The sequence below is a fragment of the Hirundo rustica genome, chromosome 13, assembly GCF_015227805.2.
Source record: "Hirundo rustica isolate bHirRus1 chromosome 13, bHirRus1.pri.v3, whole genome shotgun sequence".
Lineage (NCBI taxonomy): Eukaryota > Metazoa > Chordata > Aves > Passeriformes > Hirundinidae > Hirundo > Hirundo rustica.
The window spans coordinates 3,762,763-4,051,120 of record NC_053462.1 but is presented as its reverse complement, the minus strand read 5'-3'; the positions used below and the strand labels follow the sequence as shown (position 1 = coordinate 4,051,120).

At 40.4% G+C, this 288,358-nt stretch overlaps 3 protein-coding genes across 17 annotated transcripts; 1 reads left to right on the top strand and 2 right to left on the bottom strand.

The window, feature by feature from the left end:
* Positions 1-19,569: 19,569 nt before the first annotated feature.
* Positions 19,570-91,693, bottom strand: VPS13C (vacuolar protein sorting 13 homolog C). Of its 5 annotated transcripts, none has more exons than XM_040076902.2 (85): positions 91,548-91,693; positions 90,193-90,236; positions 89,155-89,197; positions 88,279-88,374; positions 87,464-87,565; positions 85,146-85,208; positions 83,455-83,520; positions 81,571-81,680; positions 80,685-80,744; positions 80,068-80,127; positions 79,230-79,310; positions 78,593-78,650; positions 78,164-78,291; positions 77,196-77,302; positions 76,375-76,546; positions 75,837-75,899; positions 75,120-75,255; positions 74,490-74,584; positions 73,730-73,872; positions 72,392-72,584; positions 72,137-72,251; positions 71,653-71,789; positions 70,808-70,934; positions 70,065-70,182; positions 69,599-69,728; positions 69,228-69,306; positions 68,369-68,508; positions 67,652-67,805; positions 67,201-67,277; positions 66,964-67,023; positions 65,527-65,680; positions 65,254-65,370; positions 64,213-64,316; positions 63,750-63,917; positions 62,704-63,008; positions 62,315-62,462; positions 61,549-61,657; positions 60,962-61,095; positions 60,501-60,657; positions 59,747-59,826; positions 58,911-58,970; positions 57,663-57,828; positions 56,638-56,754; positions 56,020-56,123; positions 55,448-55,615; positions 54,727-55,031; positions 54,219-54,363; positions 52,945-53,101; positions 51,966-52,096; positions 50,844-51,013; positions 50,048-50,286; positions 49,602-49,831; positions 48,763-48,855; positions 47,917-48,282; positions 47,418-47,507; positions 46,851-47,006; positions 45,568-45,832; positions 44,611-44,768; positions 44,131-44,252; positions 43,594-43,888; positions 41,856-42,245; positions 41,073-41,177; positions 40,484-40,648; positions 39,999-40,127; positions 39,333-39,466; positions 38,956-39,082; positions 37,787-38,022; positions 37,314-37,464; positions 36,131-36,271; positions 35,020-35,101; positions 34,865-34,934; positions 34,326-34,437; positions 33,889-34,002; positions 33,320-33,456; positions 32,972-33,053; positions 32,646-32,759; positions 32,318-32,393; positions 31,591-31,754; positions 31,058-31,103; positions 30,460-30,583; positions 29,684-29,798; positions 23,999-24,090; positions 22,906-23,029; positions 22,559-22,645; positions 19,570-21,230 (listed from the first exon to the last, which is right to left on the bottom strand). In XM_040076902.2, exons 1-85 carry the CDS (start codon positions 91,645-91,647, stop codon positions 21,141-21,143), a joined length of 11,277 nt encoding a protein of 3,758 aa, XP_039932836.1. In that variant the 5' UTR covers positions 91,648-91,693; the 3' UTR covers positions 19,570-21,140. The 5 variants fall into 5 exon arrangements, with proteins under 5 accessions (XP_039932836.1, XP_039932837.1, XP_039932838.1 ...); XM_040076903.2 differs by having other exon boundaries at positions 22,559-22,642; positions 91,548-91,683; XM_040076904.1 differs by lacking the exons at positions 83,455-83,520; positions 85,146-85,208.
* Positions 91,694-118,934: 27,241 nt separating this feature from the next.
* LOC120758733 (C2 calcium-dependent domain-containing protein 4C-like) lies at positions 118,935-142,211 on the bottom strand. Of its 3 annotated transcripts, none has more exons than XM_040077338.1 (3): positions 142,199-142,211; positions 139,924-140,052; positions 118,935-120,357 (listed from the first exon to the last, which is right to left on the bottom strand). In XM_040077338.1, exon 3 carries the CDS (start codon positions 120,300-120,302, stop codon positions 119,004-119,006), a length of 1,299 nt encoding a protein of 432 aa, XP_039933272.1. In that variant the 5' UTR covers positions 120,303-120,357; positions 139,924-140,052; positions 142,199-142,211; the 3' UTR covers positions 118,935-119,003. The 3 variants fall into 3 exon arrangements, with proteins under 3 accessions (XP_039933272.1, XP_039933268.1, XP_039933271.1); XM_040077334.2 differs by lacking the exon at positions 142,199-142,211 and adding an exon at positions 141,278-141,411; XM_040077337.1 differs by lacking the exons at positions 139,924-140,052; positions 142,199-142,211 and adding an exon at positions 120,639-120,709.
* Positions 142,212-145,025: 2,814 nt separating this feature from the next.
* Positions 145,026-285,514, top strand: TLN2 (talin 2). Of its 9 annotated transcripts, XM_058422332.1 has the most exons (60): positions 145,771-145,861; positions 149,845-149,958; positions 181,895-182,010; positions 186,728-186,810; positions 197,778-197,948; positions 200,983-201,080; positions 201,719-201,848; positions 203,095-203,247; positions 205,142-205,284; positions 206,694-206,821; positions 211,875-211,938; positions 213,997-214,101; positions 214,446-214,601; positions 215,465-215,566; positions 218,375-218,451; positions 220,050-220,230; positions 222,060-222,173; positions 222,812-222,920; positions 223,576-223,784; positions 223,928-224,026; positions 225,093-225,260; positions 225,362-225,656; positions 226,557-226,723; positions 227,802-227,930; positions 229,327-229,440; positions 231,177-231,290; positions 232,559-232,693; positions 233,634-233,762; positions 234,354-234,456; positions 236,022-236,230; positions 236,993-237,112; positions 237,880-238,077; positions 240,123-240,262; positions 242,931-243,024; positions 243,970-244,059; positions 245,199-245,321; positions 246,579-246,722; positions 246,908-247,069; positions 248,178-248,318; positions 249,424-249,605; positions 250,002-250,134; positions 251,576-251,677; positions 252,434-252,604; positions 253,219-253,365; positions 253,752-253,853; positions 255,171-255,290; positions 256,833-256,979; positions 257,709-257,875; positions 258,611-258,794; positions 259,424-259,549; positions 259,848-259,964; positions 261,922-262,107; positions 265,951-266,058; positions 268,423-268,528; positions 270,138-270,262; positions 276,894-277,019; positions 278,815-278,877; positions 278,974-279,156; positions 281,293-281,418; positions 282,398-285,514. In XM_058422332.1, exons 5-60 carry the CDS (start codon positions 197,813-197,815, stop codon positions 282,524-282,526), a joined length of 7,629 nt encoding a protein of 2,542 aa, XP_058278315.1. In that variant the 5' UTR covers positions 145,771-145,861; positions 149,845-149,958; positions 181,895-182,010; positions 186,728-186,810; positions 197,778-197,812; the 3' UTR covers positions 282,527-285,514. The 9 variants fall into 9 exon arrangements, with proteins under 9 accessions (XP_039932896.1, XP_039932890.1, XP_039932892.1 ...); XM_040076958.2 differs by lacking the exons at positions 145,771-145,861; positions 181,895-182,010 and adding an exon at positions 145,111-145,149; XM_040076957.1 differs by lacking the exon at positions 181,895-182,010.
* The last annotated feature ends 2,844 nt before the right edge of the window (positions 285,515-288,358 follow it).

The window sequence follows — 288,358 nt, the reverse complement described above, 5'->3', positions numbered from 1 at the left end:
TGAAATGTGTACCAGACTCTTGCCTGCCCCAGCTGTATATTCCAAACCTGAAAGGAATGCCTCCACCTTGTCTAAAAGCGGCATTCCAAAAATAAATTCTTAACTGCAAATGATGAATTTCCTCATGGAAATCATTATTTCCATATTCAGTACAGTGTGAGTACTGCATAGTAAATAGGACATGAGCCTATGCAATAAGGATAAAATGAAACACTGAAAAACTGCTCATTTGTTGAGTTCTGAGTATCCTGCACAGTAAATGAAATGAGGTCCTGCAGAAAAGGTATGTAATTACAGAATTAAAAACACCTTCTTAGTGCCTTTTCTCATAAGGAGGCCAACCTGAGGTTGTCTGGGAACATCTTAATTTTGACATGTTCTAATTTGAACATTTGCCTCCACAACATTGGAGACAAACCTAACTTCACTGGTTTATATGAAGTGCTTTGTACAGTTAAAAGCTTGCAAGTTTCAGAATGTGGGCCCATTTCACTGGTTAACACTCATGACCTGATGCCACCCAATAACTGGGCTGAGCCCACTAAAACAGCATAAGTGGAAGAAATTCACACCCACTGAGCACTCCCAGAGTGAGTATTTAAGAAGTGAAGGCTCCATCTATTCAACAGTGCTGATAAAAAAAAAAAAGTTTAGTTTCAAAAGAATTTATCTAGAAAAAGGGAAGTGGATCTGGCACGAGTTTGACATTGCTGAAGGCATGCACAGGTGGATGAAACTGCAGGCCAGGTCAAAGGAAAGAAGAGATTTATGTTGTGTGCAAAGAAAAGGGCAGAAGAAAAATAGCCGCTCGGGCTGGGCTGCACTGAAGTGAATGAAACAGCTGTTCATACAGGGAAGGAATGGTCAGGTAAGACAGGTTGGAAATAATAATCATAGGGCCATCTGCTGCCCTGGGACTTTGCACCCTCAAGGTATGAAACAAATTTTGTCTTCTAGGAGCTCAAGCAGTGTAGCTGTTACAAGCCTGTCAAGTAAACAATGCCTGAACAGGGCATTAAAGTTATCTGAGTTTCTTGCAAAAGTTGCTAAACTAGTTTAACTTCAAGTCTAAACTAAACTGTGTGCTTTTAACCAGGTTTTCTGTTTTAACCAAATTGCTCTGTGAACACAGAAAATGCTACATGAAGTGACACTACCATTTCCTGCTTAGATGGAAGAATTAACAGCCGTTTGTTTTGTCACTTCCCAACGAAGATATGTCCACACATTGATACTAAATTTTCATTTTCACCAGGACTTTTTTCCAATGATTTCAACAAAGAACTTTAAATAGCTGGTGCAGGTATTTCCTTGACCTCTTATCACTTGGTTTCAGACTTCAGAAAGCAGTAGAAAAGTTGTTTCGAGATAAAAACATTTTCTGAATTAATTATTGCTTTCATCCAAATCATACAATTTGCTACTGTCTTGAGAAGAAAAAGAATGCGTCATTCCATCTCCAGAAATTTGTGTAGCTCTGTAAGCTGTTTGTGAGATCACTGTTCATGACCACTTGACTGGTAAACCTGTCCTGCACTGCCAGAAATGACAGTATTGTTTAGATTGGAAAAGCCCCTGGGGTCATAGAATCCAGTCTTTAACTCAGCACTGCTAAGCCCACCACTAAACCATGTCCCACAGCACCACATCTACTTGTCTTTTCAATAACTCCAAGGATGGTGACTCCAGCACTTCCCTGGGCAGCCTGTTCCAATGTTTCCCAACCCCTTTCCTGAAGAAATGTTCATAATATCCAATCTAAACATCCTCTGGTGCAACCTGAGGCCATCCCCTCTCATTCTGTCACTTGTTACTTGGGAGAAGAGACCGACCTCCACATCACCACAGCCTCCTTTCAGCAGTTGTAGAGGCAGAGAAGGTCCCCCTGAGCCTCCTTCTCTCCATGCTAAGCTCCCCCAGCTGCTCCTCATCAGACTCATGCCCCAGACCCCTCCCCAGCTCTGGTGCCCTTCTCTGGACTTGCTCCAGCCCCTCAGTGTCAGAACTGGACACAGCACTGGAGGTGTGGCCTCAGCAGTGCCCAGCACAGGAGATGGTCACTGCCCGGTGCTGCTGGACTCACCATGGCTGGGACAGGCCAGGTGCCCCTGGCCCACCTGGGCACACCTGGGCTTATGTTTGCATGCCATCACTATCATCACCGAAATGAGCCTGGTTCTGTATTCCTCAAATAGACCTGGAAGGGGATTTTACCACGGTACGCAACTGCTCATAGCATTTCGGGCACCAAATATCTTTGCATTGGAAACCCTATTTATCAGCCTGAAGAACTGCAACAGGCACATCCCTCCTCCAGCTCCCCTGCAAAGGAGCCTTAGGAGCCAGGCTGGAAGAGAACAGACTCCAGGAGAGAAGTTTTTAAAAGAAATGTGGACAGACATGACCTTGCATTCGTGTTCCCTGCTGTTTGCAGCCATCTCCTAGAAAAGGCGGTTTCAAAATTCATAGTATCATGGCATATCAAGTGCAACTGAAAAGGAAAGATCATTTATTTGATTTAGTTTATTTATTCAAGTTGACCTGCAGGGATGAGGAAAAAGGAAAGAAGGAAGTGGGAATGACCTTGCATTAATGAAGATCACAGTCTACTGGAAATATAGCCAGGGACTTTGCTCTAAGGAAACCTGCAGCTGCTGAGTCTTGCCAATACTAATGGCTATCATTATGCCCATTTGTGAAAATAAGCCAAACCTTAGATAAATGAAAGTAGCTGGGACAGAGAGATTTAGGATGTAATCATAATATACCAAAGCTAAGATGAAATGTCACCCCACTGAGCAATTGCTGCTAAAATACTGAGGCACAGCCCAGATGTCAGACGACTCAAAATAACCAAATCCAACAAAACAGCCCAGGCCAGGCAATCAGTGTTGGTTCTGGGTGTTTTGTAGATTTGGATTTTGGTTTGGTTTTTTTGGCCAACACCACAGCACAATAGCTCCTAAGTGACCTTTCCAGACAGGAAACTCTCCCTCACATCAGCTCTTGCCCCTCAGCTGGCACAGAGATAAAATATCCCAGTCAGAAATAACTATGCAAACAACACAGCAGTCAGACCTTGCATCTCTTGGAGTGAGTGTGCAGTCTCATTGACTGGGAAATCCATTTCAGCAGGACCAGGAAAATTTGTTTGGGATAGTCACACACAACTAGAGTTTATTAAAGAACCCAACACACAGTGTATATAAATGTTTTAGCATTAACAAGGCAAAACCATGGAAATCATGTTCCTTGAGTAACATCAGATTTTGGACAATCTTCAAGCTAGAGGCTAAGCCAAAGGCAAATACATTTGCTGTGGGCATTATTTAATACACATTCTCAGCTTTTCTTAAAAACAGAGTACAGCAGATGTTTAATTTATTGCACCTGAAAATTTGGAATGTATATGGGAGGAAACTGCAAAACCACAATCAGAAAAGAGAACTGAAGTCACCAGGAGTATTTTTACCCAAGAGTCTCAATCATGAAGCATAAAGTCAGAGTTATCTTTTTCTCTTTTCTGTGCAATTTAATATACTGCATCACACAGTAGAGACAAGGCCTCTGGACAATCTACATGAAGAAACAACTGGTGAGATAAGAAAATGAAGGTTTTTAAACTCTTCATATATGCTGTATATTTCCACTTGTTAACAATTTTTTGTGTAAGCAAACTAGTGATAACTCTTCCTTAGAAAGTTAGGATACTTGCAAGATAAAAAACTGAAGCCACATAACATTATTTTTTTTCCATTTTCACACCACTGGTCCCTCACATTAAAGAATGACATTTAAGATATTAATCCAGTTTGAATCCAGGGCAAATCAATGATTTTAAGAACTGTATTGCTAGGATTAGAAAAATAATTGGTCAAATAAGGATTCAAGCTTCCTCAGTTTTGATCTCTGATCATACTTTTGTTCACTTTTAAAATATAAATACAGATTTATATAGAGAATTGTTGGTTTAACAAAGGACTCCAAGGAATACACTGATGGAAACAATATTCACGTATTAGTGATTTTCAGATCTATGTTCAGTCTGAGATCTTTTCACAATAAAACATCCTACAGGTAGTTTACCTGTGAAGAGATCCCATTAAGAATCATAGTATTTGAGGGACCCTGCAAGTTAATGAACGTGAATAACATACACATAAATGTTTGACCTACAATGCAAAGATGCATTTCAAGTTACTGTTGAACTTTTACAGTAGAAATTCTTTGTGGTACTGCTACCCTAGAGAATTTTTATTTAAATTACCAAACAGGAATTTTTATTTAAAATATCATAAAATAAATAACTGCATTTTAATACATATTTTTATATATAAATTAAAAAAAAAAAAATCCTACTAGGGATGCTCCCTGAAAGCAGTGATATTTTAGGATCTTTAAAAAATTACTTTCTTTGTTAATTTTCATTACTATCTTTTTTATACCTGTTGATGGAGCATACAGTCCTTACTGAACTGGATTCCTTTGCTCATGGATGTGGGCTCACACACCATCAAAGAAATGCCAGCCAACTTCGCAAATGCGTCTTGCACATCAGTAAGACAAAGAGAGACTCTGCATTTTGCATTTTTCTCTCCTGTCTGGGGACAGGAAGAAGGAGCCTTGTGATGCCTCAAAGCTGCACAAAGCAGCTTCCCCTTGTGTTCCATGCCCCTGTTTCTTTTTGGAAGAGGAACATTTTCTAAAGCTAAGAGGAGCACAAATGCAAGGACACGTCTGCTCCTTCCCCTGACCTCTCTAGAGCCAAGTCTGCTTCCTTGGTGCACATACAGAGAAATAGAATTGACTTTAGGCTCCAAACCAGGTTCAAAAGATTACCTTGTGGAATGAGCACTAAGACACCTGGAAAACTTTTTTTCAGCCTTCCTTGATGCTTTCACTTAATTCCTCTTAGCAGTAACAGAGTGCATGCATGTCTGTAGACAAGCTGCTAAACCACTGTGTGGCTAGCCAAGGTTTCACCTTGGTGCTGCCCGATTTATTCACAGCTAGAGGATAAACAGATTACCAGCTCTGGGCTCAGGAATCTACCCCGTGTCACATTTTTAACACCACTAACACCTCATAACTATCAACTGCACCAAGTAATTTACAGGGTATTACGAGTCAATCCCTTCAATAACTTCTGGGAAGGGATGTTTGTCCCTGGTTCTTGTTGCTAATTGTCTCTAGGCGTCAGGATGAATCCATTCCCTTTCCCTGTGGGGTAATGACTGACACTGGGTGGAATAAGATGGAAATAAGATGGGGTGACTGAAACAGCAGCTCTGCCATGGGTTCCTGTGTCAGTATGAAAATCAAGATTCATTTAGTAAAACAGCACTTACCAAAGTCCTCCTGCTGGACATGGAGAGCAGCTTATGTCACTTTGCCTGCTTTGCCACCAGCATCTACACCACAGGCACCATCAGGACAGCTGAAAACAGTCCCTGTCAGCCTAACAGATACTTAGCATCTGACATATTACTACAAAATAGCTATCAACAAAACAGCTTTTAAACAGAGACAGTAGAAGACTGCACCATATCTTCAGCAGCCTTTTTGGTGTGCATGTTGGCGAGCAGAAAAAGAGGAGAGGACAGCAGAGCAGAGGACTGAGAGCAACGGTAGAGCCAACGGAGTTGGATTTGCTGCTGAATGTGAATAAAAGCTTCAGACTTGCTTTTTCAGTAGAAAGCCAAACATGAATTATGGCTCAGCTATGACCACACTTCAAGTCAGCAAGGCTGGAAGTCACTGGGATCATACACTGCATAACACCTTCAATACCTGCACACACACAAACAGCTGCTCAAGCAGCTGGAATATGAGCTATGGAATAGATTACCACAGGTACAAATGATACTATTTCCAAGTTATTCACCAGACTGTCTTACCAGCCTAATTTATATTTCAAATATGTCTTTTGTTTTAATCAGAAATCAGACCTGTCCCTTGCCAGTTCCCACATCACAGCATGCAAACCACTCCTATAAATCACCTTTGGCAAGTTTCCTACAACAAAACGTGTGCTGGACAGGCAGCTGGGTGTGCCAGGACCACAGCTGATTCACCTTCATCCCGCTGTCACCTCATGTTCCCCCACCCCTGAATAAGTGACATTATCCTCCAGCCTACCTCACCGAGCACTTAGGAGACACTCAGCCTTGGTGCTCTTCAGCTTTGCCTTGCAGTGGCTCTGAACTTATTGGAATTGTCAACACCACTGAACATGATATTACTGGCACACTTCAAACTTATGCAAAAAAACCAAAAAAACAAAAAAAAAACACCACCACAAGAAAAACCCCAACAATTCATAGCAAGTTCTGCCCATCTTATTATTTACATTAATGCATATTCATCTCAACTTGTACAAGAATGCATCCATTTACAGGGGCAAAATTTGTATTTCTTCGCCACAAAAGGTATAACATATTGCAAATTTTCACACTGCAAAATGCAGGGGGTTTTTGGTTTTTGGTGTTTTTTTTTTGTTGTTGTTTTTTTTTTTTTTTTTTTTTTTTTTTGGTGTGTAGAATCATTATGTTTTGGATACCCTGGTGTGTCTGTATCTACTAAAAGACTTCTGGTCCACTATTTAGATCCTTAATTTCCAGACATATTTTTTTAGATCTGGTCTCCAGCTTCTGGCTTTAATTAATTTAAAGTTCTTGCACTCAGTATCCACTAAGAGACAACAAGAGGTAATTGCTTTTTCTCTGCTATATTGACATCACTTATAAAGAGAACATACAGTTCCTATATTCCTAATCATGGCTGATTAAGAAAACAACTCACCACACACCAGAGAGAACTTCTGTTCACAAACCAAACCATTTTAACTTGTCTTGCTTAGGATATGCTTCCAGATAGCACCTTCATATTCATCTTGAGCCCAGGAGAGATTCCACCTGGCTGCCCCCAGGCTGCCCATTTGGTTGTGCCAGGGCCACCGTCTGCAAGGCCAGGTTGCCTTGGACAAGGAAACTGAACCAGGTTAAGAAGTTTTTTTTTTTAACACTTACTTGCTTTGTTCACTGCATAAACAGCGGCGATGCCACAAGAGGACAAACACTGTGGGCAAACATTGGGCTCCAGCAGCAGGAGGATGATTTACTGAAGCAATCTCTGTATTTACCCACGTGGCAGCGACTGGCACATGGGGGAATTGCCAGGTATCTGCTGTCAACTCCAGCTGTAATGCAATGTTCTTGGTGGTGTTTTAGTCTATCACTGGCCCTGACAATTGGTAAAATAGTTCCTGGATGCCTGTAGAACCGAGAATGAAGCCATGTCCAAAGTGGACAGCTGGAAGGAGAGAAGAGGCAAAAACTAGGAGCACAAATTGTGCAGCAAAAGCAGCCTGTAAGGACCAATGCAAGATAACTCTTTATAATCAGATAAGGTACAAAGCATCTGCTGATCCAACTCATACTGAACCAGTAATAACACCAAAGCCCTTGTGAATTGTGAGATTCAGGCTCAGGAGGCCTCAACTACTATGATGCAATCAGATTCCAACTCCAACATCATGCCTCACTTGGGTCCTTGCTCTTCACTGTGGAAGTGCAGTGTCAGATCTCAGATTTGGATCAGCCTATGGTAGCTCAGATGCTGGGGGGATGGTAGGGTGGAGAAAAAGAAGTTTACATTTAGTTCAACAACCTTCAAGGGCTCCAGCAGGAGTGGGAGATGCTCAAGCTTAGTCAGCCATTTGAGCATATGGCTACACATCCCTTCATAATTAATGAGATCATTCTGAAAGCTGCATTGAAGCTACAGCACTCCTTTTTACTCCTATCAAAACCAAATAACATTGTTCACACTGTAAACATACTGGGTGAGAGCCCAACATGTCACAAATGTGGAACCTGGCATTTTAGTGTCTCCCCTACAGTAGCTTGGAGTTACTCAAAACCAATAAAAATTCTGACCATGCTTTTTTCAGATGCAGTATAGCAGAAAATTCAAAGGTTCTTTCTATAACAGATTAAGCATCAGCTAATGCTGAAACCTTTTGTGCAATTTTAGTGGTGTATTTGCTTTATTGTGACAGTGTCAGTGCTCTGATATGCTTGGTGTGCATGTAGGACTTGCTGCCTTCATAGAAAAACATTGCCCCTTTTTTTTACCTGTCAGTGTATCTCGATCACCAGAAACAGAGCAATTATTCACACCTCCATTTTGAGTGATGAAATCTCCAAACCAGTGCACTGTCCTTATTATACAAAATTCAGCTGCCATCGCTGTAATAAACATTCTCTTGAAATAAGGAAATTCTTTATATGTTTCCAAAAGCTCCTATTCCTACAAACCCCGTCAGTGTGTGCTCCTGTTTACACAGATTTGATAGAAAATTATCCAAGATGGAATTGCTAGTCTGCTAATTACACTTCATGAAATAAACATGAACATTCAACAAAAAACAAAGCAAACAAACCAGAACTTAATTCCTTAATCCCTCTAAATGGCACCTGATTCTAGCTTCTCTCCTGAGGCTAATGCAGCATCCAACCTGGAAGATATTTTCTACCAACAGATTGTTCCACACAGAACAGTCTCCCTAAGACAGCTTCCACTCTCACTGCCTATGTGCAACCAAAATGTGGACCTTTACAAAAATAACTACCCAGCAGTTGTCCCTCTAAGGTAAACTTCAAATAAATATGATCAGAAGAAAAGACAACTTGGTTCTTTCTCAATGTTTCTGGATTTCCTTAATTTTGCCACTGCCAAGAATCGTGGTCTAACAGAACACAGAATACAAAGTCCTCGTGTGGAGGAATTTAACACCAAACCACAGAAAACTTGTTTTTAAAGTAATTTTACCATCAGGTTTCATTCACAGCATCAGCCCCTCCACAGGCTTGTTTTGAGCAACAAACTTTTTGCAAGGTAGCTACAATTTGGTATCACAACTTCTTTCTGAGAAGTGCCAGTGCTAACACTTCCTCCTGAAAAGGAACACCACTGAAAAACACCTTTTGAGGTGGTCAAGAGGAAAAATGCTCGCTGAGTACAAACCCAGCTTCAGCCCCAAGCAGACCTGAAGCCCAGACTGATTGTTCAGACCTTCCTGCACACAATATTCTGTTTGGATAAACAATGGCAACTGCCAGGTACCATCGATCATTTACATTATGTTTGGAGCAAACCTTAAATCATTGTCTCTTTGGAAAGAAAGACGATTGGGATAGATAAGGAACAGTCACAAACAGAAAGCTCTGTAATTGAGGGGTTTTCAGGAAAACTTTTGAACTTCAGCAGTGGCTGGGCAAGCCATGGAGCTTTTACACATCATGGCTCACAACTGGACACACAGCTGTGAAAATTCTACAGGAGCAATGCTGGGAGCTTCATTGTGAACTAGAAATAAGTCTGGGGAAAACTATGCACCATCAGAGCAGAAGCCACTTTTCTTACAACATATATGAAATAAATGCCTTAGAAAGTGAATTTCAGCACATTGAATTGAAGGTATAATAAACAGGGCTCACTGATTTAGCACTGACAGTAGTGAAGACAGAAACAAGTGAAACACATGGAGCTAATTTTTGGGTTTTAAAAGTTTAAGGCTTTTTTAAAACTTCGTGAAAAATCTTTAGAGTAATCTGCTTATTATCACAGAGCTATGATTTCAACTAACTCAATGTAGACTTCCAAATGCACAAAATAAAGAGTTCTGATTTTAAATATAACCTAAAAATACTCACTGCTTTTATTTACTATGCTTTTAAGGTTCATAGGAAAATTCTCCAAATAAGCATTATATCTTTTCTAAAAAGGAACAGCTAGCCATCTCCATTTCCTCTGCAGATCAGAACCCCGTTTTAATTCTCAGACTGTTACAGAAATATCTCACAAAGAAGAAAACAAAGTTTAAGCAGTTTGCTGTCCCTACAGATGGCCAATTCAAATGCTCAGACACCCACACAAGAGAAATATAGCTCCAGCCTCTCTAGAGTACTGGTATCTTGAGGAGAATTCAGCATTGCCTCATGTTCTCCATTCCACAGTATCACGCAAAGACTGAGATACTCAGCAGACAATTTCTTTCCTAATGCTTAATAGGAAAATGTAAGAGAAGCAGGTTGAATCTAAAACCCAGCTTAGATTCACAGCTATGAAAAAAAATCTAATTTCCTCTTCCAGTTATACCTTTTTCACTTTTTCCTTCAGCATCTGTTAGGACAAAACCCCTAAGTTTTGAAGGTTTCATGATACAATGAAAGGAAGAAAAGTTTCATCAGCACATGGTTACCTGGAACGTGGGAGGCTGGTGCTCTGATCCACGTGTCGCTGTTCTTCATTGAGGGAAGGAGAGAAGTCTCTTGGTTCGATTTCACTTCTTACCTGAACCCAAGCAGCTCTTCTTCAAATTTACCCTTTTAACTAATCTGCTTTCCCTCCCATTAACAAAATAGTAACACAATATTTCATTTATGAAAACTGAACAGGAACATTCTTTCTAAATTTTTGCATAGATTATTTGGAAGGTTAACAAGTTCTGTGTGTTTAATTTCTGTGCCAACCCTGAGAGGTTTGGCTCAAGACATTCAATCAGCTTTGCAAAAAACTTTTACGTTTTAAACTTTTGCTTTCACTAGGATTGAAAAACACATTTCAGAAAACAACTATTCCAATTTTTGTGTGCTGCTGTAGTAGGGAACTAGAGTTGATCAAGCAGTGAGTGAGAGGTCTGGATAACAAAGAATCACTTTGTCTTTAAACCTATTTCTTAAAAAAAAAAATAAGTTTGACGTAATCCAGCTGTTAAAATTTCAGGGATTTTTTTATTAAAATGTTGTGCAGCAATTATTATTGTATTTTAAAGTGCCCCACAGGAACTCTAATTGTTACAGACGTGAGGGGCAAGGTGTATGAAGAAATAGATATATTTGGCATGTTTCAGTTCAGCATCAGCCAAAATGAACTTGTGTAAAGGGATTAATATTTTCTGATATTTATAAAACAGCAGAGGGCCAACAAACATCTATCATCCCTTGTTAGTGACAGACTTGCTCTGTCAATGCACAGAATCATTTGAACAGAGATTTAACTGGAGTTAACAGTATTTACATTAATTACATTTGATTACTTGACAATTTTAAACATCAGATCCCAGTCAGTTACAAAAGCACTGCAATCTTACTTGCCAGATGGGAAGCCAGAGTGTTTAAGGGTGAGACTTTAAAAAGCACATAAAAACTCTGCTGTAGAACAACCCTCAAAGCCAATGTTAGCAACTGCACACCAACCCCAAAGTAGCACTATCATCCCCAGCTCTGCCCTTCTCAGTGAAAAGCAAGTGCCTAAGTCAAGCACCTGGGAAAGGAAACTTTAAATTATTGTGCTCAGTGGCTAGAGCATTGCTTATCAAGGGGCTAAGATACCTTCCATATGTCTTGTTGCAGAAGTCTGCTCCTATCACAGCATTCCAATGTTCCGAGCTCAAAACAGTTTTTATGCTCCATGATACACTATTCTTGTCACAACTTCTTTGGAGGTCTCAGCTACCTCATTTCGTATGTCACTTAGCTTCTATAAGCTGACAGGATGGTAAAAGACATAAAACTCTCTTAATTTCATACTCTAACATCACCACTATGTTCTAATAAAGACAAAATGAAGTAGTACTCACAAGCTCATGGCACCTTCATCATCCACACAAACAGTTTAGTATTTACAAGTTTCAATGCAGAAGTCATTTTCCATAGGACCCACTCTTACAACATTTACTGTAACTTTTTGAAAGAAGTGTAAGACTATATTATGTTTCCCCCTCCTCATTTTAGGCCAGAGTGAATGCTAAAAATGGGGTTTGTAATTGTCTTAATTATAAGAGGTTTTTCCCAAACCCTCATCACCTGTAACAGGATAGGCCTGGTGGAACAGCTGAATAATATATTATGTAGGCAATCACTTATGCTATGATCTCCACCTGGATGCTTAAAGAGCAGCACATTTTCTCCAGAAAAGCTGGTAATAAAAGCATTCACCTGTGCTGCAAGGACAATGCCATTCTTCTGTCCTGGATTGCTTTGTATCTCATGAACTGAATCTATTTCAGTCCCACTGAAAATGCACAATAAGTCTCTCAACTGAACTGCTAGAAATTCAGGTGGCCCCAGTTTCAGATACACGCTGTGCTCTCGCACCATTTTCTTTGTGTATTTATAAACGTGAAACGTGAAGATGCCTCTCCCCAAATCTCCTGGGGAAGCCAGTGGATATCTGCCCTGCTCCCAAGTGCACAGGTACACTCACACCTTTGACAAAGGTTTTGTATCGATTTATCTGCACTCGGTATATTGGTGACTGGATCCTAAATCACACTGTTAGATTAATGTCATTGCAAGGACCTGGAGCTTGAACTGCCTGCTTGTTGCTCGTGTGGCAGAGGCCTCTGAAAACGTCACACACTTGTGTATCTGTCAATAACCTGCCTGCCAACAGCCTCTCTGCTACGATTTCCCACTCCTGTCCTTGCTTCCTCTGGTTTTGGGGCATTTTGTTGACTCCACTCTGCCAATGGGAGCATTATTGATCTGCCCCAGAAGCTGATCACAGACCTCAGCACACGGAAAAGAACAGAAGCAATAAAGCCTCTGAGCCTCCTATCAGATAACACTGTAATGCTTCAAAACCAGCTTGTTTCAGGTTTCAGATGAATTATTTTTTAAATTTCTTTTCTGGAACTCAATTCTTCAGTGTCAACCAAAATGGAAACACTGTAGAAAGGAGTCGCTTTTCAATTAAAACTTCGTTCAAATGAAACTCCCCATTTCAGCATGCAACTTGAGTTAAAAAACATCTACCAAACCTTTAGCATTTCTAATTTTTGCCATGAAACAGCCAACATAAGAGCTAAAGGTAGAACATGTAATACATCCACAGAGCAAACTTGAAAAATTCCTCCACTGACTTTTATCTATGAAAACAACAACAAAAAAAGTGTTACCTCTATCTAAGGCAAAGTTTTAAAGAAGATCTTACAAGTCAAACATAAATATTTATGGCATCTAGGTTATATTAAGGTTTTAAACTTTGTGTGTACAGATCACACAGAGCAAGCACTGGGGTCAGAACATGATTCTCAAGTCTCTTGGCCTATCCAGGTTTCTCCACTTTTCATTCTCCATTGTCCCTCTGTTCTAAGCTCCCAGATCCTTCAAATGTCACTACATTAGTCAGGCACGGGCCACAGAAATTATCAGAAGGAAATGAGAGTCCATCCAGAATTTGTGGCTCAGGTTATCTCAAGTGTGGCAGCGCTACCACAGCCAGCTCTGTTTGCCTTTGTGCCAATGGAAGCCTCAAAGCTCTCCCTGAAAAAGGGCAGCTATAACCCAGGCACAACATCCAGCAGAATTCCATGAATAAAAAGGCCAAACTGGGAACTAAAATACAATCTTTGTGTTACCCAGGATACATTAGATGAGCCACAAAGCCAGCAGGGATTTTCTGCCCCTGGCTAGGATGGGAGCAGCTAGGCAGAGTGTACAAAAGTAGTAAAGGAGCAACGTTGTAAGTGCCTCATCTCCCCCTTTCCTGTCTCCCCTCAGTGCTCAGCCCTGGCCTGCAAGCCCCAAGTGCTACAAGGTTAGGAAATTGTGATTCATGGCAGGGGGGTCTGAGCAGCCCTCAGAACCCTGCACAGAGAGCACTCTTTGCCTGAGATACCAGAAATAACCTGGTTTAGAATGTGCAATTCCCCTACAACCAAGACTGTCTTATCTCCCACATGCCCTTCCAGGAATATTTTCTCTCACTAAATTTTTTTTTTGCCTGTAAAAGATCCAGCCAAATTATTAAACATTTAGGTAGCCTTACTTTGCAAAGAACTGGGAAGAGATCTTTAGAAAGAAGGAACTGGAAAGGATCCTAAAACCAGACGGGGACTTGCAACAAACAATACAGACACAAAAAGAGTAAATGAGCTTATGTATCTTAAATTCCTGCATGCTGCAAAGGAACATCCATGAGCCCTGGAAGCTCAGGGGTGTGAGAATGGCTCCTGAACTGAACCACACAGGCTGAGTGAGGACTCATTGTCTTTATCAGCAGCTCACAGTGGCAGTCTCTAAAGCAAGAAGGAGAAGTCATGACCAAAATTCAGAATAATAGTTCTGATTTTTAATTTTTGTTTTGTTTTCAAGTACTTAGATTTTTAAATACTATTTGAAACAGGGGTAGCATCTACCATAAAGTACTAAAAAAAAATAGATTTTTATTATTTAGCTAAACAGCATAAAGTACACAACCCTGTTAAGGGCTCTCTGATGGCTTCTCGGGATGGCTTAGATCTCTCTGAATTTATCAGATACAGAGAGGGAAAATAGGACATTGCCTGTTACACAGCCAGCTACAGATCAATAATGCCATTAGCAGAATGAACATGTAAGTAAAAACCCCACAGAAAAGCTTTTACACCAAAACATTCCCCACTAAAGAAATCCGTACCCATGGAAATCTGCACCCATTCAGATTATTTATTCTGGTGTGTACAAAGAAGAAATAACACGTGAATGATCATTGTAGTATGTTTTTCCAACACTTGTAAAACTCCAGATTGGGATCTACAGCTTGAAAAGTTTCTGACAGGCTCTTGCTTTACAGCTCCATGCTCTGCACTGACCACATCAAGCAGGTGATTTAAAAGTGTGGTATCCAGGCAGGAGGAGGGTGGGCAGGAAAGATGCAAGACAACAGCAGTGAAATACAAAGGTTCATTCCCCCACCTTGTGGGGCACTACTGGAACAACACCTTACAGCAGCATCCCTTCGTTTGGGACCCTGACACACTCATCTGTGTCACTGCACACGGATTTCTGCTGTGCTACAGCCAGTGTCCAACTTCAAAGCATCTCTGCAATTAACTCAAAGCTGATGTAAGTAATACGCTGTTTTATGTTTTAAATTAGACAGCAACTTAGAGACTGTCTACTCTTGATGTTTAGCAGCATCAGTTACTTGAGGTTGGTGTTAGCAGTTCAGCAGTTGGAAGTTTGTCATTATACTAAACCTGCATTTTCTTGTTATTCAATTATATCCCTTTGTGCTGCTTTTACTGACAATTAACCTGCAACAATTCTATGGGATCAGTTGCAGAAGTGTTTCTGGATTCCTTATGAGCACCTTAATGCAATGTCATAGATCTTGAAAAGGCAACAGCAAGTTTCTTTTCCAGCAGCCAGAGGTGAAGATGACAAACACAAAGGAAGCTTTAGAAGCACAATGCAGTCCTCATACATCAACTAAGCCAAGGGCAGATTCTGGGCCACGTTTCTCAGTGCACAGACTACACCTGTACAGCTCAGTGATTGACCTGGAAAGTTTTCATTTTCTGTGAGAGGGATGCATGTCACACCTGATGGGGAGACGTTTCCAATCCCTGGAAACTCACTCCATTATTTAGCACACAAACTGCTTCCCTACTTTTCAAGCCTTTTGTTTTGGACAAGTTTTGCAGACTTGTACATCTTTCTTGTACTTGCCTCTGATAAACAGCGGAGTCTAGAAACAACACGGGCACACACACAAGGCCAGCACTGGAATCTGAATGTTGTCACTTGAGCAGTAAAGTGCATTTTCAGTGCTCCATCTGCTGACTCCAGTAAAGTACCTGGGAATGGCTCTACCTTTCTGAATGAAAGCCAAGGGAAAATTTATTTTCCTTGTTAAGATCTAACCAAGTTACTGTTTTCAACTACTGCTGTTGGTCTTCACAACCAGATATTTTCCCAATTACTGATGTAAAAGGAATTTGTGGCAGGATACGAAATAAGCTCTTTAATAATTTGGTTTTAATTTGGTTTTACCTCTAAAGACCTAGCCATTTTATGGATTTATCACTCTCCTGCTTTCACCTTCCTCCACTCCCAGCCTACTGTGTCAATAATATGGGGTTCTCCCATCTCCCTTGTTCCCCTGGCTCCTATGCAATCTAAAGTCCAGATCAGGATAAACAATTAACAATCTCATTTCATAATAAATAATATAAAATGTTGTCAAACTAGAAGTTTACTTGTTGACTTACAGGAAGGGTGAGGATATAGTGAACTGAATCAAGTTTTAAAATCACATGTTCATTTCAACAGGTCAGTTTTTTCCTTTTAAGAATTATATCTCCTTTCATATTTCAGCACTTCTCCCTCAGACAACTGAGGTAACTAGATTAAGCTACCACCTTAATTGATGACAAATATCTAGAAAAATCCATAACAGAAGCAAATTGCAGCACAGAGATAATAAATGCTGAACTCTGGAGATCTATGTGTTTGCCTCACTGCTACTTAGTGATTGTGCAAATAAGATCCATAATCCAAGGGATGGAATTGCATTAGGATCATTACTAAACTAAAAGAATATTCATATAACTGAAACAATTTTTTATTAGACATCTAGCTGTAAAACAACATTTCCCCCCCCACACTTTGATCTGCCCTCCTCCTGCTCTGTGGCATCACAGGTGTAACTGGGAACTGCCCTCTCCCTCCAAAGCATACCTTTGTCCAGGAAATCTCAATAAACAAGCTTAAGAGCTTGTAAAGAAAGCTGAATAAAAAAGCTTTGATTTTTTCCACTGAAACTTGCAGTTGTATGTGTTGATTCTCAAATCCCTCTGCTTGTTTCTTATATTAAAACTTCTCTGGTCAGTCCACTGGCATCTGCTCCAAATTAAGTCTCCACACTCAGGTTTGACTAAATGTGACTTTATAACCTGTTGAAATAATTATTTTTTTTTTTTCAAACAGATATTAGCTAGTTTCAAAATGTTTCACAAGTCAATTTACTTTAAAATTAAAATATTTTAAATTTTATTTTTATTTCTTCTGAGCAACCCAAGGTACCCTTATATAAATAATCCTTGTTGCCAAGCATAGCCAAGATTAGGATATTCCTACTGTAATCTCTGTGTCACTACACTACAACAAAAGCTTATTTACTGTCAGCAAGGAAATAAGAACAGTGGTACTTGATTGTTAAGCTGAATTACTTATCCCCTCCTTCAACTCCACAACTGATACCCTTCAAAACTATTTATTATTTTTATTCCACTAAACTGTTCCCTATTCTGTGCCTATAAAAAACCAAACAATCTTCCAGGCTCTGCAAATTTTGAGAAAATGGTTACATGTGATGGTGAAAGGTATGAAGTTCTTTTGATGCATATGCTTTATCACTGGAAACACAAAACTTCATCTCCTGGGTAATTCTCTTTGGTATTGAGGGGAGAGGGGGTATTTTAGATTTCCTGTTGTGACAGAACCCCAGATCAGCAGGGCTTTGAAGGCATCTCCTGAGCCTGCAGAGTCCAGGCACAGAGAGTTGTCCAGGATCACCCAGACTCAGTCTGCAAAGATCTGCAATGATTCCACAATCTGAGGGGTTTTAAGGATGGTCTGATGCTGTTTGTTTCTTTAAAATTCCACCTAAGTGCTTGTAAGTGGTTGGCTTATTGTAATTCCGAACAGAATGACTGGCAGTAGTCAATGAATAGAGGGTCACTTGGAGAGGAAAAAGTCTAAATAAAATCCAATAAAATTCTCATTGAAAAAGAGCCTAAAATCCCCTTGAACAGTTAACAGTGAAATGGACCAAGCTCATGTAAGAAATTCATAAAGAAGTTGATGGCATTTTCAAAATAAATCATTTCAGCATGTGAATATTGTCTCCAGATTGGGCAGAAACTCAAGGAAAATTATCAAAATAAAATGCTCCTTAAAGCTTATGGTTAAGTGGAATTGATAGCACCATCCTGGGAAGAAGCACATACGGCCATTATCTACTCCAAAGGTTCTCACATCATTCTCTCTTTTTTCAAAGAACTAAGCTGTAAGCACAAGCATAATAATGTCTTTTCCAATGGAACAGCTCGAGTGTATTATCATTTTTCTGCTGGTGTCTTTTTTAAATGGTTACTAGCTCACAGATGAACACTGAGGGAGGCTGCAGTGTTCTTTAGCCAGGGGACAACTGAGCATGCCAGGGCACGGAGGGCACGGCACAAAGCACTGAGAAAGCTTCAGAAGGGTTTCAGGAGGCTACAGCTGGAGCAAGAGACTGAGAAACAGCCACAAGGACTAAACTTCATCCACACCCTGTGAAAAAAATGCTCTGAAGAGCTGGAGAAACCTACAAGACAGAAATCAGAATTAACTGAAGCAAAGCAAGGACCCAGGCCTGACCTAAATGCTTGGAGTTCTAATTAACACTAATTTTACTGTCTTAATATTCAGTAAAAAACAGCCCTTGAGACAGCAAAAAGCTTCTGGGCGCTGACTGAAAGGAAAAGATTAGAAATATGTCAACAGCTTGGCAACCTGGTGAGCTCAGTAATACTGAAAAACTCAACAGCTTCACAGAGACATCAAATCTTTAAGGTATGGAAAAAACATTTTGTTGCCAGATACTTTAAAAAAATGAAACAAAACACAAAACCATCAACAACGACAAAACAACCAAAAAACCAATGACAAAACAACCAAAAAACCAACAACAAAACAAAACAAAACAAAAAAACCCACCAAAATCTTTGAAAAAGCTTTTCACTTGCATTGCAGCACCTGGTTGAAATTCATCACTGCAGATTGTCTGAACACATCCTGTCACCCTCTTACCCCAAGAGATCATACTAACAGGATTGAATTCTGCAGCTGTTCCTGTGCTGGGCACACAGAGGGGCACTAGACAAAAAGAGACTCTCCTTGTCCCTTAACTTCCCCAGCCAGCACCTCAAGAAAAAGCACCAGCTTAAGGAAAAGAACCGGCAGGGAACAGGAAAAGAAAGTTCCCAAAGTTAGAGAGCAAAGCTCAGGTAGAGTCAATCGCATTTGCAGCTATGCCAAAGGCTGCTGAAAAACAAAGCTAAGACAGAAGGAGACAAGGTAAAGTGGAATGGAATATTAGAGGCAAGCCCAGGACAAGCACTGGAAACCTATTTATCTCAAACATCCATCTTCATTAAAGCAAGAAATGGAATTCCTCTCTCATGTCCTCTTGATCCAAGTGGTGAAGGTCATTTATCCTCCGGCTGGAGGTCATCTACCAGTTCAAATTCAGCTGGCAACCCAAACTGCAAAGATGTGCATTTCCAAACAAAAACTACTGCTTCTTCAGACTATTTTAAACAGGAAGTTTCTTCACTGAACCTAATCACATATAAAGTGAGAAAATGAAATATCTACTGTGTACAACTCAAGCCAGAAAGTTTACCAAAAACAAGAGGAAGTATATAAAGGAATCAAGCAGAAGACTGGAGTCAGAAAAGTGTCTTCAGAAGTGTTTTAAGCTCCAATTCACCTAGAAACAGGCACAGGATACTGTTTGAACATGCACCAAATAGACTAGAGTGACATCTATTTTCAAGTATGAATTAAGAGGCAGTACACATACAACTGTCCCTAAACGTCAGAAAACAAGATGCAAAAACTGCTGAGCTGTAGAAAGCTCTTTGCAATACCTTTGTACTCCGATTGTTTTCATGCGGTGTCAGTGACACGAGGCAAACCAACGGCACATAACCCACTTGAGATGCAACAAAGCTTTAAACCATAGTACAAATGCTTGCATATAAAAATTTATTGTCATTTTTTTAAAAACATGAACTTAATATACATCCAACCTGGACAGCTAAGTTATTTATTGTTTGAGCAGAGCTTTCTAGAAAACAAGTGATAGCACAGCATTAAAGTGTTTTATTTCCCATATTTTTTCCCATGTAGCAAAGTGGATGAATAGCCATGTACATACAATACCAATAAAATCATGTGTGCAATGCTCTCTACAAGTTCTGTTTGGCAACTTACTTTCAAATGTCTTAAGCTTTCTAACTTTGGTGAGCTCATAGGTACAGGTTAAAAGTGCACTTAGACAACGCACCAGCCTTTAAGCGTAAAGTTTAAAAATCCAGGCCTGGTACACTGTATGGATCTGTAGAAAAACATTGTCATTTTAGGTCAAGTTTGTACCTACAGCTATTCTCTAGCACAAAACAGAAGTAAGAAATAGAAAATATTCTTTCCAAGAAAAGGAAAATGGAAAGGTCGAATGTTCACAAGTTTTCTCAAGGACACTGATTTTCTTATCTGATAGCCAGACTCTGAGAGCAAAAGCTCCCAGTTCACTGATCACTGGACTCAAACCTGTTTGCTCACGCAGTCCTTGACTCGGTTACCTAAGGATGTGCCTCGTGTTAAGAATGCAACTGGTCTCAAGGAAGTTCACGGGGTTATTCATACCAGGCATCCACTTTGTGTTCAAATGTTGTGTTGAACTGAATGCTAACAGCCTTCAGGAAGAGAAATTGCAACAGAAACGTTGCGTGAGAAGTGAGTTTTAACTTAATTAGATGGCATTCTTCCAGTGGAGTAACTATAATCTGAAATATGGAGAGCTAATTTCTTAGATTTAAGTTTTTGACGTACAATGCTAAACCCAGTGTGCTGCTCCTCCTGGAGCATTCTTTAGGCTCCAGTGACACAACCAAAACCATAACCAGGCACCTGACAGGCGAATAATATTTCCCATTTTTAAAGTGCAGATTTTCACTTATAACGTGACAACATTCCAAAGTAAACATTTCCAGACAACAATAGCCTATTTCTTTCGTATATACCCATTCTTACATTGCTTCAATGCAGTATTTTCTAATACTAAACACTCAGATAGAAAATTATACTAGCTCAATTGTGTCCAGTAATTTAAGGAGAATGTTGCCTAAAATAGAGTTTGTAATTTGTTTCAATTACAAAGAGAAGTACTTCATCTGGAAAACGACCAGAATCACAACTACTACCACCAGTCTGTAAACCATAACCCTAGAGTGCAAATGAGATAACCACTTCATTTTAGAAACCAACATTAAAAAAGGAAGAAAATAAAATTTCAGAGTGGGAAAACATTTTATCAAAAATTGCAATTTTTAAATTGAAATGCATGTTTTTGAAATCCATTGTTTTCAGAAGATGCATAACTTCTAAAACTAAAGTGTTAATGGCTGTTTGAAAGAAGACCTCAGACAGTTTATCTTTACTTTCTGCCCAATGTTTCCATGTTGCTTCTAGTTAATTTTAGGCAGAAGGTTGCATACCAAACATCAAACATGACAAATCCTGTCATTAGCAAGACAGCATTTAAAGTTTCCTCAACTGTAAGGAAGCTCTCTTCACCAGCTTCTCTTGTTTTCGTGTTGTCTGGGCCTCCTGAATGGCACAACAAACCCTCTGTAAAACAACACAGTGAAAGCAAAAAACAATTAAAGCTAATTCAACAAACATGTAAACACCACAGGCTGATCTAAGTTGGATCCTTAGCTTCTGATTCACATGCACAATATTCAACGGCTGAACAGAAACACAAATCCACAAAAGGTAAATGTTGCACTTGAGAGCAGAAAAATCAAGTTTAAACGTATAGATACCAGCACAAACATTAGCAAAGGAAAGTGCAGTTAGGAAATAATACCAAAGAAGTTAATTAAACACAAAGAAGTATCCTTCTAGTGTGTTTTGTGCAACACTCCAGCTTTGGCCATGCCACTAAGATACAGACAAACTAAAATGATTTAAATTACTTAATTCCATGTGTGATTCGGACAACATGCTGTAAGAGAAAGCTGAAGGAACATTTTTTAGACACGACACAGTAAAGAACTAAGACTCTTCCAGTACATAAAGTGCCTCAAAATTATAGCAATTTTTCTCCTTCCCAGTCTAACCCATTCTTTCAGGAGGCTCAATCAATTTAATAGCAGCAATTTGGCCCTGATTCTGATTCCATCTGCTGACTTGCCATTTACTGGAGCTACAATTTCAAGCATGCTTCCAAGACACTGTGGATCCAATTGATTTCACATTTGGTACCAGGGAGAACACCTCCTCTCTCATCACCTGATACAACACTACAGTCACACACATGCTTTCCTAGGTAACTTTTTCTTTTCTTGAAGTACCCTGGAATTGATCCAAATCAATAGATCACCTTAGGTAAGTTACCTGCAAGATCCAAGCATCCACAGAACAAAGACTCACAAAATACTCCAGCCTCCCCAGCACCAACAGGAACAAACACTCAGAGATAAATGGTAGAAAAACCATGTGTGGGGAGAGAGGAGGGAGGAATCTGAGTAAACCTCTTCATACAAGGTCCACTTTGTCCTGGTTCGGGTGATTTTGAAATAATGAGGAGGTATGTGGAATCCTACAGACTACAGGGAATTTAATAGAACCTGGTACTTTAGGTATTGGGGTAATTTTCCTTTAATGAGCTTTAACATACAAAACCTAAGACTACATAGCTTCAACATGAAATTATTATTGTATAAACTCCCTTGAATGCTTTGGACTATCTGGTGTCATCATACTCTTGGTAAAACAAAAATTTCAACACAAAACTATGGTAAATGGTCACATTTACTGGCCAGATAGGCACAGCAGCCTATTCTCTAACAAGTCTCTGAACATTACCATCTTTTTTACACACTGAGTTTCAACAATTGCCAACAATATCATAAGAAAAGAGGATTAAAATAAAATAAAAGAGAAGAATATACCCTTGCTGTAGCTTCGTCCTGAAGCTGAACTGTCTTTACACATTCATGACCTGTACTGTCCTTTCTTTGGAACATCTTTTGATCCTGCTGCAGAGAGGAACAAAAATGTGCTTCAGATGACTCACAAAACAAGAATGCAGAATCTGATACTTAAATGGCTTGAATGCCAACCTCAGGTTAGATTTCAACAAGGTCTCTGTCCAACCCAACTGTCATACTTTCAAAAAACTTTCAGTAAATCCTGTCACACAGTCCCTTAGTTAGCAGTTAGAACCATAAATAAGTTAAAAGCATGTATGGACCTCTAGTGAGTATTAAATAGAGGAAAATTTACATGTTTTTCTTACCAAAACAGTGATTTTTAAAATATTTGCTTCATAGGAGGGAAAACGTGTGAATTCTTCAAATAAGTAATCCCACTCTGTTGTTAAATGGCCTAAGATTTCCATTTCTTTCACATATATCACTCTCCTGTTCAAGGAAAAAAAGAGTTCATACTCAATTTCTCCCTGGGACTAGAACTTTGCTAGAAAAACAAAACAAAATGAAAGCATTTGTTTAAGAAGGCATTATCTATGCAGATTTAAGTCAGAGTAGACCCATTCCTTAAGACATTCTGAGACAATCACTTGGTCTTTAAAAGTCACAGATGATCTAAGACATCACACAGTGTGAGCAGGCCAAGAACTGGCATCAGGAGATGAGTGTGCATTTATCCAAGGCTGCAAATAACTAAATTGCCCAATTATCACTCATGGCCTTTGTCAGTGCCTTGAAATCTGCAGCTTGAATTCTGAGGTGCGCTGCTCATTATTTAAAAAGCACGCTGGGAAGCCTCCCTGGTCTCATCATGGACGAGCCTCTCTCATACACTCAGGCAAGGTGCAAACTGGTGACCTGTGGAATGTGGAGATCATCATCCTCTTCATTATCGAAACATATTTAAAAAGTTTTGAGTGCTCAAACTCAGGACTACAGACAGCTTCAATTCTAAAACTTGTCAGACAAGTTAAATACTGTACAAGTTAAATGCTGGTACAAAGAGTTCAGACTTCATTTAGGATATTCTTTAATTAACAAGATTATAAGCATGTATTATCAAACTGTTAGCTTGACTGCAAACATTTATAGCAAGCTGATTTAAAAAAATCAAAAACAGAGAGAAAAAATCCCAATATTTTCCTCCATTATGATGAAATGGTCACTGATCTCAGCGTAAACTGTCTTCTCAAGTTAGTATCCAGCACTGAGATCACAACTAAATTACATTTTCCGTTAAGGAAACAAAATAAAATATTTAAAAAAAAAAAAAAAATCAAGAAGAAAATAGAGAAGGAAGATAGATAGGCAGAGAACAGCAATCAGTTTAGATTTAGCCAGATGTTTAATCCCCAAGCTGAAAACATATCAAGCCCTTAGAAAGCATTCAAAATTTGATACCTGTTGGTAACAATAAGGTTTGCTCTTCTGCCTCTTGGAATTGCACAGTGGTGTCGATACACCTCTTTTTCCAATTTTCTGATGTGCAACTTCTGAAACAGAAACGGAAAATAATTTTAGGGCTGTACAAAAAACAAACAAAACCCAAACCAAACCAACAAACAACAACAACAACAAAAATAAACCAAAACACCAAAACCCACAAATCAAATTGGTGTCTTGAATTCAAAAGCCTTCTGCAAAGTTCCCTCATTGTTAGTTCTTCAAAGGCAGGTTCTCACAGTGCTCTCAGTGCTAGAGCTGAGTCACTGAGGAGTCTCATCTGTTCCACTCCAAGCTCCACTTCAGCTTTGATTTCCTTTCTACGCTAGTAATTGTTTAATAATGTTCATTCTGCTACACCCCATGCTGCAGGCCTCATTCAAGAGTGAAAACCCTGCAAAGGTCATGTATTTTTATAAGGTACAGGACTCAGACCCTCAGAAAAACTATCGAGATACAAATTCTCAACGCACCTCAAGCCCAGGCTCCTGAAGCACTGAGCAGATATCACTATTCTACACGCAGAATACAAAGGTGTATGAAAGTGCAGATTAAATTACTCATCTCGTTTTGATTAGACAACTTGATCGTTCAAGTGACAACCTACAAATACAGACAAAGGTTTGAAATAAAGTACTGACGTACTCCTGGGATTTTTTGGCAATTATTCAGGATTTTTTTCCAGATTTCATTCTGTACGTACTCTTGGACTAAAGTATAATGTTTCCTAGAGCACGTCACCAGGATTACAATATTCCACCAACAACACAGACCAGCACACAAGGCAGGCTCACAGCCAGCCCCACATCAAACTCCCAATAAATCCCTCTGGATTAAAAGCAGCAAGAGTCACAGAGTGATACCTGAATGTATTTGTGGGAGAGGAAGACACATCAAAACACCATGCAGAAAAAGATGAAAGTAGGAAATTAATAATATGCTACCAGTGGGAACCCAGCCTCAAAATGGGTATGGGAATCAATCTGTGTCAACTACTGGCTTTCCTAATATGCAATAAATCTTTAAAAAAGACACTTATAAATAGTGTTTAATTGGCAGAAATTAGCGAGACACTTGTATAAGTATGAAGTCAATTCACATTAGCTTTGTACCCTCCAGGTCAACACAAGCACCTTTTTTATGACACAATCTGTTTCAGGGGAAAATGGGTGGCACCTGTGTAGAAACATGGGGAACATAAGGAAGAATGTCTGGGTGCAGAATGCACACACTTCAGCTCAACCTTGAGCAAATGGGTGCCCCAAAGCTGGTTTGATATTCTTCAGAGCAAAGGGAGATGACTTCGTTTTACAGCTGTTACTGTGGAATTCAGCCTCTAGAACAGTAAATCCCTCAAGTTCTCATTCCTCAAGTTTCTGACAAACTAGTAACAATAAAAGCTAAAGAGGAAGGGCTAAAAATTCAGTATGTTTTTAGTTATTTCTTGTAAATAGCCATTTCTTTTTATTTCCTTAGATGGACCCATAAAACCAATGAGATGACAATAGAGGCCCCACTTGACTCCACAGTTGCCTGTCTGTGATTAACAGGTTTAACTCTATGCAGTTTAAGTAACCAAAATTGAAAGATCAACTTACATAAGAATCAATTAAAAGAAGGTTTGACATTTATTTATATTTGCATTTTATTTTCATATATTCAAAAGTCAACAAATATCTTAAAGCATCATCATACATCACATCTGACTCCAAAAGACCCTTTAATCTCAAAAGTGGATGAATATTCAAGAGCTGAAATCAACAGCAGTGTTTTCCTGGGCTTGCTCCCTAGCGATGTTATGTTTTGAAATACATTTTAATCCAGCATTTTTCAGCAACCAGAACCATAGGGTCAACCAACATCTTCTGTAAAAAAATATCCCTTTCTGACCATCTTAAAAATTTCTGAAACTGTACAATGTACATAAAGGAAACAAAGATGCCAGAAAGACTGCTTATCTCAAAGTCTCTTCAAAACATTCGAAGAAACATGGCATCATAAGACTAAAATGAAAATATGAACTCACATTTTGTACCTGAACCTTAGCTGTTTCAAAAACAAGTAAAAAAATTGAAGAAATAGAAAACCCACCACCACGTGAAGACTGTAATTCAAAGGCTTCAATCCATATTCTGAATCCTTTTGTTGAATATGAAGAAATCAGACATGCCACATATTTAAACAGATTTATTCATAAGCATGTTTCTCTATTCAAACGCAAAGCTTTGGAGAGAACGCCTGTTTCTCACAACTTCAGAAACAATCCCAATAGTATTTTTAGATTTTACATGCAATATGTTACCAAAGTAAGAGTTCCCACTGAGGCCTGTGCCTAAAAGATGCGGTATTTCTCAGAGCTACTCTCAATACACCTGATAGATGCCAGCACAATGGTGGTGGCACTATGAAAAAAGGGGGTTGCACTTGATGTAAATTACTCCATGATCTGCACACCCTTAAAATTTAGACATCTCTATAAAAGCTGTTATTTTTATGAGCATACTAGAGCACTTTGAAGAAGTTAATTCATTCTTATTTTACATGGAAATGAACGAACCGATGCAAATTTACACAGCAGAACAGTGAGCCAAGCAGAAATAGAACCTGCAGTTTCCAGCACAGCCTATGCTCTGCCACACAACACAGTCTCACCACCCTGACTCAATTATTCATGAGGTGTTCTGCATTCTTTATAAAGCTCCACGCTTTAACTGGGAAATGAAACAAAGTAATGCCACAGGCATTGAATAATGTATGAGTGACATCACGCCAGCCCCGAGGAGCCGGCGAGCAGCAGCTCCTGGATGGGCACAGCCCCTGCCAGCACAGGCAAACCTCACCTCAAAACACTCCTCACACCAGGATTTAAACCCTTGAGAAGTGATTGCTTGGACAACAATTCTCCTAGAGCTGCCCTGCTCCCCTGCTCTGCAGCTGTGCTGTGCAGCTCTATTCCGCAGCACGCGTTTGTACCAGCCTGAGCTGAGGCATGGCACAACTGAGTGCCCAGGCTGTGACCTGCCTGAGCTCACCCACACACAGAGCCGGCACTGGTGGGACAAGGAACACCTTGGCACAACTGAACTGACCTGCTCCACCAGGCAGTGGTCCTCAGTTTGCATCCACTTCCCTGTAAAAAAGTACCCTTTCTTTTAAAACCTACCTCTAAGACACGCTCTAATCCCTGCATTTCACACAAAAGCAATGAAGCCAAATATTTTTCCATCCAATCACCGGATAGTGTTAAGGCATCTGTTCCTTAAGGTAACCTTACAAGGTTTCCACTCTGTGAGCCTACAGTTGTTTTTAAGGGAAACATATATTAAATGTAATTAAAGTAAATGAGAAGGTGTGGGTTCTGGTTAAACTACTTGTAAATAGGATCAAAACTGGATCCAAAAATAAACAGCACTTGTACCTATTGTGATTAAATTTGTAAATGCACATAGAACTGACTCTCTGACTCATCTTTTTTATTAAATATCCAATTCGATGTAAAGACACTGTCCTGTCTTGCTTTACATTGCTTGCTAACTTACATTAGAAAACAAAGCCTTCCCAACACTGACCTCTAGCACAAAAACCAAGAACAGTTAATTAAACCTCTCCTGCATTCCCTTAAGTGACTTGTTGAAAGAAACAAACTGTATTTAGTAGATGGTACAGAGGATAAATTCCTGGTTTTATCCAGTTCTGATCTATATCTTTAAGAAAAATACAATACTAGATGTGGAGGAACTGCATAATACCAAATTTTCTGTGTTGATTGTGCCGCCTTTTCCTTTTTGCTAGATGTAAAAAACACAGTTAAAAAAACCCCAAAAAACTCAAGAAGAAAAAATTTGACCTATTTAGTGTATCACAATTTCATTTAATCCTCTAAAAAATTCATTACATGTTTTTTTGAATAATTTTAAATTGACCATTACATTCTAAAAGGCATTACCAGCAAAGATATGCTTCTGTTCAACATTTTTTCCCATATGATAGACAAAAAATTTGCTCTGACAACAGCTTGTCAAGCTTAGCTTGCTAATTTCTAAGATGCTGTATTAGTAATGAAGGTTATGGCATTGCTTAGTATAGAAATAGCTATATACTTATTTATATATGTGCGTGTGTAAACTCCTGTTAACAGCTGAAAGTTTATACTTATTTTTCCTATGTTGAAGAGCAAAGGCCATGAAGATTCTGTGAATAAAAACCAGAGTCAACTAAGCTGGCTGTCTGTTTTAACTGAGCAGAGCTCAAAGAACCAGGAGCAGTAACTTGAAGGCAGAGTGGGTCAGCAGATGAGGGGCTGACAGGCCTCCAGTAAACACAAGTTCTCAGCATTTCTATGAAAACTACTTCTAGATCATGAAATTCCAAGCATTTTCCCAGAAGTAAATTCCATTCACTATCACTATTTTAAATTTTGCTCAAGCTGTTGCTCTGCCCCTCTGCCTACACCCCTGTCTCCAGGAGAGCACCAACAAATAAATGAACACAGGACCTAACCCACCATGATTCTTTTGTCCAAGTGCCTTCTGTTGTTGCCATTCATAAGGAGCGAAGCATCCCCAGAAAAATAAATCTACAGGAAACAAACCCTCCCTGTCTCTCCCATCTGACTCACTCATCTAATCTTACTGAAGATGGTTATTCCAGTTTGTTTTCTGAGCCTAGACAACATAAAACACTGTTTTATTCAACTGCTACACAGAAAAGAGAGGGGAGAAGGGGAGAGGACATGGTAAATGCAATCATGCCCTTTATCTAAATACTTAAGGCAGATGAAAAACCATGACAGAAACAGACAAGAAATATGGAAAATGTTTACTCCGTTATTCCAGTTCTTGCTGCATGCCAGGAGAGAAGGAGAAAGAAAAGCAATGTTAGAATTAGAACAGGGAATAAGGATTAAAAGACCATGTACAAGCAAATATCCAAGTTTTGGTATTAAAATGTTAATGCAAGCTGTTATTTTACTGTAATTTTTTAGCAACAGAATAAGCATGTAAAGGTAAGCATTAACATGAAGTCTGAAATACAAATTAACCAGATTCTGACTATCAAAGACTTGAAAACTCATGTTGTTCATCTTCCATATGTTCGGCACATCCACATGAGAAAGCAGGCTAAGTGTCCACACAGTGCCTGTAGCTATGACAGATTGCTACTATGAACAGCATAAGGAAAAACCAAACAGTGGTATTCTGAAAGTTCGTGCAGCTTTTTTAACTGCTGATACAACCAAACAATTCAAGGTCTATTAATCTTTTTCAAAAGTTGCTTAGTCTGTAAACCAGCCTCAGCTTTGTTATAAAGACAAAAATAGGGAACCATCAAAATAGGGTTTTTTTCACATATTTAAATCTTAATCCTAATAATTCTTAATCCTACTACACCCTTCCAGAGCATGAGAAGTGACTGCAGAAGATAAAATGGAGAAGACCATGAGACAGCAATGCTGCAGATTGCATTCTGCATTCAGCTTACTCCAAGCACTGGGCCTTCCCTGCAACCCAGGCTTGCTTTATGAAATAGGCTGGGGCAAACTTTTACCTCAGATAATGACTGCTACAGATGGATTGCAACTTAACCCTTTATGGAACCCTGCACGTTAGAGAATTTTAACTGTGCTTCCAGTGCCAAACATACCTCAAACAAATCATACCCCTCAGCCTCCACCCTGTTGTAGGGCCGGATGATGCCATCCTCACGGATGAGGCGCGGGGGACGGAGATTTGACACTTCTTCAGTTGATTCTGCCACCCTGCCACAGACAGTGCAACATCATTCTGGTAAGATTAATACAATCCTGAGTTTCAGCAGTACATCTTTAAGAGGTCAGCCTTTCATTTGCAACACATCCCACTTACATATCCTGGGTACCCTGCAGATGTGAATAGTACAGACACAGTGCTAATAATAATAAATTAAAAGTAGCACTAGCCAATTAAACAGCTACAGAATAAGCTGGAGAACGTTTTTCCCAAATGCAGATAATTTACTAAGAGTTCTCAAGTTTATTAACACACTATCCAAAGGTCCCATCAAAACACAAGGAGCCCCTGATGTGCACTGCTAACCAAACTTCAGGCTGGGAAGTTTTACTGTGAAAATTTCAGTGGTCTGTTTTTCACAGCAAATTTAACTGACATTTCTCCTCAGGAGAAGGAGCAAAACAAACAAACAAAAAATGGATTAGTTATTGTCTACCTGGACTACAACACTGCAACATGTTCTCCAAAGCAGCAATTTCCTCGTCATCATAAAATACATTCATTACAATCCATTCACCACCGGACATTTCTCAAGCTCACGTATCATTCTGCTTTTTGTATTTAACAAATAATCGTGTGGCACTGCTGGAGCACTTTACCACCTGCTGTCCAAACAGGGGGAGGAGTTCAAAACCTCCTCTTGCACCGTACCTTTGAATTCCCTGGAAGGTGCTGCTTGCCATATCTACAATGCCTCCCGTCGGGCGGGCTACCACTCCTACCAGCCCCTTCCCAATTCCTTTAAAGAATCCAGCTGCACCTTCTTTCTTAGCCCCTTTAAAAGAAGAGAAACAGGAAAATAAAAGTCCTGGATATTTTTCATCATCTATCATTTTCATGAAGTAACAGGAACAAATAATGACTTCAGACATAAAACCAAATTTGCTTTTTAAGATTTCTCCGACCTTTGGAGTCCCCAAAACCTTTTTCAGCTGGTCATTTTTACTTTATTTTTACTACCTTTATTCTGACTTCAGACAATAGATTGGGTACTAAAGCAGGTCTAACAAAATAAAACAGAGATAACCCCTTCTTAATTCATACAAAGGTTTAGAAGATGGTAAAGCAAATAACAGATATAAAGATATTTGAGGAAATCATTGTGCAAATTCACATTTGAATAAGAAATAGAAAAATCTTGCTATGCCTTAGCACCACCATACTTGGATTGATATTTCTTAACATTACAAACTAAATTTTCAAGTATTGAGAAACCACTTAAGCAGTGCAGTGCAGCTTTCGTGCTTACCTTCTACTGGTTTAGTGATGATGCCTGTCACGCCTCCAACAACACCCTAGAACAAAGATAATGAAGTTCCCAATGAGAAACTGGAATGCTGTCAGTCCAACTGGGCAACCTGTTGTCCCACAACCTGATTTTAATATTTTATAATGTAAAGTTCAGTATCAGAAACACTGCTTGCCTGGGGGTTTTGGCTTTGTTTTTTCTCTTACTTTATATTCTTAAGAAAACTCTGACTGAGGGAAAGACTTGAATGACAACTGACTGCAAGGTCAAGTAAGGCCCCAGTTACCTTAATTACCTAACATTTGTTGAACATGAGTAACTATTTGTTTATTTATACAGGAGAAATTGGTGTTCAAGATCCTAACTTCAATTCCTCAGGCTGACCAGAAATATGACATCACTACGGCTGAGTCTCCTATAAATCCACTGCCTGTTTGTCTCTTTTTTTGATTAATAAAAAACAGATACCAAACTTTCTTGCAGGAGATTTTCAAGCAGGTTGGCACACCAACCACTCCTGTCCAAATCCATACCCGTAACAGGCCTTTTCCTCCTTTGGCCAGGCTCTCCCCAAAGTCTTTTGGCTGCCGACCCATTTCCTCTCTCCTTTTCTGCTGAAATTCTTCATCCAGAGTAATGGCAGCCAAGCCTTTGCCAACAGTTCCAGTGATCCTGGACACCATCCCTGCTGCCCCACCTGAGGGAACAGGGCAGAGAGCAAAAGTCACTGTGCTTTCACAGCTGAAGGGCAGACAACACACAGGAAGCCAACAAGCTCATGGCAATTTCCTTTCATGTTCAGTTTAGAAATGATGAATTCACACAGAGCCACACGCTGCCCATGAGAAAACTCCAGAATCTGGTCTGATATGCACACACACAGCAATGGGGAACGCTTCCAGCACTTCACTACATGTTACAAAGCATACTGGATGAAACGGTGTTTTCTCTAATTACTGTCAAGACACAGCTAAATAAAAATCTGAAGTAATCAGAACAGAACATTTCTCAGGCTTCTCCAGACATTTTAGGACCATTAAAATTATGCTTCTTATTTATCCAGAGCATGGTACTGATTTAGTTATATATGCAATGTTTCTCACATTGGTTGCTCAGTCTACAAACAGATATTTAGATGGTCTCAGGTAAATTATGTGTGAATGATCTGTATCACAAACCCTGGCAACAGTATGACAACCTTAAATACTCACTAGAAAAATACTGTGGGAATTCACCAAAAAAGAACATGATGTCACATACCCACTGTGTGCCCAAGAAGACTTCTAACACCAATTACAAAGCCTTCAGCAAATTCTTCAGGCCCTTGAACAGCACCCTAAAAATGAAATTTATTAGGAATAGCAGAAAACTAAACAGTGATGCATCTGTTTCAAGAAAAAACTAGCAATCCCTTTACATTGATGCAAGTAAGGCCATCTGAATCAGTTATTTCTTTGAAATTCACATTTAAAAAATAATGCTGCCTGCCCATTCAGGGTGTGGAGAACAGTGACAATAAACTATAACCCTACCAGTACATTCAATCAGCCTTCTATAGAGACACAGTTAAAATATCAGGAACTCATACCTGAAATGGCTCATAGAAGAGAGCTTCAACTCCCTCAGACAAACCTCTGATCAAACCAAATGGATTTCCAAGAACATCTAATCCAAGTACAAGAACGTACATCTGTTTCAGGAACTAAATGATGAGAGGGAAGAAAAAAGGCAAACAACAAAAGCAGTGTCATGGGCTGTTGTCACACATGTCAGAACCTAAGCCTGGTTCATTTTTAATTTACTACCCAAGTAAGGTGATAGAGTGCCCAACTAAGTATTTGGTGAAGAAAAAGAAAACCTTCTTTAAGACACATACTCAAAATGTTACACAAAGGCTTGACTAAATAAGCTTACTTGTTCACTGTAATGTCTAATAACTCTCATCCTCAGTTGATCTCTCTTGTAGAACTGGTATTTAATTTCAAAGAAAGCAAGTCTGAAAGACAAGTAATCATACATTAGTTAAAGATACCATCCTCATTCAAATACTTCTCTGCTTTCCTTCAGAGAATCCTGAAGGCTATTGCCTTAAAAAGGATCCCAATCCCCATCTTCTCTCCATTCCTCCATTTCCCCTAAGGCTGTATAAACTTATACAGCAAGGTTCACCATGGATCCAATTACTGAGAGTACAGCAGCTTTAGTCAAAGTATTAAACAAAAAAACCCAAACAAACAACCCCAACCAATTTTATTCGCTTACTTGAAAATAAGATCATCCACATCTGTTAGAGTAGCTCCAATACTTTTCAACAGCAAGTTCAGAGAATGGATTGCTATCATTTCCTCCCCCTTATCTGATGCTTCACCACCAGAGGCCAGAGACAAACTCAGATGCAACTGTCAAGGCAGAGTTAGTGAAACAAGACAAATCAAGACCAAAGAAAAGCCAAACCAGAGCAGACAGGTCGTGTGGTGCACATATAAACAAATCAGTGAGGAAAGCTATCATTTCATCTGCTGATGGTTTTTCTTCCCTTGCTCCAAAGTAATCTAACTGCTTCAAGAAAGACATGAAGATAATCCCATGAAAGTGTATTTTAATACAATTTATGATGCATAATATTTTATCTGGCTTTCAGCATTATTATACCCATTGATTCTTCCCACTTAGTCATGCTTAGAAGTCTGTTTGTACTCATGGGCAACAGAGGAAGTTTTCCAACAAAGTATTAAATTCCAGAGAATGCAAAATCCCCACTAGGGCTGTATTTACTGTAATGAATTAACTGGATGTTTTATTAACCTCTCAATAATCTCTCTATTGCATACCTTAATTGGAGAAATATGGAAATGTTCAAAGAAGCTGAGCATTGACAGGTCTGTTAGGGAAGACTCCATTAGCTCGGTGTTAAGAGCATCCACATCTTGCTGAATTAATTTAGACTGGTTTCAATATTTAAAAAAAAAAAAAAGTTAATCTCATCCATGTACGTAATATAATTAATAATTTTCTATCTAAATGTGTGTATGTGTATATATATAATTTAACAGTAGAATAAATAACCATAGTTAAATACAGTTAACTAACTAGTTAAGTATGAGTGTACTAATGAATCCAGGGATAGCAAAAAAAAAACCCAAACAACCCATAATGAACACAAAATTTCTGGGTGATTTTCCCATTTTATATTAGATTGATATTCACTTCAATTCCCCAATCACTTATGGTCCCAATCCAGCAAAAGTCAGTTTCTCCCATACATTACCCTTCGTCTTTCATCTTCTGGGTCTGTAGATGGAGTGAAAAGTTCACTAAGTGCTCCCAAAAACCCTTGATCAATTTTCAGTGCCATTTCCTGGATAAGAACCATGAAGTACCTAAAATGGGAAAAAAAGTGTACACTTGTATAAATTTAACTTAAGCACGCTTAGCCTACCCAAGTGAAATCTTGCTATGCAATGTCACATACTAAGATTTACAATCCATGATATCAACTGTCAATCTATAGATAAAAGTGCTTACTGGCCAGCACTGCACAGCCAACAGACACACAACTCTGACAGTGTAGTACAGGAAGGAAATAACTCTGATTACTAAAGAATTTGCATAACAGTCCCTTCATGTGGTCAGTCCTTCTTTTCTAAAAGTAAGTTCCTTTTTGAACGATGTTTTTTTACTGGAGACATTTAAAAACTCAATCTGGCTGAGATCTGGTTTGGATAGAAGAATAAACTTTGTTCTAAAGTGCCCTTCTTAAATATATTACATCTCTAAAATCAAGTTACAATACACTGTTACACTCACTTGAATTGCAGGACTTGGCTGTATTCATTGAATCTAGTGATGATGCTGATGTCAATGAAGGGTTTTGGTTCTAAAGAGAAAAAAAACCACTTAAATTGCCAAGCTCCTGCTTTCAAAGCTGAATAAATCTGGTATTACTATAGGCTTTCTCTTACCTGAATCCAAAGCAATCGACTTGGGAGGAGCTACAGGGTGAAATACAACAGGAAACATCGATCCTGGTAATTGATTATCAACCTAAAAAAATATTGTATAAATACAGGAATATTTTAGTGACATGATAATCAAACACAGTTCCCATTTTAGAAGGCTTGAGTAACTTGTTTATAAATAGTGTTCAAGAGGAATGTCCTACTTATTTGGGTGGAAGGAGGAAAGAACAAAAGGGTGACTTTGATATCATTGTGGAATGTTACTCATTCAGTTATAAAAGGTCAGATGGTTGCACGTGCTGCACAAGGGATGCTTGGAGAGGTTCACACCCACAAAGATTCACTTACAAGGTGTGCAGCTGGTGGCACACATTGACTGTACAGTGAAAACCACCTTCAGGCAAAAGTAAAAACAAAATTCAAGATAAAAGGAAAGAGGAAACTTCCACACCAGCAGGTCAGAAAAAGCACCAGGGTCCTCAGTGAAGGGCAGCAAATGGAGATGAGGATGACAAGGATGATGACCCAACATTATTTCTCTCTGGCACTGAACACTTCTCATTAGTACCTGCTAAAGTGCTCTACTGGCAAATTTAGCAACACTATTAGCACTGACTGGACTATGCTGATCTGCTGCAAGTGTTGCACATGAATTCAGTGTTAATATTACATGTAGATATATTACTGCATACTCTTCTAGCATGTTTGAATGTCTGTTCTCTACTTCTCATTAGACAAGCAGTTTTTGTACTAAAGGTCTCTAGACCTCTAGGTATGCTCTGTAGTACTTTCTGTGTAAAAACTACAGTAAACAAATTTTGAAAAGGGTTGAGGTCTGTTTTAAAACACCAAAACACAGCTCTTTAGAAATAAACTCTCCATCATAGCATCCTGCTTTACATTAGCACACAGTTTTGTGGAATTCTTTCCAGACTACGTGCAAAATCTTGAGATGACAGTTCTGCATTACTTTTCTATCACAGCATCCCTGCTACTCTGATGTAGCAAGCAAAGCACCACATGCACAGGATCTGGAGATACTTCTTCACATCAGTGAGTAAAACCCAAGGCTTGATGTGTCTGTTGAGCTGTGAAACCAGAGGAAGGCTGGTACCTGCAGCCAGTACAACTGAGCCCGTAAGCTCCTTTGGTGAGGTGACTGCTTGAATTCCACCTGAATTCCTGACAGGAAGTTACGGCGGATGCTGCACTTGACTGGGAGACGCATTTCCATTGGAGACTTACTAAAATTCACCTGCAAATACAAGAAAGCAGAGCGAAGATACAGTTTAATTTGGCAAACAATAAAATGGTACATTACTAGTTAACAGACTAGCAAATAAACCCTGTGTTTTTCCTTATTATCAGATCACAAAGCTTCTGAATTTCTCCATCTAATTAACTACATGGAAAGTAGTGAAAGCCACCAGTTAGTCTGACATGGAAATTAAATTGCAGCTTTAGTTGTCCCAAGCAGTAACCTCTGTGTCATCTAAGTAGCTATTTCTTCATGAGTTAGTAATTACACTGGCATAATTAAAGATATTTATATGCAGCTGACTACTTTCCCAATTGACATTTTTCCCCTGATCCTGAAACTTTAAAGTTATGAGAAGCATAAGCATAAAGCTCTCCTTTATTGGGAGTGAAATGTAATCACCTGCAGATAAAAGATTTGATAGCATGTACTATAAATGCACTAGTGCAATGGTCAAAACTCAAGTATTCAAAGAGCTGATGGTATATCCATGTTCCTCAAATGAAAGGATGATACAGGAAACAAGCCTGACTCTGGCAGTATAAAATGGTTGTATTGGAGTTAGCCATTTGAATACACTCTTTATGCATGGAATACAGGTATGTATAATTCATGTCTGAACAAGCTCGGGTAAGTGGATTAGTTTCAAGAGTCCTTGAATACTGCAGACCCATTTCCTAGTTCAAGTAATGGGAACTGCACCTTATTAAGAAGCTAAAACCAAAATTTCTGCAAAGAATTTAGGGTATATACTGCAAATAAAGGTTCACTAACATGCAGACACCAAGCAATCTTTTCTACCACACAAAACAGAAATCCTTTCAAATTCTTACTTCATAATACAAGCCTGGATAATACCACAGTATCATCACAAGACAAAAACATTCTACTGTGTAAAATGTGCAACAACTTAAATAAAAATCTTGCCTCTTGTTTCTGTCTCTCTTCACATAGTATCTCTCCCAACTTAGCAAACCAGAAACCTGTTTTCACTGCTTCACCTGTTCTGCAAGCATTTAAACTGAAACTCAACACATACCTCAGTATTGCTGTCCAGTTTGTGCCAACCAGGACCTTGGAAAGCACTCTTAGAGAGATACTTTTGATATGCTTGCTCCAGTAGGTTTATTTGCTTTTGATTAAATGGTTTCCACTTTTGCCTTGGTTTCCGTTCCCAAACGACATCAGAACTGCAAGACAAATAACAAAGTTAACAATTTCAAAGGACTTATACCTTTCTTATGCCTGCAAATCATGAAAAATATATTTTTCTAATTTCTCAGGCTCAAAAAACCCTATTACATCTTTTTTTAATGAAAGCTAAAAAAGGAGGCAGTTAAATCCTATTTGTTCTGATTCCACAATAGGAGTAAATGCAAAACTTAATTTTAATTAAAAATGTTTCACTTAATTTAACTTGAAACATATCCCCTTCAACTCTATGGCTTAAATTATAATATGCTTCCAAATTTTGATTATTCAAAGGAATATTTACACTTCCATGTGCAGTACCTAGTAATTCCTATGTACGAGATTTCTTTTTTATTTTCGTTGTTAACTAGAGAAAGTCCAAGACTGTGGATTGACAAGCTTATTTCTTGATCAGGTTGCTCCAGCTCCTCTGCTTGTCGTGCTTTAGAAACCAAGGCCACATCATCTGTGAAAAGCAGCACTCGCTGGCGTCCATCCAGGAAAGACACCCAGTGAATCTGAGTATTTGCATTGTAAGGGAACTGGCCACAGTCATCCTGTATTAAGGGAAAAAAAAGCATATTACATGAGTAAATCCCTGATGTTGCTCTATGTTTATAGGCAAATTTACAAACACAAACCAGAACTCAGTATTTTTCCTGTTTGCTCAGTTCACTGCATTGTCCTGGCTTGGTTGCACCTTGTACCCCAACACTGGAAAGAGGTTGGAGGTTGGGATATTTTTTTCCCTTTTGTAAATGAAACATTCCATCAGTATTTGTGGTTTAGAATAATATTAGATATCATTAGGAAACAAAGGCCTTCAGAGCAAAGCAAAAGGCTTGAAATCTTAGTAATGGTGGAAGAAGGCAATAAATCATACACTTGAAACACTAAAACTGAACAATTTTACTAAGATCTCTGCTCTTCAAAAGCAGACACTCCTTATTTTTTAATTTGTAAGGCAAAATTGAGATAACTTAAGCCCTTTTCTCAAAAGCCCCAAAGAATCATGAATATAACCATAATTATGTGGTAAGGAAATTGGTTTTAAACTAAAACCATTTTTAAATGTGGAAAATTTGACCCAAGGAAGTGCGTATAGAGTAAATCACACCATAACTGGTTCTGAATTCAGGTGTGTGACATTAACCCCATTTCCAGTACAACTGAAACTCAAGTTTGCTTTCCTATCCCTTCTTTTACCTAGTAATATTTTTCAGTTTTGTAAACTCTGTGCTACTAAACAAAAAAACCAAGTCACCTCTAAAGAATTCATTTTAGTGTAAGGTGCAAGTGGGCAGCTAATTAAAGACAGACACACTGGACTTTACTTAATCAAAACATCTAAAATCTTGTTTCTTGACAGTAGCTTTAAGTCTCCTACAGGATGAGACAGATGCAAAGTTACTGAGGAAGCTTTCTCCCAGGTAGTTTTAATTTTGGAATAGTCCTAAATTGGTTCAGCATTCACTTCTTACGAAATTTACCTTAAGTAGGTCATGTTCACCAAAACTTTGAGAGTAGCCCCAAGTCAATTTTCTGGGTTTGGTTGGATCTGTCCAGGCAAAGAGGCACACTTGCCTTGGCTTCAACTCCATTTCCTCTTGTAATCCACTGCAGGTTAAAAGAAAAGGAGAAAACAACAGCATTCACTGGTTAAAAGCACTGATGGAAGCAGTACAAGCAAACCCCAGTACTGAACATTCCACCCCTCCAGCAGTGGGGCATGAAGGGCCTAAGCTGCTCACCCCAGATGAGACCAGCTTAGGTTCATCAGCTCTTGCTGGTACCCATGGCATATCCTGGTGATATGCTGGTGATGCTTAACCAGGATATCCCCGGGTTAAATAAGCAACTCACATACCTCTGTTTATATCTGAGAGAGTCCCATGGGGTGTGGTTAACAATCAGAGCTGGGGCAGCTCCCTCGTGGTAATCTGTGAAGCTTATCACGGTAGAATGCTCGGAGACATTCACATCTACCAGCAATCCCCCATTCTGCAGAGGAATTAGACAAAGCCCAGTATTTATTTTATGCCTTAATTCAAGTTAGAACAACGATAAGCATTATATCCAAAAACTGTAGTGAACACGGTACCTTTATAAACACATTCCCTAATGCTGGGCTAGGGTGAATTCTGAAACCATAAAATTCTTCATTTGAGTCTAAATTAACTATGAACTGTGTGTCTCCAACATAACAGCTTATCAAAAAATCCTAAAATAGAATGTATTTTTGTTACCTATTTAAACAAACTGAAGGCACCCAAGATATCAGAGTATACCATTGTAACTTAACAGCAATAGAGCTGTTCAGTTTCCTATAAATCAAGTTGACTACACAGCTATGAAAACATTAACAACACTGTAAATTAATTAAATTGATTCAGAACCTTTTTATGCAACAGAACTGAATGAAGTGTACTGGTAACTTAAGGCACAAGGTTTTCATCTTGACGATTTCATTAAGTCAAGCTACCACAGGGCTAAAATGGAGAATTAACAACAGACTACACAAAGTCAGTCTCACCAATTCTTCCAGTTTCAGCAGAGTACCATTATCCTGGGCTTTAAACAGGAATGGTTTGGATGAGCTTTCATAGCCAATTACTCTTACACAAAGTTCACCAGATGAGTTTTCAGGCCAAAATGGAAGACACTGTAAGACAAGAAATACACATGACTTTAACGCTTCATGTCTGTTCAATATGGTAACCCAGCAGTAAATCAAACAGGTTTGTGTGACTAAGACTGTTCCACATGCCTTAGTTCTTACCCAACTATCTCCTGATGAACGTATCTACATCTACTAAGTTACCTAAACTGAAGGACTTGATGAATGTACCAGCACACGCAACCAGCACTGTTCAAGTTCCCTTGGGATGTGAAATATCCATGTCATGCCACCAGAAGAGACAGCTTCCATAAGAGAACTGCTCTTCCCTTAAGTGACACCTAAATACCAGCTGTTTGTCTACAATGATATCAAAAGGAAAAAAATCCATGAAACATTACCTCTGAAGATGATATATAATTCCATTTATTAGTTGGAAGAGAACCATTGGGACCAATTTCTCCAACTTCAAGTTCCAGAGAAGATTTGTTTGCTATTGTGTAGAATGGAGTGAAGGTAACTATCCTGGTAAGGTTGAAACTGCTCATTCTGATGCTAACTCCAACCTGTTCAACAGGGAGAATTTGAACAAATAATCAACAACAAGCTAAGAATAAAAGTAAGGATGGAAAAAATAGAGAAGCCAACTTCAGTGTAAATATGAAGCCTAACACACGATACTCCTGTTCTGTCCACCTGAGTAAAAACATGCAGTAAAATCAGCAGATTATGTAACACAACTAACACAAGAGTAAACATAGGCTTAGCTGTAGCATTTTGCAGCTTTAGCTTTTGTGGGGAAAATCCACCAGAAATACCTCTAGAGTAAATCTTGAATAAGGAGTGCAGATCTAAACAATTGTGAACAATTATTTCCACTATGCACGTTCATCATTGTGCTTTCAAACAGCTGAGTAGTACAGGTTTCTAGAAAAGAAGTCAAAGCAAGAACCCAAAGAAAGCTTCACAAATCACTGAAACGGAGCTTACCAGATAGTCCATGTTATGAGCTGAACACCTGACACATCCATAGCTTCCTACAGTATCAAGGGAAAAGCTACTGGACCAAGTGCTAGTCGAAACACAGAGCTGGATCTGCACACAAAAGACAACATCATGCAAAGTAATTCACTAAACTCATTTTCATTCTGTAGGTAAAGCATTATGGAGTGCTATTATATCACATATAGCAATGTAAAGACAATACTTCAGTGCTTTTAAAACCTTCCATAAATTAGGACAACGTAAGAATGCAGTGTCACTATTCATATTCTGATTTACTAATCTGTGATTGAGTTCTAGGAAAGATATTACAGTAAAAGGTATCAAAGCAGAGTAGTCCTCATTGACTCATGGTCATGACAGCACACATAGATGGGAAAAAAGCCCACAACTTTGTGGTGCTTCAGAAACTTGAAGAGATGGAAGGAAATAATCAAATGAACACTGTTGTTCAACCATTTCTTCAACTACTGATAGGTAAAAAAGTTATTTAAAAGAATGAAGAGCCACTTCCAAAAAAAATTCTACTGCAGTACTCTTCACTTGGCCATGTAAACATCACATCACACCAAAATCAAAACAAAAGGAATGTGCTTAACACAAACCAGAATATTTACAGTGTGCATTTTAAATGTCCAACTACCAAAGAAAGCAGCTGTCAAATCAAAGCCTTTAGACTTAAAAACAAAAAAAAATATTCCTCATCTAAAACGTGCCTGTGTTTTCCCCCTCAAAGCATGGCCTAAAGGCTGCCATCTAAAGTAAGCATACCTTGTTCTTACTAAAGATATTTTTCTTTTTGAATGAAAACAAAACAATATCTCTGTAGTCTGCTGGGTGCTTCACGTGGGTGTCTTCAGCTCGGTACTGGAGAACACGGGAAGTCTTGTTGATAATCCAGTAGGGGCTGAACACGGACAGGACCATGTGGCTCCCGATGCGCCTCGAGTGGATGTAAACATCCACTGTCATCTCAGAGGCGGAGTGAGACGTGAACCGCACAGGGAAAAATTCAGCCATCCCATCACAAATTTTAAGGTGGCCATTCCAGTCCTTGCCTTGATACTTTAACAACACGAGCTCCATTATTTCTCCGTTGATTCTCGAATGAAAGACATCTGCAGCACTCCCTTCAGTTAATTCACGGGCTTCTGCGGTTCCCTGGAGCACAATTAGACAAGGCAAATTAAGTTTCTACACATAAAATTCAGATGTTGAAGAACCAGCATTTTATTCTCTTGTAAGATGTACATTTTCAGATACCTCAGAAACCTATGTCCTAATCTCCAATTGCTTTCACTTGAGACTGAGCCTGTGAATAATTTGAGATCAATAGCACTGTACTCACAGAGCAGTACAGACTGCTTAATTCCGGATTTCAGGAAGGAAAACTAGTTCTAACATATCCCCTGTTTGCACCCCTCCCTCTCTCCTCTACGATTTCCAAAGGACTTTGGCAGTGAGTTCTTATTCATACTCTGACAATACTGGGTGTAACACTGCACTGGACAATGCTGCAGATGTACAGCCAGGAATTTTCACACTAAAGAACCCTCAAGGCACAAACCTGCCAGTTCTGCCATACTATTTGGTAGCACAACTTTGCTCAGGCAATAGCATCCAACAACAGTAGATTTCCTAATTTTTACTGATAAACAGTGTATTTTACTATATGGAATAGCAGCCAGGCTTGATTAGCCCAGAAATGTAACAACAATAAGCACAAACCCCTATACAGGGACTTCAGAAATAGATTTGAATTACTGGTTTCTGGCTCCTCAGTCCAGGCAACAGCACTCTGTTCCACATTCTGGTACTCCAAGTAGTGAAGCACAGTGGAGGTGAGGAAAACTGGGAATAGCGCCATTGGGATGTTGGACAGAAGTGAAAGAAAGGTGTAAATGAACGCCACAGGCAGTTATGCAAGTAGGAGAAAACAGAACAAAGGTGGTGGTTCTAAATGCTCACACCTGTTGTATTTACTAAAATCACTCAGCCTTAATGAAGAAATCCTAGATACTGAAAATACTGAACAGACAGGAGAACAGTCTGTGCAGCATTCTTCAAAGATTCTTCCCATTTGTGCAAGCAAGACCTCACAATAGTAATCAGTAAAGAAAGCGTCAGAATGGAGAGATTTTGCATTTTCTACATAGAAAAAGAAAGCTCTAGAAATTACAGATGCTTTCTCTGACACCTCTTCTTGAGAAGCTAAAGACAGCTTGCAAAGCACAAACAGAATCTCAGAAGAATGTAAAAGAAAAAGGCTAATCCAGCACAGGATTAGTAGTTAAAGGAGCTGGGCAAGGCAGAGCAGGCCAGGTGCACACAAATTTAAAACAATCCCAAAACATCTAGAATCAATTATCTGCCTCATTCATTTATAATAGAAAATACAAAACCCAACATTCAGCATCTTTCATACTACATTCACCTTCACTTCTAAGTAAATGTATTCTTACTCAAAACCAAGTAAAGGATTTACAAATAAAACCATAAAGTAACTCACCTCAAGTAAATATCTCAAGGAGTATGGTAGAAGATTCCTCACAGTCAGTGTAGGGTAAAGGTGAATAATGTAGGCAGGATCCAGCTCCTCTATAGAACTTGAAATAAAATTCAGTTCATCAGGTACAGCTGTTGAGCTGATTACTAGAGGCAAGAAGCTGGTCTCAGTGGCTGGGCACTGTAACAAGCACTTGACTTCATTGCTCCTGTGGAGCTCTTCCCTCCAGGCAATGTAAGTTGTAGACTCCTTGAACTGACCCTCAAACATTCCTGTTGGTCGGACATACAGGTGGCACCTGCAGGAAAACAGCAGCAATTGTGCACAACGGCTTTGCACCGACACCTAACTTCATCCATTTCAAGGCACGGCTACCATTCTGCCGTGCTTTTGCAGCACACTAATTACCTAACAAAGACACCACGTTGGACTTTTAGTCCAGCAGGATGACTCCCACGTGCAAATTAAGGCTTCAAAACTAATGCTCTGTTTGTGCATCAGTGTCACAGAGACTGGCCCTACAGAGCAGAGAAAACAAACCTGTATGAATGCAAAGGAACATGAAACTCTTCTTCTGGCTTGGATATGCCAATTGGCTTCAGCAACTTGGAGCCTTTAGCCAGTTCATAGATCACAAATGGAATTGAGAAATGGTTCTTGATCTGGAATCAAAATCAGTAACAACAAGAAAAAACATTAGCAGATTTAACCAAATTCCTCTATAAAACAGACTTGTGCTGTCCTAATACACAAGTATATGAGAAAACTCTATTCAAGTCCTGTGAATTGAAAAACACGCTTAAAACGTCACGTAGCATAAAAAGTATCCCCAATGCTGATAGAAAGCCAAACAGAAAAGGGAAAATCAAAGGAAATTCATGTAACAAACAGAGCAAAATATTGACTAAATGGCCTTTAAGTTACATTTTGGAAAAGTATGCTCTCAAAAAAATGCATTAAGGAAGGTGACTCATGGAAGAGCAGTGCTTTCAGGGGTTTGGGTTCTGTGGTGGGTTTTACCTGCAGAGGGGAGCGCACAGTGATGACTTTATTTCCTTCCACAGCATCGATCTGCACAACGATGGAGTCCATGGGAGCTGCAGCAGCTCTGACGTTGTACAGGCGGCGGCCTGGCTTGGCCACGGGAATGCTGAGCACCTCCTGATATCCCTGCAGCTCTGATGCATGAAAACACAGAAATCTTTATTAGCAACACAAATCACATTACCATTTCCTATTTCAACAGTACTTGAGCTTCTCAAAACTCAGCAACAACCAGGACTAAAGCACCCTCCAGCAAAAGCACCTTACATTGTACTTGAGTTCTGCTGAAGGAAAGCTTCAGGGTCTAAATATTCCTCAACTCCACAACTTTACATTGTGCTTTATAGACAGCATGGGAAATACTGCAAGCTGTTATCAAAGCTATTTGCTGGCTGAGTTAATGAACACAGAACAAGCTTTGTATCATGGCCAACTTCCTTCATTTGGGATGTGGAGGAAAGGGAAAAACTCAGATGATTACATATTAGTAGCTATTGTAACCTGGTTTTTCAGGAATATTTCCTGGCAAAGCTAAAAACACAATCATAACTGGTCACAAGTAGTACCTGGGTAATCAAAGAAAGCCAAATAAAAGTAGTGATAGGAGAAATAGAAATCCTGTTTAACAGGAGCTAGAACACAGGCCCACGTCACAGGGGCCTCTAAGATGGTCTATCAATGACTGCTCCACTAGAATGTCTGCCAGTTCTCAAGGGGTAGAAAAATATATCACTCTTTTCACTTTCTGAAATATTGGAGCAGAGGAATTTTCCATCTTTTTAAGAAGCCTGTACCTGTTTTGTGGGTTTTTTTTAATTGCCATCAATATTCAAAGGTAATTCCAGCACAACACACTTGACCTGAATTTCTATCACATTGAATTTCCCACCCATCTTCCCATGTCATAACAAACAGTGCTCCTTAGCATAATACCTAAATTTAAAGAGAAGACAGAGCTTTCCTGGCGGTACAACGCAGACAACCTTCCTCGCTGGGGTGCTTCAAACATAGAATATTCCAGTTCCATGCTCTGACCAGGTTCTAGTTCGTTCATGTTTTCTTTTTCAACTGGACCCACTATCCGAAAATTGGAGCTAGGAAACACTTTGAGAGGAACACCCAGGGCATTTTTCACTATGAAAGGTGCTGTCTCTTTAAAGGAATAGTCAAAAGTGGATGCAGTTGCTTCTGAAAATGCCTGTAAATAACATATACACATTATGTCATATATAAACAGCCACAAAAACATTCCCGTAAGGGCTTTAAAAGACAGTTTGCAGCAGCTACCTTCTTAAATATGGGAGGAATTACATACACCCAGACCTGTGCTCTCTATTTCAGGCAAGTACAGGTTACTTGCAGAGAATTTGATTTTATTCTGTAATTTGCAGCAAATGTCGATGCATTCATGCTCCTCATGGGGAATTTTTCCAAATCCTAGGTTCTAAGAGAAACATAAGATCTGGGACATGGAAGTCAGAAGGAGATGGAACATGTCCAAGCTCCAAATTCAATCACAACCTGTACTTACAAACTTTTCTTTGGTTACACAGAAGCCACAGTAACTGACTGCCAATACAGACTTACAGTGTAAACAAGTACTCAGAGAACTGCTGTTCATTTAGAATTAAAAAATAAGCAGGCATAAGTCACATTCTGTAAAAACAGCTTGATTTAGTGACCAAAATTTCTTCACCCCAGAAAAAAAAGGAGTGAAAAACAGCCTTGACCATTCATAAGCCCAGCTGCTATCACAAAAAAATAAGGGTAAAAAGTATTTTTTACACACTGGACATTCTACTCCTGTAGTTTAAGGGCCAATCCACACTTTTGTAAAATGCACACTTTTTTTAGTATTCAATTAAGCAGAAAATATGGAAAGGAAGTAAATTTCTGTTTTAATATTTCAGAAGGAGTATTGTAGGAAACAGCTGAGTTTATTAGAGCACTTCATATTCACTTAACCTGCATGTATGACACTTCCTTAAGTCCTGCACAGGCACATTTGTTCTAACACAGAAGTTACTTCTTTCAAAAGATAACATCACCTTTTTGCTGAGCCTAAAGGAGTTGTCTGAGTAAAACTCCTCAGCCCTTCCAGGTAACATTTGTCAGAGCTGCAGAACAGCCATTGACTGGCAGCCAATATAGTTCTTAAAATAAAGAAAATTCAGAATTTCCTATGGAAGCACATAACTTCTGCCTGTTGGGGTTACCTTGGCTAGGTTACTGAAAACAGCAAGACAACATTTGGATATTGTTATGTTCATTGTATCCATCGAAGAGATGTTAATTGCTGTTTGTGGCTCAGGAATAACAATGAAATCATCCCCAGGCAGCAGACTTCTCTCCTGGACAGGGTTAGTCTTCATCTAAAAGAAAAATTTCATTAGACAGTTACAAACCTATAGGTTACTTTCTCCTATGTAAAACAGGAAAAACTACTTGACTCACACTTGCCAATTTCACAAGCACAGTAGTATCCACTTTGCCTTGTAAATCTCAGATGCTTTAAACAAACATGGAAATTTTATACCAACATAGAAGGCAAGTTACTTTCTCTTCTCTGCATGGTGACATGCTTCATGTGTCCGTGCCCTGATAATTCACATTATTCAGAAAAACCTTCAGATCTCTAACAAATGGGGTTTTTTTCTCATGTAAAATTGCACAGCTCCGTCAAGCAACAGCATTCGAAAGGTCAATGCCCCATAAAACTTTTAAGAAACTAACAAACAGCTGCCTATTCAAGCTATTTCACAGTGTCAAGTATCTCTACATACCTCCAGCTTTAAATTCCATTGCTTCTTTCCTCCTTCGACTCGTTCAATAAGAGGCTCCCACACTGCATAGGTTTCATTGTAATAATGTACCTAAAGAAATAATCCAAATTAAATAAGGTATCTAGATACAAAGCAATTATTATGAAAAACATTAATAAGAAAACAATAAATCTTCATTGCATGTTTTAGAGGTCTAGTATTAACTTTTAATGGTTAAAGTGGCCAAGTTCATCTTTCACACAGCAGAACCTGAATATGCAAAAATAATACAGAAACAGAGGGCCAGATTATTTCACATAGCAACTGCCATTAAAATCTATTGTCTTCAAACTTTCCGTACAAACAATGTTATGCTTACTTGCCTGACCAAAGAACTCCTGAGAGCAATACAATTTAAACCTATTATTAATTCAGCACATGTAAAGTGTATTAAAAAGTTACTTGAAGTCAGGAAATCTACAGAAGTGTTTGAAGCTGCTAACAGTTTGACCCCACATACCTCCAGCGAGGTGTCAGCAGTGACCTCCATCAGTGAGGACCAGTTTTTAAGAACACCTGAAAATGTAGATTCCAGTAACAACAAAGGGACAGTTCGATGTCCCAGACCACATTCCAAGGTCATCTGAACCGATTTCACTACAATGTCAAACTTCTCTTGCTTCAGAATTTGTTCATGGTCCCTAAAAGTTTCTGTTGCTTCTGTGGCTATGTCAACACCAAGAAACCAAGCATTGCACTCGTCTATAGGCTTCACTTGCCACAAATTCTCAGAAACTTCAGTTGCTCCTCCAGAATCTTCCTCTGACGCTTTGGGTTTCAGGGCAGCCATAATGGTCATGACAGTATTCAAAATTATTGGTGATATCTTGAATAAAGAAAAAAATCTTCTATTAAAATACAAAATCTATGATAAATGCAAATAACAAACATGAAAAGTCTTTTAAGAGATACATCTTAATTTCCAAAGAAAAGAACCCATTCATGGACCTCCTCTTGTTTTACTTTCCTGTAAAATATCCCAAAAATAGTGGCGGCAGCAGCAGGGGGAAGAGTTATTTCCTAACTTTCGAAGAAAGTGGTAGGAGGAATCCTAGAACCTGAAGTATTTCAATTATTCCTTTTTGGTCAAGGGACTGTCAAAATCATGAACACAATGACTTTTTCCAGCACAAAGCAGTTCTAAAATGGGTATTTCTGGAATATTAACTAATAAAAATGTAAATACAATAGGCAAACAAAAAATAAAATTTTTAAAAAAAAAATTTAAAACCCACACAACAACAAAAACCAAGCTACAGCTTGAGTAACATAGCTGTTATTCCAAGGACAGTTTTAATAATCTTACCTTAATGGTTAGTTCCTCTACTGTTACTGCCACAGTGTGTAGCCCTGAAGTGTGCATCATACTTTCCATGACCAAAGAGCATGGCCGTAACACCTGAGTGAAAAACAATTTGATTATTAAGGTGACCCCTTAAATGTAACCTTTTCAGAAGGTCTTGTATTTTTTCACTCCATAGGCCAAAGGGGCACTGATCCAATGAAATAACAACATGATTCAGTGTAAAAATATTCCATACAGTGTAACAATGCTGCATCCCAATTTGCACAAGCACCATTTTGTACTGGAAGGTTAAAAGCCAGTGAAATAAAAGCTCCAGATGTAATGCTTAAAAACCAGACAAAACAAAAACCCAAGACACAGACAGTGATAACATAGTAAAAATAACCTGAGTCCTTAAAAGGCCCAAATGCATAAGGGAAGATAAGCACACGTGAGATGAAGCACACAGGCCACCTTTGTGGCTCAGAGCTCCCTTGGCAGGAACGTGCAGATGAAGTTCTGGACAAAAAGATGCTCAGGACTGTACTGCAACAAGCAAACCAACAGGCAGTGCAAAACACACTGCAAAAGGTCTTGGGCTTCAAAACCTCTCATACAGTTTCTTCACTAAGAAAATTTTAATGTAATTTACAAATGCACAGCACAGGTTTTAGGCAGAGCTCCAAGTGCTCAAGTCCTGATAAAAGAGTCACCTTTAAATGGCACAGGCCACTCCTCTCCTCTGAATAATCAATGGTATGAAAGCTGAGAGTTTGGAGTGCTATAGATATGCCAGCTAAGGAACGTGCCTGCCATCAGGTCTAATTACTTTCTTCATCATGGAACACTGGTTTCCTTACCGTAGTAACGTTCTTGCCTTGTTTTTCTTTGAGAAAGGCACAAGCCAACACTTTGAAGGCCTTCACTTGAGCAGTCATCCTTTGTGCAAGCTTGTCTGATGTCAGAGAAAAGTCACATTGGAAGGAAACTTTTAAGGCTGGGGCATCAGCATTGGTCAAATTAGCAACAAACACAATTTCAGGATCCATAATCACAGCTTTTACTGTCATGTTTGGCCGTACAGATATTTCTGTGAAAAAAAGTTTAAAAAAATTACCTTGAATATAAAAACCAGAAAGAGGAACGCTGTTTACTGTGTCAGTGGCCAATCTAAACATTCTGAAGAATAAACTAATTTCTTAAGTCTGATACAGGAAAGCATCTTGAAAACTTTTGGATTAGTTATTTTTAGAATGAAATCTGCAAAGGAGGGAAATGGAGATGGGCGGAAATCGGTTTTACAGACCTGTTGCTGCCTTGGATTTCCCAGATGCAACTTGCTTTAACTGGAACTGTGCAGATCCTTCAGCTGAAGATACTGGCATTGACTTAATGAAAAAATGAGCTACTGTCAACAAAAATTCCATACTAGCACACATGTACAGCTTGTCGAGGATAGCAACAACTTCAGTTCCATTTTGATTCTGCTTGTATCTCATATCGATCATAGAAATGTCATTTGTGTCATCTTTCTTGTCTATCATTCTGGAAAACAAGTTCAATAAGAAACATCTCAAACACCAGAACACACAGATCTAGGAAAACAAAGACGTATAAGTATGGCCATTTTTTCTCACCATGCCATTTATAAAGAAGAAATACTACACAAGCAAGCAGTGTTTCTTCCAGAAATAAGAAGGTAGAGACTTTCCTAGCAGAAGAGTAATTTTAATTTAAAACTAGTGTGCTACACTCTTGAAAGTATGCATGCAGCATGTAATCATCACACCGAAGTTTCAGTGCACACAACTCTCTAGTGGAGGCTGGGTGCCCTCTATGCAGCTCTCCTACAGTTTACTATAAAATGCCAGCCTCCAAGATCTCTTTTTGTTTTGGATAACCTGAGAAATGAACATAAAAGAGTAGAAGCTTCTTTAGCATTATTAAAATGACATTGTTCATTGCTTAAGCATGAATTATTACAGGCCACAGCTGACAGCACCACCGAGTTTTGTCAATTCCATGTGAAGCAAAGCACAAAACAAGGAAAAAGCCTTCCTCATTAGCTGGAGTTTTTTCACTTCTGATGCATTCAAACCTACCTTGCAGTCACATTCTGAATTCCTTCTCTGAGATCATCCAAGGTACATGCTTTGAGTCTAACACTGATATCCATGGAGCCATCTGAGAACATCTCCCCTGCCGATGCCATGAGATGCAGCCGGAGCTCACCAAGGCGCAGTTTGTCACTGTGCACCGAAAGCAGAGATTCCTACAAAGGGCAGAGTGCAGGGTCAGTTACCACAGAACAAAGCCAGGAGACACTTCCCTTGCTGCAGGCCATTTGCATCATCACCCATGAATTGAAGTATGTGATTAGCCTGTGCTGTCATCAGTCCTCCTCTCATACCAATGAGTTCAGGAAATTCAGTGAGAAAACCAAAAACCTGCAGCACCCTGCCAGCAGCTGCTCAGAATGCATCACTGAAGGATAATCTGTTTGAGCTCTAGACCCCTTACCAGAGGATCCCTCCACTCTCATCACACTAGCTCATCTGCAAGAGCACCTCAGCAATAAGTGGGAATTGTATGACAGTGAAATTAAAATAAAATCCCATAACAGTGTCTTTCTTCCCTGTCATGCTCATTGCACAAGAAGATCTTAAAAATTATACACAAATAACATTCACTATGCACAAAGACATATAAAGGCAAGCACCTTCACATCTACACAAAGCAGACTTTATTAAGTCAGAAAAACAAGACAACATTTCACATCTCTCTCTTTTGTTTTCAGCACAGAGAGGATGCCCACGATTACTCACACTCAGGGATACGCAAAAAGGAATTATGGGCCATGTACAACTTGGATCTGCTTACTAACTCCAGAGGCACCATGCACAGAACTAGCACTGCCTGAGCTAACAATTCCTGCTTCTCAAATACTCCTTTTTATTTGGGGTAACTGGAACCAGTTTGAATGACCAAATCAAATGCTGGGTGGTTTTGGTGGTTTAGTAATATTTTTAGTGTGACTTCCAGAAATGCACAAACCTTCTTCTTCTTAAGGACATTGTCTGCCCAAGAAAAGCTCAAAGCTCCATCAGGACAGCATTACAAAGCCAATGCAGCTGATATAACTTCATTTTTCTGCCCTGAGTTCTCTCCATGCGAGAAGCCTTGGCTGCCCACCCCACCCATGCAGTAAAAGCTTTGTCACAAACCTGAGTCGTGTCACTGTTGTAGAGAGTTACAGAAAGGGACTCAAAATTGAAGTCAAATTTAAGCATTGTATAACATTCCACAGAAGACTGAACTGCAGAAATACTTTTTTGTCCAGAATCAACAAGGGCATCTGTCAGTGAAAAGAAGACATTTTTACTTTTTTTTTGAACACTGGTCTTGCTTTTGGTTTTGGGGTTTTTTTGATGTTGGTTGCCTTTTTTTTTGGTTGCTTGGTTGGTTTGGGGTTTTCTAAATTAAGATCAGAAAAATCACAAAAAGAGGGAAATCTCTAAATCCAGAAGACTTCTCAAAATAATTCACACTTAATTCTGTTCTATCCAATGCACACTAAAATTATCTAGCACAGAGTCGTTTAGAATCTTACAAGAAGCTGTCATTAGTTTACTGAAGTTCTTTGTTCATTATAATGAAGAACAACACAAAGTACCAAGTCTGCTCAAGGAGTCTGCACTATTCTTCCTTCCCATTTCTACTCACAGTACACCAATTCAACTATTAGTTAAACAGCAATTTTTTGACATTAAGAATGTAAAGTTTGGAGAAAAAATAGCTTTGGGCAAAGTATTAATATATTTCATCCAGAGACATGCACTGTTTACACTGATACACTATTTGAATATCTAATATCTTTCTCGATTCTTTTAACTGTGCATTAACATTCTGGGGTAGATGATTTGGCTTTTTTCTTTTTTAATCACATGCAGTTAGAAGAGTGATTGATATAAACTGAAGAACACCATCATATGAGAAATGAATCACAACAAACACACCACAAAAACCTCTGACCATCAGGAGCTCACCACCCCACGTAAGTGCATATATTCTTGTTTATAACTTTTCATGTATACAATATATTTGTAACAGTTCAAACAATTTGTTGTGCTTCAGAAAAACATGATATTTGAATATGCAAAGAGCCTTCTGCCTACACATACTCATCCTTTGAATTGAACATACCCTCAGAGCCACTGGATTCATGTGGAGCTCTCCCTTTCTTAGGTATCTGCGTATCCTCAATATACTCTTGCACAGTATTTGGCTGGGAAGAAGCTCCTCCAAGGTTTTCAAGTAAAATTTTCATGATAACAGTTAAATCATCTTCACTGAGTGCAATCTGTAAAGTGATAAAGCCACAAGTTCATTTTTGGTGACAGCATTTCTTCCAACACAGAATGCAGGCATTGAGGAGAAACAATGGGCTAATTCCAGCAGAAACAAACTGGATATTCAAAGTTATTCCCTCCAAAACAATCTAAATGATTTGCCCATTTTCCCATCATTTGCTACTTGCTCTAAACAGGAGTTACAGCAGTTACAACAAGAAATAACAGTCCATATGATAAACACTCTCTAGACGTGAAAAGGATCTTTGCCTATTAAAACTATGGGTAATTGATAAAAATAAGCACTTCTCAACAATTCAGTAATCCAAAAACATGGCCAGAAAACATTAAAGCCAAGCTTTGCATTGCATACACTAAAGCAACTGTCACTCAGCAGGTCCTCAAAGACTTAATGAATATGTAGCCAATCATAATATTACAAAATCACAAAAAAGCAAGCAGCATTAAGTGACAAGATTAGCCCATAGTACACAGTGTAAGAATGTTTTTCCTACATTTCCTTAATTTTGGTACTCCTTTAAATCTCTTATTTCTCTGTGCTTCCCCAGTGTGACATTTGGCCACAGCACAGATACAGGAATGCACAAGTGAAAAGGCTCAGGAACAAGGAAAAGGTGCCCCAGTTTGGTTTTACCCATTTAAATCCAAATGGTTAATGCAGGACAAGAAAAAGTACAGCCCTCCCTCTGCAAAGATAACTTTAAATTTTTGTGTATTAGAGGTAACCTTTCATCTCTAATACATCTAATAAACATTCAAATAACCTGAATGTTACAGGTTAAACAGATTGAATTGTTAAATCTTGTTTTTAAATGATACCAGATAACCTAAATGATTTTACTGACTATTGAGTCAATAGATAGCTCCAACAGACCTCCAGAAAAATAAAACCAGGTTCTACTCCATTTGCATGCAGCTACACCAAAACTATTAATTATACAATACCAAAATTCTAACACATCTATAAACTGGATGCAAGCTGGAAGTCTTTGAACATACTGTAAAGGACACAAACTGAAATGAGTTTACAAACACCTCAGTTAAGGTGAGGACTATTCTGAGAATCCATGTGGCTCTTGACATACCTCTTACTAGTCATGGCATTACCTGCATTGGTTTTAGGTCTCCTTTGATGCAAATTGTTGGGCTCTTATGATACCACGCTGCTGCTAAATTTCTCTGCACCAGTAAAGTCAAACTCACAGGACGCAGAATTTCAGAATCTGGTTGTGAATCTGTGGATATGATGCACCTAAAAAAGACAGTGGAAGTAACAGAGAAAAAATGTTGACTAGCTGTAGAACACCAAATAATATCATATTCATCTAGCAGAATTACAGGTACAATTAATGTAAGAATAAGCTCATATGCACTTACACCCACATATGCACTCCAGATGAACTCAAGTTGTTGTGCTATCATTCCTTTCTTTCCCAAGAAGGTTGAGAGGTTGTAGACCTGTGTCTCTATTTAAAAGCACTGCTAAACTTAGCTTGGCAAGGTTTTTTGTTTGGTTTTACTAGGTTCTCATTGCCTACCATGTTGAAATAAGAGAAGCATGGACACATTTTCCTTTACAAAGACACTTTAGCCCAGGAAAAAGCTCCATGTTTACCTGGACAATTTCAAGTGAGTCAGCTGCACATCCATGCTGTCAATGACTGGAGGAAGAGGAGATTCATCTGAAGACACCAGCTTGAATTCATTCTGAACTCTGATTAAACCAAGATCAGCTACCAAAGCATTACATGAAGCTGAAGATTCAGGGACAACTATGACTGGGGCTTTCAAGTTGACATCCATCAGAAGGCGGAAGCTCTTTTTAGCAAAGTCCTTCATGCTGGAAGCGGCCATTTCTGCTGCCTGGACAGTGACTGCAGTCAGGGCTTCTTGCGCCGCTTGGAAATTGTTTAGGAAGTTCTAGTCACAGGTAGTGAAGAAAAGTAAGAGTTCCATGAAAACAAATAAGGCAAGCCCCAGGCAAAATGTAAATTTAAGAAAAATGAATACCAATGGTATAAATAAGAAATTCCTAATTCAGCCACACTCGTTTCAAAAGAGAAAAAGGTTAAAATTACGAATAAGCTTACACATTGTTTAACTGTATAATTTTTAAGATACTATTAAAGCTATCAGCTCCATTCATTACTTCTTTTGTCATCATTCTCCTTGGCAATCTTCTGTAAAGCAGTGCAACTTCAGTGGCAACTTCAGCAACTTCTATGTGCTTGCACATCAGCTCACCACCAGGTACAGGTCAAAAAGAGCTAATTGCATTTTATCTCATTAAAAAAAAACTTCTAATGTCAAGAAAAAAACTTAAACTAATGTCTTACCAAGAGAGACATAAAGAACTTATGTAGGTAAATTATTTGGATGCAGCCCACTTTCAGAGACATTTTACCATCCACCCTTGACATATCAGCATAGGCTTCCCCTGCAGTGGCATCTGGATAAAGTGACATGTGAAATCTAAACACCTCATCTCCCATTATGCAGACAGCCTAGAAGAATAAGTACACATAGTTAATACTACCAGGTATTTCTGAAACAAAAAATATTTCCCCAACAAGAGCAACGGCAACTTATCAGCAGTACTTGGACACAGGGTAGGCACAAAAGGAACCAGAATCACCTATTTTATGGTATATGCATCTTCCCACTTGCTTATCTACAGCCCATTTAATATTTAACCCCTGCTACTCAGAATTAAACATACCAGTGCAAATGTAATTAAAAAGAGCTAAATATTAAATGGGAGAATGTTTTGCTTCTCTGAGGCGAAGGAAATTTTAGTATTATATCGTACATTGTATTCTGTAACACAGCACATTAAACTACAGCGCTGTCACTAAATCACTTGAGGAACTGGGTCTCTTCAGCTGTTTACATCTGCTCAATACATCACCTTTTTATGGATTGTTTTTGGATCAACGTTCGTAATTACAATGTCCTCAAGTCTGGAGAACACTTTAATCTTTTTAGGCTTCATAGCCACAGATGCATCCATTCCTGAATGAAACCAAAGAAAGAAGGTCATCAATGCACTTCAACAAATTCCTAAGTAAACACTTCCGCTAAAAACAAACAAACTCCCTGAATTAATTATTACTGAATATAAAGAACAATAACAGCTTAGAATCCAGCCTTCTGCTATGTAACAATGAATGCTAAGCCTGAGAGAGAAGTCAGGGCCCTACTGCACATGACCAAGCTGCCAATATGATTCTAAAACTAGACTACAATTCCCCAACACTACCTAGGATCTAGCTATTAAAAATGTAAGTTAGTGTTATCTGAAACATAGTGCCTTCACCTCTTTTAATTTTACTCCACTTAGAAATTGTCTCCATTTTCTGAGACTAACTTTTTTTTTCCTTGCAGATCATTTTGTACAATCAAAATATGTTGAAACAAGTTAGAGACATCTGCAGTGCACAACCTGGCCTTTTAGAAGGGAATGGGGGAAAGAGCCTATTTCTGGCTACAGCCATCTTCATCTAATATCAACTAAAAACCTCCTTACCTTGTATTCTAATGTCTGCAATTCTACAGGTCTGATCACACACTGTAATACTGAATGCATTCAGCTTTGCACTGAGTTTTAATTCACAGACATCATCGAGGGCTGTATCACCAGACACTGGATAGGGAACACAGGAGACATACAAGGAGATCAAGTATCACAAGCCCACTGTTTAAAACAAACATTAGATTAGTAGTTTTGTATATATATAAACTATTCAAAATCAACCTGCAAAAGATACAAAAGATACAATAATCCTTAGTCAAAATGTGAAAAAAGTAATTTATTAACAGTTTCCTTCAGGCACGTGAATTGTCACCAACCAACACAGGCAAAAAGCCATCAAGAAGCTGTCTCTTCTCCTCATTAATGCCTAATTTTCATTCATCAGTTGCTGAATGCAGTATACACTACATTATTTGAAACATGAGAAATGCTCCTCTCTGTGTCAAGCAGCAAAGCAAATTTAGGCATATTAGCTGCAGCAACATTGCACAAACACAAAATGTAACAGCCACTGGACTCAATCCCAATAGTTTTAGGATTAGAAAACCTTGAATTTCACAAACAACACTACAATCACAAGAATCAACACCACAGGATCTGACAATATATTCAGGAGCTTCTATGCAAAAGCTCTTACTATTTCAAGTTTAGAAAGGTTTGCTTCCCCAGAGGAGGATTTTTCAGCAATGTAAATACTCTTTAGAGCCCTCAGACGGTTGTGACACTAAACCTTTGGAAAGGCTGCACACTGCAACATCATTTACTCAACTTGCATTATAAAAATCAGACCACCACCCAGGGAAAAGTTATATTGAGTAAGGAGAATTTGTAAAATTAAGCAACAGGAAAAATGTCTGCTGGCTTTTTTTAAATAAGATTGTTTTCTCCGCATTTGCAGTTGTGCATGCTTTGTTTTGCACCAAATAGGCTGCAATGCTGTCATCTGAAATAAATCCTTTGAAACTGAAGGTGAGATGCTGTTAAGCACCAAAAGTACAGCCTTTCTAATATGACACTACCTGGTCTAAGAGCACTTCCTTTTTCCTGTTCTTTCATTTGAGGCTTGTGGTCTGATGATTTATCAGTACTAGGAAGACCACCGGATGGAACACTGAAGGTGAGGAAACCCATGATGGAAAGCAAAGCCTCTGTGTGAAGCACTACATCCAAAGATGAAAAGTTGACCTAAAACAAAGGCAGGAAGACAAAGTAATATTGTTATTTAGTAGAAGTTTATACCCTAACAACTGAGAGTTGCTGTCAGAATCAAGGGAAAAAGCCTCTTGCTCAATTTCACAAGTATTTGATTCTTCTATCTCTATCCCCTTCAAGTTCACACTACACAGGCTCCAGAAGAGATGAGGCAGCTAGGGAAGGGAAGCTTAAAACAGCTACAGAGGAGCTGTGCCAATCTAAAAATCGATGTCTCATGTGGTTATACCTTTTCAGGACACTCTCTTTAGTTCTGCTGCATTTCATTTCATTGTATTTCATTCAACATTTTGGTTGACAGCTTCAGAACCACGTATGAAGATATTTTAGTAGATATGGTACATCAACAACAACAACAAAACCCAGTAAGATTCCAAATTTGCAATCAGAACAGGGAGTATGTGAGCAGCAACTACTCCTGCCGGTATTCCTCAGTGAAACACAGCTTCAGTCACTAATTCCACAAAAAGCCATCAAGAAGCAGCTTCACCCACCACTACTGTTTTAAAGGGAACATTTTAAAAGCAGAATGGCATGCTCATTTCAGAAGTCACTTAAGCCTGGAAAATTACTCATGAATAGGTGCTTTCAGGAGAAGTAAAAGGACTAATTGCACTCAAGACCCCTGAGAATGCTACTCGGACATTTCAGCTTGCATCTCAATTTCACTGTTACTGTTACAAGCTTAGAAACACAAGGCTGTGGTTTCTTTCTCTGCTAACTGTATCACTCCAGGAAAAAAGCACATGCTAAAGGCCTCAGCTAAAATTCACAAGGACATTTTTCTAACTAGCAAAAAAATACAGTTTTTAGCTAAAAAAAATCTTTACAACAAATACTCCTGCTAAAAAAATCCTTTTTTTTTTCTACCTGGATTTGTCTTTGAAGTAGTTAAATATAAAGCAGTAGGTTTTAATGATGAGAGTCAGGGCTTTGGGTTTTGCGTTGGTTGTGTTTCCTTTTTTTCCTCTTCAATGAGAAGAAAAAAGGGAGGAACTACCACAGCTGCTAATTCAAAAAGTTTAAAAAACAAATTAAATACATCTAGTACTTACACTGATGTTTTGCTTGGTGCTTTGGTAAGTAGTAACAAAGTCTGGTCCATCAGGATCAGCCTAAACGGAAAAAAAAAGAAAAGGGGCACAGTGTCTCTACTGAATTAGCCAATAACTAATAATCATTATGAATAATTTTATTAACTGAATTACTTAAATTTAGCCCACATATAAGGATTATTCCAATTGCAAAAGAAAACAAAGGAAAATGATGAAGCCTGAACAAACAAGTTCTTCAAATAAGACAACCAGAATGGGGGACTCACAATGCTCTGCTCAGACATTTCATAGCAGGTATTTTGTGAAAACTCATCTGGCTAGTTACAAAACTTTCATCTAGAATCTATTTTAAGTGGATCAATTTATGCTTAGTACTTTGCTAGTAGAAATTAATTTATTTTTCACTATGTAACTGATGCCATTCCAGATAAGAGTATTGAGGAGCCCACTGGTTCTACAACCTATCAGAGTCCCAAGTATTCACACAATTTTTGCAGGCCTTTTTTAAGCTACCAACGTATCACTCTTCAAATGTGAGTTTTATCACCTGTAGAGTCACTCTTCACTTACAGGCAAAGAGCATCACACCAGTTCAGTGTCACAAAGGTCCTCATTTGTGCTGTACTCACAGAACACAAACAAGTGTTTGTCTTGCCAGTGATTTCGGTGATAGCACTGATTTATGAAGCAAGCACTAGACGGAATTAAATTAAATGCTAAATTGAAAAACAGGTATTTGGGAGAAGGCCTGGGTAAGTTTTAGATACAAATCTACAGGCTAAGTATGGAAGCCTTACTTTACTCCCCATGTAATTTTACTGAAAATGTATTGAAACCTTAATATATTCCATTTTCAAAAGATGTTCATCTGTCTCACTTGAGGAATTAAGAATGCAAAGAGGATCTCCTTTTGAGTCTGCAAACAAAGAAATAAGAATGTGAAGTGTTTCCACTCACCAGCTTTTCTCCACCTGTGCAATGTCTCCATGCTAATTCTCTATTACACACTAATTAGATACTATTCTTGCTGAAAGAATGAAAGTAAACAGATTTCTTTTTTTACTGAGCAGCTGCACATGAAGCATTATCTTGTGAAACGTTATATTCACTTCATTTTAAATCAAACTAGTAAAAATTAACTTATCTAGCTCTTGAAACAAGATCAAAATTGAAAGTTCTTTGCATTCCTACCTTCATGTTTTCACACTCAAAACTTTACTTTTGTACTTTGGATAAATGCTACTTCAGCTATGCCTTCACTGTCAGTTTGAATTGCTACCTGACCAACCAAGGAAGGCCCAGTGCTGCCAGGACTGGTCTTAAAGCACAGAATCAGCAGCTCATGAAAGCACACTGAACAGCTGGAATACTTCTGAGGAACACCACTCCTGCTCAAAGCACACAACTCACTCAAATACACGAACTTTGACTTTAGCAATGGCAATAAAACTTGGTAACAGGTTAAACAAATTAATTCTATCTAAATTACCTTTCCCCCTCTCTCATTGTTGGTTTAGGACACGTTATCCCCTGGCTATAAACCCAACTGCACACACTCCACTGACTGTAACAGTTCTCTAGAAGACTTACCATTAATTTCAGTGCATCTCATTGTAATTTTTTTCAGATATGCTGCTGCAGCCAATTCATGATTTCTAATTTTGGTTTGGGTTCCAAGCTGTAGCACAGTTAGAATATGTAATGGATATCTCTCCTTCTGAACCTGCTTCATCAAGGTTATTACAACCTTGAATATGGAAAGGGAAATAAGTTCAATATTTCAGTGAAGCAGCTCAGACATGGCAGGCAGTTATAAGCAAAAGTTATCTCAGCTAAATGTGAAACATAATATTAATCTAGACATTTCGCATTTTTATAAAAATACTCTATAAGACAAACTTGCTACAGATTTCCCCTATCCCCTGCTCCTCTTGTTTATTTTCTTTTTGTTGCCAAGTCAAACTGTTAAAATGGACTTTATAGCCCACTACTTCTAAGAAACAGATGAGTACTGAGTTCAGATGGAATAAGTTGCACAGATGGACACATACCTCCTTGATTTCAAAATTAAGTAGCATGTTGATTACATCTTCATTTAATGTTATTTTTCTCTTTTCAGACAGCATTCCTTCTGGAACACTCTTATCCTGTATCAAAACTGATCTCTCCAGTTCTTTGGTTTTACCTGGAACATGCAATATATTGCTTAACTTTTGAAACTGTCACCACTTGTTTAGCTCAAGAAACATATCCAATTCTTTTATTCATTTAGATGGATTACATTCACCTAAGATAAGCTAGCAACATTACCATAAGCAGCCTTTAACTTCAGAGCATGAAAAGGAAATAGAAGCATGTTCTGGTAACAAGATGACTCTGATATCTCAATACCTTGCTAGCTCCTTAACAACATAGCTAACACAATTACAAAATTTTATCTTGTAATGTTTCCAATTTTTTGAAGTATCAAAGTATGAACACCTTCTTTGCTAAAATTAAAAAGGAGAGTTTATCACTTACACTCAGCTTATTACCATACTCTCAGATCTAAGCTTGCTTCCCAGATAATAAATGCTTTTCCTTACCCCTGAAAGCAAACACACTTAATATTTCAGGACAAACAGATTCCATCTCTGACCTTCCTTTTGCAGTACTGATTTTGCATCCGTTTGAGTTTCTTCTGCTTCACCCAGGTTTTCTGTCAACACTTTGAGAAAGACATTCAAATCCTCTTGACTTAACACAACCTAAAAAGTTGCAGAGCACAATTCTCAGGAAAAACACATTGTTCCTTGAACTTACCACCTGCTAACAAAGCAGAACAAGGTTTCCTGGCAAGAAGAGTGCTTATTTACAGCTATTTTGTCAGCGGAATCATCCCTTCAATATGAAAATTAAATTCTTTCAACCACTTATTGTAAAAGTCTGAGAAGATTAAAGGTTTTGACCTCCAGTGTTGTATCAATATACACTGCAGCATATGCTTTTAATACATTCCTGTCAATGACACGCCCCTTCATGATACTTTAATTTCAGTTTCACCCAAGATATCCCTGGTACTTTCTTTCATAGTACATAAAATGCCACAAAAAACAAATATCCCACTCAAGGGAGATGGGAAGGTAGGAAGCTAGAGTGACTAAAGCAAAAATTTGCACTAAGTTAAACGCCTCACAAGAAGATTTTTTTTGAAGAAAAAAAATCAAAACACATGAAAGAATTCTTGCTCAGAGAACTGGTCACAAAACCATTTATGTGATCCTTTCAAACCACTACATTCATCTAGGTGGGGTTAAATCCACTCCACACCTACTAAAAATCTGCAGCTTGTTGCCCCTCTGTGTCCAGAAATAACATTAAGGGTTGCTCTCACAGTATCATCACCACCTTCACACCAGACTTACATTCATTGTATCCAGATACCCTGTGACCTCCAACACTGGTAACTTGTGGAACCAAGCTGCTGAGAGATTTCGTTTCACAGACAGGCTTAAATTAATGGGGTGAAGTATCTGAATATCTGGATGTGACACATCTGTCTCCAAAGTGACCCTTGAAACACAGAAATGAAAAGAAAGAAAACAGTTGGGAAGTTAGAAGTCACATGTTAGATTTTTAAAATCTCAAATGTAGCATCAAACACCTTCCTAAGCAGAACAGTTTCTGATTTTAGTACTGATCTAACTGCTCTAAGATAACAGGTTAGCATTTTAATACCAAATATTTGACACTAGCACCAACCATGGTTTCTAGGCAAGAACATGAATGTTCTACAGGGTATTAGTCACTGTACCTCGACAGTTTCAGCTTTGTCAGCTGCACATCCATTTTGTCAATGACTGGAGGGAGTGAGCTGCCTTCTGAGGACACCAAGACAAACTGGTTCTGAACCTGAATCAAGCCAAGGTCTATCACTATAGCATTGGGGGAAGTGGAGGACTGGGGGATAACTATAACTGGTGCTTTCAAGTGAATGTCCATTGCAAGCCGAAAACTCCTTTGAGCCAGGTCTTTCACACTGGTAGCTGCCTTTTCTGCAGCTTGGACTGTAGCAGCACTCAAGGTCTCCTTGGCTGTCTGGAAGTTGTTCAAGAAGGTCTAGAAAAGCAGTTGAAGAGAAAGGAGAAAAGTCTGTAAACAGTTTTTACTCTAGGTTACTCTCTCATTTTACATCCACCAGTTATGTTGCCTACTCCATTCAGTTTTCCACAGGAAAAGACAACTGAGTACCTTCTGTCATGACCTCTAATAGAGAGTCAAAACCAGTGCAATCCATTTATTTTCAATTCATGTCTGTTTTTTCTTCTTTCCTTAGCTACAAAACTCCTTAGCTCATTAGCTCATAGGGACACAATTTTGAAAGCCTCTCTTGCCCTCCTTGACTATCACTGAATTCCTATTAAAGAACCTATTGAATGAGACAAAGCCCAATGGTGTTTTATTGAAAAAGCTATCCTTAGGGTACTCAAACACACTGATATTTACACTGGTCCATTTGCAGGCATCATGACAACTGCCTTGCAGAGAGATTTGCATCTAGCATTAGCTCTGATATGTTTGCAATGAACTCAGAATTTTGCTATGGTTGAAAAGGGCAGCAAATATAAATCCCTCAAACTACCTCAACAGCACCAAGCTTTTCTCTATTTCCAAAGCTGAGGGTGGGAAGTGACGCAACTGAAATGTAAACAAATTAGTTACCGAAGTTTTTAATAGCAGGAAAAATTAAACTCATCCCTTCTCTTTCAGGAACTGAAGCCTACCACCTGGACTGAGGGCACAGCCCAGACGACTAATCTGAGAATGCTGCAGAAAGACACAAAGGGAAATAGGACTCACCAGGAGAGACATGAGAAATTTGTGAAGGTACACCAGCTGGATGCAGCCCACTTTCAAACATACAGTACCATCCACTTTTGACATGTCAGTGTAGGCTTCTCCCTCAGTAGCATGAGGATTTAATGTCAGATTGAAACTGAAAACTTCATCTCCCACTATGGACACAGCCTAGAAAGAGAAACAGCACCCACCAGGCATCAGCAGCTTCTACAAAGGCACTTAACACAACGAGCTAAAGATACCATCAGCCTATCAGATTACAAGTTAGATTACGAGTTTTTCTAATCCTTTCAGACATCCATTCTTGTCATATAAAATTATTCTTTACAATGCATCTTACTTGAAAATACTTATTGACAAATCAAATACTTTTAGAAAGAGTGGAATGTGTATTACATTTCACTTTTATCCACATCAAACTAACCAAGAATCAAGTAAAAGTTAAAATCTTGTAGTTGAGTACTTTTTTATGGAGGGTCCTTGAATCAACATCTGTGACAACTATGTCTTTAAGCCGGGCAAAGAATACAGTGTGACTCGGCTGAAGGCAAAGAGATGAGTCAAGGCCTGCAAAGTAAAAAACAGAAACAGTCTTGCACAGCAGAAGTAACAGTTATTTTCAGGGTGGGGACACCAGCAGAGGAAGTGAGGAAAAGTTACTAAGCTTTAAAAAGGACTGACTGTACTACAGCTTCAACCAAAACAAAATAGAAATACTTCCAATACAGATATTATCTCAATAGCAATCATCTCTGGAAATAACTGAGCTACCATTCATAGAAAAATATTCAATAATCCACTTCCTAAAAAGCACTGAGATTTTCTATCAGAAAAGATGTTACTATATTGAACTATTTGAATACAATACTTTTGCACACATAATCTTGTGTGAATACATTATATGATTTAGAGATGGGCACAAGCACAAGACTTTATGAACTGCAGTACTAATCTTGCACATCACACATTCTTAAATATTCATAAGGGAGTGCTGGCAACTATGAGGATGGCAGTTAAAATCAGTGAGAAGTGAAACTCCCCTGAAGAATTACTTATAGCCCTTACAAGGGGTAAAAACCAATCAAGGAAACAAAACCAAAACAAGGAACCCAAACAAACTCCTAGGGTTAAAAACTAAAGAAAACATTTTGAAGGCTTTTTTTACCCTGCATAATTATTTATCCTAAACCATTTTATGGTATACCATAAAAATATCCAACTCTTAGTACAACATGAAAAGCCACCCATAATCAAACTCCCTCAAAGGATGAACCTAATTATCTGAGTAATAACACAGCACATCTTTCTAGCTGGAGGCCAAAACATTGACACACTTAAAGCTGACTTTGAAAACAAGACTACAAGCCATTTTTGCACAGACAACAATAAACAAATACATAAAAACAGATGCTGAATATTTACACCTTATTTTTTAGTCCAATTATTAGCAGCTGCTTTGAAACTAAAGTACCAGAGCAGTTACTTCTGATAAAGAATTTAATACCTTGTATCTTGATCTCTGCAATGTTCTTCTTTTTGTCGCAAATATTTAAACAGAAGGCATCCAGCTTGGCAAAAAGCTTGAAGTCAAACACAACCTTATCCTTGGAAGGTTTAGACACTAGAAATAAGAGAAGGTGGGATTTTCAAGGTACCTACCAGTCATATTTTCACTTTCATCTTTATTTCTACAGAGTTAACCGTGTTCCTCTGGATTTGCTTTGCCAGCATGCAACACATCCTTCTAGAACCATCGTTTGGATAATCACAACTGTACCTTTCTTCAGTCTAGAGTCATCTTCTTGCTTTTCTTCTCTGGATGGTGTCTCTCCACTCCTTTCACTGCCTGATGGACTAACAGCAGTCAGAAAACTGACAGCAGACAGAAGGGCCTCTGTGTGCAACAGGAGGTTCAATGATGAAAAAGTTACCTGCGGAAAACATGCGACTCCACATGATCAAAGAGTAACTCGCAAGTGTAAAAGGAGCAAAAGCACCCAGTGCAACAGAACTATTCATCAGAAACAGAAAAGCTGCATATGTGGCCAGATCATAAAGGAGAAACCTTTTTGTAAAGTAGAAAGGGGATAAGCTTAGAAAATATGGAAACCTTATTGTTGTAAGAGCAACATCCCCGCTCTTACAGCTGTAACTGCAAACCTGTAACTTCCTCAGCACAAAAACAGAGATACAAAATTAATTTTGTCAAGCACAGCCTTGGGCTTGGATGCTCCTGCAATAACAGCACTACCAGCATGGGTAAATGGTAGGTGGCTGACATGCAGATATTTAGATTATGGATATTCCTCAATAAATCAACTAAGGAGTTCAAAAGCTAAGTTGTCCACTTGAATGCACTTGAAACTAGAACTAGAGCCCAAATGCAATTCTTCCAGGCATAGAAATCCCATTGAAGAGCTGCAAACAGCAACTCCAGATGATGGACAGAAAACTGAGTTCTCTTAACTTTAGCATTAGCCCACAGTATGAAGACAGTTAACTCAGCAGCACTGGAGTTTTAGAACTCTCATGTCCTGCTGCAGCTTCAGGAACTGCTTTTTGGCAAAAAGATTTCAGTAACTAAAGCTCTGAGATTAAATCTATAGACACTCTAAACCTACTAAGTAACAGGTGAAATATTTCAGTCTTCACACTAAAATAAGGCAGGCAAAATAACACCATAAAGGCATAAAGAGGAGAAAGGACCTATCACAGAACACACTTTGTACTTTATTTCAAGAATGCCTCAAGTCACCCTTTTTCCTTAGACTAAAATCTGGCTCAAAACCACACCATTAGTAAAAAGAAACCCACCCTCAGACATGGATTTAGACTTGTTATAAAGACAGCCATCAGTGCTGAATATGTGACACTCACAATACAGATTATTTGACAGAAAAGGGAAAGACTTTATGACTCCACTATAGTTTCCACGCCCCGGGCCCCTGAATGTCATGATCCCTGATGCATGAGAAGGTGAATTCTTAACAGCAGTTTGAATTTCATGCACATGAGCTAGACAGACACTTTTTCAGCAGTTCAACAAACAAACATTCTGCCCTTAAGACGTATAAAAATTTTCAAGGACATTTTAAGTCCTGAAATCTCCTGCTGGAAGGCAGGAAAACAAGAAAGCAAAACAACTCTTCTTAATTCCTCTGTTCTGAGCAAGAAAACCAAAAGAAAATAAGCAATAAAATCTGCAAACACTCACTTGAATCATCTGTTCAGTGTTGTTAAAAATAGTCTGAAACTGTGGCCCGTTTCTGTCAGCCTGAAAATAATGATTTGGAAGAAGGTTAATATGAATTCCAACCAGTCACTGTCCTCTTCAGAAGATACAAAACAATCCAACTAGCACTGAATAGTAGGTTTAGGACTATACACAGACTATATATTAAGAAGATGTAGAAAGGTTTTAAAAAATAATTTTTAAAAGCTTTGTGTATACCTTGACATATTCCACCTTCAGAAGGTCTAAGCCAGGCTTGTCTGAGGAACTAATTAGGTGAATGGGTGCTTTTTTACCTGTAAAACACCGCATGAGATAAACAAGAATTAGGATCATTTCTGTTCTGTCAGGGAACCAAACAATTTGTGCCTTGAAGGCAAGGATTAACTTTCAGTACCGTTTGCTAAAATACACTGCACCACCAAATACGAGTCACTGGTTTCTCTTTGCTATGTCCAAAACTGAGCTCTAAGCCATTTATTTATCTCCTAAGCATTATGGTGAGAGGCCAGAGCTTATCAGCTGTTATCAGAGGCACAAACACTGCCAGTGGACAGCTGCACATTAACTGGGAAACTGGAACAACATTTGCACTTCAGTGAGCACAAGGCACAGGAGAGCTCTAATTGCAACACACACACAAATCCACTCCTCTGTCATTGCTTGTTACCTCCAATTCCATAGTAATCCAAGCTTATTTTCTTCAAATAAGATACAGCTGCTAAATTATAGGTTTTGACAGTAGCTTCTGTCCCAAGATGCATTACATCAAATACAAGTATTGTTTCCTCAATTTTCTTTTGTCTGGTGAGTTCTACTAAGACCTGGATGAACAAGAAATACAATTATGCCATCCTTTCACATGAAGTATTCTCACCATTTAAACCAACAACAAAAAAGTGCAAGATGGATGCCCTCCCTGCTCTGTTGGAAACATTGCTTTTATTACAGATTTGAGAGTATAAAATAGAAAGGAGAAGAGATTGTTTGATGGTGAAAAATATAAATACAAAAAATATATGGGGATTTTCTCTTTGCAAGAGACCCGCCTGAGTACTGACTTTGTTTCTCCAGTGCAAAATTCCCACTCCCTACCCCCTAATTATGAGTTGGTACTAATTTTTTCTACTAAAAATACTCCAGTAAGGGACTTCTTTCTTTTTTTTTTTTTAAATACATCTGTGTTATGCATCATGTTTTACTTATATGCATCAAATACAGACAAGAAATATCTCATATGCATAGAAATATGTATGTGTATACATGAGGGTATTTATGTTTCTGCATCCTCTAATCTGAGAGAGATTAGAGAACACTGGTTAAATGAATATTGGATTTTTTTTCTAAAGTATTCTTTAGGTAAGGGAAAATAGAATTACAGACATACTTCTTTAATTTCAAACTTCAGCTGAAGATTTATCAGTTCTTCCTGAGCAGGCTCCTCTTTTCTTATTTCTTCTCCTTTAACTACTGAACTATCAGTTGGTTCCAAGCTTTCCTCAAAATCGAAATATTCTTCGTCAGAGTCTATAGAAGTGAAATGACTGCCTCAGTAAACTTTTTCCAGAAACAGGACTAGGTATCCCATCCTCTCTTTCCCATTCCAATTGCATTTTTAACAGCATGATGATTTTAAATCTTACCTGACAAAATACACTTTAGATCTATACTGCTTATTTACCCTCTGGATGAGAAGTGAAAAAAAATAAAGCCCTATTAAGGACAGCACTAGAGTCTAAAGGCATCATTAAATATTCAAGAACACATAAGAAAGTAACAGTAAAAGAAACTGAAGGAAACAAGTTTCCGGGTTTCACCATACGAAATTTTTCTCTGGAACAGCCATGAAAATAAATGTTCAAATTGAGTGTCAATACAATAATTTCTCAGTAATGTGTTATTCTAGTTCTGCCTTGTCAGAAAAAGGAGAGCTTTGCTAATGCAAAACAGTCAGAACAACCAAATACAGTTGATATTTACAGTTCACTCATTTGAAGAGGTTGCTTATGCATAATATTAATTTTTAAAAAAAGAAGGGTTTGCTTTTTAGAAAAAGCAAGTTAGTTAGTCTGAGGTAACATCAGCATCTTAATCAAATCTCCTTATGCACTTGAGGGTAGATATGACCCACCATGCTTATCTCTGTTGTCCTTACATGTTTTAACATCAGTAACAGCATGAAAATATTAACTATTCCCTAAGTTATGGCCAGATACCTTTAGAAAGACACATCTGTAGCTTCTTACCTGACACTATTTCTGCTAACAGCTGGGGTGTATTAAGTAACCCTTTACCAACAATAGGAATTGTGGGAATATCTGGCACCTGGAGGGAAAGAAAAGAGAAAAATAACCAACACAGTATTTGAAAGATTGTATAACTCGGTATGTTCACATTTTTTACTGATGATGAATGTTCCACAGTGCCTCCCCCACGCTCTTTGGCAAGGCCAGCTCTGCCAATAATTATACTGAAACCAGCAGGACAATGACAAAGGCTCCACCACTTGTTTGGGGAAGCCCAGAACGTTCTGATGCTAAGTCAATGAAGACACTAGTAATGTTTTTTTTCCTTGTTTGGAGGTTTTTTAAAGTTTCTTTAGTTGTAGTCAGCTTACCTTTGTGCTTGGAACTGACGTAGATGACTTCTGAGGCAGTGGAATGCTATCAATCAGATCAAAGATTGCCTTGATCTTCTGGTCAGAGAGTCTGACATGCACCAAAGGAAGGCCCCCTGACACTTTAAACCTTTAAAAAACCACCAAAAACAACAAAAAAAAACCCTGGTTAAACTCCTATACAAAGAGGTACCAATTCTTCATTTAAATCTTACCAATATAGATACTCCTATATACAGATAACATCACAGTAAAGCCAGGGATTCTTAAGCAGCAGTTCGTAACCAGCAAAGGTTCAGGGAACCACTACCCAAAAAAGATTTTGCCAACAGTAGTAACCTATTTCGGTTTCTTAGTTAATACCTTCAAACTACAAAGTGCAATTTAACCTTTAGGGAAAACACAGCTTTCTTTTCTCTAAGTACAAAGTAATTCTAAATGAGTCTTTTCAACATTAATATATTACTTTGCCATCCTGGAATCTCTTTCCACCATTGATTTTGCCAACTGTACATGAATATCCATAGGCTGCAGAATGTGCAAAGTTGATGGATGTTGAAAACGAGCCTTCTTCCAGTCTTCACCTGAAAATGGCCAGTAAATTTAAATGAAAAAAAAAAAAAAAAATCGCTTGCTAATTGGTTTAATTAAGGCATCATTAAAGTAATCAAATGGCATTACCATGAGGTTAAAAACAACCACTCACCAGCTAAAGAAGCCTAAAACAACTTAGGTCAAGTATTTTAAGAGCTTTTAACCCCATTTGAGAACACGATTGCCTTAGCAGCACTAAAGCCAATTCTACGCTAAAAGATGTATCTACATTGACCTCTAGAAAAACAAATGGACAGATAAGAGAGAACAGCAACCTAGGTTCTGTTGATTACACAAACTTTAGTTAAAGTGAAGAACCCAGGCAAATTTTAGGTAAGCTTTTCCTGCATATGATGGAAAACATAATAGTTCTATACATTTACATTCATTGCCACCATCAAAGTAATGCACAAGTCCAAACAAAAAGTGAGCAGCTCTTTGAAGAGAAACTAACCAATTTTTTCAAAGTTTGGCACCCGATGTGTATTACAGCCTATCTTTTCATTAACTACTGATTTCTGTTTGTCATTTTTTCTTTAAAACCATCTTTTTTTATCACAGGTAGGTAGCCTTCGACAATCTTTTGCATAAACAGCAGCTATGTCGTTCTGTTACCTGTTCTTCCAAAGAGAAGTTGCACATTTTTAATTTTCACATCAAATTTGTCATAGGCTTTGTCCATAATCTCCTCTAAAGATGAAAAGTTAGAAGCTTCACTAGCGCCTTGATTTATGCTGTTCAGCTAAACACATAACAAACAAAATAAAGTCAAGTCTTTAAAACAGACATGTGCTATTCATTCTAGTGAAGATGAAAAGATGATTCATAGGGGTTAATAATTGATATTTGGACTCTTACAGAGAAAATATATTAAATCATTTTACAGTCCACTTATTCTTGCTAAGTAGATTTTTTTGTTGTTACATCTATCAATCCATTTAATTCAAGCGATGCAAAAAATTTTTTCAGCAGGACACAATTAGTCTATAATTTTACTTATGGACAACAACTAAAATAAGTATTTAATCAGTCATTAAATCAAGTTAAATTATTGCAATCTTTCCATTTTATAGAAACAAGGGAATTAATTTTCAGATTTCAAGAGAAAAAGTTATATTCTCTTTTATTAACAAAAGGCCATCATTTTACAAAAGAGGAAACAAAAGTTCATGTATTCTGCTGAAAAAATGAACGATACAAATGATAAGGAATTACAATCATGATTATAACATGAATATGTTTCCTGGGGAGGATTAACTAGTGCAAGTATATCAAAGATACCCTAAAAACTCTGATCAAACTGCTGACTCAAATCTATTTGGTTAGAAATATGGTAAGTTAAAAATGCATTGACACAGATGATCACCCTGCCTTCTTAAGGCAAGATGGTTCCAGACAACAGCTATATTAAAAGAGAATATTTACTTCCCCTGAGCTGATAAGAGACATCATTTATATACCTGAAATGTACCAAAGTCCAAAATCAGCAAATCTGAATTTTCATGGTAGAAACCAGTCCGTGGAATCACAAGGTAGGAAGGTTTCAGATGAATCTTCAAGTCAAGGACTTTCCGCATTTCAATAATATGAACTAATCCTTCAGAACAGGAAAGGACATGGAAATGTAAATGCTACATTCACACAATTGTGACAGCATACAAAAAGATGTTATCTGAAAGATAAAGCCTATTGAATCAAGACTTCCATAGCATTCTACTGATTTCTTACTAAACTCAATGCTCCTTCCCACAAAACCTTCACTAAATCTCCAAGCAGCCAGGTGAGAAGAAATTAACTCTAACCCAGCTGAAATGAGAGCACCAACTCAAGGAAAAATCCCAATCCTACTGTTTGGTCATTAATCAAAACATAAGCCAAGTGTTTGGGTAGTCATACAGAAACATTTTAAGGGCTCACCTTCACTGAGATTTGTTACTGCCTTACCTGTAGCAGTTCTTTCCTTGATTTCTTCCAGTTTCATTAATGTGGCTGTTGTTAATCTTTCAAGATCCATTCCCTTACTTGTCTGAAAAAATTCTACCATTGCATTTATCGTTCTCTTAAAAAAAAAAAGTATACAAGAATTAGCATTATATATATAAGTCACAAAAACTCAAAAATAAGATCTGGACAGAGCCAAGAGAGTGGGAGCAGAGAAAGAGGACTCAGGAATACCAGCGAGTTCTGGTTACTACTCACTGCATCATATTTTATTTCCACAGGCTGTGATTCAATAGTAAGGCTCTGGTCAGCTGTACTGTCCTCTGGGTTAACATCAAACTCAATCTTAAGCAGAGAAGATTTGCTGTCCCCTATGGAAGCCACAAGAGATGGTACAATGTTTTCTTGTCTCAGGCCTGTAACATACCAGTTTTCAAGCTTTGCTTCAACCCTAAAAAGATGAATAGTTAAAAACACTTAATTGGACAAGGGTTGGAATCAGTTGCAAGAGAAAAGAAAGGCAGAATATTTATGTTACAGAAATAAAAAGTGTAGGAATGTTTACTATTGTGTATGGATTTAAAAAGCAGTTACAGACTTCTGTTGGTGCAAATGAGGACTCTGTCCTCAGAGCTGCCCTGACAATAGTGTTAAGAGGAGTCTGTAGGAAAACACCTTTGAAGAAAGCCATTGAACGCCACCAAACTACACCAGCTTCACTCATCCCTAGAAGTACCTGTCACATAAGAAACTGATTTTCAAGACCTGTGCCTCCACCATTGAAATCCCTGACACTGGGAGGCAACATATTTGGCCATAATCAGTGTCATATGCCTGGCTCTATTGAGATAACGGAAATACTTTTTTTTTCAGAAACATAACACTTATAAGAGTATCTGTTCTACTGCTTCAGTCTTGCAAATTAAATTCTATGGTATGCATTTATGTAAAATAATGTCAAAGCTCTTTTTGTTTCTGTGCAGCATTCAAGCTGCACCTTGAAGATTCCCCAGAATGGCTTTTAGTAAAAGAATTTCAAGAGTCAGTGACTGAGCTGGTGATCTTATGTATGAAGCCTAAACTGCAAATGAAAGCAAAAAGTGCACAAATTCATTTTCCAGGCACTGGAAATCCTATTCACTGACTGTGTAATCCAATAATTTTTGTTCAATATTTCTGGTGTTCCTTCTCTTAAAACACAGGAAGGTCTCAGCATCTTATGCTCTGGCTGATCTCCCACAAACACATAATTTTTCATTTCTGTAAGCAGTAACACTTTCACTAGCTTGGCTGGAGTGTGTTGGCCACACCATTTCACATGGTTTAGCTATCACTTCCCCAAAGTCATATTCAGCACTTTGACACATATTCAAGGAGATTGCCATTGCTCATGAAAACTAGCAGACAGCATTCCCTCCTTCCTTCCATTGGTTATCTACCAAACTGTATTATTTACAACAGAGTACAATTACAGAATGCCCACAAATTTACAAGGCAATCTACAACAAGCACTACCCAAGAAAAGTTAAGAAGCTGGGGAGTGGGGTGAGGAGGGGCAGAGATGTTTCTACAAAAAGAAAAAAACAATCCAATTACTTAATAGCTTGTGCTCCTGGGCGCTGTGATATTTTGGTACTCAGATCAATTATCTGTACTTTTAGAGTTTCTGCCACATTTTTGTCTTCTTTAATTGTAAGAGAAGTGCTTAACAGCTTCAGTGTCACAACATGGGCAACATACTAGTAAAAAGAACAGAGGAAATTGAAATTAGTCATCTCAAAAAGAATAATTTTTCAGAACTCCTCATTTTAACAAACTGAAATTTGTCTTTCTAAGTTTTCCCAGTCAACTAAAATTAGAAACTCATCTACATGCAGAAAGCAAAACACAGAGCCTTTACTTTATTCAATGTTTACCAGTCATTTCTTTAACATAAAACAGTGTAGTTCAACAAAGGCAGAGCAAATGTAGTCTCACTCTTTTCAGCATTAAGGAAATTTTTTTTAAGCCTCAAAGCAAGCATAGCTAAACTACACTCAGTAGAGGACTCACTAGATCAACCAAAATCATTATAATCCCATTAAATAACTACATTTTAGAAGACACAGCTTGTATGCCTCTCTTGTTCTTACTGCCAAGTGTCAGGTCTTGGCCTTGCCACGAGAGGGTTCTGACTTCCCAATATATGTACCTTTTTATGACTGCATCAATCAGCAACTTCAGAAGAATCAAATAATACTTCCTACCTGAATTTGAAGCCTTCATCTTTCCTCAGGGTAATGGGAAAGCTGAAGGCATCTTTACACTTAATTTGTTGTGTGGTTTGTTTTTTTAACCCATCCCATAGGTTGCTTACCTCCTTTGGTAAGGAAAGGTGATGGGAGCTGTCGCTATATCCAATAGCAGTAAAAAGTTTGGCTTTCTCCTCTGGGGTCATTAGTTCATCAATAGCTAAAAACCAAAAAACCCACACAATTTGCACCTTCATAAATAGCAAGTACCACTTATCCTCACATTTGCCTCTTACTACTTAATCTGTGCTGATACATTCCATTGATTCCTCATATTGCACTAAATTCCAGATTGCAAAATAATTCACACAAGAGTCTTCAAATATGGTGGTACATACGTAGCACAAAAATCAATATAATTTTTATTACAAAAGTATCCATAGCTCTTCATGATGAAAAAATACTTCAGGAATTTTAGTGGCTCAAAACTCTGACCCAGACAGCAACAACAGAAACAGCATTCCAATTCTTCTCCTCACCAAGGTTCTGAAAAGCTTACGGCCGATTTAGAAGAATGCTTTATTTGCCAGCTCAGTATTCAATAAGAGATGCCTTAAAATGATCAACACTGCATGGCACTGCTTATGCCATACCCTCCTCTGCATAGTAGGAAGCAAAAATACCGTCACTTCCTTTTAATGTGTAAGAAGATGTAAAATCTCTGTAGACATTAATGCATTACAATCTACACTTACTTTCAGGTACAGGTGATTCTTCATCTTCTTTAACCCTAGATTCTCTTTTACCCCAGAAACTACCAAACCATCCTCCGCTTTTCTTTTCTGCTTCAGTGCTTTTCTTCTTCAGTAATTTTTGTCCTGATCTTATTGTCTACAAACCAGAAATGAAAACAAATTGGACAAAACACATAATGTAGAGTATTTCTATTTTTCTGTAAATAATCCATGTATGTATGCATGTTGAATGTGCATTTAACTGAGGGACAGCAACACCACAGCACAAGGAATTAAGAACTCTTTGACTCATTAGACAGAGGCAAAAAGAGGACCAGGGTGAGGGACATGTCTCTGTGTATCTGTGCAGGCATTTATTTGGACAGATTTTTGTACACATTTCACCAGCATTTAGACCAAAAAAGGTAGGAACCATACAAAAAGACAGTATTTAAAGAGTACAAAAACCAATTATGTTCCTTAAATCTAGCAGATTCCTTAACCTAGTAGGAACAAACCGGAGGACCGATCCTGCACCATTTAAAACTTTTGAACTTTTTTTTTTAACTGGTTTCCAGTTTGGAAATCCATTTACTCTTGTCCTGGAAGGATAGGAAACTTGTCTTCCAACCTACCTATCCTATCATACCCATCAACACAATTGTTTCAAAAATACTATCATGACAAAACCATCCTATTTGAAGTGCTAAAATATTGCTGAACAAAAATTACCCTTACCTCAACTTGTGCTTGTTGTCTTGCTAAGATTGTATTGAAGACATCAAGTTTTTTTTCTAGGTCCTAGAAAAATGTATGATCAAATTATTTGCCAGTAAAACACATTTAGGAAATGCTCTCCACTATAAACTTTCCACCAGCTCCTTCATATTTACACTCCAATTGATTTCTAGCTCGGCTCATTTCTATCACAGGTATATTCTACCCCCGGCTGCAAAGTTCACTAGAAGACAAAACTGATGTTAGGCAATCTAGTTTGTTGTGGTTTTTTTTTTAACTAGATTACTCTTGCACTTCATTAAATGTATCCATGCTCATTAATCCTCAACCAAAGATAGATTGGTTTTAAATGGCACTTCACTAGTATTTTATTTTGTTTTCCACAACATGTTACACAGAACTTCAGATTGAAAAGGTATTTTCACAGGCCTCCTGTGCTCTTGTAAATCCACTAACCTGGATTATTCTCAATTATATCTGAAGAATTACTTCATAGAGGGACCAAAATGTAATTCCTCCAAAGAGAAACGACTCATACCTGGATTTGCCTCTGTGCTTCTTCTGACAGTTTACTCTGTGTTAGCTTGTTCTTGTACACATTTTTGTAGCTCTTCAGAAGCTGCCTGTGCTGTTTTATGTTACTCCATGACCACATTCGACTACGTCTTCTGATGTGAACTTCAAGAACACTGTTACCTGCATATTTCCACCTACAATAATTCCACACTTGTAAACAATTTGCCATTTCATTTGTGCATTACAACTTGCAGGTTGCAGAGGCAGTTTATGAGTACACAGCACTTTGTTCACCACTTGTGATTTGAGTAACTTGGCTTATAAGAATTGTAATGTTTTCAACATCACTTTTGAAAAACAGACAGAGGGCTTACATTTAATGCCTGAAGAACTACAAACCTTCATTATTGACTTCTGCATGTTTGCAAATTTGGGCTGCTACAGCATTAAGTGCACTTAAGCACTTTGATAATCAGTATCAGTTAGTACTTTGAAAAAAGCCATCAAAAAGCATATCAGTTCAAATCTTTAAAATCTACAGTTGACACACGTTTCCCTTGTATAACATTTGCCAAGTTTTTTCTTTAGCCTTTCTAAAACTACATTTTAACCTCTAGTGAGAGCATTGGCATTTTGTTCAAATTTAGGGGACTTCAGCTTAGCAAGTGAGATTTTCATCAACTGGATCTTTTATCACTTGAATCTAAGGGCTAAGAAAAGCTCTGTGAAAGTAGTATCAGCATGTGATCTAGTTTTAAAACTGCTTTTAACCACGAAGGAGAAAGAAGAGGCTGGAGAGGACTCCAGCATCTCCCAAAGAATGCATGAAGGTACACAGCTTACCATTCCCTGGCATGTTGATGGAGAGATACATTTGGCCTAAATCTTCTGTAGGGTGCATTGCGAACCATGTAATCGATGGACTCCAGCAGGTCTATCATGCTGAGGTACTAAACACAGGAGAAGAAGTTTCTTAGCAGAGGTCCAGGTTTTGTTTGCAGGCAGTGCTCAAACTGCATGCATACCCTGGCCTTCAGCATTCCTCAAACTACACAGAAGTTTAAGTCCATGCATTTTCATCAGTATCTGAAAGCGGACCAACTGCACCCGTTCTTCTCAAAGGACACCACTTTGAATCCCTGCTTCCCTCCAAGAACAACAATTTGTAGTTTAACCAGCCTGTTCAGCACAAACTCTCAGGCTTTCTCAAACCAACCATATTCATTTGTCAATGCAGTTTCCCTCATTTTAGAGATGCCTTTACATTAGTGAACCTTACTGGTACAGTCCTGAACTCAATATATGTATGTTTAGACATCAAAAAGAGCTAAAAAGCTCTTTAGCTAAGTAACTGTAAGCATCTCTGAATAAATAACACAAAATTGCTGGGGAGCCAACTAAATTAGTTCCTTGATAGTTCAGCAGGCTTTGTTGCCAAAGCCAACACACTCCATTCGTTCCCACCCTTGCCTGTCCTTTGGCAGCCTTGCAGTTATAACACTGGATTATAGTTAAATAAGAGAAGGGCTACTCATGATTGTATTCTCTAGGTGAAAAGAATGCTGCTGGAAGGGCTGAATACAGATGAGGTGGTTCCCAGAAGATCCACAGATAAGAGTGGCAAAAAATAATCAGAAGTGATTGTCACACAGAGGGGAAAATATCCTACATTTTTCCCACAGTGCTGCTCAACAGTTTAGAAATTCTGTAGGCATATAAGCACACAAATCCCTAAGGAGAATGTTTTCCAGTGAAAAAACACCGCAGTTCATCACAAACTGAAATGGGTGGTAAATACCAAACCAACTTGCCTGTGGCTTGGTGAATTCAATGACAATCCTCTGTACTTCTACATTACAATCAATCTTGGGAGTTTTCAGTTCTACTTCTGCATATGGGTTGATATAGAGTCTTGCAGAGGCTGACACTGGTCTGAAAACTTGAAGATAAAAAAATTGAGATGGCATATTTTTACCTGAATGTAACAAGTAATAGATCAAACACGTCGATAGATAACGTGCCTGCTCAATCCCCAGAGAATCAGGATGCAATTCTTACCAAGAACAATTAAGACAGCACCGCAATAGTCAAAAACCACACAAGCCCTAATACATCCTATTACATTATGGTTTTTCTAAAATGAAGATAGCATGGCCATGCCTGCAGGATCAGGTCAGACTGTTGTACACTAACATGCTCAGATGAGTTAGGATTCACTCATTCCTAGCTTGCTTACTTACTGTACTGGTAGTCTTCAGGCTGGTTACCATTACAGGGAATTCCTCTTTTCAGCTGGTCCTGTGAAGGGATACGATACTGTCTAACAATTGCTGAAGAGCACTACTTGTTTAGAGCTCTCGAAACTTTGAGAAGACAAGAGTATCAATTTGTGTTTTCACTTCAGGCTGAGATGCAGAGAAAAAAAGAGGGAAGCATCCACAGACAGGCAATGCCAAATGAACTTGGCTGCTCTTAATAACTGGATGGCTTTAAGCACTTCAGAGTTTTGATTCAATCTTTGTCAGAATCAAGCTCACTGGGTTAAGTAAATATTTTGTTAAGAGGAAAAAAAAAAAAAAAAAGTATCCATAAAAGATGAGCACTAAAGAAAAAGGGAAACAAGTAGCATAGTACAAGGGCACACAGAACACCTTTATAAACATAATGGGTCAAAAATATATTCATGTCTAAACCCTATAGGGGTTGATAACAAATGAGGTTCACAAAACATTACTGACAATAGTGTAATGGATTAACATATGACCCTGAATACAGTGACCATAAGTGTGAGGAGTGGGGTAGAAATCAGTGTGGTGTAGTTTTAAATACTACAAGAACCAGAGAATATAGTCATTAATGCATTTTCTACTACATTACCAGTATTTGTTCACGGGAGCCATGATAATACATTTTGCTCTGTATGTTCCAATAAGCACTGAGGCTGTCCAGGCACAAAAGCTGCACAGGAAAGAAAACATGCAACAAACTGCATTCTCTGTATTCAACCCATTCTATGAACTTAGCTTTCCACTTGTGAAAACAGAAAACATATGAAAGCAGACTAGACAGCAAATGAACCATTAGCATTGAGAGGTATTTAATCTGACAATACTATTTTGAAAGGCTAATTGAATTGCACGTTCTTAAAGCACATGTTCATGCACATCTGTTAAACATGACCCTGGATTACAGGGGCAAGGGTGCACAAAACCGGTATTTGGCCTAATAAAGAAGTCAGGGCTATTAAACCCTTCTTATATTGTTCCTATAATTCCTTAGATCTCTGTGAACTCCTTTCTGCACAGGCTCAGAGGGTGGTTCAGGAGGTGGGCAAGGAGAACAGAGACTGCTCAGCTCCCAGAATCCCAGTTATGCTAGGAATACAAATTAGATAAGGAAACGGCAATTTGACAACCTCTTTGAAATCACAGTTTCCACACAGGCTTGCTGTATAATGCACTGAACGAGGGGATCATCATTCACATTTAAGAGAAATTATTTAAACTATGGAGTTTAAGTTTATGCCTTACATAAAACCAGAAATTTTTGCTTTACTTGTGCTTATACATCAAAAATAAAGAAAACCAGGAGAATTTGTTCTCCTATTTCAAAAAGCAAACTATTTTTCCAACTTTATTTAGAGCCCAGGTTTACTAGCCTGCAAGATCAGTTGCTTTCTTCAGTTGTGTAGGAGAAAAACCTCAAAACACATTACCTTGTATATTATTTTTGCAGCTTCATTCAGAATAGAAGGTGTCCAGTTCTCGTTTGTTGTCTAAAAGTTCAAAGTGACAAAAGCAATTTTGTGCATCTTAGCTAACACATTTGTGGGTTTATCCTATGCTTCCAAGCAACAAAAGCATCCAGTTCCTCTGCATACACACATACCAAGATAACATACAAAAATCTGTCAGTTTACTTTCATACTTTGATATTCAACTCCTCATCCTACCCACAAAAAGTTTAACAGCTAAGGCAAAGAGAAGTTAGCTGAAGTTTTCTCTCCCCATTTCTAAAAAGGCCTGGCAAAACACCAAATTCTAGATCATCATGATGCAATGTTTGCCCTCATTCATTATGCCTGGACATAACCCACCCAGTTCCAAAGGTCACCCAGATCATTAGAACAAATCACCAAGTCTCAGAAAGCGTGATGTTCCTCAATCCTCTTCCCTTCTACCTGCTCAAACTACCAGTACTCCTTGCATGAATAAAAGATTGTTTTCACTTCCAGCTGTATGCACACTGTCACTGTATCTGTGTTCCTTCTCCCTTCTGCTCCAAAGACAAGCAAACTGAACACACAAGAACATGCATTCACACACACATTACCAGTAAACTAAGCTCGCCCAACGTCATTCCCAAGGAGATCGGACACTGTGGGTCTGTGATCTACAAAAAGAGAAAAATAACAGGGATTTATTTCTCCTGCAGCAGACACATGTATCCTTTAAAGTTGACTGAAATCCTGAACTGTTCTGAGCGACTTCCTTTGCTTAGTTAATCTAACTGAAACGTTACTGGAACCCACTAAGATAGGCCAAAATTAATATGGCCGTTGTGTAAAGACTTCGGACTTGAATCCAAACTGAAAATTTTCTTTTGGATTCTAACATCATCATACAGGAAAAAAAAAAATTAGAATACCATGTCTCAGCTATATCACTTTATGATATGCACTTCTATGACCTCTTTAACTTTAGTGTCTCTGAAAACAGTCCCAAAGAAAGGGGAGAGAAATACCCTATTATCCAGTGCTTTTCAATTCAACCGTCTCATAACAAACTGCTTAATTGTTTTCCTAAAGGAAAGTAAAACTAGAAATACCAGTTTGGTCCATACAAACAGTCTTGTTTATCAAGTAAGTGTTTCCAACAGTTTGCCTTCAGACCCCTCTGTGAACCCACCAGCTTCTGCCATTCTGGACCCTCCCCAGGACAGTGAAAACTCTGGACACCCACTGCACACAGCAATATGTGAGAACACACACTGCCCACATTTAGTGAGCAAGGCAGCACTGGGCAAGGGCAAAGAGAACATCTGTTTCACATACCCATCTTTCTGGCATTCAGCCATATCTGGCAAGTTATTTGAAGAGGTGCAAAAGAAATCACAGCAACTTTTTCAAGGTGGCAAATACGGTTTCTCTATGGACTAGAGAATCAGAACTGCATTGAAGTCCAATCGAAAATGAAGACAATATGTCCCAGTTACTTACATCATCTTCATATTTAACATGAATGCCCGTGATTTTGACTTGCACATTTTTTATAACTTGAGTTGCAAGCTTTTCTAAGAAAGTATCCTTCTTCTCCTCCTTTGGTTTGTCTAGAACAAGAATTTTTAAAAATTCACTATTTAGTGGATTGCATCTTAAATTTCATTACACCCACAACTACAACAATGAAAATTTATTATTTCCTAAATTAACATTTCAGTTTTCACTTATCTAGATGACATATTTGTATCTTTTCCTTTTCTGCACATCCATATTCTGAAGATGTGGTCTTAGCTGCCTATGCACAATTTAATCACAAGAAAATACATGTCTAAATTTCAGTCAGAACAGTTTCACTCACAGCAAGCTCTGGATTAATATACTCCTCCCTACTCCTCCCAAGGTAAAGGTTCTCTCTTAAAAGTCCCTCAGTGAGGGGGTTTCAAGAAGAAAATAAGTACAACAGAGTAATTTAGCACAAAATACCCTTGAATAATACATGCAAAGGCAAGAAGTAATATTTACAATCCCTCATTATTTCACTATAGAGCTATGACTACCATCTCAGGCTGGGTTTCAGCATTTTACCTGGAGTATGGCAAACTCACTTGGATGAGTGAGCTGCTTGTCCTCTGGCTGCCTTTACAGGCTACACTGCTGTGGTCAGAATCCTCCCTACAATGTGCCTATTCCTGCAAACGCTATTGATCAGCCTACCAAGCTTATGCATTTTTGTTGGAAATGCTACAGAAGGCTCAAGCTGAAGAAATAGTCATGGCTATAGAGAAAAATAAGGGCTACAGGTTTTGACTTAGCTTACTTTAACTGTTTTTAACATTTTACATATGCAATGCACAGTGAACAACATGGGTATCTAACTTTGTACATCTTGGTAAAAGAATAAGAAGTTTTCTTTCAAAGCTTTCAGAGGTTCAGGAGATCTGCTTAAAAATTAAAAGACCTCACTACTGAACATGCTATAACAGTTTTAGTCAAGAGAGCATTTGATTTCAATTGAAAAAAAATTCAGTCAGGAACTCAGAAGAAACAGAAACGTATCATTTTTACATGCAACACACATTTCCTCCTACTAACTGATTAAAAAAAAAAAAAAAAAAAGCGTAAGTCCTTATCAAAGCTTCATAACCTTTACGTGCAAGGAATCATTAACACTTTTGCAGCCAGATGCAGCTACCAGCAGCAATTTGTGTTGTGTGATACTTTGCAAAGCTTATCTTGGGTCCCCACGAGGTTTTCCCTCCAACTGCAAGTCTGTGTTCAGCTGCAGCTTCCTCCAAGACCAAATACATAACAATATATAATCACATGGGACATGGTAACCTGTTCTCAGACACGTGCTGATGCTGAAAACCTGCACGGTTTGGTGTTTGCAGACAATGATTATCCTCTTGGGGAATGTCAATTTCATTCCCCATGAACATGTCATAGCACTAAATCAGTTATTTAGAACAGAGAGCTAAAAGGTGATGAAAAAACTCTTTGCTGCTATAGCATCAGTTTCAGGTTTTCTTTACCTGTTACTGGAACATGACAAAGATCAGACAAACAGATGTCACTCACACATGCAGTTTTTCCAAGTCACAGTGAAGTGCCACTAGCTTACACTTCTGCTGTAAACGCTACAGATAGTTCAAGTTGAAGGAACAGGCACAGCTATCCAAGTGAAGAGAAACAAGGACTCTCTTCAGTCTCACTGAATCCAGAGAATAGATAAACAGCAAAAAGAGCTCTCTCCAATTTATATCCTCTCTCTCAAACAGGAGGAAAAAGGTCTCATTGCATGGACAGCCAAGGCTATGCAAAACTAATCCAAACAGAAAGCAAAAAGAAGCCTTAAAGTTAAAAGCCATAACTATTACCCACCTTTTGAGTGATCACGACCTCTAAAGGGTCTCTTAAAATGCTTTTTGTACTTTTTACGCTTACGTCCTTTTGCAAGGCAAGCAATTTTTTGGAAAAAGGATAAAATTCAAGTTAGTAAAGCAGAAAGGTAGGAAAGCATAAGAAAACATGGAAGAAGGTTTAGCTTGTATAATGTATAAAGCGTAATGGCTTAGAAGGTCTCGCTAAAAGCTTTTCAAGAATTGCAGCTTAAGCAAACAATCAGCTACTCATAGCATAAGATATAAATCCAGAAGAGGCTTCCACCATGCAAGGACATAACTTTCAAGTTAAGATATAGACGTATGTGGAAACCCAAAGAGCACTTTTCAATGATAATCAACAGTACGGTACAAAAGCACTCTGAAAGAACAAATCCAATAACCACAAAAAAGACATACAAAATTGATGGTTCAAAAAGTTTTACATGAAACTAAATTCCATTATTTACACATGTATTACAAGCCACACAATCACAACCATTTCATTAATTAAATGATGCTTGTACTTTTCCACAATTCTGAAGAAAACCAGTTTGGTGAGTTCCCTTGCTTCTTTCCCCAGTCTGGCCACTCAAGTAAAAAAACTCAGCAATAGTGCTGCCTGTGCTTATCTTTATGGGGTTGGAGCATGACAAGGGTGTATCCCACCAAAGCAAGAAGGAAGCAAGTATAACAGTGCACCTAACCTAACCCTGGGGAACAGCTCGGTATCATTTGCAGGCCTGGTCAAACACAGGAGGGGAATTGCCTGCCAAGATTTCAACCTGTCTTGCAGGTAAGGTGATAGGGTGGTCACTATGTAAATAATAAAAAGGAAAAACTAGACAAATCGAAATATTTTATTTTGGATAGTTCCTTTTAACAGTACAAGTAATCCTTTATCCTGGTTGCTTTAAAAGGACAACTCCCTTCACTTACTTTTGAATTTGTAGGCCTCAGGCTTTCACTCCTGTGTATGAGAAAACTAAGGAAACAGGATATTCCTCTCCTTCACCCACATCTACTACTATGGAGAAACTAAATGTGTGTTTTTAAATTCACTTTAAACCTGTGCTCAGATAACAGCTCAAGCAAGAAATTTTGGCCAAGTGTAAATTTCTGAAAATCAGGTTTCAGAAGTTAAAAACAAAGCACGCACAACATAACAACAGTTCCTGTGAATTTCAAGGGAAGCTGTTTCCTTGTCTAACTTGAGAGCAATGCAAATAAAGAGAAGCACGGGAAAGCATGCTAATGCCTTCGATCTGCTACAGCTCATTCTGTCTGCCCATGGTTTCAAAATAGCCTGAACTTCCATTATCTTAAGCCCAGACACGTTAAGTAAAGGTAATTACCTTCCAAACAGCGAAAGATGGTGTTGTAAAATTATAGTATAATATTGTAAGCATATTGTAACATTCTTGAGCTCAACACGACTGATGGAAATTTAAGTGGTCTCTAATCTTCTGAAGCAGCCACTCAATTAAAAGAGGACTAAGTCATTGCAAGATTCCACTTGAATCCACATTCATTAAAATCTTACTTCTAGAACTACCAATTTGTGGATGTTTACCAAACAACTATTGTTTCCTCACTTCTACATTTGGCTGCTTTGGAGAGGGGGACTTTTAAAAATCTAAACTGCCTGCTCATCATGCATGTAATAAAATGTAACTAACCATGCATACCCACCAGGCTTGGTGTCCTTGTAAACCAGACTTTCCAACCCATACAAGGAATCTTGTGAGTGCGTGCCTTGGTCCACATGGCAGCAAATAACCAAAAAAATGCATTTGGTTTAAAAGAAGAAAACCAACTCGTGATTTAATATTAATTAATTAGTTTCAGCGATTACCTACATAGGAAAATCATGCCATTCACATTTTTTATTGTAACCAGCAAAAGACCTGCAGGCTCTGGTCTCCATATATGAGGTTTGATAGAGACAGATTGAAACAGCTTAGAAAAAAGAAAATAGTTTCAGTAGTTTGTGTCAGCAGTTCCCACTTCCCCCTCACACTTCCCTACTAACACAGTGCCGTGACCATTTTGCTCAGTATTTGAATAGCACATCATAAGAAAATATCTCCAGATGTATTTATACTCTTAAATCCAAGGACTGAATTAAGATTCTAAACACATTAATATAAATCAAGTACTAATCAGAAAAGAAAATACAGCTGAGAATTCATGAACCCTGACAACTTGCTATTCAATATATTTCCTAGATTTCCAGCAGCTATAGTGTGCTCTTAAAAGCCTAAAGAAAGAGCTGAATTTCTTAGAATTTTATGGTTCAATTGGGCAACATGGGCTCCAAGATTTCTACATCTAGCAAAAGCAATGGATCTGCTCATGCAGGACTTACACAAATACTCCTGAGTACAATATTCTAGTATAGCACTACAAACACAAATGGCTACCACTGAAATATGATCATAGGATAACAGATCTTCTCAAGTTAGAGTAGAAAATAATCCAATTTAAATGCTCCTCTCACTTTTCCTTCTCAAGGCTTAAAGTTCAAAACTGCAAAACATGACTAAATCTAATTCTTGTTCTTTATATAATCAGTTGAGCTACTAAGGTAACCTTTTGCTATGACAATTTTCTTTTCAAAAGCCTTACAAACACTGGATGTACTAAGTTTTTATTGAAAAAGAAAACTAACAGAGGTGCACAGACGTGAAGCTCCAGAATAGGAATTCCTCAAGCAGCACCCCTTAGGTTAAGTTCATCTTCTTACACGGTCCTTTCATCCTATTGTTACTGGTGCAAAGAGCATTGGGTGAAACACTGCTGCTGTACACGATCCAAGTGCTACCTAACTGATTAAATCTCTACCAACATTCCATCACCCCAGTATCAAAGAATGACGGCAAAATTCATTCACTGAAGTTGGCTTAGCCCTCATATATGTTCTGGCATATTAAAGACAAGAAATAAAGCAAAGCTCCTTTCTTCATTGCAGCCAGATTGTCAGATGGCTGTTTGAAGGAAACTGTACATGTACCTCTCAAACTAGCAGAGCAGGAAAAAGGCCACAGAGCCTCCTGTAACTGGAGAATTAAATGAGCAAAGGGATTACAACCAAACTATCTTTCCCAAATGTTGAAAGTACCATCTCTTTCACAGTAACTTTTCCATGAGTTGCAGCATCACAAGTATCATAGAAATGCATCTTAAGAACCACTGCACAAGCCAACACATAGGTCTCAATTCAGACAAACACTTCAGTGTAACTTTTTCCTCCAACACATGTAGTTACCTGTCATTGAGCTTGGTTTCTGTCCAAACAAGCCTAACTGATATCATAATTTTATTAAAGGTATTGGTTACTACAATATAAGCAAACAGAAGGAAAAAAAAAAAAAAAACACCACCACGAAACAATGACTTAATTGAGAGCTTAACACTTTTTGTTACCTAGAGCAAAAGTTTAAGGTTCTTAAGTTCATGCTCAATTGTTTTTTCTATGTCATGAATTATTTCCTGCTCACAAGAGTTTCATTTCCTCAGTACATCATAAAAGCACAGCAGAAACTGAAACAAAAGCATTATCATTGCAGTAAAAGTTTACCAGCCTTACCACTCCCTTTAAAGGTTCCTTTCAGCCAAGAACCACATGCACCTCTAAAGCACACAGTTAAACATCTATTACCAAGGTGCTAAAGCAAGGGAACATTACCCTCACGCAATGCACTTTATATTGTTCTGTATACTCCTGTTCCCTCAGAGCACCAAGGAAAGAAAAAAAAGACATACCAGATGAATAAATTCCCATTTCCCATGGAAGCTGACTGGATAAACGAATGGTAAACAAACAAATAACATTTCTTTCAAGCTTTAGAGTAAAAAAGCTTTTTAAAGCACTGTAGTAAGATGAGCTAGACACTTGAAAAAACAACATTTATTAAGTCAATTAGAAACCAGGACTTTTCTTTCACAGCACAGCCTAAGTCCTCAAATTCCAATGGTTCCAATGGAGACTTGTATTATTAACTCAATACCTTTTTCTGCTGCTTTCTGCAAGGCTTCCTCAATTCTTGCCAGTTCCTTCTGTTTGTTATCTTGCAAGTATTTTTCTTCCTTCTCTGCATCATATTTAACACCTGTAAGCCAAGGTGGGAGAGCATTATTCCTAAATCTCAAGTTATATAAATGCATTATCAAGCAATCTATACCATATACAACATCATGTTGCAAAACACCTTGTTTAAGAGAAAGGCTATTCTTTTTTCATTGCTGAACACTGCAGCCAGCCTCCAAAACTGTTGTTTTTACACAGTTATGCATTGCTTCACGGGAGAATTTTTCCATGGAAATTCAGACCCCTAAGAATGGCCTGTGCAATATAAGACAGATTTTTAAGTTCTTCTATACATATATTTCATGCTCTAGGAACTTGCATGTTTTCTCATCATACCAGAGGTTCTGATTCCAGAGAAAACTAATGAAGTTCTTTGACCCTCCTTCCCTCTCCCTACAAACAGTACTAATGAAATTATTACCTTTGACTGTTACCATTTAGAAGCAGATAAACAGCTAAAGATCTAAACAATGCCACAAAGCTGGATTCAGGATAAGCATGTTTTAGAGGAAGCTTGGCTGCTGAATTAAACTTGGAATGGACACAACTAAGGACCTCCATAAAAGCAGCAGGTGCTGTTTTCTCCCACTATTCTTCTACTAACTTGCCAGCATTTGTCTAGAAATTTCCCTGAGAGAGCAGAATGTAAAAACTGTATGAACTCCACTCATTTGCATGGTAGCCTTAGATATTTTTCTCTTCCATTATTTAACTGTTGCTGGGAAGTTTACATACTTGCTCCAGGAACTATCAGAAGATACAAGCCTTCTAGAGTTGCAACAACTGCCTCCCCATAGAGATTCTTCCAGGGAATCTTCAGAGTAAGTTTATCTAAACAAAGCAGATACAGTCACATCAAAACAAACATCTTCACTGCGCTTAGTCCAAAGAACACCTCTGGCATTAAAGAGCACTAGTCCTATATCTTGATGTCCTGAACACCTTAGAAGGCCAGGAGAAACCATATGGGCATGAACATTTTATAAAGCCCTCAAAGTGATAAAACACATGCAGAAGAAACATAAGCCATAGTTTTAAACAAAAAGTCACAGTCTGAGTCAGAATACTTCAAATCAAAACCTGAGATCATGACCAAAGTTCAATTCACTAGGATAAATACGATTTTCCCAGGAAGCAGAAGAAAACATACAACACATATATATCTCCTACAAACGTTTCATGTGAAAAAGCAATGCTGACCACCAGGGAAAGGAATTTACAAACAAACAAACAAATAAATAAATAAATATCTAAGAGTTCCTAAACATTTGGCATACTTGTTAGTTTCAGGAATTTAACTTAAATTCTTCATAGTCCTAATCATTCCTTTCAAGAACAACACATGTTCCGTCTACACTGAACAGCTCCCTTGATCATTCACGTCTCCAGGAAGAACCTCTCAGATGTGTTTTTCATACCAGCCTGTAAAGTTACACAAACAGGGTTTGCCAGATAACATCGATGGCAGTCACGCTGAATTTCTATGCCGGTTCCAACAGTGAGTATAATCACACTTAAGCAGCTTGATAAAAGAAATTAGGGGCAAGATTGACCTTACAGCCTATATATTAAAACTTCCATTGCAGTGGTTGTATTGGAACTAAAACTTACCTATCTGACCAACTTTTATTCGAAAAGGTACATCCAGTTCACTCTGTAAATGACAAAAATAAAGTATTAAACAGAAGAAGTAGTAAAAATCAAATAAATATCTTTGAATTATATTTGCAAAGTACTGGATTTACATATAGAAATTAAAAGCTACTTATTTTCTAGTAGAAAACCTTAGAAAGAAAACAAGACACAGCAGACAGGCAAACTAGAGAAAAAAAAGAGAAGAATTGAACCATATCACAGTTCTTTGATCCCTTCTTTTTCAAGAAAGTGTAGGCTACTTCTCTAAAAGTGGTGTTCAATACTAACCTTCCTTTAATTACTCTTGCATGGAAATCCAACATGTTGCAATTGTAAGGCTGCCAGAACCATCCCTTCTTTTACGTTCTCGACTTGGTCTCGGCTCTGGTCAGTCCCATACATGACTTTGCATTTTTCTACATCAGAACTGCTGGAATCTGAATCAATCCCCACAAGAAGGAAAGGCGTACACAAAATAACACTTCCTTCCTTTCTTATCTACTAGATATGAAGATATTTGTAGCAATAGATTTGAAGTACAACAAAGCCATCAGGAACGGATGAAATGGACAAGTAAAATATGAAACTTCAGACTAACAAAGAGAAGCCAGTGATCAGGTCAGATAAACATCCAATGTGTTTTCAATGCATAGAAGAGTAACAGTCCTCTTTAGTGAAGTTGAAACACACTAAATTTTGGAGGAAGATTCTCTCAGTAGTACAGATGTTCATTAGCCAAATTAAAGAACATGAAAATTAGCCAAGTCATCTGTTTTTCCAGACAAGAGTATGGGAACTTGATGCAAGTTACTTCTTGTTTTTCAACCACAGCTTTTCTTTCTCTGTTCCAGTAAAATGATCAAAATTAGAAGCAGTTAACCAAGAACTTACTTCCAATAGCCAGGAAAAAAAGAACACAGTATATACTTTTAGGAGACTACAGTGAGCAGTATTTTACTCTAAATCTCAGTATTCAGACCCATAAAACAAATCTGAAGTTATTAGGATACTTACTAATGCATTCTCTTTTATCTGTAAATTGTCAAGTGCCACATTACCTGTTTAAAAGAGAGAAGTACAGAAAAAATTACTTTAAGTGTTACTTATGTTAGAAAAAGGAACACAACCACAATCCTCCCAAGTGCTTATGAATAAAACCTGAAAACCTTATTCCAGTTACAGAATAACACAATAAATGTGTAATTTTAAGAGCCACTAAACACAGGTTATAGACAAAATTTCAGTTGGAAGAGATGATAAAAACATCACCAACTTAGATGTCTATATATTTCTACTCTATTAAATACACCCACAATAATAGGAAGCCTTTCTTGTAATTCACTTAGTGTGAATGACCACTACAGTTCTATCAACATAGGGTAGACTTGGAAAATGGTATCCTCTTTTTCATGATTTCACATAAAAGAAAAATCATTAATCACAGAGCCACGAAAACACATGCCTATTTTCACAAACACATTAACCTTTCCTGGAGCAGACAACATAATAGGATTTCTAAATGAAACACTGGGACAGAATTATACCCGAGAAAAGCCCATATAATATACCTTAGTGCTTTAATGCCAGATTCCATAGAGCTATATTCCATTTGAATATAGGTATTAATATTGCATAAATGTTAAAATACATACAACCATGAAAAGGGCAAAAATAAGGTGATGACCTATCTACGGAAGGCACCTAAACCAGCCAACTTCCCAAGGCAGTACTTCAGCTTGGTTTTCTGCACGACTACAGGGTAGCGAACGGAGGTGTTTCGATACATTCACCGAGAACAGCTACTCCTCGTCCCTGCACTATCCCGGCTGTTATTTATTTACACCGATAAGGGAAATACACGGCTCCCCAGCACTCCATCAGCTGCACCGGCACCCAGCGCTCCCGCCAGCCGGGGCACTGCGCCATGAGCCCGCCCACAGACCCGACAGCACCATCGTGCTTCCACCCAGCACCCGAGAGAAGGAACAGGAGGAAAAACAGGGGCTTTGTGGATGTCGGCGGTTTCCTCGCTCGAAGCGCTCCGAGGCCGGCGCCGTGCGCCCATGCCCCCGGCCCCACAGACCGACGCGAGGGAGGGGAACCGGAGACCACGGGCACACAACGACCGACGGTGCTCCAAGGGAGCGGGGACGTGTGCGGCCACACACCGACCGTCCGTCACGGAGGGCCGCGGCCCCGGAACTCGCCCGCTGCTCGCAGGGGGCCGCAAACGCACCGCCCCCCCTCAGCGGGGCCGGCGGTTCCACGGCCCGCCAAGCCCTCACAGGGCAACCGCCGCCAGCGAGACCCGCTCCCTGTCCCCGGACACCCCGGCGGACAAGGAGCGGCAGAGGGAAGGGGCTTCTTACCCCCCCATATGCCCAGCTTGAGCTGAGACTTGTTCAGGTTCTCCACATAGTCGCCCAGAAAGCGGTTCAGCAGATCCGCCACCACTGACTCCAGCACCATGGCGTAGGCGGCCCCACAGCCGCGGCCGCCGGCTGGGAGGCGAGCGGAGCGCAGGGGAGGGGGCGGCGAGCGCGGCGTGACCCAGCGCGGGCGCGCCCCCGGCAGTCAGCTGACGGGGCGGGGCGCAGCCCAGCGCCTGCCGGGGTGCGGAGATGCGGGAGGCGGGGGAGGCTCGGAGCGGCGGCAGCGCCGGGCACGGGCAGCCCCGGGCTGAAGCGGGGGATCCCGAGCGCGCCGCCGGCGCTGGGAGCCGCGGGGCCGAACGAGCGCGCGGGGCGAGGCGGGGCGGGGTGGACGCGGCGGCACGTGGCGCCCCCGTGCGGCGCGGGACCGCCACCGCAGCGCAGCGCCGGCGCTTCGCGGGGCCGAGAGTCCGCGTGAGGGAGGAGCAGCCGGGGCACCGTCCCGTCACCGCCGCCGCGCCCCGGCTTCTCACCCGCAGGCACCGTCCCGTCCCCGCCGCCGCGCCCCGGCTTCTCACCCGCAGGCACCGTCCCGTCACCGCCGCCGCGCCCCGGCTCCTCAGCAGCCCCGGAGAGCCGTGCGGGTTGGGCTGGAGGCGGGCGGGGGTGCGGGGCAGGCGCCCGGCGCAGCGGCCCTCAGCTCCCCCTCAGGCGGTTCCCGCCGAAGCCGCTCGGGTACCGCCCGTTCGCCTGTGCGAGGCCGCGGTGCCGCGTCTGGGGCACTGCCCGTACTTGAGGCCGTCCCGGGGAGAATTGTTCACCTCAGTTCGTCTGGGATTGACGGAACCTGGGTGTGCTTACTGTGGCTTAGAAAAAAGTATTTATTATTTTAAAATTGTTAATTAAACTGTTTAAACAGTTGATCTGACAGTTCAGGAAACTCACGGAGGAAGTAAACACAAATGAGAAAACATCTCAAAGCCCAGGGTTTTTAGAGCTAACAGCACTGCAGAGAATGTAGGTAAGAACTTGCTACTCCATGTGATGACCCTTCAGGTAGCAATGTCAACCCTGGAACAAATTTTTAAATCTCTGGGGTACTGATCTCAAACTGGTTCTGTAAAGTCATTCTGAACTCATAGGAGCTCAATTATTCATGGAAGCACAGCACTTGGTAGCCCGAAATGGCACTTTCTGTCTAAAAATGTATTCCGGAGAGTAGAAAACAATATTAGCAATAGGATTCAACCTCAAAAGTATATCAAAATACATCAACACCCCATAAATATGATCACAGTGAGATAAATATTGCTTTAAACAACATTCAAATATATTGTGGAGCTTAGTCCCAGAAGATTTTACAAAACCACAAAGTTGAAGGAAAATATTTAAATTTGACAAAGGAAAGGTCCATCGGCAATTGTTACCGCTCTGGTTCTGTGACAGGCTGTGTTTCAGGCTTGCAAGCTCCCTCTTGCTGCAGTTAAGGTAAAATCAGAGAGCTTTGCTAGGAACACTTAGGCTTTATTTGAATTGTGGACACTCACCCTCATCAAAATGCATGTTTCAAATGCATTTTCAGTTTATCAAACCATATGTGGTAAACCACAGAGTTTAGACTGCAGTCTAGACCATGTAAGTAGCACAAAAGTTTCTATCACCTTATCACACAGTGTTAAGAGGCAAAGGCCATACCTGTACCTCATTACTATATATATATATACACATATATGCATACCTTTATGTTCAATTTATTTCTTTAATTGTTTTGTACACTCTCAGCTTTCCCCATCATAGGAATGAGACAATGGAAGAAGACATGTCAGGAAATCGTGGATAAACCTCCTGCTGCCATTCTATTAGGTAAAGAATTTTCATTTGTGATTTTTAAAAATGATGCTTTGAAAGATTTTCATTTCTGTATATTCAAACCACAGCTGAATAACTAAAGCTTAAGCAAAAGTACTGGCTAATCAGGGGCAGTTGTATGTCAATTTAGGAACAATCGTGCAAATCAGTGGGACTAAATTTTCTCTGTAACAGTGATACAATATAGCCAGGATGATATATCTATTTTCTACTTGATTTTTCATAATGGTCAACATTGCTCCACAGGGAGGGGGGGAAAAAAAAAAAAAAAAAGTTAATTACTACTATAAAGGGTGTTGAAAACCACAAAAAGTAGTTTTTATGTTGTTAAATAATATCCTGTTTGGCTAAAGTGTTGTTCTAAAGAACTTAAAGAACTCCATGAATTTATTAAATCGTCTTGTTTGAGGAAATGTCCTCAAGTAGCCCCAGGAGAGACTTAGGTTGGATATCAGAAAAAAATTCTTCACCAAAAAGTTCCCAAGCATTGGAAATGGCTGCTCAGGGAAGGGGTGGAGTATCCATCCCTGAGGGTATTCAAAAGACTGTGGATGTGCCTCTTAAGGACACGGTTTAGTGGTGGCCTGGGCAGTGCAGGGCAAAAGGTTTGACTCGATCTTAAAGGTCCTTTCCAACCTAAATAATTCTATGCTTTCCCAGAAAACATAAGCAGAAGACTTAGTGGATCAAAAATTGCTCCTGAAGGAGTGTGATTTAACCTGGAAAATATCACCAGCCAGTGACGTTTGTGTCAGATATCCCATTTCAGTACATCCTACATAGATTTTTAAAAATAAAAGGAAAATGAAATGGAATTACTAAGAATGGAGAACCTGTGAGTAGTTTTATTAGATACTTTATCAACCATATGTGTGGTTTAAATACTGCAATATTACTTGAAAATAAAGACAGATATTATTGTATCTCTGTTACCAACAATCCTTTGTTAATCTGCCTGAGCCTCCCTTGCAGATAGGATAGCACTCAAAAATGACATCAGTGCTGCTCTGTCTGTAGGTAGGTGCCATTCCTTCTGTGTTCTCAATGAGAAAGGCAAACAGTCCAAAACGGGGTGGGAGAGAGGGAAAGAACCCCCAAACCCTCTCATCCACAGTCATATGACTTATGAATTCTGTATCTAGGAGAACAGATCCAGGACAAACAGAAATATTGGTATTTGCATGCCATTCATTGAGTACACAGATAATGTTCATTAGCCCTGGGGAAAACCCCAGGAACTCTACTTGCCTTTTCCTAATGATTGCTTTGATAAATATGAATTATTACTTGTACTCAGCTGAAAGTCATCAAAAACATTTTAGTTGCAGTATAAAGTCTTCCTTTATATTATTGCAGCACTTCGTTAAATAACAGGATCTGATGATTTCATCACTGCACTAATTTACTAAAAAGAAAATATAAATACAAGATTGTGACACTTAATTTTGTGGATATGCTATTTTATGTGGAAAGATTAAATCAAATTTCTTAGGGAAGCCTTTACCAAAAATATGAAGCCTAAAAAAAGACAAGAAATCTGCATTGAAACTCAATTAGAGCTTCAGTTTTATAAAAACTGCAACAACAAGTAATTGTTTAGAGTTGCCTGTTACACAATCTTGCATATATAAATAAATAATAGCCCCAGCAGTTCTTATCTGAGGTGGGTACATGGGTTGATAACTCAATAGCCAAGCTTTCTTCTCCTATTTTACTGCATTAATATTATAAAACCTTAGCTCCTACACTCTGATTTTTGGCAAGTGAACAGATAGCAAATTTTATCCACTGTACCTCACTAAACAGAATATATGCCTATTAGCAGTTGGGAAATCAGCCAGATAATGTTGCATCAACTCTCATCACAAAGTCTGCAGGTAAGAGGACTTTGTGGTGAGTTGGGTCAGGTTGCCAAAAGCCAGAAGTGTTCGGATAACTTCAGAGAATCTCCAAAAAACATTTATGCCACAGCCTCTCTGAGCAGCCAGTTGCTTGTTGACTCTGATTATGAGGGATGTTTTATTCCTTCCAGATACTGAGGATTTCCCTTGTCACAATTTTGGATTGTTACAGTCTCAGAAGTAACTATATAATTAAAGCACATCTCTTTGGACCTAACCGATGGAAAAGATCAATATTCATGATCTTGCAAAATCTGTCTTTTCTGAAAAAAAAAAAGTTTAGTATGCTGTGAAATAGTACTATTTGATACTGGGGTTAGTCTTATTTATCTTTTAATTTAACATTTTTATAAAAGCTTCATTTTGCACTGTTTTTAATCTTTTTTCTAAGTAATACACAGGAGATTTCATTGGTGCTGAACGCACTTGTAGACAATAAGTGAAAACATGAAAACAAAAGGTATTCAAAAAATTATGTCAAATACTAGAATAAACACCCAAATTAGAAGAACTAGAGTAGCAAAATAGTTAAAACAACTGATACTATTTAGAACACTGCTAGCAATTAACACATTTCTTAGAAATTTTTGCAACACTTAATCTTATTAGCACTAAGTAAACCCAACAGATTAAAATATCTTAAGATGTCTGATGCACTAAGAAGATGCTGCATGGCAATCTGCTTTCCCTTTTCCCTTATAACAGCTGGAGAGTCTCAGTTCTCAGTGGAGAAGAACTGTCATCTGCAAAAAGCTGTGATACTCTTTCACTGTGTGTCCTTTCTCTCTGTGACAAAACAATAAAATATAAAAGACTTGCCATGCACAAATATGTAAGAACTAAATGATAGGCAAATAGAAGCCTGTGTTATTCCTAAAAATAACTTCAATCATCTGCAGAAACCCCAGTTGTGTTTCTCAGAATAATTTTAAACCAGACACGTTGTCTAAATCCTAACACAATGATTATATTTTTCCTTCTGTAAAAAATCCCACTTCTGTTTATAAATAAATAAATAAATGCATGTGTACCCATTATCCTCCAAGAAAAACCTTGCATAAAATTATCCTCACTGGCTTCTATAAATATGTTTTCAGAGAAATCTAGATTTAAAAAAACTGGAATTCCCACTGATCTTACTTAAAAGCTTAGACCCAAAGATCTTTACAGCTTTCATGTGATTAGAAAAAACAAGGACGGCAAAGTGTAAATACCACATGGTATGAAATAATGCTGTATCCAGATGAGGACAGCTCCATGGCCAATCTGACTGTGATAGGTGGTTTTCAAGGGAGATTGAAGAATCATTTCCTTCATCTCCTGCACCTTATTGGCATCTGAAAGATTCATTATAGAATCTGCATTTCTGCATGAAATTTCTAGGCTAAGAGGCTTAGTTTATCTAATCAGTATCGATCACATGCATGCCACACCAGCTGAAATTTGGAATATAAATTATATTGCTGTATGTTATCCTGAGCCAGGGAATCTTTAAAAAACAGCTAAGTTCTATCATAAGAAGAACCCAACTTAATTTTTCATGAGGGCTTCATCTGACAGAATTTTTGAGAGTCATAGCTTTTTGTTTCAGTGATATGCTGTGAAGATGAAAATGCCACTAGTAAGGTAGAAAATTGGTTGAAATAAAAATGTGCTTATTTTAATGAATATGCCGCCTTTAAGTGGGGAAGGAAGCAATAGTAGTCTAGTCTGAACCAAACATATTTATTTTAAATTAGAAGTGTAAATTCATTCATGGGTAAAGATTTGAATTTATTCATTGTGAAAGTACTCATAAACATCTATTAATCCAAAGCCAAGCCATTACCCTTCCTAGAAATTTCAGGTTTTTGCACATTCACTCGGACATTGGAAGAGTCCTCCAGCAAAACCCACTAAGTCATAATGAGAGAATTATAGTCTTCTGAGCAGCTTTTTAATGCAAGTGTGTTCTTTTTCTTCTTTACCCTCTTGTACACTGGCAGGGTGCCTCAAGGGGTGCAAAATCTGCTATTCAAATCTCAACTTTTGCAGGCTACTTCCCAGTGGGTCATGGGTCACACTCAAGAGAGGGTAAGTTGGAGATACATCTTTTCACACATCTCAGCAAAACTGCAAAGACCAAGGGTTACTGTAATCTCACGTTACAGAAAAACATGGTCTTTATATTGCCACTTAGTTGTTGAAGCTAACTTTCATATGAGGAACTAACTTTTAAATGGCATTTTTAAAGCTTATCTAAATTCAGAATTTATTGTATTTCAATTGAAGATAAATACACTTACCATTCCAATTTTATTGTTTTATATGCACAGTCTGGGTGTTTATTAGACCAGGATTCTCACATAAGATGTAGGTACGTAGCCAAATGTAAGTAGCAAGTTATCAGTTATTCCAGAAGTGAGGCACTCGAAGGTCACAACATACAACATATCTGAATACTGTACTTGAACTCAAACACATAAATTCTTTATTCTCAACAGAGAAGAGATACTAAGCAGCTCCTGCCTGATTTTAAGTGCAAAAGTCTACCTCAAATGCCAGTCTTATATTTGGCCTTCCAATCTTCTCTGGAACTTTAGTATTCTAATAAAAATCTTTCCATAAAAACAGAGAGGAAGAAATGCCAAAGAATCAAATTCTTTGGCAACATCCTACTCAGGTTGGTTTTTTGTTCTAGCTGTATCCCAGTCTTTGTCACCTCTTCGGTACAAAGTGGACTGTCCTCACAGAGTCTTGTATGCTGCTCAGGAAGCAATAAAGGCAACCTGGCCTAGACTATCTGTTAACTATTTGTAGAAAATACTGGAAAACACAAACCCTTAATTTTCAGAATATTACACAGCCCTAAGTGCCAACATTCAGTAATGAAGCTATTAATAGATTAACCTGATTTCAGAAGCTTGCTTTGCTCATGAACCATTAACCCTCTGCACATTCAGCATACGTGACTTGGAAAGGCTGAAGCCTATGGATACTAATTGTATTTTGAGTTACAATTATTATTGTAAGCTGTCACTTATCAGGAGGAAGCTGTTTAATAATACCTAATAAAATAGCTTAACAACTACCTTTTACAGGTGATTGGGTTTTTTAGGTGAAAGGTTGAACTTGACAGATGAGAAAGAAATTAGGAGCCTCTGCTTACTATGTTTCTACATCTTTATTTTTGACGGCAGCAACCATGTGTACTTTTTTCCTGGTGTTACTATAACAAAGAAGCACTCTATTAAATAAACACGTACCTGGATTAGGCACTCATGTGCTGTAGTCTGTGCAAATCAGATTATTGGAATGAGAAATCTCTTGGTTTATGCATTAAAGAATGCAAAGTAGTAATCCTGAACTACAGACACACATCAAGCTGCCTGTTACCTTACACGCTGTACCAAATCCTAGTCACGTAAAGGGGTTAACTGCATGGACACAGGGATCTCTCTGAATTCCACTCCTAGATCAGAAAACACTCATGTTCAGACCTTTCTTTATTTTAATCTCAGTTTTAAAAATCCTTTAAAATCCCTCACTAAATGTTTTTGATCCAGCTGACACCTCTAAATAGTAGTCTCCAGCACACCTTATAGCCTGCCCATCCATGCTGCCCTTATTCAACTTATCCACCTATATAATACCAGATTCTGTCCTGGGTAGATACCCAGGTGTTTTGTCCCAACATGAAGCATTTCTCCTGAAGACAGTCTGTGCCATTTCGATTTTTATTTTCTCTCCTCTAAAATGCACAGGATAAGATCTACACAGAGTTAAAATTAGTAAGAATAGAACAGTCAGTCCTCACTTTAAAAACCAAGGACTGCCAAACATGGAAAATATCTCCTGATCCTCTGGAAGAAATTGAAGTCAGCATGGAGATGCACAGCCTTCAAGCAAATTTCAGCTTGAAAGCTGGCAAATTCTCAGGTGAAACAGTGTTCTCCTGTGAGGATCAATGCAGCTGAGCACGCCTAAGGGTCCAATGGCCCACAAAACACACAATCCATGTAGCTTGTCTGTGTTCACTTCATGAGAACAGGGAGCACAACAAACTCTTGCCGTTACAGCAACCAGCACACCAGTTTCTGTATTCAGCATTTCAGTATAAAAGCGCAAGAATAACATGGGAACTATGACTGTGTTGTTGAAATTGTCTGGTGTGCAGTGACATTTCTTCCCTGTAGAGGCTCTGAGGCCTGTGAAACTGATAGCTGCTCTTGGAAAATTCCATGGAATAAAACTGGAAGCATGAGATTTTTGTGTACAAAGTATACAGAGCTGGTAAGTTATAAGTGCCTTTGGTGAGGTGAATTTTGCAGGTATCCTACTTCTGAAACTTGTCACCAGCATGAAAGGGGCCCACCCCCAGTCTCTATCAGAGTTTGAAACAATCCTTCCACTGTTCTAAACTCCATAGGAACACTCTGTGTGTCTTTCTGCCACTAAAATGGCCAAATCTGAAGATGACACTACTCTTGAGACCAAGAGAAAATATTTTAAGTCAGTGGAATAATAATGATTTCCATGACACAAATTTGGCCAATAATCACATCGAATTTTATTGACTTCGAGAATGCACAATTTTGAGAAAAGCTTTAAATTATAACAGTCTCCAAGGCAGAGATATCAAGAAGCAAATAAAAACAATAAAAACATTCTTTGACACATAAACATTTAAGTCACTGAAGTGTCCTGTCACCCACACCCTTGAACTCCAGCTGGCGTTTGTCAACATAGGGATCCTCTGAGAGAATCACCATCGCCTGATTTCCCATTTCATTTTTACAAGGTGATCTGCAGGAACAGATGTATTTCTTGCCTAATGTCCTCAGTGAGCTGCTTTACCACTGAGGTAAAAGTTATGCAGGAAGGAAAACACTGAGCAGATGGGTGTGTTTACAAGGGAGTTAAACTGTGTGCAGAAGCACCACTGTTTCTGGGAATCAGTGCAGTCAGGAAAGGATAAAAGCATCTCATAATTAATAAAGGCATTAGTCAGTTCAATCATATAGGAGTCTTTCAGGCTGTGATCAGAAAAAAAGGGGTTTTTTCCAATTTTAGTTAATAAGCTGTATAGAAATACATTTTCACTTAAAAATATTTTGTATAACAGTAGCTTTTACTGAACATGTAAGAAGCACTAAGAATATGTAATCGTAGAATTTAGACTGGGATTTGAAGAGTTCAAACTTCAATTTACAATCCATTTACGTACCGTAAAGGCAAGACATGGCAACCTAGGTATAGTTACAGCACTTCAGATTTGTACTTTTTTTTATGAAAGAAAATGTATTCAGATTACACAGAAGCTCCAAAACTTCAGTGAACACAGAAGAATGATCTTGAAAAATATGATTGGCCCATAAATTATTAATGTGTTCTCAGGTGAACTAAAAATAATAAAAGAAGAATTTTTCCAGTTACCTAGCCTAAAATACATAGTTATATCCTTCCTGAGGTTTTTTTTTGTTTGTTTGTTTGTTTTTTTTTTTTTTTTTTTTTTTTTTTTTTTTTTTTTTTTTTTTTTTTTTGGCATAGAGGGATGAACACCAGCTCTGAAGAGGGCATGTTTGAAGATTTCCAACTTGGAGAGAAATGGGTTCCACAGATTTTGTCCAAAATGCAATTAACTTGGTTGTCAGCCAGTGCAGAAAATCAGACAGTACTGGCTTGTAGAGACAGTCCATAATTAGCTGAAAAGCAAACTTCAGCTCACAATCCTGTTGATTAAATTGAGATCAAAACAGAGGGATCTGAGAGCTGGCCATATGGATCTACCATTGCTACTCCCGAGGCTGGTCCAGAGATGAATCTTTATGCAAAACCCTTGGCAAGCTTTGTGCTCATATAGGTAAAGGCAACAAATAATGAAAGAGGATAAACAATAGCTCTGCAACTGCACTGAGATTTTCAGGAGAAAATGTTGGAGCAGAAAATGGCAAAGGGCCTGCTTAGATCTCCATAGTTCCTTAACCCTAGCTAAAGAGGCTTTGTCCTCTCTTGCAGTCAATACCCTTCATTCAGTGAGCCCTGGTCCCAGGCTGCTGAAGTCCTCTGTGACAGACAGGCCTTTACCAAAGGGAAACAACTACTTTTTCAAACACTTGATGCAAAATTAACAAGTAGCAATTCTTCTCTTTGGTGGGCACATGTTTTGATTACATACTGCACTAGATTTATGACTTCATAAAGTTGTGAACACATGATCTAATCTGAACTGTCATTTTGGTTGGATTATATTATTGCTCATTTTAGTTTATAGTAGTTGAGTATGTATGATGTGCGTCTGTGATGCTAATATTTACCCTTATCATTTAAAATATTAAAATACAAAAAAGCACACAGGACTCAATTATATCTCATATTTAACAGCCCTCTGCAAGTCTCTCATTAAACACAAGTTAGGACTTCTAAAAACAAAGGTCTTCATTAGAGTAGGCCGCCCCTTGTGAAGAAAGATGAATTCAAATGTATCCACTAGCATGACCGGAGGATGGGTGAAAATATTGTACAGGAAAATAACAGAAGAGCTTGTCTAGCAAACTGAAGAATGGTAGGGACAGAGCTTAGTTCTTATAGCTTCCTTTTTTAGGGGGAAGTTAATTCTAAAACCAGAGCTTATGCTCTTCTCAATTTTTATGGTTTGGATCTGATTTTTTTCTTTTTTGGAGGATGTTTCTTTCCTTTAACAAGGCTCCCATTCCTGTTTAGCCACACCACTTTCTTTATGATTTAGTCTTTTTGAAAACGCATTAGATAGCAGTGCATACATCCAAGTCTTTGATAAGAGTTCTTTAAATCCTCTCTGCATAGCTTATATAAAATTTCCTTTCAGAAGCCTCTTCATTTGTCTTCTTTTATGTATTACTGTAGTAAATCGTGTATTTCCTCCTCCAGGGTTTGTATTTGAGTACATGAAAGTCTCTACTGCAAATCACAACTATTTATCCACTATTATGTATCTTGCACGCTGGTTTAGGAGTATGTTAGGAGTGATTTCTCATGTGGGTCTCTGGCTGTGGGTCCCTGGCTACTTGATGAACCAAGCAATTACCCTGCCTTGTGTCCCAGCACAGCATTTACTCAATATGTCCAGGCAGCTTGAGTTTCTCAGTCTCACATCTGTTATAATTTCATGGTCACCATTTGGGCTTTATGACAGATGATTTTACTTCAACTGCTCTCACTTCAAGCACAGCATTTCAACTCATAGAATTTCAGTGCTGTCATATACTTAGCAAAGAAAATAAAGTGTAGAAAAATAAATTACACAGAGAAAAACAAACAAACAAAATTAAAAACAAACCACAAGAGTTATCAACTTTTATAACAAAAGACTAGGGTTTGAAATATTTGGCATAGACTTCTTGCATGCTCATCAATTGTTAAGAGGCTTGTAACATCCTCTGGTTGCCTTTTCTTCACTGTGAGCTCAAATTTGTCCCTCAACTGCAGTGCTTAGCCATGAAAATTTTCTGTTCTCCATCAGGAATGTTGGATAAACACTCTCCAGGAAGATCCTTATGAATAACTCTTTTTCTAAGGCAAACAGGAACTGTGTGGTGCCAGGGTGGTTCTCCTGCTAAATAGGGTTGTCTCAATATTACACAATTGAGAGAATTAATTATTTTCTTTACTAAAAATGCTCCAAAATGGTTTCCATGCAGTTTTACCTAATCCAAGCTATGGGCTCTTAGCTGTGTGCCAGCACAGAGTGGGGGTGTGTGTGCCAGATTTCCCAGACCAGCCAGCCTGCTCAGCACACAGCCGCAGATAGCAGAGTTCACGGCAGCCCCTCCTCTGTTACCCTCCTCCTCTTGCTTCAGCCGGCTGTAACCTGAGGCTCTGTTTTGAAGTACAGCAGCATAATCCTCACTCAGACTTCCGAGAAAACCACCAAATTGTGAGCAAGAGCAGTGAGACCGTGTATCAGCTGGGGCTGGACAAAATGAGAAAGAGAACTTTACAGACAGAGGCAGGATTGTTGAGATGGAGAATGTCACTTCCTGGAAAGGCATAAGGACCTAAATCAAAAGCAGGGATTCAAAGATGGCAACTCAGCAGCTCTGAGGGTGAGCTGGTACCAGGAACATGACAACGCTGTTTTCCCCTGCTGCTGTCAGGTCCCTGCCAGCTCTCTTTAGCCTGGGAACTTGTCAGTCTCAACTATGTGCATAAGGCAACAAATAATTGCTTTATAGCTTAAAGGTGTGTTTATCCTGCTTGCACCACCTCTTTCTACACACTCAGTTGCCTAAGGCAAATGACAGAGAAGAATGAGGACACCTCCACTATGCCACAGCTGCCAGCATGGCCAGGATGCCTCACAAGATGTCTCCCTGAGTGATGGTTCATACTCTGCGTACAAGCAAGGAAAAAACCTCTTGGTGCTTTGATACATGCAGACAGACTGCCACTAGATGGAAAAAGCAAAATCTGTTCCCTTGTAGCAAATGCTGGGGGGGAGAACCAAACCACAGAATTAATACAAACCACAAAATAAGCATCTGATCAATCATTCACACCTTCTTCTATGTGAATATCAAGCTTTATGGCCTACCAGTTTATCAGGGCCACTGCTAAGAAGACCTCCATTCCTCATAGCTGGCAGCGCAGAGCAGGGGAGCACAGACCAGGAACCCTACTGATGCTCAGCAGACACAAGGTTTCAATGAGAGCTGCTGTTTTGAAGTATGATACAACTTTTCATAGAGGACTGAACTAATTTTCCTGCTTTATCTGTAAAGATCCTTATTTACTCATGTGACTGTGGAAAGTTTGTTGCATTTATCTACAAGCCAAAGGGAAGTAGAGATTAGTCTTTTAATGTCAGACAGAATGGGAATGTCTGCCCAATCCAACACAAACTAATCACTCTATAATCTCTCTGTAAACTAGTTTTTCTGGGACTGGAGGAAATGCCAGTAAGCTTAAAAACAGGAAGCTGAAAATAAGGCACCAGAAAAATGTTATCATTTGTTTAACAAATGTAGGGAGGAAAATTCAAGAAATGTGGTGGCCGTAAGGTGGCCATTTTCCCTTCAATTTGCTCCATAAGCTGGATTTGAGAAATTCTTCAATGAATGCATGTAACCTGCAAACATTCACTGCTAACCAACTGCATTCATCAGATTTCCTCTGACTCCAAGTGACTACCTGGACTGCCTTCCCCCATCATCCCCTGCCCTTTGACCAACAATTCCCCACTCCCAACATCCTTCAGAAATCACTTGGGAAGCTTTTGCTGCAGCAAAGATCTGGCTGCTTCCTGTGACGGTAGCAATTGTGTTAATGTTACACCTTTTAAAACAGGTTGTTTTAAAACAACTTTCACAAAACCCACATTAAAAAAATAAATTCTATTAACCTGGGATATTTTATCCTCAAACCCAAAAGAAGTGGTTCTGCTGCTTGAGAAACTGCTACTATTGTTGATTTTCTTACCTTGACCAGTGCAGCTACAGTCCCTCCCAAATCTCCACTGCTTTACCTCTTCCCTGTTTTGTCTTCTCAGAGCCTCAGTTCTTTGAGCTGTTTTCCTGCTGAGTCCTTGGCAGGCTGGCTGGTTCCCCCCAGCCAGCACTGTCTTCCCAGAGTCATTACCCACTCCTGCAGAGGGCTGCCATATCCTGCCAGCTCCCTGAGGTGACCCCTCCCTCTTCTTGGTCTTCACTCCTCCTTCTTATCATGTATCCATTATGTTCTAGCACAGGATCAATGGAAGCACAAAAAAAAAAAAAAAAAAAAAAAAAAAAAAAAAAAAAAATACAAGCTCTGTGCTGGGCCCAGAGCAAAGTCTGTCTCTGTTTGCATGCATGGGACAAACAGGCTTAATTGCTCTTTAGAGTTCATGTACACACAGCTTGATCAGAAACAAGAAAAACTATATCATTTTCCCACTAAAATACAGTGTGAGGTTAACATCCAGGCTAGGAAGCATGAGGCCAAAAACTTGTCATTTGACAAAGTTACTAATGACTGAAATCCAGCTCCAATGACAAGAAATATCAAGCAACCTAAATAACCAGCTTTATGAGCTACAACTGCAATCAGCTTCCTAATGTTTCTGGTACCTGTTCATTACCTGTACTTCTCTGGAGCCATTTTTCAAGAAAAGTTATAAAAATAATCTGTTTTCATAGGTTATTTTTACACAGCTGTTTAGAGCATGATGCGTTCACCTGGTGAAAGGATGTTAAATCAGCTTCACAAATATTTAATCAAGCTACAGCACAACTTTGCTCCTCTCTTTCTACAAAGGCAAATAGCTGTGCCTCGTGGTTGCTGTAGTTACACCTTACTGGAGAAGCATCCAGGCTGTTCTCCCTTTGGGTTTGAGACTTCCTTCCTAGAACTGTGGGTCAGCTAAAACACTAACTATAGCTTTTTAGGGAGAAAATCTACCACTGCCAGGATATTTCACTGGCTTTGTGAGACAGTGTATATGGGTTTTCAGTGGTTTAAGGTGAAATGTTGTTTGGATTAGATTTTTGGGGAGTTTGGAGGATTTAGAGGGGTTTTTTTTTGGGGGGGGGGGGGGGGTTGGTTGGTTGTGGTGTGGGTTTTGGGGGCTTTGTTTGGTTTTTACAGAATATTATCCAAGCGTGCTGAAATAATAACTCTGTAAAGTTCATTACTATTATAATATATCCACTGAAATGGAAGGCCAGAACTTATGTAAGGAGATATACAGCTGTTCCTCTTCTTCATGAGGTGTAAATTTTGTTAAAGCTAATAGAAAACAAATCAGAAGTGATTTAAGCACTGCGTGTTGTTCCTCAGAAAGTTTCTTCTTGTTCCTCAGAGTCTTTCCCAGAAATACAGTGGGTTGGGGTTTTTTTTAATTCCAGCAACGAATTCCACTCAAAGAATGGTAATTATCTGTGGTTTAGGTTGCATGTATCAATGTTCAGACTTAATTAGATTGTTGACTATGGCTGCCTGCATATTTGCATGAGTGTGACTGCAAATGAGCTCTCTGCTCCAACAGACGCTGGAGTTCCAGCATGGAGGCTGTTTCACTGCTGGGCACTGCCCTGCAGCACTGAACATGTGCCAGACTTGGAAATACAAGGGATCTTGTTCTGCTTCAACCTCAGCCGTGTCCAGCATCATGCAGTGACACTTGGAGGTCTTTCAAGAATGTGTGTCACAGGCCCTGCTTGAGCAGATAGGAAAAATAGCAAACTACTCTACAGCTCTTTGCTGTGGGAAAACTGCTCCAATGCATGTTTACAAAATTGCTGCTGAATAATGAAAGGACATTTGAAAACTGTCCTTTTTAATACAGGTATTAAATGTATGTTTTCCCACTGCTAAATGAAAGCGAACAATATAGTAGTAGTAAAGATGGGATTTGCTTTAGGAGAGTACCAAGGAAGGAGGGAAAGGTAAACAGTGTCTAATAGACATGACATGATTGTTGAACTATTCCTGTTACTCTAATTCACTAGACCTAGCTACTTCTGTGTCACTTCAGAAGCCGCAGTCAGCAACTCCTAAATGGATCACTAGGGGCTGGATACCCTGTTTGCTGAATTGCAGCCATACAAATCCAGCTTCAGGGCCAACACATTACCTGCTGCAGGCAGGTGTTTGGAAATGACCGAGATAGGTAAGTAAATTACTGGTGAGCTAATATAGGAAAAAGTGATAAAAATAGCATAGAATCCCTCAGGCTGCAAGACACAGCAGATGATAGAATAGACTTGTAAAATCATAGGTGACAAAAGACAGTGAATAGGGAACAATTGTTCGGTGTTTCTTCGAATGAAAGACCTGCATATTGTCAAATGAAGATACTAGCTAGTTCAAAAGAAGGGGAGACACTTTTTTCACATAGTGCACAGATAAAGTACAATGCACTTTGCTGCAGGAATGAATGTTTACATCAATTCCAAAGACTGCAAAAAATTCTTAGAGGAGAAACCTGTCTGGCACTTTTAAACACAGCGAAATGAGCTGCATATCAGAAAGCCCCAAAGAAGTCTCAGCTCTAGTCTGGGCTGTGTCACCTGAGCTGCTCTCACACTCCTCTGCCAGTCACTATTGCAATATCCTGCCTCAACACAACACTGCACTGCAAGAGCTTTGGGGTTCACCAGCTATGTGGCCATTCCTATCTTCTGTCATTTGCCTGCAGGACCATAAATCTGATTGCAGCGGGCAGAGCACAGCATCACCGTGGACTTGGGTTCCTTGTATGGCGAGTCCGCTTGCCTGTGGTTTGAGCTCACCACATCTGTAGAGACAGAGAGATAAATTTCTTCCTGTTGCTGTGTTTATTTCTAGCAATTTGTTCAAACATGGACTTTCACCATTGAAATGTAGCAGCATGAATATGCAAATAATAAACCCCCGTCAAAAAGTAATTTAGGAAGACGCCAGGTACCTTATCTCTCCTCTTCAGATCGTGACTTATCACAGTTGACATTTCAGGAAGGCTGTAGTAGTAGATCCAAATTTGAACATTCATAGGGAGAAGATGCAATAGAGCAGCTTTGATGTCAATAGAATGTCAGTCTGTGTCGACTTCGTTCAGATTGAACTTAATTGCAGGAACTGCATTAATAGTCAACATAAGCCATCTGTCTGAACGTGTGTTTTGAAAAGAACTGCCATGTACAATAAACATGCTCAACTGTAATGACTCACATATGTTCCTGTGAAATGAGGATTCGGCAATTTCCCTGACAAAAACATTCAATTACAGGTTAGAAGTGTTTTTATATCAAGCTAATTTGTTTTCATGGCAGGTCCAGTGATCTGGCTGTTTTGAGGCAGCCTAGGAAGAATGTTCACTGCAGAGCTGATGAACCAAACTGTTTGGCCAACCTTGCCCCAAGAACCTGTTTGGTAAGTCAAAGCTGCACCAAGAAACATCAGCAGCTCGTGGCACTAAGTGGCTGACAGGCACAGAGTTACAATTGCAAAAAGCTCTTCAAAACATTTCTCCAGGTGCACTGGGAGGCTGGGTGCTGTGTCCCAGGTGTGAAGCAAGTGCCAATGCCAAAACAAACCAAGTAAGCCTGGTGGTACAGGCAGTCTGGCTGAGTGCTGTGTGTACCCACCGTGGGCTCATGAAGGGGATAAGAATTGTACCGAGCCCTGTTCATGCACAGGGGGAAACTGTTACCCTCTACTTTGCAGGCCAAAGCTGCTTCAAGCAGCTGACACACTCCTGAGCAGTTATGCAGGAAAAGTCAGAAATATGCAACCTCCCATTTTATCTGTCAGACTGACAAGGAAAAACAGACTTTTAGTATTTTTTTCTTTTTTTTTTTCTTAAAAGTAACAGCTAATATGCACTTACAAGAGTGAAATAACCTGCTATTAGCTATTGTATCATTTCTAAGTAAGCTTTGTTAAATTAATCATTGCATTGCACTGGTGCCTGGACTTATTCAGCAGCAGCATAAATTATGAATCTGCTTTCAAACACACTGAGCAGGGACATAGATCTGGCTGTGTGCTTCCCTCTCACGTGCACAGAGTAGAATCCTGTTACACTTATTGATGCCTGTATAGAAAGACTCAAAAACTGGAAGGGGGTGAGGGAATAGGAGAGAGGAAAAATCCCATATGGTCAAGGTACATCATGAATTAGCAAATCCAAAATCTTTCCCCACCTGGACAGATAGCTTGACGTCACCATGGCCTTGCTTTTTTGTTTTGTTTTCACCCCTAGAACCATTTTAAACTCCTGGGAGATATAAATGGGTCTCTTATTTCCTAAACTATTCAATTGCACAAACTGCTTGTTCCAATGAGGTGCAATGCTTCATTAAATTAGGAGGTCAATAACTGTGTTTTATAACATACTTTAATATCACCAGTTTTCTCATTAAATGTTTTCTGCTTCATATACCTGAGCAAGTCCAGCTCTGTCAATGGATTTTGTTAATGTTTATATTTCAGTGATGCTGAAGTGGACGTGGTGTAGAAGAAACCCGTAGAACTAGAGTTCTGTGTGGTGTACTGGATTGCTCCTTTCCCCTTACATGCTATTATGTTTCCTGTTGTAGTTTCCAGAAAATCTGGCAGCACAGGCCTGTGTTAGTTTAACCACGTGTGTATGGCTAACAGGTCTCCTCTCACCCACCACTACTCAAGGTGTAAGAGCACCACTAAGAAGCCAAACTGCAGTGTGCTGCCAGCTCTTTCCGAATCAGACAGCTGCTATCCACATTTTCAAAATCAGTTACCAGAGCAGCGTGAGACACGTAGGTGACAATTCAGTAGCTTTGCAGAACCCAAAGTGCTCATGTCATTAAATATGAATTAAAGTGGGGGTGATCCCCAGCTTTTCTTATGATGTATCCACTAGAAAATGATCTTTTTCTGATTATCTGATTTATAAAATTGTTGGCACTGTTTCACTTGAGGATATCCCATGTTTTGTTTCAGAATCCAGGCTTCCCTTCAATACACACACATTTCTGTTGTTGCTGTTATTATATTTTTTTAGGGAGACCTATGGTGCATTAGTGCTACTTTCACTTTTTCTTATTCCTCACAATCTGTAAAACATAATAGGTGAAAATAGCATAATTTTCAGGTTACTTAGCTGGATTTATCCTCCAAAGTCTAGATGCACAGACGGCAGTTTGAGACTACTCTGGTTTTCTCCAGATAGCCCACATCTGAGGTGTCTACCCACTCACAATTGTCACACAACAAAATAAGGATAAAGAGGAGGGCACAGTGAGACAGGTGGAGAAGGCTGCACAAGGTCAGAGGGACCAATGGAAAGCTGAAAGGGGTAAAGTTCCCCTCAAATGACACACAAAAATATAGTTCTTACTGCCACTGCTGCTGCCATTAACTGCCTTTTTTTTTTTTTTCTCCCTTGTTTTTTAATGTTTCATAGGTAGTAGCTGTAGGCCTGGTATATTCAAGACCATGGTAAAAAGAATTTGCTCTTCTGATGTGTTCTGGGCTTCTCTTCAGACATTGCTGTATCTCATGTATGATAATACATGTTTATCTAGTATGTTGTTTTGCAATCAGGGTTCAGGGTCACTCTTCAGAAAAACATGAACTCCTGTCTTCACTTTTAAACTGCTGCCAGTCTGGTTGATGCATTTGGAATTACATACCACAAACCTTTCCACCCTTTGATTTGACATGCTTTAGTCCTGCAGCCTGTGCAGTCAAAAATCTTGATCATTTAAGTGTAATGAGCAGAGAACTGGATCATGACTGAATCCCAATGTTGGGCACTGGTAATCTATTGAAGAAGCAAGACTCCAGCCTTGCCAAATTACTTTTGTCAACATACTTTTCAGGTGTTAAGTCTTGCTTAGTTTTGTAACACTTGCATTTTATACTGATGACAGTGCATCTCACATAGGTATTAGAAGTTTTTAACTTGGCACTTAGGACATTCTGAGATTCCCTTTGCATGTAATGTAAGCAGGGTCAGACCACAGATATTTGTAGTACTTAAAAAAAAATCCAAGATGGGTGAGACATCTTAAATTATTACATTTCTGGTTTTAGCAAAACATAAGCAACACACAGAAAAGTCATCTCCTGTGTTTGGAAAGTGAAACTGAGTAAAAGGAACAATGGTAGTGTGATTTGAGGAAGCAAAGATGGAGCCAAATTCTCCTCAGTGCAACCAGAATGAACAAAAAGAAATGGGTGCAGACTGAAACATGGGAAATTCCATTTACACAAAAGATGACACAGGAGAAGGAAGAGGAGAAAAATGCCACTTTTTTACTCTGGGGGTGGGGAAGCAGTAGGACAGGTGGCACAGGAAGGATATAGTCTCTGTCTTTGCAGATACTCAAAATCCAACTAACATGGTCCTGGGCAGACTGCAGCAGCTGACCCTGCTGTCAGCAAGGGGATGGACTCGGGGATCTCAGGGTCCCTGCCAGGGTTCTGGAGTTGACAAAGTCATGGGCCAAAGTCATAACAAGGACTGTTTTTCTTTAGGGAAAAAAGTTCTTATCAAGCAAAAGTGAAATGTGAGTGGTACTCAGTCCTCAAATAGTATTTCTTTACAACACAAACACTGAGTGGAAATATAAATAAATGGAGCAGATTAGTTCCATACTGGCAGACCTACCCTGCATTTTGGCTTTTGACTTTATCAGGTTTTTTTCCAGTAACTTCCCTGAGATCATGCTGCATTTTGACCTTTTAAAAAGTCCCATGGATTAAATCTCCCTTTGATTTTGTTTATATTTATGCAATTCTCAAGTGTTCTGCTCATCTCCTGTGCCCATGTAGTAACTTCCAGGGGTGACAAATCATTGCTGTCAGCTGGACATGTCTGTTGTCCTATAACTTCCACCCAGTCCCGTTCCTGAAGCAACCTTAACTCGTTCATTCCTAGCAAGGTATCTTCAAAACAGATGGCTAAAAAAAGTCACATGCTTTTTTAGAACAATACAGAAATATTCCAGCTGGTTCCCATACCTCTTTGTCTACATTTGCTAGATGTGTCTGCTCCTTTCCGATAGATCTAGTTAAGACAAGTCTCAGGAAACACACTATTGAATTAGATCTGTGCTTAGGATTTATGCACACTTGGAAAACATTCAATTCCCAGTGAGTTAAGAATAGCTCTCATTTTCACCACTGTTTTCATACTAATGGTCTTGTTTCAGATTCCTCTGGATTATACCAGAGGAAATAGCCCAGCAACACATTCTGCTAAAAAAACAGCTGGGTTAATAAGCAACAAAGCTGTGGGATAGGTTTTGTAACTTTTCCGAACAGAAATCAGAAGTTTTATCTTAAAAATGTAAAATTCTTTCTCTGGTGCACTACAACCTCTGTCAGGGCACGGGGTTAATCACCCATCTGAGGAGAAGGGTGGATATTTTCCTTTACAGAATCCCACCGGACAATGCCCTCGGCTCCCAACCCAGCCATCCTCTGTCACTGGCGGAGCACACGTGGCAGATAAACAACTCTTAGGGCTCTACACAACTTTTCCTATCCATTAGAAATCATCTGTGAAGGGTTGCCTCTCCTTCTTCCCCTACAGACCAATCCAACAGCTGATCCAACACTGCACAGCTGAATTACTGCCTTGAATCAGCTTTGACAGCAGCTAATTAGGGGTGTGAAAGTCAGCATTTACCACTACAGTCACTTTTTCACCATTTGTGACATTGCTTTTGCCAACACTCAGCATGAGCTATTTGCCTTTAACAGGCTTTACTGGGTGATCCTTCTCCTCCTCGACTTCAACTCCATCTTTATTGTGAGGTTCAGCTCGGCAGCCCCTGCAGGCTGGGCAGCAGGTCATGCTGAGCTTGTCGAACACCAAAGCTTTGTCATGCTGTAAAGAGCCTGCAGGAGCAGTGCTGGGGCCTGCAGCTCAGCAGAGGTTCTGGCATCCAGCACTGCAGAAGCCAGCAGTGCCCGATGCCCAGCACCTGCAAAATGTAAGAGCTGGGATTCCAACATAAAGCAATTCTCTGCTACGGGCACTGGGCTGGCAGAAAGGATCAAGCAACACATGCTTACAACTAGGGTATCTTCTAGAATCAAAATCACACAAATAAAATAATCTGGTGAAATCACAGGAACCTCAGAGACAAGCTGAAGTTGGCTCTGTGATTTCAAGACAATATCTGTTACTGCTTTTTTATTAATTTGTACAGTAAATTCAGGTTTATGGCTCACCAGAAACAGCCAGGGGCTACCACAGGAAGATTTGGCAAAAAAAAAAAAAAAAGAAACACCCCACCCCACCAAAACCAGAGCTAAGATTTGAGTTAAGCGGTTTCAGATTTCACCTTCTGGAACTGTGCACTTTCATGAGGAGCTTATAGAAATGATCCTGAATATTCATACAATGCCATTCTAAGCTACTTCATCTCATCCTTCGCCTCTGTGCATGAGCAAATGAGCACCTTTAGTATAAACCTCTTACCTGGGTGACATTTCTCAATGTCTTTCTCACCTCTTAAGAGAGGGAAGAGCTTTTCCTCACAGGCAACTGAGGAACACGGTGAGACAGCCATATGAAAACCACAGCACACAGGGATGCAAGATCAGGAAACTAAACTTGTGTGACCTCCTCTAATTCACAGCAACAGTTTAAAACAGACAGGCTGGGACTTGCTTCCCTGCAAGAACTTCTTCATCACAGCAATGTAATGAAGACATAATTTTGTCTGGTCCTCCCACTAAAAAGAAGTGACTCTACAGTTTTTCAGATTATCTTCATTCACCTTGTGCTCCTTCAGATGTTTCCTGACTTCCTGCACTGAAGAGGCTAAGAAAGGTAAGCAGAAAAATCATTTAGATTTAACAGAACAGAAGCAAAATGGCAAATCTTGTCCAGTTCTTTCCTGTTTAGAATGTGCAGTGCTTGACAAGGTCAGGTTCTCACTGGACCACTCAGGATTGCTAATTTTGCAGCATTAGAATATTTATAGCCAGAAAGAGGAAGGTAGCAGGAGAAGGAATAACAAAACCAGAAGACAAAGATGTCTGGTCACCTGTGGTGGTTATCTAAGCAAAAAGGGCTGTGAATTTTATTCAATCCTGTTTGTTGGACCCTTCCTCTCATCCAATTGACTGTGCTCAATTCCCAGTACCTCACCTCCATTGCCATCTATTACTAGGAACCTGGGCTGTAGCTGTTTCTGTTCCTGACAGGAACAAAGAACCACTGGAAGTTCTTTTTCTCTCAAAAGGATACCCTAAATGCAAAGATGCAGCAGCACAAACCATGACTTGCTTATCAATCCTAATGGAGGTACAAAATACTCCAAGAATGTAGACCTTTTCCCACTCTGCAGGCAGCATAACACTGAGCACAGCCCAGGCTGAGATGTGCTTTGGGGCATCACTCCTGTGTTTTACATCAGTCACATCAATGCAGAGTAGGTTAGTTCACAGACCCCCCACAACATTAAAATTCATTTTACCTCTGCTACAAGGACAGACTGTTCAGCACCAGCCTTTGCTTCTAAGGCACTATTAATAATGTTAGAGTACATTTCAGTGACAGTCACCAGCATTAAGTCTGGACTGAAATGCCATTCATTTAAATATGCAGATTAATCTTACACGCATTTTTTTGTTCAGGGCACACAGTACTTGAAAGCAAATAGCATTTAATTATGCTGTTCATTTTGGGAGCATAAGGCTACTGTGTGTTTCAATCCTGCTGCAAAAAGCTACCAATAGATAGGACTCAGGACCTTTCCTAGCCTGGCCAAATATGGCCCACAATTCAGGCATCCATGCAGGCTGGAGCTCCAACCTAGACCCAGGACAACTGCCAGCAGACAAGGGTTGGGAAAGGCATGGTGAGCGTGGGGTGGACCTGGTGAGTGCTGAGCATGGGATGGGCCAGTGAGCACACAGCTTGTGGCATAACCTTCCTAGCGGTCCAGCAAGAGAGGCCCTCACACTGAGCAATCCCATTTACACAGATTTCTCCAGGACAACTTCCCCAGCTTGGCAACCCAGACAGGCTTTTCACAGATTTATAGTTACATCTAATTGTTCTTTCATCAGTTCTCTAAGAAGACTAGGAGTTACTCACAGCAATTACTACCTAGACTAAAAAAATAGAAGAATTTTTGCCCATTAGGTCCCATCATATGTTCAGTCTTTCACAACAGTCACTATGGCTGACTGAAAAGACAAGCTCCAGGAGCAGAAGTACCACCCTGCCCAAAAAGCCCCCTCAGATGAAGCATTTAGAAGCAGCATAGGTGTTGTGTTCAGCAGTGCCTCTCCAAAGGCAGTCTGAGAAAAGGGAGCAGCTTAGAAAAAGTGATGCAATAAGCAGAATTTGATACTGCAGACACAATGCTGCCTAATCCCCAGTCTACAGATCTGTCCTGTCAGGCTTTTTAGGTCACATGTATTTTCTTCCCTTGGTTTTATTTCTGATTTTTACCTGAAAAGGAGCTCGGTTACAGGAAATGCATTTTGCCGTACCATATGTAAATATATTGCAACTTAAACTGTATTTGAGATAACCTGAGTGGATTTCTGGAAAGAAAAACATAAGCCTTGCTTGGCAGTAACATATCTCCAGAACTGAAGAGGCATGCTGGAAATACCTGCATTCGAAAAGGCCAGCATAAGTATTACTTCCAGTGCAGCTGAAACAAATAATATTTGCTTAGTAGAACATGAGTCCAGGATCTTGGCACAGACACCTTCTTTTCCTCAAACAATTGTCTGGGTTTTTTCTAAATTTAAATTGAGATGTGATCTTCCAACCAGTGAGCACCACTGAAGACAGCTCATAAGACAACCCAAAATAGAATTTTTGCTTGAAAGAGTCATTTATGCTCCCATATTTTCATGGTATTTTAGAAGTTCCAAAAACTTCTGAAGATAGTATTTCTTAACTCCGAGTAGCTGTTTGCTAACGCAGGAGGTTGATTTTCTTCTTGCTGCTGACTCTAATACAAGCATTGAGGCATCATGAGTTTTTCCAGGCTGAAGTATCCAGTTGCCTTTTTGTTTGCTTATGCAGGTGTTTTACGTAATTGCCCCAATAAGGCTGACGCTTACGGAAAGCAGCTGCAGCATAGGCAGCGTTGTAGGTGTTCACCACTTACAGCTTAGCTCACCTCTAAGAGCACAGGAAAACAAGTCCTATGCCCTCTAACAGTCAGGCAAACTGAAGTGTTCAAATTGTATTATGGCTTTGTATTGTTAATAATACCTGGTAAACAACACCCCAAAACTCGAAATGAATCAAATACCCTAAAGAGACACACTAAAATGGGGGGGACCCCACCAAAACTGTCTTCCATCTAGTGTTACAGTCATGGCTAGTCTAGTCCAATGTACCTGAATAGGCACTTAATTCAAAGTTCTTATATTAAAGAAGAAAATTATCAAGAAAAAAACTGAAGCTAAATTATTTACCAGAGAAATGTGGGCAAAGTCCTTCTGTCCTTCCCAGGCTTAAACTGTGCCTTTGAACTGGGTCTGCAAGTCTTCTACTGCTTTGCTTTGTCCCCCCTAACTTGTAGGCCTATCATCCATCTTCCATGAGGAGACTTTCCCAGAAATATATCATTTTTTGGAGTCTTAAAAACAGCTGAGTTTCCTTTCAACCAAACAAAGAGGTGGCCATCAGCTGTTTAAACACTTGAGAAAATGAGCCCAGCTGGAAACCTATCTTCCTATGACAGGAAGGGGGAACTTTCTTAAGGACTTAACTCCTTCCCTGCCTGATAAAAGATGAGTCTTCAGAAGCACATTTCTTTTGTGGCAGTAACTGCAGTATGCCCACTGGGCTGCAGAAGAAAAGGCTCAAGGAAGATCTCATTGAGATGGGTGAATATCTGCAGGGAGGCAGTGGAGGGGATGGAGCCAGGCTTTACTCAGCAGTATCCAGTAACAGGACAAGAGGCCACGAAAACAGATTGAAATACAGGAAATTTCACTCTTGCAGAAAAACAAAATAAAACAAAAACAAACCACCCAACCTCTTCTGCTGGTAAGGTGGTGAAACATGGGACTATGTTTCCCAAGCAGATTTTGGAACCTTCATCCTTGGACACGCTATAAACCCAATATAGGACGTGGTCCGGGGCAACCTGCTGGAGCTGACTGTGCTTCCAGCAGGGATCAGGGGATATAATCCCCAAAGGCCCCTTCCCCACCTGAAACCATCCCATCATTGTCCCTGCAGGACAGCACTGGCCTGGCACAGGTCAGAGGGCAGAGAGATACCCAGCACAGTGTGTACATGATCCCCTGAGGCCTGTAACTGTCCTGTATCGTCTCACACCATCCCTCCATGTGAGGAGAACTAAACACCAAGAAGTAAAAATGTGCTGGTGGATGAGTGACAAGCCTGAAGAGGGAGCCTCTGCCTCCCTTCAGAAGACTACATGCAATAGCTAATTAAATTGCCTTATTTTTTTTGCTGCATTATTGATTCTTCCTCGAAGTCACATTTTTTAATTTCACTTCTCCCCACTTCTTTTAAGTTTTCCCTTTAGGCCAATTTGCCCAGATTCAAGGATAAAAATGACAGTTTATCACCTCCCTCTGAGCAGTGTGTCAGTACATTTAATTCCTTCCCTTAGCACAAAGGGATTATTATTCCATTTTATTTCAGTTGGCTTCTGGGGAAACACCCAGCCATTCACCTGTGTGAGTTGTCCTTTGTACAAAGATTCTGTTTTTAGAAGCATCTCACGTGAGTTGGATCAAGGATTAGCAGTAGGCATTTCTGAGCACTTGTCATCACAGTCAACATCCTCTGGGCTTTTTCTGCTATCAGAAGGAATTTTCTGCTCTCCTTCCTGGAGCATTTCTGTCTGAAACGGAATCAAATTATTCATTGGCCAAGGAATACCACAACGTCCCCGTGAGCAGTGCCGTGATTTGCAGACAACTAGACTCTTGCCAGAGAGAGATTCTGCTAAAATCTTTGTGAAATAACTTTTAAGAGGTGTATTTGGGCACTAGCAAGGCCCTATCTCTACAGCCTCAAAGGGGACACAAAAATAAACCTTTGTTTTCTCTGCATGGATTGCTTCTCCATTAAGGCTTATCTACCTCCACATAATGAAGCCTGGAACTTAAACAAGGGAGACAGCAAAAGGCCTGGATTTTCAACACACTTTCTGCCTCCTCCCACTAATTTATCCATTTTACCCAGCCCCAAGTAAACCTCATTTAAAAAAAAAATTAAAAAAGGAAGATGATCTCAAGCATGCACCCTTGTGTTTTCCCTGGCAGTGAAGCGAGTGCTTCAGCCACTCACCGCGTGGTGACAGGACACATTGATTACACTAATTGTATGACAATGACTTGAGCAAGGTACGCATCGAGTCATTAGCTGAAGCAGGAATTCAATGCCGAGATCCCAAACTGTCCTTTGCCCTTGCCGCACTGATATGTTATCTGCTTCAGCAAGGACTCAATAGCTGAAGTGCTGAGGGCTGTAGCTCTCAGGTACATTCCTGATCAAATCGCGATTACCTGGCAACTTGGTTCTGTGGGCTGTGAAACCGACCATGGAAAGGGGAGGTAAAAGAAGATGCTGACCGTGCTGCAACCCAAGCTGGTCAAGCGTTTATACTGTGGGTCTGTGTAAAGACAGCCCTGCCTCCAGGAGCTTTTAGCTACTGCTCAGAAGCTGATCTTGTCATCCTCAACACAAACTTACACCAGCTTTGGGAATCCAAAACCACGAGTTGTAAAAGACCTCATTCTCCCTCCGAATACAGGGCTCATTAAAACATCGGTTTGTGCAAATGTGAGTGCTGTCAAAATGGTGCATTGAACCGATGTTGTACCAAGGAGCTGCAACAGAGTTCAGGGTGTACTGTGTGCACAGACTGTTACCAGCTTAGGGACCTGGAAGAGTGAAAAACACTTCCACCTGAATCCCCCTGAAGTTTATGGCCTGAACGCCATAAACAAGAACAGCCTCAACTTGGTAACAGCCTAATCCTTTATCCTAAAGGCAAACCAGCCCTTCTCCCCTCTGCTGTCCCACTCTACAGGCAGAGGTCTGCTCCACAGCCCCCTTTTAACACCAGTATCTCAGCGTTTGAAGGGTTAAACAGCAAAACAAAGGCATATGAGCATAACAGTAACACCAAGCAAGGCAGTGCTTTTAAGTATCCTTAAACAAACACGCAAAAAAACAACAACGTAAAAGTCTACCTAAAACTTTATTTAGTAGAAAACTTTCAGAAAGCAATTTGTTTGAATATTTGAAGCACTACACTGACAACATACTCATCAAAGACAATTCCCGTTCTCCTAAGGTATAATCCCGTTTCATACTGCACCCTTTATTTGTTGCTTTCATCCTGAGAGAGAGGCTGTACAGCTCTTCCTCTGCAATGCCATCAAAAAAGAAGTCCTCATTGAAGATGGGATTTCTGCTTCTCTTTATAACTGTGCTTCTCTGCTTCTGTGTTTTCCCTGGCACCAGGGAGAAGGAGATACAGCAGTTAATGTTTTTGGGCTCTACAGAATCATCGTATAAACCCTCTGCACTGATCAGGCGGATCCGCAGCCTTTGGTTCTCCGAGCAGTATTCAGCTGACAGCCTCAGCACGCCTCCCTTGTCCATGACCACGGTGCTCTCTCCCAGCAGTCTCTCCCGGCTGCAGCTCAGGTCCAGGGGAAACATGTGAGAACAGGAGGTGCTAAAGCTCCGCAGGCCAAGCAGCCCCTCGGAGGCTCTCCTGATGGCACTGGGGCTGTTATCGGTGGAGCTGCTCTCCTCTGTAGAGAGAGAATTGTTCCTGGGCATAGTGTATTTGCTCTTGTCTTTCAGCGCTCTGCAGAGCAATCCCTCCTGACTTTGTGCTTTGATCAGGGAGCAGGGTCTGGGAGGTGACCTGCTGAGAAGTGGAGAACTGAAAGGAGAGGAATCGCTGGAAGAGGCCGTGTCACTGTCACAGGCGCCTTGCCTGTGCAGGGAGAGGTGCTTGGGCGGCAGTCTCACAGAGGCAAAGCTGATAGCTATGGGATTAGACATACTGCCTTTGCCACTGAAGGTGTTAGCTCTGGATCGGGACAGCTTCAGGCTGGGCAGAGCCGCACGGGGATCACCATGGAAGATGGACTCCTTTCTCCTGGTGTGGGGACTCTCCAGCAAAGTGCAGAAGCCATAGGAAGTGGGGGCTCTGGGAAAGTGGGGCAGGGAGAGCGCTGCTTGGGACTGTGGGTCTGCGTTGGTGCTTTCTTCCTCCAGGACAGCGATTTCCTCTTCAACGCTTTCCACCTGAATGAGATGTGGGAAAGAGCTGGGGCTATAATCAGAAGTAAGAGCTGCATCCACTGAACTGTGATCCTGGTGGAAGCCACTGCCCTTAATGGGGCCAGAGCTGGTCAGCCTGGGGGGAATACAGAATTCAGGGATTCTGTCAGGAGTGATCACATTTGGAAAAGCAGCAGCTCTCAGTCGGGCTTTATCTGGCAGATTCGGACCTTGTGGCAGTCCCAGGAAGCAAGAGCTGGGGAGGTTTCCATTTTCATGTGATGCTCTGATCTTTTCCAAGAACCACATGACTGTAGCTGGGCAGGAGGTCCTCAAAAAGACAAAGGTTAAAAGAGAAATCCACCTGCAGACACACAGAGAGGAAAAAGTACATGAACATCCTTCTTGGACACGCTACAGCCAAGCAAGGCACGGAGGGTGCCATTCAAGGCAGGACTAGCGCAAGCCCATTCAATCCCCGCGTTCAAAACAGCCCCTGCCCAGCGCACGACCTTTAAAGTCAAATGGTGCAAGAAGGGAAAGAAACCACCAAAAAGAGAGAAAACAGCATCGAGTTGCCTCACTAGAGGAAAACGTCCCTCTCGCATAACCCCTACCGTGTTTTTCCCGTAGCAGAGGACGTACCTTGACAAGCGCAAGCCCTGCTCTGGCCAGCAGCCGCGGCTCGCTGCTCCCCGGGCCGGCTGTCGGCAGCTCCCAGCAGGACGGCGCAGCCCGGCCCGGCCCGGCCCTTTTGTAGCGGCGCCGGGCGCCTCCCGGCCGCGGGGCGGGGGCTGCTGCCGCACCTCCTGCTCCGGTGCGGACAGGAGGAGCGAGAGCGGCAGCCGCCCTGCAGGACGCTCTGCTGGGCACCGGAGCCGAGCCCGGAGCAACGGGGAGGGACTTGCACAAGGGGCCTCTCACGGGAAAGCGCTTCCCGACCGTCTCCTTTCGCCCCCGCAGAGCAGCAGATGCTCCCGGCGCTTGGCACCGGCCTGCGGTGTCGGCCTTCCCCTATCCTTCCCCCTGCGTCCACTTTCTTTTTGATTAATATCTACTTACAAGGGCGTCCGGAGGTGTTTTGAGATAACTAACCCGGGACAACAGCGACATTGTTTTGGGAATTATTTTCTTCTGGAGATCCTGGCAGCTTTCCAGCGTTAGAGCAGTAGGAAGTGGGGATTGCGGTTTTCAAGCTCATTTGTAAAGAACTTTGCTGCCTTTCTACATATGAATGTATGTCCGCCCCCTCGTTACTCAAAAAGAACAGGAGACGACGGAACTCTGACATGGTGTTCTTATCACTGACACCGAGCAACGACAGAAACGGGAATGCAGATGGAGTGAGGAGAAACACAAGGCACAAAATGCTTTGGCCGGTCACCTTGAAAAGCAGCACGTCAAAAACCCAGGCAGCGTGAGGCTTCACAGACCCTGCACAAAGCCAGGTGGGACCCACGAACTTCCTCACCGACGCAGCAGAGCCTGAGCGGATCACTGCAAACTCTGATCGTTCTGCAAGCTGCAAATAGGAATCTTGAACGGAAGGCCTGCCAAACTGATTGGCTAAGTAGTCATCTGAAGCCTGTAACACGGGGATAGTATACAAATAATATTCTTCCCTTATCCACTGAAGAGCTGAAGTGCATGTTTACTGAGTGCTTGAAATAGGCGAGATGTGCTCAGAGAAAACAAATCCCGTGGGCAACGGGCAGGGAACATTTTGAACCCGCTGAAAGATTTCCTTGGGTACACACGTGTTCTGCGTGTAAGCCCTGCCTCTCTCCTGTTCGTTTTATAGCAGTTAAGCCTCATTTGCATAACAATCTCCCAGTGATTAAAATCGGAGAAAGTTCTCTCAGCCGTGCTTTGTAAAAATGTTCCGGACACCCCAAACATCCCAGTGACATCTCAGTTGTAAGAACTCATGTAGTTCACTTAGATGATCTTACTTGATGTGGGTGTGCTCGAAATAATCCCCAATCTAACCTAGAGGCTTCTGGGGAGGGTCAGTGCTTCCTCCACACAATGGGACTTTACAGCAGTGTAGTAAGAGGAGTTACTGGAGACGCTGGAATGCTCTTTTGGGAAGCAATAGCTGTTATAGCTAATAGCTGAAACCTTATAGTTGTTATCCATTCGGACCAGGCACTACTACACCATGTATCATGCATTACATACCCTATGGCTTCCAAAGAGTGAGAGAGCCTATTCCAATATATGCACCTCTGCCTTTAATACCAAAGAAAAATTCAACTCTAAACATGGAGAAAAAACAAGGAAATGGCGTTTTTAGTGGAAACCTTATTGCCTTCAGTAACAGATCACAGAAATTGTTTATACACAGCAATTGTAGTACACCTGAGGCTGGTAGCTAATTTTTCAGCTAGCATCAGGCAGTGATGAAATAAAATAGCAACCCTGTTACAGGCACGTGATTTCTCTTCAGTCTCTTTACTCTTCCTCTACTGCCAGGAAAAAGAGTTAGGGCTTTTCCAGAGGGGATCACAGTCTCTTGATCATAGTTGCCTGTCTCCCTCCAGTGACTGTAAAGAGGAAGCAGGTGCCTTTCACTGGGCGGTGGATCCTCCCCTTCCTGCAAAACCCTGCACTTTATAGACATTTTATAGACATTTAAGAGATTGCTGGGAGTTCAGCAACACTTAAGCACTTGTACCTGCCCCGTGGAAATAGGCATTCAAATGTGTGGATGTAGCTTCCTGTGTTCAGAACAGATTCTCCTTCCTTGATTAGCTTCAGAGCATAATTAGAATATGCTGCCAACAAGGCTTCCCATTGCTATAAAAGATGTGCCTACAATAATCCACTTTTAAACCGGATATAATTCATGGCAAGTCTTTATTATAGCCCCTGTACCAACAACAGGTGAAACACCGGGATCCGGGCAGGGGCTGTAAAAAAATGCAATCTCCTAGCAACACAGAAGGCAGTCGGGAGTTTTCCTGATATAATTTATCTCCTGCCATTCAGCCTTCACTGGCACGGTGCCTCAGGAAGTCTCCGTCCACACCTCACCCCTCTGGCTGCGGGTCCCGGGCAGCCCCTGCTGGAGGCCGGGGAAAGATCAGAATCCAAACCACGGTTAAAGCTGTCTGCTCCAAGGGCCTGGAACTGCCAGGAGAACCCTTCCAGCGCTTTACAGCGGATAGAGAGGTAGGAGAGCTGCAGGAGCTGACAGCCCTTGGAGGATGTGCACCAGGGGAGGGGAAAACACTCCCTGCCCAGCCAAAATGACTGGAAAGATTAAAAAAAAAAAAAAAAAAAATCTGGTTCTGCTGTGAAAGAGGGAGATGTGAATGCCAGTCCTGGATGAGACAGCACAAAACAGCTCACCATTCTTAAAGCAATAGCAATGGCTGTGCATATATTACCTAAAATATTCAAAATTTCCACAAGCTTTTGTGAGACTAGAGAACCCAGTTGAGCTTTATTTTCCTAAAGAATGCAGTGGTAACTCAGCTGTAGCTTCTTGAAAGAAGACTTCAATCAACTGAGAGGCATTTAGACTTTTTTTTTTGTTAGAGATTGGTATCATGAACAAATATAGCACATTGTATAGCTCAATTAATTCCTTCTTGTCACTTTGACAAATGTCAAAGATATCTGTTAGCAGACTGTGTACCATTTCTAAATCAACAGCCAAATCATTCTGCATTACTTTCATAGTAATACAAAGTAGTAACAGAGGTTCAGCAAAACTCATCTGCCACCCTGACCTTTCTTCTCTTGTATCACAGAGTAGCTTATACATCTTCTCATCAGCAGAGACAACTTTCTGCTTAGCTTTACAAGAAATGTCCATGCTCCTTTAAATGAACAAACGAATCAACAGATGCCCAAGGGCTGGCAGCAAGAGCTCAGGAGCTGCGGGGCCCTTCAGGCACTTGATGCCAAGTATCTTAAGTACCTTTGTGTCACAGCAGTGTGAACTGTAAAAAACTAAAGGTATGAACTGAAGAATTCATTCTTGACAGCATATTCTACAGTCCTGTTACGAGAAGCTGAGAACTGCCATGCAAATGTCCAAGAAAGGTATGATGTTCCTGATTTCACTTAGCCAATTTCCCAAAAAAGCAAGTTTCTACAGATAAAAATTCAACAGCAAAGTGGAGCAGATTGCCCAGGACCAGAGGGTTTACTAGAGAGCCTGGGTAGTTTAGGTATGCCAATGGAAAGGATGGATCTATGTGCTGACTTTATATCATATTAGACATCATTTTATACCTCAAAGGATGACTATATGAGCCAGCAAATGGATAATTATCTACTACTAGCACTTTTACCAGGTATTACAGTGTCAGTAGTTATTCTTCGGAAGAGTAACTCTGGGGAATTCCCTGCTTGCCATCTTCCTTCAAGACACAAGGCTAAAGCTCTCAAGTTAGACACCACATGGTGTGCCCCATAATTTGCACAAATAATAATGAGAGTTTCCTCTACAGCTGTGCCATATAATAGTCCTGGAGTCATGCAGAAGCTTGTGAAAGGTGATAGTGGTTTCCAAAAGTATGACAGGGTTGATCTCTGCACAGCAAAACACTTACTGGCAGGTTTTATTGAACAAGCAGTTAATAACCTTCCTCCCTGTCCAGTCACACCCACAGGTGTCCTTCTCCAAGAGCACAGATCCAAAGCAACCTTAAACTGAAAGCCTGAGGCAGGATCTCTCTGTAATGCTCCTGAAATCCATGTTCTCAGGACTTCCTGGCTGGCTGCAGTGTGTCCTGCACAGACAGTGTGTATGAAGCCTAAAGGCACCAATGACGTGTCTGTGTTGAAGCAGCAACCTGCTGGTACACACAAGGCTCAGGAAAAGGAACACGGCAGCAAGCCAAGGACATCTCAACACAGATAATTCACCTCATCAAAACATGCTGGGTCTTGACTGGGAGTGTTTAACACTTCAAAAACAGGTGAGTTGGCAAACATCACTTCCCATCATTTCCCATGCCATGAGCTACAAAGACTGAGATGTCACTGCAGGAGGAGAGTTTGAGTTCTGCTGTAACAAGTGCAGCTGCCTGCAGGCCATGCAGTCACACTGATGGGCTGTGAGAGCCCACAAGCACAGGCCAGCTCCCAGCAGTTGTGTGTGGAGACTCCTGCTCCTCCCTTGGCCACAGCCCCATCCCCGGTGGGAGGCAGATGGAGACCTAGGCTGGGGAATTCTGCTGCAGGAGCTGCCTCAGCAGGATCCTAATGCTGCTTGTGGAAGGGTGTGTAAAGTTCATAAAGAACAGCAACCCCCAGGTGATATACAGTCAATTTCTATAGTTGTTTATAGCAGCTTTCATCTACACTCTGACTTCAGATTTGACCACAAGCTACTCCAGGCAGCTTTACCTAGTCATAGTAAATTAAACATTAAAAAAGAAAATTCACCAATAGCTGAAGAGAATTTTTTTTTTTTTCCTATGGAGAGTAAAATTTAGTTGAACAGTTCTTCTACCTGAAGGAGGCACAGCACTCTGGTGGAATTGGCCACAATATCTTGATGGGTAGGACATGCAGCCATGAGAGTTCTATCTTTAAGTGGAATACATTTCAGAGTAGATTCACTAACCAGCAGCATCTCGTTAAACAGGTGTTGCTTTTGGTACACTGAAGTTCAACCCTTCAAAGCAAACTCAAAGCTGGACTTAGACTGCCTTAAGACAACCTTAGACTGCCCTCAGCATTTCTGTATACAAAAGGACAATTCTTTTTCTACAATTTCCACATTTCTAGATTGTGGCTTTCTATCTCCTAGGTTGTGTTTCTGCAGGAGTATTTTCAGAAATGAGACAGCATTCCACTTTTACTTTCCATTTACAAAACAGGGCCTGCAATGACCCTGACCCTGCAAAGCTTCATACAGATGATTTGTGATTACCTCCCTTACTTCAGAATTCCTAATGCCCAAAAAAATATTTGGAGAACAACAGTTCCTGGGACTATCAGTGGTGGGTAGAAAAAAAATCCATATAATTAACCTGGTATTGGTGAGAGGAACCTGATTCCAGGAATCAATGTAAAGAGCCCTGCAGATTTCAGGCAGCTCTGGGAAGAGGCTCAGGATTTTGTGGAGGTGCTGGTTTTGGTCTTCAGGAGCAGAAAGGGTAAAGACAGTGACAGTTTTGTTACCATGAGGAAATGGATTATCTGAAATTTCATTTAAAGGAAGATCAGAAGTCACAGGATACTATATAATTGTATCCTGGGATAAAGCAGCAGCTCTGGGGCACGTTATGGATCACACTCCACAACTCCCATGCTAAACATCTGCTATTAATGGTTTACAACCAGAGACGTGTAGCAAATTCGCTTAAAAGTTCTTGGAGAACAACATTGGCTCACAGCAGCAAGCAGGAAGAGTAGCAGAAATGCAAGGATTTTCCTTGACAAAGTTCCTTCCAACTCAGGAATCCATAGGCATGAGAAAAACTGCTTAACTACTGCTACCAAACACAGAGTTTAAACATATGGCCAGATATTACTGCATAAAGAAAAATAATTTGCAGTTGTTGCTGTCACACATATTCCCATTGGAAAAGCAGAAATAGGCTGTAACAGATTGTCTAGCACTTGGTAAAAATTGTTTTTTGGTGAGGAGCTTTGCTTAAGTGGGGAGGACAAAATTAAACCCTTCATTGTTTGGTTTCCTCATCCTTTCAGTCCCTGAGGCAAGCCTGAAGTTCGAATCCTGCCTCAGCCTCCCTCTCTCATGCCCCAGGGCCAGCAAGGTCCTGCCAGAGCAGGCAATGTGGAACACATGGCACTTGTGCTCTGGGAACATCCTCCACCCCAAATGCTTCAAACAGGCTGCAATTTACTTGTAGTAAATGTTTCACTTGAGGCTTCACACACCCAAAAGCAGAACCCAACACTTCAGCTGTTAAGACACTTGTGGGTTTTTTTGCTACCCAAGTGTGTGAAGTAGAAGAAGCTTTTCTCTGTTTCCTGATACTTACAAGTACCTTTTACCATTACTTTATCTCAATTAAAACAACATATACAATGAAAGATCTGGAAAATGCTTCTTGTAGCGCTAGCCTTACACGGAACCGCATAGACAGGTCATTGAGAAGAAAGGAGGGATGTAAGGGGAGGATACCTTGTGGGAAGCACAGCTCCTCCTTCATGATGGACAGCACCATCCCCAGAGCTGAGTGTGAAACCAGCCAGGTCATCCAGCAGGTTCTGTATTTTCCTCCTACATTAATAAATTATAAACTTCCTGGGCAGCTGTCTTTTTCCATCCCTGACATTAATTTATTACGCAGATAATCTGCTGAGGGCAGGAACCAGCCTCTCTCACGTGCCTTGGGGCAAAACACACCTGAAAGCTGCTGTTTCACAGAGAAAATCCCATCTCTGGCCTCCAGACAGAGATTGCTCCTCCACTCTGTGCCACAGCAGTGTCTGCCTCATCAGCACTCTCAGACACTAGGGCCAGGATCAGAAAGTCATCAGCTTGTCCCTGCTGCTTTTAATTAAGCAAAACTCTTCAGGAAGCGGCAGGCCAGCAAATGGCCCAGGCACTAATAAGCACAGTACTCTGGCTTTGATTACTCCTAATACTGAGCTCCATTGGCAGCAGCATCTTCACTCTGTGCTATTGGCTCTTAATTGCTGTTTACTGTGATCAGCAGAAATTGGGAAGAACAACTGATCTTAACTAATTAAAATATTATACTTGGCAATTTACCGCTGAGCAGCTTTCCTAAAGCAATGAAGATTGTGATTCATCAAGTCACAAATTATTTCAATGGAAAAGACCTTGAAGAGCATGAAGTCCAAAATCAGTTAAAGTGGCAACAAGGCCAGAGGAGCTTCCAGCCCCCCAGATATTTAGCCCACGTTGTCCATTCAAAGATCAGCTCTTTCAGGCAGACTAAAAGTCATCAACAACAGCCCAACTTCACCTGTCACCATTTTGCTCTCCTCTAACAATAAAATTCAAATCTCTTCTGCTTGTGGTTAGATCTAAGTCAAAGCTCCTTAGAAGTGAGGAACCTTAGTGACCCTGGGCTTAATTAAGCTTTTAAAGGAAACTTGCAAAATAAGCTGCAGGTTTGTAGATTTTTCTTCTAATTTTTGAAGTATTGCCCTGGCAACAGGGAGCTGCTATGACACATTGATAGAAGCCCCTCAAGGATGGTTTCAGAGGTACATGATCTTATTGGTACTATGCAGGAGCACAATTCACCCCCTGAAAGAAGTGCCAGACAAGGACAAAAAGCACTCTTGGAATTGTGCTATTATACTGAATGCTTTAATTTTACATGTTTTTTCAAACTGCCTTCAGTGTGCTGCCCAGTGAAATTCTGGAAAAGCATTTCCTAACTCAGTTTAAGTTAGTAGCACATGTCCTCCAGTCAAAGAAATCCTTTATGGTTTATTTGTACAGTGAGATAGCATTAAAAGAAAGAATTAACTGGGCATTACTATCAGTGAATGGCTGACAATAAAAGATGGAAGATTGATCTGATCACAGAAAATGCAAATGAATTATACCTTATGGAGGGTGCCAGTGAAAAACAGCATTGAAATAAATCACCATCAGACCTCTGGAGAGAAAGCAGCTGGGAATGGGCTCATGCTTCCTTCTCTCAGTCAGGCTGGCCTCACCTCTGTGTAATCCTGCTGGCTTCAGACTTTCACTGCACAACTGAGAAGAGAACCACGTGCCAAATATGTGCCGTGCTCCCTTTGACCCAGTGTTACCCGCATTAGTCTTTCTATCCATCCTGAATATTATTTTCACTGGAGCACTTGAGATGCACACCATAAACCAGAGCTTTAAGAAAGCTCCTTTATGAGGAAATGAAAAGGGCTCTTCATCTCTCTGACCCTTCAAAGGGTAGGTGTGAGCAGACACACAGAGGATGTGAAAGGAGGCCCAGAAGCAAACATCCAACTGCCCCGCGTGAGCCTCGGAACCGTGAGCTGCATCTCACCCCACAAAGTCCCTCAGGGTTACTCACCCTGACCCAGACATGCCATCACTTCCCCACAATTTCTGGCACCTGGAGCCAGTTTCTCTAGACAGCCATGAGTCAAGAGGACAACATTCCAAAAACAAAAGGATATCACAACTCACTGCTCTTAGTTATACTCATTTCTCCCCTCTATAAAGAGCCTAATTTCCTGAGCCAACACTATTTCTTTCACTTTCCCATTGTCTTTGCTCCCTTCTCTGTCCAAATTATGATCTCACTCCTCACTATTTGGTAGCTGGCTTGCAGATTGTTAGATTGCAATTAGATATACATGCATGGTACCACCTGCTACATGCTTTTTATTTCTTTTTGGCTCTGAAACAGCTGTTGGTTTCCATTTTTGTAAAATCAGAATAAAAGAGAAGAGGGATTTTTTTTTTTTCCTTCAGCTGCTTTAATTTTCTGCAGGATATCAGGGCATGTAACAAACCCAGAAGATGATTTGAGATCATAGGCAATCAATGTTTTACATAAGCTTTGTCAATGAAACAGTAGACAGGTAATGAGTTTACTTAGTCCCCAAAATGATTCAGGCCCATGACCATATCTGTTTATCTTTAGGGGTTTTTTGAACGTTCTTCTGATTTTAAGAATATTCACAAAGCAAACTGAGGAACTGGAACTTTTATAAACCAAGAAATAATAAAGCAATCAATGAATCAAAAAGCTGCCAAAAGGCAAGATGGTAATATCTCACTGCTCTGTCTTGAATTTAAAAGTGGGGAAAATAAAGATATCCACCTCATCATCTACATGATTTTTCAACTCACTAAGCCAATCCTTGACTTTATCAATAACAGGACATAACTTTCTCAAAAGCATCAATGTGTGAGCTTAATTGTAACATCTTTTGACAAGCCAGTTGTAGAAATGCAGATAAAAATCAGAGCTTTCTGCTGCTTAATGATGTGAAAAGCCCAGTTCTGAGTTACCACATGGGAAATGAACCTGCTATTGCAGAAGCCCAGAGCTGGCCACGCTCCCTGAAGTAATGGCTCCTTCCTCTTGGGGAAACACCCCCCACCACACAGGTTTGCTGGAGGTGTTGAACAGAGCCCTACTAGCACAATACTTTGTATCCCAGTATTAAAGTCCCCACAAAAATTTGAGAGCTGCTGACCATAGACATCATTCCAACCAGTGAGTATAATCAAAATACATCTTACCTCATGGATTTTGTTTGGGATTATTTTCCCCTCAAATATTCTGCACCAGAACTAGTGATTAGTAAGCTCCCCTCTTGGGAGGGCTGTATGTCAATACTGGGCAGGAGGACACTATTCCCTCATTGAATTGCTTAGCAGAAGCACACAAGAAACAACTGCAAAATCTGTCCAAGAGCCAAAAAGGGATTTGGAGTTGTGAGATTGGTAGACCCTATTGCCCAGTTTTCTGAAGCAGCATAAATTTCCTTGCAAAACTATAAAGTCGTAACTGACTCCGTACACAGTCAAAAAAAGCATAGAAAATCTAATGTTATGCTCTCCCTTTTCTTCCCCCACTCCTTGTCTAATATATTTGCTGTTTCCAACTCTAACCAGTTTATAGCTGTTTTCCCAGCACTCACAGCTGTTGCACACCTCCAGTCTCATGCAACTGGGAAGCATCTTGTGATGGGCTGGGCTGTACCAAAATACCAGAGCTCTCCCCTGCAGTGGGACAGGCTGGCTGGCACAGGGGAGAGGTTTGGACACCTGTAGGCTCTGACTGGGATTTCTGCTGTCCCTCAATAAGAACTAAGCAAAGCAGCTCAAAGAAAAGTGCTTGCAGTTGTTTTCAGGAAGGCAAAGCACAAAGGACCTAATCATGCAGTGACAGAGTTGAAATGAACTTACATATTCAGTGATGGGAATAAACACTCAGTAGGGTCTATTGAAACAAAATTTTAAACAGCATCTGAATTATGAAACTCGCACTTACAGCTCACGTGCTTTTCCTGTCTGCACTGCTTAAGGCCATCTACACAGGCAATTCCATGCCTCCCTGAATTCAGCCCCCAGGCTGAATATACATACTGATCTCAGGCACACACCATTTCCCCAGCTACATCTGCTCCATCAGCCAGCTCTCTCCAACTTTTAGTCAGGACACACCTCACCCAACCTCCTCCATCTGAGTATTGCAATGGGGACATCAGTACTTAATGAAAAGACAGCAAAACATCCCTCACAAGCTACTGTCAATTCCAGCCACCAAATCTTCAGCCCCTAGGCCTTGCCCTCCTTGCTTTCTGAGCAGCATAGCCTTTGAGACTTAAGGAGTCAGCTGTAGATCCGCATGGATGGGGCTCTGGTAACTGGAGATTCCAAGGGACCACCCTGTCAAAGCCTTTTCTTTACCCCTAAAATTACACACAACAGGGTTAGTACTTTCCTTAAATTCAAGTAAGAAAGCTAGTTACTAACATGGAACATCACAGACCTAAGCTAAAATTAAAAATTATTTTATTGCTCATGATTAAACAATTTACACTCATCACTTCAGTTTTCTTTAATTCTGGTGCTATCTTGAAATTCAATTTCCCCATTAACATTAGTCCTTCATGTACTCAGAAGTACCTTCATTTTGTTCAAGCACTTAGTTGCTACAGCATTTTTATTTCACCCTCATTTCCCCTTTTTCACTGGAAGAAGCATTTTTCCCCATCTGGGTTTAGCTTGAAATCTGACTTATGCCTTTCTCAGATAAGTGAAGTGAGTCCCAGTGGAGGCCTGCTGGATCCTGGGTGTGTAGGATGGGGAAATGAAGCAATAAGCATTGAAGATGGCTGCATGGAGGACACTCGACCTATCTTACAAACAGGAGAGCAATGGTGAGCCCAGCCACCAGCAGGCTGCATCCTGGATTGACCCCTTGTTATATGTCATTGTTCATTTTCTGACACCCTTGAAACAGTCACTAAAGTTCTGTGCACACACCCCGCTGTGTGATGGTGGCACTATCCCAGTACCTGGTAATCATTTTCCCCGTACCCTGCAGCACCTCAACACAAAAGCACCACAGTAATGCAAGACCCTGCCTGCTCTTACTAGCTCACAACACATTGCAAAAGCCCAGCTTTGGAGACCTTTCAGCTGAGCAAATGGAAATCTGCCTTACCAAAGTGCAAAGCATAACAAGAAAGGAAAGCAAGGGTGAGCATCAAGTCTAAGATGAATTTATATTATAAATTTTAACACAAAAACACTGTTCCTGCTTACAGCTAACAGGCTGTATTACCAGAGGAGATGGAGTTCTAAAAGAAAGCCATATCAGCTTTCTTCTGTAGTTACTCACAATGTGGTAAAGCACGTACCAACCTCTCTTTTCTGGGGAGCTTTCTTGGCCAATCCTCTATGAAGCCAGAATCTGCCTCCCAGAAAGGAGATATAACCATTGCGAGCACATTCAAGAGATGCTGCCCAACCATGTCCAGTTCCCAGGGTGTGAACAATGTCCCTTTTCCTCACTCCCAGGCAAAGGAGCAGCTGCCCCTTCTGCTGTGTTTGGGGCATGCACATCTCTTGTTACCACTTTGGCAGAAATGACTCCACACTGTAGCTGCAGCACTGCACAGCCTTCCCCTCCCTCCTCCCTGTGTTTGAGTAACAGAACTGCACAAAACTGCATTAACTTCAGGAGACTATGGAAGATAAGAGAACCATAACATTTACAAAATGGTTTCCAGGTTCCTAAACCTCTACATGAAGTGCAGTTACAAATTCTTTTCTCATCTGTCACTCCTGGACTGCAGTCAACAATGACAAAAAAAGTTCTCTCTAAGCAGGCAAGAAATAGAAAAATCTCTCACATTTTTCCTGAGTCATTACTTAAGTCCCTTGTCAAAAAAGAGATTGAGGATTTTTTTTTTTTTCTTTCTGCTTCCTTCCTACCCCCAAACCTGCATGATACCCAAGAAGTCCCAGCCCTGTTTGCTAAGGAAAGCTTGAGATATCTGCAAAGCTGGCATGGCAGCTTCTGAGGGGAAGGGCTGGCACTGACAGGGGAAAGCACAGCTACACAGCCTGTTCTGTTGCTGCAGCAGAGATACTTCTTCCTCCCTAGGTGGTTAAGAAATAATTAAACTGTTCCAATTCTATGAGCATAAAATAATACTAAGTAAAATTCAACTAGAACTGCTAGAGTAGATTTGTATTAGGATACAATTGAATTAAGCACTTAAGGGATACAAAACATTCCTGTGCAAGCTGTGTTTCTAATTTGTGTGCTGTCTCTAATTGGCACTGTTACATATTGAGGGAATGCCAAAATCCTTCCTAAGGCAGGATGCTTACGCTTGGTAGTAGTGTCTAATACTGCTTGCTGCAGTACTACAACTGCCTAACTATAAGGTTATCCTGGGACCCTCAGGAGCAGCAAAAGAAAAAACCCAGCTCACTCTCACGAGGGTCACAGCTCCCAGTTCTCTGAAAAACACCTGATAGGACAGTTCATCCTGTGATGTAGCTGTTGCTTTAGCACCGTGCCAGGCATTTTTAAGATTCCTTAAATGCTTGCACAGAGATAGACCTGATGTCTGGCAGGCCAAGGTTCAGATACTACCTCACGGTGTGGCCTTAACTCAGCAACAACACAAGTGCCCATTGGCCACAAAGCAGGGCTCTGCCTCATCACTTCATTGTGTACTTTCTCCCTGTCAGCAACAGTGCCAGTGCTCACCAGCAAGCTGTGGGAATGCCTAGTCCTGCCCCACAGATTCCAGCAGGATTTGTGCCATCAGCTTCAAGAGGTGCAGGAGCAATCAGTTAAAAATCAGCTTTTCCACAGATAGGACACAGATTAGCAGGACTTGAGCTATTTCAAAATTGCATCAGGGTTCTACTGGCCTTTTTAGGTGATGAGCTCCTTTAGAAAACAGAGTCTCACCCACTGGATTGTTTTTCCTCCAAGAAAATGGATGCCACTACAGACCTAACCAGTTTTCCATTTTTGCTGTTGCCACAGTCCCAACTCTGACTGTGCTGCTATTGCTGAGACATTCAATCCTGATACTGCCTGCTGAATCAGGGCCTAGAAAAACAATCTGGCACACAGAGCTTGGTTAGAGTGGTAGAAAGAGGCAATGCAAAGAAATCCTGACACATACAAAAGGGATCTAAAGGTGCCAATAGTTACTGAAGCTCTGTGAAAAATACATTTAATAAAGTAGGGTTTTTTTGAGTAATGTAACAGGTAGATCAATTGACATTTAATTGCATGGATAAGTTATCCCCAGGTACTGAGTACATTGTGATGCTCCAGCATCATTCCTCAAAGTGCAATAGTGAGAGGAAACTCATTTTTGCCCCAGTGTGGCTGCATTCCTGCAAAATCCAGCAGTATTTGTCTCACAGAGGTGGCTGCACCTCATACAGTGTAAGTAAGCCTCTACTGTATTTATTTAGATATTTGGGAGACTCTGCAGTCTAGACTCCTACATGGAAATCCAGTTTAGTGGCCACAAAAGAGATGACACTTCTGGGCAAGGGAAAAATATTCCATCTCAGAAAGCTTAGAAGACAAAAATGGTTGGACATGTGCCACTGGACAAAGTAACTCACTGGACTCAGCAACAATTGGACACATTATTACAATTTCATCTGGATTGAACTGTGGAAAAATAAAAGTAACACTTATTAACAACTGATTATTCATAGATAGGTTCTTTATCCCATAAACTCACTTTCTATGCTTCACTTCCTCCACCAATTCAGGCTGCTTCTACGTACCTTCACAAAGGCTCAAAGGCCAAGAGGATTTTCTGCAACTCTGACATCTGGAGCACTCTCCTGCCTTTCTCCATCTTGCCACTTCTGTCTGCACACCACACAAGAGCCCACAACTTGCTGCTCTGCTGGAACAGATGAGCTTCTCCTCAGTTGTTCTGCTTATCCTTCATACCTCATTTCACATGGGTCTAAGTATTTTGTCTGTCTGTAAATATCCACGCGTGTCTGCCACTATTCATCAATAATCTTTCCCTGACAGTTGTTTTTAAAGCAGTATCTGATTTGTGAGGTAGCTAATGAGTAATTGAAAGCATTTTGTTTGGAAGACACAGTGAACACAAGCCAACCATCAGAGCTGGCTCAAGGCTTCTTATCAGCATAAGCAAACTACACTGTGCTGCCCTGAGAATGAAATACATATATTACACACAGAGCTGGCCTTTTCTGCCACAGAAAAGTGAACAAGATCCAGCAAAGGCTCACATGACCCATTTTTCCTCAAGTAGCTGCTGCTTCATACATTCTCATCCCCTTTCCTGGCAGCAGCTGCCAGGCTGGCATTCAGGGCTCTGCCAGAGCCCATTCTGCCAGCTCTATTGCTGCCTCCTCTGCCTGTGCCTGGATCTGGCCCTGCCAAGCACCAAGAGATTAGCCTCATTCAAAAGTAAAGAAAAATCCCCAAATCAATTCCTTCTATGTGTTCTACCCATGGATGTACTTTCACCTCACTAGAAATTATTTAGCTATCAACAACTTGGCCTGCAAAGTTGAAAGAAAATTATGTGCAGTATGCATCAGGTCCCACCTTGTCTTGAGTTTAACTATTACTGAAATCTGCTGCATTATGTTAAAAGAATAAAAAACCACCAACAGCCCAAATTACCAAGGTCACTACTAATTGCTTCTCTCTGGTAAACGAGGTAGGCATGTACATGCACACACAGGTTCACAGACACCTACTGCATTCAAAAGGCAAAGAACTTGTTTTGTGCTTTATTTGAATGATCAAATTCTTGCAAGGGTACTTGAAAAAAAAAAAAAACAAAACCAAACTCTAAAGCCAGCTATGCACAATGCAGGGTGCAGAATGGCATGCAAAGCCTAAGAATGACACCAAGTTCCCATTAGGATACATGCCCCAGTGAAGTCTCAGTTCATGCTTCATAATTAAAAAAGATGTACTACACTTAAGAAATCCCTCAACACACTTCATGAGCACAAGACTAGAGTGATATAAGAGAACTTGCACTGCTCCCTTGCTTTGGGATACATTTTTTCTTAGTAATTGACCACAAAATGTGTAATAGTGCATGCTCATATGCAATACATTCCAGCAAGTAAAGCATCGGGGATTTATCCACACAGGAGTTGCAGCTCTCTCATTCTCCCTTCCTGCAAGATAAGGAGGAGGAGCGTATGGCACAATGCAGACTAACCCATTCTGGAAAGAACACAGGCCTGCGCTGAAACTGAATGTTGCTCTTGAGGTCATAACTGCAATCCAAGGACAGCAAATAATTTTGTAGAATTCATTACATCTGTGGGAAGAAATCCATGGGTCCATTTCCAGAGCTGGGCCAAGCTGTCTCAGGGCCAGCCTTGCAAAGCATTCGGCTGTGGGAAGGAAGGGGTGGCTTGGCAGAAATAGCAAAGCTGGTCAGGGAGTAAGGGAAAACTGCCAAATACACAAGCCCTGATTACAATTAGTAGATTTAAAGACTCTTCTGTTATGAGATCTCTGAAATGAAAAAGAAAAGGTTGGGGAATGCTCAGCCCTGTTTTAGTGGTCTAGCTGGGTACTTTAGCTGCCCCAGGACACCCCACTTCATTTGCATTACAAGCAGCAGAGAAGCAATGGAGATGGCCCCTTCCAGGGAATAATGTCCCGAGAAGGGGGCTGAGGGCAGCGCGGCTTCCTAGGGAAACACGAGGCACCTGTGCTGGAAGCAGCGTGGGAGAAGGAGCAGTGCCAGCCATCCTTGACTTCCCACCACCCAGCAGGAGACAGGGCAACTGAATATAAACGAGGGCAGGCCTGAAAGCTAAAATGTCCCCCAAAACCATAAAGTCCAAAGGTGCTGCACAGATGAGCATTAAATCCAGAGTCATGGCTGTTGCATTTATGCTCCCCCCAGACCTCAGCCATGCCAGAAGTAGTACAGCTCTCATTAGTAACTGCTGCTGTAATTTTTAAAAGGCTGTTCTATCATTATTGACTTAATACATCAACAAAAGACCACAACAATCAAGAGATTTATCAATGAAGTCACATAAAAGGCAGCTTACTTTCGTAATAGTCTAAGGATTCATAGGATACAAAAAGGATGCACTGATCTATTTTTATAGAAATATAAATTATACAGAATATTGTATTAATTATGTGCTGTCCATGATTTCATATGAAGATTATGAATTTTTCATTTTACTGAGGGAAAATCTGATTTGCTATTCCCCTGACTAAAAAGCTGATTATATACGATTTTGACAGTCATAATCAGAAATGATTAATTACTTGGTTGAGACTGTTATTCTTATAAACCTGGTTTCATATGCACGAACAAAATGATGTGCTCTGATTAGAGCAGGAAGCAGAAATAACGAATGTCTATAAAATGCCTCTGCAAACAAGAATGCCACAAGATGTAGCCATCACTTCAGTTAAATACAGGCCATCCTGACGTGCACAAAACATGCACACAGGCAGAGGTTGCTTGCTCAGTACTGCCAGACAAGGACTCCACTTGCACACTTACCCTTAAGAAACATTATGCAGAATTATGAATTATGTATAATTACAGTCTCCCACTTAATGGCAGAAGTGGCTCTTGTCTTCCCACACAGACCTTGTAAAAGCTGATCTACTTCATCAGGTTTTTACAATGTGGGATTCTTCAGCCATTCAGAGAGCATTGGATAAACTGACCTAAGACTTTCTTGTACAAGACAGTTTCTCAAAAATCTACTGCCCTCTTTATGGTACCTCCTTTTATCCTCCAAGTTACTGACTGTCTAGTTCTACACAACCACTTTGTTTATGGAGCAAAATTTTACCCACACGCTGCAGTCCCTTTCAAGACTATTCAAAGCACTGCCACCAGCTATGAAGAAGTTCCCTTATCTTTTGCCCCACACCCCCTTTTTTTCCCCCCCTTGGATTTTAGTATTTGTCAGCAATAGAATAAAATACCATTGAGCAAAAGCACTGGCATGTTCCTACCACATGAAACCTACACTTTTATGCACATATACTGCTTAACAAAAAGGAAAAATCAGTTTTTCCTACTACTGTTTGAGCAGGTTTGAGGATTTGGTTTACTTGAAAAACTCAGACAAAACAAGACACCCAGCAGGAATACAAATACCTACAGAGTCACCCAACCAGCATCTCAGGTGTATGAAAAGTTAGTTTAAACTAAGGTCAGAAGCCTTTGGCAGGGCTTTCCCTCTGGGAAAAGGCCAGAATCACAAGCCTGTGCAGTGCATATGAGCCCACCTGCCCCTGCTCACAGCTCAGTGCTCACCTTACACCTGACTGCAGCACCCACCCCAGTTAAGCATCAAAGACAAGGGAAAGCACCAGAAACAGTCAGGAAGAAACAGACTGAGGAATCAACGTAAGCAGCTTCCTGACAGCACAGATGACAAATGTCTTCCTGTTACTCTGGCCTACCACGTGCCTTATCTTAGAAGTAACCATCCCAAAACACAGATCCATTTTCCTGTGATTTCATTCCTTGGCTCTCCAGAGGAGATCAATGATTGCAGCAGTGCTGGCCGCCGGCAGAAGCCTGGGGCTGTGCCATGGAAATCCCAGTGCGGCCATAAAGAGAACACAGCAACTAAATGGGAAGCAGAGGAAGGAACAAAGCTTATCTAATACTTCAGCTCCTCAAAGCCCAAGTGGTACCAATAAGTAAAACTTTACAAAAGGAAAATCAAGCCTCAAGCCTGTTACTTCAGCTAGGCAGAAAAGAACTGTGGGAAAGAGACTCAGCTGAATTAGGGGTAGAAAAACAAGGCATATTGCATGTTCACAACGTGGTGTATGGTGGTTGGTTGAATTAAAACTCTGTAACTGATAATGGGCTAACTGCTTAAAAAGGCCTGGTTCATGCAATAAAGCAGCTCTCCTTTGCACCTGCCTGGGGACTCTGCAGGGTCACTACAGACCCTCGCCCAAGTAATATTAAAGTAGCACGTGGCCCCAAAGCAGATAACTTCAGGATGGCTTTGCTTGAGTGAAAAGTTTGCAAATAAAAACTGATTTGGAAGAGTTACACAGCTGGTACACGTGGAGTTTACCCAATGGGCACAGATGTTCATGTTTAATAAAACACACATTAGGGGAGACTCGCAATAAAGAATAGTGAGAACGATGCCAATTTTTCTTTGGCAAAACTCCAGCAGGAAATAATCCTGCGTCAACGATAGCTCTGTCCTCTGGTACCACACAGACTCAGAAAATGCACATGTTGGATTCGCTTAAATATGCCCAAGTCTGTGTTTCATTTTTTTTTTTGTTAAAAAGCATAAATAATGGATAATTCTGAACAATAGAACAGCTTGATAAAAATGAGGCACAGCTCTTACCAGTCATTGAAGGAGATTAGAGAAGGAAAAGGAAACAGAGTTATATGTCTTCAAACAAATAATTTAGATAACACACAGTATTAGGTAAGGTGCTAACAACATCTCATTTTAAAGGTAAAGATCTTTGCCTAACACTGAATCATCCCAGTTAAAGACACACAATAAAAATAACTCTTTATTCTGGAAACAGAGTTAACTGTAACACCTGGTGATCCAGGGAAACAGCAATGCATTTCCTAAAATACCTGGCATTGTTCCAGTGCTTTATCAGCATCCTGAAAATACAGGCAATTGAAAAAAATAGCCATTATTGCTGCATGAAATGAATTTCAGACAAAGCAAGAAGTTCAGCATAATTCCATACAAGTCACATCCAATTTGGGTCATCACACCGTGTAAGAGCCAAGCAGTTCAGAAGGCTGAATTCTATTTCCAAAACTACAGCAGTCTCACGTGTAATTTGTACAGCAAACTTTATATTCTGGATACGGTGAAGAAAACAAGAGAGGGTCAGACTTCTAAAAATCAACACTAATTTAGTGGGTGCTTTTGAAAGCAAACCTGGCAAAGCACATACACTGCTACTCAGGAATACCTGGAACTCCATATTAAAGACTCTGTGTTACTTACTGTTCATATTGAGAATTATCACTTAGATGGATGTGGGTTTGTGGACAACAGTCCTCATGTTCATCTTCTGATCCTTCTTGCAGCACTCCTGAAAACTCCAAGTGTTCATCAGCCCACACTCTAGCTCAGCTGCAAACAGAAGTGCTAACATGTTTATCAGAAGCCACAGAGACACCTTGGGTTGCCTTCTGAGGGACAACATTACAGAAAACACTGCTGTTAGGGAGTCAGAATTTTTCTGATGATACAAACCATCAGAAAATCTGGCTGCTTAAGAGCAGACACATTGACTACAGGATCAATTTATGACTCTGCCACTGCAGGTGCTGTGTCAGACAACTGTGAGGGATGGTACGCCAGTTCTTGGTCTCCTGATCTCCCATACCACCAAACCTGTGGCCCATTAACATTCCTAGGACTGACATTTTCTGTGGTAACTAGGTCTGAATTAAAACCTTATCCTTCCTGTTCCCTTGAGGTTTAGGTACCAAAACATCCTCTTTGCTTTCTGTAGTCTTGGTCTTGAGTGCTCCTTACCAATAATGTCAACCCTGTAAATTTATATTCTCATTTAGAAATGAGAAATTTCTGATTAATTTTTTGCAGCTATAACCCCCATAAAAGCAAAAGACCATTTTTTTCCATATTGTATTTTGTAACGACCAAGCTAAAAATTAATTTTATAGGATCAGCTGATCCTGCTTTGACAGACAATGCATTGTACTTTCATCATAACTACAATTAGTAGAGCTAGGAAAAATTGTTAGATCACAACAAGACTGCTACACCATTGTGCATTCCCTAGAATACTGCAATCCTCTATCGTAAGATAAGAGGGACATGATCCCTTCAGTCATTTAATAGCTTTTTTAAGGAGGATTTTTTTCTAATAAAATAATTTCTGAAAGTTACTGTGAAGATCTGAAGAGTAAGATCCAGCAATGCTGTAATGCCTCTTAGTAATGACCTACTTCCTTGTAGAACTAGATTTTTTAGCAGGACCAGTGAAAAGTCCACAGAAAGGTCCAATTATTACAAGAATAGAGAAGGCCATGCAAATTAAAAATGGGGTTGTTGTAGCACAGTAATGCTGTGGGTTTTCTATAGTGCAATGGTATGGAATAAAGCAGATGTTGCCAAAAAGGAAGACAGTATTTACACCACGCAAGCAGCAAAACTGCCACCCACAAATTCACTTCCCTCTCACACATGCAGGACCTTCAGGGAAGGTGTTGGACACAAGGTGTGGCACGTGCTCTTTCACACCCACTGGTGGATACCTGGCAGCCACCAGTGGGGGTGAGCAACAGGGAAGAAAATCAGAACCAGCTTCCCTCCCTTATGCACTGCCCACCTGTAGCACAGGGGGTTTTGCTGCCACTGCCCCTCAGCTCAGGAAAGTCTTGGAATGTTGCAGAGGAGGGTAGGGAAGAGATGGTTATGCCTCTGATGGAGTCAGAGGACAGCAAGAAGCTTCAAGGGAGCAGAGATAATTTAGTCTTCATAAAGCCAACGAAATGCTCACAATACCAAACACCATGGTGCAAAGAAGACACCAAATCAGCAGAAGTAAGTATTGCAGTTTAAAAAACCTGTGAGTACTAAGGAAGATCCAAAGAATCCAGAATGATAGAATAATCTGAAAATATGCTCCATTATCAATAAACTCAGCTAGTAAAGAGGGGCTCAAAGAGAAAGTTAAAAGCCTAAGTACAAATGGCAATTAGAAATTAATCAGCTCAGTATCAGAATAGCAGAAGTCAGATGGAGAGCTAATTGGATTCACAAATTAAAGCTAAAAAGATACTGGAGACAGCTGCACTGGATTTTGAAAAGCATAAAGTTATAATGATCCAGAAGAGAGTAAAAAAAAAAAACCCCAAAGAAATCAGCAATGTTTCAGTGAACACCTAAATAGGTGTCACACAGAACAATAAAAAAATTCAAACCATAAAGTTATAACTTCAATAATGTAAAGTCTAGATTACAACCCACTTGTTTACTGTAACCAAAGAAAGCATCAGAACTAGCACCACAAAACTGGGTTAGGTCCCCACAGAAGCTTCCTAGTAAGCCTAGTAGAGTACCAAAACCAGCTACACCAAGATACTGCAAAATTCCCTAGTCCGAGGGCTTTAGCATAAGAAAAAAAACCCACCCAACCAGCAACCCAAAACCACTCCCAACAAAAGAAAAAAACCCCCAGGAGGTGATCTTATAGCATACAAACAGAAACATAACAGGAAAGCAGACAAGCTCAACAAAGAACCCAAACCTCTAGAGAAACTTGCAGCAATAAAGAAGACCCAGAAAGCCCCAGGACTGATCTTATATTGCGCTGCGGGGCCATGTGGGCAGGGGTTGTGGGTGGAGGCCCAGGTGAGGCTGGTCAGGACCATGAAAGGCTGTGAGAGCACCCAGAACCATTCCCACCTGCAATGCTAAAGTAACACTGGCAGTGCTGAGCTTTGCTCAGCGTTACTTACCAAGGATAAGTTTGACTTCTTACAAAGGTCACTTTTAGAAATGTCTTTAATATATCTTTCTAAGCTATCAATGTAATTATCAAAACAGTCTAGTCACACACACAGAATCTAGTTTACAGGCTTGGGTATGATTTAGGCTGCATTTTAATGGACTTGTTCTGAGACAGTGATTTAGAATGTGTTTGAAATGACAGATGAGAAAATTGTTCATAATGTACTTCATTGAAGGTCCCTGCACAGACTGGTTCACCCAAAACATCAGTAAATATGCCAGTGCTGCTCTCATCCACAGGATATTCTGAGGGCCAGAATGCCAAAGGAGTTGCAATACAAAGGATTAACAGAGGGCTGTGAACAAGTATGACAAGTATGACAGCATTTAGGGGTAGTCTGTGAGGGTGCTTCATGACTGTTTTGGGAGATCATTTAGTGTCTGTCTCCTGACCTGTGGGAAAGGCAAACCACCAGAGAACATCCCTGATGTTCACACACCACCACCTCACTTTGAAGAAGGACATTAGATTGCTGTAATTCTTTCTCTGATAAAACACACCCTTAAAGTTCTGGGGTTTGGTAATGGGAAGATGGAAAGATAAAGTGTTAGAACAGCTGGGATGGCAGGAAAAGACAACCTCAGAAGTGAAATCAGGTGTCCACTACATTGCCTTGATTTCAAAATGTTCTCTGAATACAAATAAAGCCTAGAATTATTACTGAAATAACAAAAGCTAAATCCTCACGTGACAGATTGACAGAATACCTCATTTATTATTGCATTAGTTTTATGGAGGATTCTTACTGTAGAATGCAGATTTGTGCTCAGACCACCTTGTATTTGATCTGATGTGAACATAGGGGAAAAAAAATAAAAAAGCTGGTTTTCCCCAAAGCAAGTCACTAGCTAGGCATAAAGGATAAAGGGAGACAGTAAATGTGTCCAGACAGAGATATTGGGAGGAGCAAGACACAGAAATGACACAGGGGAGCCTGGTGTTGACATTGCACTCCACATTGTAGTGAAATTTTGTTCTTTGGGATTGGGGGGGTACTTTTACTGACATTTTGCTGAAATCTCTTTGCAGAGGTTTCAAAGGAGCTATCTGGAAGTCAGTGCAGCACAGAAATTTGAACAGCCTTCCTGTGGGCTGAGAGGAAACACAGAAATGACAAGGGCAACAGAGACTGGAATTGTGGCCTTGTATGTTACTATGTGAGAGAACATATAGGTTAGGAAAAGGTTTAAAAGTGAAGGCAGGAAAAGATAATGCAATCAAATATAGTCATGGAGGACAGGAAGTTTCTCTTGAAGCAGTATTGCAGCCAGGAAATAGGATAATACTGCATGAAGAGAAGAATGAAATGTATCATCATCTATTTTTTTAGAGGTTTTATGCCACACAGGGAAATCCACATTGTTGGAAGCTTATCATCATGGTAGTAAAAGGCCAGGAAAAACCCCAAACTAAACAAAAAAGCCAACAAACCAAAACAACCGAAACTGTTCTTTATGTAAATGTTATTGCTGTTCACAAGTAACTTATGTGTGCAAAAGTACCTCTAAACTACAAAAAACAGATTGGATAGTATCTCTTTAGTAAAAGACAATAACAATAATTCATTTGTAAAACTCATATATTGTCAAGTTACAAGGCAAATCCTGTGTAGCCTCTATTTTAGTTAACAGAGCAGACACTTCTTGTTTGATAAAGCTGGCACAGCTCAGGGTAACTCTTAGGGATGTTAAAATTGTGATGCTTTTAATTCTGTAGGGGGGGGTGTATAAAATAATCTGGTTGGGTTTTGTATCTACAGACTGCCTTAAATATGCCCAAGTGTATTGATACGAGCTGTGTAACTGTGTTGGACTGTGTCACCATGAATTGTTGTTGGAGCAAGATTACTCTAAAAGGCAAAACCAGCTGTGTACCGATGTAGCTCTTTTAAGCTGGTTACAAGTAACAGTATTTACTAATGACTGTACTTCAGCTCAATTAGGTGAAATTATTTTAACTGCATGATTTTCAACCGTTGCAGTTTTACAGAGGCCCCAGTATATATGGCACTAATTCATGTAAGGGACCTAAGCTGGAGTAGGTATTTCTTTTCTCACATTTGTGCCAATATATTAATGTGGAAAGCATTTACACAACTCTAGCAGTATTAGAACTGTTCAAATGATACAAGCTGTGCAAGGGAAGCCCTGAGTCTCCTTCGGTGCTCAGCAATTCCCTTGTTGCTGGTGTTGGATCCTGGCCTGTGCCAGGAACGCTGTGGCCGGCAGGACAAGGGGCGTGATTCTTCCCCTGTGCTGCGCACCGTAGGGCCACACCTCGAGATGTGTCTGAGCCCCTCAGTTCAGAGGGGACACTGACGTGCTGGAATGGGTCCAGAGAAAGGTAATTCTGCTGGGAAAAGGTCTGGAGCACAGGTGCTGTGAGGAACAGCTGAGGATGTTTAGCCTGGAGGAGGCTCAGGTGTGACTTTATCACTTTACCCAACGCCCTGAGGGGAGGCTGTACCCACGTGGGGATCGGGTTCTTCTCCCGGGCAATTCAGTAATAGGACAAGAGGAGTCTTTTATTATGCCGGGGCGGTTTTGGTTGGACATTAGGAAGAATTTCTTCACAGAGAGGGTGATTAAAGATGGGAACAGGCTGCCCAGGGAGGTGGCAGAGTCACCATCTCTAGAGACGTTCAAGACACGTCTGGCACCACTCAGCGCCATGGTCTGTTTGACAAGGTAGCGTTCGCTAAGCTGGAACTCGATTACCTCAGTGCTCTTTTCCAACCTAATGGATTCCGTGACTTGTGGGGGCTCAGCAGGACGGGCTCCGCGGGCGGTGCGGGTCTCTCCCCACGCCTGCTGACCCTACCCGGGCGTTTGTCGCTCCGGCCCCGTCCCTGCCGCGGCTCTGAGGGCTCCGCTGGGCGGGGGGCGCGCGGCCCCGCGCCTCGTGCCCCCACAGCAGCCCCGCTGGTGGTGGTGCCCTGCGGGGTCTTTCCCCTTCAGCTCCTCTGGCATTCCTCCTTCCCCCGAGGAGCTGCCGTGCCCTGGCCGCCGCGGTGCCGGGAGGGCAGAGCGAGTATGATGCTACCTCACCGCCCGGCTGAGGGCTACGGCCGGCGGAGATGCCTCTCCCTCGGGCCCAGGTAAGGGGGCTCCGAGCCCTCAGCTGAGGCGGGCTCTGCGCCCGCCGGTGTCCGGGCGCGGGGCGGGAGCCGCGGGTCCCTCAGAGCGGAGCGGGCCGGGCGGAGGGCGGTGGAGCGGCCCGGAATGATGACGCGCTTCCTGCCCTCCCCGGTGGGGGTCTGCGCCTGGAGTCCGCTGCGGCGGCAGCTGCGGGCGGCGGCGGAGCCGGCGGGAGCGGGCAAGAGGCGAGCGGGGAGAAGGAAGGAAGCGAGAGAGCGGCGGGGCTTAGGCGCTCCGCAATGCCACAGTAACGGCGTTCCCGGTAGGAGCCCGAGAGGACCCTCGTCCTGCCCCGCCGTTGCAGATTGCATAGAGCGTGTGGTCTGTGCGGAGCCGCCGAGAGGGGGAAGACTCGGCGCGGGGCTGAGCGGCGGGAGCGCGGAGCCGCTCGGCTGCCGTGGGGTTCCCGCTGCGGGCTGCCTCCGAGCGGCGGCAGCCGCCGGTCCCCGGTGCCTGCTCCGCCCGTACAGGCTCGCCCGCGGGCAGCGCTGCCCGCCCAACAAGTTGCCGGTTCCAGGGAGGGCAGCAACAGCCCGGCCCAGTGCCGTGCGGGCTGAGCCCCGGGAAGGGGAGAGCGGCCTCGGCTCACCTATCGTTCGTCAGGAGCCGGGCCGGGATGACAGGGACACAGCGGCCTTTTGGGATTTCCCTGGGCCATACAGGGCTGGAATAGCAGGCAGGTGCTGGAGCGGCCGGCCCCTCGCATCACGCCTGGGGGAGCGTGGCGTGGCCGGGTCTGAGGTGGGTTTGCCCGGGGAACGGAGCTGTTCGCTGTTGGGCGCTGTTGGCGACCGTGATGAAAAAAACCCTTTTCGCGATACGCGGTGAAGTGACGACCTCCCAAGGACGATCCTGCCGCGTGTGCATACGCGTGAATCTCTGTCTGTCTGTGTCTGTCCGCATCTTCCCACGAGGCCGGTGGGACGGCTCGGGTTGAAGCGGGTCTCCGGGCGGTCCCGCACGGCCACCCCGGCGGCGAGGGGAGGACGCGGCCGCCCCTGCGCAGCGCACACGAGGATGGGCGGGCGGCTGCTCCGCAGCCTCGCTGTTCTCCGGGGCGTGCGAGGGTCCAGCGGCTCCGGGCTACCTGCCTCGGTGAAGCTTCGTGTCCGGGGCTGAGCAAAGCGCAGAACCTCCCTTAGTGCGAAGCGGCATTGTGTGCTTGCAGCGGGGCTGTCCGCGTCCCGGGCTGGGGTTCGTCAGTGTGTCCTGAGCCGTGCGATTCTCCCGTGCCCTCCTAGCAGATATCTGTCCCTGCGTGCAGGCTTGCCTTCGGGTGTCTGGAGAGCCCCGGCGCAATGTCACTGCGTGGGAACACCTTGCTGAGAACTGGGGCCTCTGCTGGCTTTATGCTCACCTTCTATAGTGCTTTTGTTTCTGCTGACCAGCCATTTCAGGTTTTTTTAGGCTTTACTTTTTGTGTGTTAAAATGCTGCTGTGATGTCTGGTTAGAAAGATTGTGGGAATGTTCATTGATTGAAAAAAAATTTCTTGTCAAGTTATGAAATCATCCACTTCCCTCCAAGTATTTTTAAAGTTTGTTTTGTAAACCTATATTTTGGAGCAAAGTTTGAGCTATGTGAAATTTCAAGGTAGTTCTGGGTTTGGAAGTATGTTACTTAGAGGCGTTGAGTCCTGCATTCTCAAAAGAGCCCAATGGCTATGGAGCAATGTCTTTATGATTTAAAAACAAAGAAGTCACACATTTCTGAGATTTCTCTTGCTTATGTAAAACATGACTTATTTGTATGTTTATGGCGGTGTGTTTGAAGTGGGAATGCAAGCTGCCAGTGTTGATTAAAAATACCTTACAAATTGTAGTATATGAGAAGCTTTCATATCTATATGGTGTAATGGTCAGCCGTACTTCCAACAGAACAGCTCTTAGACAAGTTAGCTGGGAGTTAAGCTGGCTGAACCATTCCTGTTTTAATTTTCGTAATGTGACATTTTCAGGGGAGATTCAAGGTTACTACACAGGGAAGGAGGGGGAGAATCTCTTGCCTCTTGAAAGTGCATTTCGTGTGAGTTTCCTAAAGCCTCATTTAACGCATTGGTCACTGCAGAACCAAAGGGTTAAGTGGAATTCTAGCTTATCTATTAATGACAAAATTATTGAGCTTATGTAAGATAAGAATACTTCTTGTTTCTAGCTGCCAATCTAAGTGGGTTAACTATGGCAAACCTGGATAATATTCAAGTTCTGAATCTCACTATAAAGTTAGATAAAGTCTATGGCCATTTCATATGGGATACCCATTCAGATTACAGGAGTTTATCCTGAATAATTGTCCTCTGTGTTTTTAGAGTAACATCTGTTGCATGATATCATGTAATGGAATGTAGTACAGCCTAATTTAAGTTGATTTGAAACATTGCCATTGCACTGTAGTAGTGCCTGAGAGGGCGAGAGGTTTTGTGGTGCGTGTGATGGATAGATTGGTTACAAGCAGATAATATTGAGAAAGATGAACTTGCATTTGAACTGCAGAGGATTAAGTAATTTTACTCTGAGCTTGGTTTGTTTCAGTTTTACTTAGACTTCTTTCATCATTTGCCAGCTGAATGAATGACTGAATTCTACTTATATTAGGAAATCTATCTACAGTTATAAATATAACTATCAATATGGAGCACCACTACAGTAGAATCAAGTCTTATTTTGGAGTGGGAGGAGTGGGCTTGAAAGAACTGTCTAGCTATGGCATAGCTTGAACTGCATGACTTAGAAGTTTTGCTGTGAAAACTTTCTTTTATTTGGTATTGTTTTTACAGAGATCTGACTCCACGTAGCAAAGATATTCCGAGGCATTAATATTGGGATTGTCACTTTATATGCTTACCTATATGATATGTATCTATTAAACCTGTGTAAATGCAGTCTAGATGGCTTGCAAAAATGGCAGTGCTTAATTAGTCAGCACATCTAGACGGTAGTTCAAACATCTCACCTCCATTCCTTTTTGTTGCATTGTGGTGGCAGATAACTGTTGGGCTATCAGCATTGTATGTTCATGAAATATGAGCAATACCATTTGTTGAAGTGTCCCTCCAATCCAAAAGTTTAGCATTGTAGTACTGAAAACACTATTTGAGTTGATTCTCAGCTGCCAGTCCTATCTGACCTTTGGAGACTTTGGTAAACTGCCAAATGTGTAGACATCTTGATATTATTTATTTTAATATTCAGAGTTTCTTGCTAAGCAGTGTTTTGCAGATGCTGCCTTTGCACCAGGCCCTAATTAGGTAAGAAGTGTCAATGTCTTTACAGACCACTGTACCAGCTTTCAGAAATTCTGTTCTCCTCCCTGCTTTTGAGTCTTTAAAATTTTTGGCAAGTCTGCTTATGCATGTTTCTACAGACAATAGAATGCTGATGCAAATTGAGAACAGCGAGCAAAATGTTGGGTGTTGTTGCAAATGGGGGAGGCTGTCTTAATAAAGCAGTGTTTTGTTTCATTTGTTTACTTTTGGATTGTAGTGCTTCAGTCAGGACAAATGGAGATGGAAATTGCAGTTTCAGGTAGTCCTGAAGGAGAATGCAGGTTTTTGCTTCCAGGGTTCTGCTTTTGACCACATATAGTTATAAAAATGCAGAGTAAATTGAAATGCAGAAGTTTTGGGGCAAAGGAAATGAAGCAAAGCAAGATGAAGCATTTTGCGGCAAATAATAAAGCAGAGGGTTTTTTTCAGAGTAGTTTATCTTACAACTTCCAGAGGCTATGTTAAACAAAATAATCTGGGGTTTTGCAACTCCGTGATGAGATTATGATTATAGACATCATGCTGCATCTTAAGCTCTTTTATCCTTAATTTTTATTGTGTGATTAAACAGCCTGTTCCTTTTACCCAAAGAATGCCTTGAAGGTAGCCTGAGCTCCTTAGATGTGTAAGTGCTGATCCACAGGCAAGTGCTGCAATCCTGGGTCTGATCAGTGTTTAGAGAACTCTGCCTTTTTTCTCTGGGTGCAGGGGAGTTCCACCTTTGGAGTGAGGCTGGCATGCTTGAGGATGGGAAGGTGGTAAGGAGCCCTGTGCTTAGTTTTAACACCAGACTTTTAACTGTGTACAATGAATTTGTAGCTTTCTGTCCCTGCTAATGCTGCTGAAAATCCATTTCGCAGTAGTCAGAGAACCATTTCCCTGGGTGTGCTATGTGCACACATGCTTATCTTGGAATTGAGTTTGAATTAGCCTGCATACTTGAAGCAATCGTGATAACATTTTGATATTTTCCACTTCCAGTTGCAAGCTGGAATTTCATGCCCAGAGATCCACCCCCTCAATTCTCAAAGCTCCAGCACCTTTTTACTCAAGCATCTTCATAAAGCTAGAAAATGCACTGACTGACTTCACAAGGTGAGGGTGACTATACAACAGTAAGTCTTGTCGTAAAATATCTTTACAGTATTACAGTGATGACTTACTTGTAGTCCCTTTACTTGGCAGCTACCAGTTGATTTCCTGCCAAGATGGGCCAGGCTGGCGCTTGAAACTGCCTTCCTTTCATTCTCTGTAGGTAGCTCATCTTTCTGTGTTTGGGCAGCAGGAAGAGAGTATGGGCTGTAATGAATTGTAAATGAAACTTGTGTCTTGCTCTATGGCAACTCTTGTAAGGCAGATTTCTTATTTTTGTGAAAAAGTGACATATAACCCAGGAGCAACAGAAGACTCTCGGTCTTCTAAATCACAGCAGATAACAATTGAGGTGATAAAGAATCAATGCTACTACATGGGCTGATTACTTTCTCGAGTTGAATAACAATTTACATTTGCCAGCTGTGGTAGATTTGTTGCTCTGATATATTGAAGAGTTTGGTGTTTTGCTGAAGTATTTGGTGTAGTGGTGTGAGAACCTCTTAAACAATGGCATTGTCTTCCACTTAAAAAGGTCTTTGTGTAATCCTTATTACATATTGTTTACTTTCATATAATCTCTCTTTACCTTTCTTGAGAGTTGGTGTCTGTAATGTGGTGAGTAACCTCATTTGTCTCAGTGACCTCAAGTCCAGCCTATCCTGTGGTTTGGTTTCAGTTCTGTTCTGTATTAGCGGGCAAGTTCTGATTTTTCTGGAAAGTGAGATTTAAACTTTGTGTATAGTTGACATAAATATAAGCATAAAACAGTTCCAAAAATTGCTGGCTTGAATTCATACAGATGTAAACATTAATTAGGCTTAAAGTAATTTACAGTGAGTACCTTTGTTCATTTTACATGAGCCAAGTGCTGTGTAGCAGAAAATGGCAAAGTGATGCTTGGCAGACAGAACAGCAGCAGGAAAGACAGAAGTGATGGTACTGTTTAAGAAAAGACATATAGGAGGATGGTGTCAGGATTGTGATGATGGTGTAGGACTGATGGGCAGTCCTAAGCATAATCCTTAGACACAATAAATATCTTTAGATACCATGACAGAATCAAAATTTAGCAATGGGCCTATAAATGAATATATGAATAAATGGAATCAGGAAGCCTGACCTAAATATTTCAGTTCAATGTAGCTTGCAATTCATGTAATTCTTTATCATTTGTGACGGAAAGATTTTCTTAGATGATTTTTTTATTGTGGGGTAAGGACACATCTGTTGACAAGGGCGTGTCTGAACTCCCTGGGGAGAGTTGAGCAGGAGTCATTACTGCACAGCCAGCACGTGGGGTCGAGCAAAAGGAACCAGTGGTGTCTCCTGGGTCAGGCTATCACTGAAGGCACTGGTACAGGGAGGAGGAGATAAATGTCCAGCTTCAGCTGAAAAAAGCAAAGGCTGTGGGAAATGAGATCAGTCTGTTCTGATGTTTAAAGTGCTCTTTGGAAATGTTATGTGCAATAGCTGAGGATGTACAGACCACAGGCAAGAACCCAAGATGTTCTAGTATGTACCAGTTCTGAGGAATTTTTTTTTTAATTAAAAAAATTAAATCAGTGACTGTGTTTGCAGATGTGAGTAAGGTCCAGATAAGCCTGATTGATTGCTGGGTTGTCTGTTCAGCTGCACTGTGATACTAATGAGACAAAACCAGCTGATTAGTGTAGGTGTGTGTAAAGAAGACTAAAACCTGTGAAGAAAGGGTAGTTAACTTTGCCTGTGAGCTTGGGCAGTCCAGACTACAGATGAAGTACAGAACAAATCTAGACATTGAAGAGGGGACCTGAATATGTAAGGGGTCTGTTCAAATGGATCACAGGTGGTGCATGAGTGAGTGAAAATTTGTCCTCTCTGTCCTAAGCAGAGAATGTATTTTTAGAGTTTTCATGTCAGGGCTTTAGCTGACTCTGTAATACCACTCCTGAGGGAATGGCAGGGCTTCGATGATGAAGAGATGAGGCAGAAAAGCACCTTGCTCGTGGTACAAGTGTGGGGTTGAGGTGAGCTGCTCATGCAGCAGTTATGCAGTTGGGGGTTATGGAACACAGACAGAGGAAGCCTGCAAGCAGGAGGAAGGGTGGATGTGGCCTGAACCGAGCAGACCAGCACTGGAGCCACTGTAAGTGGCTCAGTAATGAGTGTGAATATCTGTGTGGGAACTATGTGTTCCTGCCTCAATGCTATTATCGTTCCTTTTCAGGGATAAATTGCGGTTTGAAGCGTTACAAATGCCATCTGCATATGAGGGTAAAAATCCTCTAGTACTTTATATTGAAAGCTAAAAACAAAGCACTGTTTTCCATGTGGATCTAAGTATAATCAGCCATTGCCTTGACTTCTCTGGGACAACGTTGCCAGCCTACTGGGTCATTTCATTTAAGGCAATGGTTTTGAAAGATTTTTTGGTATCACAGCCTTATCAGTGAAAGATTTGTGAGCACACACACTAAAAATATATGTATTATTTATAGATTTGCACACATACTACTCTACTATTATTATACACATTAAAGAACATACACAAAAACTAGAAATTAATAAAGAAGAAGACAATTTGTTAGAAAACTTATTTTTTTTAAAACAAACCCCTTTTTACTTTCATTAGGGAATATTTTAGTGAGAGCTATGTGATTGGACATGCCTCTCTAATTTTTTTTAAATGTTGGTTCATCACTTGCATACAGCCATTTTAAGGGCTGGTTCTAGGTTCAGTTCATTTCAGTACTTGGTCTTAATGACTTCCCTAGCCAAATAAGACAGATCCAAGTGGAGGAAGTGCATACTAAATAATTATACTAACTTTCCACTTCCATACACTAACTATGCAGAGATTCTTCTTGGGATTCATCTATTAAATTTTCACCTTCCCTGATGTCGCTCAGTTCTTCTTGCAGACTACTGGGAGGATGTTGCCTTCTTCTCTTTTCCTGAAGCAGTTCTTTTGGAAGATTTTTAAAAAAGATTTTAAAGTTTAGGAAATTATGTACAGCTTTCGGAGGCTTTTATAGGAGGTTTTTTTTTTTTTCCAGTGGAAACATTTCCAAATATCTCTTTTCAAAACAGTCTGTGTAAAGTGAGTTTCTTCTGGAAAGCAGATACTCTCTTGCTCCGTGTTAAAACATCAGCTTCACCTTGAAGGGACGCTTTAGGTGTGTATTTATTTGAAAATATCTGGCAGGTAGGATAATGCTGACAGCCCCTTGTCATCACAGAAAAGATCAGCCAGTTTTGAACAGTTGCCTGTGCAGGAAATAACACATGGTGTGTCATTGAGTTTGACAACTCTTTTAAGCCCTTTGCCACAAGATAACTAGCAAAACTTAGTGTGGGAATTTCATGATCACTCCCCATCTTGTTACAAGGTATTATACCGCTTGAAGTTCTTATTTTTATAAAGTTATGTAATCAGTGACATCCTGTAGCACTTGGTGCACTTCTGCCTCCAGCATTGCTGTGTTAATTTGTTTATCTATAAATGATGCAGTGAAAGAATTTCACGTGTGGTTATGGAGTGACTGCTTTAACTGGAATAAGAAAATAAAAGGATTCCAGTGTAAAGGTTACAGATAAAATCACATGAGTGTACACTTGGGCAGTTCTCTCATAAAACATTGTTTCTATTAAATAAATATTTTGCTGTTGAACCTACTCTAATACCTCGTTCTTGGAGTGACTGGCAAAAGAGAAGTTCCCGGTGTGTTTTGCTGTTGAAACAATCCAGCATATACCCTAAGATGAGGCATGTCAGAAACATCTGTAAGGTCAGCCAACAGTGAAACACACTTCCCACACTGCATAATTTGTTCTAATACTTGTTTTCTCAAATCTTCAGCTGTTTTCTGTGAGTCTTCCAGCAGCATTTGCTGAGAAAGGAATGCCATATTATCTTTCATGTATTATTTCAGCCATTTTTACTGCAGTAGGAAGGCCAAAAGCTTCCCCGGTGCTGTATGCTTTTGCCTCTTCTGCAGTAAAGTAAGAAACCTTAAAAAAGGCTTTTGAAGATTTGCCATTAAGTTCAGGTGGTTGGGGTTTTTTTGAGTGAAGTACTATGTAAAGTATCACATGACTTGAAGAATTTGTAAAGATTTGTCTTCACCTCACTGGGCACTTGATTTTTAAATGTCTTGCTAATCGTGATGGCTTCGTATTATCATTATCTGATGTCTCAAGGTAAAATGTGTATTTAGAGCGAGGCTCATTGTTATTCATGGTAGATGTAAATCCATATTTCAAATAGTCATCATATTTCCAGGCTTTTTTTTTTTTTTTTGGCCCACTTTTTGTCAGATCTGATTAGATTGTTGATTCTACCTCATAATGTGTATGACAAGTAGCTTTCACCGGGAATAGGATGTCAGTGTTGCATATGGATTTTGAAGCAAAAAGATCTGTCTTGGCATCTGTGTATCTGATATTAACGCTTCAGAGTCTTTGGGGTCAGAGGTGATTTTAGCAAGATTTTCAGCTGTAGAAGGCCCTAAAGGCCCTGAACCATTTGTGTATTTCCCTGGTTAGAATTCCTTGCCTTCATTTATCTCCTGTTGCCATACTTGAAAATAGGGTATTTAGTTATGTGGTTGCGTGTGTTGTGACAGCGTGCAAATTTCTACAAGCATGCCTTTGTGAATTGTGGTCTTAGGCTGTGCCAGTTAAACTTTTAGAAATGAGCATTCCTAAACAATGGAAGTTTTGTTTTGGTGAGTTTTGTTGGGTTTGGTTTTTTTTGCATCTGGGACTTGTAAGAAGAGACAGCAATTCTTCCAGTTTGCTTATAGCAGCCGACATAGTGTGGTTCCCATCCTGCCTGAGGCTACCGCAGATAAATTGCAAGTACCTGCAAAACATCTGCTATCGAGCACCAGTACTGTCTTGGTACCCACCCAAAAGTGTATCTTCTCATGTACAGCTCATCTTTCTGTAGCTGCCAAGGAGTGAAATACAGTTTTAGCCCCTGAAGATGTAAAAGCAAGGTGGGACTGCAGATAATTGTGTTTTGGGTAAAAAAAAAGAAGATAAAGCAGGGAGTTGCTTTTTAAAAGTTGTTTACAAGACATGTAAAACCAAAGGAAGAAATGTAGAATGAAGACAGAAAATAATAGAATAGAAAGAAAAATGAGAAAAGCATTTTAAAAAACTGCAAGCTATAGTTACAGCTTTGTGAAGACTGAAGATTTCTAGTAGTGTGTGTTGACTAATGGTTTTTGTTTGTTTTTTCTGGACTATATACTCATGCCAAATTTCTTGCTTCATGTTTATCTCTCATTATTCTAACCAGAACTGTATTACTGCTTGTCAAATACTCTGTGTTATTATGACCAGATACAGAAAACAACCATGTTGTAACAGAAACAGACCTTATAGAACAGCTGTATTTTGTATCAATGCTTTTCTGACGTCTTCAACAGTTTTGCTGTTTCTGTCTCAATTTGAGTTGTTCTGTGAGAACTCTCTAATTTAGCTTTCTTTTATTTGGAACAAATTTATTTACACATATTCTACGAGATCTAACTCTCCCGTGACATGTGATGAATGAATCAGGGTGCTGGAGACTTGTGCAAGAGAAATTTGTCTTCCTCCTGGGCCTCTAAACAGTGTTTACTAGGAGTTTCGTTCCTTCCTGGTCAGTCTACAGATGCTTGAAATACTTGTGCTTGCTAGGAGTTGCCATTTGAATCTAAGCAATTCATACTTTAGATATCTCCAAGTAGCTTAGAATTAGAAAAGCTTTCTTCTGGCAACATTCGTGGGATATTCAACTAAGCAATAGGAAAATGCTTCTTTATAGGTAATAAGCTAATGAAAGCCTCGTATTTGTATAATCGGGCTTGCCTGAGGAGTGTGAGTGTCAGTAGCTGTTGGGATGCTGCCTTCTGACAGCGTTGGAAACAATCTTATGTTTTGGTTGGTGTGAATGACCATTGGGTTGTGAAACAGCTGCACGTGGGGTGGAGCAAGTCGAGCTGGCCAGTCTGGGCTTCTCTCTTAGATTTATTCTTGTTAAGGACTGCTGGCATGAAACCAGCTCTTTCTCCACTATGCATCTGATGCAAAATGGGGTTAAACTGAGCTATTTGCATGAAAGAAAACATTATAAGGCTTGGTGAACGATGTAAACAGGTGGATCTGGGTCATTGTTAGGCATGCTCTGGTTCCATGGTGGATGTCTAGGGAGCAATGAAATGAAACTCAAGTGGGATGCAGATCTTGGTGCAAGTCCCACAGTCTAGAAGTGCAAGGGGTTGTTAAAAAGGAACCTGTATTCAGCAAAAAAGCTCTAATGATATGTGGAAGGCAGAAATCCTGAGTAATAGTTGCCTGAAGAGAGGATTTAGAGAAGGCCTTGTGCAATTCCAGCATCCTTTTGTTACCTGCTTTGTCAAATAATACTTCTTTATCACGCAAAGCTTTAAATGACCTGTTCACCACACAGTGGCCAGTGGCTGATATCTCACTGAAGGGGAATGAAGACTGAGTGTGCTTAAGGTTCTCTAACGTAGGTGTTAAACTGCAAATGAACAATGCAGTGCTGTATCTTCCTAGGAGAGTGAATAAGGAACTAAAGCCCTCAAAGCAAGTGTTTCTTTTAGAAGAGTTTGATTCTTTGAGCTGGAAGAAATAACTTGATGTGTTTAACTATTCTGAGATTCTATGGCAAAGTCTGCAGGGTGCTGCAACCTAATTTGTTTGTTTATACTGGTGGTTTCTAAATGTCTGTTCTTGGCTTGTTTGGTGGCAAGTCTTGCAATGATTGCTTCCTGCAGCTGAACAAAGGAGCAGTGTTGAGTATTTGAGAGTAAATAACGTAGGCAAAAGGCAGTGCTTAGCAGGTAGTTGAGAAAAGGCCCTTCTCAATAACTCAGCTTTGAAATCCTTGAAGTGAAAAAAAAATCTTGTTTTCTCACACGTGCTCTCCTTTTCCCATGGATGCTCTGTCGTCCTACTTTAGCGTCTGCTGTTTAGTGTTTCCAAATACATAGGAACTTAGGTTTAGTCCTACATAAAGCAACGTGTAGGAAGGAGGAGGTTTTCCCACTTCTAGATCTGTGAGGTATGTGTTCATGTTGAATACCTTCTCACACTGAACCAGCTGATTGCATTTTCTGAGCTGTTGTTTCAAATTCTTGTCCTGCTGAGATACCTATGTGACTGCTTTGTTTTTAAGGTGTTCCTAACAGACATAGAAACTGGAAAAGCAAAATTGAGCTAGTAATAGTTTAGGTCTCCATGGTGACTGTGGGTTCTTGAAAACTAAGGAAATTATATTTGACTTCCTACAGCTTTAGGTTACTCCTAGGCCCTATGGGCTTAGGTTTAGAGTGGCAAAAAGTGTTTATTCAGGCAGTATAGAAAACTGTATACAATATAGAACATAAACCCCAGGTGTGTAATTACGAGGGAGACACTGTGGTATTGTTCAAGTAAAAAAACAATAAGAAACCTTTGAGGAGGTCTGCAGAGATGAATTACACTTTACAAATTACTTCAGAAAAATCTTATAAATAGTACTCTGGGCTGCCTCCATAAAGTGTCAAAAGAATAAACTTGCGTATGACAGTTACTACACGTGAAGACAATGTAAGTTATCAATGAGATAGAGAAATTGTGCTTTCTGTTGCATAGACTTGATATCTTCTAAACTACTGAACCCAGATTTCCAGTTAGTTATACACAGAGGCACGAGTCAGTCATTGAGGCTCTATTGAAATCTGAGGATGAGGAGGAACAGCTCTGAGGGAATGTGGCTGTAAAATAAGCATGTATATGATGTGTCACATCTGTCTAAATGAATACAAATACAGCCTGTGGCTCTGGCAGTTGATTACTTACTATAAATCAACCCTCACATCAAAATAAATGCACTTATTTAGTGCTGATGGTCAGAAAGAATAAATATACATTTACTTTGAGAAGCGGAGATAATATAACTTCAAGTTGGTTTGTTTGACTTTGCAAGGATAAATAGACCCAGGAGTCCATGGAGTTGATTTTTGAGTGCTTTAGCAGAGCTATTCTGCGTCAGAGACAAGGACTGGTCTTTATGCTTCAGTGACAAAAAGACTGGACATTGAATTGCAATCTGAAGGATTGTTGTAGCGTTCTCTTATGTAGAATGATGGAGTAACATACCCAGATTCAATAAATTACTGGTATCCATTTTTTGTTTCTGCGTTCTCATGTAGAGAAGAATGGGTTTAATAGTTGAAGCAAAGTTCTCCTGTCATCTGATACTTTCCCACAGTGTGGAGTCCCTCTGTGGGCTCTGTGGTTTTGGCTGTCAGAGCTGGGTTCCCATATGGGCTGTGAGTATGCATGTTAGAGCAGAGGGCCTCAGCCACAAGCACTGCAATTTACAGAGACAGCCTGGGGGAGTGGTTTTTTTCCTCGAATTGCATATGCAGGCATGACTGAACAATCGGGATTTTACCCTTCTCGGAGGCATTACAGGCATTTAATTGCTCTGGCAAAGGCAAAAACGTTGGGCAAGGGGAAAGTAACTCTGTGTGTCACAGCAAATTGAGTTCCTGAAGTGTCAAGTGTGGATTTGAAAATTTGATTTGAAAAATTTAATTTGAAATACTATTTTGAAGGCATATTCTGACCTACAGCTCGAGTTTGAAGCTTTATTCAACTTGCATCCCTCGACCCTTTCTTTCTCATGCCATTCTTCAATAATGTTTCATATACTCACTGAGCATGATGGAAATAACAAATCCAAATTGCTGTGTTCTGATGATGCTTGAGAAACTCAGGGAATGGATGTTGCACACCAGTGTTAGTAGTGTGAAAAGCCTTAATGTGCAGAAGTATATATATTTTTCAGAGTAAAAAAAGACTAATATATTCCAATTATTACATCATTAAAAATAAAAGCCAAAAAATTGGCAGCAAGCCAGGAAAAGTAAAAATGCTCCAGTTCCCTAGGGATATATTTCTCTTTTTGTACTCAGTGTTGTAACTGACCCTAACTTGTAGTGACATCTAACTTAAGTTTATTCCGGCTTCCTAAGCATTAATGACACTTTGGCTTGAGGAACTTGTAAGTAGGTTTTTAGGTTATGGCTTTCTCTCTACTTGGACCTTGTTTAGTATTTGATAAGTTGTAAGTTTGATTAAAATTAAGACTAAGATGAACTGTTAAGTGCATGATTTTAAGTTACTTGTTTGTTTCTAATGGCCACATAGAGAAAGTGGAAAGATCTTGCTCAGCAGCTTGCACCTGGAATGTGAGCAGCCCATTTTGGTATGCTGTAAATATTATGCATTCTTAAACTTAAAATGGATCCAATCTCAGTTATGTTCTGTTGCTCTTTATCCTAAAATTCAAACCTAAGCTTCTTCAAATCTTGGTTATTTGATTTGGTTCTAGAATTTGTGCTGCCTCACTCCCTGTTCCCCATACCCCAGCTTTTTGGGCATTTTTTTCCCCCAAACTGCTGCTGTAGGAAGCATTAGTGAAATACTTTTTAGCTGCGTGCTTGTGTACAGCCTGTGACAATAAAGGGGTCATTCCTTGGAAGGTGAGTGTCTGCCTGCATAGCAAACCCTCATTGTTCTACACATTGCTAGAGTTAGTATCCTATCTTTGTACTTTGTAAAGAGATAATCCTATTTTATTAAAATTACAACTTTGGAAAAAATGTGTCCCTCTAGCAAGGTTTGGGTTTCAACACTTGGGATGAATACTATAAAAATAATTTCCTGTGCCCAGCTCCCACTTGCCCTCTGTAAGAAGCAGTTCTTTGTTTGGAGTTGTCAGGTTACAGGGCAGACACTTGCTTTTCTTTGGCTCCTCCTCAGCTGCTCTTAATAGGGAACATCTTTTCCAGTTGCCTGCTGCTAACACTAAAGAGAACCCTTGTTTTTAAGCGTGGGATATGTTTGGCAGCAAATATCTAATTCCAAATCTTGGAAGAAATGTTTGTTACCAAGTAACGAACTTCACTTTATTCCAGCATCACGAAGAGCATCATCCATATTGAGCAATTGATATTAATGCTGTTTTCTTCTCAGATTGTCTATTCTGTGTGAAAATAGGGATCTTATTCATGCACTGGTGTTTGTTGAATCTTGCATAAATACTGCCGTCACAGCGCATTAAGGGGTGGGATTCAGCCATGCAGCAGTTGTTTGCAAACCAGTGAGGAGTCTGCCCTTGCTGTGGGTGTGACACACAGCGTGTGCTGGGGCACACGGAAAACCCTGTGAAGCTGGAGGTGCTGACGTTGGGTGACTTGTCATCTTGCTCTAAAATACGGTTGTTGAAAAGGCTTGGGGCAGGTTAACCCTCCATAGGAGAATGTTAATTGGACTAGTGTCAAACTTCCTGGCCCCTAATCTGGGTTCTACTTTTGAGCTATGTTTTAAAAGAGAATCTCATCAACAGTTAGTGTAATTTCATGTTTATTTTGCTGGAAACCCTTTTGTTTCATTTCAAGGAAAGTTATATAGAAATGCTGTTAGTTTATGACAGCCTTTCATCAGGAGTGAAACTTCTGGTGCCAGCTTTCAAGAACAGAATTCTCATCAGTTTTCTCTATTAAGTACTCTGGTAAACATGATTTCAAAGACTGTTTCCTGCTTCAGGTGATCAAAGAGAATGCAGAGCTCTCCACTGATTGTTGTGGTTGTAATGAATTCCTGGCCCATCCAACAGTGCAGAAAACTTCTACAGTCTCTTGTGTGCAGAAACATCTACAAATGAGCTTCCTGTTGAGATTAATTACACTGCTGACCCCTCTTCAGTTTTTCCTGAAATCACTAGCTTAAGGGGACTGTAGTGCAATATCTGCTTGATGGAGATGGGTCAGGAAACTATTGGGGTAGTGTATTAATAGAAGACTTAGTTGACTTCCAGTGTTCTTCTCCTCCACCTTCAAAATCTGAAAGCATTCTTATGTTCATTATTTTAAATTTTAATGAGTTAAAGAGTGGTAGGAGAGATTCTGCCTAACAGTAGGACAGAAGTTTTAATCAACTGTGTATTTTGATACTTTTGTTGTGTGAAAGCAAATAATGATGTATATTAGTTTGCACACTTTTTTTGGGTTGAGCTAGAAACTGAAAATTGCTTTTGAAAGAAATTCTTTCTGAGGAGTGAAGTCTGCTTGATGGAGCAGACTTGCAGCCAAAGCAAATTGTCAAATGAGCCCAACCAATGCAAAATCTAGCCTTTCTTTCAGCTGAAAAGCTGTGGGGAAGCTAGTATTAGTTTTCCTTGTTTACTCCTTATTTCAATGCCAGGTACTTCCAAGTTCACTGCATTTGGCATTAAATGTTCTACACAGAACACAAAGTGTTGACTTTTATTAATTTGTGCTGTAGAAATGGTCATTGTGTCTTGCTGGCAGATGAAGCCTAAGACTGTTGTGTTTGGAATACTTGTACGATTAAATTTTTTTCCCTTCCCTGCAGAAAAAGTTGCTTTAAGAACTGCCTGTTAGATTGGAAATGACCTTACTTGCTTTCAGTTATAAATAGCAGTAAAAAGGAAGGGGATTCCCCTGCTGTCAAACCCCATTCATGCCGTTCTATTCTGGTTAAAGCTGTGTCTTACAGTGAGTGCACTGTGACTTCCAGCCCTCAGCATGCTGCAACAAATGTAGTTGCATTCCAAAAACTATATACTTGAGGTCATAAGCAGGTAATGTTGCTTTGGTACAAGTAATTTTGTTGTTTGGTGGGTTTTTTGTTTGTTTGTTTTTTGTTAGTGGAGTTAGAGGTGCCACAATATGTACTGACACAGTGCCCATGTGCTAATTTGTGTGCCTCACGTGTTCCTTTGAGCTCTCTTGAATCATGAGAAGCTGTTAATGGTGAAACACTACCGTGCCTGAAATTTGAAGAAAAGAAATCTTGTGTATTTGGCAGCTTGAGAAGGCAAGCCTTTGTTCATATTGCTTTCTCTCAGAGGGCTATGCTTCCGCTACTGTTGTGGAAGTGAAGCACTTGAAATAATTGGCAAAACACCTTAGTCAGGTTTTGATGTGTGTTCTTTCTTTAAGTCTACATTTAAACATGGTTTTAAAGATTTGTTATACAAAGCTGTTAGTTTAGCTGTTTTGTTAGTAAAAATATAGCCTAATTTAATGCTAGAAGTGCTAACTGTTCCCAGCCATTTAATTACATATATAGTGTAGCTCATGAGCTGATCAGTTATCTTATTAAAATACATCTTTGAAATCCAGATAGGTACTGGTGTCCAGTTTATGCCTCACCTTCAAGTCATACAGTTGATATCTTCAACTCTGCAATTCAGTTAGTGTGAATGTGTTGGGAGGAAGCATTTGATCATTTAACATATGATTGTGTGATTGATACTTGTTCTTGCAAGTAGTGCCACTGGGCAATAGGATTCCAAATCAAATGTTTCTGGTGGGTTGTATGAAAATGCAATTTGAAAAGCTGTGTGTCTGCTAGGTGTGTGGTAGGGCATAATTAGTGATATTCCATTATTTTGTACATCACAATAACCTAGTTTTGAAGGGAGAATGAAGGCAGGCCTGGCCTCTGCCTTCAAGTGCTAGTTAAATTGATTTGACATAAGTAGTAATTTTTTGTCATTTCCCAAAATAAGACAATAAAACTGTGGGCAAAGGTAGAATTAGTTTGAAAATATCATCTGTTATAGGCTCATGTCAGACAACCTAAAGCCAGATTTGTCTGGTTCAGCTTCTCTGTGATTGACACAAGTAGGTTATGAGTGATGATTGTACTTCCAGTTGTTGAGATTAAGAAACAGCCACAGTTGTGGTTTTTCAGTGCTCTTCAATACACAAAGGAAGCTGCTCAAGTTCATCTGCTTCTCTTTGCAAAGCTATTCTGTTGCAGCCAAGGCCATTGTTTACATGTACCATGCATGAATTGAGTATTTTGTCCTGTATGAAATTAAAGAAGGTTGTGGAATATGTGCTCGTTAGTAAGGTGTCATTGTTGTGACAGAATATTAACTATTTCCTGAGCCTGGGGTAATACAGAGCATCAGATTTAGAAGTATTAACCACCATCAGCTGTTTCTTATATTTTTATTTTTGAGGGAAGCAGCAAAAGACCAGAATGTTTGTACATCTGTCTGGGAGGATGTATGAAGTGTAATTAAATAGCTGAGCTGCATGGAAATGAAATCAGTTTTGTGTGCTCCATCTGAGGTGGCTCTAATGATTTTTGAGAGACCAGCTTATCAGTACCTTGGCAATGTATTCTTTCTCTGGCTACATAACCATTTGAAAGCTGGGTCTGAGCAGTAGTTTTTACTCAACACTGCAAGGACATTGACACACACAAACTGAAGCATCTTTTAATTCAACCCAGATGCCATAGAAAAGAATCTGAATTGTGTGCTGCTAGTATTTGAATGCAGATTGACTACAAGTCCTTACTGATCCCTGATCTGCATTGGCCTCTACGTACACAGAAGAAGGCATGTCTGAGTACCCATTGTGGAATTTTGTAGCGTAATGCTACGTTCTGTATCTTAAAAATGCAGGCATTATAATTTCCCATTTTGGGAACAGCTAGTCTTGTAAAAATTCCCCAAGAGTGCAGCCAGTTCATCCAGTGCCACAGCAGTGCTGGCTGGGTTGTGTTCTCCAAAGTTCCCATCCGGTGGATTGCTGAAGTCTTACAGTTGCAGTGCTGAGACATCAGAATTCAATGTGGCATTTGATGTCTGAGGTACTATTTCAGCAATATCTCACAGGTCGGCAATACTTAAATAAAGTGAGGTTGCTGGTGGCAGCAGGCACAGGATCATTCCAGTAAGGACTTTGGGTAAGATAGATACCTAGCAATAGATCACAGTGTGGGTTTGTTTCGAATCCCTAGTTATTTCTGGCATGGCTTCAGCTTTCTTAAATAAGGTTAGCACTGCCTTTATCTGTAAACCCTTGAGATGAAATGTAACTTCTACAGGTTTATGAAATACTTCTTTCTACCGAGCCTTAAAACTGAAGGAAAGCTATTGATGCACTTTATTTTCTTTTAATCAAAGGGAAAAAACCCTAACATTTTACATTAAGTTTTGTACATTACCCTCAGTGGGTGAGAATAGTGAATTGAGGGGCAGGAGGGCAGGTGCTCATGCTGGGAATATCTGATGTCTTTTGACACATCCAGCTTTACTGCCCAGAAGAGCTGCAAGACCGACAAATTACTTCATTTCCTAGCTATATGTATATATTATTTTTGTTTGTTTGTTTTGTTTTGTTAAAAGTTAAGCACTTGTAAATTAATGCTTGCAACCTCTAACAACATGCTGTAGTGGCACGTTCATTACTGAGGTTGCGAGTGATGAAACCAGTCAGGAGTATACGCTGTGTATCTGGTGTATCTGTGTGCATATGTAGGGCTGCTTTTGTATTTGCATCTCTGGATAACACCATCAGCAGCTTCTAAGTCCTCTTTAAACATTGTAATTCTTTTAACTTTGTAAGCATGTTGAAAGTTTCAGGGGCGAGTATTAACGTAGGAAACATTTGTTAGCCTTGTGTAAATGAGTTTCAGTGATTTGAAGGGGAGGTGAGGTCCATGAGAAGCACTTGAGTTGTAGAAGATACATTTCTTCTCAAATTGACATTTTAGCATCAATGTTTCAACACTCACGAATACTGAAAATCTTTTTTGGATTGCAATATTTACTCCTTTACTGTCTCTAGTGTAATTTCTTTGCTTAGTTTGCCGTGTGAAGTTTAGCCTAAATATGTCAATCCTGAATTGATGAGTTGCATGAGAATGAAATATGGGTTTTTTAGAAATGTGTAAAACTTGGCATTTCTTAAAGGTACTCTGTTAAGATTTGGCAATAATATTGTAGTTTTTGACATCCTCAGACTGTGGGCTTCAGGTTCATAGTGTCAATGAGGACAAATGACTTTGGTATTTAAGGAGAAACTGGATTCAGAAACAATTAGAGTCACTGCTTGAAGCGTCACTGATTCGCTGTAGTGTTTTATCACAGATATCTTGAAAATTAAGATATCTTGTCTACAAGCGAGTGTTGGGTGATAGAAATAGTGACACTGCAAATCTTAAAATTATCTATTGAGAGTTTCTTCTGCACACATCTCTAATATGAGCTTTCTTGGAAGCATTGCTCAAACGCTGTAGGTTTGCTAATAGCTCATGTGTGTTTGGACAGCAGTTGCTGCTGTCAGGTCATTCCAGCTCAGTTCTGCAATTTGAGCTGCCCTAGTTTGTTATTAACTTTGCTCTGAAGGACTGAAATGTGGTTGCTTTGCTGCCACAAGTCAAGTTGTTCAGGTTTTTCTGTTATTTGGCTTGGTGTGTCTGTCATTTTGGAAAGCAGTGTCATAACATGCTGTTTCTTCCACGAAACCTCTTAGCTTAGGTAGAGTATTTGGTGTGTTTTTCTCCTCACGTGTCTCCCCACCGCAGTGCTCTGATGTGAGTTGACATCTAAGCCTTGCTTGCTGCTAGGCTGTCCTGTAGGCCTGTTCCATTATTCAGAGCTCCCAGATTGGCAGGAAGGAACCAGTAAGTACAATGGTGTGAGGAATATTTTACCGGCATTTAATGCTGTGCATACCTCAAAGCCAGGTAGCACCAGTCAGAGTGATATTGTGTGTGCTTTAAGAAACCTGGCAAAACAAGTGGCCAGTGCCACCATTTATTTTATACTTAGCCTTTAGTGGTTAGTATATGTAGCTGATCAGTAATCTGAGTTTAGGCACTGCTACCTTAGAACTGTATTTTACATCTGGATCCCTTAAAATACTAAATGTAAAAAAGATCAGAAAACTCTCTTAGTGTATCTGTCTTCTTTAGAGTCTTACCATCTTGGGGAAAATATTTGACTGCTTAACCTATAAAATTGTATCAGCAGGAGGAGGAGCACTATAAAGTATTCAGAATAACTACAATCAGATTTAATTTGATAGCCTGAAGTTTGCTATGAAGAACTTTTGTCTTTAACAGGATGTCATGTGTATGTGTTCTTTCACCTCATCTCAGTGTTCTTGGCATGTGAATTATTCACAGGAGTTATTTGTATACTGCTACATGGTAAATACATAGAAAGATTTGTGTTGTAGTACATTTTGTTACGGTTGCTTGGTTTGGAAACAAATCTTGTCATCTGAGCAGCATTCTTTCTAAATGCCCAGGGAGTGTCCTGTTGGGTGGCATTTCTGACCAGAGCCTGGTATTTCTGCCCAGATGTCTGAGCTGGCTTCAGGAACTGAAGTGCTGTAGCTGTAGCAGCTGACTTGATTTCCCCACTGTTCTCATGCTTAGGGAGCTCTTTTGCCTTTTTCTTTTCTGCTTCTCCTCTTGGCCGCCTTTGTAGCTGGAGCTTTAGTAGGTGTGCTAAAAGGCCTTTTTGGTTTAGGCACATGCAAACTGTGTCCTCACCAGTGTGTGTTTTCCATGGTGGCCAGCTGAATGTATCATTCCATCTCTAATTTCAGACCACTGAGGCTGGGTCCCTGATCAGCAGCCTCAGGGGACTGGTTGGCTGCCTTTGCTGCTTTGTGCTTTGTTTTGTTGCTGCAAAGCTGTGGATATCATATTTGAACAACTATTCTGGAGGAAATGGTTTTATCTGTAGGGAAATGGAGAATGAGAGTGGTTACTGAAATAGTTGTTATAGCAAAAGCAGTGAAAAAGAAAAAAGTTTGGGGCCTTTTTGAGCAATGCGTTAGGTTCTGCTTACCGGGAGTGCCATAATAAACACTGCATAGTCTTCCAAACATCTCATGCTACAATAACTGGATTCTAGAGAAACACCTGAACTGAAAAAAGACCTGTGAGAGGAGGCAGAAACATGAAAACACTTCATTTCAAATGGGATGGGAAACTGCATGCTTCCCTTTGAGAGAGTCTGTTGATGTCTTCAGCAGTTATCCTGCTCTGAAAACTAAGGTTTCTTCCTCATGTGACAAGTGACTTTAATTTTTGGGGGGGTTTCTCTTACTGAAGATTGGCATGGAAATTTAGCTTCCCCAGTATTTTGTTTGAGGCCATTTTTTTGGCATAAGAACATTCAAGTGTAAATAAAATTCATTTTCTTCTCCCACTGCCATTCCTGTCTCTACTGGCATGGCTTTCTTCTGTCAATACAGTTGATTCTTAGTTTTGGTTATATTTAATTGTCTGAATACTAACTTGAGTTTGATCCTAACTTGATCTTGAAGTGCAAACACTCGGACTTATCTGGAATTTTCGCCCCTAAAGATTACTTCAGCTGTTTACTGCCCTGCTGATATTTGTCTCTGGTATTTGGGGCTGCTGCTATGTATACATCAATGGTCACCGCTATTGCCGTGGATTTTTGCTGCTACTGTTCCAGATTTGAAAACAACCAAGACAAAAAAATATTTACTTTCTTTCCTTATCTCACTGTGTATATATGTAGGGTAATTTTGAAAAGCTGTGAGCTTATTTAAATAGGCTTAATTATATGCTAGCTTTTAGGAAGGAGCACAGAGTATAATAAAACAGCCTCTCCTGCAGAGGGGGAAAGAGCCTGACAGACCCAGATGTAGCCAAGCTCCGCTGCATTGTCTGTCTAACAATAAAGTTACTGTTCAGGCAGAGCTTCCCAACTTGGCTTTTTGGCTTGTAAGGACTGATCTTGGGCAACACTGAGTTGCAACCAAAACCTTCTTTGTTACAGTTCGGGCTTGTGCTGTGTCACCAACCCCACAGCGTTGCCCAAGTGTCCTTGATTTCTGTTCAGTTGGAGTTCCAGGACCTTTGCCAGGACGATGTTGTTCAGCTTCTTCGAAAACCTACTACAGCCTCAGGTGATGTGTTTGTGTCCTGCTGCCAAGCATAGTTTGTTACAGGTGGGGTTGGTGACTGGATCTTAACAACCACAAAATGTGCAACTTCTGGTTTAATATTTTTGTGCTGGTGGCGCCTGTTGTTTAAAGATGATTCTAAAGGTTCTTTTTGAAAGAAAGAACTTTTCACAAAATAATGTAATCTAAGATAGGGAGCTAGTTTAAGCAGCCTAATAAAGAAGACTTAAATACTATGAGTTTTAGAAAGTTGTGTCAGTTCACATTTGAAGAAATGTAAAGCTTGTAAGAAATTGGTGCTGACTGTAAAGCTGAAAGGGTGTTGCAAGGGATCTGTCCCTACTGCCTTTTCTAGCAGTAGGGAAAGACCCCTTACAATAGGCCTTGAAATATTTGTCCTGACATTGAAGCAAAGGCATTATTCTTGTTTTAGTATTGAAAAAGTCACAGTTAAGTCAGGGATAAAATGGTGTGCATTTTAGCCAAACTGTGCACACTGATTCTCATTCTCTGAACCTTCTAGACAGTAGGAAGGCCTTTTGCACCTGTCCACATTTTAGCAAAATTCTTCATCGTATTCCTGTTACTCTGTTATTCCAGAGTTTCCTACCTCTCTGCTTTTTCTCCCTTAGATTATTTATGTGCTGTTCTCAAATAAAAACAATTTATATGACTTTGAATGATATTGCACTTAAGTGATACTTGGTAATCAGAGCATATCTTATCAGTCAACTCTATGATCTGGAGAGTTTTCTGAGATCTGGCTTATAGAGAAAGTCTGCTTCCAGAGAGCTAGGAAAGGGTGAATTTCAATTTAAATAGTCTACTAAATATTTTTTCCTTGTATATGCTTTCCATACTTCAAATAAATAGATAAGCAGTTCTAGCCAGTTCATTTCAGGATGTGTCAGAAGCTGTTATCTTCATACATAAATGGATGAGAAGTTAAATATATTTTGAAAATGTATAAAGAAATATTGAGCTTAAAATATCTCCTTTGACTAAGTTAATAAATGGCCAAAATACATTTAATAATGAAGAGGAGACAGAAGGGAAGTTTAAACATTTTGGGGGCAGTAAAATAACAGAACCCTAAAGTCTGAGGAGCCACTAATTACACTGGGACTGTAATACCAAATCATGGTGCATAGTGTAGAGTGAAAAATCTGGTTTTATATTGTCAGTGTTTATATTATCATTACAACATAGTTTGTTTCCTGGAATTTGAGGTGTATAAGAATTAGAAATGCAGCTAACACAAGGAAACTTAGAACAGCTTCCAGTATTCAGGTGGTCATTGTCTGATATTTGAAATAGTTGAAAGGCATAACTCACACATCTATGATTTTAGACTCTTTTTATCAAGGGTCATTTAAAGAAAGATGTTTAGATAAGAGATGGGAACAGAGTTAAAGTTGTTCTTTCTTGAATTGAAGTGCTCAGCATTACAGAAAAAAAGCGTCTGCGTGAAATTATGTAAGATAAAGAGCATATTAGTGGAGTTTAATGCTTGAGACTTCAAAGATTTTCAAGAAATGGGAGTGCCTCATGCCTATTCCCTTCTAGCTTACAGAACAAACTTTGCCGTGTGTAAAAGAGCTCTGGAGCAGGAGCTCTTTTGCCCCTTTTGTCGGCAGCTTTGGTTGCTGTCCCAGAACGGGGTTCTCGGCCTTCTGCAAGGTCAGTGACGTGCTGCTTTCTGTGTGAGGCAGCAGCTCAGGAGGGCAAAAGCTGTGGAAACTTGCTCTGCAGCTTAGGATTTTTTCCATATTTCTGCAACTGTTCTTTGATGGGTGGGAACTTTATAAACAGCTGCCGTGATCAGATCCTTACAAAGTCTCGGGAAACTTTTAGAAAACTCTGAAGCTAGAACAGGCTCTGCATCATAACCGTGGATGTTGTTGGTCATCAAAAAATGCTTTCCTTGCCTGGGTAAACAAGCTAGTATATACTTCTGTAAGGTTCTTGCAAGGAAGCTCAGTGTAAGTTGAGGAATAGATTGCTTTTGTTTACTTGGAATCTTCATTTTGTTTTGCAGTAGGGGTTTAAAAATGCTACCACCTCAAAATCCAGTAGGCAGTTATTAAGGTATTATGCAAAAAAAAAAAGAAAGCTTCCTGTTTAGCAATTATGTGTGCAGGTGTTGTGTGGTGAGTTTATTTGAATTATTTTGCTTTCACTAAATGATTATAATTCAGTTCAAAATTAGAGGTATCTAAAATACCAGACTGAATTTTTATTGCATATCTAGACCTAAGAGAGGCTAGTTCCAGAGGTTTCTTTCATCACTGGGATGTACATTGGCATCCTGTTAGTCTTTCTTCTATGATACTCTTGCCAGAATATCTGAAACAAAATTCCTTCTGCCCTACTTTTGCTTGGGATCTGAGGAGATCTATTCTAGGTGACAAGACCAGTAAAAGAAGTGTTTGTTTACTAGGGGAAGTTAAATAGGTGACACAGTGATGATCTGAGTCACTTGGAGCGTGGGACCAAAAGATCTGTGGAGAAATAGGCCACGAAGCCTGCTGAATTACAGGCTGGAGAGAAGCAAATGGTCACTAGGGTAAACTGAGTTCCCCTGGAAAATACCCTTCAATACAGAACACAGTGCAGAGCTTGCTGTAACGTCCTTGTGACCACACATTTCCTTGCTCCATGTGCCATACACCCTGTCCTCAGTGCTTCTGTTGCATGGCTGCTAGCACACGTCTCCAGCCATGGGCTGGGATGAAGGCATCTTAGAACTGCAGCAGGAGATCAGAGTGACTTAAATTGGACATGGATTCCATGGGAAATGGCAGTACAGCCTAGGGTACTCTCTTGGGCATTTAGGTGTGTTTTCTGTGAAGTGCTTCAAATTCTGCTGCTGTTGTCGTCAAGTGGGTCAAATGATTTGGAGTTCATATGAGTGGTGTCAGCAGGGTAACACATGCTCATTTAGAAGGTGGTCAGGGAAGTAAATAGGAAAATAAAATAAAATATGCATTAGTGCCATGGAAAACCAATATATACAATTGTGTAAAAAAATCTTTAATCAAATTTCACTGGCTGTAGCACTTCTCCCAGTGTTTCTATGACGCTACACTTGGGTTACTTTCAGAATAACTAATGTGATGATGTACAGTCTGTGAAGGTAAAACTGTAAGGGTCTGTTGATCTAAAGGTCCAACACTGGTGCTTGGCTGTCAGTGGTTGAGCTGAACAAGGAAAAGTAGGAAGAAATACGTGTCTGCTGCTTTTCTTCCTTATTAGAAGCACTGAGGGATCAAATTCAGTCTTCACCAGATAGAAAACTCGGTAGGATATACGTTCACTCAGTTTACATTCGGTGAGAGGTGGCCCCTTGGTTTTTAACTGTTCACTTTGACTCTTTCAAACCATCTGGGGATTTTACTCAGGCTCTTTCTTCCTCCAGGGAATGTGGTTAAAAGAAAGGTGTCTGCAAACTTGTCAGTGCAGATTTGTCACTGTCAAGTTATATCTGAATCTTGATCTCATTATTGTGAGCTTCTGTCTAATTTAACAGGAGTTCAGCCATCCTTCTATTTACACAGAGGAAAAAACCCCAAAACAAACCTTGTATTTTCATTGCAGTTGTTGCTCTAATGTAAAACTTTTTAACTGCTGAAGTCCATACTTGGATCATCTTTAAACAAGAATTTTGTTTGAGGTAAGTTGAGTGAACTGTAAGGAGAGGTGCTGAGGTGTCTCAGTCTTCGTTTGATGCTTTAATTCTTCTAATGCTGCAGCTGCCTCTGCAACCTTTTTTTCTAGAAACCATTGCAACTGTTGTGGTCCTGGCTGTTGTCCTCAGTGTGTACAATTGCTTCGTGTTTAGCACACTCAACTTGTTCATCACCTGCATGCTGTCAGCTTTCTCTTCTTTGCAGCCTGAATTTCCTGACTTGGCTTTTTCCCTGCTTGCTGCGGAAGGCTCCTAAGGGAACAATGTCAGAAAGGTCAAGCTTCTTTAATATGACAACTCTGTCATTTTTTGTTACTTAAAGTGATTTTTTTTTTCTCTTTCCCATTTTTAAATATTGTAAATTATTTTCTATACCCAGTGTAATTTTTCGGTTGTTACTTAGAGTTGGTGGTAACTAAGGGTAATGCATGTGGTTGAGGTCAGATTTTGGTTAGCAATTAAACACAGGATGTGCTTAATGCTGTTAACATTCATTCAGGAACAAGTGAGGGGCTGTATTTCTTCCCGTTGCATCCAAGTGAAGTCGGTTCAACTGCAAATCCGAGCTCTGAGCGTGGGTCAGCAAAGGGGTGACATTTCCCCAGTACTAAAGGGCAGGGACTGTGGTGATAGGGCAGCAGAAGCAGTAGTTCTGCAGGGGATGGACTTGCCTAAGGCAGTTGTTTTGGAGAGCCACAAGTGGTGGTTTGCAGGTGTTCAGCCTCCTGCAGTTGTGCATCTCGAGCTTCTTATCATCAAATGTGGATGCCACAGACACTCTCTTCATAAGCACTATGTGGAAGGAGGAATTGCTGCCAAAGCCTTCCCTTTATCTTCCCCTTCAGCCTGTTGTTTTCTACCCTCTGGTCTTCAGCTTGCACAGTCATTACTGGTCCTTTGAAAGCTGTGTATTTGCTTTGGAAAGGGCACTGTTCTTCCCTTCCATATCCAGAGGAGGCAGCTGAAGCAGTCTCAAGCTATCAAGCGCCTGTGCAAGGCTGTGGAGGGTTTCATCGCTTGGGTATACAAAAGAAAAACTCAGTTCTTGTCCACTTCCTTTTGTGGTTTGTGTGGTTGGTTACCCTTCCAAGGGGAAAGGGCTTGGAAACCACAGGACTTGCTTTTATCTGTTGAGAGTGTGGTGGCCCTATTTTATGTCTCAGTCTGGTGGGGAAAGGGTCTGCTCTGCTAACAGGGAGAGCAATTAACCTCCTCCCATCTTGACCTCAGGAATTAGTACAGGCACCTTTGAAGGCTAAAACGTGTGACAAACAAGATGTCCAAGTTCTCCCTTATAATGCCTGATTTTATATCCCTATAAGGCTTAACCTAGTCCACAGGAACTTTCCATCAGGACTTTCATGTTTACTCGTAACAGTTCTCTTGAACACGTGCATTGCCTTTTAGATTTAAATGGTGTAATCTGAGATGAGAGCAGTATATCAGCACTAAATATATCCTTACAGCACAGCCTAGAAGTCCAGCATTTGGAATCTAGATTTTGAAAATAAGAAGGACTTTGATATTTTTTATAGCAATACCACGTAAACAGTTGTTGTTCATGTGGTAGTGTAATTTAATTTTGATCTATTTGTACATTCTGCTGAGGTACTATTAGAGGTAAAGGAGCTGGTGTGATGAAGTTAATGTAAAGCAAATCAATTTAAGCTAAATGGTAGCGTTTAGTTTGTGGGGACTATGGATTTGCCTAAGTAACAAGGTGTCAGAGTGTAAGTTGTCATAATTGTCATGTAATGCCATAATCTATTCCATTTGATGGCAGAAATGGTTGAAATTGTCTGAAGCATCCATAGTGAAACATGTTAATTGAATGGTAATGGAGAAACACATGGTTGGTGAAGATTTCTGTACAATTATTGCATGAAATTTTGCATGCTGATTAAGCGGTTAAATTTTGTCTTGTCATAAGAAATGTGGCACAGAGTAGAAATAATGCCAAAGTCTGAGTGGCTGCAATTGAATTTCATTGCATTTTGTAGTATGTAAGTGTTGAAATGAAAGACACTGCTGTTTGGCCTCTGTTCTTTGTTCCACTTTTAACTATTAACTTTCTATAGTTGAACTGGTGGTATATTCCAGAGGTAAGAAAATTACCTAACATAGCTGGATTTTGCTTGGTTTTTAAACCATAGCAATTTTCACATAGGATTCTCCTGACTGAGCACATTACACATAGTGAGGAGACACAGCCAGAAAGTGGCAGCTTTGTAAACTGCATTTTCCAGCTGAAAGCTGTGGGAGCACGTCAGGAGCATAAATGACCTTCAGTGGTGGGACAGCAAGCTCTGCACTTGATTGGATTTTCCTGCACTGCAGATGCTCTCGGATACGTTGGTCGCAAACTAATATTCCAAAAATGGACTTGGCTTTCAGGCCTTTTTCTGGAGAGTTCTAATGAAGTTATGGATGTTTATGAGAAATTGTGGGCAGACATGAGAAATGATGTCAGCTCTGTGAGGCAGCAAACAGGAAGGGAACAGGATGCCAGCTTCCTCTTATGACATGTGTAAGGTGGTTTTGATCTTCCACTCAATAAATAAATAATTTTGAATAAAGCTATTTGTAGTCAAGGTTGTTTATCAGGCAAGCTAGAAATGATGAAGATAAGCAGTTGAATGTCGCTAAGAACATTTTAAAACTTAGATTTCCCTGACTGGGGACAATTACAAGCAGTAAACAGGTTTCAGATTTGGAAATATCCCCGTATAGAGAGCCTGATGTAAATTGGTTGCCTCTTGCTTGCTGATTATTCATATTGTTTGAAAGGACTGTATTTTTTCTTTGGGAATGCTAGGGAAGAATCAGTGAGCTTTGGTTCGCTGACTGTTAGCTCCTCCACTTTTCTTTCCAGAAACTCCATGCGTGTAACTAAGGTGATATTTCATGGCCTGGATTTCAGTGTTGGCCTGCATTTTTCATCATACTCACAACTGTATGTGAAACTCCAGGACTGGAATCTGTTTTGCTTTTCCTTCCACTTGGCTAGGCTGTCATTTAGCATGCCCAAAGTGCTCTCTTGCATAGTAGTGCTTAAAAATGTACATATTCACCTTTCTATGGTGCATTTTGTAAATTCCTTTTCTTAGGCTCATCTTAGACTGCATCAGGCAAGACGGTGGAAATCCTTGTATGAAACAAACCATGCCAGAGTCAGAAGTGATTAAACTGTGACTTCAAACAGCTTAGCTGTCAAATTACCTGAAATTATCTAAAAATTCTCTAAGAAAGCATGCATAGCATATTAAAAGGTACAAAAGGTATTAATCTTGGCTAGAGCATACCAGGGTTATTTTCTTTCCCCCGTCTCTAAACGCAAACATTGCTTTACCAGAAACATTTGCAGTTCAGTAGAAAATGGAGCTAACAGTGCAGGGCTGTGTTGCATACCTAGTGCCATTTCTTGCACAATGTGGGCCAAGCGAAATCAGCTGATTTACCAGTTAACTCTCTGAGGATGCCACACCTTGCATTGTGCAGAAGAACACTGTACATACTGGTCCAAAATACCCAATTTGATCAGAAGTATTTTTGTGAGAAAGAATTAACTTTCACCACAGTTTGATTTAAAAAAAAAAAATAAATGCCGCACCCTGACTTCAAACTAACAGCAAAACAACGCTTGCAAACAGTTTTCCAGCAGAGAACTCCTGAGGGCAGTCTTTATTCTAATCTAATGCTAGACATTCGTTAAAAATAAATTTAAGAGCAATACCAGGATGCCTGGTTGTCTAGAAAAAGAACTCAGATTTCCAGTTATCTTTAGCAGGTGTCAAATAGCACGGTAACTGTCTTAGAATCACTATTTCTGTTTTTAAGTTTTGTTTTGTTTGGAAATTTGGCTACTTCTCGATGAACATTCTGGCATGAATGTCTACAAATCTTAGTTACAGAAAAGACAGAAAAACAACAATTCTGAGTATCATTCAAATTTACAGCTTGTGTGGGAAGGCAAATTCCTTGGGCAACTGAATCATATAGTCCCCTGGACTTTTCTGGAAACTCTCATTATTGGAAGCTCCTTTTTGTCTGAATATTGAATTTAGAGCAGGGACACTTGAAGATTTAGATTTTATAGTTCACAACCACAGAAACACAGTTTCTTTTCCTCTGGGCTAAATTCAATATTGTTAGCTGGTATGACCCCACTGCAGTGTACTGGAATCGAGTCACAACTGGAATTTGACCATGTGGCTGAAACGTGCTTTGCTTGTTGACAATGTCTTCTCATTCTCCAGCTCATATTGCTGTGCACAATGCCTTCTGTGAAACAAAGCCCTGGAATTACTGTGGAAGTTTGTTCTGGACAAGTGGATTAAAGCAGGGCTTTTGCAGCCACAAAGGAAGATATGGAAGTACAGTGTCAGTTCAGTGAGTTTTTACTGGTGTAACTTTTAGCGTTCAGCTGTGTTGTAGGGAGAATTGTGTGGTTGCACATACAGTATCTTCTTCTCAGGGCAGTTTAGCTGTAATTGTCACTCTTAAAGGCTGACAGCACACTCTAGTCCTCAGAGGGGTGACTGCATTCATGAAAATAGTGAAAACAGACCACATGACAAAACAGCTACTTATTTTTTGGGCCAGTGGGAAAGCTGGGAGTGCTTCTCAATCCTGTGGAGAATGAGAGATGCCTTGGAACACATCCTAAAACTTGGTTGTTTCAAAGGAGTGCCTGGTAGGGGGAATTGGAAAGCTATTGTGGAGCACTTGCTGCCGGAAATGAAAGTTAAAGGCAAAACATCATCCTTTGCAACTTGAAGATGAAAACTTCAGTGATATTGGGCTTCAGGTAGACAGCACAGAAATTTCTGGGAGAATTTTAAGCCACCCCATGACTTGAAGAAAGGTATTGTGTTTTTATGAGGGTACATTTGGCTCCCTTGTGGTGAAAACCCCCCAAGTTGCCAAGGCCCTGGTTGTTTTTACACTGACCCCCTTCGCAGCTACTTCCATCTCTGAAATTCTTAAGAATATCTTTTATTGTCTTAGAATTGCGACCATTGCAATGGCAGCTGAGCATGGCTAGGTGTCCCTTTCTTCCCTGAGGTCTGATTTCTGTGAAGGTGTTTTGCAGCAGTGACCTGTCAGTTCCACTGAAACACAGATGTCAAGGCAGAAGGTTCTACACGTACAGCTGTTAGTTTATGCTTTTTCTGTTATCTCAATTTTGTTGTAAAATTTGATTTTGTTGTTTTGAAGTCTGCTCTGTGATAGGGGTATAGCACCCTTATGCATACTTTGTACAGAGGCATTTCGTCTCAACTCCTTTGTTTCATGTGTCAGTATTACTTACCAAATGACTTTGTCTTACCGTTTTCTGAATGTTCTCTCTGCTGCCTGTGTTACAGACAGGTAAGGATTGTTAACATGATACATATCCATATGTCCAGGGAAAATAATGGAAGAAAGAAATGAATAAATCTTCACTTCTGTTTTTTCCACCTTTTTTTTTTTTTTTTTTTTTTTCTGCCTGCTTTCCCTGTGACTAGAATTTTAGTATCCTGATTTAATTGAAGTAATTCAGTCACTTCAGATACATGTGTCCTTTGGACAGAAGGCATAAAAGCTCAGAGACATAGACTGTCCATCATAAGGTTGTTTTTTTACTTCCCCAGCCATCTGTTTGTTGTGAAAAAGCCTTTTCTGTCACCTGAATATTTTTAAGCCTTCATTTCTGGGTCCATGCCCCTATGGACTTTTGCAATCAGGGGCCAATACTCTCCACCTTTATAGATTTCTGTGCAGTTGCAAAGATATTAGGAGTTAGAAACAGTGCTAGAATAGATGAGCCTAAGTTCTAGGCAATTGTGGAGATTTCTTCAGATTTAAGATACTTAAGATCTTTGGTCTTTTCCCTGAGAGGGATCCTCTCCCCTCCAACAATTCAGAAATATTTCAGAAGAGTTGGATATTGTGGATTTGAGTATTTTACATTGCTAAAACTTTGCTCCTCTGCCTATTGTGTGTGTTTCTTGAAGCTACACTAATGCCATGAGATATTTAGTCTTTGTTTAATCCCAAGGTGGGGCTTCTAAATACAGGACTTGATCTGTCATCTTCCGTGCCCTCAGACTGATGTGGCCCCTGTCACTTTCTAACCAAGAAGAAAGTTTCCTCTGTAAATATTTGCCACTTGCCAGTTGAGGGCAACATTCCAAGTGGCAAACATGTCAACCAGGAGTGTGGTGCTTCCCACATGCTGGTGCTCAAGCCAGTCCAAAAAGAGCATTTGGCTTGGAAGTTCTTGGCAGAATTGCTTCCAAAGCCTTGCTGTCTATCTGCTCCTACAGCTAAGTGCTGTCCAAGGAGCCACTAACGCAGGTGTAGAAGACTTGAGTGTTAATCATTCATGAGAGCAGCTGGAGTGAAAGTAAGTCCAGAACACAGCTTGGAGCTGGACTGCTCTGAATTTTCAGACAAGTCAGAAGCTTTGCTTCCAGAGTGTACTATGACAGAAGTGGAATCTATCACTTGAAGCATAACGAGGAGCACTTAAAAGTTGCTCTGATAAAACCCATTAAATATCAAAACCACAGACTAAGAAACAGGGCAATAAAGATGTAAGTTGAATTCAGGTATTGCCACTTGGCCTGTTGAGCTGTTAAATGCCACCTAGCAAAGTACAGTTGCATTATTTCACCAGTTTTCATGGACAAGCTCACTTCCTCTGTTCATCCAGAATGGCTTACGTATAATGTTGTGCTAATCATTTACTTAATGTTGGTTCATACGTTCCTGTGATCTGTGACCAAAAGGAGAGTTACTGAGCAGGTATTGTAGTTGTTGCATTCAACAGTCACTTGCATTCTTGGAAGATTCTTTTATTTTTATTTTAAGATCTGTGCCTTTTCACAGCAAAAGCTCTCTGGGCAGAAGTTTCAGACTTTTTTGCATCTCACATTAGTGTCTTTTCTCTGGTTGCTGGGCTCAATCTGTAGCTGAGCTGTTGCATTACTGGACCTCCAGTGTGAATGTTACACATCAGCTCCATTCCTCATTAACTGGAGTCCACCTGGGTTGGCTGTTGCTCTTCTCACGTGACATAATTCACCTGTCTGCAACACTGAGGTCAGTTGTCACCTATGTGCTAACTTGATCCAATAAAACCATTAAATGCAGAATTGCACACAGGTCATGATTATCCAGTTTTGCTTTTAGTGCAAATTCTGAATGTAGTGTTCTGGCTTTTTTGGCAGAGAGTGGGGAAAAAGGTTAGGGAGTGTTGAATGCAGTAACTCAAGGTCCCAAAACTTTGCTATATGTTTCAAATTGCCTGTACTATAAGTGTTGGGTTGCATTCATCTTCCTTGTTAAATGCCTTTTTCTGCCTGAATGTTGAATATGGGCTTTGTATGCTTGGAGAATTAATACACAGAAAACATGTCTTTTCTGAAGTGAGACTTTGGGATGAAAACCAGAAAGATTTTAGCAGAGCTGTTAAGACAACTCAGCTGAGTTATAACAGTAATTTCTCCTTTCAAAATCTGGAAGCAATAAACACTTCAGATGTGCTTCTCGAATGCAGTGGAATCAGTCCCTTGGGCAGCTGTTGTACAAAAAAACTTTTGGAATTAACTTTGGATATCAGCTGTATGCTATTGTGAAAATACTGAGATGCAATATGCTGACTGGAGCTGAGAATGTGATGTTTCACCTTTTCCTTTCTAAACCATTCTGTGCACACTGCTGTTACAGGGTTTCAAAAAGACCAGATTGGAAAATTACTTGATTTAGTTGAGTTTTTTTGGCTTCAGCTCTAGGACAATGAATGGAAAATCAGTGAAAATATATCTTTATGGGATCTCTGTTACTCAAAGTGTTAGAAGTCAGTTCATTCTTCCATACAAGCAGTTTGATGTGTTGCTGATATGCTGACGATGCAGAGTAGTTCTGTTTTAGTTCATTTTGAGTTTGCTGGTTTTGTTTGGGGTGGGGGTGTTGGGGTTTCTTTTGGGTTTTTTTAGCCGTGAAATCCTGCAGCTGTACAGGGCAACCATGCAGGTAAAGGGCATTGTCTCCTTCTGCAGCTGCAGTATTGCAGGTCTACAGATGCCTTAAACAACTGAAACCAGCTTCAAGGTTTTTGCAGTATTTAGGTAGCTTAGTTGACATGAAGGTAAACAATGCCTTCTCTTTAGCAAATTGCCTCGGGGTGACCTGATTTAAGTTTCTTCACAGCGAGATTACAGGAGTCTGGGCTGGTGTGTGGAGGAAGTTTACAGGTGGTAAGTTAAAGGTTTGAAATGGAAGCAGTTCCAGTATGGGGGTGATTGGGAAGGGCATTACTTGGGATTTGACAATCTGTGTACACAGCTGGGGGTCTTGGTTCAAGTGCACAAGTGTGATGGAGATTTGCTTGCTCCTTACCCCATTGAATAAAAATAAAATATTTATATAAAATCCCCTTGATTAAGGCCACAATGTATCTAGAAATAGGGGAAGCAATTTGAAAAGAATTATTCTGTGTTTCCTCCACCTAACTCAGGTGCTGTCTCATTCCAGAAATGTGCTCGGAAAGCTCAGTCTGTCAAGAGAAGGCATCTCTCCTCCATTCACTGGGAGGGGGGAGTAAGAAGGAGGTTGAGCTTTCATATTTTCAATTTCAATTGAGTATTAACAGGATGTATTTCTTAGGTACGTGTTTTCCAGCATTGCATCTCCTTCTTCCCCCACTTAAATAGCCCTTCCTGACAGTGTTCTCCCCTAGGACACAGTAAGTGCTGTTCATCCTGTCTGTGAACACTGCAAAGCATCATTTTTGTTCTTCAGGGGACTTGAAGGGAAGTAATTAAAATGACAGGAAGTGCTTGGGACTGAAAGATTTATGGCTGTGGAAAGATCTTATGAAATTCAAAGCATATTTGAATCAGAAAGAATTGATTTGGCAGCTGCATAGTTAAAGAGCTGCTTCTTTCTGAAATGTTAACGTAATGTCCTCCAAGGCAAATCAGGCAGAAAGGGAACTGCTTTGTGCATTTCTGGTATAGTGAACAGCAGTAATGTGTACAGTCTGTAAACATACTAAATTCTCAGTCCCTGAGGAACACTAATGAGTAGTAGTGATTGAAGCTCTCTTTTAAATTCCCCTTCCCACAGTCACATCAAAAGACATGTACCTCCTTCAAGAAGTAAATGCAGGAGGCAGACGCTCAGCTTCATCTGTTTGATGTGTCTTCACTCACTTGCATAAATGGCTGTTACTTGGAGAGGGAAGTGTATTGAAAGTAGTTTAGAAATCATGGTTAATGCTGAAATGTTGTATAGGAGGCTTGATACCAAGTCATAGTACTGGGGGAATGTGAACTTCAAGCATACAAGAAAATCAACAAGTTGTGCCTTGGCCTTTGCTTTCTGCCAGAAGTGGTTTATTGGATGTTTTGCATGTTTTCTAGTGTTCTGAAGTTGTGTCTTTTCCCAAGAGCTGGGGTTTTCAACTTGGAGTGTACCCTGGGGTATATCTATGCAATAGACTTCCTCCTCTTGGAAAATTCTCACCTTGACTGTGTTGACCATGCAGAGTGTGCTGATACGATGGAGTGTGGAGAGCACCTGGCTAAGGCAGTGTGTGCTTGCATGTCTAAAGTAACAACATATATGTACATACGTGTGTGCATATAGAGTCAGCCCAGAATCACTTCCCCCCACACCTCAGTGTAGCTGCATTTTGTTTGGTAACCAGGTTTCATTCTCAGGAGGTCTGGGACTGGTGCTGTTTGTCTGTTTGGAGATTCTCTGTAATGCAGACTGGCCTGGTCCATCAAAGGTTTGTTGGTATGCGAACAGAAAGGAATTTAAATCTGTTTTGTATCATTCTGGTTTGAGTTCAAAATACTTTCTCACTCCATACGTCATAAATTTATATGCTAATGTGAACTTTGAATATTATATTTGTGATTCAGCGTGTTTCCTTGTGGGATAGTTAATGTGTTGCCTAAATTAAATGTTTAAAAACTGGGTGTGAAGATACAGAAATTTTACAAACCACTGCTCTTTAAAAGGAATCTCTTCAGTCTGCTGAAGTAATGAGGATGTATAAAAATGGAAGATCTGAGTTTTATGTCTGTTGAAGATGGGTTTCCAACACTTTGTATCTGGGCTCTCGGAACTATTACTTTACTAACCCTTTGGATGCAAGCAGAGCAGCCCAGCTTTCGAGGAGCATGTTTGGAAAGTTGGCAAACTTCCTGTTAGTCATGCCAAAGAAGTAAATCATATCTTTCGTCTGCTACAGGGTGAGTGGGCCATAGTTCTGCTGTGAACAGATTTAGCTGGCAAACTTTGTTAACTGCAGTCAGCTTGAGCATTACACCATTGGAATGGCAGGTGCCGACTTGGTAACACTCTCTGAAGAAATGGTACCAACAGCAAAAACCTGGTGCTGTTTTCTTATGGGGTTGGTGTTTTTTCTCCTCTCTCTCTTACCTGCCCACTGAAAGATTGCTTTGTTATTTTATTGCCTCTTCAGCTCATACACCAACCCTACTGGAGTGAAATCTCAGCTTCTAACAGCCATACCGGCAATGACTTTATTTGGAGGTATTTAGGCAGAAGTGGATGATGAATTGCATGTCGTCGTTCAAGGTAGTGTTCACATTATAGACAATCTCAGCGGGGATTGGGACCGCAGCCTGTATATCCTGGACTGATATGCCTTTTGGGATAAGTAGTTTGAAGGGAAATGTGAACCCACTGTAGAATATTGAGGAGAAAGGTTTGAGGCCTGATTCATGACTTAAAAACAAAGGGAAAGTGCAAGTTGCCATATTGTTGTTTTTTATGGTTGTTGATTATGACAGCTGAATTCACACATTTTCATAAAGGTCATGCAAAATGTACTATTTTTTATTTTTATTGCCGTAGGAGGGCAGAAACTGAAAAAGTGTCACTGGACCAGTGAATCTTTGCCTTAGACTGCTAAATAACTGATTCTGTAATGTTTAGCACCATAAATGGATGAGAAATCTGATTAATTTTGACTTGAGTGCAAGTACTTATTTGGATATTCAGATTGAACAGCACCACAGCATGGGAAGAAAATAGTCCCTGTGCTGAGGAATTTGATATGTGGGGTTGTGTTCAGTGCTCAGGGGTTGGTGTCCAGCAGGGCACTGATTGTTCTAAGGCAAGCTACACTTGCTGTTCTTAGGAAAGCTAGGCTCAGCACCTTGCTTACATTTGTTAAACTGCTTGCAGACTGTCTGTTATGAAATAAAGGATTACATTAACACAGATTCCAAATTGTAAAAAGTCAGAAACTACAGTTAGTGTGAATGGTACCTTGGTGAGCAAAGTGCCACATACTCATTTTTGAGGACCTGTTGTTTTGCATTTTTACCTGTCATTTTCAATTACTATATATTGTATGATACAGTTAAAAATTATGCGTTTAGCTCTTCTTTTAAAAGACTATATTCTAAGCTCAAACCCATAGCCAGAGATTTTAGAAGAAATGAAGACCCATCAATGATGGCTGTAGTAAACTCCTCGCACGTATTGCAGGTTTGGCATACAACAGTGGCTGATGTTTGTCACTGAGCGGCCGCCTCCTGCAGTGCTGTTGGGAGGGTGAGGGTCACTCACGGGGTGACAGGCTGTGGGTGGGTTTGACACGTGGCACCTCCCAGTGCGTGGGCTCTGGGGAGGGCAGCAAGGCCTGGCTGCAGTCAAATCAAACTCACTGCCTCTGTCACCGGAGAGGATTTGCCATTTGATGCCAACGAGACAACTGTTCTGAGCAAAAGTGTTTTAAAGAACTTCCCAAGGGTGACTGAATGCGAATATTTGCTGTAGTTTTTTCTGTAGTCATAGCAGTAATAAAGATCATAGTAATGAAAAGATTGAATGTTACCACTTAACTTTAACCATAATAGGAGATAATAGGAGTACAACTTACTTTAAACAAGATTGTCTTTCTCCTAGCCAACAGAATTGGAACTTTTTTTAATTAGATGGGAAGCTGGAGTTCGGAATAAATTTTGAATAACTGCTCCTTTATGAAGAATTATTGATTGCTCTTGAAGAGCCCTGAACCAATCAAGTAATATTTGCCTGACAAAAAGTTCATATTCATGAAAACAGATGAACATTAATCACAGAAAGTTGGGTCAGCAGCATAATGTAAGAGATGAAATTGATATGATTTTGAAAATTAGTCAGTGTATAGTTGACTTTAAATGATCACAACAGAAACTTTTTTCCTGCTATGTACAGACGTGAAGTCTTGAGAAGAAATTAATGCCATACTTTGCTCTTCTGTTGCAAAATTTCCCTGTTCTACCTTGTCAGACTTCCTCAAAACTATTATCCCAGATGTGCAGGTTGTTGTAGGGATTGGTAGCTGAAAAACAGATAAGATTTGATAAGAGTGAATAACATCACTAGCATTTGAAGCAAAAGCATTTCGTAGAAATGTAACTGCAGCTAAGGAAAAGGAAGGGGAGGAAGGAGCCATGGGGCTACTGCCAAAAAATGCTCCAAATATTCAGAAAGCCCTGTGTAAACTTCTGGAATTAGGTGCTTTATGCACTCATTGCTCCCACCCTCCAATAGATTGTAAACAAATCCTGGGTTCAGAGCAGCTGCTTTGCTGACTGGGCTTCTGGGCAGTCTCGTTCCATCTCTGACTACATTCCAGGAAGTGAGGACAATAGAATGAAAAAACAGTGATTAATAGTTTTTTTAGGGTCTCTCTATCTCTGTGCTGATAAGTAAAAAAAAAAATATACAGCTGCTTCAGCAGTAATTAACCCACTTGAAAAATGAATGTTGTTTCCACAGTCCCATTTCTTCCAGCTAGTCTTAAATATATCATAGTACAAGCAACTTTTGTTTTCCTCAGACTCCACAAGGTATATTCATATTTCTACTCTTAAGCATTCTGATTACTTAAAATCTTCTATTTAAAATTAAGTTGTCACTTTGAAACATGGTATTCTATTCACTGAGTTGCTCTGGTACTATGTGCAAGTGAATTGTGTTGTTTCATCACTTGATATAAAATGTGAAGAGAGCAGTTGCCTTAGCTCCTTCCTTCCTAGTCTCATTAACACTTAAGTAAGCAGAGAGACTCTCCTGATAAACTACAGAAAAATGAATTTCTAGTTACCCATGTTTGCTGTACAGCTTGAAAAAAACAAACTATTGGTGGGGGAGGGAGGTGGTGGGATTTTGCTTGCTTGATAGTTGTTGTTTTGGTTTTTCTTAGTAATGATTCTGTTTTGGAACTGCATTTGGAAAGGGCAAATTTCAAAGCAGTTTCACACCCATTTAAATCATCATGATGGCAGCAACTTAACTTGTATTGAATTGGAACATTGATCTGGGAGCCTTTGTTCGGTGCAATTAGAAAGAAGCAATATTGGGAAGGTCACTTCATTCTCTGCTGCATCTGGTTTTGTTCTTTCCAAGGTGTGGTATGTTCTACAGGCTTTCAGGTTTTGGTACAAGTCCAGAAGGTGTCAGCCTTCATTGGTGGTGGCTCTGAGCAGAGGTGGAGATGCTTCCAGCTGCTGCTTTGTGCTTCCAGAACGTGGGGACTGGGAAGGGCTTCTGGTGTCTCTGTTAGCAAAGGACTGAGAACAAAGACAGCACTTGCAAGTGACTGAAGTGCTTCACAACTGCGCTTGATACAGATTTTAGAATTTTAAATATATGCAAGTATGGAGAAGGACATAGTGATGTCCTGGAAGTGGTGAGTTTCTGGGCTCTACTGAGCAGGAATTTGGCATGTTACTGTCATACAGATATTCACCTTGCAGATCAATCTCTTATGCACTGATACCTAGGGGAATGTTCTGCGTGCTGAATTTGCATTTATCTGACCTTGTAGTTTAGTGGGAAACCCATGAGGTGCAGGTGCTGGCATACCTTTAATTAGATGTAATTGTACATTATTTGAGCATTACTGGAGACTTGGCAGACATTGAAAAGTTGGATGAGTGCGATCAGGGATCTAAATTTCAAAGTAGCAAACGACTGCATTGCTCATTTTAATGCAGGTGCAGGTGATCAATTGGGTGCTGAAATAATTGTCTTAAGTATACTGCATTTATTCTGGCCAGCATTAAATCTGTTAACATGCAGTTAATAGGTGTGTTGGGATAGAGCTGATGTTACGTAAAAGTCCACTGAAAGCAAAAAATCACTTTTCTAACCAGCCAAGACAAGAAAAACATTCAGTGATGAATTTGTTTCATCAGAAATGTTTTTGCCAGCTTTGGTTGGATAAAATCTGCAAGAATTCTTTTGTTGCTGTGGGCTTTTCTCAGCTAAAAGGCGTTCCCTGCTGTGTGGCTGTATGAAAGCATAACTCTATTATTTAACATCCTGGTCTTTCTAAATTGATGCATAAACTGGTTTCAAATTTGGATAGCTGCTGTGGATCAAACCTCATTTGAATTTTTAGGTTGTCCAGGAGATATAAAAATGGGGTGAGAGCCTTCCATAACTGTACACATGGAATACAAACCTTTGCTAGCAGCAAGACCTAGGCCTGGATAATATTGTGCCTGGAGGTGTTTTGAGATACTGGGAGAGAAGCTGGTGTTTATTTCAGAGCACTGTGGAGGTCCAAAATTCCTAAAGGCTTGTGTGCAAAGTGATTTGCCCATCCTCATGATTATTCAACCATTATGATGTATCAGCTTTTGTTTAGAGTAAAAAACTGACTAATGATTCTAAGAAACCTGGGGAAAAAAAAAGAAAACAACAAAGTCCAGTAAACAAAGCCTGAAAATATCCACACAAGAAAACCCACCTCCTCGAAAGAGCTAAAGCCTTGAAACAGAGTTTGTCATCTCATAAAAACAAAATGAAACCTGATTTTTACCCTTTTTTGCAATCCTACTTTCAGAAGGGAGATTGCCTAGAGAGGCCTGAGCTGAGAGTGCTGTGGTGCTTTACTGTTATTCTACACAGGGACAGTAAACCATGGAAAAAGCATAGTTAATGCAAAATAAATTGGTTTGAGAGGTCGGTGTGATAGTTTGTTATCACCCAGACTTGTGCTACAGGTGTTCTTATAATTGACTAGGCAGTTTCAAAGTGTTTTCCTGTAAAAACTCATGAATTCATTCATTATAGGCTTGTATATGTGAGTAATTTGGAAGCCTGGCCTGAAATTTATTTTCTTGAGCACGAAGGCATTTTGGCAATGCAATTTCTGACTCCTGAAGGGAAAAGGAAACTTACAACTTCCTGAGTTGTTTTCTTTCTGGTGTGTTGACAGAGAAGGTACTTGAAAAATAGAAATGATTGAACTGGGGATTAGAAAGTAACTTGTTTGTATTTTGTGTTACAGACTTGGTTGCTGGAAGCCTTCCATGTGATCAAACAGTATTTTCAGACAAACTTATTTTCTATTAAATGAAGTTTAATTTTGAGGTAAGGTCCTGTTTAATTTTCTTTGTTATGCATATAATGACATAAAACCTACAGTAATTTAAAAGCTTGTACGTATTAGTATAAGATTTTCTTTAGAGAGTATGTGAAATATATACTTCTGTGGCTGTATTTATGAAGAGGGAAATCGAGCTGAAAAATAAATGTGATGTATGAATATTGAAGTGCCAAGTAAATATTGTAATTAACAGCCTGGAGATTAACCTACGACAGACATTGACTGTTTTGAAACAGTTGCCAGGGAGATTGGAGAATGTGATCATGTAATAAGTGATTTCTCTAAGCCTTAGGAAAAAGGGCCATGCCTTTCATTGGTATGAAACAAATAGCTGAGAAGATGCCTTCAGTCTTTCATCTGAATATGTGTAAGAGGTGGCAAAAAGAACAAGGAAAAATCATTACTAGATGAACTTCAGTTATATTAGCACTTCTGTACTGTAATGCTCTCAGCAGAGAATGTCACTAAGTGGTAAAATTGGCTTTGGGTAAAATGCTGATAAATCTCACCCCACGTTCTTAATCTGTTGGAGCTACTTTGACCTTGTCCACATTACTGTTCTAAATGTGTCTCTGGCTTTGACTGCTCATCTGGAAATGGTGCTTGAAATACTGAAAGGTCGCTAATGGAATTTTGTCCCGCAATTCTCCACGTTTGAAAAATGTCTTCAGTGAACTTTCAAAGCAGCCTATAATTAAAGCAACGTGTCACTTTGTGTCAAATATGTCTAAGGACAGGGTTAAATGAAGGTGTTTTAGGTACATCTTGAAACAGGCTTTGCTAAGAACAATAATAAAATATATGAATTCAACTTCAACCGTTAAGACTGCCAAGCTGACATTGAGCTTATTGGTAAGACATGCTCTTTCTGAACACATTTGGTGTAGGAGGAGGTTTGACTTCAGATTAGCACACAGTTGGCAGTGTACTAGACTAAGTGTAATCTCATTGACATCTAATGTTTGCACACACTGTTACACCCTGATGAAAGTTCAGCCGTGTTTCGTGATTTCTTTGTTCCTCTGTCTCTGTTCTAGAAGCAGGGGATGTTTTGGGGTTCAATCCTGTTCCCTTCTGAAATGTAGGTTCTTCTCAAACTTAACCCTGTTCATGAATTTTTATAAGGGTTACACCGGCTTCTGATTTCTGTCCTTCCTTATCCAGTCGTTGTGAGCATACCTTGAGGGTATGGAGTACTCTTAAAGCTGGGGCTCAGTCTGTGTTGTCCTGTTTTGTGACTGTGACAGGGATGTGATGGGTTCTTACACACTGTTCTTGCTCAGCTTTTCTGTTTTCATTAGTGTTGCTGATTCTGGCAGTATAACTCAGCTTTCTGCAGTCTGTAGCTATAGGTCTTTCTCCTTTCCTCAGCTACTCTCTTTTTTTTCCCCTCTTTATCCCTCTATTAGTTGTTCAAAGGTTTTTTGACTAGCCATTCCTTGTTTGTTTCTTCTTTTGAAAGAAGTGTTCTTTTTTAATAAAAAATAATTTAGTAATCAAAAAGCAGAGTCTGACATCTCTGCCCAAACCTGAGGTTCAAAAAAAAAAAAAAAATATGTTTAGAGCTGGCACTCAGCCTTTGAGATGGTGTGAAATGGTTAAGTTTTTGAGACACCTTGTTGTTCCGTCCCTTCCCTCTCTGTTCAGTTGCTGGCATCAGAAAATGAAGGGAGCGTGCACTAAGGTCCTTCAACCTTGCTGCAGGAGCATCAGCCAAAGCATTAGTATTCTAAAAACTGTAAACTGTGACTGGTAATGTGTGTGTGGTAGATCTCAAGTAGGTGATGGAGGTTGGAAGAGCAAGAAAAGGGGGTTTTTTTAGTAGCTATTTGAACCCATTTGAACCTCTTCGTGGAACTTCCAACAAGCAGTGTTGAAGGATTCAGAGAGGAATTGCATGTAGTGGTTTACGTGGTTCACTTGATGGCTCTTCAGGATTGTTACTGCAGGTGTCTCTTTGGCCAACCATTTCAGTGAGTTGTCATGTACCTTTTTTTGCTAAAGACCTCCATACTATGATTCCTGTCTGAGGCCTTTTCAATAATGTTTTGTGCAGAAAAAAAGTTGAGTTTGGTTGAATCAGTAGGATCACTGTTCTTGTCCAATTGTTTTTGCAAGGAAAAATTTATGTTCAATTTCAACACTGGTAATGCTCTGCATAAGTGACACCAAGAATGTATCTTCAAGCCTGAAAAATATCTGTAGGAAGCAGTCAGTTTTATTTTTCATTTTGACTCCAGGCCCATAACCATGTGTTCTGTGGTTTGTATTAGAACTCCAACAGGGAATCGTTTTGCTTGCAACAAATTCTGTTAAAAGTACTGCTGCCAGTTTGATTGTTAGGTTGATGTTGACTCTTCCAGATTTAGCCTCTAGGCTTTTTTTGTCTTAGCCTAGTTTGGGCTTAGTGTGAGCTGGGTAATTTTACTCAGGTTTCTTTGTTCTGTGCTTCATTCTGTTTCAAAGAGAAATGTCCATGATGGCAGCAGAGTTCTGTTTACACAAGTTTCCACAACTGGAAATGACTGGCAAAAATGTCTGTTGTTGAAAAAACTGCAGTAATATTTGATGTTAGTCACAGTAAGAGGTACCTAAGCAAAGAAGTTACTGTATAAAATATTATCTGTACGATCAGAGAATCAAATACCTTAAGTATTAGAAAGTTTAGTAATCCTTTTAGAGTTGGTTGTGCTGTAAGGCTTCTTTATAAGCTTTCTAACAGTCTGGTTCTTGATTATGATTTTCTTTAATCCTGTATTAGAATGCAGTAACTTCTTAAATGACCATGTTTTTAACTCAGAGTAAATTCTAAGATTCTGTCTTCACTGCACATAGCTAACATTTCTTCAGTTCTTACTGCCTTTTCACAGTGGTTTATCATCAGAATGCTTTCCTTTACCTTTTGACCAATATTTTATTATTGTAACTGTAGTATATTATCTGACCTGTGTAAACAGCATGCAGTGGTGAGGTTAATGAGAACACCAGAATCATCAGTATCTAATGCTGTTTTATGTTTACACGTGGTGTATTATGGAAGTCAGCTTTAGGCAGCATGTTGAGCATATAGGATGGGGGGGGTTTGTACTGTCACAACAAGTTCTGGATTTATATTCTGCTGGGAAAGGCAGGATTCACTATTCCCTTAGCTCCCTTTTGATTTGATTTATTTGCTTAAATCACTGTCCTAGGACAAAAAAACACTATGCAAATGAGTTTTTACTTTGACAGTGATTTTGCTGGAATTTGTATTCCTGACAAACTCAGATCCTGACGTTTCTTATTTTTTATTTATCATAAATAAAAATGGCAGCTCAATCTACCATTTGGATTTGTCTTGACCTATGTGATTTTCAAGTGCACTTCATTTTTCTGTATATGTCTGTTTTAACATAGAAGGGATTTCAGTGCATTCCATGTACTTGAACTGAGAAAAAGTGGGTTCGTTTGCCTAAAGAGTACCTGCAGCTTTGACTGGGACCCACTTTGCCATGCTTTTCCTAATATAAATGACAGTCAGTCTCTAAGCTGTCAGCTTGAATTTTCACTAAATGAGCGAGCTCTTTACCAAGCCTCCTGCTTTTCAAATGGGCCTGCAAGAAATAACAGTTTTCCAAGTCAGAAATCCCTTTACCTTCATCTTGAATTTTGAAGCTTCTAGGTGAACAGATGAAGCTTATTGTGGAGATCATGGCTTGGTTGCCAGCATGACTACCAATTGTGTGAATTCCTCCACCTTCTTCTGGGCATAAAAGCTTTAAAATTGTCCTTCAAAATGTCACAGTATTTAAGCAGTTGAAAATAGTGTGATTATACAGAACTGTTCTAGCCTGGATTTAACAGCCCACTTTCAGTTCAGCCTATTACTATTCTTAGAGTGATTTAGAATCTGGGTGGAATGTTTCAAGTCATTGCATCTGCCGCTTTGGAAAATCAGTTTTCTATCAGCCAAGCCTTTCCAAAGAACAGGAACTATTTTCAATCATTGTTTATTTTTCTTATCCTATAATTTACCTAGGCACCAGAGATCAGAAAGTATATTTGAAGCTGTATAAACATATAAGAATGTATCCCACTGTAAGCAAGTTGCAGCGCTTGAGATGGACCTAGATTAACCTTATAGGAGTTGGGTTTAAAAAAAATAAAGCATCCCTCCAAAACCCAACAACAATCCCTTTAAAAAGAGGGGAAAAAAATCTCAACCAAACCCACACCAAATAAAAATGCCTCCTATACATCAAATACCATTTTAGTGATAGTCTGCGCATACACATATTTACTACTGTCCTCCCAAGGACTCTGGGAGAGGAGCCTAGCCAAAGGATGTGATTGTCTTCCGGTTTCTACAGAAACTCATGTTTCTGGTTTTGGTTTTCTCTTGCAGTGTTCTTGCAAAATAGGAAAGAAAGTCTGGAAGGCCTCTTCAAAGATATGTCATTGACTGCCATGGTGAAGGCTCTTGCTCCTGAGGCTTGTGATTTCTCTGTTACAACTAGCTCCAGTCAAGCCCTTTGCTTATCTTATCTAAAAGCTGTTTCAACTCTGTTTGGGACAGTGACATTCCTCCTGTAGTTCCTTGTAATTCATACTTCCTTTTGAAGATCCATACAAGCAAGTTAATTTACAAATATGCCTTTTGAATTAAAAGGCAAGCTGAAGTTCAATTGCTAATAAGCTGTCCTATAAACAACTCTTAATTAAACCCAAATATTTTGGTCTCTTACATAATTCTGCTTGAGGGAACTTCCTTGCTGGGTTCTCAGCAAAAGAGATGTGCTGGTTGCTATATGACATAAAGTGTCAACTGGGAATGGTATCTATTAATGCTTACTAATAATTACAGCCTGCTCTCATTGTAATCTTTCAAAGCTTGTCCTGGTTCATCTTTGTTTTGCTGTGGGGAGGTTTTTTTTTTTCCAAGTGGTTTGTAAAATTTAGTACTGCATGCTACAGATAAATGCAGTGAATTTTTCCTGAGATTCTGGAAGGTTTCTAAGGTACACTTGCTTATCAGCATGTGTGGTGTGTGTGAACAGCCACAGTGGTTGAGCAGGGATTTTCTTAGGGCAGGGGGCATGTGAGAGTTTTTGCATTTTAATTGTCTGTGTATATTTGCAAACAGAATAAACAATGCTTAGTCCTGTTCAGTGTTAAGTTTCTTGTATTCTAACTGATGAAAGGAAGGGTTGTGCTTTTTTGGTTGGTGGTCCAAGCTTCAAGAGTTCAGATTAGCCACCCCAGACAGCATGTGGTGTCTGAGGTTGTCAGGCTGCTTCTGGACCCTCCAAATTGGTATCTTTGTACTTACTGCCCATTTAGAACATCAACTTCTGCTCTATTGGTTTACTGCACTTGCCTTCATCTTTAAGCTACTTAGAGGGAAACTGAGATATTGTTTTGTTTCCTTTCTGACCAGAGGAGATTCTAACCTTACTGACAGGAGAACTTCCACTCCAGTGTTTACAAGTGTGATATTTGTGCATGAGTGATAGTTATCCCTGAAACTACCTCTCTACACAGTTCCCAGTGGAGTGGCAACAACCAGTGATGAAATCTTCACCAGGTCTTGTCCAGCAAGGAGTTGATGATGGCTGTGCTGTGACATGTGGACATACATTTCAAGCATACAACCCACAGATGATAGTTTGGTTCCTAAACTGTGCTCTGGTAGAGAATCTGCCTCGTTTTCTAAGCAAGTCGATTAATGGCAGCCATTAAGCCCTGTTGAGGACGTTGTGGTATAAATGAGTTACAAATTGACAGCCAAGGAGCACTGAAGAGAGGGCTCCTTGAAGGGTGCAGTGTCACCTCTTTTATGATAGGATGCTTACAGAGATGCCACTGTGAGTTGAGAGTAAGATGGGTGTTGTTACTCTCAGTGCCTGTGCAACCAGCTGCCTGTCTGCCTGCCTTGTGGCTCCATTGTGCTCAGTTTTTGAAAGATGGTGCTTCCATTTGCATTCATAATTTTGGAAGCATACAAAGCTATCAGTTCAGCTGGGTTTGTACTTCAGAGTGCATTTTGCTCATGGAGGTCTTAGCAGGCATCAGTCCACTAAACAAGTATTTGATATGTACAATAGAATTAGATGCTCAACCTCTATGAGCAGCAAAAAATATCATGTGTCCTGTATTGCTGGTGCCCAGTGCCAGCTGATAGTTGGTGAGAATGCTGAAAGGAGTAGAGGACTTCTGTTCCATTGGATTTTGTTGCAAAATTAGTCTAGTGTGAAAATACAGAGCTTTGCCTCAGCTAGCATGTACACATACAGGCTTCTAGGCTGTGACAGTCTCATGACCTAGATTTGTGTTTGCTCAAGCTTGAATGAACCAGTTAAGAAATATCTCCAGGGAGACAGACCTTTACTAAATCATGGCAGAGCTTTGCTTTTAACCATAGCACTGGCAGTGACAACTTTGCTTTAACTGCATGGGCGTGGTCTGTGTTTGGCAGTGTCAGTGGTGGCTGTTCCACGTTTGCTTGGTTTTGAAATGCAGGTGGTTTTGGGCTATGTGTTACCTCCACGCTCAGTTGGCAAGGATGTGAAATGCACGTACCCTCATAGCATTGAGCTGACATTTTGCATTCTCTGCTTGCTTAGCACTGCGGTTCAGAATATACAGATAAAATCATGGCCTCGTCAGCTCAGACACCCCAGATATGAGGGTAGGAATGGTACAAATTAAGCCAGGTGAGTAGGTAAATGAGCAGGGAGGTCAGTGTGCACTAACTGGTGTCCCCTCTAAAATCCCCTTTCTCTCATGCATCTTTGTTCTGCTGTTTTATTTTATGGTTTTGGCTTCATGATAGCTGATTCCTGTTGAAAAGATGTGGTGCAAACTTCTGTCCTTGTCAGTATTGGGAGGAACAGCCATTTACCTTGTATTACATGTCTCTTGAGAGGCCTTGTGAAATGCTTGTTGAGAGAACTTTGCTGCCCCTTGCCTTGGTCTGTCTCTGTGTGCAGCAGCTGATGGGGTCAGTGCCACCTTTCCGGTCTAGCAGAGCTGGACCCTCAGGTACAACTTAGTTTCCTGGGAAATCTTGTCTGGAGTTTCTCTGATTGTGGTTTCATGGTGTTAGTTATCTCAGCAAGGTATTGCGGACTGGAGATCTGTTTTGTACATTACCTGAGGCTTACATTCAGAGTATTGATTGGACTTGGGAACTTTTCAGTAGTGAAGAGTTGGATCCTACACTGATTTAGTCCTCACTTAATGAGCCTGACAAAAAATCGTGGAAGCTCTCTAACTAGGGCAAGTCTGAACTTGATCATATGTGTGTCATCCATCTCAGTGCTTTTAACATGTTAACATAGATGCATTCACGAACAGCAGACAAGTCAATTTTGCATCCTGTTACAGAAGGCTTTTTAAGGAGCTCGTTGGGGAAGCCAGTTGTTGGTGAAGCAGAAGTGGGACAAGGAAGTTTGAGAGTAAATCCATGTAAAAGCTGTTTATTTACTGTGGTAGCACAGACAGTGTGGTAATTACTGTTTAGTTAGAAAAAACTTTTCTGGAAATTACTTTTGGGACTGATGGAGGAAGAGGTGCAGTAGGATATGAATAAGTTCATTTGTTACTCAGCTTTGGCAGTCCTGGTAGGTGTTGGTTAGTTCTGTTTTGCTCCTCTTAAATGACACCAGGAGGAAAAGCAATTTTAAATTAATTTCCAATGGACATTAAGGGTGGGGGTGTTTTGGCGTCAATTTTCTTCCTGTTAGATTGGGGACATTTCTCAAACAAATATGTTGGAGCTTTCATTCAAATTATTAGCTTGTGCCTTGTCATAGGCAATTTATAGATTTATTTTATTTCAGGGAAAATATACTTAATATTTTTAAAATATGTATAAGTGTTTTATCAAAGATATTTTTTTTGTATTTATTGATCAAATAATTTCACTGAAAATACCTACTTACAAGATACAAAGAGGTGTTTAGTTTTGTAAGTATTGGTCCCTGGATTTTCAGAATGCTTTTTTAAATGAAGAGAAATTATTAAAGAAAAATATTTTAACTGCTCATGGAGTACGTGTCTGCTTCTAAGCCCACACCTTTTGTAATTTAGTAGTAACAGCATCCTAGCTCTAGTGAGGATGTATCCAGGCAGAGAGCTCTGGGGAAGGACAGGGTAACTCAGCTGAGACTTGAGCAGGGCTGTGCAGATGGAGTGGGAGCGTCTGCTCAAGCTTTGTCCTGCCGAGGTGCTGGCACCAGAGCCCATGGTGACCCCGCTGGGACAGTGCTTCCCTCCTGCTCCTGCCCTGGGTGTTCTGCTAATCGTGTGTAATCACCACTGCTTGACCCAGAGGCACACATTCCTCCTGCCTGAAGTTTCTTTAAAGAACCTTATTGCTGCCTCATTCTTGTTTTGCTTTTCAGCCCTTGATAACATCTTGGGATAATATCTTATTACTTTACCTTATATCTTATTATCTTGGGTAATACGTGTTTGAAGTGTTTGTGCTTGTTTGCTTTGTTGGCAAGGTATCTCTGTGAGCGCACCGAGGGCTGCTCATCTTAGTTCAAGCACTGGTTAGAATTTTCTTTTGTTCAGATTTTCCAGAACGTGAGCCCTGTGATGGTTCAGCTCCAGGACTTGACATACACACTCTGATATATATCTGCAGGCACTGGGTTCTCTGTTATGCTCTGTGGCTTTTTTAACAGCTCAAAGCTGCTGCTATCTTTCCCAAAGCTGTCACATTCATAATTTATTATTCCAGTCTCCCACCTTTCAAGCACAGATCAGTCACAGTCTGATTTAGAAATTTCCTGCTTTATTACTTGCAGAGAATTAGACAGTACAAGGCAAATGATTTCATGTAGAATTTTCTTGCTTTCCAGCATCCCTTTAACTTTTGGTCAGCCATTCCACAGACTGAGTGATTTTGGGTGAAGCACAGAGTCCATTACTTCCACAGAGAAATATTTAAATGTGGTGTGAATCAATGTATAGAAGATAAAGGGAACGTGGAAGATATTTTCCCCTTGTTTTTTCTGTGTGATCTCAGCCCTTTTTCTTGACCAAGTTCTTAGTTCTTTTGAGAAAAAACAGCTGTCCTGTTCTGGCTGTTAGCCAGGAGATGGAAACTGCCTGTCCCATTTATTACTGAAATCCAAGTGGGGAGATTTAGAGCCTGAGGATAATCTGGAGGAGGCAAATTAAAACCTTTCTGTTGAGTTTGAGAACACAGTGTTGGAGGAAGCTGATAAGTCATGAGCTCTTTTTCAGATGAAGCATCCTTTGGTGTGTCTGAAACCAAGAGCACTGAACTGAAGGAAACCAGAGCACTGATGTATTTAGGTCCTTCCTTCTTTGGGATGAATTTGACACTGGGGAAAAAAAAAGGAGTGGTGGTGGGGGAGGACACAGTAACAGGTTCCCAACTTGTAAAAGTGCATTAAAGATATCAGAGATGAATTTGCATGTTTATGTAGGGAAGGAAAAAAATATTCTTTTGCAGAGTGGAGAACCCAAGTTGAAAACTTGTGAGGGAGAACCATACAAAATGTAGAAGTAGTAAAAAGAAAAATAAAAAGGGAGCAGCGTGGCTGTGCATGTTGTGGACTCCATTTTGATGGAGCTCTGGTAGAATGGAATAAATGAGCACCTGGCAGGGACAGCATAGGGATGCATCATTTTGCAATGCGTGGCACTGTGCTAGGCTGCTGCCTTTTGGTGTTCTTTCTGACTCTCATATGGTTTGTATGGTGCATGATCACAAAGTGAAAATATTAAAAAGCTGGAAACCTAAACAATGTACTTTGAAAAGAACATTGTCGAAGAAACAGGAGCCCTGCTTGTTTTTAAATTAGCCAGTAGAGCATTGTGTCACACTAACCAGAGCACACCTTGCTGGCCTGGTTTCCTTCACTGGAACCGGCTGAGATGAACCCTGTGGCTGGGGTGGGGCTCTCCATGGCCACCAGCGCTTCAGAAGGGACAGGAGAGAAGGGAGGGGGAGGATTACCCTCTACAGCAGGAGAGGCTGCCAAGAGCTGTACCTGAAGAACAGCTGTGAGCAGGTTGAAAGCCTATGGATGAGGATCAGAGTCTGAAGAAACAAAGGAAAACCTCTGCTGCAGGTCACTGATCCAGGGGAAACTCCTATTTAAAAACACACACATAAATTTATGCAGGAATTATTTGGGGATTCTGGTGCATTCTGTATTTATGGAGAAAGGATTGAAGTTCTGAACGGTTCTTGGAGATCGTTGTGGAAAGTCTAGTGATGGGAAGAGTGGTTTGGACTGTTAAAACAGCAAGGGAAGACACTGGAGACAAAACCCAGACTATGTACAAAATGAAACAATACAAAAAGCATCTGTTGCTTCCTGTTTCTGTAAAAAAATGCTGTCAGATTTGGTATAGTTTCTGAAATATAACTGAAATAAAAAATAACTCATTCTTGAAGCTCTCTGTAGCTGTGCAGTGGGCTAAAAACATCTAGCAGGTCTGTGTGGAGACTTGAGAAAAACCATAACGCTGTGTTGTACACTTCAGAATCCTCAGGAAAGAGTAGTTATGTGCTAAGAAAATCCTACTTTTGATGAAGCAGTTATTTTAAGCTGTTTGGTTACCAGCTAGCCTGAATGATCTAATAAAAATGTATAGTGAGAGAAAAATAATTTGCCAGTGGTAAATATGTTACGAATATACCAAATAAGTGTGTTGGTTCTTTTTGCACCATTTCAACCTACCTCAAAGAAAGTATGAACATGTAGTATGTGTACACAAGATTTTGAAAAAGGAATTTCTTTTTTACCAAGAAAACTGCGTGTTTTGGCTAGTTTCTAGCTTGATGATACTGATGAGACTTCATATAGAAGTGCATTTGAATAAATGTAATTCTACTGAACTAATTTCATTTGTTTAAGGAAAAGCTGAGTATATTAAAGCATTAAATGGAAAGCTGTAAGCAACAATGCCATTGCTGCTTTTGCAGGTACTTTGGTAGGAAGTTGCAAGTGACTTGGCACCATGGTGGCCCTTTCCTTGAAGATCTGTGTCCGTCAGTGCAATGTGGTGAAGACGATGCAGTTTGAGCCATCCACCGCCGTGTACGATGCCTGCAGAGTTATCCGTGAGCGGGTGCCAGAGGCTCAAACAGGGCAAGGTGAGGTCCTGGATTTGTCCTTACTCAGTTCATTGGGTGTAAACCTGTGGGGGGTTTTGACATTTGTCACCGAGACGCACAAAGCAGTCACACGCAGACAAGAGATTTTCACAAGGCAGAGGTCCTTCCGATCCAGCTCACAGCTGAGAGAGCGGAGAGAAGAGAACCTCTGTTTATTTCTTACTTTTTATACATTTGTGGGTCTAGCAGAAGATTGGCTTTTTGGGGTTTCCACCCCTCAGCCTCAGTGGCCAGACCAATTGTCAGTTACAATTGTTTTCAGGTTAGAAATATGCAAACAAAGGACAGAGAATGAAAAACAAAGGATTTGTTTATGTTACATATGTGGGAAAAGGTAGAAAACTGCTCTAATATTCTACAGTAACTAAAAGATCTGACTCCATTTATGAAATTCAAAAAGGCCTTAAAAAAACTCAGAAAAACTAGGGTAACAGACATTGTTCTGTCTCTTCATTTATTTTTTGTGTTGGAGGGTTGGTTTGTTTGTTGATTTAAATTGTAGGGCTCTGGAGTGAAAGGAAACAAGTGCAAACGGATTTTGAAGTGACAGAAAGGAGCTGAGTTGTTTTTCTTCCTTTTGTCCTGACAAAACTGTACAAAGGTTTTCCCACAATGGCTGTTTTTAGTGAAGCTTTGACTTCTTAAATTAATATCTTGTTTGCCTAAAAGATGAGAAATTGCTCTCCTGCTTGGAAAGCATTTTTTTGGTATTACCTACTTAAAGCAGTGTTTCTGGCAATGTTCTCTAAGAAAAGCTGCGCAGACTTATTTTGTGCCTCAGCAAAGGAAGGAACACCAATTACAAAAGAATGGCTGGACACCTCCAAAATGCGTAAAGAGAAATGTTTGAAACTGGTTTATAACTCAAGTCATCACTGCGCTGTGCATACTATAGTTCCCGTGGTGCTACATGTTAATCAAATGTAGCTGTCTCTGTACCTGTTGAGCAAATTAGGTGAATACAGGCTGGGAAACATCATGGACAAAAGATCTGGCTTTAACACAGCCCAAGTTGTCAAAAAATTCAGATACTTCAAAGCCCTTTGGTGCTGCATTGTATTTAATGCTGCCAGAATGTAATTCTTAAAGCAGTTTGTTTATTGAAGTTTAGGCTCTCAACCTTTTCAGCCATTTCAAAAATCTTGTCTGAATTGTTAGAAAAACTTGCTAGTAATGGACTTCATTAAAATTACTGAGAATTGCTTCTCCTTTGCAGGAGTCCTTTGGAAATCTGGTAACAGAGCTTCAGTTTTCAGATAAAAGTTGTGCATTTTTACCATGCTGGTCTCTCAAGGCAGTGATTGTAGACAGCTGTTGAATTTGGACAAGTTGAGTGGTGAAGACCTCTAAATATTATGAACCTCAAAAAAAAGTCAAGGCATTCTGAGACTTTATAGTAGGGCTTTTCCTTTACTTATGATTGCAGTGCAATTACAAACTTCAAAAAACAAAGTTGAGTGATGAGCAAAAATGTTTCCAACAATATCCTTTCCCTTCCTTGGTGGCTGTTAAATTGTGTGTGTTTGCCTGTCAGTTCAGCCGTCTCACAGTGGTGCAGTACAGCTGATAAACGGGTTCTGCACAGCAGCAAGAGCACTTCTGGCTGTCAGCTGTGCACATTTCACTTCTGCCACAGCCTGGTCCCAGCACAAAGGTTTTCACGTGCAAGTTGCACAGTTCCTGCTGTTTCATTACTGGGTGCATGCACCACAAATGAGTATCAGAGCAGCCTGTGCTTCCTTGGTGCTTCTGTGCTCTGTGCAAGGCGCTTGGCTTCTAAAGGTCACAACCTATTTATAGGCACAAATTCTAAAATCTTACAGAAGTGATTTTGTATTGGATCTGGATCATAAACGTCCCTCTATGTACAGGTCACTTGACCTTTCAGGGGAGTTTTTTATTAAGGTCAGCAGGGAAAGTTTTTCATCTGACTCAGTTGCTTTTGGAAGGGTTCTTCCTTTTAAGTTGGATATCTTGAAGTCAGTTGCACTTTTATTAAGTAAGGTCTTTTATGTAATTGCATAAGGAATCGTGTGTTTAAGGTAAATGCTGTTAAATGTAAATTATTGCTGTGCATGGCATTTAAGGATGAAATATGACCTGAAAATTGTAGGTATTTTTACCTGGCTTTCTCACCAAAGGATCCCAACACATGGCTGAAAGGAACCAAGGTAGGGCCCAGAGCTGCTGTAGCAGACTCTGCTCTGCTGGCCCTGAGAAGGGGCAGTAGCTCAAGCTGCAGGACTGCAAACAGAGCAGGCTCAGCTGCTGAATGGCTGGTTGTGTTTTGTGAAGTATGATCTATATTGAATCTTCATGCATATGGATAGGCCTTAAATTAACCAAACTTCATTTTGTGGATCTGGGGTTTAGTCTTTGAAACCTAAGCCTGGGTTTATTTTTGTGTGGCAATGAAAATTTTATCATTTATTTCTGAAAGAATCAGTTGACATTGTTTAGCCTTCGAAAGGTACAAGTTTTTGCTGTGTTTGCTATGGATATAATTCTAGAAGCCTTGTATATTTTTAAATACCTAAACCTGAATCATCTCCCAGAAAGATTCCCAAGTTTATAATAAACTCATTTTGTGGAGGGTTGAAAGCAAACTGTGTTTTGAAAATAGAACTGCTGCTCGAAATAGTACGTTATGGTTAAGGCCAAACTTGCTTGTATTTTTGGTTAGTCAGTTCCAAAGCAGGACCTGTGAGCATTTAAAAAAGGTCTCAAAGAAAAGTAGTTACAAATATAATACACAATAGATGTGACATGTGAAGATGTGATGGCGTAGTGAAGCTTTTGTTCTGGTCTTGTGTAAAGCCTGATGTACCCTGCTATCTGCTGCTAAACTAAATATTTTGTGAAGCACAGAAAAAAATTGTATCCAAGTCTATTAGGCATGGAAGGTAAGTGTAACAGAAGCTTAACCCTGAAGCTGAATAGGCCTGAATAAAACCGTGCTGGCTCTGTTAGGTTTGGTATTTTTCAATGTGTCTCTGTCTGTTCTGTTCCGCAGCCTCTGACTACGGCTTGTTCTTGTCAGATGATGATCCTCGCAAAGGTATATGGCTGGAGGCTGGAAGAACTCTGGATTATTACATGCTGAGAAACGGGGTACGGTGCAAGTCTGTCGATTCCTTCGCCACCGTGTTCTTAGAAAACTTGTTTCCTGAACAGCGAGAAGAATGTTTAGCATTTGGAGGGGTGGGAGGGTCTTGAGTCTCTTCCTGAAGCTGACCAAGTCCTCTTCCTTGCTGTGCCTCAGAGGTCAGTTCTTTCCTGCATTCAGGTTGTCACTGTGAGCTGCTGTGGTCAGTAGTGTCTTCGTAGAATGATTGCCAGAAAGTTGAAAAATAACTTTTTATGTGCTTTTTATTTGACGTGACCTTGTGTTAGAGTTGGTTTCTTGTATACTTGAGGTCAGACTGGCTCATGCCATGGCCAGCTTGCTGCAGCCACGGCATTGCAGTCCTTTTGAAATGCTGGACTAGATTTCACAGCACAAAGGTACTTTGGTCTGTCCTGCCCTGACTAGATCCTGCCACTCAGGACAATTGTTGAAAAATGGCATTGGCAGATCTCAAAGCAGTCGCTTCTCGAGTTTATTAAATGAGTGCATGTGCCTGTACTGTAACAAAGGAAAAATCCAGCTTGGAGGGCAGGAAGGGAATCCTGTTTTAGGCATCTAAGGTTGTGGGTTGGCTTGTGGTGGCTTCCAAAAGCATTTAGAAACAGCTGTGTTTACTTCCTAGGATATATTGGAGTACAAAAAGAAACAGAGACCTCAGAAAATACGGATGTTGGATGGTTCAGTGAAGACAGTCATGGTGGATGACTCTAAAACAGTGGGTGAATTGCTGGTTACCATTTGCAGCAGGATAGGTAAGGTTTTGGGACCCGCATGCTTAAGGATTTGTTTTTCTGTCATATTTAAATTTTGATTGTTAGGATGTTGTGTGGCTAGAAATTGGTATACATATGAAAAGTATAAATTTATTTTAAGATACTAAACAAACACTTTCTTGAAACCTGTTGTCCAGGTTTTATCAAAGTCTGTAGAGAGTCAGCTATATCCTTAAACTTAAGAATTTAGCAGTTGAAGGCACAAAGTTATCCAATAGTACAGATACCAATTTTTTATTGTACGTTACGTTTACATACTCTTTCCTGCCGTGAGGTAGAGATTCAGAACTGAAATTATACTTGGTGTTAATTGGATAAAAGATGAACATTGCTGATCTTGAAATGTACCCAAGTTTAGGACTTTGTGTTGTTACAATTAAGAGTTGATCACAAAGTTGTATCATTTGTAAAATATGCAGAAGCCATGCAGAGCAGCTGGTCAAAAATGGGTCATATTGCTTATAGTCTGTCTCAATTCTTAGTTAAATAGACATTTTTAAAAACAAATTCGTATTTAATACATGCACTGCAAGTATGCATCCAACATGGATTAATTAAGGTCTTAAAACAGTGCTTAAATTCATTTAGAATTCAAGCTGCCTTAATTTGATTTATATTACTTTACTTGGAAAGTGAATCATCTATTTCAGGTTTGAAGTTTTGTATGTTGGATTCTAATGTGCTGTAACTACCTCAAAATTTAGTATGACTTATTTTCATGAATGTGGTCATGTAGGTGAGTATTTAATTTGCTGTCTGGTATAACATAAACAAGCTTTCCCAAACAGAACAAAGAAATGGGAACAACTTAGCACATATGCTAAATATTTTTGAACTGATTTTTGATTCAGTTTTGTATAAAATTCACAGGAGGAGTTGAGTCATAACACTTTAAAGGAAAAAATCATAAATTTCACATGCTTTCTGTTCCTCAGTTGGCTCTGCCACATTTCTTTTTGCATCATGGGCAAGCCGAAATTACTCAGTCCTCAGAAAGGAATTGTAGGCATCCATGAATGGAAATTTACTATGGCCTGTCTCCATTTTGGAATTTACAGCTATTTTACATTCCATCATGTTTTTAAACTGGCAGCTTCTCTTGATAGGCAGCAGAAAAAAATACCTTATACACAATACCTTTCTGAAAGTGGCAAATGCAGCTTATGACAAAGAAATGATGTATTGGAAAGATGAGGTCAGATATTGGATTTATTTATAATTCCAGGAATAACAAATTATGAGGAATATTCATTAATCCAGGAGAGCATCGAAGAGAAGAAAGAGGAGAGTACAGGAACGCTTAAGAAAGATAGGACGCTGTTACGTGATGAAAGAAAAATGGAAAAACTGAAGGCAAAGCTTCATACAGATGATGATTGTGAGTAATGTATTCCAGGGTAATTCTTTGATTAATATCTTTCCATGGTATAATGCAAAGAAGCCATGCAGGAATGCATTTTTACACTATTCAGTGTGTTTCAGTTGGTTCCTGGCTGTATTTTGCACCCCTTTATACATAGTGCTGCCTGCAACTGAGTAGTTTTGAAATGAAGTGAATGGGCAAGTTAATGCCTTTGAGAGTTAGCAGGTGTTTTGGAATGCTTTTTGGTACATGTTTGCTATGGGTATTCCAACTTTAGTGTGAGGGGTTGTTTTTGTCCCTTCATTAAAATCGTATATTTAATAATTGATGCCTACTGAAAGCCACCAAAATGTAGTTTTGTGTTTGAAGGTGTAAGTTTTAACTGTAAATGAAGTTTGCCAAAGAACTGAGACAGTATTGGATTTGTTTTGTGTGCTAAGTCACAATAACCATTTTTTCTGCTGTACTCTAAGACACTAAGGTTAACTGTAAGTGGAAGGAAGATGTTTTAGAATTGTGTTCAGTGATAAGAAAGGTAGGCAGAATAATTTGTTTTAGAGGTAAAACTTGGTAAATTAATTTTGCTGTGAATGTTTGAAGATCTAAAGTTAGTGATAAAACATCACTACGGTTGTTTCTTCAATATTAACCATGTTCATGCTGTAGAATATCCTTGTTTCTCAGCAGTGCTGGTGTTGGAGTCCAGGGCATTCCTTTGGCTGCCCTGGAACGTCAGAGACCTGGACAGGGGGTCTGGGACCCTGGCCCAGAGCTCAGAGAGACACTGGCTTTGATCTCAGTCCGTGGGAAAGGCTTCCAACACTGAGAGATGAATTACAGGCCACAAGAGTGTGAAAGATTGTAGTTTAGTATATCACAGGGTGAAAAAACAATAAGTTTAGGTTTCTAACATTGAAGTGAACGGGGGCAAGATGGAGAATTTGGGGCGTTGTCTCCTACTTGTTCTTTCTTCTTCCCTCACTCCACTTCTGCAGTGACGTTGGCACAAAGTAGTTTAATGGGGATTGGGTCAAGGTAGAAATGACCTGTTTAGTATTAGTAATAGGCATTGGTGAGAAATAGTAAATAAAGAATACGTAGCAATTAGTATAAAAGATAAGGACAGCCCTGGGCGGGCTGGAGTCATCAGATGTCCAGGCAGCTGCAAACATCTTTGGGCACTGAGAAAATTGTAATATAAGAGAGATAAACGAAGCATGCAACCTTGAAAAATCAGAACTCGAAGACTCCGTCTCTTTCATCCGTTTGGCACAGAGCTTTGCAGAGGGCAAAAAGACTCTAAAACCACCTGAATGTCGGGGAACAAACCTGACATGCTGGTTTTCAGTTCTCATTTGTAGCAAACCTTCAGCACTGATGACTAGAAACAGAAATGGAAGTAACATTTCACGTGGCGTTTCCCCCCCCAGTGGAAATGCCGATTATCCCATGAGTTTCACGAGGTCTTTAACACTCACAACGTGTGGATTTACCAATGTGCACTGTCACCGAGACGCACAAAGCAGTCACACGCAGACAAGAGATTTTCACAAGGCAGAGGTTCTTCTGATCCAGCTCACAGCTGAGAGAGCGGAGAGAAGAGAGCCCCTCTGTTTATTTCTTACTTTTTATACATTTGTGGGTCTAGCAGAAGATGGGCTTTTTGGGGTTTCCCCCCCTCAGCCTCAGTGGCCAGACCAATTGTCAGTTACAATTGTTTTCAGGTTAGAAATATGCAAACAAAGGACAGAGAATGAAAAACAAAGGATTTGCTTATGTTACATATGTGGGAAAGGTAGAAAACTGCTCTTAATGTTGTACAATAACTAAAAAGATCTGACTCCATTTAAGAAAATCAAAAGGCTCAGAAAAACCAGGGTAACAGTGCACGTCTGTGGCTCTCTTGCAGTAAATTGGCTGGATCACAGCCGGACCTTCCGAGAGCAGGGAGTGGATGAAAATGAAACGCTGCTCTTGAGACGAAAGTTCTTTTATTCAGACCAGAATGTAGATTCAAGGGATCCTGTTCAGCTGAATTTGCTTTATGTTCAGGTACAGTACTTCCTACCTTGTCTGAGGAAACCTGTATAGGTTTGTTAGGAAAAATGTGCTGCTCAAATACTCCATCTTTAGAACTCCAGTTCTGGATGTGCTTTAGTTTTGTCTAGCTCCAAAACCACATGATAGTACAGGGGCTTTGCTGATTTTTTTTAATCAAATACTTTGAACCCAGTAATGAACACTGAGCCAAAAATCCACTGGCTTTGACAGCCTGCTTCCTTAAAATTGCTACATGCCTTTAGTCCCAAGTTGCTCTTTTTAGTTCTTCTCTCTCTTCTCTTCTCTTGCTGCTGTCTGTGGAATGTGGAGTCTCAGGTCAGGCTTGTGAACAGCTTTCTGTCCCTCATGTCTTATTCTCTTCTGCCTGATCAGTGAGAGAGCTTCTTCTGCACTCCTTTCCATTCTTCTGGCCTGACAGCACACAAGGGAGGCTTTCTGTCATAGGGGACCACCTAGAGTCCATCTGGACAGGTTTCCTGAACTGTCAGAGGGACTGTGCATCCTTGGCACAGCCAGAAGCCTTATGCAGGAGATGGGATTTAACTGAAGGTGCCATTGCAGTTGCCTGCAATTCAGTATGAAAGAAGCAGGCTTTTAAAATCTTTGTTAAAGTTTTGGGGGTTTTTTCAAAGTAAAAAGAAAAAATGAATGAAGGTTTAATGCAATGTGCCTTTGTGATATTTGATGTTGATGTAAATGATATTTTAAAAATCTGAGGCAGAAGGTAAGGCTGTTCTATTGCTTGTAGAGCAGCGGTACCTTTTTGAAGTGTTTTAGCAGGCTTATCACACTGAGCTGTTCTCCTGCCACTAAAATATTTCATTCAGGCTGCTCTGACACTGTGTGTTGCTAACGCTTTGTCTATGGGTAGGTGACCCTTCAACTGCCAGAGCTATAAAATCTGTCATCTTCAGTGACCACCAAACTTACACAAAAGGAAGAGAAATACTGTGTGCCTGTCCCTATTGCCGTATCTGTCACAGTAATTTTGTTTTTACCTACTAATTATGGAGGTATTTTTCCCTTTTATGAGGCAGTGGGATGAAAGCTTTTCAGTGTGTGTGTGTTTGCACACTCATGCATCTGTAGATGTGTGTGTGTACGTACACAGAAGTGTCTGTGCACGTTGTATTTTATTTTATTTACACATGCAGCAGGAAATGGCTGTCAAGTCATCTTTTGGATCAAAGCTGATACCATCTTAATACTTCAGTAACTGTCCATAGAGAAAATTAAATGATCTAGCTCTGTTTTATTGGTCACATGCACATCCAGAATGGAATAATAAAGACATTCAAAAAGAAAAGGGTGTGTTGCTGGCTGTATTCAACCTTTCAAGGAATTTGAGGTGGACTAGTTGTTCTGTGTGTCTCTGACGCATCTTTTTTTATCTCCTCTAGGCTCGTGATGACATTCTGAACGGCTCCCATCCTGTCTCCTTTGAGAAGGCCTGTGAATTTGGAGGCTTTCAAGTACAGATCCAGTTTGGACCTCATGTAGAACACAAACATAAACCTGGATTTTTAGAGTAAACACTTCTAACTTCTAAATTTGGGTGACCTCAAGTGTAACTAATGTTGAGTTGTCACAGATTAAGCACTTTTTGTTACTCCAAGCAGAGGTAATCAGATTCAGTGTATTTTCAATAGCAAATCTCCCAGTGAAAGGAGCTTTATTGCACAAATCAGCAACCTCAGCTGAGGAGGGACCTTTGGCAGTGGCTTATTAGACATCACAGGGCCCTGGCTTCTCCTGGAGTGCCAGTTAAGTACACACTTAGTACCAGCAAAGCACAAGAGTGGAAAGAAGCTGTGTCATTTGAATAAAGTGAGCACTCCTGCGTGTAGAAATTAAATTTTCTGAACTTTTTAGCAGCAATATTCACTTGGTCAGATTCACCCTCTCGTGGTGGTGTGTGAATGGAATTCTAGAACTGTGCTCTTTGTTTCAGGCGTGGACAGAAGTCCTGCTTACAAGTGGCTCGTCCATTCATCTTTATTGTGACACTTAATTTACTGCTATCAGGAGGGCAAGTTAAATTTGACTGAAGTGTAGATGTCCCATTTTTCTACTGATTTTTAATTTCTGATTGGTTTACCTGCAGTAGAATTAACCGAGGGCCGAAGTCTGAGGAAAGCAATGTAGGAAGGTAAAAGAGAGCTATTTACTGCACAGTCCACCAAGCCTTGCCCACATATGAGGCTGATAAATACCTTAATTGGAGGCCCAAAATGATGGGTGCGTATTTGGTTTGTGTCCTGTTCTGCTGGCAGAGTGCTGAGTGCTGCCTCAGGCTTCCTTTGCCAGCCCCTTTGGGGTGTTCAGTCTCTCAGGGAATCACTTTGCAGTGGGACGTGCAATGCTGCAGCACTGCTTGTGTGAAACACTTCACTTCTCAAGGCTCTTCCTGAAGTAGCAGTTCAGTTATGCAAATAAACATCTTTCAGTTCCAATTAATGCTCAGCTTTTCTTTTTCCTGTCTGTCTGCTCCCGATTGGCCCATGATCCTTTCCCGGTGTAACAGCTTCACTGCACTGGTTTTATTTCCTAGAGCTGTGAGCAGTAACACAACAACATTTCTCTGGGATTTGTCCATTGTCTGCTTGTTCTTCCCCTCTCACTCCACTCACTGAAGGGTATTCCTGCAGCAAACCATGCGGGTGTCATCTCATGATAAGCTGATGTTGTGTCGTGGTAATGATTTCGAGAGTTAAGTGTTCCCAGAAATAGCTGCTTTTAATTTTTAAAGCAGTAGTTTCCCACAGGCTTAACCACTGGCTTTTGCCAGGTGCTGAACAGCATTCAGTTGCTTAAGTTTTTTAGGATTTTCTAATGTGCTACTTGGTTTTTTCAGTGGAAAGTTTCTTTCTTTTTTTTAAGCTCCCATCTAGTGAGTGTTTTTAATGGTTCACTGAAGGTGCTGGCTGGATGGCACTTCTACTTTGTATGCAGTGCTGGATAGTTTGGGGTCCATCATGAAACAGCCATCACTCAAAATGTGCATTATTTGTTTTTAATCCTAATAGAGATGAATGGTATTAATGACTGAACAATCCATTAGAAAAAAAAAGTCACTCCAGTGAAAGCCATTTTGAACCAGAAGTCCAAAATTCAGAACCTTCTTACATTCTGTAGGGCATCTTTCTCTGCCATTGTTTTATTTTCATTTAGGGCTTTGATTGTATTGGAACCAAACTTGGCAGGTAACCAAGTATAATTGCTCTCTGTCCTAGTGTTTAATCCTTTTCATACAATTAAGCATTTCTCATTTGGAGGTAATTCAGTTTTTTCCTCTGCAGATGAACCTGCTCCAGAACAGTAAGTTCCTGGTCATTGTCTCCTAATTTGAAGTGTACCTGTCCATGATTTAGTGGTACATTTATTTTACATAGCCATCATGACAGCCTTGTTGTGAAAACTCCTGCTTTTGTTCAGTGAGTCTAAGTGAGCCAAGTGATCCTGGCTCACTATGAACAATATACAGAAATAGTGTAGTTAAATGTTCATTACTTTTTTCCGAAGAGGCATCTCTCATACTTTTAGAAAAAAAAAATACAAACTTACTAATTTTTTTTTATCCCCTTGAAAATGACTGAGCTCTTTTTCATTTCACCCAACTCTTTTTTAAAGTTTGGTGCATAAACACTGTTCTTTTCAAGTAAGAAAGTAGTTTTGTTTTATATAAACTGTGTGCACTAGCTCAATATGTGAAATACATTTGAGAGGTATTCAGTCCCTCACTACTGAAACCTTAAGACGCTACAGTTTCCCTTAAGGAGAATCTGTCAGCTCCTACAAAAGCCAGCACAAAACACAATAGCACCAGTATTTAATGAAATTGTTTGGAAACAGCTTAGTTTAGTTTATCATGCCTACAATATGTTTGCGTAGAGAGACCTTTTGTCTCCTTTTTTGTCATTGTTAAAATATCCTTGGCACAGATGAGGATTATTGCCTGCATCTTGCTAAGACCTTGGTATTGGTTGCTGGAATTCCCTTGAAGCTCTTGCCAAAGTAAATTGTGAAAGCATTAAACTATCACCTTAAAAGTGATCCTTCTTCGTGCCCTTCATGGCACAGATGTGGTTTTGCATGGCACCTACAGAGAGTTCCCTGGGGCTGAATTTACTGAGAGAACATCTAATAAAGGGCTGGCACTGTTCATCTGCAGATAGCAAAGGAGCACCTCAGACTGCACAACTCTCCTTAGCAAGCACACTGGCAAACAGAAAAGCTGCAGATGGGAAGTGAGCTTGATGCTGGGCTCAATTCTTCAATCTAACCTGGTTTGCTGAATTAAGCTGTATTTTTTCAAGAGCACGTTTATGCTCATGAAAAACAATCAAAGTGTTGGCACTTGTGTAGTTTTTTTTTAAGGAACTGGAAGATGAAACTCAGTGTAAACCAAGTTAAAGCAACACTACTTGCTGCTAGCTGTATTTTTGACTGAGTTCAGTGTCCATTCTAATATGTGTAATTTAAGGGATTAAAGAAGGCTAAATTATAAGATATTTCCATTCTTTTTGCTAGCTCCATTAAAAAGCAGTAAAATAAACTGAACGTGTGTCTGTAAAGAAAATATCTGGATTATAGGTAGAATTAAAATAATTTCAGTCTGTTCACAACTGGCATTTCACTCTTTCCGCTGAGGTGATCACTTGCCCCTTGATTTAAAAATATTGGAAAGTGATGAAAGGAAAAAACTTCCAATCCCACTGCTACTCACATGTGCAGGGGTATTACAATTTCTGCTTGGTGGACAAAGCACAGAGTTGTTTTCTTAACCCTTTGCTGCTTATGAAGCTCCAAGTAATGTTTGCTTAGCAATGTTTTTTAAAGTGTTACATTAATTAAAAAGTAAATAGACAAGCTTGAAAATGTGAGGGTTTTGATAGTTTATCTGCATATAGATAGCTGAGAATATTAAATCTAGCTAATAAAAGATGAGAATTTAAAGTGCGTTGATAGCTATAAATTGTTTATATAAATCCGTTTCCCAAAGGAAACTTTGTTTAATTCAGGTTTGGGGGTGTTTTTTTCATGAATTTTCCTTGGAATTGAATTTAACTAAGCTGGTTTGAACCTGTGAAACTCTGTATAAAACCACCAGTTGTTTCACAATAGATAGAGCAGCTTTTTAAGATAATAAGCTGTGTTCAGACCTTATCTGCAGTTTTAATTTGGCTCTTCAGCCTTCCCTTCTCCATGACGTTGTAAATAAGTCCCCAAGAAGAGATTTGTTTATCACGGATAAGTGAGATGTAGCTATGAGAACATCAGAAGGAAGATTAGCAAGGACAGTTGTTCTTATTTTGTTTTATAATGCTAAATCTTTATGGAAAAGACAAATTATGTGATCTCAATACTGAATAATACTTTTGAAGCACAAAGTCCTAATTTAGTCTTTGAGCTATTTTTGATTGTCTGCAGTGGCACACTTTTCTTTTTAAAAACACAAAAAAGAGGCACAGTAATACAAAGAAAAAACCCAACACAAACACCCTCAAGATACAAAAACCAAAGCAGCTCCTACAGAACAATTGAGCAGGTTTTTTGCCAGTCTTGTTTAGAGTCTCAAAACTGACTTTGTATCCTAGTCGATTGTCTAGCCTTCAGTGTTAAGTGTTGCTTGTTTACTGAATAAATCAAAATAAGGAGGACATTCTCCAGTCATACTTTTTCTATGATTCTTAATAGTCCAAAGTAGGGGGAATTCTTAGAGACTAATTATTTTAATTGTGCAAGTTTCTTCAAATGGAGAATGACCTGCTGAATACATGTCATGGTTTCATCAGAGTAGGATATTCCAGATGGGAAGGCACAATGCAGAACAGTTATTTGTTAAAGCAGAGTGCTGATACACCCTCAGGTTAGGGTGAAATTTGGCTGAGATCGAGGTTATTTTATTGTACAGCAAGGAGGGGCAGATGAGGGCTTGAAGGATTCCTTCTGACTGAGCTCTGTCACGGAGGCTGCACTTGTTTAATTTAATCCATGTTCTGAGAGCCTTAGAATCTGAGTGCTGCAGAAACTAAAATTGCTTCTTTTTTGACTTTGAGTGGTATGAAGTGTCCACTTAGATTACTTGCTCATTTTTCAGTATAATGTTAGTGTTCTAACACTTCTTGGATGACACAGAGAAAGAACTTGGTCCCACACATCAGTAAATCCAGGTGCTGCTGTGAAGTGACAGCGGTGTCTGAACTCTGAGCTCACCCAGAGCTGCCTCAAGCCTCCACGTCCCTTCTCCCAGGTTCCACTGAGTGTAGCTGCATTTAGGTGTGAAACCCTCTCAGCTGCTGAGACGCAGCCTGTCATTTAAGAATGCAAAGTGTCCCAGCTATTATCTATTTCTGATGAATTTTCTAAACATGAAAAAGTACTACATGGGGCAGCAGCTCCTGTGGTAAGGTAACAACTTGCTCTTGCTCTATTAGTTTGGTTTGGTTTTGTTATGGTGGTATTTAACACACATAATAGGAAGCCTGGGGTACCCAGTGCCAGTAAAGATATATGGACAGCATCCCTCCTCAAAAAGGAGCCATTAACTTTGGAATTTCTTTTTTTTTTTTTCCTCCTAGCCTGAAAGAATTCCTGCCTAAAGAATATACCAAACAAAGAGGGGCTGAAAAGAGAGTATTTCAGGTAATTGTGAGGCTGAAGAAACTACTACAGTTTCACTGCCTTTATAAGAAAAATTTGAGATTTCCCAGGTGTATACTTTGGATATACTTGAACTGCACAGCTTTTATTTCTTCAGCGGATTTATCCTGATCCTTTTTTCTTCACCAGTATTATCCAGTGTACTTTGTTAAACAGAGAGAGAGTGAAAATTCAGTATTTTTAAAACGTTTTTGTCAGTTGCATTGAAATATAAAGATGCATATTTGCACTAAAATAGACACATGTTTAGAAAAGCCAATTTTAATTTCATGCTTGATTCAAACATGGGCTTCAATTCTGCTCGTTAATGCTGGAGTTCAGTGTTGTGTGTGGGAATCACCCCATTGTGTAAAAGGCTGGAGCCGTTGACTGTAAATGTTAAAATGTTCTCATCTTGTTAGAAGTGGTGTCAGAGTCTGAGTACTGCACACGCACCAGGTGTCTCTGCCCACTGAAATACAAGTTTGGCAATACAGTGGACGTTGCAAAGTTCTGAGGTCAGCAGGTGAGATGAAGCCGTGTGGCTTCTGGAAGGACACACCAGAGATGTGTGATCTCAGCTAGAGACAAGTTCAGGGGCAGGAGCAGGTCACATCCTTTCTTTTGTCTGCTACATTCCCATAACTCAGTGACTCTGTTCTGCCCGGAGTTTGCGGTATTTCCTCGTGGCTGCGTGTGTCTGTCACTTTGCTGTGCACCTTGAGGTGGTGCAGTGACACTGCAGTTTAAGCAAAAACCAGATTCCTTCACTTCTGAGAGTCGTGGCCATGCTGTTCAAAGATGGGATTTTTGCCCGTGTCAGCCATGACCTGTGAGTAGTTTCAATCATTATGTGCTTTAGTGCATGGACCAGCAGACCATCAGTGAGGGCACTGATCTGGGCAAAGATTGGACAGCAAGGTAGAATATGCGAGCTGTCTTCTTGAAAAAAAACCCAGGTGTTTCCCAAATCATGGAGTTCTGGAGCTTGGCAGGTGCTGCATTTGTGCTCTTGTTCTTTTGGGATCCTGGTTGCGTTGTCCATGCTGAAGCTGGCAGATGGGAGCAGCCCGTGTTCTTGGGATGCAAGAGGGTTTTGGAGTTGCAGTTGCTCCTCCCAGCGCCTCCCCCTTGGGCGCTCCCAGGCTGTCGAGGTGGGAACGAGTGAAGTAAGAGGCACTTCCCACGTTCCTGGTGCTCCCCCTGCTGCCGTCGGTCAGCGTGGGAGAGGTGACAACCAGCGGCTCAGAATCACCTGAGCGGAGATGGGGTGGGACAGGGAATCGCACAAACAGGATTTCAGCAGTGAGACATTTGGATGGGGTTTCCAGCACAGTGGTCTGGACAGGAGAGCAGATGCTGGGGTGAAATGTAAATACATAAGATTTACAAAGAATACAAAACTTACATGTAATCCTTAATCTACTAATGACCAAATAGTTTAAATAATAAATAGAGACCAAATTACAAGGCACACTTAGGTGAGTATTTCAGGGTGAATTATTCAGAAAAATTGCTTGTTTCTCAGCTGTAGAATTATTTTCATGTGTTGGAAAAAATTCTGGATAATGCTGCAACTGGCAAAAAAAAAGGCTCATTGGAAGTACCTGCAAGACATGAGAAATGGTCATGTACAAGGTGTGAGGCTGTCATGAATCAGAAGTTTTGGGCACAAAACAGGAATAGATAATCTGTTTCTGGGAAGAGGAAAAAGGGCATTGTACACTTAAATGGCTTTCAAAAGCTGAGTGAAGACGTGTTAATTGTATGACACCTAATGGAATTTTGAACTGCCAGAAGGGGTTCAATGTGCATGGTCTGAAGCACAGATTGAGTGGTTGATGGTCAGAGTGGAGGGTTCTCTTTGCCCAGGGTAGTTATTTTCTCTGATGTGAGGCATTATATGATAGTTTTGCTAACGTTTCTACCCAGCATCTTATCAGATGTCCTAATTGTAATGATTATTAACTAAACATCTGAACTAGATAAAAGCTGTGCCCTTTTTTCGTTTGTTTCTAGAAGACTTTGGTTCTGCCTAATTGGTACTGAACTCTCTTACAGGAGCACAAAAACTGTGGTGAGATGAGCGAGATCGAAGCCAAGGTGAAGTACGTGAAGCTGGCGCGTTCCCTGCGCACCTACGGGGTGTCGTTCTTCCTCGTCAAGGTAACGGGGCTCTTCTGTGACCAACCTCTACCCTTGGTTCTGGAGTATCTCAGGCCTCTCACTGAGCAAAGGTTTGCTGCCTCCACCACTGAGATATTTCAGTTTCCTGGAAGAGTGAGGAGTTGTTTTTTGAACTGAATAGTAAAGATGTACTAAAGAGCAGAGCTTCTTAATGCATTGCTTGAAAATCATTTTCTGTAAGCAGACAGACTAAGTGCGGAGTTTTAAATTGTCACTGTCTGCATGCCAGCTGCTTCCCTTTGTCAGGATATTCTATCTTGTTTTCCTTTGTCCTGTGGAAAGCTACGTTTGTATGGAAAACAACCTTCCACACCTTGTTACAGGAAAAAATGAAAGGCAAAAACAAGCTGGTTCCTCGTTTGCTGGGGGTCACCAAAGACTCCGTGATGCGCGTGGATGAGAAGACCAAGGAGGTGCTGCAGGAGTGGCCACTGACAACTGTCAAACGCTGGGCTGCCTCACCTAAGAGCTTCACTCTGGTAATCTTTGTGTGTGTGTTCAGAGGACAAGGAGCTGCAGAACGGTTTCTGTACTGTAACTTGTTCTATCTCCAATTTTCCAGCCTTATAGAGTCAGAGTCCTCAAGTAAGACATTGGCACATACTCTAGTCCAGGTTCCATCTGTAGTTTGGTGCTTGTAGACAGGTCTGTTCCTCAGAAGTGCTGTTTAAATCTGGTTTGTGCCTAGCTAATGGAACAGTTAAGAGAGCATTATTGTTCACACTTGTGTTAATAGTTATGATGCTTATCATTCATAATGTACTTTGGGACATGCAAGATATGAACATAAATTCACCTGGCTCACTCATGTTTTTGATAATTATGAATTTAGAGAAGCTTCATGGGGGTGATATTTTGCTAATTATTTGGTCCATAGGAGACCTCTGCATCATACATTTTGTGTGTGCACAGGTTGTTTAAAGTGAATGGAGCAAGAGGCAGAGGCTAGAGAACTGCATCCACTTGATTCATGTGCACCTAATTTCCAATTGCGTGGATGGTTATGCTCTAGGATTAAATTCTAAAAAAACCTTTTCTCCATCCTCAAGTGACTGAAGCTAATAAAGTTAGGTGAACATTTGGGTATTTCAATGATGAACACTCTTGGGTATTTCAATTTATGAAACATCTGTGATGAAATGAAAAGCATTCTTCTCTCTTCCCTCTGTCTCGCATACAGACTGCTTTAGAATCTTGGAGAAGTTGAACTTACTGTTGGATATAATGAAATGTCTATACAATTTCAGAATTTGAGTTTTCTCACTCATATTTGCTACTGTTCCTTCATTTACTTACTTTGCATTTTCAAAGACCTTTTGGGCTTTTTCCCCTTTTTCTTCAGGATTTTGGTGAATATCAGGAAAGCTATTACTCAGTACAGACCACTGAAGGAGAACAGATCTCTCAGTTAATTGCGGGTTACATTGATATCATCCTAAAGAAGGTACAGTATTAACATCTTGGCATGTAGTAAAAAAGCCGATGCAAAAACTCAAATTATGTGGGGACTGCAGATTTTCTCTCATGGAGTCAGTGTTGTATTTTGTGTTTTGACATTATTTATTTTTACCTACCAATAAGGCACTGCTTCTGGAAAGATCAAAGCTATTTATTAGGTCTCTAGCATGTTTCAGGCCTGGTACAGCACTCCTGGCTTTGTTTTTCTGTCTGGAAGGTGACCTGGTGACTGTGTATCCAGGGAAGAGCCCAAAGCTTCAGCCATGGATTTTTAAGCTATAGTTGAAAGCGATGAATCAGGTGGGGGAAAATTACCCTAGAAGCAATATTTAAAACTACAGCCAGGACTGCACATAGCTGTCCAGATACTCTTGTATATAATGTTCCAAAGCTGAGAAAGTTCTTTTGGCCAGAAGAACAAACCAAAAAGCCCCAACAGTACATTGCTTTAAAAACATTAAGAACAGTACATTGCTTTTGCATTTTAAACCAGTACATTGCTTTTGCTCTGATTAGTAAAGTGAAGAATTAGCCCTCAGTTGTGCAGAGAGGGATAAAATCAGTGTTTGTGAAGAGGTCAGGCTGCCTTGAAACTTGTTTTTATGGAATGTGCCTGGCAGGAGAGAGGAAGGGCTGATGGGAATTTCCAGTATTTAAAAGTATTTATTCCCAAGCAAGTGCAAGAGCAAGAAATGGCAAGTTTGCCAACAAACATGGAGCTGAATTGTCCCGTTCTAAGCGTGTTGTATAGAAAAGTGAGGTGTTCCAAACAGCACTGATTGCTTCTTGTCAAATTTTTACTTTATTGACATTCCAAACGACGTCATTCTTCACTGTAATAGATTTCAGTAGTAAGAAATCATGAAGTTAAGTAGCCCAGAAGAATTTATTGCCTTTGTTCATGTGAGTGGTGTAGGATGTAACATGAGGTGTTAACACAATAAGAGGTTCAGGAGGATTGCCAGAATTCATCACACAGAATTCATCACATGCCTTTCTCTCCGAGGCTGTCAGGCTCAGGTTTAATAAACATCAAATAAATTGCAGGTTTCTGTAGATCCTTTAAAACTTGATTCATAAGTAGAATTGCTGTCTAGTGCCAAATGAAAGCAGCCTTCTGTCTTGGTAGAATACAAATGTGAGAATTTCCACTCCCAGTCCTTTGATTTTTTTTTTTTTTAATTTCTCTGCCATCTGCTGACACAGCCAGTTTAAAATGAATGAATTAGGAACAGGTTAAATCACAATCACCCATGGTTCATATGAGAAGATGTAGTTCACAGTTATGGAGCCCATGTTAATCTCTGTGATGGATGCCTCAAAGTGGGGTTCGTTGCTTTCAGTTGTTTTTTGTTATTCTTGGTGTGCTTTGGGCTGCTCCAGCTCATTTTCTCCAGTGTGCACTGATAAGTACCCTTTTTTCTGCTCTAGTATTATTAGTATAATGTTCCCCCCATTCCACCCAACCCCTCATGTCCTGCAATTTTCGTGATAGGTCATTAATCAGGTGACAGAGAACTCAGAACTGGAGTGGCGTATATCTATATTAAAAACAGTACATTGTTTTTACTTCACATTATTACGGAAGTAAAGCACAATCTTGACTAGAAATAGGGAGTTTCAGTTCATGCAGAAAATCAAACTCTAACAGTAAAAACTTTTCTCCAAAGTTGTGCATTCATGTGGATGTGCATGAGGGGTTCCTCTTGAATGGAAGGTCACAGTGGATACTCCTCTATTTATATTCATCTGTATAGACTCAGACTACAAATCATGTAGCAAGAGGGAAGGCAGACAGTTTCTCTGCACTAGGCAACAGGTAGAAATAGACTCTTTTTATAAGGCACTATTTCTATGATTGGTAGTTTCCTGTTGATTCTAGTGCTTTAGGTTTACTGCCCTTATGTATATTTACAAATCTATCTCAGCACTAAAAATCTCCTGCCTCAGTCTTCAGCCTGAAGTCAGGCTGTCCTGAACTTTAAAGTACCTCTGATAAAATGACAGTATTCAATTTATTGTCTTTACTTATGGGCATGTATTTCCTACTGGTAGTGATGCTTTTTTCAGGCTCACCTAGAAACAGAGGCCAGACAAAGTTAAAAGAATAAAGCGGGTATATTTAATAAAGGGCCTTCAGGTACATTAAGGGCAGACAAAGCCTCCCCAGGGGGCTACACCCAAAATGGATGATGGGCATGAGTTTTTCAGACAGATCTAAGTTTGGTCTATTTACATATCAGGGGTTAATCCTCCAATTACAGCTTCAGGTAATGAAGTCATGTACCCCCGGTTTGCTCCCCTCCCCAATTCACTTTTGTTTATGCTTTTCAGGGCCTGAGGCTATAGGCTGTCCTTAGATCTCAGGCCTAGAGGGATTGTTTTGTCTGACCAAAATGTGAAGACACTTAACTAACACTTTATATGGAGTTTAGAGTTATGCACTAATGCAGTGCAGGATTTGAAAAATACCAAGGCTGAAATCGTAAGGCATCAGTAGATAGCACCATCCAGTAACATTTCAGCACTTTCCTTATACCTTTGTTCCGAAAGGCACCAGCAGGCTTTTTTCCTTTATGTACTTCATCAGCCAGGGTGTAGAACCTGGGCTGTTAAATGCTGAAGCTCTGAGGGATGTTGTGCTGTCACTCACTGCCCCACAGCGGGGTGTTCAGCTCCGCACAAGGCTCTGCAGGTTGTTTCTTTAGGTTTGTGATCAATGGCAAGGAAATGGTGGAGAGAAGGCGAGAAACAACACACATTGTTTAACTTTTCTTTTCTTCCCTCCCTCCAGAAACAAAGTAAAGATAGATTTGGGCTTGAAGGTGATGAGGAATCAACCATGTTGGAAGAATCTGTTTCACCTAAGAAGTGAGTGCGTGCAACAGGAGGGAATGGTCTGTTTTTAAGAGTGCCACATATAGCTGCGGCAGCTTTTTCAAATGAATTACTACAGTTCCTACTGTTAAAGAATGGTTTCCTACAGAGTATTTCAGTAGAAGGAAGTACTGTCCCCAGGCAATGCAGCAGGCTCCTAGCTTCATTCAAGGATTGAAGAGCAGATATTTGTCACAAAATTGCTGCTTAGAGCAACCAGCAATGGCACCGGTTTGTGCTAACTCGACCTTTGAACAAAGGCACTCCAGCTGTAATTCAGTTTAAAATGCTGGGGCAGAGAGGGGGATAATGAAGCAGAGCTCAAAGGTTGTAGTATTTTTTTCACCTTCATGTGTGATTTACAAGGTTTTAGTTGCTTTTGTCTGCTAGTTCCATGGTTTCCAGTAGATTTGACACTTGTCAGTTTAGTTGAACGCAGTGTTATGAGCAGAGCTGGCTTATTTCATCAGATGTGTGGTGTGGGTAGAGCAAAGGGTTTGGTACAAGTAGGTCAGGCGATGGTTTTGGTGGGAGAGTAACTGAATGTAGCAGAACACAGAACTGTAGAGCTGGCCACAGTCTTGAAAAGGAATGTCAAATCTTCCTGTGCAGTGAGACAATAGAAACAGATTGGTGACATTATAAGCTGTAATGAGCCACTCAAGTCTTTTCTTGGAACTCTTGAGGGTGGCAGTGTCAGCAGTGTGTATGTGGAAAGTCCATTTGATTTATTGTTAAGCATATGGTTTATATGAGATAGATTTGTTAGGTATTTCATGTGGCCCTATGGGAAATTTCATCTTTTGATGGATCACACATGTTCAGATGTGCTTGTTTTGACATGGCCCTTTCCAAATCACTTCCAGAATATACTGATAGTTAAGTGCTGTGCAGAGAAGCCCAAAGCTTGTAGTAGATAAATACAAGATTTTTTCAGAGTTGAAATCACTTTTTTTTCCCCTCAGCAGAGTGTTGTTGTTAGAGCCTGAATTTCTGTCAACGCTTCTAGCTATTAAAGGTTGAATCATGTTTAAATATGAGCAGTATATCTGGCAAGCCAGTTCATGACCATGGATGGCAGTAACTTTATTTATTATTCTCCAGCGCAGTATCTGGTAGACTGCCAGATTATTTGCAAGTTCTGTGTGTGCTTGTTTGTATAAAGGGGGAAGAAAGAAAGTTTTTATCCCAGTTCTAGGGAGCAAAAGATCTCAGTGAGGTTCATGCTTTTATTTTCTGTTGATCAGCCTGTGATACAACTGTAATGAGGCAGTTACACCTTAGACCTTGTTCTGGTTCTGTCTGCCATGTGTCTGTCTACAAGGGGTAAAGCTGTTGTATCGTGTTTAACAAAACTGCACATTGCCATCTCTCCTTGCTGCCTGCTCGTTAGTGCTATTAATAACTGATCTGCCAGAGGCCCCAGATTATCTTCTTTCCAATGTGTTAGAAAACGGTTAAAAAGAAAAACCATCACGTTTTCTAGCTTCTCCAATTGTTGTGAAATGCGGTTTTAAACCCTGGAGGAAGAAGAGCTGACAGGCCTGGGTTTGCAGGAGCTCAGTGCTTGTGTGTTGGATGTTTTCTCGCAGACCCACCATCCTGCAGCAGCAGTTTAACCGCACCGGGAAGGTGGAGCACGGCTCCGTGGCGCTGCCGGCTGTGATGCGCTCCGGCTCCAGCGGCCCCGAGACGTTCAACATTGGCATCATGCCTTCTCCTCAGCAGCAAGTCACAACTGGCCAGATGCACAGAGGACACATGCCCCCGCTTGTGAGAAACCTCCTTGTTTTGTGTGCGAAACCTGTCTGTGCAGCAAGCAGTCAGAAGCAGAATGTTATATGCATTTCTGAGACAGGGAGTCCTTGGCTGTTCTACCAAACATAAGTTTAGAGTATCCCTTAAATATTCAGGGTGTCACTTTTTGACTCATTTTCTTTAAAACAGGCTCTTCCAGCCCTTTGTTTACTTCTAAGCAGTTAAAATTTGTATTGCAAGGGAAAAAAATAAGTTTAAAAACTGGCAAAAGTAAGCAGTTTTAAGGATAAGGCTTACTTCGAGTTTGTCGCTAGCTGACCAACTTAGGAATTTTTTAGCAGGCTTAAAGCTGATAGTGCTTTTTTTCGTTTAAATTGAAAGACTTTCACAAGCCCTAATCAGCATTTAGAGAATATAATCAGTGCCTAAAATCATGACATACTACCAGAAGTGTAGTTTTGACCTTGGCTGTTGGCCAGATGCCTGCTCAGCAGGCACCCCTGCTCCTCAACCAAAGAAATGTGTATGGAAGATATATAAGATTAAAAAAGCTTTATATCAGTATAGGTCAAGATAAAGATAGGGAGATCATCAATTATGTTCATGGGCAAAACAGAAGCAGCTTGGAGAAAATTAATTTAATTTATTGTAGATTAAAATACAGTTGGATGATGAGAAACAGATGAAAACTAAAAATCCTTCTCAACCACCCCCTTTTTTTTACACAGACTCAACTTCACTCCTTCAGTTCTGACTGTTCTACTCCTTGCTCACAAGTGGTCAACTTGTAACAGCCCCTCTCTGCTTCTTCTTGTTCCTCAGGCTTTTTCCCAGCTCCAGCAAGTTCTTCCAGTGGGCTGCAGCCATTCAGGATAAACTGGTTGCATTGGGGGTCCCCTATGAGCTGCAGCTCCCTTCAGGAGAGCATGTCCTGGCAAGGCCCTGCTCCAACACAGGCTCTGCATGGGCTGGAGCTCCTTTCAGGGAAATAATCCCCCTGCTGCAGCGTGGGCTCCTGTGTGCTCTGCAGGGTGGATATGGGCTGTCCTCTCCACAGACTGCACAGAAATCCTGCTGCACTTGGCTCTCTCCCACAGGCTGAGGAAGCTCAGCTCTGCTGTCTTGGGCCCCCCCCCACCCCACATCCCTGTCAGGCACTGGCATTTGCAAAGATGTTTCCTGAACTCCCTTTTCCCCTCACTGCCCTTTCTCACCGATGTTTTGCCCTTTGTCACCACTGTTTTCCCAGAAGTGCCATCAGTGTGGTGCTGCACTCAGCTGTGTGCTGTGCTGGGAATGTTGGAGCTGTCTAGAGCCAGCTTTGCCCAGCTTGAGGCAGTCCCTGGCAAATTCTCTCAGAGGCTGCCCCTGCAGCCAAAACTTTACCACAGACATCCAATACAGAGAGTTTTCTCTTCAATTTTCTGATAGTTTATGCATATTGATGACGATTTAGTTTCAGAATCATCCTTGATGGCATTGGGAGGCTGTCCCAGGAAATCAGTAATGATGTCCTAGACACAAATTGAGTTTTCCTGTTGCTGGAATGTAGGTCAGTAAGGCAGCTCAGGGGTTTGTGTGTCTGTTGGCTGTGGTTTGAGCTGAGAAAGTTGAGCACTTTATATTTGTGTGAAAGTACAGCAGAATGTGAAATGGCATGAGCAGAGTCAAGACTGTGAGAAGAGTCCGAGGGCTTTGCTTTGTCCTTTGGGAGAAGGCAGCTCTCTGAAGTGGCCTGCTGTGGTTGCTGCACTGCTGGCACTCGGGGCCTCTCCTGCACGTGTGACTTGTGCTTGAGGAGCCCTCTGGAGCACAGCACAGCCATTGCCTCGCTCTGCCTGCAGACCTCGGCTCAGCAGGCGCTGATGGGGACCATCAACACCAGCATGCACGCGGTTCAGCAGGCACAGGCCGACCTCAGCCAAGTGGACAACCTGCCTCCTCTGGGGCAGGACATGGTGAGTTCTAATCCACGCACAAATGAGTGGCCTTTGGGCTGTTTACAGGCCACTTCAGTCATTGTCGCCAGATCCCAAGTGATGTTGATAAAGCTTTTAAGATGGGGTAAAAATTTTGTGCTCTCTTTAAGGAGTTCATGTACAGTGGTTCCCCTCACTCTAATCAATCTCCTGAGATCAGATGTAGCAGACTTCCTTGCATAAACCTGCCTGGGATGCTTTTGTTTTGTGGGCATATGTACAGTTAAACACAAACTATGGGCAGTATTAGTGCTGGGACTTACTGCCTTGCAGTGACATGAAAACTACCAACAAAATAGGATTCTGTTGTTTGTGATCCAGGTTAGGGCAGGAGGATGGAGCCAGAGGGTGATTGCTCATGAGGGACTGTCACTCAGGAGTGTTCAGCCCTTCTTATGGCATTTACCTTAGAAGGGCAGCTGTTGAAATGTGAGAGCAACTCTGTAATGAAAGAATCAGGAGAAGAAGATGCTTGCTTTCATATTTCACTTTAAGGGCCTGCTGCTTGTCTTGTTTCACTTCTAAAAGTTCTCAAAGGAATGGGATCTGTACATACTATCTTACCTTACCGAACCTCACTGCAGTCCTTAATTCTCCTTTTCGTTATTGCTCTTCAGGCATCAAGAGTATGGGTTCAGAACAAGGTTGATGAATCAAAACATGAAATCCACTCTCAGGTTGATGCAATCACTGCAGGAACTGCATCTGTTGTTAACCTTACAGCAGGTAACTTTCAATGGGAAGGATTTCCTTGCAATCTCTGTTTGTCAATCTAAATGAAGTAACATAAGAACTGAGTGTGTGGCAGCTGAAGAAAATTTTCTTTAAAACACGCCAATAGCTAAGTGCATTGATGTGTGGAACAAACTTGGTGTCCCTCCCAACGCAATTTTTTCTAGCTTCAGTTTCTCTGAAGTTGTAACAGTCAGTGAAGGTAAAATGTAGCTTGCTTGTCCAACAGAGTACAGGTTGCTACAGGGAAGCATCATTGATCTGGCAGTTGTTAAGGAAAGAATGTTTTTATTGACAGTGGGATTTTCTTCTTCAAATTGCAAGTTGAGGGAGCTGCAAGTGGCTTAAATGAGACAAGACTGTACCTCAGGCTGTTTTAGTATTGGAAGAGGCTGAAACTGTGGACTCCTCAGCAAATTGCATTGAATGAAGAAACATTCTACTAGAAGAGACTATTGCAGAAGAAATGTAGAAATCAGAAAATTTATAGCAATCTAATGTTTTTTTAAGTGACACATCGCTTAACAGGCATTGCTTGGCTGTCTTGAAATGTCTCTTACCTCTCACCAGAGTTTATCTTGTAGCTGCCCCTGTTTCCCTTTTAGCCACTCGAGTGTTCTGATCACTGAAAAAAACATTTGCTCTGCAGGGGACCCAGTTGACACTGATTACACTGCTGTGGGATGTGCCATTACAACCATCTCCTCCAACCTCACTGAGATGTCCAAAGGTGTGAAACTGCTTGCTGCTCTCATGGATGATGAAGTTGGAAGTGGAGAAGACCTCCTGAAAGCTGCTCGAACCTTGGCCAGTGCTGTCTCGGACTTGCTGAAGGCTGTGCAACCTACTTCAGGAGAGGTGGGTACAGAAAACCTTCTCAGGTTCCCTCTTTTTTGGCCATATTGCTTTCACACTAATGCAGAAGTTCCTTGAGGAAATCGAAGACGCAAGTAAAGCTCATTTTCTATGAATTAATGCATTTCACTGTTGCCTGTTCCCAGCCTCGCCAGACAGTTTTGACTGCAGCTGGAAGCATTGGACAAGCAAGTGGGGAGCTGCTGAGACAGATTGGAGAGAATGAGACAGATGAAAGGTTCCAGGTAACAAGGGGCTTGCTTGTCACTGTCAGGACTGTGCAGTTCTGAAAGGAGCAGCACAAAACCAGGCTGCTCAAAGTGTGGTTAGAAAATGCTGGAGTTTCTCTTTGCTAATTGCATCCAGTTTGAAGTTGGTTTCAATTACACAATCACAGAGTGCTGATTTCATAGGAACTCCTGCTTCATTCTATGCATCATACAGATGCTGTCATGCTTCATGGAGAGCTTTTTGCACTGTATCTCTTCCATTAAATATAGTGGGTTTTATTCAAGTGTTTGCTGTGTCTGTATGTATACATGTAAACCAGAAGTTAATAAAAACTTTTGATAAACTGAGTAGAAAAAACATCATATTACAAACAAAATTTCTTTCAGATGAATAGTAGCATCAATTACAAAATCACAATGCCTTATGCTTTAACAGTGTTTGCTGTCAGCAGTTTAAGACCAGTGCCCTTAAATCCTCTGTAAAAACATGTGTGGATTTTTTCAGTGAATGCCAGGGACGTGTTTGCACCAGAAGCAAGGGAGGGTACTTCTCAGCAGCAGATAAACCTCTGCAGTGCACTGTGTGCAAGGTGTCTGCTAATGCAACTTACAGCCCATTTTTACCACTTCATCCAGCAGTGAATCTGGGAACTTCATCGGAGTTCTCATTTGTATTCCTAGTTGAATATATGTATTACAGCTCTTGGCTAAGAGAAAGAATTTAAGCCTTCTTACCTGTGTTATGGAGTGCTGGAGAAAGTGGGTAAGGAAAACATATCTGTTATCATATCTGAAAGCAAAACAAAAAGTAGTGGGGTTGATTTTTGAAATGCAAGATTTTCTGCCTGCTGTGAAGTTGAAATTATAAATAAGTGTATTGGAAGTATTTTCTTTACAGGAACAGCAGGTCATTTTAACAGGAGAGGAATTAGGAAGACTTCATCCTACTAAAAAACTGAAGTATATAGATGGGATTTTAAGTGGGGAAATGGGAAGAAATGATTTGAACTCAGTGATTGCAGGAATTAACACCCGAGTGCGTTTTAATGTCGCAGGCTGAGTTTTCCCTTTACTTTACCAGGATGTTCTGATGAGTTTGGCCAAAGCTGTTGCCAACGCTGCTGCCATGTTGGTGCTGAAGGCCAAGAACGTAGCACAGGTGGCTGAGGACACGGTCCTGCAGAACAGGGTCATTGCTGCCGCTACCCAGTGTGCCCTCTCCACTTCCCAGCTCGTGGCCTGTGCCAAGGTGAGGCAGCGGTGTCGCCGGAGGGGCAGAGCGTCACGCCCGGGGAGCGCCGCGCGCGTTCCTCGAGAGCGGAGCCTTTTCTGAGCGCTCTCTGCACGCAGGTGGTGAGCCCCACCATCAGCTCCCCGGTGTGCCAGGAGCAGCTGATCGAGGCGGGGAAGCTGGTGGATCGCTCGGTGGAGAACTGTGTGCGGGCCTGCCAGGCTGCCACGGACGACGGCGAGCTGCTGAAGCAGGTCGGCGCCGCGGCCGGCATCGTCAGCCAGGCGCTGCATGACCTCCTGCAGCACGTGCGGCAGTTCGCCAGCAGGGGAGAGCCCATCGGCCGCTACGACCAGGCCACGGACACCATCATGTGCGTCACCGAGAGCATCTTCAGCTCCATGGGAGACGCCGGTAAGTCCCTGCCAGGAGCACTAGCTTGCCACCGCTCACACGTGCGCCTTTCCAGTCGAGAAAGGAAAAAATCCTTCTTCTCTGCTTTCTGCTTCTAAGCTAGTGCTGTCGTGATGGGCAGTGATCCAGCCCATAATATACATCAGCAGCATGCACCTAGCTGTGTGCTGGGTGGAGTAAATAGTCAGTGAAAACAGTCAATACCGTGCTGAAGGAACACTGTGATATCTTGTCTGTTCTTTGCCACTGCTTCACTTCATAGAATTGTGCCCAAATAAGAAGGCAGGCACCTGGGCAAATACTTGACAGTGATTGGTATTATTATAGATTATGTTGTAGGTTTTTAAACTTACATCTGCTTTTTCTTCTGAGATGTTTCTAAAAAGTGCAGCTTCTAAAATGAGGAACAAAATGTTTTTGGCTAAAACCATCTTAATGGTTGGTGCTACGTGTTTTCTGAGAAAGTTCTCAGTTTATATTAGATGAAAAATAATTCCCCAGAAACACAGGAAGAAGATGGGTAATTTTTATTGAAGGAGTGAAATCTTGGCTGTGATTTGAGTGTAAAATTATTAGTGTTTGCTGGGACAGGGGTTTCCTTGAACTATATGTTCAAAATGACCTAAAAACACTGATTGTTTTTGTCTTACCATCTAGATTGCAAATACTACACTTTTTTCCTTAATCTCCACTGTAGTGGTTTCTGCCATTTATATAAGGATCCAAGAAAAGGTCCTGTTTATGAAACTTGCAAGTTATATATGTATCATTTTCAAGCGGAAAAAATACTTCAGCAAACATAACTTCATTTTTGCCACATGAAACGATGCTGAGTTTTGAAAGCAAGACTGAAAAGCAGCGAGGAGAAGGTAAAACTGCAGCTGTGCAATGCCTCCCCAGGTGAGATGGTGCGGCAGGCGAGGGTGCTGGCTCAGGCCACCTCCGATCTCGTCAATGCCATGAGGTCTGATGCAGAGGCAGAGATCGACATGGAGAACTCCAAGAAGCTCCTGGCTGCGGCAAAGCTGCTGGCAGATTCCACAGCCCGCATGGTTGAAGCTGCAAAGGTACCAGGAAAATGAACCGGCAGCTTAAAATTGTGAGGCTGTACGCAGTGAGGAGAAGAGGGTGTGTGGGATGTATAAATAGGATCTGGCTGATGGTAAAGATGATTTCTCTTATCCTGTAAAAGCTTGGCATTTGATGACTTTCCCTAGGTACATTCCAAAAACCAATTTATTAGCTACCTGGATTTTTTTTGGTTTTAAAAGATCATCTTGCACTGCTTTTGCTTTCCTGTGTGCACGGTGGTCATGACTCAAACCATGGAGGGCAGTTACCACCAGCCCTGAGCCCTGCTATGGTGCAGGGTTTTGTGCCAGTGCAAATGGAGCAGCAGAACCACAGAATCTCTTACTGGAGTCAGTACAAATCAACTCACCTCTGTCCAAGAAACAGTTCCCTCTGCCTGAAGAATCTTGCTTATGTTGTTCCCCTCCTCATTCTCACAAGAGGCAAATATCACTTTTTTTCCCTTTCTGTGCTGGAAACCTGTTTCAATCTGCTGGGGAGGAATATGTCCTTTCAATTGTTTCCCAGATCTTGCAATGAAATTATTTTTACAGCAGGGTCAGCCATTCTGCTGGGGCTCCAGAAGGCCTGTATGCCTGGCTGCTTATGTTTGACTTTCCAGTATTTTCTGACTTCAGATGGAGAAAAATCTACTGGGTTAAACTTCAGGTTTTGGCCTGCAGTTAGTGAAAGACATTGAATTGGGAATTTTAAAAACTGTGGAGTTTTTTTTCAAAAAACCTATATTCATACAGGTACATTATTTTAGGTAATAAGGGAAGCAGTTTTAAAAGGCTTTTTTTCCCAAGCACCTGAGGTGGTATATGGAGCAAATGTTCAGTTTTCTTCCTCTAAGTACCAGACATAAACAGTAACAGCCTTCCAGTAGAAACAGACTTTCTGCTTTGAAGTATTACAATATTTCAGTGTTCTTCTAACTTTCCTTATGCTAATTTAAGGAAAATGAATGTTGATGTAGCAGATGCTGTCTGAACTTAAGTCTTGATGTTCAGCCTCATTTTCTCCAATCATTTTTACTCAGACTTACGGTTTTTGCTTGGAAATTTCACGCAGGGAGCTGCAGCCAATCCTGAGAACGAGGATCAACAGCAGCGGCTGAGAGAAGCAGCAGAGGGACTGCGGGTTGCTACAAATGCTGCTGCACAGAATGCCATCAAGAAGAAAATTGTCAACAGATTAGAGGTTGGAAACCATATAGTGAAAGTGCTAAGCAGAGAATGAGAGCGCTGTAAGCTCAGTTCCAGGGTATAAGGTTTAGAATTAGACATGCTGGTATATTCTAACACAGTCCTCAGAAAATTGAGTAACTTGTATCACACATGTGGGAAAGTGGTGTAAGGATTTGACTCAGAAGGCTTTTGATGATGGCTCAGTCCTAAAATCAAACAGCTGAGCTGAAACAGCTTCACTGCTGTGTTAATTTATCTCTGTGGTGCCATTTACACACCATCTCTCGGTGGCTTTACTAGGATATAGAGGTCCATATGAATTTCTCTACAAAGTTAGTTGAATTGCAGCAAATCCAATTAAACTGGGAAATTACTCACAGTCAAGAAGCAGAAATGGAAGCAAAAAGATACATCCTATCTAGTGGGCCAGCCAAGAGGGAGAAAGGCAATTTAGTGAGGATAAAATACCGTGGAATTTGGTCTTGTCGGCCAAGTTTGATCTTCACGTTCTGAACTAAAATGAAGAAAAGACAGATTAAAAAAGAAACTTTTCATAATTCCTAGTTTGCAACTGTGATTTTTGCATTAGTCTGATTCAAATGCAGTACGGTGACCATGTTCCAGAAACACATGTATCTGTCTAGAACTAAAAATCAGGAGTACTTTAGGGCATAAAGGCTGATGTCTGTAATTTTGTAACTGCATTCACGAAAGTTTTTTACAAAGAGTGTTTTATATGTTTTGCTGTTATAACATATACTGCAGATAAAATGTGTAATAAACTTCATGCTTCTATTTAGTGGGCCAGTTAGTGTTGTACAACACATTGAAGTACCTTGGATAAATTGTTGAATTTTTATTTTTGTAAGAAGGAGATGTTAATAACATCCATAGATATTTGAAGAAGGTCTTCACTTTAGACTCAGAAATAGCAGTGTTTTGTACCTCTGTGTCATTTTAGGATCTTTGCTTTTGCCATAGAGCCATCTCAGCAGAAATTGGCTCCCTTGCATCCTGGGTCAGAGGTGTTAATGTGACGCACTGTGTGTACTTTGCCTGTTTCCTCTGGCCTTCATGAGGAGCTCATTGTTTAGGCCATTTCTGCTGTTTGTAGTTCACTTATCTTCCTCCTGTTGAAACCGAGGCTATGAAAGAGTAAGGGCATAGAATGCTTCTAATTCTGCCCTTTTCTTTATTGGCAAATTAGAGATGGATAACAGTATTCAAATCATTTTCACCTTGAGAGAAGAGCAGTGATGGTCAGTTGAGGTTTCCGTAAGGCAAATCAAATTAAGGGATAAAATGTATTAATTATTTGTTGTTGCTGTCAAAGTTACCTATAGTAATGTGTGTTTCATCCTCTGTATTACTCAGTTTTAGCACTGATTTAGCTTTCTTTTTCTCCAAAGATTGCAGCTAAACAAGCTGCAGCTGCTGCTACTCAGACTATTGCAGCTTCTCAGAATGCAGCTGTTTCCAATAAGAACACGGCAGCCCACCAGCAACTTGTGCAGAGCTGCAAGGTAAACACAGCACAGCCCATGAGAAATGACTCTTGAACTCTGCTTTATGGGGAACTGATGAGGATCACCTTCTGTGATACTGTTACAACCTCAGAAGGAGCTGTAAAAAAACCAGACTACCGTTCTATGTGCTCGTGTGTGGATTCTGGAGAGCCCCCATTTCCTGTATTATCTGTGCACTGCTGTTTTGTGTGGAGCTTTGCAAAGCTGAGCTCCTGTTGGGCCATGTAACACTTGGCTGTCACACACTCCTTAGGAGAGGATGCAGTGTTCAGTAACAACCAATTCACCTGAAGTAAGAACTTTTACTACAAGTTTTGGTATGGATCAGCCGGTGATGGAACACAGAGCTGTGCAGGAAGCACTGTACAGACAGGTCCAGTTGCTCAGGAATTTGAGATTCCCTGACTGTGATTCTAAGCCTTGGCCATGCATTCAGTGTATGAGGGTGATCTTCAACAGGGGAAGATCATCCAAACAGGCTGTTGTGGTACATGCAGTGAAATGGGGCTGAGGTCTGCTGTGGGATGAAGATAGCCTTTGGATCCTCCATAATGGAGGATGGAGTAACAGTAGTAATTTGTACCATAATGGTGTGAAATTCTTATTCAACATATCAGTTATATAATTGGTTATATAACTAAACTTATGCTATTCTGATGTTCTGCCTCCAAGCAACTGGGTCCTTAAATGTCACCATAAAAACATAAGTGACAGACCTTACAGTGGGGTTACCATGATTTCTAGCTTGAAGTTAAAGCTGTAAGATCACAGATTTCAAGGTATGCCCAAAGTCAAGCACATTTTGATAGTTCCAAGCTAGAATTCAGAGTCTGAGGAGAAGCTGTTCCCTTTTGTGTTTAAGCCATGATTGCAAAAGACAGTAGAATGCAGAAGGGCAGTTATGTGGGGAACAAGAACAAAGCCATTAAAGATAGTATTGTTAAAAACCACATCAACATTCTGCAATTACTCCTTGTCATGGTGCAATCCTAAGGAATGTTGGAATTTAAGACAGCTCAAGTACACTTCATAATTGTGTTGTAGAAAGCTGCTATTTCAGTATAATTTTTTTTAAGTGCAACCTGATAACTATTGTTTACTGTTCATTCTAATTTGGTCTTGATGCTCATTTATTAGATAAGAGAAGAGCCAGTATCTACTTTTTTACATTTTTGTGGTGGTGGTAATTTAGTATTGCACTGTTCAAGTGTTATTGTGAAATGAAGGGACAAGGACCATGAATGTGGACAGTCCAGGAATAAAGTCTTAGCACTCTATGCTTGCAAATGCTCCAGTCGTGCTATGAAGTGTGTGTCGCTGGGAGCCAAGGAAAAGTAGGCTGAGGTGCTTGTGTGGAAAAGATAATGTTTTTCTGAAAGCAGAACATCCTCTGGAAAAAATCTATCACCTTCACTACTGGCATTTGAACATGCAAAGGAAATAATTAATACTTTATGTAGACAGTTGTGCATAAAAATCTTGGATTGTCTTGTAGGAGCCATTAACTGATAAGTAGATTGAAAAAAATATTTCTGAAGTAGAACATCTCTAAAAAAAGTCCTATTGTGCATTAATTTGATTCCATGCATCCTAAATTAATTCTGTGACAGCACAGGAGTATTTCACTTAGGAATACTCGGGTTATCTTTAAGGGGAGTGGGAAGCCTGCTTGTTTTATTTTCAGAGGAATTCTTATTTATTTACTGAAATTCTTTTCCCTTTGTCTATTTTAGAATGTTGCAGACCACATTCCTCAGCTGGTGCAGGGCGTAAGAGGAAGTCAAGCTCAGGCAGAAGACCTCAGTGCCCAACTTGCTTTAATAAATTCCAGCCAGAATTTCCTTCAGGTGAAGTGAACCAATCATTGCAGTAGATGCAAAAGATTTTTTTTTTTTTTTTTTAGCGCTATATGTTTTCATTTGTGATAAATAACCAGTAAACTGTTGAGAACCACATAAAGAAGTTCACTGCAAAGTATGAGCCACAGATGGGGAGAACTTAGTTCTTCAGGTTAGGTGGCTAAAATACATTGTATCTGTGGAGAGTGAAAGCTGTGACGTTGAGGTTAAAATTAACAAGAAAAAAAAGTATGTTTCTGGAGAAGAAACATTCATTGCTGTGCGCTTGCCTTCTGGGAAAGAGTTTAAAGAGCAAGATGGAGAGAATTTAGTATCTTTCTAAGTAGAGATCTGAGTCTGAATATGTGACAGGCTGTCGTAACCTTTTTAGGCAAGGTAAACTTGGTGTTGCAGCGAAAGTTTCAGAATTGTTCAGAAATAAAATTAATACTAGTGTGGGGTTTTAGATATTAGCCTGCATAATAGATCTAGACTGACACTAATTTGACTGTGTGCTTTTTCTATAACATCTTAAAATAGAAAGGTAGACTATTGAGTATTGATAAGAAAACTATTGGCTTATTATTAACATTACAAGAAGCAACACCAGAAACCCATTTTCTGTGTAATGTCATGGTCATTACTTGGTATCAGTTATTATTCCTTAAATGTGGTTGCTGTTAGCAGTTTTTTATGGCCCTGTGTGGGCACAGGGATCACAAACCATGTTCTCCCTCTGTTTAAGTATTTGCTCTGTGATTCCATCTGGAGTCATTCACACGATTGATCCATCTCCCCTGTGGCTGTATGTGTGTGCACTGGTGATGATGAGAATTAGCAAAGGTTTTTAGCTGTATTAGCAGTAATCTCTGTCTAGAGGCATTGCTTGAATTTCAGTTTCATAGAATTTTGGCAGCGGTCTCTACCGCCTCGACCTGATTGTACCACATGAATGCTGAATGGCAAAATTTCACATTTCAGTATTTTTAAGTAATCTACATGGGTATTCAAAGGCCTCAGGCAGACATTGGAACCAATGGAGTAGTCATTGTCCCAGGAAAGCACAGATGAGTCCTGCTGAGAGGAGTTGGAAATGCGACAGAATGATGTCAGGGTGCTCCAGCTTAAGGAGCAGGAATGTGGTAATCATTAAAGAAAAATCTAGAAACCTCCTGAGTGTGTGAATGGAGGAAGTAGTTTGTTTATTAAATCCTAAGCCTTCTTTCAAGAAAATGACCTGGTAAAACCAATTGTGTTCACTGTTGTTCTTTGAACAGCCTGGAAGTAAAATGGTGGCATCTGCTAAAGCTGCTGTCCCCACAGTGACTGATCAAGCAGCAGCCATGCAGCTCAGTCAGTGTGCAAAGAACCTTGCCACCAGCCTGGCTGAGCTGCGAACTGCCTCCCAGAAGGTAGGTCAATACTGGGCTCACCACCTCAAACAAGAGGAGTTTTTGTCTCCCCTGAGGGAATGGCTCGTGCTCAGGCAGTGCTCACCTCTCTCTGCCGTGTTTTGTGCGCTTTGCTCAGACTCCCAGGTGGCCTCTTGTCACGATGGAAAGGGGAAGGAGGAGTGACAAGAAAACTGAACCAAACTTGTGCTCCCCATTCCATCCTAGCCAAATGTGAGCAGAGAACACAGCAGCACACCCAGCCTCTGAGCTGCTGTTACACTCGAGGGAGAGCAGGGAAAAGGGAGCACATCTCGTGCCTCAGCAAACCAGTGAGAGCCCAGCTGCAGCTCTGCTGTGCTTACTGCTCTGATTGTGAACTGGAATCATCATCTCTAAAATTCAGGGAAGCAGAGGCTCTCTGTGTTTCACGCGCAGATTTCTAAACTGTGTGGGGCTGAAAAAAACGCAAGTGGAAAATCTGGTCTTTTTTGTGTGTGTGTGTGCGTGTGCGTGTACACTGAGGCCTGAAACCAGGATTGTAGCTTTGAGGTGGCTACATCTGAGCTAATGCTAAAATTTCCATCTCATACTGGTGAATGTGGGCTGCCACATCAGGGGTCAGTGTGATTTTGGTCATGATGCACAGTGGGGCCAAGGGGGAAGTCCAGAGTGCAGCAGTTACTCTGTCAGTGCCTGGGCTGCCTCCTGTGAAGGGACATGCACACAAGCCAAGTGCACCTCATTCCCTGGTGCCTCTTAGCAGAGCGTCATTCTCTTCACAGACTGAAAATACTGTTCAGGAGTTTGCAATCCATGATGTGTAACACTTAGGGGGTTCACAATGGCCTCTAAAGTAGGAAGAGAAACAATACAGATGGGGAGATTCTATCTGAAGCATTTGCTGGTTTTGAAGGTTGTATGCAGCTGCTAACAGTGAACTGCTCTGATTTCTGAACAGGCTCATGAAGCTTGTGGCCCAATGGAAATTGATTCTGCTTTGAATACAGTCCAGACACTCAAAAATGAACTGCAAGATGCGAAGATGGCAGCTGTGGATGGACAGTTAAAACCTCTCCCAGGAGAAACTGTAATTGAAGAAGGATGTTCTTCATTTAAAAACAAACAAAGTTAGCTGTTAAAAAACTTAAATATTAGAGGCAAAACAAGTCATGAGGCTTTGGATAAGGATGATGCTGATAGGATTTTGCACTGATTCTCTTAAAAAGAGTGTATGTTACTACTACACCAACAGTATGTTCTGTAGTAGAGTTACTCTTAGGGCTGTAAGGCCTCCTTCTCTGTTGCACAAATTACAATTTGGTAACAGTAATGCTTTGGTCATGTCAAAAAGAATTTCTTTCCAATAATGATCAGGACAGCCAGTTCTAATAGGCTTAGAAAGCAAAATGGTTTATTTGGGGGGGGTGAGGGGGGGGAAGCTCTTCCTAGATGAAGGGATTTACTTGTATTGCTAATTATAAAATAGTTTTATTGTACACATTACCTAATATGTTAATTTATTTCATCCTGAACAGGGAAAACGTGCTAGTCAGATTTCAGGAAACTATGTGTTTATTCAGTAGATGAGGTGAAAGTTTAGGTTTTTGTGGTTTTGTACTATTTAAAATGAAGTGTATTTTCTCTGAGCTTAAACTAAGTATTTTACAATTTTTTACAGCTTGAGAAATGCACTCAGGACCTGGGAAGCACATCCAAAGCAGTCGGTTCTTCAATGGCTCAGTTGTTAACTTGTGCTGCTCAGGGCAACGAGCACTACACAGGTACTGTTCTATTCCTAATGGCTCTGTGAAACCTCTGCTTTCCAGCAAATACTCAGTGACAGGTTTTCTTGTCACAGACTGCTTAATCAAGGCATTACTCCGTTTTTTTGAATGCTGATGGTGAATTGTGGTATGTTACAAAGGATTGTGAGTGTGACTCGTGCTTCATGAAAGAACGGTGGTGCAATCTGCTCTGTCTTTAACCAGAATCACTTGGGACATCTGTTGTTTTTGTAAAAATGTGCCACTGAAACTCTGAAGGGCTGAAATAAAATGTGCTGCATTTTAAAGGTCAGCGCTACTGGAAATGTTGCTGTGTCCTGACAGAAGGTTTAAAGGGTGCCTTGGACATGTTTTGAAGCAGCAGGATCTGAACTTAGCGGGGACAGCTTGGTGACATTGAGAGCTGCTTCTCTCCCTAAGTGTCACTGGTTCAAATGTACAATGCAGCTGCTCTGGCTGATTCATTGGGCACATTGGCATAGTTTGAGGTAAAGCCAACAGGAAACCTGGGCACACAGATTCTACAGTTTATTTTTGTACCTGTGCTTTTAGTTTAGAAACAAAAAACACCTTAATGAGAAAAAGGCTCTACAGGAGGGACAGAAGTTTACTCGTAGATGTAAAAATGTCCTTATTTCTGTTAGAAGTGCAAGCTGTTGTTGCAAATGCTCCCATAAGGGTTTTTTATCTAATATTACTGGTAAAATGCATCATGGCAATTACCACTTCATTGTTCATAATTGCATCTGGGCACTAGAACTTAGGGTTTCTTTCATTTGAAGCAGATGAAGTGTCATAAGAGTGGCTCATGTTTCCATAGTTGTGCAGAAGTAGGTGCTGGGTATCGGGAAAGGGAGTACAGATACTTGCAGCTGATAATGAATAGCTAAATCTGGTATAAATTCTCTTATCATTAGAGTGTAGGAAACCCTACAAAGCAATGAGTTCCTTTTCAGTAATTTCATAAATAGACCATTATTCACATAATCCTACACCTTAGCACTGGCGCTGATAGATATCCTTTAACATAGGCCAGACACATCACAGAAAGTAACTTTATTACATCCTTTCTGTGACTTCATTGAGTTATTTTGATGTTTTTACTCAGTGATGTTAGATTATAGCAAGTTATATCATTCCTAATCTCTTGTTCTTGCAGTTAAACTATTGTTGTGCTGTGGCTCTGAACTCCTGTACACCATTCTTGCAGACAATCACTTCCCCCATAGCTTGGAGTATGAGTTTTTCCTCATCTACAGGTTTTAGCTTTTCTTCTTTTTCAGTGCTTCACTAAGATGTAGTCAGTGGTGTAGAGAGCTGTGCCCAGAGTGTGTGTGTGATTCTTCTTTGGGCTATAACATTTACTTCGTGGCTTCACTACAGACAATTCTCAAAGCAAATGATCCTGTGTGTTTCAGATGTGTTCCTGTCTGAAAATTTTCTTTCAAATTGCATTTGCAGTGTTGTTTTGCAATAGGATCATTACCTGCCAGATCATGTTATGAAATACAAAGGTTGTCTTTAAAGGTACTAATGGAATCCTTGGTGACATGTGACCGTAGGAGTTGCTGCCAGAGAAACTGCTCAGGCCTTGAAGACTTTGGCTCAGGCAGCACGAGGGGTGGCAGCATCTACCAGTGACCCTGGGGCAGCTCATGCCATGCTGGATTCGGCCAGGGATGTCATGGAAGGCTCTGCAATGCTGATCCAGGAGGCCAAGCAGGCCCTGGCTGCCCCGGGGGATGCAGACAGTCAGCAGAGATTAGCCCAGGTAAGCTGGGACTTGAGCAGCTGCAGGAGCTGTCAAACACCCAGGGAATTTACTCCAAATCAGCATTCAGCAAGGAAAGAGAAGGACAGAAAATAAGGCTGCTAGGTATGGCAACTTTCAAAAGCTCTCAGACTGTAACATCGTGCCTTATGTTAAACAGTGCAGGTGGTATAAAGTCTGGTATTTTAGTCATCTCTTAGAAAAATATATAGAAATATATCACAACATATGTGAGGAGACTGCTAGACTGCAAAAATGAGATAGCCATTAAACTGATCATTTTCAAATAAAAGATATATATCCATGTTATAATCAAAAAGTGAGTGCATGTTTTCTTCATGTGTGGCAGCACTGTGTTTGAATACTTTAGGTGTGACAGGTTCTTTTTTTACTGATTTGAAAAGTTCTAGAATTGGCCTGCATTGTAAATAATTTCTTATGAAGATACCTTTGTTTTAATCAGAACTTTGTAAAAAGTAGCATATAATGAATTTCTGTGATTAGTGTATAGATAACTTCAGTGCTGCAGCCTTTTTCCCAGGTGCCAGGAGCAGCTGTGGGGCTGCCCTGCCAACACTGTCCTGTCACATGGATGAGCCGAAATAAAGAGTTCAGGTCAGCAAACTGAGACAGCTGCAAGCCTCAAAAATGTTCCTGTGAGGGTCAGAATGTAGGAATTGCTGGCTATGGAGCAGAGGCTGTGCCTCCTGTTAATGACCACTTGAGCCTCTCTGTGTGAACATGTTCACTTGTGTGTTGTAGGTGGCAAAAGCAGTGTCTCACTCCTTGAATAACTGCGTGAACTGTCTGCCTGGACAAAAGGATGTGGATGTGGCCTTAAAGAGCATTGGGGAATCCAGCAAGAAGCTCCTTGTTGATTTGGTAAGATGGCTTTCAATGTGGAAATATGTTTTAGAAAACTGAGCAGCAGATCTGGGTTCACCAGGTGTCAAATCATTTAGTAAATGTGCCTTAAGTATACTTCATGTAAGCTGTGTTTGAGTTTATGCACCCTTAGGCAGCTGCTGTTGTCATAGATTGGTATTAACTTTTTGGTTTTGAAAATGGTAGCTATGACTTAACATTCTGAAGAATATGAAAATTAGAAAATTATAGTTCATCTCCAACCCAGTTTACTTGAAGGGGCATTGTGATCTGTCAAAAAATGCCTGGTCATTTTGTTTAAAGAGCAGAATTGTTACTTTGTTTAACTGCATTCATGTCAAAAAACCCTTTTTGCACTGGTAATTTGCCAGAAGGTTGTACTATTTGAACAGCTTTGTATTCTGCATCCATCACTGGCCTTGCTATTCTGTGAATGAAGGAGGAATTGTATTTTGATGCATTTGTGCAATGCCTTTTGATAAAACCAGGGGGGTTTTTTACCAAACTGGTTTACTAGAGAGAGTTTAGAGTAATTCTGAAGAGCTGCCAATACTTGTGTTCCTCGAAAAGCTTACAGACGTGTCTGTCCCTCGAAAGAAGCAGCAGGACACAAGTTGCTGGACAGATTCCTGTTGACAGCTGTCCCATGGTTCCAGCTCACTCCTCCATTGCATTTGGTATTCTCAGTATTTGTTGAACTCTCCAGTCATGAAAGGCTGGCATGGTGTGGCAGACAATAAAATACTGAACTTTGTCTCTCACAGCTACCTCCGAGTTCCAAGTCATTTCAAGAAGCTCAGAGTGAGCTGAACCAGGCAGCAGCAGACCTGAATCAGTCAGCTGGAGAAGTTGTCCATGCTACACGGGGCCAAAGCGGGGAGCTGGCTGCAGCCTCTGGGAAATTCAGTGATGACTTTGATGAATTTCTTGATGCTGGTATTGAAATGGCTGGCCAAGCACAAGTAAGTTCTTGATCATGCTCACTGAGGGATAATCTTGGCCATAACCTCTGGCAGTGCATACATTGTTTATGCAGCACTGCAGTGCAGCGCAGCATGCTGTGTGTGTGATGTTTGTTGTGAGGGAGTCATCTGGAGCTGGTTATCTGGAAAGAAGAGAACACAGCATTTGCATCTTCCACAGGATGTTGGTATTTGTTTCTGTGTCCGGTCAGAAATACAACTTCGTACTCCTCTATTTAGGTTGAACTTCAAAGATACAAAGGTGTGCTGAGCTTCTGAGCTTGTGGAAGGGATTTACTTGCATTTTGGTGGAACTACCATGGAGCATAATTTGGGTGAATGCTGTTCAAAATATAGCACCTTTCCTTGCTACTTTTGAAATGTTTTAAGTGGATGGAAGAAAAGATGCTTTGATATCGCTCCGTGGTGCTGTGGACCTGCTACAGAGTGGAGCAAGCACTTGAAGAGGGCTGCCCAAGATGCCATCCTTGGGTCTGACAGCAAGCATGTGGACTTGTGTTCAGTGCTTTAAAATCTGGCAGAATTCTGCTCTGATGAACTCTTAACAGTCAGGAATGTTGTCACATGTTGCTGAGCTCATTCCTGGTAGCTGGAGATACCACCTTCAGGGTATCTTACTGGATACAGTTGTGCTGAGCTACAGTAATTAGTCATTTGGCAATGGTTTAGCATAACAAATGTCAGCTTATGAAAGGGAATTGTGTATCAGAAGAGATGGAGGGAGGACTTGCAGCAAAAAGGATATGCAGATGGTTTTGCCCTGGTTAGTAGGAGGACCCTGCAAACCTCAGAAATGATTGCCGCTGGAAAATGGCCAGAAGGTCCTGAGCGTGTGAGTCCTCTGAAGTCATTTATGAAATGTCTGTCTGGAGCAGATACTTTGTAGAGAGAGCTGGGTAGAGAGATGTAGCAGTGGTTGGTGGTTATTCTCCATCGGAAGTTCATTGTTCAGGTTCCAGATGTGTGAAGTGAGTTAGGCTCCGTATACAGCTGACTCTGAAAGTCAGTGATAGTGAGGTACCTGACTGTCTCTCTAGCTGTGGACCACATTGACTTTTAGAATGTTTTGTGTGAGATGATACAATGAAGGCAAAGGTAGAAATGATATTGCAAATAGCTGCTTGAAATGAGAATCCAGCTGCTGATGACCATGTGGATTTGCTCATCTTGCTGACACGGGATGGTAACCAGCTTAGTTATTAATGGCTGATCTTTCAAAAGAGAAAGCCTTCTGTCTGTAGTTACTTGGCCTGAACAGAAGCAGTACCAGCTATTTTGGGTGACTAGCAAAATGTAGGGTTAGGGAGGAAGTAGAACCTAAATATAGAGTAAAAACTCTTCATATCAGATGAATAATATGCAACCTCTTTACATAAAACAGACTGCTTGAAAAAATGGGTTCACTTCTACTGATCATTGGCAGAAGGATCTAGTCACAGCTGTTTGCTGTGAAGATGCAATACTTTTCTGCAATTGTATTTAAATATAGGTTTTTGTTTTCAAGCAATGGCTTAAGATAAGTAATAGAGCATCCAAGTCAGAATGTTGATCGAAGTAGGTTTATATAAACTTATTTTCTTGGGAAAGATGACTTTCTGGAGGATATTTTTGCGTGAGCAATCCCAGTTAGATGCCTGAGAGCTGCGGGCTGCACAGAGGATGCCGGAATTCAGAAAGCGTACACTGACTGAATAATGTGAAGCAGTTGTGCCAGGCAGAGACACATAAGAGTCTGGACAACAAAAGCATTGTTCAACAAGTAGTGAAGTTTCTCCATTGCTCATTTGTGAATAGTACCACTGTTAGAAGCCGAGCTATTTGTTGTAAGGGTCTTTTTCTGTTCTGTAAGTGAAGCTAGAGGCACCTGTCTAAGGGAATAGAGGCTTGGGCCATCCTTCTCTGAGCTCACGTAGGTCACTGGTTTCAGGTGGATAAACAAACTGGGTTTCCATGTGTGCTTTTATTTAGCACACTCTCTTGATTGCTAATTTTGTACTTAATGATATGCTGCTGTGGCTTTCCAGACTAAAGAGGACCAGATTCAAGTCATAGGTAACCTCAAGAGCATCTCTATGGCTTCCAGCAAGCTCTTACTGGCTGCCAAGTCTCTGTCTGTTGATCCTGGAGCTCCTAATGCCAAGAACCTCTTAGCAGCAGCAGCAAGGTAAGGACGTGTTGCTTTGTTTTCCTGGGATATTTGCTTTTCTCTATTGTATTTATATTGTGCTGCTTCTTCTGCTATTGACTGTTAACTGGGTGGTTGGAACCTGTAGTTCTGTTTAAATGGAAGTAGGCCAGAGGAGAGTTGCTTATCTTGGATACTTCCTCAAGTGGTATAACTTGTTACCCTTGGTGGAAATAGGAACCAGTATTTGAAGACTTGGCCTGGTTTTTTGAAAGGAACTTGTGTATTTTACCTTCTGTTTGCTCACCATCTGTCTTCTGACAAGGCAATAGCTAACATTAAGCCTCTCAATCCCAGAAAGAAAAGAAATTGAATAACATTCTTAGATAAAATGTGCTTAAAAGTCACAGCTACCTATCACTAACAGTGTGTATGATCAGGAATGCTTGAAAGGGTTAGATGCCACATTTCTTCAGTGGGGCACACCCTTACTTTAAGGATTATAAATCCCTCAGTAAAGGGCTTCCTTAAGAATTTATGCTACTTAACTTCATCTTATTTTGTTAAAAAAAAACTATCTCTCTTGCCCCCTGGAAATAAATAGCATCTATGAAAATTATAAATAACCAAAGACAGGCTGTTTAAAAGTAAAGGAGTCACATGAGATTTTGTTACTGCTGCAGCATCAAACTGCTCTGGATTTCTGCTTTAGGCTTGGAGCATTCCTGATTGGAGTGCAGAGGAATTTCACCCCAATGAAATCCAGGTAGTTGTAGGTTCCTGCCAGGTTGGTATTCCCTCTGTGGAAGCGTGTAACAGAAAAAGGGAGGTGAGCCAGCTGTTGTGTGTGTGTGCCTGTGTGAGCCCTTACACAGACACCACATACCTGTGTGAAGCAAATACTGCAGCAGCTGTCAGTTTGTGTTTAAGGTGCTAAGGAGACATTGTACTTCCCCTCTCAGATCCTCTCTTCTGGCTTGTGACAAGCTTGCCAGGGCTCTCTTCTCTCTCTGCTATGACACGATCAGGGTCAAATATTTTTCTACTTTCTCTTCTCATGAAAATGAAAAAAGAGGCACAGCTTCCTTATTATAGAAGAGTTTTTCTTCTCACCTTTCTCTCATTGTCTGTGGTGTTGTTGGTGGTTTGCTTTCTTCCCCATTTTCACCAGCTGTAAGAGACACTTCAGCTTTTTCAGTAGCTTTGTCTTCCTTGTGGAGGCATTTTTCTTGACCACCTCTGACAGGACTGCAGCACTGGCTGAGTTCCCTGCAGGGTCCAAGTATTTTTGTGTTGTGTTTGATGAAAACAGATGTGGCCTTCAGAGTCCTAGCAGTCTCTTCCACTCAGGGATTGGTGTTTGAGGGCCACCTTCCTGGTTCTATGGTGTCCAAATGGTTTTCAGAGTAATGTTTGGACACTGGATGGATTCCTGGGAGAGGTGCCTGGTGTGTAGTAATGATATTTGTAAGACCATGTAGCCTCCTCCACAAAGCTGATAATTCTCTCTCTTCAACTGCTGATATAGTCTGAGTCAGTATGAATGGTGTCTCAGATTAAAATCAACAGCAGAAAAGATATTTTTGTGTGAAGTTTCTCTTGGAGTGGACAGAACTTTCAGGTTTTGTCTTTTTTTTTCCTCTGTCTGTATGCAATGATATTTTTCTGGTGCATAGCAATCACTGATGTTCAGCAGGTGAATACCAGGTCCTCCACAAGGACACCAAAGCTGCTGAAAAGGGTAGGAGTCGCAGTTAAATAAGTATGGCTATTAGTTTCCATTCTTTTTGCCCTGGAATTTAACATGTTAAATGTAATAAGCACGTCCTGTTTCCTTTTGTAACAGTAGGATACCATCCATCAAGGTAATTGTGGTCTTGATACATTATCAAGTGCCTCTTTTCTGAAAGGGAAAGTAATGCAAATGCCATTCAGTTTCCAAGGCCAGAAGAAAATATATTCTCCATGTATTTCAATTTCACTTATTTTCTCTTCTTCTAGGTGCCACTTTGCTGGGTTGTTAGTCATGAGTCTAAAGTGAATGTAGTTATAATAAATTTTGCCTATTATCAGAGCATTCATCAGAAAGACAGGTAGTGACTGTTGTATGTCAGGTTCAGCCTCTGTCCAAGAGTTCTGAACTCCCACAGGAACATGATGCCTTTGCATAATTTGTCCTCTGTGGATGTTTACCTAGGGGGAAATATCAGTTATTAGTTAGAGAGAAAAAAACCCAATTTGCTAAGAGACTACAGAGATATATAGCAGGATTGTGTTTGTGTATATTACAGTATGTCAGACAAGACACAAGACTCTGCTAGAGAAAGGTAAATAACATTTACCTTCTATTCAGCCATTGTTTTCCATACCAGACACTTGTTCCTGTATCCTTTAGGGTTCTGGAGTGGTAGTTGAGAAATGATTGAGTTAATGTCAGACCTGGAGAAGTGCTGAAATAGCTTTCAGCAGCTCCACTGTGTCACTGTGCCACTGTAAGATGCTGGCCTTGGCCTGCTGCCAGATGCTGTTCTGTCCTTTGTCACCAGTGTTTTCCCAGAGGTGCCACCAGTTTGGCTGCTGGGCTCAGCCATGTGGTAGAAGATCCAAGTTTTATATCTTTATGCAGTACACGGTTAATGGCAGGAGTTTTACTGAGAGGAACAGTTCAAGTTTAAAATCCACCTTTTTTTCCTCCTACTCTCCCCAGAGCTGTGACTGAGAGCATAAACCAGCTCATCACGCTGTGCACCCAGCAAGCTCCTGGGCAGAAGGAATGTGATAATGCACTCAGAGAACTGGAGGTATTACTGTATTTCAAAAATTCTTATCAATAAATGTGGGCCCCAAATGTTTGTTTCCCTGGTATTCTTTGTCTGAATAGCTCCTGTTACTGGCTTCTCACTTGATAATTAAGTGTTGATTTCCTTTAGGTAGAAAGCGAATGTCAGATACAGCTGCTGGTATCTTTCTCTGCTTAATTGATTTCACTTTCATCAGAAGAACTAAAAGTCTTTTCTGTGTGATGTTTGGCAGTAAAATAATGTTCCTTAAAACTTGAAAAAAGGTGTCCTACAGGTATTTTTTTGTAAAAAATTATTAGCCTCCTGCATTTTGCAGCTTTTTACAAGTTTTGTTATCTAATTTCATTCATTCTTCTCAATGAATATGTGACTGATTGTCACATTGTTATTTTCAGGACTCAGAATCACCTCAGAAAAAGAAATTAAACCCAACTATATGTAGTTTCCTGACAGAAAACTTTCCTGTGTTGGGGGAATCTGTTGACAGTGTAAGAGGCAGGCAGGTGGTGGATGTGTACTCAGTTCATTTGTGTTTCCAGACACTGCTCAGCAAATGACAGCTATTATTTTTATCACTCCTTTACATTTGTTTATGCAATTTAAAGCAGTACTGAAAACATGTGTTACACTGTTGACACCTGACACAAAACCAGATTTCCTCATGTCAAGCTGAGCAGCTCTGACCATGAATCACTCATCACCAGCACAGGGTAAACCTGAACTTCCAGGAGGTTGGTGTGCACAAACATGGAGTTCCCACAGCTCAGTTCCCGTCGGGTGTGGTTTCCAGCATGGCACACCCTCAGGGAGTGTGCAGCTTTGGCTGTTGCTGGAGGCAGATGTGTAAGATTTCACTGGGATAAGCAGGATAGGTGTGATGGTCTGTGTTCTTCTCAGCTCAGTATTTCAGACTCTGTCAATAATCCATTTCTTCCATTATTTCAGACAGTTAAGGGAATGCTGGATAACCCAAATGAGCCTGTGAGCGATCTCTCATATTTTGATTGTATTGAGGGCGTAATGGAAAACTCAAAGGTAATTTCTTTTTCCCCCTCTCTGTGTCAGTAATAAAGTGTGTTTGGATTTTCAGAAGTTTCCACATGCATGGTGAATGTTAGAGGTGCAGTCAGTGTTCATAGCTAAAATGTCTGCTACGCTCCTTGATAAGCTCTGCCTGAGATAGGTCTCTTACAGGTAATTTCAGGATTGGGTCACTTAGAAGGTGTATTGCCTCAGTAATCAGTCACTTTTAATTAAGTGACTGATACATGATGCTCTGAAAGCTTCTCCTCTCTCCCTTCCTCTCCTGTGCATTAGACAGCATGTCATACTTTGGGGTGCTGTATTTTGACTGCACCTATGTTAGGACAGCCCAAAGCATGAGTGGGGGGGCTTGGCAATGAAATCCCATTGCCTTGTTCTGTGCAGAACGGCTTCGCCAAATGTCTGAGCAGTCCAGACACACCCCAGCACATCAGAAAACCTGAGGGAAACCTCTTCAGTTATTTTTAATCCAACCATGCTGTACATCTTCCTTTGAAGCTGGCTTTTGGTGCCCTTATTATTTGATGTGTTGGAATTGTCTCATATTCCTTCTTCTCAAAAAAAACCAAAGCACCGAATGGATGTGTGTGTCATCTTGCATCTGATGTTGTACTGCAGTCAGAGCTCATTTTGAATTTTAAAGGCAAGTGAACTGAATACAGGGGGACATAATGTGGGGATTCTTGTGCATCCTGACACTGAGGTGGTTCCAGAAGTCCAGGTGCAGTTTCATTTCCACCGAGCTTCAGTGAGTTTGGTGACAAAGATGATCCTGGATGTGTCAACTGCATCTGCAGGACTGGCTGTCATGTTCTGCAGTCTGTGAAATGCACCCAGTGCCAGGTTAGCTGTGATGGTTAATTGATGACAGCAAAATTAATGAGGGTTAATTCTGTCCCCTCGTAACCATTTGAGCTGTAGTAGTGCTTGTGACCCTGTCAGTCCAGTGTCGCTGTGATGCCTGACCCCTCACACCACACAGAAATGTCCCCACTGCAGTGAAGTCTGAAAATTCTGGAAGCCAAGTCCAGGGGATTTAGGGGCCAAAATTGGTTTCAGGCCAGCAATTGCTTGCCTCTAAGTGAAAGAGTTGCATATTTGGTTAATAACTTTGTTTTTTAATTTCTGAGGTTCTTGGAGAATCAATGGCGGGCATTTCCCAGAATGCAAAAACTGGGGATCTTTTAGTCTTTGGAGAATGTGTTGGAGTTGCTTCCAAGGCTCTTTGTGGCCTCACAGAGGCAGCAGCTCAGGTAAGAGACTGAAGGCTGTAAAGCAATTAAGTTTTTATTTTTTTATCAAGCCCACGTTCTGGGTTTGTAGATCTGAAATTCACTTCCCTGTGGTCAAGCAAGTGATGACTTTGTATTACACGGTGTGTCCTGTGTGGATCCACAGAAACTGCAGGAGGAGCAGAGTGCAGGAACATGTGTGTTGTCTAAGGAAGGGAAATGACATCTAGAAGGAAGCTTTGCTGAGGATAAAACAAAGCTGCAGCATATGGAATTCATGTTTGCAGCTCAAGCTCAGAACTATTGTATCACAGAGAAATGGACAGAGAAGCCACAGATAAAAGTAATGAATCAAGTTCTAGTTTGTAAAAGTTCTTAAGGAGCACTACAAATGTCAGACATAGGAACTAAGAAGAAACGTGTTTCAGCTGTTCAGATACTTTTGGAATAACCAAAATTCTCAAGCTGCTACAACAAATTAGGGTCTGATCTCTGTGGTTTCACTGATCTGGTAACTGAGTGGACTATAAAAAGCTGATACAGTCACCTTGGTGAAGGATTTGGCTGTGGGGATCATGCTCTGCATCTGAAAACCTCTTCTTGATTTCCCCTAATGTGTCATGCCTTGGTATGGACTAAATCTCCTCCACCTCTAACTCTGAGTTGCCTTACTGGCATGTTAAGGTGACAGATAATTGTATCTGTAATAGATATGAGTGATCTTCATAGATGATTGTGACAGTTCAGCTAAGTTGTGGTTGTTGAGAGGCAGGAAACTTATGACTGGGAGAGGAGGTAAGCTTGGCCCTGAGACACCTTGAGCTGCAGGCCTGAGGGGACCTGCACTCAGCAGAAATGCCTTTGCTGGATTGCTTTTGTAGTCCTGACAAAAACCCCACTGCTTCCAACCGTGGCCAGTGCAGTAAATAACTACAGTAAATGTACAGTGAATAACTTGCCAGTACCTCTAACCATTAAAGCACTCTCCATTGGCTGTGCAAGTGACAAGTAATGTTTTCAGCGACAGCAGCTGTCTAAACAGTGGGCTATCCATTTTGTTCCAACTAAATAAATCTCTCAAACGTAAGGGTATGTTTTCTTGGTTTCAGTGGATTCTGGAGATGTATTGCTAAAAATAAATGGTAATTGTATTTCACAGTATGATTTCTGAATAATCTCTGGCCACCACGTGCTATGACATATGGCCAGCTTACCAGAGATGCTAGATAGATTTAGCATGATTTATTAGGATTGTTTTCTTCTTCTCCCCGTTTCTAGGCTGCTTACCTGGTGGGTATCTCGGATCCAAACAGCCAGGCTGGTCAGCAGGGCCTCGTTGACCCCATTCAGTTTGCCCGTGCCAACCAAGCGATCCAGATGGCTTGCCAGAACCTGGTGGATCCAGCGAGCAGCCCCTCGCAGGTGATGGCAGCGGGGTGCAGGGCCCCAGCCCTGTTGGCACTCGGGGCTCTGCTTCCTTTGTGTCCGGTCAGAGGAGTTGTGGCTTGGCCCCGGTGCCTGGCTTTGGGCGCTGACGTTGCAGAGACGCAGCGCTGTCGCTGTCCCGCCCCTCTGACACCGTGCCTGTCCTGTGCTGGTTTTTGCAGGTCTTATCAGCTGCCACCATCGTGGCCAAACACACGTCCGCTCTGTGCAACGCTTGTCGCATTGCTTCGTCAAAAACAGCGAATCCTGTTGCCAAGAGACACTTTGTGCAGTCTGCCAAGGAAGTTGCAAACAGCACTGCGAACCTGGTTAAAACTATCAAGGTACAAATGCTGCTTAATTGTGCTTTCTTCTGCCTTTGTGATTTTAGGGGGTTTTCTTGTTTGGTTTTTTTCCCTCCCTGTTGAGACAGAATCAGAACATCTTTTTACCTTCTTGGATATGCGCGGTTTAAAAAATCACAAGGTAAATTTTTGAAGAGCTGAATTGGAGAACATGTTCAGTGGTGTAACTGCTGAATTCAAGAAGGGAAAAAAAACTGCGCAGCTTTAGTATTAAGAGAGGCAGCTGGTCCATCGAATATGAGAGACCTCAGGACTGATGTATTTAATAAGATTTCACCATAAGAATAATCACCAAGCAACTGAATGTGAGGGTTCCTAATGGTTTTAACTTCCCCAGTATATAGAGATTTTTGGAGCTATTTCTGATGGCTTTACCTTATCTACAGGAGGAAAAAAAAGGAAATAAATAATAGTGGTAACCAAATAGAAGCCATTTGTGTTGCTAGTAGCCTCCTGTTGATAGTAACATTTTATTTTCCAGATTCCTGCCAGCAATTTGGTGGGGGGTAGGCTTTTTTTCATGCAAGCAGAAGTCATACTTGTGAAGCCATGGAGAATTCACAATTATGAACCCTTCTGGAAGCCATTAACTGATCTAATCTGATTTCATTAGCTGAAATGTTTATTCTGAGATTGTGAGAGAGAACGGTTGACTTGGGTGAAGATGAGAGCACTATATTACTGGTTTACTTAAAACAGAAATAACTAAAAAAATTCAATATCAGTCTGTAGGAAACAACCACCTGCACAAACCACAAAGAGGTGGGAGTTAGCCCCTTCCACCCTTTGGAGTGTGAGGTCCTGGGACACTTGAGAGACTTGAGTGTCATTGGAAAGAGACTTGAGAGACTCATCAGAGTGCAGTGACAGAAAACCTGCAGCAGTTTAAAGTTTAGGGTCAGTAACCAGCTGAGGAAAGAAACACACACCTAAAGGATCACATTCTTTGCATCAACCTTGTTTGTGGAGAAGCTTTCAAATACCGTAAACATGCAGCAGTTTAAAACTAGCAAGGCTTAAGCCATCTTCCTTCAATTTTGCTAAAGAAAGCCATTCAGACAGAGCTCAATCCTGATTTCATTTCCAGGCACTGGATGGAGATTTCTCCGAGGAGAACCGCAACAAGTGCAGAATTGCCACTGCACCTTTAATAGAGGCTGTGGAAAACTTGACAGCATTTGCTTCAAACCCAGAATTTGTCAGCATCCCAGCACAGATCAGCACTGAGGTAAGGCAGGACACTGCATTTCCATCCTCCAAAAGTTGAAAATGTTGAATTAATCATATGTTGGGAGAGAGTGAGTGTAAAGACCCCAAAGTATCTCCCTGGGTTTCTGGGTGTTCCCAGGGCATTCTGCTGTCTTTTGTTTAACCTCTGACCTTTTTTACTGGTAGGATGCACGGTTTGGTTACAGTAAGTGCTGCAAGTCTGCTGTTAGCAAAACCATGCAGCACAGGTGATTTGCTTGTTTTAGTAGCTGGATTCTTCTATGCGATACAATAGTAAATATCTTCTTTGTTTTCCCTCAAAGAACAGTTTTAACAAATGGAACCTAGTTAGTTCTGAAAAGAATCAAAGGGATGTTGCTGTTTTTTCCTTTTTGCCCACAAATTCTCCATCCTCAAACTACAGCAGAGTAGAACGTGAAGAGACTGAGGAAGGATTTGTTGGATTTGGGTTTTTTTCCACAGGGAAGAGAGATAAAAAAGCAAACCCCTCAAGCTTTGTAAAAGCTTTGGAGTAGAGGTCATATGCTGTTACCGGCCCTCCAAGTGCTGCTTCCTGCTTTTGTCAGGCTCTGATCCAGATGGCAATATCAGATGAGGCAGTAGCTGTTGCACTCTTACAGCTGTGGGGCTGTAACTGAAATCAAAGTGTCTCCTCCACGTCTGTGGTACCTGGGTCTGTCAGATTATTGGCAGTAAAATAGATACACCGATGATAATCCAGCCAAGAGTCATCAGTCATCACTTGGAGTTTGTAGTCTGACTGGGGAAAGGCCACATCGGTTGATGACAACAATTTTTGTTACAAGTGTATTTTCAATGATATTTCTGTGGTTTGCAACTGGACAAGTGTTTCCTCTTGTTTCTCAGCTGGAAAATGCATTTCTTGAGACATGTTTCTTAAGTATGTTTCCGAGAAAGCTGTTGGACTGATTATTTTTGTTCTATTTCTGTGTTGGCTACCTGTGAATACAATAGTACAATGGAGGAAATTATAATTCCATTTTAATGCTGTTAATTCAATAGACTTTTAGGAGCAGAAAGTTTGGATGAACTCGAGTAATAATTTAAATGTTCTTTCTGTTCTTATACCTTCCTGACCACAGGGATCACGAGCCCAGGAGCCAATTCTGGTTTCTGCTAAGACAATGTTGGAGAGCTCATCTTTATTGATCAAAACTGCCCGTTCTCTGGCGATCAATCCCAAAGACCCTCCTACGTGGTCTGTACTAGCAGGGCACTCCCATACAGTCTCAGATTCTATCAAGAGTCTTATTACCTCTATCAGGTAGGTCTTTTGTAGTAATTGAGCAACTGTTCATAAAGAAAATGCCATATGGCCATTAGCACTGTGTTACTTTTCACTGCACAGTATTTTACGTGCACAATATCTCCCCAGTTACTGGGTGTTTAATCACAGTTGATGACTGGAGCCCCCTGCAGCACGGGGCTGTTCTGTTCTCCTGCTCTGGTTCCACCCCCAGTTCACTCTAAGGTAAATGTAATAAAGAATGTTGTAGAAAATGAACACTAGCTAATATTACCTCCATGTAGATCATGTACCAACATGCAATATGTGGGAAGCAGCTTTATTTATTTTATTTTTTTTAGAGTGGGCCTGTGTGCATTCAGGAAAGACCTTGCTGCTTGTCACCATGCTCAGTTTAGTGTCTCTGTCTTGCAGGGACAAGGCCCCAGGGCAGCGAGAATGTGACTTCTCCATCGATGGGATCAACAGATGCATCAGGGACATTGAGCAGGCTTCACTCGCTGCTGTCAGCCAGAGCCTGGCTACCAGGGATGACATCTCTGTGGAGGTGAGGCAGAGAGCACAGGCACAAACAGAGGAGTGTGGACAACGTGCTGCTCAATCACAGCACAGGCCACTGCCAGTGAGGGGAGAAGTGTCCTAACTGGGGTCTTTCCAGGCAGATTCATACACACATCAAAGTGTATCGCTTCTCCAAAGATCCCAGAATCACCAGGGAATAGTAGGAGTGAAAGTTGTTATTTTTTACTGCCACCCACATATTACTCTGACTTCCTATGCTGATATGACAGACTGATAGAACTTTTGTGGTGCCTTGCCTTGTGGAAGCTAGCATTAGTTTCTGAAGTTTCATCATATAATTGTTTCTGAAGCTAATCTATTTATTGCTAGAAGTCCAGTGACATAAATGTCAATGTTCTTTTCTTTTAATGCCTAGTTTGTCCTTTAATAAGTGAAATTAGAAGTTGATGTTGATATGTTCTCTTAACGAAAGCTTCCTTCTCTGCCCTCTTCCTTGTCTCAACTCATACTGAGATTCTCATCTTGGTATTTGTGTCTTTTCATACTGTTGCTTCTTGAAATTACGTGGTTTTTGGAGTGCTTTCTTCAGGCTGTGACACTGCATACTAGAAACATGTCGCACCAAACAAAGCTGTGCAAAAGAAGTCGTTGCAGGAAATGTGTCATAATTCATTTTTATTGAAATGAAGTTATCGTGTTCACCATGTTGAACTGAAGTAAATGTTAGCAGAAATGGCAGTTATTTATAAAGCAGTAAGGGAATGTAACAAAGGGCAAAATAATTCTTTTTTTCTCTTGCGTATCATGAGAGTGACCCTAATCCTGATGACTGCCAAGATATCAAGTGCCTCTGAATTAAAAGCCAGTATTTGTCTTGAGCAGGCCATTAATATACTTTTAATATATTTACTCCCGTCCTGCAGATTGTATTCAGGAGGTCACTCCTCATCTCTGTCCTTCAGAGATGTGACATTTTTCCTTTGCCAGTGGATTTCTCCTGCTCACTTCAAAATCTGTGACAGAGTTTTTCGTTCTTGCACTGTATTTTCTGCTTTGAAAAATGCTTCTTCACACATAAATCAGTGCTCCTGACAGTTTCTGATTGGTGCAGTGATACTAAATCTTTGTCAGGGCAAAAAATAGCTTGGGAGATGTCAGGGGGGCCTTGATCACATTGCAGTGAGAAAGGACACCTAGCCCTGAGTTTGCTACCGTCAGCACTCTCTCCCCAGATATAAACCTAAGAGGAGCAGGCCCATCTCAGGGTTGCTGTTGTTGCAAGAGGGTAAGGGGGAAGAAATGAGCCAGTCTGTGAGGAAAACCAGCAGTGTGGATTTCTGCATAGCCACAGCGGGTCACTTGAACAGCTTTGAGGATGTTGGCTGGTCCAAGGGCGATTGTCAAGTGTGGTACAACTGGGTAGGATAATAGCTGTGATAGCAACTGACAAGTTTTCTTTCTTTTAGGCTCTACAGGAGCAGCTGACATCAGTTGTACAGGAAATTGGCCACCTCATCGATCCCATAGCCACCGCAGCCCGGGGAGAGGCAGCTCAGCTGGGGCACAAGGTACTGTCCTGCCGTGACAAAGGCATTTCAAATCCTGGACAGCTGAATGTTAGGGAAGACCCCAATTTCATAGCAGTTTCTCTTCCTGTGGGAGAGCAGAAGAACAGATTTGTAAGGGGAAAAAATTATGGAATTTTCAAATAATCAGGGCCAAGACCAAGTAAACCTTTTTACATTTTGGGCCAGAGAAAAGATACTCTCATTGAGGATTTTGGTTAGGGGCTTTGTGTAAATTTCTTCCTCTGTTAAATGGGGTGTAAGTAGAGTCAAAGTCATGCTTATAAGATGTCTGTCAAAAAAAATAAATGTTAGAATGCACGTACCAAAAGCATATGTATCATGGTTATTCCAAGTTTTAGAAGTTTCTCACATAGGATGTTCTCATCCTGTGATATATTCTTGAGAGTGAAAACTGTGGAGGCAACAAAGATTGAGAGTTTCCTCCCTTGCCCAGAGGAGATGCTTTTCAGGGATATTCTTGAATAGTTTGTGGCTCCTGTGACAGTCTTGAATGGTTACGTATTATCTCAAGGGACCATGTGCTTCTGGAGGAGGGGACGTGTGGCTTTGCAAAGGAGTTGGACAGTGAGGGGAGACACAATCCCTGGGCACATGCCAAACCCAACACTGTACAATGCAAAAGCATTGTGCTCCTTGAGCTGCCCCACATCCCAATGGCAAACAGGGAATGTGCTTTCTCAGCTTCACCTGAGAAGTGTGGTTAATGGCTTTCTGGGGTTGTTCTGGCTTTCTTAGGTAACACAGCTGGCAAGTTACTTCGAACCCCTTGTTTTAGCTGCAGTTGGTGTGGCATCCAAGACGCTGAATCACCAGCAGCAGATGACTGTGTTGGACCAGAGCAAGACTCTAGCAGAATCTGCCTTACAGATGCTGTATGCTGCCAAAGAAGGGGGAGGAAACCCCAAGGTAAGGTGGTTGTGTGGCATTAAGGGGGAGAGAGGAAGACACATGTGGCAGAAAACCCAGCACAAACCTGCTGTACAGTCAAGGCATGTGTTTACAGTCAAAGGGCCAGTGACAGCTCTCCTGAGAGTGGAAACATTTCTCCAAGACAGGATTCCAGTCTTCTCACAGGGGACTTCTCATCCTCTCAGGGGACACAAAGTCAGGGTATGACAGCAGCTATCTAGGCTCTCATAGAGCAAGCAAATGGTTAAAAACCAGGGCTTGTCTGGTGCCTGGCCCAGTGGGATGGGGCCGTTTGCCAGGAAGGAGCAGCAGCACACAACCATTTGTAACTCAGGTGTGATTGGCTCTCACAGAGAGCTGTCATGTTTAGAGGACATCTGAAAAGACCTGGGGCACCTGAGGCTGGAAGTGTTGTGTGCCGTGGCTCCTTGGAGAAGTTAATGAGTTTTGTTCTGTCCACTTTGCTGCAGTGTTTTACATGTTATCTTTGCCCAGAAGTGTTATTTTCAGTGCCTTTACCATTTTAATTTCTTACACTTCTTATTCACACATTGTTTTGCAGAGAGAACATCCTCTGACTTTTCTCGGTTTTCTCATTCTGTGTCCACCAGGCATCTCATACTCACGATGCCATCACTGAGGCTGCACAGCTGATGAAGGAGGCTGTGGATGACATCATGGTCACTTTAAATGAAGCTGCAAGTGAAGTTGGCATGGTCGGAGGTATGGTAGACTCGATTGCAGAGGCCATGACCAAGGTGAGCATAGAAACTGACCCTTTTTTCACTTTGTGTTTGAAAGCTGATCCACATTGCAGAGCTTCTGGCATGAACATTTTGGTTTGTGGCTGTTGCACCTTCCTTTCTCTATTAGCTGACAAGAGCAGGTTGTTTGACCTTGCATGAGAAGCAAAAATCATGCTCAAAAACTTCACACTTTACATTCTCTGCATTTTCCATGCTCATAAACTGCACTCAAGGATTTGCTGAGCTTCTCTGTACATCCTGGTGAACTATTTTCACTTGTGTATCTTGAGAGAGAGGAGACCATAGAATTGAATATATAATACAATTTTCCTATTGCCTGTAAATTATGCTGTTTATTGTGGCTTTTTAATGTTGTGTTTTTTCCCTCTGTCTTGCAGCTGGATGAAGGTACACCTCCAGATCCAAAAGGAACTTTTGTCGATTATCAGACAACTGTGGTGAAGTATTCTAAAGCCATTGCTGTTACAGCACAGGAAATGGTAAGAAATTACCTTTACAGGGTCCAGACTCTGTGTACATAAGGAACGTGGAATTATTTGCACAGCATTGAGACACTCTTGATCACCAAATTTTCAATAACCTTATCTCTTATGGGGTAATGGAGCAAAAGGAGTGATGATTTTGTCAATTTAACTCTTGCATTTAGTGGTGTGATCATAGAGGGGTGTTCTACAGGAGAGGTGCTGAATTATATTGTGCACAAAAGCTCTTTATTTGGCTCATTTTGGAGGAGAAATAAAAGGAAAACTGCATGCTTTTTCATCAGCACATTTAACTGGCTGAAATGCCACTTTTTGTTTATGAGGGACTTCAGGATAGTCTTTCACACTTGTTATTTCACTACATGAAACAGTATCAGTGTTTTCAGAGGCCTATAATGCCTAATGAATGCATGCAGATCAACATCCCACACTGTCCTTTTCTTTCATTTCTGACTCAGATGGGTTTAAAAAAAGAAAAAGAGACACCTGTTGAGTTGAGATTTTTCTTGACTTGTGTTTCACAGTAATACATGTGTTTTCCCTTGGAACAGTACTGTGGTTGCTAATTTGTTGTTGAGAGAGTTGAGGTGGCTGTTCATGAGTGCTACAGATAGGATTTTCCACAAAGTCCATTGCTCTTGTGGTCAAGACAGGTCCATGATTCTGCTATCTATGACAGTAGAAATTTGTCTAAAACTGGTTTTGTCCCAGGGAAGGGCCTCCGTTGTTTTTACTTACATTAATTTGAGACAGCGGGACTCTCTCTGTTAAAAGGTAGGCATTTTCTAAAGAGAGATTCAGTTTTTCATACTGACATTCTACTGACACATTCTGTGTCATCTTGCCTATATCTTCTCCATCCTGTTCCCTCATCTGAGATGTGTTTTGCATTGGTCCTCAGATTTTTCCCATGTCCATGCTTCCACGTCTCAGCTGGGGCTGATAGAGATTAGCTCACCTTTGACAGAATAAGGTGGCTGTGACACACCAACCCCACTTTCCTTCCCAGTGTGAATAACTGTCCCTGGCCAAGGGCCCCTGTGTGTCAAAGAGTGAAGTATTGGTTCTAACTGCTGCTCTTCCATTCCTCCGTACATGCAGCAACTGCCCGGTTGCCATGACTCTAATAAAGCATGTTTGCTTGAGTTTCCTCTGGAATTCTTGCTGGAGGACACATCCCTTCCGTGGCAAGCGGATTACCCCATTTTATCAGCGTGGCCAAGCAGATGAGTGTGCTTCTAATCTGGGGTGTATTAACAAGTTATTCTCATGCCTGTCAATTGTCTTTTTCTCTTGCCTGTGTTCTTTTTTCAGATGACTAAGTCAGTTACTAACCCGGAGGAGCTGGGAGGACTTGCATCGCAAATGACCAATGACTATGGGCATTTGGCTCTCCAGGGCCGAATGGCTGCAGCTACGGCAGAACCAGAGGAGGTCTGCGGTTTTTAGACCTCTTTATTCTCTGTACAGGCTGGTGTTAACAAGGGTGTTCTTTTACTGTGAAGAACACAGTAAAGGTGACAAGCCTTGTTGTAAGAATTGCCCGATCAAAGAACAGAAACCCTTTGTCAAAACCTCTGTCTGGCTTTAGAAAGAGACAGATCTGGATAAAAGCTGATAATTCCATAGACCACAGCAGAACCTCCTGAATTACTTGGGGCTTTCACTTACAGGCAACTTGCAAATACAAAGAAGACTCTTAAAGCTCTTCACTTGTTACTATGTGGCTTTCCTTCAATCTTGCATGTTTTGACAAGTTACAAATATGTACATGCTTTTTTTATCTTGCCTGTAAGTGATTTTTAAGTATAACTTCCTATCTTGAAAGTGAGATTCATGCAAGCAGTTGGAGCACAAGTATCTTTTGCTGAAGGACATCCTCCATAGCTCAGAGTTGGAATGTGATGTGGGAGAAGCTTCTTACTTGCCTCGTGCTACATGAGGACAGGCTGTTCACCTCAGTTGCATTAACCTGTTTTGGGAATTGCTTCATCTTCTCTGAGCACAACTGCACAGCCCTTTAACCCCTCTCTTCTTACTGGAGCATACAAACTTTGTCAAGATGGGGTAAGAGGGTATCTCACCTTCTCCAGATATATCAGGCTATCGACATAAAAGTCCTTTAAAGAGTTTTTGACTTTGTGCCTTACGCATCCTGCTGATGCACTTAGTTAAATGTTTTGTGCTCAGCAGCTACACGAAAAGCAGTGGCTTGCAGTTGGCTCGATATTGTTATATTGAATTAGCATTTCTGCATGTCACTTTGTGCCTGAGGTTAAAATAATTCCATTTGTGATACTAATGGTTGTGATTCCTGCTCATGTATTAATCCCAAATCGCACCAGAATGACAGCATACATACAGGAACTACAACGATCCTGTTTCAAAACAGGGACCACGCATATTGGGATGTAAGATTGTTAATAAATCAGTAGCGGTAATAGCAGGATTTTCCCCATTTCGGTGCTCCCCATGGACGTGGTTGATTCTGGAGAGTGAAGTCTATGTGAGGTTCAAAATCAAGCAAAGAGAATCACATACTGATGTACTTTCTGACCCACTTTCAGCAATGTACAGTATCATGTGCTTTTTCCTGTTCCACTACCTTGAGCACAGCTCATGCTGACAGGGCATTTCTGGCTGATGAAGTTGTGTTGTTTAAATGTGAAATTGTGTGTGTTTCAGTTATGTCCGTTTGACTTGGATTCCTCCCTTACCCCTTCTCTTTCCCGGGCTCTGGGTCATTCCTGCCCTGTTACATCAGGGGGTCTTTTGTAGGGTGGTGCTTCCTGTGTAGATGGAACTACAGCTGTGCTTTTTTCTGATCTTTCCAGAGGATATAGTGGTGTATATAGAATACTGGTAGTCACCAGAGAGATGGTGTTTCCATTTCTGTTGACACAATGTTTCAGCATGACATCTATTTATTTGCTTTCTTCTTTGTTCCTTTTTCTTTGTGCCTTCTTTACCATCTAGATCGGGTTCCAGATCAGGACTCGGGTGCAGGAACTTGGCCATGGGTGTATCTTTCTTGTGCAAAAAGCTGGAGCTCTCCAGATTTGCCCTACAGACAGCTACACCAAAAGGGAGTTGATAGAGTGTGCTCGTGCTGTCACAGAAAAGGTAAGACAGCTTTCCTTGTTAGCACGTGGTGTTTGTCTACCAAGCTTCCACAGGGAGTAAACCAGTCAAACTGGATCCCGGAAACTGTTTCTTTTAACTTTGCATAGTAGTACAGTACTGTCTGAATTACCCGAAGGCCTTACTTTTCCTTTTAGCATTCAGTGTTCATGTGCTGGATTAGTCCTTCCTCGGGCCTTGCAATAGAGCTTCAACCTCCTGTCAGAGGGAGATTGGTCCAAAACAACATCCTAAGATGTGAGATGTCTCTTGTGCCTTACGAGGCACTCCCTGGCCGCGGTTACTGTGAGGTTGGTCAGTCGTGTGGTTTCATGTAGCAACATCCTCCCCTTTTAGGACAGGGCCAAAGTAACTGCCTAGAACTGCATCTTCAGCCTCTGTGGGGCTTCTTGTTCCTTGGAAACAACTCCTTCAAATAAATGGCCGAGGTAATTTTGTTGAACCTTTTTGATGGCATCTCTCTCCTTTGACATGAACATTGAGAGTCGGTGCCAGCAGCTTTCAGGTTTCACCAACCACCATTGGTTCAGCATGTGTTAATGTGCTCTCAGCTGTACCAGTTTCATGATGTATCCCAGGAGTAATGATAATTCCAAATTTAGGCAGGTGTAGACAGTACCTTGTAAGTAAAGTTAAAGCTGATAGAGTAGTAATGATTGACAGGACCAACTTTCTTTCGATGATCACCTTGTTGCTTTTTGTTATTTCTAGGTCTCCTTGGTTTTATCTGCCCTCCAGGCAGGGAACAAAGGCACACAAGCCTGTATTACTGCAGCCAGTGCTGTGTCTGGGATAATTGCAGATCTGGACACCACGATCATGTTTGCTACTGCTGGAACCCTTAATGCTGAGAACAATGAATCATTTGCAGATCACAGGTCAGTGTTGCTGAAAAAGATGGAAGACTGCATGCCCAGGGGAACAGTGGAACTGGTGAAAGAGACTGGGACACAGATAAATTTTTATCTTTTTGGATTCCTATGAATGGAATTGAATGAGGCAGGGGAGTGAGAGGAGAAATAGGAAACCTGGGATTTGAACTTGTTCAAACCATTTGTTTGTGAACTGCATACTCAAAATGACTGCTTCTTTTACCTAGATGTTGCTTTGGATTTGTTGTCCTGACATGTGACAACACAGATACGGGTGGGAGGTGGGTGGGGAACCATGACCAGGACACACACTCTGTTCCTGTTGCCATTCTTCCTTCTACCTTCCTCCCTTGTGATTACTTTAGTTTTTCTTAAAATATGCTGATTAATATGGACGTTCAACTGCTGGTACTTTTCTCACAGCATGGCCAGATTTTCTTTTAATATTCAAATACAATGCCCTCCAATGCTACTGCCCAGTCTATTTCTTTTCAAGATGGGCTCCTTTTATTACACTGCCCTGCATTCACCCCAAATGCTCTGCTGCTGTTTTAAGAGTTGGTTTGCATTTTTTTTTTTAACTTGCACCCTTGACCTGTGTTATGTTAGGAATGGACACTGGTATGATGATTTAGATCAGCTCTTTGGTGTAGCTTTTAGTCACCATAACACACTGGAAAACACATTTTTCCCCTCTTCTCCTTTTCTACTTCTTCCTTGCTTCCTCTTCTTTTGCTACAGGGAAAATATCCTGAAAACAGCAAAAGCTTTAGTTGAAGACACAAAATTGTTGGTTTCTGGTGCTGCCTCAAGTCAGGACAAACTGGCCCAAGCAGCTCAGTCATCAGCTAACACCATCACTCAGCTTGCTGAGGTAGTAAAATTGGGAGCAGCTAGCTTGGGATCTGATGATCCTGAAACACAGGTGAGATGTTTTAAGATTTTCTACTACTCTTACAGAGAACAGTTTTCATTTGATAGAACTTTGTGTGACTTATGCTTTTAAGCAACACAGTATGGTTCATCTCCTCTGGGACCTTTCTGGGTTTACTCAGATATCACTTGTTTAGAATACAGTCAAGAGGCTCAAGCGTTGAGTGGAACTAGTCAAGCCTTTGTGTAACACTGCTGCTTTTATTTCACGGCTGTGTTCCAGCTGGGATGCTTCTGGCAAAGTATTTGGCTCATTTTTACTAACTTGTGGTTGGAACTCTGGCTTTTTGTTCCGAAGAGCTTCAAGGTCTTTAAAGCTGCTTACCCAGCTTATGTCTGGACTGTGCTCTGTATTATTTGTGTAGGCTGACAAACTCTTGCCATTCTCCAGCTATATCTGTCCTGTTTTACAATTTAGTGTACAACTTTTCCGTGTGGATTATCCCTAACGTTTCTTCAGTTGTTTGTTTGGATCTCAGTGAAATGGAGGCAGGCATATTGCAGATGTTTGAAAAAGCATAGATTTTTTTTGTTTTTTTTTTTTTGCTGTGTTCTAAAAATCACACCCTCATGCAGGCCCCCTTTATTGCCTGAGCCTTATAGCTATTTCTTATTCCATAGGTTGTTCTGATCAATGCTATCAAGGATGTTGCAAAGGCCCTTTCTGATCTCATTGGTGCTACCAAGGGAGCTGCCAGCAAACCAGCAGATGACCCATCCATGTATCAGCTGAAAGGTGCTGCCAAGGTAAAACCTTCTTCTTAAATTTTACTTGAAAGTGTTTGTGCAATCACATTTGATAAATATGTGGAACTTTGACTTCAGCAATTTCTGATTGCCTCATTTCTTCATTTGTTTAATTATCATGGTATAATGGCAAACACAAGAGTTGGTATTTAGTCCTGTAACAAGTAGAATTCATGAAGTCTCTGTTGTATTAGAAGTAACAGTGCTTTCCAGCTTAATTTGCCTTGCTTCATACCCTGCCCCCTCTGAGAACAGGAGGAAGGATTCACGTTATTGTCTTCACTTCTCTCTTCTTCAGGTGATGGTAACAAATGTCACATCCCTCTTGAAGACTGTTAAAGCAGTAGAAGATGAAGCTACTCGAGGGACAAGAGCCCTCGAGGCCACAATTGAGTACATCAAACAGGAGCTCACGGTACAGAACTGAATAGTCGTAGTGGGGTTTGCAAGTATGTCCTTGTACAAAGCTGGGAGCAACTGCTTCCTTTCTCTTTAGACCCCAAGCTTTCAGTACAGATATAATTTTCTGATCTGATGCTGTTTATTTTTTTTTGATCCTGGCTTTGGTCATGTCTCCTCAGCATCACTCCCATACTTGTCTGCAGTTTAAACTTGTTTCTATTTTTCCTTTATCATGAAATGATCCTACCTGTGATACATGGCCTGCTATTGATATTCTGTGTAAGCAGGAATTAATGATACTGTGCAATTCTCTCCCAGATTAGGTGTTACACCATGACAATTGTTTTTCTTCCTCTTTAAGACATAAAAGTATAGTTAGCATTTTTTACTAGCATGGTAGTGAGTGACATAAATTAATACCTGTATGTTTGTGAAGAAGCCTGATTTTTTTTCCTTCCTTTGCAGTCTATTTATGTAAAAATAATCCCTGTAGGCATAGTCTTCAGCAGAAATGCTTTGTTGTATAGGCTGTGGATTAGCAGTTCTTACACCATAACTGCACAGTGTGGCACCATTTTGTCTTGTCAAATGTTCTCCATCAAAAATCCAGTTTTCACTGTGTGAGCAAAGCTGTTGTAGTGAGGAAATTTATTTTAAAATGGTTTCTTTTTAAATAACTGTTTATGGTCATTGGGAATACATATGTCGTAAAACCTCTTGATCTGGTACCTGATGAGGCGTGTTCTGTACAATATCTCACAAGTTACTGTCATGTATCCTCATGAAGGCCTGGCTGTTACACCCCATCCTGTAACTGAGCTAAAACCTGTTCAGATCTGTCACTGGAGAATTGTGCATTAGCACGTCTTTGGTTGGTATCTGTTTGAAATGTTCCTCTTGCTTTTGTCGGCATTGCTGAGGGATGGACCTGTGGTTGTGGTGTTGTCATCTCATTCATGGGGAGAACAGAGAGTGGCATGTAGGTACTCAAGAAAATGTGTCAGGCTTGATCTGGAATTCCAGGGGCTGACTCTTAGCAACATTGAGGGATGTCTTCACATGTATAACTAGAATTCATTTTAGAACATTGCTTCTATTTCTGGAGAGAGGAAGTGAAAAACTTCCAGGATTAACCGGGAGCACAGGATAGACCAGGGTCATTTTTGTCCAGACATTTGCATTCTGAAACCACTGGCCTGCTTAGGTTGCACTGTTCATGGTCAAGAAACCTCCTGATTAATTGTGCATTCTGAATTGCCCCTGCACAGTAAAAGAATGGCAGGCAAATAGAGACTAAAGCTCAGGAGAAGATAAGTGATCAAAGTAAGGTTGTGCAGCTCTTGTTATCTACCTCTGCCCACAGTTCCTGTATTCCAGAATTCATGTATTGTCAGGTAATTTGAACTATTTCACATGATTCACCCTGCAAAATTATATCTTTAGGTTTCTAAGGGAGACTAAATATAGCCTAAGAGACAACGCTCCACCTCTGCTTTTTTAAGACACATTTGACTATTTTAGTGGTGATGTTCTCAGTCTCTACTGCTCTGTGCTATCAACAAGCACTTGGTAGGGTCCAGCCTTTGCAGGGGAAGGATCTCCTCGGGTCAGTAGACCAGCCTGAACAGCAGTCAGGATGAGAAAAGAATGCAATGAAAGGAGCAGTAATTCTTTTCATCTAGTAAGGCTCTGAACAGCTGTAACTCTCATGTGGTAGTTAAATGCGGATGAGATGAATGGGTTAACCTTTTTTATTATCTCCTTCCCTCAGCTTATTGTTTCTCTCTGGTGTCTGTAGGTGAGCTGGCTTATCAGATCCAGGCCCATGACAAGCAGCAGTGATACTCAAGTACTCCAAATATGTTTCTAATTTCCTGCTGTTCAAAGGCTGCTTCCGTTTGCTGTCTCTCCCATGGTTGCTCTGCTTTGACTGGACTGGTGTCAGGCTTTCCTTCTGCTTTCACTTTTAGGTGTTTCAGTCGAGCGAGGTTCCAGAAAAGACATCATCACCTGAAGAATCAATCCGGATGACGAAAGGCATCACCATGGCAACTGCCAAAGCTGTTGCAGCTGGGAACTCATGCAGGCAGGAGGATGTGATTGCTACAGCGAATCTGAGCCGCAAAGCAGTATCTGACATGCTAACAGCTTGTAAGGTAAAGATTTCCCTTCCTTGCCTAAGATTGATCTTTTCGTGTTTCTGTGCCTCTACATCCAGAGAACATTATATGTTTTGTTCAGTTTTCTGCTTTTCATATGAGAAAGTTAATGGGTAAGATAATTTTAAGGGAAGCTCGCTCAGAAAGGATCTTTTTGTGCCATGCACACACAAAAAAAAACCCCCAGCACTAATTTTTACTGTTTTCTTTTTGTGAAAATGAGGAATTTTATTTGAGCTGAAATTTCTTGGTTTCCAGTCAGAAGACAAACAATCTGTGCAAGTAGTAGAATATACAAATATTCCTGTGGTCACAAATATAATTTTAATATTCCTAGAACAGTGAAAGGAATGGTGAAAGAAGTCACTCTGATCTATCTTTAGTAGTTCTTTTCCCCCTGACTAAATCTGTTTATTTGCTCAATTTGTTTAGCGCTTTTCAAAAATGTGTGCAATTTTTATTGCAAATTTTTTATTAAAATAACTGTAGCTCTATAAAAAGTATAGCTCTATTTTCTACACTGTATGCTACATAAATGACTGTTAAGCCATTTGCCTTTGTTCTGATAAAAAATCTAGGCATAAATGATTAAAAAACTGGGATTATGAAGATCTCATTCCTTTTAATTTTCAGTAGTGACTGTAGCAGTAAACTGCCATTGCCTGTAAATCATAATTATTTACTTTTGTCTTTCCATGTATGGAAGGTGATAGTGGAATAATGGTGCTCTCTGTTTGGTGTCTGATTTTCAGTATTTGGTCAAATCCTAACTGCCTACATCAGTCCCAGATTGATTTTTAGCCTAATACTGCCCAAACAAAAGGGCAGTTTCTTTTAAAAATGATCCTCTTTCAAAAGTGCAAGTTCTAATTTAGAACTGCTTTTATACAAAAGCACCGAATGAAAGTTTTTATATTGACTTTGTTTTGTAGCAGGTTTTTTAGTGTCTAACAATTCTTGACCACTTTGCATGCTTCAGATTTTGATTTGTCTTTCCAAACAGACAGCAGATTCTGAGGAACAGAATCCTCTGGTTTTAGTAACATTATAAAATCTTTCCATGCATGCACAGCCCAGTACATACTATCGAACATCTATTTATGACCTTTCCCTTTTTTATGTTTTTATGTTTTCATTTGCTCCCAGTTCACTTAATGATTTTGAGTGGTTTGTGCATTGTAAGTGGCTGACAGGATGAAACTTGCTGCAAGTGGAACAGTGGAGCTCTGGGATGCTGGAAAAGCCTTTGTGATCTCTCAGGGAATTGCTTTCACAAAGAAAGGAGCCTTCACAAGGAAAAGGGGCTGGGAATCATTTTACTTGTAATGATACAGTGCCAAGACCTAAGATAGTCTACTGTAAGACCAAGAGCATTTATTGGACAAACAGGAAAAAAAGTCTCTAAGAGTACTAATTTTATGCATTATCTAAAATGTATGAGAGAATAGCTGTGTTATTTAACAAAGATTTTAAATACACAGTTTGAACCAGACTTGATTTAGAAAGTCTTGTTTCTACAAATTTTGTGCAGAGTCTTAGAAATCTTATGCTATTAATCCTACAAATTGATTACTTGACATGGCATTGCCATGATAAACCACATTCCTTGAATTTTAGGGATAAGAGCCAGCAGTCTTAGCCCTACTATCCTGTAAAAGCTGTGTGATGTAATGAGACTTGGGTTTTGTGATATTTGACAAACGCTTGAGGGGTTTTATAGTGATATTAAACTACTCTGTAGAATTAGCACTGATAAGTTATCAGATTTTAAGTTCTTTGGGCCAAGACAAAAGTGCATGTGTATGATCTATGGTGGAATTGTGCAGAACATAGCTCTGACTTCCCCAGTGTCAGGAATTTGGATGGAAGGTCTATTTAATTGCCTGTTGCCTGAGGCAAGTAGTATAAGAAGTTTGAATTAACAGTTATATAGGTGCCTGTGCTTGGTCTGCTGTAGATGAATTTACAGTGCTCATCACTAATTCAGTTCTCATAAGCAGATGCTATTTCAAAAGACAGTAAGGATGCTTATTGTGAGATGTACTGAGACAAATCTCATTAAAGTCAGTGGAAATGCTGTAATTACATTTACTGAATGTTAAACCAGGCCCTAATATAAAACCCTCTTTTTTAAATTATGTGTTTATATAAAATAACGCCGTAATTAACCTGTGCATAGTATCACTCTTGGTAATGATTGCTGTTGGAAAGGGAACAGCTATGAAAAGCCCATCAAACCCATAGGAAGCAATGGAAGCGAGCAATCACTTAGATCATTCCATAGGCAGCAGGCTGAGGGAAACAGCTTCTCTCCTTTTCCCAGCACTGGCTGGGCTGCTGCTGGTGGTACTGGAGGCAGCTCAGCAGAGCTGGGCTGGAGCACAGGCCCTGGGAGGAAACAGCCGAGCTGTGGTTCAGCCAGGGAAGAGATGGCTCTGGAGAGAGCTCACAGCAGCCCCTCAAACTCACCTTCCTCCACACCTTCCTCCACACGGCAGCCAGCCGTGCTGACAGGGCAGGAGTTGCACCAGAGGCGGGTGATGCTGGCTGCTGGACTGCTGGGAAAGCATGTGGAGAGAAAATGAGGGCTGAGAGTGAAGGAAGCCTCAGCATGAGGAAAGAAATGCATGTTCTGGTTCTTCAGATAGTTTTCAGTTTGAGATGTTTGAGCAGACCTTCTGCCCAAGGCTGGAAGAGAGAAGACATTTCTGTTTGCAAGTCCCCACTGGTGTAGTGAAATGTGTATTTGGATGTCTCTGGGTTCTGAAAATGATTTCCTAAAACAACTCCTGTCACCTCCTGCTGTAAATACATGGAATTTATACTGAACCTTAAAAATGCTCCCAGAATACTCTGATACCAGTCTTGGCTACGTATGTAAAACACAGAAGGAACTTCATATTTCCCTCCTACAGATGCTTGCTCTAATTCCCTGTGTTGCAGTAATATTTAAGTGCAGAAGAGACATTTTAAGATGCTTTACAATGTATGCATAGGAAACACTCAGGGGCCCTTTGCCCTGTTTGAAAATTTTAAAAAACCCCAGAACTGTCCTGAACTTTTTTGGCTTCGGCAGCTCATTTGAAGTATGCTGGTGTTGAGGGAAGTCAGTCCCGTTCCTCCCATCTCCCTTCCCCTCAGGCAGGGTGTTGGTGGGATGAGGAGGGGCCGTTCCCGTGCTCTGCCCATCCCAGCTGCCCTGCAGAGGGAGCCCAGAGACCAGCGCCGGCCCTGGCTCGGGATGCTGCGGGTGGCAGGAAGGGCCGAAAATAAGTGAGCCGTGAGATAAACCCCCATCCCAACGGGAGATGAGAGGCTGCAGCAGTGCGAGGAGCTGCTCTGGCAGAGGAAATGCTCTGCGTTTGGGGAACTTTCACTTGGCAACAAGTGGTGCTTCTGCTCAATAAAAAAGTCCCCTAGAAGTTTATTGTAGAAAATACAATGCTTGAAGAGGCTGCAGGTTTCACTTTTTATTTAAAAAAAAAAAAAAGATTGAATTAGTTGGGTTTATGTCAGATGCCAGACATTACACTTAGTGGAAATCCTTACAAAGGCCTGACTCTGCTGCAGTTTCTCTCTGTATTTAAACAGATGGTTGCAGCACTGCTATTGCAGTGTTAAATCTCTCCATCAAGCTAACACCATTAATGAGCCTTTACAGAACTGGAGCTCTGCTGCTCTTCCAGCACCATTTGCTTACAACAGAAATGGCCAACCCTTAAGCTCAAATGTCATTTGCACACTATAAAGAATCTCCTCCCTTCTCTTTCTTCCATCCCTCTGTGTTGATATTCTCTCGTGGGAGCCGTTTTGGATGCTGATGTTGTTTTGCCTCCTCAGCAAGCATCATATCACCCAGATGTGAGCGAAGAAGTTCGGGAGAGAGCCCTGCGCTTCGGAACAGAATGTACCCTGGGATACCTGGAACTCCTGGAGCATGTTCTCCTGGTAAGGAGTCAGCTACATGCATGTACTGGGTTGCTTCCAAGGAGAGTCATCTCCCTGCCCTCTTTCTATAGTGACTGCTAGTGACACGTTTTTATAAGTTTGCCACAAGATTGTGAAGTTTTGTTGTTAGAGTAAGCTAAAGGAAACTCAGTATTTCAGCTCAAACTGTGAGACAGAAAGAATATTGGAGTACTTAAATGGAGCTGCATTCTGGATCAGATGTGGAGGAAATATGGATCTGATCCTAAAAAAGGTCCTTGACAAAGAAATTAAAATAAGACATTTCAGTATTCTTTTAAGCCCAGAATAAATTGTAGACATACTGTGCACAAGCCTGTCCCCCAGACTGAAGAGGTTACAGATCTTTAGGAAAGCACTGTTACATGCCTCTCAGCCACACCTACTCCAGTCCATCCCAAAATGCCCAGCCAGCACTGCCTCACAAAGAGCTCTCCAGTGCATCAGCCATGGCACCCCCAAAGGTCTGCAGAAAACTGCTGCACTCAAATCCAAACTCATGAATCCTGCTGTCAGTGGGCTTTGCTTGACCGTACATAATTATCACATAATATATTAATTATCCCATCATATTTGTTGTTCTGTTGCTGTTACTTTTGTAGGAAGCAATGAAGTGTGTTTGAACTAACATTTATGAGATACTGAAGTTTCTGGAGAAGACTTAAATCAGCAATCACTTCATGGATGAACAGCGATTTCTTTTAGGTGGCTCTCAGCTGACATATTTGAGTCTCTGAAACCGAAATTTGCAGCCACTCACTGCTGATCACCAAACCCAAAACAGTTTTTCTGCTGAGAACAAAGCATGTGTCATTATTTGCATCAACTCACTGAAATTTATATATAAAATAAGAGTACAGTCACAGTTGTGCTTGCCACTAGCAAGAAAGTTGGAACTTACTAATGGAATTGTTAGACCTGTATTGCAATAAGTGATTTAGCATTAGATGTCTGATCCATTTTTAGTTTAGAGGACTGGAGAATTTTTCAGATTTGACCCCTAGAACACTGGCAGTATGTTTCAAACTAAGTGCCAGAACAGACCAAAGACTTGAATCCATTTTTGCTCATTTTATTTCTCTCTGTCTGCATAAGTTAAGAGGCTTAAGGTAAGAAAGGCCTGTCACTTCAATAAAATAGAACATGCCTTTCTTACCTTAGGCCTCTTTATGTTCAGTGCCCTAAAGCCATGAGCAAGTTCTGCCTCCTTGTAGCACCCTCTGCCCCTTCCCCAGTGTTGGCTGCCTTAGCAAACTCTGGTGGTTTAGAACCCCTAGGTCTGCAATCTCATTTATAACCTCCAGAAACTCTAGATCATGTGGGATTAGGAATCTCTAATTGGTCCATCTGTAATAGAGTTCAGTATATTATTGGAAGTAATTATTGGAAATAATTGGAAATTACGCTTGTGAGGTGCAATACCTAAAATTTCTCAAGCCAGTGTACTAATTTGTGTAGAGGTTACACTGGGCTAGTGGCACAAAAATGACTTGTTTGCTCAGAGGAAAATTCCACTAATAACCTAGCTAGGGGTAGGGCCAGGAACATGCTAATTCCAGCTGTATGGCATGCACATCTTAGTGAAACTCCCTCTAAGTTTACTAGCGAGATTCAAGACTGACCAGACCTGCTGCATATCCATGTGCTCCCTCCTGGACAGTGCTGATCCCTGCTGAATTGAGGGGAAGTCTGGAGCTTTGGTTGTCCATGACTGTGGGATGAGATGAGACGCTGCTGACAGTTCTAAACTGGCTTTAAAACAACACAGTTCTTTAACAGCCTAGTTTTAAAATTTGCTCAGTTTTTTCAATTCCGTCTTTGATAACACTATCACAGTTAGTACTAATGCCACAGTTACTGGAGTGAAAAATGGCATTCTTTGTTATAGTCCTGACCACATTTGTGTGGGTTTTTGACATTTTTGTCAAAAAATGGATGAACCATTTTGTCAGTACTTGAAAATCACCTTCTCTCCAGGAGTGTGAAAAAATTGAGCCTGATGCATGAGTATCATGACTAAAATACTTGAGAATGGAGTGTTAAAGCTGCATATTCCTCCCAGATACTCAAACGTGTGCCTCTGTTTTGGATAATTCTGTCCTCCTAGGTTTAGGACTGAGAACTTCCAACAACATTCAGTTCCTGTAGCTGTGCAAGGCAGTGCCACTTTCCTGGTGTGCATCCAACATTGTATTGTAAGCCTTTGCTCCTAGCGCTTCACTGACAGTTACAGTTCTCTCACTGGGCTCTCAGACAATTGCTATACAAAATAAATCTTTCACTAGAGCGCCTTGGGAATCTTCCAGCACTCTGGAATCCTTACTAATGTGCGTTCTCTTCCTCTAGATCCTTCAAAAAGCAACTCCAGAGCTAAAGCATCAGCTGGCCTCTTTCTCCAAGCGCGTTGCAGGTGCTGTCACAGAGCTTATCCAGTCAGCAGAAGCAATGAAGGGTGAGTTGGGAAGTGAGCTGCCAGTGTGGCATGCTCATTACTGCAGAGATGATCTGATATTCTGTGCAGTATAAACTGCAGGGTCTCCTCATTTATTTCTTGCTGTTATCAGTGCATGATTCTTGGAAATGAGGCCGAACTATAAGCAGTTTTCATGTATGGGAATCCACGTTTTCTTTCCTCCTTCCCTCTGTATCTCTTAATACAGATATTCTTTTGCATAGAGCAGTGATCTACATTGTGCAATTTCCCTGTTGGAGTAGCTTCATTGAATTCTTCAGCTTTTTCTGCATTCGCTTTTATATTTCAAAATTTCAGTTTCCATTTGCTAACAAGGCAAGCCAATATCTGACTTCTTCTATTCCCTACGTGCTTTTTAAAAATCTTTATATAATTCTCATCTTTGGACACATTTATTAATTTCTGGTGATTTTTGCATTTTAATTCATATTCATTAAAACAAAAAAAGGATCTTTTTATTTCTTTTTTTCACTTGCTGCATGTAGAAGATGTCTTTATTCACTTTAGAAACTCTTTTTGTGGGATATAAAATATTTTTAACCATTCACAATTTTCTTTCCTCATTTTCATTTATAGATACACAATAAAATTGTCTCCTAACAAATTTAACATGTAAATGTTTTAACCTTTATGAAATGCCTTTTTTTTTGAAGAGGTACTGCTACATTTTACAAATTTGGGGTTGACTGTATTTATACTTGCTGCTTTCCTTTTTTTCATTTTTTTCCCCCTGTTTATCTGCCAGTATTAGGGTTTAATATGGAACATCTTCATCCTGTACAGCATTTAAGCTGAGAAATGGTTCTTAGACCATGCCCTTAGAGGTTATGAACTTCTTCTGGCAGTTTCATTGTTTCCCTCAATTCAGAATATGGATGTTTTCTGAATCTTGTAATTCAGAGAATGGTGTTAGGCAATCAAAAATAATAATGCACTGGCAACTTCCAAAAGTCTGAAACCACTTCCAGCCAATTTTGTGGATCTACAAAATTTCTTTGAGAAAAGAGAAATGCCAAAAAGTAAACAGCAAAAAGCAAGTTGCCCTTCAGATGTGACTCAGAAACTGGTTTGGCCTTTTCTACTCCACTACTAGACACACTGCCAAAAGTGTGCTTCCTTCAGTCAGTGCCAGCTTCATCCCCACCCACTGCCAGCAGACTGACTGCCAGGTCTGTGCAGGGGGTGACTGTGTTGGCTGTAGCCTGTTTTCTCTACCATTTTGTCTGACTTTTCATGGCTTGGTCAAGTTAAGAACCATCTGAGTAAGACCTCTGATAAACACATGTTGAGTGACAGCCGGTTTTGTTCCCAGTATGGACAGTATCCCTTTCTGAAGCTTCTTTGCTTTCATAATTATTAAATAAATTACTTTCATGAGAGAATAATCCCACTAAATACTTGTTTCCCCTCTGCTTTACAGTTTTCTCAGTGACATAAACCACTGGTTTCATGTGATTATGGTACTAAAATCAGATTTCTGTGATGTACATTCTGTATTGGCCACTTGAGGTGTGATGGCAATTCCCCCTGTTTGAGTGGCAGCTCACAGTGACACTGAAGTTATTGTCTCCGTCTCCATTAATTTCAGGGACAGAGTGGGTGGATCCAGAAGACCCAACAGTCATTGCAGAGACAGAGCTGCTAGGGGCTGCAGCATCAATTGAGGCTGCAGCAAAGAAGTTGGAGCAGCTGAAGCCAAGAGCCAAGCCCAAGGTGAGTGTCCATCCCCATTGTTTGTTTGAGGTTAACGAGGCAGAGGATGCACACTGCCCATCCTTTGGTGTGAACTCTGCTACTGGCCCCGATCATGGTGTAAAAAACCAAACCTTGCCTGAGTCTCAGTGCCACAAAACGCTGCTCTGGATGGCACTTACCCCTCAGGGTAGAGGGTAAAAAGGTGCTTTGCAGGGAGTGAGACAAGCACCAGCCATAAGCAAGCAAAGGAAGAGAAGCCAAATGATAGAAATGTTGTAAGAGTTATGGCATTGTTACTGTTCATTATTTACCTTTCTGTTTCCAAGCATATTTTACTGGTGTGTAGGCATTCTTAGTCGCTTTCTTTTGGAGCCCCTTCGTTCACATCTGAATTTGTGTAGTATAGCAGGAGGAAGCAGCAGTAACACAGTTGGGATTCAAGAGAATGTAAATGACCTGCAGGATTTTCTAAGACTAAAACCAGAATTTTATGCCATGCTTAGAGAGTAGCTGTTTCAGTATAGAATCAGATACTTGTATGATCATTTCTGTGTCATTTTCCTAAAGGAAATTAAATTACAGTTCATTATATCAAGTAGTATTGTATGTTGCCAGGTCATTTCAAGTGTGTCTCTGAAGATATTATAAAATTAGGCCAACTATTTTCGTGTGCAGTACAGAGGGAATATATTAAACTGGTGGATCCCAGAGAATTGCTATTTTTTGCCTGGTGTTAACAGGCAGGTTTTAGTAAAAATTACAATGTTGCATCTCTTTAAAATGAAAACATGTTTTGATTGTGTACTTGACTTTAGGAAAGGACTGTGTATCTGTTTTCCTCTTTATGCTGCTTTGTAGGTGCAAAACCTGTTTTCAAAGTAAAGCTAATGAGAAGTCTTTCTAAAAAGCCGAGCCTGAAGACCATTCAGTGTTAGATGATTGTCTTGGTGCAGGGTAGTATTTTGTTACTTAGGAGCATCAGATGAAATAGTTCTTGGAAGCTTCAGCCTTTGAGGACTTCCCACCCCCACTCCCTGCTTAGTGATAGGAATAAATTACCTCCTGAAGAAGAAATGCTCTTTGTCTTCATTTTTTAACAAGTACATCCATTTTCTTTATTAAAAAAATAGTGCTTTATGATGAGATTCCACAGGCTGAGTCTGAGGAGTGGAAAAGTCCTCCATCACCTTTTCTATACAATCACTGCACAATAGCACATGTGTGTTGCCTGGTAACCATGGAGCAGTTTCCTTCCAACATCTAAGCCCCTCCAGGGTCATTGTACTTTCTGAATACAGTTCTCACACCTGCTCATCATTTAACATGTTAATTTGAGTATCCAGTCTGCTTGTGACTTATTGGTTTGTTTGTCATTTTCTGAAACTAAAATTCATATCCAGCTGTTTGCTTGATTTGGGATTTCGGCAGCCTTTGCATCCTTTTCAGATGTTTAATCTCTTTCCCAATAGGGATTATAATCCACATTAAAAGGTACTAGGAAGATCACAGAGTGGCTCAAACAGCACTTTTTCTGCTGCAGACTTGTAGCTTGTATCCTCCCAGAGTAGGATTTCCTGTGGTGAGCAGGCTCTGTCTTTCTAATGCACATCTTTGACTACATACAGAGTGTTGCAGCAGGAATACTTAGATTAGGTAAGGCTTGCTTTGTCTTGTGCTCAGTGTATGAAATGCAAGAATAGGAGTTATTTTCTACAGTGGAACAGGTTAGCTAGACAATATCCTGCTTTGGTTAACAGCAGTCATCATCAAGTGAACTTGCAGAGTTGTCCTCAGTTGGTAATTTTAGAAGGTCTACTTGCAGGAAATCCATCATCTTCATCATTACTAGTTGGTGACTGATTCTCTGTTTTTTGGTAAAGTTTTTTATTGGTGCAGGGAGTGGGAGTAATTTGATTTAAGGTTGAAATTTTGATCTTTGTGTTCTAGTTTGTCTTCTACCTCTAAAAAAAACCCCAATAGTTAAAGGTAGGGCTTCTTCTCATTTGTTCTACTATCTTAATTTTTTTAAACTTTTGGGATTTTTTTTATTTCTTCTTGTCCTTGTTTCCTCTTCTTATTTTTGCACCTATCTTACCCCCCTTGATGTCTTAAACTGACACAAATAGCATGAGATATCTTCATTTTCTGCTACTGGGAATCATCTTATCCCAGAGAACAATTTCTAATGGGACACAGTCCTGCTATCTGCTCCCTGTGCTTTATTGTACAATGCTTATTTTGTTTGCTTTAAATCCTGGTTGTCTGGCTGCAGGTGGATGTTCTCCCAAAATACTCAGTCCACTAGTCCACAGCCCCACTGACACTCTGTAAATATCTGTGTGTCTTCTTAGCTCATATTTTGGAAGAACTTCGAGGACTCTCCTGAGCAGACGTTACTACAGTCTGTAACACAAAACCTGTTCAGTATTCTCCTTGCAGTGTTCAAGGTGGGAAATTACCTGAGAAGCAATGAGATATTTACAGTCTATTAAGCAGGATATGGCTGTCAGGTTTCCTTTATATACAATTTTTTTCCTGAATGTGGACTTTTACTTTTTTCAGTTTTCCATTTGGAGAGTCAGATGTATTGCAATGCAGACACACATATTCCTTCTGATGTGCAAATGTGCTACTTCCTGTAAAATAACAACCCCCAAAACTAGTAATATTCTGAAGAAGAAAAAACTATTTTGTCTAATCAAGTCTTCATGCTACTACTGGGCAAAAAACACTTTTAAGTAAAAAGGTATGATAGATGAAATACAACAGGAGAGAGCATTGCTGCCCCTACCCTGTTCTGTCTGCTCTTCATGCTTCTGTGCAGGCCCTGCCTCCAGACACGAGTGTCTTGCAGTCAGTAAGAGATCCCTGCTGGTAGCTTGCAGCAGTTGGTCCTTTGTTTTTTTAACCCAAGATGAATCAAACCTGGATGCCTTTTTCTGCAGGACTCTGTGTGATATGTTTGATATATTAGGTTGTTATTTAATCCAACTATATATCAAACATATTCCTACAGTGTCCTGCCCTGTCTCCGGGGGTTTTAACATAGTAGAAGGCAATGTGAAGGAGCACAGTCACTCACAAGCAGGTTTAGAAGACTTCCTGTAGACTCCTAATCTAATCTGGTATGAAATACATACACGGAGGGCTCCTTTAGCAGTGGAGTTGCTCTTGTAAGAGACTTCTAAGTTGTGTAGGGCTCTTTGTGACAGCAGCAGCTGTGCCAAAAACTGACTTTTGCTGAAATGGTTATTGTGCTTTCCATGGCTCAGTGCAGTAACTTACTCGTATTGGTTTGCTCATTATAAAGTAGATGATGAGAGGTGCTTGAAAATAAAACCGTTTCTCTTTTGTCCTTTTTGCTACTGTTTTGCAATGAGATTGGGGGTTCATTTGTTTTCCTATTAACCATGACTTTATTTATGGTACCCCTAATAATGGAGATGCTGTAGAAAAATGGTTAAAATATACTACAAAAACACTTTTTTAGTTTTGTTTTCAATGGCATAATCAACATTTTTAGGGTATTCTATTCTAAAGACACTGTAGTGAGCCTAATGTTTGTCTGTTCTAGTGACTTCGTTTTCCAATCCATTTATAGCTGTACATGGTTAACAGCAGCATATTAGTTTAGTTGTGAGGAAAGTGAGTTGCTGACCTTCATGGGAGTTGCTTCAGGAAGTAGGAGGTCATCACTTGTGTTATAGATCTGGTTTTCTAAAGAAACCTGCTCTAAAAATCTCACTATGTGATATTTTCTGCCATCTATCACATCATTGCTCTCAGCTTTATTTGTGAAGGCTGTGAACTGATGCATTGTGAGTGTACTGTCTATGAGTGTGAACTTAAGACAGTCCAGGAGACACTCTTTTAAAAATGGGAAGGATGGAATAATTACTTTTGTTGTAGGGCATTTTGCTGTGCTCAGTCTCGTGCTGCTTCCTGTCCTTATTGCTAAGGAATGCTCTTGGGAGAGCACAGGCAGGAGACAAACCCACAGCGCTGGCTGAGCACTGTGCCTCCCCCATTGAGTATCCAGCCTTTAGATGTGTGTCACACCTGAGAATGGTGAAGGGAAAACCACACAGAAGGACTTGAAGGATTTGTTAGAAAAGATGAAAAGCCATCAGGCATTCAACAGTCCAAGTGCTGTGTAAGGCTGCTACAAAAAATAAATTCTTCACATAAGGGATCAACTGTCAGGAGATTTTTTTTTTTCCAAAAGTAAAGGAAGTTGTGAGATGTCAGAGAATGCAAAACTTGGAAGTTTCAGAAACTTGAGGGACGGCTTGTTCTCCCAAGCTCTAGATCTCAGTATAATTGGAGAGAAATTGATTTGGCAAACAGGGGAGAAAAATTCTATTACCAGATGAGATACTAAGGTTTAGCTATCTGTTCTCCTGTTGAGCTTCACATGCTGCTCCATGGTAGAAGTTAAATCAGCCACTGTACAATGGGACTCTTGCTAATGCAAGCTTTGATTTCTTGGCATTCTCTTGGAAAATGGTAATTTTTGCTTAGGACTTGTGCACAGTATTTAGTCCACTCACGACCCTGAACTGAGTTTAAACAACTGCTTTTCTTCAGCATCTTTTTGGTGGCTGTTTTTTCACAAATTGAATTCCATCTGGACACATACACAGCTGTCCAACCGATCAGACTATGGCCATGAGCGTTTTTTAAACATCAACCAAGATTGACACCTCCTTTGTAATAAATAAGGAGATATTGAAGTTCTTACTCGTTTAAGTTTGAATTCCTGACAGTGCTGACATATAAAGAGTGATGCACATAATATATGTTGGAAATGAGGATTTAAAAACTTGATAGCAAGAAGTCTTAGACAAAAGTAAAAGTGCAATAACAGTCTGCTAAATTTACTGTCAGTCAGTGGTATTTTTGTTGATATTTCACTTTCAGTCTTTAGTCCAATCAAAGTCAATAATGCATCTGTTTTAATAAGGACAATAATTCTGATAGAGACTCTACTGGATTCCATTTAATCCCTCTGGCAATGTCATGATTGAAATAAGAGTTTTATAAATAAGACTTGAGGCCTGTAGAGGGCCAATGTGATTGCACTTTGGTATAATAATGGTCATGATGTGGCATTGCAAGCACTGCCAAAATTTTATGTGGAACATGACTTGCTCTCTTTCCAAAGCAGTTTCTTTTATTACAAAGACGTACTGTAGTTGATGGGAATAGCCCAATAGCAAGGCAAGACAAATATTTTTCAGTGGATTAGGTGGCTTTTCCTTAAAAAAAATAAGAAAAAAACCCCAACTTTGAAGTGCCAAATATCTTTATCTACACATCAGTTTTGATTTTCAGATGATTCAGTTTTTCTGGTGTCTGTGGATGCTATTGTTTCATCTCCTTGGACTTTTAGTTATGCAACACTTATGTGAGGTGCTGTAGGACTCAGTGCTGCTTGATGGACCATTTTGTAATTACTTATCATTATCCTTTATTATTTTATAATTGACTATTTCATCAAACTGCAGTAACAGAACTAAACCTGATGTAAATTTAGATGGGTATGCTTAGACTTGCAATGAAGTGCCCAGTTTTTTAACTCGCAGCCCACCTGGCTTGCGTTTCTAAAGTTAGTTGTGTGACACAAGAATGTTGTGGTTGCCACAGTTAGAATAAAGCTGTATTTCAAAACCTGTATCTCTCACAAGGTAGCATGTCCTGATACTGTAGCCCTGCTTGTCAAAGGGCCTTGGATTCCAGTAGGCTTGTGATTGGATCACAAATAAAATACATTCTGTTGGATTATTTTATATAAAAAACTATCTGAATACACGGTCCAGGCCTGGTTCTGTTTAAAAGAACCGTAACTGTTCATCTCTATTTTGTTAACTGTTCAAAAGCTAGTAAGCATGCTTAGATGGACAAATGTTTTCAATATTTGTTTAAATTATTTGAAAGTCGGGAAAGTTTTTATAGAACAATCAATTTGCATTTTAAATAGTAAGAAATCACATTAGGAGGTTTTGCACATGCTTGTTGAAAGACATACTTGGATGACTGAAGTGTTCCAGACAGACCTTTGGAACTTCCTGTTTCCAAGATCACTAAACTGGACTGCTGCACAAAGCTGCTTTCTGTGCAATGACAGCTCTTACCAAAAGCTGATAAATCTATGCTCTTGCTTGGTATCTACTTTACATTCCTTAGTACAGGTGAATGAGACAACACATATTTATCATTGTTCTTTTTCAATGCCTTAAGTCTTTAAGTATTTAGAAAATGCTTTCCCTAGTTTAATAACCTTGGAAGCCATTATTATGGCTCTACAGAGATAAACCTTATAGGAAAAACAAGAATTTCTTTTCAGACCTGCACTTTTCTGAAGTAGTTTAGAGTTGCTCTAGTTGGGGAATGCATTAGAAAGTTGATGGTTTTGTTTAAATATCTTGTATGATATTCTGTTTCAGTGTGAGTAGGCACAAGAGCAAGCTAATACTTTATGTTAACTTCCAGTTTTAGTCCACAAAACTCCTTTGCAGAAAATGATGTTATATGTCTTACTGACTTTACTGATATGTGCCAGAATCTTCTTGTCCCTGCATATGTCCTCAGTCTTGAAAGTACAATTGCTTTCAGGTGAATGTGTAACATTGTTTTTTCTTGGTTATAGCAAGCAGATGAGACTCTGGATTTTGAAGAACAGATCCTGGAAGCAGCTAAATCCATTGCAGCTGCTACCAGTGCCCTTGTGAAGTCAGCTTCAGCAGCCCAGAGGGAACTGGTGGCTCAGGGAAAGGTGGGTAAACAGGACATGTAGCAACAGCAGTGAGGGAAAGCATCACAATTGAATCTAGTCTCCTAAACGGTTCTGTTAAATTAAAACAGTAGCAAAGAAGCTTGGGAATGACTAATGCAAATGTAAATTGTTCACTGCTCATCACAATACATGGCCCAGACCTGGTTCTATTTAAGAAGTCCCACAGTTACATTTAGTTAAAACTCACAAGTGTAATCAAGTGTTTGGCTCTTCAAATGATTCAGTTGTGGGGAGTTTTACTGTGGGGGTTTTTCACTTCATGAAGATCTGTGATTCAAGTGGGACTAGTAATGTATAGTCCCACACAAGAGTTTGGGGATCCAAACCCGAATGTCACAATGTACAATACTGCTCTGGACAAAAACAGCAAAAGGCCTCAGTAATTGTGCCCTCAATGTCTTGTGATTCACTGGGGATGCAGGCCTACATGTAAATTCAGTACATTTAAGTGGCCGTGCTTGCAGTTATTGTTGGAACCAATGGAAGGAGTGTTTACAACACATGGCATCCTTTGGTGTGAGCAGAATTGAGATTTTGTAAATCACTTCATATCCATCACTATTTTTCACAATTTATATACTCGGAAACATAAAATCTAAACATCAAGCAAGTGTGTTGCCTGTGAGAACAATTTATTATAGGACCATTGTTGTTGTGTAGTTATGGTCTCCATTTTCACCTGATTCTTGACTCGGAGCAGGCTGTATGATGGATCCCACAATCAGGCTATGCTGTCTGCTTCAGCCTGGGTTCTGGGAAGCTTGTGCTTTTGGTTCAAACAGGACCAACAAGCACTTCATCTGTGGTCTGCTTAAAAATATCTGTTCAGGGGATGATGAGGCAAAAAACCCCTTGAAATCTAAATACTTTAGGGACCTAGTTGGGTTTTCTTGTATAACTGATTTTTTTTTTTTTTTTTGTTTGGTTGCATAAAAGTGTCACCATACTCATGAGAGAACATATCTTCTGTTTATGTTGATGCTGCACTTAATGATTTGATCTAATTCCCTGGAATTCTCATTATGCACGAATGCCTGTTTCCATTTCTTTTAAAACACAAGATTCTGGACCATGTTTACATTTCACATCTTTCACCTTCTCTCTCAAAACCACTCAGAGCCAGGCAGTTGGGTGTGTGGGTCTGGCCAACCAGCTGTGGAGTTTAGCTTCTTTGCTTTCATCTGATATGGGAAGAAAACTGTCTCCAGATTGTTGTTGGTACTGCTGATGCCACGAACGCTTCACTGGAAAAGCCATACAGAAAAGTGGGCTGCTCTCCTAAAGTGCCATTATTAGGCATGAGGTCACTCAGGGGGCTCCCCTATGAAGCTTTCTGGTCTGTACCTTCTCATAGTGCTCAGATCAAAAGACATGAAAGAATAATGTAAATTCAAATGTATTGTGGAGAGAGAAGTAAGTTATTTTAAAGCCTGGGACTTAAGGAACTGCTGTTTCAGCTGTTGTTTCGGCTGTGGCTTCAACCACCAGTAGTGTTCTAATTCCTGGTTACTCTGGTAATTACTTCTGTGTGTTCCAAGAATGGGTCAGCTGAAGCAGTGTAGTAAGTTGGACACTTCCTGAGCAGGCAGATGTGTGCTGGAAGCACAGTTACTCTGACAACTGACTTCCAGTTGGATTTTTTGCACTTGAATGTGCTGGGCATGGTCACAGGTACAGGTGTTCCTTTTTTCATGGCTTATTGCTTGTCTAATTCTGAGACAAAGCAATTGTATTTTCTGTTTTCTTGTAAGCCATCTCTGAACTGTTTTTTCAGGTTGGAGCAATCCCTGCAAATGCAGCTGATGATGGACAGTGGTCTCAGGGACTTATTTCTGCTGTGAGTAACTACTTCTCTTGAGAAAACTGGCATTTTTCTCTGAAGAAATAAATCCTGTGAGAATACACAGTGACTTTTGTTTTTACTGCCTTCTAGGCCCGAATGGTGGCAGCTGCAACCAGCAATCTCTGTGAAGCAGCAAATGCCTCAGTTCAAGGCCACGCTAGTGAGGAGAAACTCATCTCATCTGCCAAACAAGTTGCAGCTTCTACAGCACAGTTGCTTGTGGCTTGCAAAGTGAAGGCTGATCATGACTCTGAAGCCATGAGGAGGCTACAGGTACTTGTGTTGTTAATTACTGAGAACCCATGGAAGTGCTATGTAAATGCTGTTTCAGCATTCTAAGATTATGCATGTGGTCAATGAAGTATTTCTCTAAGTACTGGCATCGATTGTGGTCAGTCTTTGTTTCTAGGAGTCTAGAGACAGCAGGGTAGATAGATCATTTCTAAAATGGAGAATCATTGTTAGAAAAAAATAAGAAGCAAATCTCATGCAACATCTCAGCTGAACTCTGAGTGAGCCTCTCTACATGAAACTGGCTCCTTTTTATGCTACACATCCATTTCACGTTGAGCTTCTCTGAACTGCTGCTGAATTAACACTGTGTTTTGATGGGTAAAATCTAACGTCTCTAGTAGTTTTGTTTGAGGATTGTAATTTTTAAAATGACTACAGCCTTCTCTGACATCACCCCCAGCAGGCTCAGCCTGGAATGTAAGAACTATTTCAGCTGCTTTTTTATACCACCTTTGGCGAACAGTGAAAATTCCCCTTTTTCTTGTATTTGCACAGCTGCTACTAGCAGATACTCAGTGCAACAGTTCACATATGGATAGGCAGAATCAAATTCAGCAGAAATACATATGACTAAGTATCTGTCTGAGCATGAGGAACTGATGTAATCGTATTTTTCAAAGAAGAAAAATGGTTTAAATATTTAGGAGGAAAAAATAAATATATGAATGTGTGAAAAATGAGTTTGTTTCTACAGAAAACAGTAGTATGTCATGGGGCTGGGATGGTTTTAGTGCTTTATAGTGGATCCATGGCCAAAGGGTGTGGGGAAGGTGGTTCTGTCCATTGTGCAATCTGCTCTGTAATATCGCAGTGCCAAGATGAGTCTGAAGGAATTTTAAATGCAGAACAAACAGTAGAAACAGGAAAAAATCAACTACTAGGGACTTTTCTCAGTTCTGACAGGAAATTTGGGGTTCTCAGTCATTGTGGGCAAATATTATTAAATACACATTGAATGTGAGAAATTGGAAGGGAATGTGAAAAGGAAACAAGCCCAAGCATGAACTGAAATTGAACTTTGCCATTTTACCAAGCTTCATTTTAGTCCCAGAATGAATAATGAAAGGAAGAGCAGTTTGCACTTGGAAATCATGTCCTTTATCATAGCAAAAACAGTGAGTTGATGTCTACTAAATATTTTTACTGGTGGATTTGCCAAAACTACTGAGACTTTTCAGCTGGCTTTGCCCCCAGCAAAAGTGTTTTCACATAGCTTCAATCAATAGGTTGGATTCAGGACTTTGAGTGTCTTGGTTTTTTCCTTCATACCCCAATTTGAACTGTGTTTCCCATGAATATAAATTTGGAATGCACTTTTACAGAATCTTCCAAAACATAATGAAACGATTGGAAATACTTCCATTCTTTCTGGATGAGCTCCAGACTGAGCAGAGCAAATTTCAAATAATTTATTCTTGGGTCATTTCAGTGAGGAAGACTTGAAAGTGAGATGCAGCTGGAAATATGGGACAGGACTGGGGAAAGGTGGGGGGACAGGTTCAGAGCTGGTCCTTCCTAGGAAGGGTGGGAGGCTGGAAGCTGTGGCTTCCCATCCCAGTGCCAGCGTGTTTCTAGCAGGTGGGAGCAGCCTGCTTTGGCCTGCTGACAGTATCCAGTCCAGACAACAAAAGATGTATTACAGATGTTTGACTGTTTCTCTTTAGAAATCTGAGAATTTTTAGGAAATAAAAGTTTAAATGTGAGGTAAGTATGGCTGTGTAAGTTGTTAACCTGCCCTGATTCAAGTCCATTCATTAAAAAACTTAATTGTTTTATAATTTCTTTATATGCTAGCTTTTAGTTTCTGTTGTCCTTTCTGGAAAAAAAAAAAAAGTCTGATCAGCATAATATAACTTGTAATTTCATCCACTGCTTTATTTCAAACTGTAGGAAAAAAAAATCTCATTTGTGACTTCTCCAACTTTCAGCTTCTTAAACAAAGGAATTTTGTTCTCTCTGTACCACTGATTTTCAAAGATGAATTTGCTTTTTGCTGGGGAAAAAAGCCCTATACCTTTCCTGTGCAGTCAAGCAAAGATGTTTGTTTTGATGTTCAGAAAAAAGCATATTAGTTAGGTATTTTCCTTATTACTAAATTTCTTATCTTTCTCAAAGGCTGCAGGAAATGCTGTCAAGCGTGCATCAGACAATCTCGTCAGGGCAGCCCAAAAAGCAGCGTTTGGAAAAGCAGAGGATGATGACGTTGTGGTCAAAACCAAGTTTGTGGGTGGCATCGCTCAGGTCGGTACAATCGCTCCAGAAATAAAGCAGGGAAAAAGCATCACAGAAATGAGTGGTGTTACAATGGCCACCTGCTGCATTGCAGGCTGGACAAATCTATTGAGAAATCTGTGCTAAATTCCTTGATGCCTCATTATCACGGAAGCCCTGATGTAAGAGCACGGTGATGTGCTACGTGGTATCTGCACTTCTCCACTGAGCATCTGCTGTCATAGCAGTTGCCATTGTCCAATAGCTTTTGGTTTTGTTCTGATTAAATGAGTGGATCTTTTCAGAATTCTCTTGTGTACTTTAAATGTTCCCAAATCTTAATGAAACAAAGATTTTGCATGTATTTAAGCAAATAAATAGAGAGAGAGAGAGATCAAAACCAATAATATTTTGTTACTGTGACCATAATAATTATTGGGAAATAATAATTATATTTAAAAGTAGATTTCAAGGCTCTGAGGTCCCTACTTCTAGGTTCCTTATAATGCATGAGGTACATCATATACTGTACTCGCTACTTAAAAGATACTGAACTCGATTATCTCTGCATGTCTGTACCACTGTCATTTTTTCTTTGGCATTCTGGGATGCAGGAAAATACTGTGGATTAGTATTTAGCAGTAAGGAATGTTCAATTTTGCTGTCACTCAGACATTATGTTAAGACATGGTGATTATTCTATGTGTTCTAAACCCCCACCCTGCTGAATGCTGGGAGAATGCAGAGCTGTGAAATTCATCATGGATGCATGGTAAAGCTATGGTGGTAGATTCTTTTTCTCTTTTTTTAGTCCTCTTTAAGAAACAAGTGGAATGCAATACTTTTCTTGATGGCCTAGTCCTGGCATCTGGAAGAATTTGAGCAATTCCTGATGAAGTCATTGAAATTTGGGGCTTCTCTGGAGAATGCTCACAAGGGCCGGCTGTGGTGTCATAGAGAAAGAAATATTATTTTACAGACAGTATTCTTTGCTGTTTCTGTTTTCTAGATTATTGCAGCCCAAGAAGAAATGCTGAAGAAGGAGAGAGAGCTGGAAGAAGCAAGGAAAAAGCTGGCTCAGATCCGCCAACAGCAATACAAATTTCTACCCACAGAGCTGAGAGAAGATGAGGGTTAACCATAAAACTGCTGAGATTTTTCTTCCTTTTTATTCTTTTGTTTTCTTTTTTTTTTCTTTTCTTTTTTTCTTTTAAAGAAATAAGCTAAAGGGGGACAGCACATTGAGAACTGCTCTGACAGCATACTGGTATGCCAAGCACTTAGCTAAGTAAACTGCCTGTCATAGCTTTAGATGAGCAGAGGGCAATAAACACTTGTTACCCATCTGCTCAGCTGAGGCGCATGATGATCGAATAATGGTACAGTGTTAGGTTCATCATTCCTGTTCCTCCCTTGATTTATATCTCAGGAGAGAATGTTTCACTTTTTACTAAAGATACGAAGTCAGTATTATTGTCACTTTCCTGATGCTTGAGGTATTTATCGTTCCTTGACTTGTTCTAAAACATTGATAATATTAAGTAGAAAAAGAGTCAAGAAATCTTTCGTATGATAAATATCACATGAGCTGGTGGTTCTCCCTCCCCCAAGTACCCTTGTAAAAAGAAGACCAAGATGGAGAAGGATGTGTGGCTGAGTGGAGAAACACGCACGAGTGTGGGTTTGAAGAAGAAGCCTGTCCTCTTTCAGTGTTATATAGCTGGTTCACCCCAAAACTGGAGGAATTGTCTCTGCAGCTGTTTGCACTACTAGTATTATTCCTTACCTGATACCAACAAGCTTCTGCTTGTACAGTATTTAGGTTTACAAAATGTGGCGATAGCCATTCTTTAAAGAGCTCAAAAAACAAAGAAATGGAAACCTTGTCACTGCCTCAATAATAGCAGGTTCATGAAAGAAAATGCTGTTTCAATTATATACCTCTAATGTGTGACTACTTTTACAGTATTATACACACATACACATGCTCTGACATTGGACTGAGTAGTTTGCATTTTGTTTTTTAATTGAAATTATCTGGTTCGTACTGTGGTATTTCTGTTAGAATGTATCTCAGTTTAAAAAGGGAAATGCCCAGTACAACAAAAGACTATCACAACTCTTGTTATTATTTTAATAATTACATTTATAATTATTATGTTTTGAAACCTGTGGGAATTGTAGGAGAAAAGAATAAGTGATTTACAAGTAGATTTACAATTTTTCCTGTAATATATTTTTTAAAAAATCTGGACTCTAGAAAGTTTGTTTTCATAGTTGCTATTGATGAAAAAGTATTCACCAAGGAATTGCAGAGAAGAAATAGCAGCAATCTTTATCTTCAGCTGCAGAAAGGTACAGTATTCTCTCAGTATCTCTGTTGTGACCTAAACAATAGCAAGTTGGGTAGAGCAACATATTTTACTATGTCAAAGAGAGAACACAAATCACAGCAACTTTAAGCAGCAAAAGCTAAAACTATTTGACTAACTACAGAAACGCCATCTCTCCTGACATTAGTTTGCAACATGTCTCTGACTCCGCTCAAACCCTCCACAACAATTATGGCAAGTCTGCTTAGGTCAAAGGATGTTGCCCCTCCAGCCCTTCTGAAGGTTAAGCTGTCCTCAGATCCCGCCAGGTGCGTTCAGCTGAGCCTGTTGTGTTCTGTGCATACCCACCTAGTTGTTGCTGCAGAAAATACTTGTCTTGTAGATGCCCCAGTAACCCCCTAGTGGTAGGTTCATCATTTTTAGATAGTGCTAACTCCTCATTTAAGTTACCTGCATGAGACAATTATCAGGAATTTTGTCACACTAGTACTAAATATATAGCAAAAAAAAATTGCTAGAGAATTAATAAATATTGAAGTGTAAAAAGGTTTGTATTGTTTCTTCTCTGATACTGACGTATTTCAGACGCAGTAGAGTTGCTGGAGAATCCACAACCATGAGAGGAAAAAAACTGGTATTTCCCAAATGGAATCACTGGCGTTGCCAGGTGTGCTGTGATGTGTAGGCTTGTGTGTAAATGCAAACCCTGTACTATCAGAGATGTGCAATTCTGAGTTCTTTGATTTTCCACTTGAACATAATCAATTTGGTTTTTTTGTTCAACTCACTGTGAACGGTGTCACAGTCTGGAATCCTACACCAAGAAAAAGGCTTCCTGTAAGTCTTTGGGCAAAAGGCTAAACTGCTATTTTTTGCTGTAAGACCTAACTAAAGACTGCTCTAGTGACAGGGATTTTCTGCTGCTGTTTGTAGGTTCAATTCCTTTGAAGCTTATGCCTTTCTCTTGTCTTACCTGGATAGCCTCACTTTCTGATTTCTTCTCAGAAAGATCTGCAAGACAGATTTGTTACTGCTTCCCTTTCAACCTGCCTTTAATTGTTATTTGATCTCATTAAAGTGTGAAGAAATATGATGCTGTCTTTAACACCATGCCACGATTTTATTGTAGGTATAATACTGATGTAATATACTTTGGTCAGGCTGGTATTTGCCAGTTTGATATAAGCCAAAAAACCCTTGTCAAATACAACTGTATGGAAATTATATTGCTAGAGAACTTTATCAGTATGTAGAAGGTAAGAGCATGTTCAAATTGTGCTCCAGAGAAAAGTGTTTGGGAAGCCCATTTTAGCACAGCTATTTTGAGGCTTCTCTGTTTCTGATTTAGTGTCCCCTCTTACATGACAGAAAGTATTTTTTCCTCAGCTGTGTGCTCCATAGAGGAACCACAGTCAGGTGAATAGCTGAGCTGGACAACTGAAGTATTTTTTTACTCAGAATTTTGGGTCTTCATTTGTGAACCATTAAGAGAATAAAAGAGCATCCAAAGTCTTTCAGTCTTTTTCTTGCTGTTATAATTTGCAGTATCACTGAAGTTCACATGTGAACATCTGTGGAGTTTGGAACTAGTCCATCCATTTCTTTGACATGGGCTCTTGCAGCAGGAAGTGACAAGTTGGAGTAAGGGGTAGATGCTAATTAATAAGAAGGACAGATGTTTACTTTGTTCTGTTAACTTGTGAAATGATGAATGAGCTCTGTTGTATCTCACCCTTCTTCATGTGGAAATCACTCTGAAAATTGTATGCAAATTAAAAACAAAATGCCTCAAAGTTCTTTGTGTACAAATAGTCTAATGTCATTTCCTCAATTATTCCAAAAATGGAGTATTTTATAATTTGTCTGAACTTTTATACATCAGAAGCCTCAAAAGCTAGAGAAGTTTTGAAACAAAAATTGAATTCCAGATTTTTTTCTCATCTGTCCCTTTCTTTTTGATTTTCTGCATATTCATTACTTATTTCCTAGTGAGGGGAAGAGTATATAAATCTAGAAACCTCCTCAACCTAAGCATATTCAGATGACGAGTGCCTTTTTGTTTTTCATCAATCCTTAGCAAACTGATAAGATGTTCAGCCCAGGAGTATGGCATTTATCATCCCTATGTATTTTGTAACCTTTTGAGTTTTGGGTTTTTCCCTTTGGGAGTGGGCTTGGTTTAGGGGCTGGTAGCTTACACTGTCGATTTTTCTCCTTATGTAATTGCATCAAAGTTAACAAAGAGAGTTATCTGCCCATAATTGTCATGATTTCGGAAACCTGTTTTTCCATGTTCATGTCATTTACATGAAATGCGTTGTGGTTGGTCATGCTAATGGAACAACACATTTCTGTGCCACAGTTTATGATGCCAAAAGCAAAAACTGTTTACTCACCTGAGTCACAACTCTGTTACAAATTGCCCTCATTTACCAAGCTATAAATAAGTGCCATTTTGTCACTTAAAAAAAAAAAATTAAAAAATAAAGAAACAGTACAAAGTCCTTTTTTTTCTCAAATTAGTGCACTTTGTTGCAGTGGAAGAACCTTCTGTTCAAGATAGTTTTGATATTTTATGCTGGAGTTTCTAGGGGTTTAAAGTTTTACATTTTTAACCCCAAGAGAGGCACAATGAAGTTTGTAGTCATGCTGCCACAACCTTATGTATAGTATTTATCTGGCCATAAAAATAAATAAGTAATATATTTTAGTTTGTTCTTCGCCAACAATAAGGCCCTTGAAAGAATTTTTTTTTTTTTTTTTTTTTTTTGCCTGCAGGTATTTGTGACTTGTGTTGCACTGGTGGTCATACAAAGGATTATTTTACTTCTTAAGCAAAATAAGGCTGAAGTTGCCTGTTAGAGGTTAAAATTCCCAGGTGACAGAGGCGAATGTTCCATTTCAAGTTCTGCTGCACAGACAAAACTAGGAGTGCTTACTTTATGATGTGTCAGTATCTTTGTATCAGATACACTTTGTGACCATTCAATATCCTTAAAGTAAAATACATGTTAAGCACACTAATTTATAGAAAAATTAAAGACCAGTTACTCAAGGGTGTTGGATACTTTGTTATGTTCAGGTTTCCGGAGGAGAAGGCAAGTTTTGCTTTTATATTTTTATGATTTACATTTCATTCAGCTTTTTTTCCAAGCCAAATATAACTCTGTGTGTGTAGGTACTCCAGTTTTCCATATGAAAACTGTGCCAGGAATCTTGGCAGTGCCCAGCTGCATTACAAGTCCTTTAATGTTGTTACCAGAAAGGGGCTGTTTCTGGCACCATTACACTCGAGTCCAAGTGGGATCTTTTGGGCATTCTGTGTGCTCATCAAGTGGTTCACCAGATGCGTATATTATGTTTCTGATGATGTGATAGCTTTTTCCACTCATTCTTCATGACAGAAACAAGCCTGAAGAAGCTTCTTTTTTAGTGATGGTTGGCTGAATAATGAGTCGGGAAGCTATAGAGGCCCTAGGCATGTTTTAGGCTAAAATATTTTAAAATATCTGTGAAAAGAGGTGCTTTAAATTACTAGAAAAAAAGAAACTGAGCAAGTTTGTTGCCTGTTTGTATTTTCTGTGTATCAAGATTTTAATTTGTGTTCAAATCACTTCAGGCACTACTTCAGAGGCTCTAGGAAAATTATCCTTTTTGCTTGCACAGTATTGCCTAAAGACTTGAAACCACAATGTTTGACATGCCTGGATCCCTTTTGACCTTACCTTTCTTTACAGGCTTGTTTGCCTTTACCTTTCACTTATGCAAGTTGGATTCTTTCCTCCTGGAACATCTTTTATCAATATATAAATTTCAGTTTTCCACCTCTGCAAGCCAGTTTTGTTTAGTGTGGCAGGAAAAAAATACTGCTATGTGAGGTTTACTCACTCACTGCCTAATTTGGATGATGTAAAGCTTTTCTTACAAACATGATTTTATTTCCATTCTGGTTATTTTCTTGAAGTATATTTATTTATTTTTACAATGGACAATAAGGGCTGCTGACTTTGTACCATTCTAAAATGTCCACTGTGAGGGTTTATCAGGTGAAGGAGGTTTCTTTTGGCATGGTTATATGTAACAGGTTTTGCTATAAGGTTAAACATCTCTTTATTAAGAAATTAACGTGGAGCATTAAGTTTATAAGCCAGAAATTTAGACCATGAAAATTCACTCATGGTACTGAATCAAATGTTAATTTAACAGTCAGAGGCCTTTTCAAGCTGTGAAAAAGAAGCTGCATTAGGACAGTGAGAAAATATCGCTGGCTATTTCCTAAATATAATTCCTGCTCTTAAAGTGCTGAATTTAATAAAACTAATTGGAATCTTCAGTGCCACACAGATCAATATTCAGCACTGCCTAGGATGTTAGTACAACCCTTTTGTTACAGAATAATTGCTTTGCTATGTTCCATCTTCTCTGAATGTGGTTCCAAATCAGGTCCTTGTGGCTGTTTGTATTTTGTAAGTGGCAATTGACCAAGCAAAAAGGTTAATAGGGAGGCTTCTTCCAGCATTATAGTTGATGATATTGGCATTCAAATTGCATTGCATAGTCTAAGTTATTCATTAAAATATTTAACTGAACATAAGTCACCGAACTGTTGCCCTGACTAAGTCTTAGAAAGAATGGTC

Excerpts from the sequence above, each read along its gene's own strand:
- VPS13C (XM_040076902.2), bottom strand. The coding sequence starts at position 91,647 with ATGGTGCTGGAGTCAGTGGTGGCGGATCTGCTGAACCGCTTTCTGGGC. Across the intron at positions 68,509-69,227 it reads GTTAGCAGAAATAGTGTCAG|ACTCTGACGAAGAATATTTC; the intron begins GTAAGAAGCTAC and ends TCACTTCTATAG. Across the intron at positions 22,646-22,905 it reads TTTTAAAAATCACTGTTTTG|CAGGATCAAAAGATGTTCCA; the intron begins GTAAGAAAAACA and ends TCCTCTCTGCAG.
- LOC120758733 (XM_040077338.1), bottom strand. The coding sequence starts at position 120,302 with ATGTGGTTCTTGGAAAAGATCAGAGCATCACATGAAAATGGAAACCTC.
- TLN2 (XM_040076962.1), top strand. The coding sequence starts at position 197,813 with ATGGTGGCCCTTTCCTTGAAGATCTGTGTCCGTCAGTGCAATGTGGTG. Across the intron at positions 244,060-245,198 it reads GCGTAATGGAAAACTCAAAG|GTTCTTGGAGAATCAATGGC; the intron begins GTAATTTCTTTT and ends TTAATTTCTGAG. Across the intron at positions 245,322-246,578 it reads TCACAGAGGCAGCAGCTCAG|GCTGCTTACCTGGTGGGTAT; the intron begins GTAAGAGACTGA and ends CCCCGTTTCTAG.